Source organism: Sylvia atricapilla, chromosome 10 (genome assembly GCF_009819655.1).
Source record: "Sylvia atricapilla isolate bSylAtr1 chromosome 10, bSylAtr1.pri, whole genome shotgun sequence".
NCBI lineage: Eukaryota > Metazoa > Chordata > Aves > Passeriformes > Sylviidae > Sylvia > Sylvia atricapilla.
Window position 1 is genome coordinate 11771397 of NC_089149.1, and position 288358 is coordinate 12059754.

Consider the following 288358-nt stretch of genomic DNA (forward strand, 5'->3'; position numbering starts at 1 on the left):
CCAAGACTTTTTCTGTGACTTCTCTCATTCCCAGATCTGCAAACATGTTGCAGCCTTGCATGTTGCAGCCTTACCTGTAGTGCTTAAACCCAGGATAACTCTGGCAGCACACACCAGAGTCAGGAAGCGTTCAGCGTGTTCCTCATAAGGTGATGAAATAACAACTCTGTTGAAAAGCACACAACAACACTCAGCAAGGTCTTTTCTTTAAGACCATATGAGAAGAGAGCAAAAGCAGTTAGCAATAACCAAAAAAGGAACAGAAATGCCCGTCAGAAATGGAAAACTCCCAAAGCAGATATTGTGTAGCTCTTACTGCTGACCTGGGGGATGGAAGAGGAGCTTGGTATTGCCCCTAGAAGCACAAAGCACCAGACAGTGCCCCACCATACTCCATTGCAAGCATTCCTCGGACGCTTAAGCATGTTAACAGTGAGACCAGGTCTGTGCAGCAAACCATTGCACAACTAAGTCCCAGTTTTCCCTAGGTTACTGTATTGATGTCAGTGAGGTGGAAGTGAGAGTGTAGAGCAAGGTTCAGAGAGTCCTTTTCTGTCAGTGCAACAAGTACTATGAGAGGAAGAAACAGGCTATGTATAACACACTCTGCTCAGGAGGGAGCTGTGATTGCAGCTAAAAGACTCAGCTGCCGCTCAGCTGAAGCAAGCAAACAAGGAATTGATCAATTATTGCTATATTACACATGCAATCATGGATTCTTGCATGCAAGCTTCCAGGGTGTGATCAAATTCCTCTATCAACTTATTGCGTTAGTTTATGGAGCTGTAATCCAAAGTAAAGCTCTTTGCAGCTCCCTGAAGCTGCAGAGTTCAGGTGAGAACAAGGGTCTGCCAGCAGTAACTCCATGCAGGATTAAAACCTTAGCTTTTTTCTGCCTTCTTTGGCTATGTGATGCATTTTCACAGCATTACAAGGATGGTCTTCTGCGATTTCATGCTGTCCTTTTAACCAGAAACCACATGACTGGTGTCTGCTGTTTATTTTGCTTTTTGTACTCTAATGAGTGTGCATTTTAAACAAAGGTGAACAGCATAATGGAACCCCCTGGAAATATTTGTAAATAAAAGGATTTTATAAATCTTTTATAAAGAAGCCCTATAGACATTAATAGATAGTGAATACTTTTCTAGAGGCATTGTTATTCCACTAGTCTATACAATTCAATAGCGAATTATATTCCTGCTATCAAATCCCAAAGGATGATTCAGAAAACCATTACAAAGGATCTAATTCTCTGTAATTTTCTGCAGTAATTAAGATAAAAGCCTTTCAGGATCTCCTCTATTACAGTGCATGGGATTTTTCCACAAGAAAACAAATGATCAGTTTAAATTCCCCCCCGTTACTTAAGCAAAGTAAAGCCAGTAAATACTGAAGGTTTATTAAGATAGAACTTCCTTTCATTTCTGCAGGAAATTCACTTAATTTTGAGAGACAATGAGGGTCAAGGATTTGGTTCCCTGTATGTGATTTTATAACGGACATCAAACTCCACCTTTTGCTAGAGTCAAATAGTTTCAGTGATTTTGTCACATCTTCCCTTTGGGCTGGCAGGGAAGGTGTGCTCTGTGGAGGCATTGCACACAACAGCAGGTGCCATTCTACTAACATTGGGAGGCTCAGTGTAGCAGTGAACTGGGGGGTCTGAGAACCCTGGCACATCTGGAGAGCTGCAGAGTGCTAATTGAAACATCACTCGTGTTTTCCCCATCACGTGTTTGGAAAGCTAGCTGAGGACAGTGATAGCGTTTCTAGAATGTAGTACTGAGTTCCTCTGAAACTCAGGTGGTTCTTTAGCCCTCCAATGTCTCCACATTTGCTGCCCCAGGAGAGGCACTAATGACCTCTGCAGGGAGCTTAATGCAGAGCCTTAGGAAGAGGTCACACATAGGAGAGAAGAATGAGACATAAAAGCCATGGTGACATATCGAAGAGCTTAAAAGCAAAAATCACTCCACTGCCATGCTTTGTGAGCTCCTTTTGTGAGGCTGTGACCTATACTTTGGACTACATAAAGCTGAGGTCAGATCTTTATGAAATCCTGACCTTGATGACAACAATAAGAGCCTTTTCACTGACTTTTCTGGGTTTCTGGTGTGGGAGATTTCTCCATAGCTCTATCATAAGTCTGCTCTACGAAGTGCCCATCCTAATGGCTTTTCTTCCAGTCTCCTCCACTCCACTCTTCTCCTCCACCACTCTTTGAGGCTGACAGTGAACTGCCCACAGTAAAAAGACAACAGTAATAGCTTCTACCGTGTGGCAATTTCTCGTTCCCAGATCCTTTCAGAGCCATGTACTTCAATAGCCCTGGCCTTTTACATGCAGCTTATAGCTAGTTCTTCCTTGGAGAAACCAGAGCCAAAGCTAAGTACAGAACATAGCACTTTGGATTTAGTTGTTTTCACTAAGTCTTGTACCAGTATCTTTCCCTATCTCATTACCTGCCTCCCAGACACAGTGTGAAAGGAAGTTATTCCTGTTTCCAGGAGTGATGGCAGGCCCCAAAAAGGGTTTAGTAGGTCTGTGAGAAATCATCCCTTACCTTAGCAAAGAATAAAAGCCTGCAGAAAATGGTTTATCAAAGATGTTCATCAACTCTGCTTCCCAGTGGGCACTTGGAAGTATTGGATACACTCATCAGTTACAAGACTTCCCGCTGGAATTGCTGCATCAATTAGCCACATGAAAATTGTCATCCTGCTCTCTCCACTTCAAACAGATCTTTCCTTTCAGGATGTGGTGCTCTCTTACAAGAACCAAGGGAAATATAGGTTTAGCAAAACATTTTTATGGAAAGAATGATAAAGTACTGGAATTGTCTGCCTGGGGAGGTGGTGGAGTCACCATCCCTGGATATGTTTAAAAAAAGACAGGATGTGGCACTCGGTGCCATGGTTTAGTTGAGGTGTTAGGGTATGGGCTGGACTCAGTGATCCTGAAGGTCTCTCCCAACCTGGTGATTCTGTGATTCTGTGATCAGTGCCAGTAATGCACAAGCAAGTAAACCATAAATCTTCAGAGCACCACTACAGAATATTAATGTACTACTCCAGAGACCAAAGGAAATAGACCATTCTCTGAATTAGCTGATTCTGCTTTTGATAAATTTAATGGCTTTTACTTGGTATTTTGTAAAATAGCTGTAATTCATGAATGGCCCTTCTTCTTCATTTGATACTGTGAGAGTGGGGAAAAGGATGTAACTGAAGAAGTTTTCATTTCCTCCAGACAAAGTTGTTCTCTGACCTTAAGCAAGCCCCTACACTGTGGGGGCCTGATCCCCTATTTGCCGAACAGGAACATTTGTGATGAAACTGAGTTAAGATTCATTCATAAGGGATTTCATTCATAAAGTCTCTTAATAGTCTGCCTATCTTTTAGGTTCTTGTGGAAGTCCTCTGGGGAATCTTGGTGTGGCTTTTGACCATGGTGGACTTAAGGGTGCTCCCTGCTAAACTGGAGGATTCAGACCATCAGAAAATTCAATGTGGCCAAAACCGACCACTAGTAATTTCCTCTCTACATTAATTTTGATTAGGAGTTTGTACAAGACTACAAAGTCCTTATTTCACAATGAATATTTTTCCATGTTTGGGGTGACAGAAGCCAACTACACCAGTGTGTTTTCCAGAGTTTTCAGGGGACTTGTTTTATCTAGCTGTACAGATATTCATTCAGCAGTAGCCAAACCATCATAAATAATTTCCTGCTATTTTTACAGACAGGTATTTTGTTCCTGTGTGACAGTGAGTCCCCACATTTTCAAAAGCCTTCTGCCCATGAGTGATGTTTGCCTTAGTGTACAGTGGAAGCATTCAAGAGCTCCCTCAGTATTTTTTGGTGAGATTTTTGCTGCACAAGTCTTTTAGCAGCCCCTCTGTATGAATGAATTTTATACAAACAAAATAGTTTCAAGATTCTGAGCTGAAAAGCACTGTGTAAGTGCCTAGGGTTATTTTCAATTAACAATATCTAATTCCAAGCACACCATGAATCACATTTTTCTTCTCTCTTTAGAGCCAGAATGTTAATCCTTTGAAACAAAAATGGCTGCATTTTAACGAGAGTTTAAAGGGGTAAAGTTCTGCTTTAGTACACCGAGTATAATAGAATATTTTCGTGATGTATATCTTCCATCCACTCACTTTAATTTTCAGAATAATATCTGGAGAGCAGCCTGTTTTATCTCTGGGCTCTCTTCATTTACTCCACTTAGCTTTCACTGTGTGTATCACAGTTAATTTGAAGTTGATATTTGCTTTTCCTTATGGGCACTAGGTTACAATAACACCAAAAAGATTGCAGTGTTGTCCTCTCCATTTGGGTTTGCACAACATATCTCAGAGAAGTGTTAATTATATTTGTGGTTTTACACTCCATTTCCTGGTATTAGAACATAAGAACTCCTCATTGGATTAAGTCTTGAGCTGAAGACACGGGATATTAGCACACAAAAGCATTCCAGTGTCTGGCACAGACTCCATGTGGGTCTGTAGTAGGTTGGCTCATGTCGGTCCTTAAGTGGGTCTCAAGTCATGTGATGTAGTTTGGAGAGGAAAGGACAAGCTTGTCCACCTGTAACGCAGCAAGCAAGACAACCAGTAAGGGTAGGAGAGAAGCTGCAAGCTAAGAAGGAAATTTTCTACCCCATTCATGCGAGGCCAATACCTTGTCCACAACTCCTCTCTAGTGTGATTTTGTGGCTTTCATAACCTGGTTCTCTGTTGCTTTGGCCAGAGGAGTTTTTCTTCAAGCTTTATTCAAGCCAGGAGTGTGGGGGGAAACGAGGTGTCTAAAAACACCTCTGTGTGCCCTTTTTCCCCTTTGCGCTCAGCTCTAGAGCTGAGAAGTCCAAGGAGGAATTTATGTTGCAGATGGTGAGGGGGGGGAAATGTTCATGCAGAAGGTTTTTCCAAAGACTTATTTCTTATCCCCAGAGCTCTGAACTGAAGTAGGTGAAGCAGGTGGATTACACCAGATACTGGCTGTGAGCCCAGTGTGATCAATTCAGTGCAGGGGTTTGTGTTTCCCACTGATGTATGGACAGCTACGATCTGACTTCAGACAGCATTTTGAGCTGGGTAAAACTGGCTTCTTGATTTTATGGGGAAAAGATTTGAGGAAGCCTGTATAACATTACTGCAAGGCTTCAAGACAAAGCCTAACTTTAGGCAGAAGGTCAAACTACAAGAATCAGGCATCTTGCAAATTTCTTTGATTACTCTGATCAGGGCATGTAAACAACATGCTGCTAGTGGAGAAGAAAATAAAGAGTTTAAGTAGGAAGAAGAAAGACTCTAACAGCTGTTGAGGAATGAGTAAAATAGACACAAAAACGCAGCAAAATATTGTGGGTAAAACTGCAACAAATCATCCTTTCAGCCAACCCAGTCCAGGTACTGAATTGCCACCCACTACATTGTCTGTAAGAGACAAACAGAAGTGGGCAGTTCCTTAATGCAGAGGTGTTGTGGAACTGGATAAACAGCTGGCTGACCATGTTTTGGGTGCAATGCACAGTGGCTGGTGTTTCCACCTATCCATGCTCTCTGCAGGTAATTTAGCTCCTGACTCTTCAAGCTATCCTTTCTCAGTTACTGTCAATGAACTGCGACTTTTTAGTTTGCCTTTTTTAAAGTATATTTACTCAACTTCCAGCAGGAAAGGTATAATAGAAGCTGTGTCTGCAGCATGCCAGGAACCTCACACAGTAGATTGTGTATTAAAGTCAAAAGGTTGGTCAGCCAGTCAGTCAGCTTCTGTCCATCTCTGTAACACCAGCACGTTTTACTGTAAAATTTGGAGAGGTTATCACCAGTTGTCCTTACATAAATCCCTGCAATGAAAATGTCATGGGTAAGTTAAATTTCATTTTCTTGCTGGCAGATTTCCCTAACTACATCAGTTTCCCTTTTCTAACCAGCCTACAATATGTAGGGGCATTCCATGTAGTGTGGCTTCCTCAAGCAGATCTGTGTGAGCCTGCAAGAGTAAAGAAGTTTTGAAGTTGTTTATCTGTCTACTTGAGGGTCCTCCATCCCAGAAGGAAACAGCCAGTAACTATGCATTGCATTCTCCAGTGAAAGTAGAGTGTGAAAAGAGGCCTCCAAATTTAAAACACAATTTTGTGTGTGCAAACCCTTGCAGAAGCAAGAATTTTTACCGGCTTAGTTACCAAAATTAGGGATAGGATGAACTGCAGCTATGATGATGAAGTAGACCATGACCACACAAGAGAACCTGCCAGTCTTACTCATACCCAGGAGCCATCAGATATTCTGTAGTTAATGTGAGCAAGGGATGTGAGCATGGGATAAGTGGACATATCCTCCATTAACAGTCTGCTGAAATTTTTAGTCTGTTTTGGATTATTGATGAATTTACAGCCTCTTGCATTAGAAATGAAACTATAAAAACACATCCCTTCCTCAAGATTTACAGATGGGCACAGTTCTCTCCTGGATTGGTTCATGGCAGTATCTCCCTGTTTCACTGCTGGGTCAGTACCTCTGTAATTTCCTTCCTCTGCCACATCCACTTACACTGGCTGCAATCTCTCCAGATGTGACTGATGTCACTTCTGTCCAACTCAGGACAAGAGAGAAGCAGTAGACAGAAAAAGACAATGCTACCAGTGTTAGTATGCTGATTTGTAATGGTGGCTGGATTCTCATGGCTCATTTAGACAAAAGCAAAAGAAAATTTATTTGCTAATAGAAATTAACTCCATAGGCATAACAGAGAGCTTGCAAGACCTGATCCTGTTATCACTCAAGGATTTCAGACGCAATTTACACTGAGTTCAATAAAATTTCCCTGGTTTTAGCAAGAAAGATCAGGCCTTACTTTCAGCATGCTGTTTAAAATATACATCAGAATTCTCCTCTCCATTGTGGCAGAACAAAAGCCATTCTCACAACTCTAGTTGGAGAGGCTTTGGGCCAAAATGTATTGTTAGCATGTTACCTCAGCTGACTGATTTCTTTGCTGCACAGATGAGCAAATGGAGTCATCAGCTTCAGCACATCACAGGAATCAGAGCACCTGTCCCCTTGCACTCTGTGCTCTGCGTGAGATGAAAGAAAAAGCAAGTAGATCCATGCTTGTGAAGCAGAGCAGCTAAGTGAGCACTGAAACAGCCCTGCAACACCCCTGTCCTGGTCTAGCCTGGTTTGGCCTGACCACTCCCTCTGGACCCAGACTCACACCTCTGCCAGTTCAGGTAATGAGCATCAGTTCAGAGCTTCTACTCTCTCCTAACTGACATCTTCCCTAACAGCAGAGACAGTTTGCTCTTAATAAGCAGGCAGGAGATTTTATTACTTCGATGGGTGAAAGAGAAACTGTAAGGAAGACAAGAGTCCAAAGCATCACTTCTAGACCATGTTTCAGTGTATTAAATGTTTAACAGCCATGCTGGTTCCCATACTCCACCAGTACTACTGCTCATAATGTTTAGCGCTAGTTCACAACAGCTGGTCATGAATTCAAACTTTATCATGTCAGATGCTGTGCCAAAAAGAAAAAAAACCAGATAGGACCTCTTCCTCGGAGAGCTCTCACACAGGCATGAGGCTATGAAGAAACACAGAAACAAGATAGTACTGTCCAGCATGACAGATGGAGAGTTCTGCACCCACATTCACCCAGCATCACATTCCTGGTACTGCAGCAAAGGAGACTTTCAAAAAAATGAAAATTACAGGTTTATTTTATTTTTCTCCTTTAATGTGGAAGGTCTATAGAAATATGAAGTTTGTATCACCTGTCCAGGCTCACTGGCATGGTTTCAGTGATGTTCAACATTTCCAAACAATTTGTTGTGAAACTCAAGGCATCAGGGACATGCTAGATATTGTCATGCAGCCTCAGCATATTGGAGTCTGATTACCCTTGACCAAGCTGGGTAACTTTGCAGACATTTTTCTCATGTCTTCTCAGTGACAAGTACTGAAAAGTATGGAAACAGAGCCAGGCTTTGTCCACAGATAGTGAAAACACACACATATACACAGAGTGAAAGCCTTAGAAAGTTTTCCAGAGTCACAAAAGGCCAATGCTTACCTTGCCATATTTCTGTCATTAAATCCTTCACTTAAATTGTAGAGCAGAAATAACTGTTGAGATTATGGACATTAATGATGTATTTATTCACAGGTCTATAACCCATAAATAAATACATTTCCTTATATTACAGACAACATACCTCATAGCCAAACTTCTGCTCCTGGTGCAAACAAATTCGAACTCACAGTTTCCTGCTCCAAACAAAATGTGTACTTTCAAACTTGGAGTTATGGCTGCAGTGCCACTAACACCAATCAGCTGAAGGTCTCAGAAAGCTCTGGTGCTTCAGTCACATGCCAAAAGGGAGGTTTAGAAGACTAGCTCTAAAACAGAGACACTTGGAAAAGTTGCATGTCAAAGTTAAGACACGTGTTATTTAGGAAGAGCCACCAGTACGTTTTGGAGCTGATTCAACACTGATGATCTCAAGGTAAATTCATTTATTGACTGCACTCTGCCATGGATGGACTCTCATGATAAAGAGACCACGATGAAGTAACAAAAGGGGATACATGGGACTCCTGGAAATCACTGCAGGCAGAATAACCTTGAGCAGTGGAGCAGCCATTTCTTTCAGCTTTGTGGCAAACAGTTTCACAGGACTTTTTACCTGCTCAGGCTCTTTGCCCTTATTATGGCAGAGATGTGGTGTGAAACCTCAGGGCTTGCTGGTCAGTGAAATTTTGAAAGGCAGCCTGCAACACAGTAAGTTGCAGAATGAAAATGGAAAAGCTGTTCTTTATTCACTCAATGAGGAAGTGCTAGTAATCCAAAAGCACAATGTTTCCTTCTGAGCAACCCTGAACCTTATTATGAAACCAAATCAAAAGATGTTCATACTTGGATATCTACTTAAATCACCTGAATTTTCAGAGGTGGAGTTTCCATGGACAGTCAAAGATTAATGGATTTGGGAAGGTAAATTTCAGTACATTTTGGATGAGCAGAATTGCCTAGAATCAGACACTATACTCAAGCTATGGAGAAGTGTGAATTCAGCATTGAATCAGTATTTCAGTCCCTTAGCCATCAAGACAGCTCCTCTTTCTCTTTCTCACTGATTAGGCAATGAGGTGAAATGCTGGTATCAAGGGTAGCTGTTATTCACAGCTATATCTTGTGTGTCTTTGCATTCAGAAGCAATTTTTTTCATCTGTCAAGAGAAACAGGTCAAGATAAATTTCCAAGTTGTGTGGGAGGATGCAATCATGAAGCTCACAGCAACAAGGCCCCAGCACGGTAGCCTTGTGTTGGCATAAGCAGATGGCAAATGGGGAGCTGTGAACTGGGGACTGGCTGGATGGGAGCTCCACTTCCTTCCCTGCACTGAGATCTGTAAGAGTCATGCTGCAACACTGGCAGCAGAAGGTTAATTTTGAGAATTTCCCCTACAAGTCTGACCTAATGAGAGGTAGAAGTGTCTGTATGAGGCTTCTGCAGCTGCCTTGTCATTAGAGGTGCTCATTTCCTAGGTGAGCATGTGATTTGCCATTTCCCTGGGTTAGGAAAATAACATAATTATACTCTGAATTCAAATCCGGTCTGGTTTAGAGAGAAGCAGGGTCTGATATGCATAATTTTTGTATGAAAGTCACATTGCCACTGCACAGGAAACTATCAATTTCTCTTCTGTGTGAATTTTTATTTCAACACGTCAAGAGTCCCTTTCATTTATACTTCAAGTTGAGAATTAAGCAGTGCTAGCACAAACTTTGAAAAAAAAATGAAGGCATCTCCAGTAGAAATTAATAGTGAGGTGACCATTTATCTTCCTAACTTCTGTTCAAGGGTCAGACTAGTTGCACTAGTGACCACAGGAGCACAACTGTAAACTATCAACAGGTTTTTGCTTTCGTGCAGGTTTTTTTTTCATTTAATTTTAATTTTCTTTTCATTTCTTCGTTTGCTCACTTTGTACTTGACTGTAGTTTTGCACTGTGGATATCTAATATTTAAAACATAAGTCTGTTATTTTATTGTAAAACCATGCAGAACTCTCTTCTTTCTACGGCTCCCCCATTAAAATTTCACAGATGGGAAATTCAAGCACTAGACTCATGCAGACCTGAGCCATAAGCAAACCCTCTGGATTGTAAAGGCCCTAATTTTCACAGACACTTTACTCAGAAGGGCTTTGGGCTGAAAATGCCCATAGCTGAGAAATTGAAATTAGGTTGCAAGTTGTTGGTTGGAGATATGCCAGCTTTGTTCTGCTTTGCTTCCAATTTGCTCAGCTAGAGGATCATTGACCCAGTGTGGCCTTGACTTTGGACTGAGAGCTCTCTTCAGCACTTCACTGTGTCCTGCTGTTCATGTGAAAGGGAACCATGTTTTAGGGATGTGTAGTACTCCATAGCCCAGGCAAAGGTTGAGGATAACCCACTTTTTAGGGACCAGATCCCATCTGAGATGGCAGAGGGAGCTTCACAACTCACACTCCTCTCCACATTCTGCTTATATCCCAGCTAAGCTGTTTTGCTCCCTACTCCCCCAGTGCAGCGCTCGCTACTTCTTCTATCTCCAGAAAGCAGGGAGTGTCCTCTTTGCAGCAGCACTCCACACTCTTGCCCCATATGCGTGTGCAAGGATGTTCTGACTGCCTCCTTCATTAGATAGAAGTTAAAATCTCCTCTCTGTACCCTTGAAGCAGTGAGTCCCTGCTGGCCTTACAGGCTGCCAAGATACTGAGGGTCATCAGTCCTGCTGGTTCTGTGGGTGACAGAGCTCTGCAGACATTCCCTCAGGCTGTCCTCTCCATGCTAATATGTTATCTGGACTGCTCTAGCTCTAAGTGGATCATTTCCTCTCTCATTTGTCTCATCTCATAGAACCCTGGAGGTTTGCTCACATTTATTTTTGGCTCTGGTTTGCCTGTTTCTGTTTGATTTACCTTCATTCACAGACATTTATATCTTCTCCTTCTTAGAGAGGCCAGTATTAAACCAACATATTCTTACCGGTAGTACTTTTGTTATCAGCATTTTGCTCCTTACTCACAGGGAAGATGAATACCTTGTCTCCATCAGTAACCTACAAGTGGCTGGAGAGGTACCCAAACCGTGCAGACACCTCTGTTGTGAGGACAGTTCCCTGTGCAGCTCAGGTCTGTAAGCTCCTACAAAGCTAAAGCTGGAGGATGGGTTTCAAGCATCAACAAAGCCAACAGTTCAGCCTTCAAGTAGGGAGCAGATACTGTGGCCTTTGTGGCCAAGGGCTGTTTGCCTTGGCACAGAAGGAGTGCATGGAGAGCCACTGAGGGTTGTTTCCCTGGGAGTAAAGGGTGATACTGAGGCACACTCCACATAGTACAATTTGAACTCTCCTGCAACTTGATCAGACACAGACATTATCCCTCCCCCCCTGAGATTCTGGAGGAATCATGGGCTGGGCTGACAAGGATGCTACAAGTTCCTTTACCAGGTAAGTGGCAACACTGCTCCCACAACTGGAAGGTACAGCTTAGCCCCTCCAGTCAGAAATACTGAGCTGAATATTATTCCCCACATCCAGCTGTAACTTAAAGAGCAAGGGAGACCTGCTCCTTCCCCCACCCTATGCTTCAGTACAGGGATTATGGTGTCTAAGGAACCATGAAGGAGAAACTCTCCCAACAGTATTTCTAGTCTTCTCTGCAGCCTATTCTTGCCACTGTCCTGACAAGTGTAAATCATTTCTCAGTGTAAATATACCAAGTACATCTGTCACATCCAGGTGGCAATGTTGGCTATGCTGTTTGTAAATCCACTGAGAATAATGTCTTTGTGCTGTGGGATGACATCCCATAATGAGATTGTGATATTACATAGCCCAAGATTTTCTATTTATGACAAAGATGGATTTCATGAACAGAAAGGCCATCAGGAGATCCCCTACACTTAGTGGACATTCATAAGCTGGGGATCCTTCTAACCTACTCAGCCATAACTCAGATACAAGAGAGATACTTTCTCTTGCTTTTGAAACCAACAAATAAATGGTGATTAGCTGCATATCTGGCCATATATTTGCATTCAAAACATTACAAAGCACAAAATAACTAAATGTAAAAAGGCACAGCCAAGAACTGCATATATTTACAAGCCAGCCTATCATACTGATCCAATTACACTTAAGGTAGTAAGTATAATAGTAAAAAAAAATCATTTTCATGTCTAGAACAATTCCTTTTCTTTTCCCTTAGAGATTAAGAAAATTAATCCCTTTAATAATGAAATTCTTTTCTTTTAATAATGAAATTTTTTTCTTTGCTTCCAGTTTATTTATTGAAAGCTTAAACAAAATTCTTCATCCTTTTTTATGAAAATACACATATGCCACATCCTTCCCTCCTGTGTAGTGAGCAGAAGTTGTATATATACGTATTTATGCATATGAAGGAATCTCCAAATAAATTCATGCCTCTCTAAGCCTCTTAGCAGCAAAACAACTTATACCTCAGTTGTTTCCTCTATCTCATTGGGAATTAATTATGCTAGACTTAGTAAAGTAGGTGAATTAATACACTTATTAATAGATTTTATAAAAGCAGCCTTGGAAATGCTGGATTGTTCAAGGCCAGAGAGTAAGAGAAAAATTGTTAAAAACACAGCCTCTTTATAGATGTCAGCAGAATTAGGAACTCAGCCTAAGCCTCTTGACTCACAATCTTGTTTCTCTGTCTCTGAGACCAGCTGTCCTGTCTTTATTTAAATTATTAGTCCCTTGAAATTACTCTTTTATGCTACTAGATTTCTTGTTCTTTACTTACATCATCACATGTACAAACATGGAATAAAATTCCATGTGAGTTAATAAAATAAAAGAGAAGCCAGGGTATAATGCAAACTCCAAACCTCCTATCCATGCAGAGCCCAAGGCAGGGAAGTGCATGGAGCAATGGAATTCCTGGATGCTGAAGTGGTTACTCAAGGTGGTGTGAAGCTAATCCTGCCAGCTCTATGGGGAGCTTACCCAGGGCATGCTCTTAGCCCTAATTTCCCACAACTGGAGCACAGACACCCCATTTTACATGTGGGCAAAAATATGAAAAAGCAAAGCAAAGCAATCTATCTGTGGCCATACAACACGTCTGTGACCATGCAGAGCAGGTCTCAGTGTCCCACAAGCCTGTCCTATCAGTCTCTGCAGCTGGAGCTGCGTGGACTCCTCCCATGCTGGGCACTGTATACTCAGACGTATAAGAAAATGTATTTCTGTTGGCTATTTGTCTTGATTCCCACCTCCCCATGCCCCTTAGTATAACAGCTGATCAGGGCTGCAGACAGGTAAGAGACATGCTTTCCCATGAAGTAGCACATATTTGAAAGCTGCCACTTCCCAGGGCTGATCTGGACATCTGGGGCCAACACCAGCACTGGGGGGAGTGGACAGGATTTCCCTTACATCATCAGTGTTGTGTCTCCTGAGTCACAGTGCGTGCTTGGCTCCCTCTCCATGGCCTCAATCAGGCAAAGGGCTTGTAAAGTGGCGTAAAAGAAGCATTGATGGGATTTAACATAAAAGGTAGAATCAGGCCACTGAAACTGACCATTTAAATCCAGCAGGTCACTGATTCTTTTGTGTTGAACTGAACCAGAATAATCAAACCTGGCTGGGTTCCCCTTGCAGTCTCCCCCTTACACATCTGAATTTCCCTGCGTTCAGAGAACACTCTCACCCCCTCTGCCCTGCTCTCTGAAGGAACAGTTAGTTTGAATTATAGGTTCCCTTTCTAACAACATTCTCTCAGAAATCCCAAATGACAAAGACTGCACATCAGCCTGTAAAATCTCAGCCATTCATATGTACGCATCAATGATTTTTCCCATCTCTCATATATCAATGCTGTTTACAAAGTAATACTTATATATATATTTCTTCCCTTTAAAAAACTGTAGTAGTGTGACTGCAGTGAGAGCCCCACATAACTGCAGAGGTCCTATCCTAGAGATACTGCTGCCAAGTGGTGAGCTTACCTGTAAACAAGAGGCTCATACAGCCCTTGGGTCTAGTTTCTAGCTTGTATTTGCATGAGAAGTCCCACAGGTTTTGTAAAGCAGGTAATGTAAGGGATTTTTTTCTTCTGTTTTTTTTTTTCCAATTTCAGATTTATAATTACCAGAGGACAGAAATCCCTCCTTGTATTACTAATCTTCAGGAAAATGTCATGGCCATCACCACTAAAGATACTAACATCAAATTTATCCCTGGAATCTGGAAAAATGCCATTCCAGTGGCATCCCCATTTCTACCATGCCTGTCATTTTTACCATTTGCCTGGAGCTGGTTCCTGCTGCCCCAGGAGATGCAGTGCAGTTGTGCTGGTGTATATTAGACAACAGAGATCCTGCACCGAGGCTGGTTCTGCAGAATTTACCTCAGCCAGTGTCTTGCAAAAGAGAAGAAAACCAGGGGAAAATCTTAGAAAATAATCTTGAAAAACATGAGATGCTGCTGAAGAGCTCATAGAGTACGTTAAGCACCTATTTTGCCCAGTCTCTCTGATTCCTACATCTTATCGGTGTACCAGCCTCAAAACTTAGTAGCAGATGTCTTTGAAAGCTGGAGGTTTCTCCTCTATAATGTATCACCACAAAGGATGTTTGGAAAAGTCCTTTGGTAGGACAAGAGAAAATGGCCTCACATAGCACCAGGAGAGGTTCAGGTTCAGGCTGGCCATCCAGAAGGATTTCTTCACTGAAGAATATTTATTTATTTATTTATTTTAAATCAATTTTTACTGGACTTTACCCCATATATTCAGCTCCATTTGCTCTGATCTCCATGCTGGTAGCTCAGCATGGGACTGCAGAAGCTGTTCCAGCTGGAGACAGTGGGAACAGTGGGAGGGTAAAGACAGTGAGGGCTAGCCAGGCTGCCATAGGATTTGGGATAAGATAAGTAAATAAGCTGGATGGTTCTGTAAAGTGATCCGTGACAAAATAGACTGCTGTGGTAGTAACCGTAGTAACTTGATTGTGATTAATGCATGTGGATGACTCAAAACTGGTTTCACACACTGTTTGTCATATCAGGAAGTCTTTTTTTTATCAACATAATGATAAAAATATCACTATGTGATAAAAATATTTTTTATCAACATAGTGACATATTTCTGAAGTTTTCCCCACAGCTATGAGCACTTGTGATACCTGTAATTAACAGTATCTCTCCCTGCAGAAGAATGTTATGTGGCAAGAAGGATTTTGCTGGTCCTAGAGCAGGGCAGCACTGAATAGGCAGGCCTGAGTCTCTCAAAAGACTGCTGCCAACTGCAGTGGGACTGGTGCCTGCTTGCATCAGCACTTGATTCACCCAGAAAAAAAGCCTAATGATGGGCTGGATTTGTTCTTAGTACAACTCTCTTGACTTCAGTGACGTTTCCCTTGCAGTGAACTTGTTCTGACACACTCACATTGTGCAGTCTAGCAAAGTAGCAGAGCTCTGGCTGGCAGGCCATACACAAATTCCACTTCGAGTAACCCAGGCAGCCTGCTGCCAGGGGTTTGGAGCAAGGAGAGAGGAAGTGCACCAAAACCATCTCCTACAGAACCGTGTTCTTGCCTATTATTGTGTTCTACTGATGCTTACAAATGTATTTAAACATAACAGTAGAAAGGCTCGGGTTGGAAGTGACCTTTAAGATCATCTAGTTCCAGTCCCCCTGCCATAGGCAAGGAAGTCAGCCCTAGACCAGACTGTTCAGGGCCCCATCAAACCTGGCCCTGAGCACTGACAGGGATGGGGCAGCCACAGCTTCTCTGGGCAGCCTGTGCCAGCACCTCACTGCCCTATGAGTAAAAACTGAAAGAACTTAGTTCTAACATCTAATCTAAATTTCTCCTCTTTTATTTTAAAATCATTTGTCCTCTCTAACACTATCTGCCTGTGTAAAAAGACATTCTTCCTCTTTTTAAAAGCCCTCTTTTGGTATTAGAAGGCTGCAGTAAGGTCTCCCTGGAACCTTTCCTTCTCCAAGCAGCTCTTTTATCTTGTTTTCATAGGAGAGGTGCTCAAGCCCTACATTTTTTACTCTTTGTGGCTACCTCACCAGTGTTCAAAGCTCAGGGTGGCTTCTTATAAACACCATTCATGGAGCTCAGCATCCAGTCTCCTGCAGCGTTTGCTGTGGTCACGAGCAGCACCAGGACTTGGTGAGGAGGAGTTTGTGCTGGCTCCTCTCCAGGTGCAGTTTGCACCTCTGGCTTTGGGAGGCACTCTCGCTCTCCTCTACAGACACACTCTTGTTCTCTCCTCGCTGCTTCCGCTATTGAATGTGGCGGTGTCTGCCTTAGTAATAGGAGGACAAGAGGAGTCTGTTCCAGGTTGCCAAGGAGATGCTGCGTAAGATATGCAAAGTCAATTACTTCACCAGAAAATAGCAGCATGAGGAAAAAACATAAGCTCTTCTGGGATGAGCATGCTTATTTCTCAGACTGTGGGACTAGAATGCTAGAATGACTAGAATCATTAGCCATTTGTACCTCAAATTCCAGTAGGATATTGTTGAGAAGAAATAAATGCACACTGTATTATGCCCTGTGACAGGAAATTTAATGTAGAAAGTATTTGGAACAGATAGGCACAAGTCTACTGCAGGCCTAGTATGAACTACCCTATTTCTTTTAAAATGCTGGAGGAAATCACCTCACTGTGATTTGTAGGAGCTGAGGAATAAGAGCATTTCCCTTCACACACTTCTACACAGAAATTCTCTTCAGAATTTTCCATGAATAAGATTCTTCCTTTCCTCTGACAAATTGTGATCAGCTCTCTCCTTACACTTAAAAAAGGGAAGTTGGCCATTGCCAAAGTACTAAATGATGGACTTCCCTTCTGGATTTCAATGAAAATAAAATGAATATTTTTCATGAGAAGATAAACACTTACATACACCAAAATATTTGTGGGAGGTTTTACCTTCCTCTGGCCAAGGAAGAAGCCCTCCCCTGTTGCTTCTCCTTTCTTTATCCCATTTAGTTCCAATCACAAAACTTAATAACAAACTACTGTGGCATTCTCTTAACAGCCTGAATGGTGCCCAAGTCAGAGGAGACTTAGTTCAGTGAGATTCCTCTTTGATGAAAAAGTGATTCCTTTTTTTCCTTTGTTTCCTAGCATAGGTGGACACAGACACTGGTATCTCAATGGTTGCTTAGTTCCTGTGATTGCAGAGGACTGGATTTGGTCACTTTGGGGCTCCCTCCAAACCAGTGTTTCTTTTTCTGTTGCTGAGAAAAAAATGAGAATAGGAAAACTGAACCTAAACTTCCATAATTGTAGCAGTGGGTGTCCAAAACCTACTCCTGCATTCTTGGCAACATTCTGCAAATACTGTATCTTGTGTGAATCACAAGTCTTGACTGAGACACCATTCAATCTGCTCTGCTAAGTCTGATTTGCATTCAGATTTTTTTGTGCTCTGCTTGTTTCTTATGAATGCATCAGAGTAGTCAGTGTGCATCCCAGGGTGGTGTACTGGAAGCTGTCTTGGAGCCTGTGACTTAGAAAAAGCCAGCAAAATACTTTTTTTCACTGGGCTGAGCTCAGAATCCATTCTGCTCTATAAAAAGGTCCATATTTTTTTGAGCATTTTCATTTTTTATTATTATTTAAAATTAAATTTAGCTGTGGCTGAATAGACTGACTTTACAGCTGGAGAAAATGCCACTCTCCAGTATTGCAGTGCAAAGGTGAAGCTATAGAGTAGCTTAGTAATAGTGTTATCTTCCAGCTCAGTGCAATTGTGATTTACAAGCTTGTAAAACTGAAAGTTCATATAAAAAAGGGTTGTTTGTGGGTCTGTTGTTGTGGGAGTGGACTTTCAGAGGATATGAACTGCAGGGCTGCTATTTCTCAAGACAGCCCCTGGTTGCCAGCCCCAGTCCAGTCAGGGATTACACACCGTCACCTCCCAGCGCAGCTGAGCAGAGGCCATGGTTTGATTGCTCTTGGAAGTCTGGGGGAAAGACTTCAGTCCATCTTAAATTAAAATCATAGGTAGTGGAGGCAAACAAGTATGCACCAGAACATTAAAATCATCTTGGCTAAATCCCCTTCAGTGGAAAGGTCTTTTATATGTCTAAAATTAAAATCAGAAGAAGATATGGTAACAGGTTTTGTAGGATAATGAATGTGTTTCGTGCATCCTGAGATAAATGAAAGTTAAACATCTGTCGCAATCCTTATCACAGAATGGTTGAGGTTGGAAGGGATCACAGGAGGTCATCTAGTCCAACCTCCCTGCTCAAGTAGGGTCTCCTGGAACATGTTACTCAGGGCTATATCCAGACAGTTTTTTAATATCTCCAGAGAGTGAGACTCCCCAGCCTCAGTGTGAAATCTATGAACAATCTATCTGGTGAAGGACCTCCCATAACTGGTCTCTGAGCATTATTGCAGGAAAATGTGCTGGCCTGCTACAGTCTGGAAACAGTTTAGACTTCTTTTTTTCACAATGCCTCCATCAGCATTTTCAGGAGAAATTCCCACTGGGCCAGTTCAGGATATTGGGAGACCAGAGCCTAGCTGGAAGTAGGCTGAATCCCTCTCACATTATTATTATTATTATTATTAATATTATTATTATTATTATTATTATGAGACTTCATCTAACTTTCTTCTTCTCCTACTCTGAGACAATTCATCTCTACTGATGAAGAGGAGATTGCTGGTTCAGTGTATCCCCAGTTCTCTGTGAGGGAATGAATCTCACTGGCCTATCCTCTACAGAGTGATAGAGCCAGTGTTATGAAACACCATGTAAGTTCACTGCAGCATCAGCAGGCACAGCTAACGCTGGGATAGTCATATGCCTTGTTAATATAGTGGTGTACTTTTGTTGCCCTGCCATTACATAACAGTTATTAACTGGAAGGTCGTAGAACAGAGGTTGTTTAAGAGAGCTGACGTTTCCCATCAGGAACCAAAGAGAGAAAAGATTTCCTGACTACACAAATGTCCATAAAATGCCTACCTCTGTCGAAGGCTTATACAGCCAGCATCTTCTTATGGTTACAAATTCCTCTTAAAGAAAAATATATTCTAAGAAACAGGTCTTAATCCTTGAACTACTGCTACAAAGAAGCCTTAGAATAAGAGTTCCTGCAATATAACACTTTGGAAATGTATGTGCCAGCAGTCATAAAAGAACTCTTATACTTGGAAAACAAATCTGTTTCAGTTGTGTGCACTCAGACGTTACTTCTGATTTGTTTAACATGCATCTTCTATCTAGTCCCTCTGAAAATAGACCAACTTAATGAAGCCTAAAGATGTAAGGCTTTTAAATCTTTTCATTATATTGTGGATGAAGGAAGGACTGTGAGGTGGTGAGTATCAGACAACAGAAATAACATTGATATGTGTCCTGATTTATTGTAAAGCAGCCGTATGGCGAAGTTTTTTGTTTCTGAACAGACAGCAGAATTCTTTCAGAAGTTGCCACACAGGAAATCCCTGAGGAATCCTTACAGCAAAGAGACAGGTGGCCACGAGCTGTCCCACCACACATGTTGCTGTCAAAATGGAACTACAACCATAACAGAGCTACAGCTCTCTGCCCTACAGTAACAATCAAATCCTGCCTGCCTCATCTGGCATCCTTTCTTTAGGAAGGAACTGCTCTTTCTGCTGTGCATTCCAGCTCTCTGGTTTGGCATGGCTCCAGGGCAAAGAGGAATTTGTGGAAGCTGGCAGCACCTTCAGTTGCAATCACTGAGTACCTTCTTCATCTTTAGCCAGTGAATTCTGTCATCTCCTTCTCTCTTGTTGGCATCATTTCTTGATAGTGAAAATTTCAGTCATCTTGTGGGTAGAACATTTTCCTGTCCATGAAACAAGCTAAACCAAATTTAAATATTAACATTCATTTGGCTGCAAAAATAAGCTCCCCACACTGAATGACCTGTGCTCTATCCCACTACAGACAGAGGTCTCACCCGAAATATAATTAATGTTCATTGTCCTGTCAGTGTAGACAGCCTTGTTCAATCGAGGGAGAATTTGACAGTCAGAGGCAGGTCTCTCAGTAAAATTCTTTCGTCTCCCAAATGGGCGGGTCTAGGGGAGACTCCGCTTGATCTCTGTTCTGATGACACATTGGCAAATAGATGCTCTGTAAGGCAGAATGGGTCTGGACATAAATGTTTCTGAGATCAAAGTCAGTGGGTAAACTGCTGGTGTATTTCACTGAGTCATGACAGAATACAGGAAAACTACATTAATTAGACAAGGTTTTACTGCTGCCCATATATTGCATGTCCCTGCTAAGATCAGTCTTCACATCAGGAATGGGGTAGTACAAAAGCGTGTGGATAGATGGGCAGGGCCTGAAAGACCTTGGGTCCTGACAGATGAAAATGAAAGAACTGACTCTGTCAGTTTGAATCCATTCCCCCTTGTCCTGTTACTACATGCTCCTGTAAAAGTCTCTCTTCACCTTTGTTGTAGACTCCTTTCAGGTACTGGAATGGCACAATTAGGTTACCTCTAAGCCTTATCTTTTCCTCATGGAGCAGACTTACAAGATCTGTACTCTGTGAGCACAGTTAGATTGTTTCCAGACTAGATTGGTGATTGCACAGCCACTCTGGCTCTCCAGCCCCCAAGTTTTGCTAATATCTTGGTATCAGATTTAGTACGGCAAAATCAACATCTGGATGTACACTGGAACATCCACCCTTCTCTATGTGAACAAGCTTCAAGGATTTAGCCATGGGTCTTCTGTCCAGTACCTAAGTGTAATACCTAACTGAAAAGAAACTTTCAAGTTGGCCTTCAGTAAAGGGCATGTATTTCAAAGCTGAAGAGTTGGCAGAGGGCAGCTAGTTGCACACATTTCACCATCCACTTGTTGCAGTCTGAGGAAGATTCAGGGTTCCTGCTAGCAAGAGCTGGGCAATAAAACTGTGGTATTTCTTCAGTAACCACTGCAGTAAGAATAGATAAATAGATTTCATTGCTTAGCATCCTTCACCAACCCATAAGTCACTCAAAGAATCCAGATGCAGAGATATGATGAAACAGCCTTGAAGAAAAAGTTAATTTTCTGTGAAGTTTAAAATACTTTCAGAAATTTGAGGAAATTTTCTAATTGGCATTTTATAGATTCCTGTTATACTCCTACAGAGTATTTTAGGTACTATATTTCCTCCATATGTACCTCAGAGTATGTCTCTTCTGTATCAGGACTGGTTTTTACTCACAGGTTTCAAGAAGGGTTTGTGATTTGTGGTGCTCCTTTCTAAGGTCCCTACCTTGTTGTACCTGGAAATGTTAAAAACATTAAGCTTTTTTTTAACATCCATCACTTACAGATGGGAATGACTACAGGCCCCTGTTCAGCTTCTACTTTGCACCATTTACCCAGGAACCTGCCAACTCCTAAGATTTCATTTACAGGACACTCTCAGTCCTGCAATGTCAATGGGCACCTCTTGAAGTATTCCACTCATCTTTGTACTTTTTACAGCTACAGTCTGAGACAATTAAAGAACATGACTCAAGATATGTCTACACAATGTAGTGCAATGCAGAGATTTTCAGCTACCACTGATTCATCCCATAGTGGAAGTTCCTCTGACTCACAGAAGTCATTAAAAACAATGAGACTATGTACAGCTTCCAGAGATTAAACTTCTGTTACAAGAGTTCAGATCTTTCAGCATCTTCAAAGTCCCAGAGATTATGTTAGTTAGCTGTGAAGAGTTAAAATATTTTTATGTGTGGACAAACATTTAAAAGACACACATTTGTAGTTCCAGTAAAAGGTGACCTAAAAAACCAGCAGATAACTGGCAGAAATTGACAATCTTCCGTTTTACCATGTTGAATCTTCAGGATACTTCACTTCTCCTGCCTATCTTAATAATACCCTAAAGAAGCTTGGTTTTCAGAGACCATCAGAAACTCAGCAGCTGAAAGTTCTGAAATGGAGGCAGTCAGAACAAACACATACTTTTAAGAGCTTGAGCAATTACAAGTAGAACTCTTCTGCTGTCTTTATTTATGAATGCAATGCCAAGCTGAAGAGTTTGGGAGAATCTAAGCCTCAGGTCTGGATTTTCTGGGGTACTCCAAGCAGAACACCTGTCATCTAAAAGCACCTCCACCAAAATTACTCAAAAATTCTATTTGGCTTATGCTTTAAAATTCTAGTGACTTTTTCTTTGTTAGAGGCCAGTATGTCCTCTCCTTAAAAAGTAACACTAATTTACTTGTAGAGAAGCATATTTAACACAACTGTGCATTTTAACACCACATCTGTACAACTTCACTACAGTTTTGTCAGATTCCTGCAATTGAATTTCCTCTTCTGGCTGCATTAAGTGCATTTAGCAAGCTCCAGACCAGCTAGCTGTATGGGAGCAAAGTCTCATTTACCCAGCACCAAAGTTCTGCTAAGGATTAAACTATTAGGTAAATTATTAGGAACCAGATCTGGTATCCTGCTTCATCTTCACTATCAAGCTGCTGTCTCAGTACCTCTGGACTCAGACACGTAGGAGAATGCCAACAGTCTGGTCAAAGTGACAGGAACAGCAGGGCAGCTCAGGGACATGGAAGGTGGAACAAAGTGCTGTGCTCTGCTCCTAGAAAGCAGTGGCCAAAGCAGTGGCAGAACAAATAGATCATCTGCAAATACTAAAACAGTGAAAAACTACTAAAAGCCACTGTTAATGCCATGAAGCAGCAGAGCCAATGAATCTCATGTTACTGGTAACTTTAAGGCATCATTACAAAGCTGAGGAAATACTTCTCTTTTCAGGATAACTTAACAAGAGAGGAAATTATGTCACACAAGAAAATTATTTCATCACATGCAAACCAGTATTTTAAAAAATCAAAAACAAACCAAGGAAACACCATGCCTTTGTACAACCTATGGAATCTAAGATTAAGTAATTTCATAATGACAGAATTTAAAACTACTTCACTACAGCAGCAGTGAAGGCTGCTTCCTTCACTGTACTCTCATTCTCTGTAGGCACTATACCATTTAAGAACATTTTTGAATATTATTTATCCTTTTTTTATTATTATTTGTAGCTTCTTCTACCTGCTCCCTTCCAAATTATTTCAATATTTTCAGCAGGTTTCTTGAACCTTTGACTCCAGATTTAATAGCATGCTTCAGATGAGCAAAAACATTTAGTTAATTACAGCTGCCACAGCTGACTCAGTAATCCCAACCATTAATCAGATCAGCCCTTCTGTTTATGATATTGAATTCTGCTGATTTTACACTGTGAATATCCAGTCTATTGGAAAATTTCTTTAGCCTTGTTAACTTCATTGAATTATAGCCTGTATTTTGGTAACAGAGCTGTGTATTTCCCATAAGTGAACACCCATGTATATTACAAGCACTACAGACCTCTCTATCACCATTCTATAGGTTGCCTTATCTAATATATGCATAAATGTCTCATCTGAACATCCCATCAGTCATGATTTTATGGTTTCCTCCACATCATTGCTCAGACTATAAAACAGCATACACCCAAGAAACAAGCCCAAGTTCCACACCCAGACTGCAATAATCTCTTGTTTATAGTTACCCACTGGGGTTTAGCAAATAATTCAGCCAGGAAAGGAACTCCTCAAGAATTAAAACATTCTCACAAAAACATTTAGCACAGTACATTGAATGTGGCTTTTCTAGAGAACTTCATTGACTTCCAACTGTACTGGCTGCCAGATAGAGACCATGTAAAAATATTTTTACTTACCAGGTTTACTCAGGTATTCATAGGATGGGAATGGCCACACACAGGTATCTTAGATGTCAATTCCACAGATATTTTCTCTTTGAAAACATCCTCAGGCATCTCTACAGCCTAAGGCATCAGCAAGTCATTAATTAAAGGACCACAGCACAGTTTGACCACAGCCATGATGTGGAGCACTGAGATTATTCAAGCATTAGTTCAAACTGGCCTAATGGTTGCCCCCTCCTCACACTCTTACCCTTGCTTCATTTTAGGCAGCCTTCTCAGTGTCTAGTGGTCTCTGGAGATAGCAGAGATAACAAAAATGAGCAGGAATACCAACAAACTAGATTGGAGAAATTACTGTCTTTCTTCTGTTATTGCCCACAATTTTGGTGCCAGGCTGTTTAACTCCATGAGTTTTGCTTCAATCTAATGCAGAGAGAGAATTATTTGTGAAATTCAGCCCCAAAGTTTAGAGGAATAGGAAGAAAGGAATGTGCCTAAAGATACATGCAAATGAAGAAAAAAATTTGTTTGCCAAACAATGAGGAAGTTTTACCTCAGTTTCATTGAATTCCAAGTCTGGAGTCGGCAAAATGTCCAAGAAAGCTCAAAAGCATCTGAGGCATTTGCTAGGCTTACTGAGATCAATAGGGCAAAACATGGGCCTGCCAGAAGATGTTCTTAAAACTCATATTGAACTGGTCTGAAAGATGAATATGATGTTATCCAATCTCAGGAAATGAATCAAAAGCCAAAGGCCATGGTAGCTGGATATTCAACTTAACAAAAAAGCCCAAGATTTTCAGGCCTGTGCAAATCTAATACCAGCATTAAAATCTAGAGGGATAACTGAAACAATTATTTTCTCATTTTCCTCATTTTGTCTGCAGATATTAAATCAGTTGACAGCTTTGTACAGCCATAAAGACAAAGTGGCTTGCAATGAAGAAGTAATTCCATGGGTCCACAAACAGGAACTGTTGGTGGACCCCAGCCAGTTATGTGCCAGGCCGTGCTGTCACGGTGCACATCAAAGCTCATTCTTTTAACACCTGGTATTGTGAAAAAGAAGTTTGGACTCAAGGAAGAAATCAATGCCATCAGCTTACTCCATAACTGAATTTCACACTTATCAAAATTAGACCAGACACAAGAAACCAAGCTAAAGAGCAATTCTGGCACAAACAGAAAATCGCTATGGCATTACTTCAGGCTGCCCTGGACGTGTAAGCCCCACAAGGGACTGTGTAAAAGCTAAAACCATCTCAGCCTGGAAAATCTCTTCCTGTGAGAAGACAGGTGGTGTGATATGATGGGAACCTGCCCACCATGGCTTTCATCCATGTACCAGCCTCTTCTTTTTCCCTGTCAGTGGGGGCCTCACACCACACTCCTCAGCTGGCTGTCGCAGAGGCCCCTCATGCACCAGGTGTGACCCCCGGGCCCGGGGAGGGGAGCCGGGTTTAGGAATGGGAGCCGGGCCCGGGGAGGGGAGCCGGGCTCGGGAAGGGGAGCCGGGCTTAGCAATGGGAGCCGGGCTCGGGGAGGGGAGCCGGGCTTAGGAATGGGAGCCGGGCTCGGGGAGGGGAGCCGGGCTCAGGGAGGAGAGCCGGGCACGGGGAGAGGAGCTGGGCCTGGACGCAGCAGAGGCTCTGTGGCAGCCAGGACCCAGCCTTACATCCCAGCAGGGCTGGGGTGCTGCAAGGCCAGAGAGTGGCCTCAGGCTGGGCTGCTTTTTAGTTCAGGTTTTGAGTAGCAGAATCAACTCTTGCTTCTGTTACTGCATCTCTGGCACGTCTTAGCCCACTGGCAGGCAGAGGGAATATCCTGAACAAGGCCAGCTGTCCTAGGGGCTTATAGTGGTGGCTCTAAGTGATTGACCATTCTGTCTCCCAAAGCACATAGTCTCCTACCAGAACCATGGAAGCCTGGCAGTGCCTCAGCCACTTGCCTTTAGGAGAGAAGCCTCACTCTTCACTGCACTTTTTAATACAGAGACTTTCATTTCCTTGACAGGTATCACAGTGCAATTTGGTCGCCTTGACGCCTTAAGGACTGTAGTCTGCTCGTGTTCCCATAGGCTCCATCACTGCTGCTGTTTCACTTTGGTAAAACCTAGATGTTTTACAAATCTGTAAGTGCTCCAATCCCTGGTAATTTCCCTCACATTTCTCCTCTACAGACTTGCTCATTTCCTGTGAAGGATTAAATGCCCCAGTCCAGAAATCTCGGCTGACTCACATAGGATGCAGGAGACCAAGGTACAAGAACTCACCCTGCAGACCAGGTATTTGAGATAAAGGAAAGGCCCGGTTTCCTTTCCAGTCTGTGACGTCTGGCAAGCCCTATCATCTCATACTGTTCCACCCTGAAAAACAGGAACAAATCAGCAGCTCTGACACCTAAGCTTGAGGAAAAATAATCAGAAATAAAGAGAAACCCCATGTGGTTTCATTGAGTGAAACCAACTGCAGTAATTTATTACACCTAGTCCCTTGAGCACAGTGGTTTAGATACCTGTTTTTGTATGTCAGCATACAAAGATAGCCCAGAGCAACATTTTACAGCCCATGGTTTCTTAAAAGATTTTTCTAAGTATATTACCGCATTATTTTCTTAATTTTATTTCTCTTCTGGATTTACATGTTAACATAAAGCAACAGAAAAACTGTGGGATAAAATGAAAGCTATTTTCCATAGTAAAATCTCAACTGATTTGTATGCTTAATTTTTATTTAGGGTTTTTTTGTTTTTTTTTTTTTTTCATGAAGCTTTTCTCACAGATTATCCTCTGCTATACCTCTATAGCAGGCCCGAAATAAAGAGAACCTGCCAGAACTTGGGGGTTTCACACACTCAATCTCTAAAAGGATTATTAAAAACTACAAGGAAAATTTATGGGGTTGCTTTTCTCCAAAGCTATGTACTACAAACATTATCAGAGAGAAGGAAATCCTCTTCTATGCTTCTGTTTTTCAGCTTTACTTGAGTGTTTCTCCAACGTTGCTTATTCTCCCATTTTGATCCTATTCTTAAGAAATGGTTTTCACAAAGTGAAAATTGTGGAATGAAGTGAGTGTTTTTGATTTACAGGCACCATTTTGCTTAAAAACAAACAAAATAAAAAACCAAACAAACAAAAAGGGAGAGATTTGAAAATCTCATAATGTAACTCAATGGTGACTTGGAAGCTCAGAGCTTAGGGCACTAAAGAAAAAGCAGAGTTGTGAGCTTTGTGATTATTAAGCCATCACACAATTACTTCTGAAGCCCAACACAAAATTTGGACACTTACAGTTATAGCACTATGTACTATCCAGGTAAATCTCATGTCTTCTCTTGTCTGATTCAGCTACCAGAGAAAGGTCTCTCTGCTTTGTAATTTGTCATTCCTGACTAGAGCACATTTATAGACACTTCTGCATACATTGCTGAATGCAGGTGTGGAGAGAAGCTCATTTCAAGATGGGTATCTACTCCTAATTATATTTTTAAATCTTTGTAATGGGAATGGTCAAACACAGGAATCAGAGAAGGACCCAGATATGTTGTGGTATTTCCTTCTTGATTGGACAAGGGCCAGACCAACATAATATAATTTTGGCATTACTTAGACTTTAAGCAGGGTGTGAACCAGGTAACTTTCAGAGCTTCCTTCTTTTTTTGATAATTCTGCAGTTTATATGCATTGCCATGGGCCTGCCCAACTGGGGAATCTTGACTGATATAATTCCAGATGAATCAAGACACTGCAGTAATATTACTCATACAATTACACACATGGGCATACCACTCTGAAATAAGGGGTTCATATTCTGATACTATTGATCTGCTTTGCAAACTGTAGTATTATTATTCCATTTTCTTATGCACAAGAAAAGAAAGACAGAATATTGTGTGTGGCAGATATATCTGTTCTCAATGAGGCATCACTGCAGGTGTCTAGTGAAAGAATCTTCCAGCTCTACATTTTAAAGCATGTGGAATTTGCTTATTTCCATAGAAGCTTCTAGATTTCTGAGATCATATATGATTTTCTTGTAAGGACAAACTATTTAATCTTTCTGAATGATGTTAATAGCTACTTATGTCCTTGTTCTTATGAGTATAACACAGTGATGCTTATTAAGAACTAGGTGTGTAATAAATCACTGGCTTGATTGCCATGGCTTTGGCATCCTTGTTTTCAAGAACTATTTGTTTCCTTGGTTTGATGTTCATTTCCCAACCCACATACTCCATCCAGGCTCTTTCTTTCAGCAGTGAGATGCTACTTTGCCAACCCCTTCTTTTCTGGCTTTTCTCTTGGGTCTACATCCACTGCTTGAGGCACTCTTTGTCTACAGATTATATGATACTTAAAGGTTGAAAAATAATTTCTTAAAGGTGGAAAGATAATTTCTTAAACTTTTAAGACAGCTCTTAAAAGCAATTTATATGCATTTTTTATATTTAAAATTTCCATTTACATCATCATGGTAGTTTTTCATCTTTTATCTACGTGTGTTTGATTTTAGGATTCAGTGGTAAACAGAGAAGCTTAGAAGAAATGTGTAAAGTTTGAATTTTGACCAGCAGAACCCAAACTGAAACATTTTATGTTGATCCAAATACAGCTATGTTATCTAGAACATCACACTTTGAGTGGACTCAGTATGTTTGAAAATGCTATCCAACTGTCTTTGGTCTCTGAAAATGGAAATCACAGCCATTCACTTTTAAAAAAAATCCTTTCCTGAGGTCAGCTATATGTCCTAAACTTTGTTCACTTAAGTGTTTATTTGCATGCAAACACACCCAGCTGTCACCTGGAGTACAAAATGCCTTGCTGGTAAGGAACCTTGTGTACTTCAAGAGACATGAGCCTTGTTTTCCCACTTAGCTCAAATCTCAGGTATTCTTGTGTACACACAGTTGACTCCAAAGCAAACAACAGAATCACTCTGCTCTGAACCCATCAACAACACAACTGAGTTCCATGTCAATTTTATTCATTTCAGGTGTAGAACTTGCAGAACAAAGTACAAGCAGCAATGCATTTCACAGCCTTCATACTTTACTGGGGTCCAGAGTGTGTTTAGTTTGTGATATGTGGACAGGCTGAGCAACAGATTAACTTTCCTGTTTCTGTGAGTGTAAAAGTGGCAGGAGCTACTGGACTGACTTTTCTTAGCTGAACTCGGTCACCTCTCAGTGTGTTTCTCTGGAGAGTGGGCGGGGAGTTATCTGTGATCTAGGTAATGGATAGTACTGAATAGCTCCAGTAGTCATGGGAAGTATAGGATTTAGATCAGAAAAGGCCATATGAATACATGTTGACAAGTTTCTTAATTTTTAAGTAATTTGTAGTTTTACATCTCTATAAATTTACATAAAACTGAAATTGCATTAGAATTTTTTGTGAAGCAACCGTAGTAACAAGTTATAATAGCTTAATTGCAGGAAGCATTTGATATTCAGAGGGCTGTCTTACAGAAGGGACTGTAAGAAGTGACCATACCTTAGGACTGTAACTTGAGAGGAAGCAGATTTATCCAGAAGGAAAGAGATGGGAGAACTCATCCTTTGTGAAATGACCAAGAAGAGTTAAAAGGCTTGCAAGATTACTCAGTTCATGATGAGCTGGGTTGGAAGTAAAAGATCCAGATTCATTTGGGATCTGTTGCAAAAATAATCAAATAGACACAGATACCTGTTTTGAATTGTGTTCAAGTAAGTGAAAGGTTTGCTGAAGCCAGTGCTGAAAACAGGAGAGATAAATGCAGGCTTCATCAGCAGCAAAACAGTATGCAGATGTGAGCTGAAAATTCAGACCCCAGCATTCATTAAGCCAAACCTGAGACTGATAATTTTATACACAGCTTCTGCTGAAATACAAGTTATATTTAAAGAATGAGCCAAAAACCCCATTTGTTTAGATCACGATGAACTAGGACCAGCACCACTAACATTAATAGTAGAATAGTGAAGTTGAAAGAGTGCAATAGGGTAATCAGACCTCTGTCTCTGTAGGTAACTTGGATTTACAAACCTATGGACAGAAATAAAGAGCAGCCCTCTGCCTCTGAAAGCAAATGTTATTAGGGTACAGTCTCTGCTTACCACAGGTTTGTTGTGTACTGTAGATGCAGTAATAAATGTAAAATGTATAAAGGTGTAGATATGAAATTACTAAACTCCAGTGAACCAGACAGTTGCTGAGATTATCACTGAACCAAAAAAAACCCCAACCCTATATAAAGAAGGCAGTTAAAGAGATAAATATCAACTATTTCCTCCTGTCAGAGATCTACTCCCAAAACACACATTCAAAATTGTCTTTTATATCTTACCTATTGTTAAGAGACAGACTTGCAAAATTTCTGGGCTTTTATGAACTGATTTAGTAATCTTAGTAAGTGTAGCCCCCCAAAACTTAGAAGAATTTTACCTATTACAGTCTCTTCTTTCTTCAAATATCCAGTGGACTACCAGGAAACCCTCTGTATTGCATTTTTGGAAGGAATGTTATTACAGTCTTTGCCTCAGTATGCTGGAAAAAAATATGTTAAGATGTATTTCAGCTGACAGATAAGAAAGACCATAATAGTTACAGATTTAATTATACATTATCCATATTACACACATTTTTAAGCACTGAATAAACTCATGAATGTTACTTTGAAAATACATTTCTTTTAGATCACAGTATGAGAGTACTATTTGCCCTGGGGAATTTTGGCCCTAGGCAGCTGACAATAGAAAATACTGGCCAAAAAGCTGCTATTTTTTTATTTCCATTATCTCTTCATTGTTCAAACCATAAGAAAGAGAATGAAATTTGAATCTGGCATCAGTATACTCTAGTAAGAATGCTATATTTCTTTTCCAAAATTATTACAGATTTCAGACCAGGAAAGAGACAGCTTGAATTTCAAATTAAAGCTTCACTTTGCAGAGCCAGCAGTTAAAAAAACAACCTCAGCTTGTGCTCAACAGAACATAACCACTTTACTCATCAAGCAAACACCCAGTTATAGCACGTATTTTTGTGTCCTATCAGCCTATCACCGTATATTACTCAATAGTACAAAAGTGAGTTTCGTTACACTTCTATATATCCTGAATTTATCTGTTTATAGATTTATGGGTGCTGATTGTTTGCTTTATAACTCCTTGGTGTTTTTTTTATCAGAGCAGTGACTTGAGTATAGCTCCAACAGGAGTCCAGCAGAGAGAGATCTCTAAAGGAATGGGACATCTATCAGTGCCTTCTCACTCATAACATCAGTAAAGGCAGAATGGAGCCAGAGGTCAGTGAGAATTCCAGAAACAGTGATAGTGATAATACAGGCTCCAAAAACTGACTCAGTCATTTGTGAGGACAGAGGAAGAAATTATTAGCTGAATAGAAACAACAGGAAGATCCTTTTACTTACATAAATTGCATCAATTAAACTGAAATTGATATAAAAAACCAGTGCAGTTAAATCTGTGCAAATCCCAATGAGATACAATTACACTGAAAATCAGATAAAGACCTTTAGTTTTTATGTGCAAATTTACAGAACTTATTGTATTCTAAATCTACACAGAATTCTGCCATTTAAGAGCAGCCATTTAGTTAATTAATTTTTTAGATGTAGCCTCAGATAGAATAAGCCTTGAGATACACATGCTGCCAGTTCATCCCAAGCAGTCACCTCTCTGCTTCATGCTAGGTAGGAGTGTAACAGCCTCCTGTAGTGTCACTGTGAGGCTCAAACTGATGCCTTAGAAGAAAGAGGTTTTTTGTGATTTCCCTCATTCTTTAAGGTTTTCCAGCTTCCCAGCTTTCAACTGATTAAAACACCACAAACTGAGCATTATCTATACAGTGAATTGCAATTGCTATTCATCAGAGAACACTTGGATTCAAGAAAATGGGAAGAACCAGATTTAGGTATTTGAGGACAATTACATGTATTGGAGTAGCTGTACAGCAAAAGTTACACTAGATAGCACTCACTAGAATGGATGAAATGCTGAGTTTACTTTTATTATTTGATTTATCTTGCTTGGGCTTTTTTTTTTGGGGGGGGGGGCTGTTTTGGGCTTTGGTGGCTTTTTGTATGTTGGTTTTGGTTTTGGTTTGGTTTGGTTGGGTGTTTTTGTAATTATCTTCATTGTCTCCCTGCATCCATATCAAGCTAATTCTGTCTTGTGGGAAACATAAATTCATGCTGCAAAAATTAGGAGACTCTCTTGAAGAGCCCCTTTCTGACCACCAGCCAGAAATAAAGTTGTATGCAGTATTATCTGTCCTTTTGAGGGCATTGTATGTCACACTGATCATTGAGAAGCCCTATTATTGGCATCTCCTGCTGCAGATTTTATGTGGAAAACGTCTTGTATCACCTAAAGACAAATAGACACCATGAACAGTCCCAGGCAGCAGGCTGCAGATGGAGTGAAATCTGCTGTCAGAATGAAACACAGCAGTACAAAGCACTAGCAAGCCACATAGGCATTAGCAACCAGGTGTGCAGCACGTGTATGTTGGATTTAAGGCAGAAGTAAAACATAAACTGTTGGTGAGATTGCCTGCAAATGCCCTTCCTTAGAAAGACGTTTAGCTTCACTGTATTAGCAATTAAGAACTGATGTTGCTTTTCTTCCTCAGATTACTGGGCAGTCCAGCCCAGTATTTTTACACAAATGACAGTGTCTCCCAGGTACCTTTCAGAATACAAAGCATGCAGGGAGAGTAGAGAAATAGTAGGCCTGTGAAGTGATCAGTTTGACTCTCAGGAATGTGGGATACTTTCACATCCCGCTGGAATAAAATGGCAAGTCATTTCCTTGTCATTCTTTCCACATGGAAAAGAGATTATTAATATTTGTCCCTCACTGAAAATCCTTATCTGTACTTTAGTTAACCTTTCACAGAATGAGATAGCAGTAATTTGGAGTGACAGAAAAGTCACAGGAAAAGTCACATAGCAAAGCTGGGAGGATGTTCATGGTGCTGCAGGGCCTCACGCTTGCTGTGGGTGAGGAGGGGTCAAAGAATGTGTGAATGAATGGATGAGTTTATCACAGGGCTGCTTTCTTTCCAAGATGGACTCACATCTTGTCAGAATTGTACAGAACAGCACCAGATTCAGGGCAAATCCCTGGTCTGCAGAAGGAAAGCATGTGAGTGCATGAAGGGGACCCTGCTCCCCACTGCCGTGCTAAGCATATCTATTGCTCACCTGGACCAACATCTCAGGTGGTAAAGGGATTCATTCAGCCCTGCTGAAAATGCAGTGTGCACAGTGCATCTCTATATGTATCTTGTGTTCTCACTGAGCTCTCCTCAGCTGAACTGAGAAGTGTGATCTAGGGTTTTGTGCAGGAAAAGAGTTTCTTTTGTCTCTAAATCACAGAATTTCTCTTCCCTCTTTACTGGCTGGCAAAAGTACATGCATTTTCCTAGGAAAATACTTACACTTGAGAGGGATTATTATCAGTCAAGTGAGTATCCAACCTCTTGCTTGAGAGGGGCTTGTGCGAGGCATGACATTGTGGAAGGGTGCCGGTCCAGGTCCATTGTCAACACATCCCTTAATATCTAACTGCAAATACTTCTATGTTTCTCCTTAGCCTCCCTTGATCTGCCCCTATTTCTCTTGTTTCTGTAAGTTGCCTCTTTAGTTACTTGTTAAAGAGTAAGGCAGAAAGGAGTTGAAGAAATTCCAGGCTTAATTTTATGAAAACTTAACTATCTTAATTAACAGAATATAATAGAAAAGAGAAAGTGGTTGCAACTAAGAGGCCACTTTTACAGAAAGGCCCACTCCCAGACACGTCCTCCTTTTAGGTAAAAAAAAGAACCATGGTCTGGGATTTCCTGGCAGTGCAAAGAAACACTGTACACTTTATGGTACTCCTTTGACTCTCATCACTCATGAAATCCAAGTGGAGTAGGAATTTGTCTGCCTTTGAGCTATTTGTTGCAGACTCCAGCGTAAGAAATGCTGCAAAAGAACAGAACAGTAAAGGCCAAAGCATCAGTGGGAATTATCCACCTGCTTTTTCTGGATTGCCAGTAACTGACAGAGACTTCATGGAAGCCCAGAAAACGAGCCTTTATTTTTAACAAGACCAATATGGAATATCAGAAATATTTCAGCAAGTTCCTGAATTATGTCCTTGACACCTTAATTGTTGTGAGTAAATTGAAATCTTGTTATCTGCTCTGCTCACTGCTAGTTTCAGAAAGCAAGAAAATTCAGTCAGAATGAGAAATCTCACTTAGACTAGCAGTAAAAGCTAGGCAGGGCTTTTTAAATGGAAAAAAAAATCTCTTTAAATTTCCAGACTCCCTTAATATACAAGAGCAGCAACAAAAATTTCCAAAATCACATCAATTTCTCTAGCAAACAGCTGAGGGTGTCAAAGAAAGTGACACAGAGTATGAGTATTCAGTTCATAGGTGCTTTTCTCAAGGAAGACAGCCCAGGGAACATGATGCATGGTTGGACGGATTTTTTTTTATAATCGCCTCCACCCTCTTGTCAATATATTCACCTCCTTCACCGTAGGTCAGTCTGAATTTCTCCTACCGTAGGTCCTTCTGAATTTCTCCTACCGTAGGTCCTACTGAATTTCAGTACAGCTGGTGGATTACTATGCAAACGGCACTACACAGAAGAGTTAACCCTCTCTTCTAGCATGGGAACCCCCTGGCACTTGCAATACACTTTAATTCTACTCTGTATTTCAGTGCTGAATACCACAGGGTAAGTAGAGTGCTACTGAATGTAGTTTAATTCAGGAAGCTTAGCTGTTAATGATACATATCTGTTCTTCACTTTTAAAATGTGAAGAATATATTCCTTTTTAAATGTGGAATGCTGTACAATTGAACCATGTCATTTTTTAACAGAAATAATTTACATTTGTGGTTACCTAATTCTGCTCTGGCTTCTGTCTGAGAGAGAAACCTGTAACAAGTGGATTTCTAATGCCTCATCTGAAGAGATCTGGACAAATAACCACAATACATATATAAAACTCTCTTGACTCTGAATATACCTACAGTAACCTTTGTTTAGGATTTGCCTGATATGTAAATGTTTAAAGATAACTTAATAGAGACTGAATGGCAATTTGTCATGGCTTTCCCTTTCTCATGGAAGAAGAAATCCAAGAATAATGAAGAAAACTTTCTTAATTTACCTGCCTTTACATATTCTTTTTCCTCCTTAGCCTGAGCTCAGTGTGTTTTCCAGTTCCTTGCTGAAATGTTTCCAGTTTCATTGCATCACTTCACAATAAATTAATTGTGATATTTGCTCCTAATCTCCCTAGTTTTCTGAATGTCACTGCTTGGATTTTGAGCAGTGCAGACATTTCTTCTGCTGCATTCCTTTAACAACAGATTCTCTATACTGTGTCAAGTAGAATAAGGATAACTAAGGAGGGAACATCACAGAGTTTGGAACAGAACTCTGTCTCCAGAAACTGGGGACCATCCTTTCCCTATGCAAAACATCCAAAGAGCAGAGCCATTTACATTGTGGTCTGTGGTGGGATTTTGGTCTTGTTTCAACTCATCTCTGCAGGACTTCATAGCACACAAGGACTGTGCATTTGTAACTGCTTTTGTTTTGCAGAATTTTCAGGGTAAATTAGAATACCTGAATGAAATAGAACCTTTGTGTCATGAGAGATTTGCAGGGGTTAAAGGAAATATGTAGCCTTCCAACAAGTAACCAAGTTACACAGAGCACTGGGTTACTGGACATTGACGTGTTTTGCTTAGCAACAGTGGGGATAATAATGCCATGAGCAAGTTCCTGGAAAGTCTTTGATATTATCCTGGTGCTGTCTGAGCTGAGATGATGTATCCATCCATCCCTCTGCAGCTCTCTGTGTCCAACAGAACTCCCATCATTCCAGTTCAGTGGGATACAGAGCAGGGGATCCTTCTCACCTTTGACTCACTCTCAGAGCTTTGCCATGAACGAGTAACTTCCATATGGGAAGAGAAATTCAGACATAGGTGAAGCCCTGGATCTATTCAGTTGTTCAGTGAAACACCCAGAGGTGTAAACTGAGGTCCCAACATTCTTTCTTAAACAGTATTTTAGTCACTTATTCCACAAGGGCTTCACTCAGATTTTTTCTTGACAGGATCAAGCAAAGACCAAGAGGAGGCTTGAGGACATGGGATCCCGAAACAGGTAACTGCATGGCATTAGTGCTGATAACCATCCAAGATAGACTTTGGACATGCTGGCTCCTCTTCCTCACTTTAATGTGTTGTATTTCAGCTTACCTCACCAGATGTGATTTTAACAATAACTCAAGGCCCTTTTGTGACTGGACCCAGCCTTGCAATGTCAATCAGGGAATGTGGATACGAACCAAGCATGACACTCCAACTGATGGAACAGGTCCTGAGGGAGACTATCCTGATGGAAGTAAGCTCTCATTTATGGCATTGTTGATTTTCGTTTCCTGAAGGCAGCTGAACTACCTTTATTCTTCTTTCTTTGAAAGAGAAAAGAGATTCATGAAGCCCTTTGAAATGTGCTGATTTGTTATATGCTGACACCTGTCTTGGACTTTTCATCATATTAGACAGGAGTGAATTAAACTGGCTTGCCCATCATAGATTGGATATCTTTATCAGTGCATAGAAGTAAAAGAAAGCTAATTGTATCATGCTTAAGGCCTTATAGAGAATATAGTGACATGGAACATATTGTCTTTCAAGAGATGGCTTAGGGCCAAATTCTACTGATAACAGTTTATGGCAACAAATATAATGATTACTGCACTGGCACAAGATAAAGTTCACACCAGTGAGTTACAAAATCAAGTCTGAAACTGAAGAATATTTTTCAAAAACTCTGATACCTGTGATTTAAAAACGGGAGCCTAACATGGTCACAGTATCAAAGAATCCATCTCTGTGTGTCTGAATCTCTATCCTTGCCCCAGCAGATCCATTTAGAGGGATTAATCTGCAGTCAAACATCTTCCTGTAATTATCCCAAGACAAAGGCCAGCTACTGTCAGAGTCAGTAAGAGGATTAGAACAGTGTTAGTTGGGATTGTTGCTAAATAACTTTCTGCATTTTTACTATTTTGATAACAATTAAAATTGCCTATTGGAAGAAGAAATGAAACATTTTTTATTTGGATAAACATAAAGAATAATGTTTTGCTTTTTGAATTGACACAGACGGTACCACTTTAAGTGGGGCTTAGATTTTCTTGCCAATTTAAATCTATGACTGAATATTAGATGCTATGTGTGGAGCCATACTTTACCATACAGAAATGGTCATTCATTTATTTTTGATTCTTTTCCATAGTCAGATGGGAAAGACTTGACTTTAGCTGCAGTGGGGAAAGGTAACTTTGATCTTAGCCCATGTGAACCAAAAAACTTCTGCCCTAGTAAAGCAAAGTCTGATTTCATATTGAACCAATCAGACTAAAGAATTTCAAATCCTAAAGAAGCACTGCAAGCCTCTGAATTTTGAAAAAATTCCTACGTTTTCACAATGTCAAATATAAATATTTTCAAGGAAATATCAGCATTGCTTTCTATTTCTTCTATTGTGAGACAAAACTAAATGCTGACAGTTTAGAATTTTCCTTGTGGCAGGGACTCACTCATCTTGAAACCAAAATATTTATGAAAAAAATACATCCCACAAAAGACAGTGTGTAGAAGACTGCCTTATTTTCCTTTGAGGAAAGAGGAAACTGAACATGATCAGTGAGGCAGTCTGAGGATCAGTCTAGAGGTGCTGTCTCTTGAAAGAGTCCTACGTCTTTAATTGTGGTCCCAGAATAACTGTTCTTGTGATATGAAACACATTTGCTTTGCTCTCAGGCTCACATTCTACTTTGTATAACTAGACAGGTTAACCATTGCAATATGAAGTCCAAACACCCTTTGCTTTGCTTCTTTACACTGATAATGATGCCTTAATTTCTTCCAAATTTGGATTGTACTTCAGTTTTAAATAACACCTTAAAAGTTATCAGAAGCTTTAACCATATCTTAATGTTTTTCCACTCTGCAGAAGGTTATTTCATCTACCAAGAAGCGAGTAATCTGATCCCCTTCGACACTAACAGGCTGGAGAGCCCAGATACTGTAGTTTCTGGAAAAATATGCATAGACTTCTGGTACTACATGTTTGGATCAGAAGAGATGAATGAGCTGAGAGTGCTTGTCCAAGATGGCACAGGCGAGTCTGTGGTGTGGAAACGTAAGGGAAACCAGAGCTCCTTGTGGGAATACGGTGCCATCACTCATAGTTTTCCAACACAGAGAAAGATAAAGGTAATATATTGCAGAATGTATTTCTTTGTACAGTATCTGCATTTGTTCTCCCCTGGCAGGCTGCAAAATGCTGTGCACATAAGCTAGAAAATGTAACCAAGATTTGCTTGGTTTATATTTTGTGAATAGAATGGTCTTATGATTTCTGTCAATGAACTAACAGAAGAAATCGCCAACCTCCTAGTTTCACTAGTGCTCTTAGTTAAGGGTTAAAATTCAATTCTGTTTTCTCTCTTTTTTCTTCCTTTCTTCCTTAATTTTATCATGAAGTCAAGGATTTTAGATGTCGTAATGAAATGCAGGTTTGTCTGCCATGAGTTTCAAGCTTTAAACTTTGGGATGCCACCTGTGTTGGACTCCTCTGAAGAATCCAGACCACTAATTCTCATAAATCTTTTATAAATCAGTGAAATAGAGGACAACGTTTCCTGCAGTCTTCACCTTATTACAGGATATATATCCCTTTAGCTGAAGGAAGCTAAGAGAACCTGTTATAACCTGAGCTTGCCAATTGCTATTTTTAGCAAAAAAGCAGAGAGATTAGTTTGAAAACATGCTAAGAGAAATGATCTTGTGTTTGCCTAAACATCTCTGATGCAGGGATCACTTTGTGTCCTGTCTAGGTAATTTTTGAGGCTATCCGAGGACTGACGGAGTATGGGGATACAGCACTGGACAACGTGAGAGTAAGGGACGGACCTTGTGGTAAGTGTGCTTGCAACCAAGTCTCTTCTACTTCCTTCTCTCTGTTAAGGTGCCCAGAAATTTTCATTACTCTACTCCATATATAATGTAGCAACCCTTCAGAACTTTGAACTGTAAAAGAGAAATGGCAAAACCTTTACACCTCACTTTATTTCAGTGTTACGTGTTTCGCCCGAATATCTTGCTAAATCTTTCCTCATCACCTCCAGCATCCAAGACAACCTATCTCTTTCTCTGCAATGTGACCTTTTTCATCAGGTCCAGCAAAATTTACCTTAATTTCTAAGTCAGAAGTGCACGTCTAAACTTAGACAACGTATGCACATTGATCTTGCTTAACAGATTAAATGTTCTAATAGACATTTACAGCAAGTATCAGTTCATGAAGGCTCATTAAAAACACAGAACAATCATATGTCACAAAAAGAAATAACGAGTCAATAACACTGAGTTGCACTACCAGTTTGACTACAAATCAGCAGTTTGAGCTTGATCTCTGACCCTGTAACAGATCAGCCAAGAGCAGCACAAGCTGTGCATGGCTGGGATCCATTTTTACTGACAAGCATGAAATACATACAGAATATGAATTGACCATGAAATTTGCTGAAAAACTTATAGAAAGTTTCATTAGGTCTTAATAGGTGTTGTTCTCTGTGAAATCCTACTAAGGTAATGACATAACATGTTTCAAATTTACCCTACCTGTGACAAAGATTTCCTTTCAGATCCACATCCTCTAGTCATATGATTTTATTTAAAATTTTGTGCAAAAAGCCTTGGGGCCTTTTTTTCTTTGTTTGAGGGTTAGGGACAGCCAGTTCTTCATTTTTCCAGTTGTATTAGCACATGATTCAGCCACTGGATGGTGCACAGAGGTAACTCCGAAGGATAAGAGTTTCCCTGTTCATCTCACTCTCATATCTGCCAATGCGCACTGACAGTAAAACCTTCACGTGTCTTAACACACACACACCAGAGGGAGTCACACACCCAATGGTAACTACACTTCCAGCTCCCGAGAGGAGCCCAAGCTCAGTCACTGTGATCTAACAATCTGATGAGCTTTCGTAAGAGCTAAAAAGACCCACACATCCCTGATTTTAAACACAGACGGTTCTACTTGCTTCACTGAAGAACTTGTAACTTTATGCTGGTGAAGAGTAAATGAAAATTCCTGTATGTTGGTGTGTAAATAGTGTTTACCCTTTAATGTTAAAGCTCATTGTATTGCTTTGTCTTTTCCACTAACAGAAGCTGTCCCTACACCTGTGCCACCAACACCTACACCAACAGAACCTACACCACTTCCTGTGACAGGTAATTTTAGCCAATCACATATACTACTCGATGGCTTGTAGGAAACTTGCATTTTTTACTGACAGTACTGCTTTTTTTTGCTTCAGTTAATTTCTATGGATATTTAACTGAATGTAGGAGTATTTAACTACAAGTTGCTTTCTGCCACACCAGTCAGCCTTTTCGGTTTCAGTTCTTCCGGGTGTAATCTACAAAATGAGGGTGCTTGTGGAGGGGGCGGACAAAATAAGATGGGCTTTTGGGATGTGTTTGTATGTTAATGAGAACATATTCCTTTTTCCTATTTCCAGAAGCTATTGCAGTATACATGGGGATCCTCACTACAACACCTTTGACAAGCAGCGCCATGACTTCATGGGCACCTGCACCTACACCCTGTCCAAGCTGTGTGACAGCAACAGCTCCCTGCCCTACTTCAACGTGGAAGCGGCCAATGAGCACAGGAGAGGCAACACCCGTGTGTCCTATGTTCAGTATGTGGATATTGATGTCTATGGCTACAGGATCAACCTTGGTCAAAAAAGAACTGTTAAGGTATGGTTGGAAGCCATTGTCTATCATTCATAACTCATAGCATGAATGAAGATATTGTTGTATAGTGACTACCAGTTTCCAGCATTCGTGCAATACTTTTTAGAGGGCAGTCGGATATTTAGGGGCAGGAGTAACGGTGGAGTTCTTAAACGTGGGGATTTCAAAACTGAAAGCATAGGCTGAAATTCTGTGCTGTGTTGTTGAAATGTGGGCTTAGAGCTGACACTCTGGATGGGGTTGGTGAGCTAGACTACCCTTCTGACTTTCTCCCCGTGCTCTAGTTTAGCATGCAACAGGGAGCACAGAGGCTCTGAATTAACTGAGTTCGTGCTGGTAGTCATTTACCTATCCTGTGTGCTAGCCTGTAACACTGAACACTTCTTCCTGATTTCTGCTTATTCCCCTTCACTGTTAATTGCACTTAACTTTATGGCCTTTGCCATAAAGCGGGGTCAGGTGGCAATCCTGGAGTGACAATCTGATGATGCTCCTTACGCTGATCGTACACTTGGGCAGCTATTGCATTCTAGTACTTCTTTGTGGATCCTTTCTATAAAGGGCCAAAACAGTAGAAATGGTTGAGCCAAACCCCCAGGACATGAACAGTTCACCTGGTTCTATTATCACCCTTACAGGAAAATACAAAAGTGATTTAAAAGAGCCAGAGGTTTGAAGGTACACTGAAGCTTTCCCTTCTGACCTTAGAGACACAGAGAACTGCTATGCCCTCATTTGTCCAACAGCCTCTCTCTTATACCTTTCCCCTCTCTTCACTGGGTTTATTACCAAAAAAAGAGTAGGTCTGTGGGCAGCTGCTGCAGCCTTGAATTTTCCAGCTGTGTCTGGCTCACCAAGACCACACTTGTGAGCTATGTTGTAGCCACACTGTAGTTATGGCCTCAAGCCCTAGATTATGCAAACTGTTGGAGCACTTCTGTAACAAGAACTGGGACTGCATCAGCCATATACACATATACTTACTCAGGCTAGCAGAGAGTGAGTTCTTACTGCTCACTGTGTCAATATAGGAATCTAAGAGGGTCACCATTAACAACACTTCTTGTCAAGTGCTTAAAACACTTGTCCTTCTCTGTGCCTGCAGGTCAATGGAGTCAGCCAGGTGCTCCCTGTGACCTTGTTCCCAGGTGTCAGTATTTTCCTCAGTGGGCAGTACGTTGTGGTTACTACTGACTTCGGGCTGCAAGTCAGGTTTGATGGAAATCACAGAGCAGAAATCACTCTTCCCAGTACCTATATGTCTAAAGTCTGTGGAATATGTGGAAATTACAACGGGCAAAGAGAAGATGACTTTCTCAACCCAGATGGAGAGATGGAAGCAAACTCAACCAGCCTTGGCAACAGTTGGCAGGTTTACAACGACTCCAGGTAGGACTCCTGCCAGGATGTCAGGTCTTCCCTGTTGGCTATGCAATGACCAGTTTTATGCAACTCTTCTTTGGAGGCTAGGAAATATCACACGTGGGATAAAATCTATCCTTGTCAGTGGTCCTACTTTATGCATTTGGGTAAAGTTTCACAGAAAATTTAACAAGAGAAAATTTTTTAAACTTTAAATTGCTTAAATAGAGAAAATTCCTTAGACTCTTAGAACCGTTTAGGCTGGGAAAGACCTTTAATGTCATTGGGTCCAATAGATAACCCAGCACTATATCTGCCAACAAACCATGTCCCCATATGGCACACTTAGTCACCTTCTCAATTCTTCCAGGGATTGTGACTCCACCACTTCCCTGGGCAGCCTGTTCCAATGCTCAACAACCCTTTTAGAGAAGAATTTTTTCCTAATATCTAATCTAAACCTCCCCTGGTGCAACTTGGGGCCATTTCCTCTCACCCTGTCACCTGGAGAAGAGACTGTTCCCCCTCTCACTACAACCTCCTTTCAGGGAGCTGCAAAGTGTGAGGAGGTGTCTCCTGAGCCTTTCCCCTCCCAAGGCCTAGCAGCCTCAATTCTCTCAGCCACTCCTCATAAGACTTGTGCTCCAGACCCTTCACCAGCTCCATTGCCCTCCTCTAGATACAGCCCAGCACCTCAAAGTCTTTCTGGTGATGAGAGGCCCAAAACTGAACACTGGAATCAAGGTGTGGCCTCAACAGTGCCAACAATAGGGGAGCGATCCCTTCCTTCTTTCCCCTTCAAATCTTACTCCACATATGCTTTGTGTCCAAAGAGAGTCCAGCTGGGGTGGGAATGGGGCAAGCGTTCCCTCACATCACGATGATTCCTCAGAAAAAGCTGAGGCTTCTGCTGGGCTCAGGGAGCCAGTACCATCCCTGTAACCTCATCATGGGGAAGGGCTTTGTCCCTGTTGTTCAGGACTGGGTCCTGACACGTGCTGGGCACTGCACTCATATCTTCACATTACGTACCCCTGGAGGGACCCCTGGGCCTGAGTTTTAAGGGTTACTTACATATTGGGGTTTTCAGGAACAACGGCTGCTTAAATCAGAAAAACATATGTATTTTGTAGTGTCTCCATAAATGATGTCTTCAGACATCCTGATGAAACTTAGGCACCTAGCTGCAAGCAAACCACAAAATGGCACTCCCATAAAAGAGGCACTGCCTTTCTCATTTGCTTTGCCTTCCTGATAGGAGAGAAAGGTCACAGGAGCTTCTTTTGTCCCCTAGTGCTGCTTGAGCAAACACAAAGAAAGAGTGTGTTAAATACCGATACAGGCCAGATAGGGGGAATGATCTGTGAGTTTTAGCACTGACTTGGCTGGATTCCTTTTGTACATTTAAATGTACATTTTAGCGTTTGAATAAAACGCTGAAGGTGCCCACTAGGATTTCAGTTATTGTTTTGGTTTATGAATGCTAATACTCAAAGGTATTATTTCAACTCTTCTGAGATACTTGCTACTAATTATTTCAGTGTGTTATTTAAGGAGAGTAGTTGGACTTCAAATGCTTTCACTTTCTAATTCCCCTTCCATGTAAACAGCCTGACTTACCAGAAAGACAAAAATAAACATCCTTGGGTTTTGCCCAAGCCTCTGAAATATTATCAGGTTGAGATCATATTGAAATCTGAATTTCTCTCCCAAGAGTTTGAAATAGAGGGATTGGAAATACGTCATGTTTAGTCTGGGATGAGACCTGTCGTTTTGGTGAATGTGATTTCAAAAGCGTCTCAGGTACTAGTGAATCCAAAGTTGATCCATTAATTTTTCCACATCTTTTTTCTTTTTACCCACATTAGGTGCTCACCAGATGATGGACATACTCCAAACTGCACTGACGATGAAAAACACATGATCCAAAGCAACGCATACTGTGGTCTGATCACAGATCCAAATGGTCCATTCCAGAAGTGCCACTCAGTAGTTGATCCACAGAGCTATTTTGAAGATTGCCAGTACGATCTCTGTGAACTTCACTTGAACAACGAAGCCCTCTGTGAAAGCCTACAGGCTTATGCAGACGTGTGCCAAAGTGCAGGAGTCCAGCTGGCCCCATGGAGAAATGCAACGTTTTGCCGTATGTATCAAAGATTGCTAAAAATTACCACTTGTCAGGAGAACATAATGAGGATTTCTGGAAGAAAGAGCCTTACAACCCTGTTTGAATTCATGTAATGTAACACTAAGAATCTTGACTGATCAAGCTAAAGATTACAGGGTTATATGTAGTTCCTCAATTCGAATCCTGTGTGAGAACACTAGTTCAGCTTGAAAATAGTTCAGCGGCTTTGAATGAAAGGAAAAGATTCCATCTAATCTACCTTAAAATGGAATTTGAGGCCTATCCTTTGAATTCCTCTCTGCAAAGAGAGCAGGATGGAGGAGGAACTCTTCTGACAAACTGAGCAGGAGATCTGAGATAAAGCGAAGAGAGTGTTTTGGACACTGTCATTGGTACAGACTCCAATATGTATAAGTGTAGGGAGTGCTGACCATTCTTTACCTATAGGATGTGGAGGAAAGCATCAGTGAGTGTCCCATAGAGGCATAGTCAGTCATGGTTTCAGATGGGAGACAAGCCAACAGAGGATACTCAGCCTGGAATTAAAGACCAGGACTGACGTCAAAAGTAATTGGAGATTGAACAATGGATATTGTGACGATGCTTCTCAGGGTGGAGAAGTCAGGGAGAGTAGGGAAGAGATGGAAGAGACAGAAACACACAGAGGCATAAGACAAAAGGTGTCAAGTATTGAAGTAATAGATGTCTGTGCTAGGGTGTAAGTAGGAATAGTGATTCTTATTTTTTTTTTTAATTGGTGGTGGTTTTTTGAGTATTGGTAAAGAGTAAATGAAGAACATTTCTCAAGCATTCAGGCATGTATTATAGGGAAAAACAATCCCTATTATTTTTAGAACAGAATTTAAATACAAATTTAATGTCTGAAATGCCTGAACAGATCTGTTCCCACTAGAAACAATAAAAGGAACAGGAAATAGTAATTCAGGGACCCATGTGCCTTCTGCAGTGAAGGAGATGGGGAAACTAAAAAGCGTGTCTCAGAACACTGGAATTATTGAAGGCTAATTTCTTGTCTGAATTTGTTACCCATTTGACTTCAGTATACATCTGGAGCATTTTCTAGGCTGGGATGTTACTGAGGCTTTCTTTCCTAGAGCTTCTATGGAGTTAAATACCAGAATGACCGACTAAATATAGCACATCTAGGATAAATAGCTAATCTGACATTGAAATACTCTGTCCAGTGCAAGGATTCAAGAAATCATCTCCATGTCCTAGGAAACGCTCTCTCTGAGTGAAAGTTCAGAGAGGCAAACCTCAAAAGAAATTCAAGTGTGGTAAGAAAACAAAAGCATGAATGAAAATGCTTCTAAATCCAAGATGTTCACAAACATTTCAAAAGAAATCAGAATACGATGTCAAACAAACAACAATACTTGAGTAATTAAAGTATGTCAAAAACGTATCATTATCTTTTCTTACACAGCATTGGATTGTCCGGCCAACAGTCACTACGAGCCCTGCGCTGCAGCCTGCCCTGCCACCTGTGTTGACCCGACGGCTCCCGAGAGCTGCAGCCTGCCGTGCGTGGAGGGCTGTGTGTGCGACAGCGGGTACCTGCTCTACAACGACCGCTGCGTGCCCAGCCAGCAGTGCGGCTGCTGGCACAACGGGCAGCACTACCCCGTGGGCTCCGAGTTCTGGACGGACAACACCTGCTCCTCCAAGTGCACGTGTCCCGCACAGGGAAATGAAGTCCAGTGCTTCAACGCCTCCTGCCCTGCGGGCCAGTACTGCGGGGTGCAGAGCGGTAAACCCGTGTGCCTCGAGCACTCCTACGGCATCTGCCACGTCCACGGTGACCCCCACTACCTAAGCTTTGACAAGGTGAGGCACAACTTCATGGGCAACTGCACCTACACCCTGGCCAAAGTGTGCTCCAACACCACCTCCCTGCCCTACTTCAACGTGGAGGCCAAGAACGAGCACCGCGGCAACACCCGAGTCTCCTACGTGCGCGAAGTCACGGTTGAGGTGTACGGACAGCGCATTGTCATGGTCAAGAAGGAGAAGAGCCATGTCCTGGTAGGCAGTGGGGCCGGAATGAGCATGGGGGGCGGCTGCAAGGCAGGGCTGGCTGTGGTGGAAGGACCTGGCATGTAACAGGAGGCGGATGGTTCTTCTAAAGGCATTGGTTACGTTGTTTTCCCTTGGAGAGGGGCTGGAGGAGGAAGTGGCAAATGGGGAACGTGGCCATGTTGAGCACAGTGCAGAACACAGCACACAGCTGTGTGAGCCCCAGGGGTCCTGGTGTGTGAGGACATCCCAGGCAGCTGTTTGCCGTGCCTGGGCTGGCAGCTGCTTTCCCCGGGCAGGAGCGGCCAGGGAGGCCGGGGACAGGCCCGGGGCCCACTGTGGTGTGTGTGCCGTAGGTGAACAACGTGCGGCAGACGTTGCCGGTGAGTGCAGCTGGAGGGGCCATCACGGTGAGCAAGAGTGGTCGCTACATCGTCCTGGAAACGGACTTCAACCTCAGAGTGTCCTACGACGCTGACCACTCGGTGGAGGTGAAGGTGCCCACCACCTACTTCAACCTGACCTGTGGCATGTGCGGCAACTTCAACAACCGCAAAGACGACGAGTACATGATGCCCAACGGGCAGCAAGCCGCAGACTCCAATGCGCTGGGGGAGAGCTGGCAGGTCCCAGACAGTGACCCCTCCTGCGGTGTCCCTGACCCCTCCCCACCCTGCAGTGCAGAAGAGGAGAAGCTCTACCAGTCCAACCAGTTCTGTGGCATACTGACCACCAGGCCTAGCCCTTTTGAGAGGTGCCACGGCGTGATCAACCCCAGGACTACTTTGACACCTGCTTGTATGACCTGTGTGCCCTGAACGGTGGCCAGGAGTTCCTGTGTGCTGCTCTGGAGGCCTACGCTGATGCGTGCCAGGCAGCTGGTGTGACTCTCCTTCCCTGGAGGAATGCTACCTTCTGCCGTGAGTACCTGCAGGGCCATTGCCAGAAAGGGAAAGGGGCCACACCCTCTGCTCTGCTCTGAACCTGTGGCCAAAGCGAGTCTTTGGTCTTTCCCTTCCCCAAGGCTGGTGTTTCCCGACCCCCATGGTTGAAGTCTTGCACAATTAGGGTCCTAATTTTCCCCTTCTCATTGCAGCCCTGCAGTGTCCCGCCAACAGCTACTATGACCCCTGCACGACTGGCTGTCCTGCCACCTGTGTTGATCCACAAGCCCCACAGAACTGCTCCAAGCCTTGTGTGGAGGGCTGTGCCTGTAGCCCTGGCTTCCTCCTGAGTGGAGACACCTGTGTGCCCGAGGCCAACTGCGGCTGCCTCTTTGAGGGCAACTACTACACCGTGAGTGAAAACCCTGCCCTGGTTTGCATCCCTGCCAGGCCACTCCTGTGCCTGTACTTTCCTGCCTCATGCACTGAGGTTTGGTGTTTCCCTGCCTGCAGGAAGGCGAATCCTCCGTGAATGAGAACTGCACTCGCCGGTGCCGGTGTGAAGCCAACGGCCACATGGTTTGCTCTGCCCTGTCCTGTGGCGAGGACGAGGTCTGCAAGATCCAGGACGGCCAGAGGGGCTGTTACCCAGCCAGCACTGACATCTGCCACATCTACGGTGACCCGCATTACAGCACCTTTGATGGCAAGCTCCACCACTTCCAGGGCTCTTGCAACTACACCGTGGTGACGGGCTGTGACAACTCCTCCGTTGGGTTCAGTGTCACCACCCGCAACGAACATCGCGGCAGCCAGAGCTGGACAGCTCTGAACTCTGTGGCACTGTCCCTCAACGGCCTCCACATTGCACTGCGCCAGCACAACGCAGTCTACGTAAGCCTCTCCTTTTTATACCTGGGAGCAACAGGCACCCTGGACACCCTTAAAACACCCCTCTGTCCCCACGGAGAGCTTGCTATTCCCTGAGCCTGCGGCAAGCTCGGGGAAGAGCATGGCAGGGCTGCGGCTGCAGGCCCTGAGTGGGGCCATACACGACGGCTCATGCAGACACAGATTCTTGGTTACTTCCCTGAGCTTTTAATGTGCCATTGGTACAGTTGCTACTGGCCTCGTAAGCCTGGGGAGGGATTGTCACGCCCACAGTGCTTCTGCCTCACTGACACTAACTACCCTGGTGACAAACAGTGGGCTGTCAGTGGAGAGCACCTCTTTATGCTTCTGTCTCTGTGTGTTCCCCTTCTCCAGATCAACGGTGCCCTGGTCTCCCTGCCGGCTTCTCCTGCCCCTGGTGTGAACATTTCCCGGAGCGGCTCCTACGTGCGGGTTTCTACAGAGCTGGGCCTGCAGCTGCAGTTCGATGGGGACCGTGACCTGCTAGTGAAGGTGTCTGAGAAGTACAAGGGCAAACTCTGTGGGCTGTGTGGGGCCTACACTGGCAGCCAGCAGGACGACTTCATGCGACCCGATGGGGTGGTTGTACCCAACTTCAACGACTTTGGAGCCAGCTGGATGGTGCCAGATGACGAGTGGCCGTGAGTCCTTGTTCCACCATGCGGATGAAGGACGGGAGGGAGTGTGGGAGGGGGGAGATCCTGAGGGACATCCTGGGCAGGATGCTTTTCCTAACCTCTTTGGATCGCAACTGCCTCGATCGCTTGTTTCTGTCCACCCTCAACCAGGGAGGCCAATGGTGCCTGTGGGCCACATGTTCCACCCTTTTAACTGACAGCCATGGGTGCCTGCCTTAGTGGGGAACCTGGAGTGCAGAAGCTGAGGTTATGGCCAGGCAGGAGCTCAGGAAATGCAGTGGCTGCTGGCAACAGGCTGCAGGGAACTCATTGCTGTGTGTCTGCTTTGTAGGTGTGACCCAGCCATCAAGCCCCCTGCATCCTGCTCCCCTGCTGAAGAGGAGGCAGCTAACAAGCAGTGTTCAATCCTCACACACCTCGGTGGCCCCTTCCGGCCATGCCATGCAGTCCTGCCACCCAAGACATACTTTGAGAGCTGTGTCTATGACCAGTGTGCCACGGGTGGCAGCACGGAGCACCTCTGCAATGACCTGGAGGCCTATGCAGCAGCCTGTGCTGAGGCGGGCATTGCTCTGGGAGACTGGAGTGCTGGCACTGTCTGTGGTAAGTCTGCTCTTGACCTCCTTTCGTTTTCTAGTCTCTCAGAGACACGGGATGGGGCAGTTGTGGGGACAGCACTGGGGGCAGAGTTTTCCCCACCTACCACATAACAAGCCGCTCTGTTGGGACAGCCCTTCAGTGAGGAGACTTTCCCAGACCGGTGCAATCCCCATCCTGCACCTTGCTTGCAATGGTGTGGGGATGTTTGGGAAGTGTACAACATTCTCATTTGAGAACATATTATCCGTTATCACACGTGCCTTCTCCACTTCTGTTTCACTCTGTTTCATCTGTCACAAAAAGAAATAACGAGTCAATAACACTGAGTTGCACTACCAGTTTGACTACAAATCAGCAGTTTGAGCTTGATCTCTGACCCTGTAACAGATCAGCCAAGAGCAGCACAAGCTGTGCATGGCTGGGATCCATTTTTACTGACAAGCATGAAATACATACAGAATATGAATTGACCATGAAATTTGCTGAAAAACTTATAGAAAGTTTCATTAGGTCTTAATAGGTGTTGTTCTCTGTGAAATCCTACTAAGGTAATGACATAACATGTTTCAAATTTACCCTACCTGTGACAAAGATTTCCTTTCAGATCCACATCCTCTAGTCATATGATTTTATTTAAAATTTTGTGCAAAAAGCCTTGGGGCCTTTTTTTCTTTGTTTGAGGGTTAGGGACAGCCAGTTCTTCATTTTTCCAGTTGTATTAGCACATGATTCAGCCACTGGATGGTGCACAGAGGTAACTCCGAAGGATAAGAGTTTCCCTGTTCATCTCACTCTCATATCTGCCAATGCGCACTGACAGTAAAACCTTCACGTGTCTTAACACACACACACCAGAGGGAGTCACACACCCAATGGTAACTACACTTCCAGCTCCCGAGAGGAGCCCAAGCTCAGTCACTGTGATCTAACAATCTGATGAGCTTTCGTAAGAGCTAAAAAGACCCACACATCCCTGATTTTAAACACAGACGGTTCTACTTGCTTCACTGAAGAACTTGTAACTTTATGCTGGTGAAGAGTAAATGAAAATTCCTGTATGTTGGTGTGTAAATAGTGTTTACCCTTTAATGTTAAAGCTCATTGTATTGCTTTGTCTTTTCCACTAACAGAAGCTGTCCCTACACCTGTGCCACCAACACCTACACCAACAGAACCTACACCACTTCCTGTGACAGGTAATTTTAGCCAATCACATATACTACTCGATGGCTTGTAGGAAACTTGCATTTTTTACTGACAGTACTGCTTTTTTTGCTTCAGTTAATTTCTATGGATATTTAACTGAATGTAGGAGTATTTAACTACAAGTTGCTTTCTGCCACACCAGTCAGCCTTTTCGGTTTCAGTTCTTCCGGGTGTAATCTACAAAATGAGGGTGCTTGTGGAGGGGGCGGACAAAATAAGATGGGCTTTTGGGATGTGTTTGTATGTTAATGAGAACATATTCCTTTTTCCTATTTCCAGAAGCTATTTGCAGTATACATGGGGATCCTCACTACAACACCTTTGACAAGCAGCGCCATGACTTCATGGGCACCTGCACCTACACCCTGTCCAAGCTGTGTGACAGCAACAGCTCCCTGCCCTACTTCAACGTGGAAGCGGCCAATGAGCACAGGAGAGGCAACACCCGTGTGTCCTATGTTCAGTATGTGGATATTGATGTCTATGGCTACAGGATCAACCTTGGTCAAAAAAGAACTGTTAAGGTATGGTTGGAAGCCATTGTCTATCATTCATAACTCATAGCATGAATGAAGATATTGTTGTATAGTGACTACCAGTTTCCAGCATTTGTGCAATACTTTTTAGAGGGCAGTCGGATATTTAGGGGCAGGAGTAACGGTGGAGTTCTTAAACATGGGGATTTCAAAACTGAAAGCATAGGCTGAAATTCTGTGCTGTGTTGTTGAAATGTGGGCTTAGAGCTGACACTCTGGATGGGGTTGGTGAGCTAGACTACCCTTCTGACTTTCTCCCCGTGCTCTAGTTTAGCATGCAACAGGGAGCACAGAGGCTCTGAATTAACTGAGTTCGTGCTGGTAGTCATTTACCTATCCTGTGTGCTAGCCTGTAACACTGAACACTTCTTCCTGATTTCTGCTTATTCCCCTTCACTGTTAATTGCACTTAACTTTATGGCCTTTGCCATAAAGCGGGGTCAGGTGGCAATCCTGGAGTGACAATCTGATGATGCTCCTTACGCTGATCGTACACTTGGGCAGCTATTGCATTCTAGTACTTCTTTGTGGATCCTTTCTATAAAGGGCCAAAACAGTAGAAATGGTTGAGCCAAACCCCCAGGACATGAACAGTTCACCTGGTTCTATTATCACCCTTACAGGAAAATACAAAAGTGATTTAAAAGAGCCAGAGGTTTGAAGGTACACTGAAGCTTTCCCTTCTGACCTTAGAGACACAGAGAACTGCTATGCCCTCATTTGTCCAACAGCCTCTCTCTTATACCTTTCCCCTCTCTTCACTGGGTTTATTACCAAAAAAAGAGTAGGTCTGTGGGCAGCTGCTGCAGCCTTGAATTTTCCAGCTGTGTCTGGCTCACCAAGACCACACTTGTGAGCTATGTTGTAGCCACACTGTAGTTATGGCCTCAAGCCCTAGATTATGCAAACTGTTGGAGCACTTCTGTAACAAGAACTGGGACTGCATCAGCCATATACACATATACTTACTCAGGCTAGCAGAGAGTGAGTTCTTACTGCTCACTGTGTCAATATAGGAATCTAAGAGGGTCACCATTAACAACACTTCTTGTCAAGTGCTTAAAACACTTGTCCTTCTCTGTGCCTGCAGGTCAATGGAGTCAGCCAGGTGCTCCCTGTGACCTTGTTCCCAGGTGTCAGTATTTTCCTCAGTGGGCAGTACGTTGTGGTTACTACTGACTTCGGGCTGCAAGTCAGGTTTGATGGAAATCACAGAGCAGAAATCACTCTTCCCAGTACCTATATGTCTAAAGTCTGTGGAATATGTGGAAATTACAACGGGCAAAGAGAAGATGACTTTCTCAACCCAGATGGAGAGATGGAAGCAAACTCAACCAGCCTTGGCAACAGTTGGCAGGTTTACAACGACTCCAGGTAGGACTCCTGCCAGGATGTCAGGTCTTCCCTGTTGGCTATGCAATGACCAGTTTTATGCAACTCTTCTTGGAGGCTAGGAAATATCACACGTGGGATAAAATCTATCCTTGTCAGTGGTCCTACTTTATGCATTTGGGTAAAGTTTCACAGAAAATTTAACAAGAGAAAATTTTTTAAACTTTAAATTGCTTAAATAGAGAAAATTCCTTAGACTCTTAGAACCGTTTAGGCTGGGAAAGACCTTTAATGTCATTGGGTCCAATAGATAACCCAGCACTATATCTGCCAACAAACCATGTCCCCATATGGCACACTTAGTCACCTTCTCAATTCTTCCAGGGATTGTGACTCCACCACTTCCCTGGGCAGCCTGTTCCAATGCTCAACAACCCTTTTAGAGAAGAATTTTTTCCTAATATCTAATCTAAACCTCCCCTGGTGCAACTTGGGGCCATTTCCTCTCACCCTGTCACCTGGAGAAGAGACTGTTCCCCCTCTCACTACAACCTCCTTTCAGGGAGCTGCAAAGTGTGAGGAGGTGTCTCCTGAGCCTTTCCCCTCCCAAGGCCTAGCAGCCTCAATTCTCTCAGCCACTCCTCATAAGACTTGTGCTCCAGACCCTTCACCAGCTCCATTGCCCTCCTCTAGATACAGCCCAGCACCTCAAAGTCTTTCTGGTGATGAGAGGCCCAAAACTGAACACTGGAATCAAGGTGTGGCCTCAACAGTGCCAACAATAGGGGAGCGATCCCTTCCTTCTTTCCCCTTCAAATCTTACTCCACATATGCTTTGTGTCCAAAGAGAGTCCAGCTGGGGTGGGAATGGGGCAAGCGTTCCCTCACATCACGATGATTCCTCAGAAAAAGCTGAGGCTTCTGCTGGGCTCAGGGAGCCAGTACCATCCCTGTAACCTCATCATGGGGAAGGGCTTTGTCCCTGTTGTTCAGGACTGGGTCCTGACACGTGCTGGGCACTGCACTCATATCTTCACATTACGTACCCCTGGAGGGACCCCTGGGCCTGAGTTTTAAGGGTTACTTACATATTGGGGTTTTCAGGAACAACGGCTGCTTAAATCAGAAAAACATATGTATTTTGTAGTGTCTCCATAAATGATGTCTTCAGACATCCTGATGAAACTTAGGCACCTAGCTGCAAGCAAACCACAAAATGGCACTCCCATAAAAGAGGCACTGCCTTTCTCATTTGCTTTGCCTTCCTGATAGGAGAGAAAGGTCACAGGAGCTTCTTTTGTCCCCTAGTGCTGCTTGAGCAAACACAAAGAAAGAGTGTGTTAAATACCGATACAGGCCAGATAGGGGGAATGATCTGTGAGTTTTAGCACTGACTTGGCTGGATTCCTTTTGTACATTTAAATGTACATTTTAGCGTTTGAATAAAACGCTGAAGGTGCCCACTAGGATTTCAGTTATTGTTTTGGTTTATGAATGCTAATACTCAAAGGTATTATTTCAACTCTTCTGAGATACTTGCTACTAATTATTTCAGTGTGTTATTTAAGGAGAGTAGTTGGACTTCAAATGCTTTCACTTTCTAATTCCCCTTCCATGTAAACAGCCTGACTTACCAGAAAGACAAAAATAAACATCCTTGGGTTTTGCCCAAGCCTCTGAAATATTATCAGGTTGAGATCATATTGAAATCTGAATTTCTCTCCCAAGAGTTTGAAATAGAGGGATTGGAAATACGTCATGTTTAGTCTGGGATGAGACCTGTCGTTTTGGTGAATGTGATTTCAAAAGCGTCTCAGGTACTAGTGAATCCAAAGTTGATCCATTAATTTTTCCACATCTTTTTTCTTTTTACCCACATTAGGTGCTCACCAGATGATGGACATACTCCAAACTGCACTGACGATGAAAAACACATGATCCAAAGCAACGCATACTGTGGTCTGATCACAGATCCAAATGGTCCATTCCAGAAGTGCCACTCAGTAGTTGATCCACAGAGCTATTTTGAAGATTGCCAGTACGATCTCTGTGAACTTCACTTGAACAACGAAGCCCTCTGTGAAAGCCTACAGGCTTATGCAGACGTGTGCCAAAGTGCAGGAGTCCAGCTGGCCCCATGGAGAAATGCAACGTTTTGCCGTATGTATCAAAGATTGCTAAAAATTACCACTTGTCAGGAGAACATAATGAGGATTTCTGGAAGAAAGAGCCTTACAACCCTGTTTTGAATTCATGTAATGTAACACTAAGAATCTTGACTGATCAAGCTAAAGATTACAGGGTTATATGTAGTTCCTCAATTCGAATCCTGTGTGAGAACACTAGTTCAGCTTGAAAATAGTTCAGCGGCTTTGAATGAAAGGAAAAGATTCCATCTAATCTACCTTAAAATGGAATTTGAGGCCTATCCTTTGAATTCCTCTCTGCAAAGAGAGCAGGATGGAGGAGGAACTCTTCTGACAAACTGAGCAGGAGATCTGAGATAAAGCGAAGAGAGTGTTTTGGACACTGTCATTGGTACAGACTCCAATATGTATAAGTGTAGGGAGTGCTGACCATTCTTTACCTATAGGATGTGGAGGAAAGCATCAGTGAGTGTCCCATAGAGGCATAGTCAGTCATGGTTTCAGATGGGAGACAAGCCAACAGAGGATACTCAGCCTGGAATTAAAGACCAGGACTGACGTCAAAAGTAATTGGAGATTGAAACAATGGATATTGTGACGATGCTTCTCAGGGTGGAGAAGTCAGGGAGAGTAGGGAAGAGATGGAAGAGACAGAAACACACAGAGGCATAAGACAAAAGGTGTCAAGTATTGAAGTAATAGATGTCTGTGCTAGGGTGTAAGTAGGAATAGTGATTCTTATTTTTTTTTTTAATTGGTGGTGGTTTTTTTGAGTATTGGTAAAGAGTAAATGAAGAACATTTCTCAAGCATTCAGGCATGTATTATAGGGAAAAACAATCCCTATTATTTTAGAACAGAATTTAAATACAAATTTAATGTCTGAAATGCCTGAACAGATCTGTTCCCACTAGAAACAATAAAAGGAACAGGAAATAGTAATTCAGGGACCCATGTGCCTTCTGCAGTGAAGGAGATGGGGAAACTAAAAAGCGTGTCTCAGAACACTGGAATTATTGAAGGCTAATTTCTTGTCTGAATTTGTTACCCATTTGACTTCAGTATACATCTGGAGCATTTTCTAGGCTGGGAATGTTACTGAGGCTTTCTTTCCTAGAGCTTCTATGGAGTTAAATACCAGAATGACCGACTAAATATAGCACATCTAGGATAAATAGCTAATCTGACATTGAAATACTCTGTCCAGTGCAAGGATTCAAGAAATCATCTCCATGTCCTAGGAAACGCTCTCTCTGAGTGAAAGTTCAGAGAGGCAAACCTCAAAAGAAATTCAAGTGTGGTAAGAAAACAAAAGCATGAATGAAAATGCTTCTAAATCCAAGATGTTCACAAACATTTCAAAAGAAATCAGAATACGATGTCAAACAAACAACAATACTTGAGTAATTAAAGTATGTCAAAACGTATCATTATCTTTTCTTACACAGCATTGGATTGTCCGGCCAACAGTCACTACGAGCCCTGCGCTGCAGCCTGCCCTGCCACCTGTGTTGACCCGACGGCTCCCGAGAGCTGCAGCCTGCCGTGCGTGGAGGGCTGTGTGTGCGACAGCGGGTACCTGCTCTACAACGACCGCTGCGTGCCCAGCCAGCAGTGCGGCTGCTGGCACAACGGGCAGCACTACCCCGTGGGCTCCGAGTTCTGGACGGACAACACCTGCTCCTCCAAGTGCACGTGTCCCGCACAGGGAAATGAAGTCCAGTGCTTCAACGCCTCCTGCCCTGCGGGCCAGTACTGCGGGGTGCAGAGCGGTAAACCCGTGTGCCTTGAGCACTCCTACGGCATCTGCCACGTCCACGGTGACCCCCACTACCTAAGCTTTGACAAGGTGAGGCACAACTTCATGGGCAACTGCACCTACACCCTGGCCAAAGTGTGCTCCAACACCACCTCCCTGCCCTACTTCAACGTGGAGGCCAAGAACGAGCACCGCGGCAACACCCGAGTCTCCTACGTGCGCGAAGTCACGGTTGAGGTGTACGGACAGCGCATTGTCATGGTCAAGAAGGAGAAGAGCCATGTCCTGGTAGGCAGTGGGGCCGGAATGAGCATGGGGGGCGGCTGCAAGGCAGGGCTGGCTGTGGTGGAAGGACCTGGCATGTAACAGGAGGCGGATGGTTCTTCTAAAGGCATTGGTTACGTTGTTTTCCCTTTGGAGAGGGGCTGGAGGAGGAAGTGGCAAATGGGGAACGTGGCCATGTTGAGCACAGTGCAGAACACAGCACACAGCTGTGTGAGCCCCAGGGGTCCTGGTGTGTGAGGACATCCCAGGCAGCTGTTTGCCGTGCCTGGGCTGGCAGCTGCTTTCCCCGGGCAGGAGCGGCCAGGGAGGCCGGGGACAGGCCCGGGGCCCACTGTGGTGTGTGTGCCGTAGGTGAACAACGTGCGGCAGACGTTGCCGGTGAGTGCAGCTGGAGGGGCCATCACGGTGAGCAAGAGTGGTCGCTACATCGTCCTGGAAACGGACTTCAACCTCAGAGTGTCCTACGACGCTGACCACTCGGTGGAGGTGAAGGTGCCCACCACCTACTTCAACCTGACCTGTGGCATGTGCGGCAACTTCAACAACCGCAAAGACGACGAGTACATGATGCCCAACGGGCAGCAAGCCGCAGACTCCAATGCGCTGGGGGAGAGCTGGCAGGTCCCAGACAGTGACCCCTCCTGCGGTGTCCCTGACCCCTCCCCACCCTGCAGTGCAGAAGAGGAGAAGCTCTACCAGTCCAACCAGTTCTGTGGCATACTGACCACCAGGCCTAGCCCTTTTGAGAGGTGCCACGGCGTGATCAACCCCCAGGACTACTTTGACACCTGCTTGTATGACCTGTGTGCCCTGAACGGTGGCCAGGAGTTCCTGTGTGCTGCTCTGGAGGCCTACGCTGATGCGTGCCAGGCAGCTGGTGTGACTCTCCTTCCCTGGAGGAATGCTACCTTCTGCCGTGAGTACCTGCAGGGCCATTGCCAGAAAGGGAAAGGGGCCACACCCTCTGCTCTGCTCTGAACCTGTGGCCAAAGCGAGTCTTTGGTCTTTCCCTTCCCCCAAGGCTGGTGTTTCCCGACCCCCATGGTTGAAGTCTTGCACAATTAGGGTCCTAATTTTCCCCTTCTCATTGCAGCCCTGCAGTGTCCCGCCAACAGCTACTATGACCCCTGCACGACTGGCTGTCCTGCCACCTGTGTTGATCCACAAGCCCCACAGAACTGCTCCAAGCCTTGTGTGGAGGGCTGTGCCTGTAGCCCTGGCTTCCTCCTGAGTGGAGACACCTGTGTGCCCGAGGCCAACTGCGGCTGCCTCTTTGAGGGCAACTACTACACCGTGAGTGAAAACCCTGCCCTGGTTTGCATCCCTGCCAGGCCACTCCTGTGCCTGTACTTTCCTGCCTCATGCACTGAGGTTTGGTGTTTCCCTGCCTGCAGGAAGGCGAATCCTCCGTGAATGAGAACTGCACTCGCCGGTGCCGGTGTGAAGCCAACGGCCACATGGTTTGCTCTGCCCTGTCCTGTGGCGAGGACGAGGTCTGCAAGATCCAGGACGGCCAGAGGGGCTGTTACCCAGCCAGCACTGACATCTGCCACATCTACGGTGACCCGCATTACAGCACCTTTGATGGCAAGCTCCACCACTTCCAGGGCTCTTGCAACTACACCGTGGTGACGGGCTGTGACAACTCCTCCGTTGGGTTCAGTGTCACCACCCGCAACGAACATCGCGGCAGCCAGAGCTGGACAGCTCTGAACTCTGTGGCACTGTCCCTCAACGGCCTCCACATTGCACTGCGCCAGCACAACGCAGTCTACGTAAGCCTCTCCTTTTTATACCTGGGAGCAACAGGCACCCTGGACACCCTTAAAACACCCCTCTGTCCCCACGGAGAGCTTGCTATTCCCTGAGCCTGCGGCAAGCTCGGGGAAGAGCATGGCAGGGCTGCGGCCTGCAGGCCCTGAGTGGGGCCATACACGACGGCTCATGCAGACACAGATTCTTGGTTACTTCCCTGAGCTTTTAATGTGCCATTGGTACAGTTGCTACTGGCCTCGTAAGCCTGGGGAGGGATTGTCACGCCCACAGTGCTTCTGCCTCACTGACACTAACTACCCTGGTGACAAACAGTGGGCTGTCAGTGGAGAGCACCTCTTTATGCTTCTGTCTCTGTGTGTTCCCCTTCTCCAGATCAACGGTGCCCTGGTCTCCCTGCCGGCTTCTCCTGCCCCTGGTGTGAACATTTCCCGGAGCGGCTCCTACGTGCGGGTTTCTACAGAGCTGGGCCTGCAGCTGCAGTTCGATGGGGACCGTGACCTGCTAGTGAAGGTGTCTGAGAAGTACAAGGGCAAACTCTGTGGGCTGTGTGGGGCCTACACTGGCAGCCAGCAGGACGACTTCATGCGACCCGATGGGGTGGTTGTACCCAACTTCAACGACTTTGGAGCCAGCTGGATGGTGCCAGATGACGAGTGGCCGTGAGTCCTTGTTCCACCATGCGGATGAAGGACGGGAGGGAGTGTGGGAGGGGGGAGATCCTGAGGGACATCCTGGGCAGGATGCTTTTCCTAACCTCTTTGGATCGCAACTGCCTCGATCGCTTGTTTCTGTCCACCCTCAACCAGGGAGGCCAATGGTGCCTGTGGGCCACATGTTCCACCCTTTTAACTGACAGCCATGGGTGCCTGCCTTAGTGGGGAACCTGGAGTGCAGAAGCTGAGGTTATGGCCAGGCAGGAGCTCAGGAAATGCAGTGGCTGCTGGCAACAGGCTGCAGGGAACTCATTGCTGTGTGTCTGCTTTGTAGGTGTGACCCAGCCATCAAGCCCCCTGCATCCTGCTCCCCTGCTGAAGAGGAGGCAGCTAACAAGCAGTGTTCAATCCTCACACACCTCGGTGGCCCCTTCCGGCCATGCCATGCAGTCCTGCCACCCAAGACATACTTTGAGAGCTGTGTCTATGACCAGTGTGCCACGGGTGGCAGCACGGAGCACCTCTGCAATGACCTGGAGGCCTATGCAGCAGCCTGTGCTGAGGCGGGCATTGCTCTGGGAGACTGGAGTGCTGGCACTGTCTGTGGTAAGTCTGCTCTTGACCTCCTTTCGTTTTCTAGTCTCTCAGAGACACGGGATGGGGCAGTTGTGGGGACAGCACTGGGGGCAGAGTTTTCCCCACCTACCACATAACAAGCCGCTCTGTTGGGACAGCCCTTCAGTGAGGAGACTTTCCCAGACCGGTGCAATCCCCATCCTGCACCTTGCTTGCAATGGTGTGGGGATGTTTGGGAAGTGTACAACATTCTCATTTGAGAACATATTATCCGTTATCACACGTGCCTTCTCCACTTCTGTTTCACTCTGTTTCATCTGTCACAAAAAGAAATAACGAGTCAATAACACTGAGTTGCACTACCAGTTTGACTACAAATCAGCAGTTTGAGCTTGATCTCTGACCCTGTAACAGATCAGCCAAGAGCAGCACAAGCTGTGCATGGCTGGGATCCATTTTTACTGACAAGCATGAAATACATACAGAATATGAATTGACCATGAAATTTGCTGAAAAACTTATAGAAAGTTTCATTAGGTCTTAATAGGTGTTGTTCTCTGTGAAATCCTACTAAGGTAATGACATAACATGTTTCAAATTTACCCTACCTGTGACAAAGATTTCCTTTCAGATCCACATCCTCTAGTCATATGATTTTATTTAAAATTTTGTGCAAAAAGCCTTGGGGCCTTTTTTTTCTTTGTTTGAGGGTTAGGGACAGCCAGTTCTTCATTTTTCCAGTTGTATTAGCACATGATTCAGCCACTGGATGGTGCACAGAGGTAACTCCGAAGGATAAGAGTTTCCCTGTTCATCTCACTCTCATATCTGCCAATGCGCACTGACAGTAAAACCTTCACGTGTCTTAACACACACACACCAGAGGGAGTCACACACCCAATGGTAACTACACTTCCAGCTCCCGAGAGGAGCCCAAGCTCAGTCACTGTGATCTAACAATCTGATGAGCTTTCGTAAGAGCTAAAAAGACCCACACATCCCTGATTTTAAACACAGACGGTTCTACTTGCTTCACTGAAGAACTTGTAACTTTATGCTGGTGAAGAGTAAATGAAAATTCCTGTATGTTGGTGTGTAAATAGTGTTTACCCTTTAATGTTAAAGCTCATTGTATTGCTTTGTCTTTTCCACTAACAGAAGCTGTCCCTACACCTGTGCCACCAACACCTACACCAACAGAACCTACACCACTTCCTGTGACAGGTAATTTTAGCCAATCACATATACTACTCGATGGCTTGTAGGAAACTTGCATTTTTTACTGACAGTACTGCTTTTTTTTTGCTTCAGTTAATTTCTATGGATATTTAACTGAATGTAGGAGTATTTAACTACAAGTTGCTTTCTGCCACACCAGTCAGCCTTTTCGGTTTCAGTTCTTCCGGGTGTAATCTACAAAATGAGGGTGCTTGTGGAGGGGGCGGACAAAATAAGATGGGCTTTTGGGATGTGTTTGTATGTTAATGAGAACATATTCCTTTTTCCTATTTCCAGAAGCTATTTGCAGTATACATGGGGATCCTCACTACAACACCTTTGACAAGCAGCGCCATGACTTCATGGGCACCTGCACCTACACCCTGTCCAAGCTGTGTGACAGCAACAGCTCCCTGCCCTACTTCAACGTGGAAGCGGCCAATGAGCACAGGAGAGGCAACACCCGTGTGTCCTATGTTCAGTATGTGGATATTGATGTCTATGGCTACAGGATCAACCTTGGTCAAAAAAGAACTGTTAAGGTATGGTTGGAAGCCATTGTCTATCATTCATAACTCATAGCATGAATGAAGATATTGTTGTATAGTGACTACCAGTTTCCAGCATTTGTGCAATACTTTTTAGAGGGCAGTCGGATATTTAGGGGCAGGAGTAACGGTGGAGTTCTTAAACATGGGGATTTCAAAACTGAAAGCATAGGCTGAAATTCTGTGCTGTGTTGTTGAAATGTGGGCTTAGAGCTGACACTCTGGATGGGGTTGGTGAGCTAGACTACCCTTCTGACTTTCTCCCCGTGCTCTAGTTTAGCATGCAACAGGGAGCACAGAGGCTCTGAATTAACTGAGTTCGTGCTGGTAGTCATTTACCTATCCTGTGTGCTAGCCTGTAACACTGAACACTTCTTCCTGATTTCTGCTTATTCCCCTTCACTGTTAATTGCACTTAACTTTATGGCCTTTGCCATAAAGCGGGGTCAGGTGGCAATCCTGGAGTGACAATCTGATGATGCTCCTTACGCTGATCGTACACTTGGGCAGCTATTGCATTCTAGTACTTCTTTGTGGATCCTTTCTATAAAGGGCCAAAACAGTAGAAATGGTTGAGCCAAACCCCCAGGACATGAACAGTTCACCTGGTTCTATTATCACCCTTACAGGAAAATACAAAAGTGATTTAAAAGAGCCAGAGGTTTGAAGGTACACTGAAGCTTTCCCTTCTGACCTTAGAGACACAGAGAACTGCTATGCCCTCATTTGTCCAACAGCCTCTCTCTTATACCTTTCCCCTCTCTTCACTGGGTTTATTACCAAAAAAGAGTAGGTCTGTGGGCAGCTGCTGCAGCCTTGAATTTTCCAGCTGTGTCTGGCTCACCAAGACCACACTTGTGAGCTATGTTGTAGCCACACTGTAGTTATGGCCTCAAGCCCTAGATTATGCAAACTGTTGGAGCACTTCTGTAACAAGAACTGGGACTGCATCAGCCATATACACATATACTTACTCAGGCTAGCAGAGAGTGAGTTCTTACTGCTCACTGTGTCAATATAGGAATCTAAGAGGGTCACCATTAACAACACTTCTTGTCAAGTGCTTAAAACACTTGTCCTTCTCTGTGCCTGCAGGTCAATGGAGTCAGCCAGGTGCTCCCTGTGACCTTGTTCCCAGGTGTCAGTATTTTCCTCAGTGGGCAGTACGTTGTGGTTACTACTGACTTCGGGCTGCAAGTCAGGTTTGATGGAAATCACAGAGCAGAAATCACTCTTCCCAGTACCTATATGTCTAAAGTCTGTGGAATATGTGGAAATTACAACGGGCAAAGAGAAGATGACTTTCTCAACCCAGATGGAGAGATGGAAGCAAACTCAACCAGCCTTGGCAACAGTTGGCAGGTTTACAACGACTCCAGGTAGGACTCCTGCCAGGATGTCAGGTCTTCCCTGTTGGCTATGCAATGACCAGTTTTATGCAACTCTTCTTTGGAGGCTAGGAAATATCACACGTGGGATAAAATCTATCCTTGTCAGTGGTCCTACTTTATGCATTTGGGTAAAGTTTCACAGAAAATTTAACAAGAGAAAATTTTTTAAACTTTAAATTGCTTAAATAGAGAAAATTCCTTAGACTCTTAGAACCGTTTAGGCTGGGAAAGACCTTTAATGTCATTGGGTCCAATAGATAACCCAGCACTATATCTGCCAACAAACCATGTCCCCATATGGCACACTTAGTCACCTTCTCAATTCTTCCAGGGATTGTGACTCCACCACTTCCCTGGGCAGCCTGTTCCAATGCTCAACAACCCTTTTAGAGAAGAATTTTTTCCTAATATCTAATCTAAACCTCCCCTGGTGCAACTTGGGGCCATTTCCTCTCACCCTGTCACCTGGAGAAGAGACTGTTCCCCCTCTCACTACAACCTCCTTTCAGGGAGCTGCAAAGTGTGAGGAGGTGTCTCCTGAGCCTTTCCCCTCCCAAGGCCTAGCAGCCTCAATTCTCTCAGCCACTCCTCATAAGACTTGTGCTCCAGACCCTTCACCAGCTCCATTGCCCTCCTCTAGATACAGCCCAGCACCTCAAAGTCTTTCTGGTGATGAGAGGCCCAAAACTGAACACTGGAATCAAGGTGTGGCCTCAACAGTGCCAACAATAGGGGAGCGATCCCTTCCTTCTTTCCCCTTCAAATCTTACTCCACATATGCTTTGTGTCCAAAGAGAGTCCAGCTGGGGTGGGAATGGGGCAAGCGTTCCCTCACATCACGATGATTCCTCAGAAAAAGCTGAGGCTTCTGCTGGGCTCAGGGAGCCAGTACCATCCCTGTAACCTCATCATGGGGAAGGGCTTTGTCCCTGTTGTTCAGGACTGGGTCCTGACACGTGCTGGGCACTGCACTCATATCTTCACATTACGTACCCCTGGAGGGACCCCTGGGCCTGAGTTTTAAGGGTTACTTACATATTGGGGTTTTCAGGAACAACGGCTGCTTAAATCAGAAAAACATATGTATTTTGTAGTGTCTCCATAAATGATGTCTTCAGACATCCTGATGAAACTTAGGCACCTAGCTGCAAGCAAACCACAAAATGGCACTCCCATAAAAGAGGCACTGCCTTTCTCATTTGCTTTGCCTTCCTGATAGGAGAGAAAGGTCACAGGAGCTTCTTTTGTCCCCTAGTGCTGCTTGAGCAAACACAAAGAAAGAGTGTGTTAAATACCGATACAGGCCAGATAGGGGGAATGATCTGTGAGTTTTAGCACTGACTTGGCTGGATTCCTTTTGTACATTTAAATGTACATTTTAGCGTTTGAATAAAACGCTGAAGGTGCCCACTAGGATTTCAGTTATTGTTTTGGTTTATGAATGCTAATACTCAAAGGTATTATTTCAACTCTTCTGAGATACTTGCTACTAATTATTTCAGTGTGTTATTTAAGGAGAGTAGTTGGACTTCAAATGCTTTCACTTTCTAATTCCCCTTCCATGTAAACAGCCTGACTTACCAGAAAGACAAAAATAAACATCCTTGGGTTTTGCCCAAGCCTCTGAAATATTATCAGGTTGAGATCATATTGAAATCTGAATTTCTCTCCCAAGAGTTTGAAATAGAGGGATTGGAAATACGTCATGTTTAGTCTGGGATGAGACCTGTCGTTTTGGTGAATGTGATTTCAAAAGCGTCTCAGGTACTAGTGAATCCAAAGTTGATCCATTAATTTTTCCACATCTTTTTTCTTTTTACCCACATTAGGTGCTCACCAGATGATGGACATACTCCAAACTGCACTGACGATGAAAAACACATGATCCAAAGCAACGCATACTGTGGTCTGATCACAGATCCAAATGGTCCATTCCAGAAGTGCCACTCAGTAGTTGATCCACAGAGCTATTTTGAAGATTGCCAGTACGATCTCTGTGAACTTCACTTGAACAACGAAGCCCTCTGTGAAAGCCTACAGGCTTATGCAGACGTGTGCCAAAGTGCAGGAGTCCAGCTGGCCCCATGGAGAAATGCAACGTTTTGCCGTATGTATCAAAGATTGCTAAAAATTACCACTTGTCAGGAGAACATAATGAGGATTTCTGGAAGAAAGAGCCTTACAACCCTGTTTTGAATTCATGTAATGTAACACTAAGAATCTTGACTGATCAAGCTAAAGATTACAGGGTTATATGTAGTTCCTCAATTCGAATCCTGTGTGAGAACACTAGTTCAGCTTGAAAATAGTTCAGCGGCTTTGAATGAAAGGAAAAGATTCCATCTAATCTACCTTAAAATGGAATTTGAGGCCTATCCTTTGAATTCCTCTCTGCAAAGAGAGCAGGATGGAGGAGGAACTCTTCTGACAAACTGAGCAGGAGATCTGAGATAAAGCGAAGAGAGTGTTTTGGACACTGTCATTGGTACAGACTCCAATATGTATAAGTGTAGGGAGTGCTGACCATTCTTTACCTATAGGATGTGGAGGAAAGCATCAGTGAGTGTCCCATAGAGGCATAGTCAGTCATGGTTTCAGATGGGAGACAAGCCAACAGAGGATACTCAGCCTGGAATTAAAGACCAGGACTGACGTCAAAAGTAATTGGAGATTGAAACAATGGATATTGTGACGATGCTTCTCAGGGTGGAGAAGTCAGGGAGAGTAGGGAAGAGATGGAAGAGACAGAAACACACAGAGGCATAAGACAAAAGGTGTCAAGTATTGAAGTAATAGATGTCTGTGCTAGGGTGTAAGTAGGAATAGTGATTCTTATTTTTTTTTTTAATTGGTGGTGGTTTTTTGAGTATTGGTAAAGAGTAAATGAAGAACATTTCTCAAGCATTCAGGCATGTATTATAGGGAAAAACAATCCCTATTATTTTTAGAACAGAATTTAAATACAAATTTAATGTCTGAAATGCCTGAACAGATCTGTTCCCACTAGAAACAATAAAAGGAACAGGAAATAGTAATTCAGGGACCCATGTGCCTTCTGCAGTGAAGGAGATGGGGAAACTAAAAAGCGTGTCTCAGAACACTGGAATTATTGAAGGCTAATTTCTTGTCTGAATTTGTTACCCATTTGACTTCAGTATACATCTGGAGCATTTTCTAGGCTGGGAATGTTACTGAGGCTTTCTTTCCTAGAGCTTCTATGGAGTTAAATACCAGAATGACCGACTAAATATAGCACATCTAGGATAAATAGCTAATCTGACATTGAAATACTCTGTCCAGTGCAAGGATTCAAGAAATCATCTCCATGTCCTAGGAAACGCTCTCTCTGAGTGAAAGTTCAGAGAGGCAAACCTCAAAAGAAATTCAAGTGTGGTAAGAAAACAAAAGCATGAATGAAAATGCTTCTAAATCCAAGATGTTCACAAACATTTCAAAAGAAATCAGAATACGATGTCAAACAAACAACAATACTTGAGTAATTAAAGTATGTCAAAAACGTATCATTATCTTTTCTTACACAGCATTGGATTGTCCGGCCAACAGTCACTACGAGCCCTGCGCTGCAGCCTGCCCTGCCACCTGTGTTGACCCGACGGCTCCCGAGAGCTGCAGCCTGCCGTGCGTGGAGGGCTGTGTGTGCGACAGCGGGTACCTGCTCTACAACGACCGCTGCGTGCCCAGCCAGCAGTGCGGCTGCTGGCACAACGGGCAGCACTACCCCGTGGGCTCCGAGTTCTGGACGGACAACACCTGCTCCTCCAAGTGCACGTGTCCCGCACAGGGAAATGAAGTCCAGTGCTTCAACGCCTCCTGCCCTGCGGGCCAGTACTGCGGGGTGCAGAGCGGTAAACCCGTGTGCCTTGAGCACTCCTACGGCATCTGCCACGTCCACGGTGACCCCCACTACCTAAGCTTTGACAAGGTGAGGCACAACTTCATGGGCAACTGCACCTACACCCTGGCCAAAGTGTGCTCCAACACCACCTCCCTGCCCTACTTCAACGTGGAGGCCAAGAACGAGCACCGCGGCAACACCCGAGTCTCCTACGTGCGCGAAGTCACGGTTGAGGTGTACGGACAGCGCATTGTCATGGTCAAGAAGGAGAAGAGCCATGTCCTGGTAGGCAGTGGGGCCGGAATGAGCATGGGGGGCGGCTGCAAGGCAGGGCTGGCTGTGGTGGAAGGACCTGGCATGTAACAGGAGGCGGATGGTTCTTCTAAAGGCATTGGTTACGTTGTTTTCCCTTTGGAGAGGGGCTGGAGGAGGAAGTGGCAAATGGGGAACGTGGCCATGTTGAGCACAGTGCAGAACACAGCACACAGCTGTGTGAGCCCCAGGGGTCCTGGTGTGTGAGGACATCCCAGGCAGCTGTTTGCCGTGCCTGGGCTGGCAGCTGCTTTCCCCGGGCAGGAGCGGCCAGGGAGGCCGGGGACAGGCCCGGGGCCCACTGTGGTGTGTGTGCCGTAGGTGAACAACGTGCGGCAGACGTTGCCGGTGAGTGCAGCTGGAGGGGCCATCACGGTGAGCAAGAGTGGTCGCTACATCGTCCTGGAAACGGACTTCAACCTCAGAGTGTCCTACGACGCTGACCACTCGGTGGAGGTGAAGGTGCCCACCACCTACTTCAACCTGACCTGTGGCATGTGCGGCAACTTCAACAACCGCAAAGACGACGAGTACATGATGCCCAACGGGCAGCAAGCCGCAGACTCCAATGCGCTGGGGGAGAGCTGGCAGGTCCCAGACAGTGACCCCTCCTGCGGTGTCCCTGACCCCTCCCCACCCTGCAGTGCAGAAGAGGAGAAGCTCTACCAGTCCAACCAGTTCTGTGGCATACTGACCACCAGGCCTAGCCCTTTTGAGAGGTGCCACGGCGTGATCAACCCCCAGGACTACTTTGACACCTGCTTGTATGACCTGTGTGCCCTGAACGGTGGCCAGGAGTTCCTGTGTGCTGCTCTGGAGGCCTACGCTGATGCGTGCCAGGCAGCTGGTGTGACTCTCCTTCCCTGGAGGAATGCTACCTTCTGCCGTGAGTACCTGCAGGGCCATTGCCAGAAAGGGAAAGGGGCCACACCCTCTGCTCTGCTCTGAACCTGTGGCCAAAGCGAGTCTTTGGTCTTTCCCTTCCCCCAAGGCTGGTGTTTCCCGACCCCCATGGTTGAAGTCTTGCACAATTAGGGTCCTAATTTTCCCCTTCTCATTGCAGCCCTGCAGTGTCCCGCCAACAGCTACTATGACCCCTGCACGACTGGCTGTCCTGCCACCTGTGTTGATCCACAAGCCCCACAGAACTGCTCCAAGCCTTGTGTGGAGGGCTGTGCCTGTAGCCCTGGCTTCCTCCTGAGTGGAGACACCTGTGTGCCCGAGGCCAACTGCGGCTGCCTCTTTGAGGGCAACTACTACACCGTGAGTGAAAACCCTGCCCTGGTTTGCATCCCTGCCAGGCCACTCCTGTGCCTGTACTTTCCTGCCTCATGCACTGAGGTTTGGTGTTTCCCTGCCTGCAGGAAGGCGAATCCTCCGTGAATGAGAACTGCACTCGCCGGTGCCGGTGTGAAGCCAACGGCCACATGGTTTGCTCTGCCCTGTCCTGTGGCGAGGACGAGGTCTGCAAGATCCAGGACGGCCAGAGGGGCTGTTACCCAGCCAGCACTGACATCTGCCACATCTACGGTGACCCGCATTACAGCACCTTTGATGGCAAGCTCCACCACTTCCAGGGCTCTTGCAACTACACCGTGGTGACGGGCTGTGACAACTCCTCCGTTGGGTTCAGTGTCACCACCCGCAACGAACATCGCGGCAGCCAGAGCTGGACAGCTCTGAACTCTGTGGCACTGTCCCTCAACGGCCTCCACATTGCACTGCGCCAGCACAACGCAGTCTACGTAAGCCTCTCCTTTTTATACCTGGGAGCAACAGGCACCCTGGACACCCTTAAAACACCCCTCTGTCCCCACGGAGAGCTTGCTATTCCCTGAGCCTGCGGCAAGCTCGGGGAAGAGCATGGCAGGGCTGCGGCTGCAGGCCCTGAGTGGGGCCATACACGACGGCTCATGCAGACACAGATTCTTGGTTACTTCCCTGAGCTTTTAATGTGCCATTGGTACAGTTGCTACTGGCCTCGTAAGCCTGGGGAGGGATTGTCACGCCCACAGTGCTTCTGCCTCACTGACACTAACTACCCTGGTGACAAACAGTGGGCTGTCAGTGGAGAGCACCTCTTTATGCTTCTGTCTCTGTGTGTTCCCCTTCTCCAGATCAACGGTGCCCTGGTCTCCCTGCCGGCTTCTCCTGCCCCTGGTGTGAACATTTCCCGGAGCGGCTCCTACGTGCGGGTTTCTACAGAGCTGGGCCTGCAGCTGCAGTTCGATGGGGACCGTGACCTGCTAGTGAAGGTGTCTGAGAAGTACAAGGGCAAACTCTGTGGGCTGTGTGGGGCCTACACTGGCAGCCAGCAGGACGACTTCATGCGACCCGATGGGGTGGTTGTACCCAACTTCAACGACTTTGGAGCCAGCTGGATGGTGCCAGATGACGAGTGGCCGTGAGTCCTTGTTCCACCATGCGGATGAAGGACGGGAGGGAGTGTGGGAGGGGGGAGATCCTGAGGGACATCCTGGGCAGGATGCTTTTCCTAACCTCTTTGGATCGCAACTGCCTCGATCGCTTGTTTCTGTCCACCCTCAACCAGGGAGGCCAATGGTGCCTGTGGGCCACATGTTCCACCCTTTTAACTGACAGCCATGGGTGCCTGCCTTAGTGGGGAACCTGGAGTGCAGAAGCTGAGGTTATGGCCAGGCAGGAGCTCAGGAAATGCAGTGGCTGCTGGCAACAGGCTGCAGGGAACTCATTGCTGTGTGTCTGCTTTGTAGGTGTGACCCAGCCATCAAGCCCCCTGCATCCTGCTCCCCTGCTGAAGAGGAGGCAGCTAACAAGCAGTGTTCAATCCTCACACACCTCGGTGGCCCCTTCCGGCCATGCCATGCAGTCCTGCCACCCAAGACATACTTTGAGAGCTGTGTCTATGACCAGTGTGCCACGGGTGGCAGCACGGAGCACCTCTGCAATGACCTGGAGGCCTATGCAGCAGCCTGTGCTGAGGCGGGCATTGCTCTGGGAGACTGGAGTGCTGGCACTGTCTGTGGTAAGTCTGCTCTTGACCTCCTTTCGTTTTCTAGTCTCTCAGAGACACGGGATGGGGCAGTTGTGGGGACAGCACTGGGGGCAGAGTTTTCCCCACCTACCACATAACAAGCCGCTCCGTTGGGACAGCCCTTCAGTGAGGAGACTTTCCCAGACCGGTGCAATCCCCATCCTGCACCTTGCTTGCAATGGTGTGGGGATGTTTGGGAAGTGTACAACATTCTCATTTGAGAACATATTATCCGTTATCACACGTGCCTTCTCCACTTCTGTTTCACTCTGTTTCATCTGTCACAAAAAGAAATAACGAGTCAATAACACTGAGTTGCACTACCAGTTTGACTACAAATCAGCAGTTTGAGCTTGATCTCTGACCCTGTAACAGATCAGCCAAGAGCAGCACAAGCTGTGCATGGCTAGGATTCATTTTTACTGACAAGCATGAAATACATACAGAATTTGAATTGACCATGAAATTTGCTGAAAAACTTATAGAAAGTTTCATTAGGTCTTAATAGGTGTTGTTCTCTGTGAAATCCTACTAAGGTAATGACATAACATGTTTCAAATTTACCCTACCTGTGACAAAGATTTCCTTTCAGATCCACATCCTCTAGTCATATGATTTTATTTAAAATTTTGTGCAAAAAGCCTTGGGGCCTTTTTTTCTTTGTTTGAGGGTTAGGGACAGCCAGTTCTTCATTTTTCCAGTTGTATTAGCACATGATTCAGCAGTTGTGGGGACAGCACTCTGTGCAGGGTTTTCCCCACCTACCACATAACAAGCCACTCGGTTGGGACAGCCCTTCAGTGAGGAGACTTTCCCAGACCGGTGCAATCCCCATCCTGCACCTTGCTTGCAATGGTGTAGGGATCTTTGGGAAGTGTGTAACATCTCCATATGGGAACATATTATCCATTATCACATGTGCCTTCTCCACTTCTGTTTCACTCTGTTTCATTCTCCAGGTCCTACAACCTCACCCCCCTTGCCAGGCACTACAACACAGCCTCCCCATACTACAACATCACCATCACCTGGGACAAGCACAGGTACTGTTGTCTCCCATCTCTGTTTTTTAGTGGCTGTGCTTAGCACTTCCGTTTGGCTGGCTACCCTCACATGTCCACGGGCGTCCCATGGACGTACATGGATGTTCCTGAGCCCTGCTGGACACAGGGAAACGATGGCCCCAGCCCCAGTCTACAACCTCTGCTTTTCTTTCTGCACCGTTTTCAGCTCCACCAACAGACTGCAATTTTGCCTGCACATTCGACAAGGACTTCTGTGGCTGGGTCCAGGAAGATTACAGCAGCATTGACTGGATAAGGAACAAAGGCCCAACACCAACACCAAATACCGGCCCGTCCTCTGACCACACAACAGGAGGTAGGAACGACAACATAGGCAGAGGGGTGTTCCCACAAAGATGGCAACAAACTTCTATCAGCAAACACAGACCACATGCTTCCTGGCCTTCCTCTAGAGCAGTTTGTCCAGTGCGGGCCAGAGCATTCCCTGGGGAGGATTTCCAATCCTGGCAATCAGTCTGTGCTACCCCCAGATCAGGCGAGGACCTGCCACGCAGGGGAGAATGTAATGCCCATCTTGATGACCTGTCAGTCTCTGGGGAAGACAAATGGGTCCATGACACTGTTACAAGACCTGGCTTTTCCAGAGGCCAAAGATGAGGGTTCTCCAAATCTGCAGAGCCATGTGTGGACTGTGGCAGTGCTTTGGAGGTGTTGCCATGTGCCCATCCAAAGCATACATCTGCTATGGCCCTGAGAGCACATTCACAGGGGCACTCGTGTCTGGGGAGGGTTGTGGCTTGTGAAGGAACTGTGTTTGCTCTACCCTCCTTTTGCCTGCCTGAAACTGCAGCCCAGGTGCTCCTGGGCTTGTCTCTGGCTGCTTTGGGTAGCTCGGATGCACCTGTGACTGTGTGGCTCATGCTTTGTTTCAGATGGCTACTACATCTTCCTGCAAGGGGATGAGAATACTTACCCTGGCTCTGTGGCTCATCTGGCCAGTCCAGAGTGCAGCTGGGAAGGAACACTCTGCTTCCGCTTCTGGTACCACATGTACGGAACTGCTGAATCAATGGCCCTGCGGGTGTACGTGTGGAAGGATGATGAGATGCTGCTGCTCTGGGAAAAACTGGGGAACCACGAGGACAGATGGCACTTGGGAGAGGTGACAGTGAACACCACAGGAAACATGCAGGTAAGGCCACAGGCTCTCCCTGTCACCTCAGAGGAAACGTGCTTTCTAATGGCTCTTCACACATGCAGCTGGAGCTAATGCTGGGAACCATTTCTTCCCTTAGATTTTGCTGGAGGGAGAATGGGGTAACGATGTGCGGAGCAACGTAGCATTGGATGACATCTCCGTTGTAAAGGGATCCTGTGCAGGTACAAGGCGTGGCTTAGGGAAGCTTGACACACATCATTAACTAAGGTGGCAGGCTGTGCTAGAGGCAGGAGCACAGCTTGTATTTGGGCACGGATGCAGCCTGTGCCCAAGCAAACTCTCCTCTGGGAGGCTGAAGCATTGGCAATGCCTGCAGTCACTGTTGCAGTTCACGTATTCCAAGGCCCACAGGCAAGACATTGACCACAGCTACCGAAGTGCCTTATCTGCTGTTGTCACCCAGCTAAGCTGGTAGCAGGGCCCTTGAGTGGGACAGCTCTGCCTGAGATGACAGAGCTTTTCAATCCCTGTCCTGAGTATGCCTGGTCATGGTGTTGGGTACTTCAGAAGGGTGAGGGAACCAGCTATCTGCAACAAAACTCCCCTGCTCTAACTCTCTCTTGTGCTAGGTCCATTGACACCAACACCCACGGTCCCCTTGCCAGGTACCACAATGCAGCCTGTGCTCACCACCTCACCAAACAGACCCACACCCAGCTCATGTACTGCCACCTGCCATCCTCTTCTGATTCTGCTTGTTGGAACATTTTGCTTCCTCCAAGGCCCATGACATGCAATGGAGTGTCCATAGTGAAGGGGGCATGTCTCCTCCTGTCTCCAGCTCTGCTGCTGGTACTGTTTTTGCGGAGACATAACAGTGCCATCCCTGCCCTGGGTCTCTTGGGTCAGCATGTTGGGTTCTTCAGGAAGGCTGGATTAGCTGCTTACAACAAAGCATTCTCATGTGGACACTTACCACTTCTGTATCTTCATAGGTCCACTTCCTCCTACACCCCCTACTCCACTGCCTAACATTACAACTCAGACAACACCAAGACCACCAACAATGACACCAAGACCACCAACCATGACACCAAGACCACCAACAACACCAAGACCACCAACAACAACACCAACAACAACTACACCAAGACCACCAACAACGACACCAAGACCAACAACAACGACACCAACAACAACTACACCAAGACCACCAACAACACCAACAACAACGACACCAAGACCACCAACAACAACTACACCAAAACCACCAACAACGACACCAAGCCCACCAACAACGACACCAACAACAACGACACCAAAACCACCAACAACAACACCAACAACAACGACACCAAGACCACCAACAACTACACCAAGACCACCAACAACGACACCAAGACCACCAACAACGACACCAAGACCAACAACAACACCACCAACAACGACACCAAGACCACCAACAACAACACCAAGACCAGCAACAACAACACCAAGACCAACAACAACAACACCAAGGCCACCAACAATGACACCAAGACCACCAACAACATCAAGACCATCACCAACAACACCTGCCATGAACTCAGGTACTGCTATTATTCGTAGTTTTTTGAGTCCACTTCAAAGCTCATATTGGGAACATGTTGCATTCATTTGGGAACAAATCTCCATTATCACACATATCTTCTGGTGTAAGAGTGGTGTATGAGTTTTTGATGAGAAGTCACTGTACAGTCCCTGTCCTGGGCATCCTGAACCTTCCTGGTCAAGCTTTTGGGCTATTTGTGATGAGTGGATGACATACCTGCTACAAAACTCCCCTGTTGGTGCACATCTCCCCTAACTCTCTCTTGTGCTAGGTCCATCAACACCGACATCTACACGCCCTGTGCCAGGTGCCACAACACAGCCTGTACTCACTAGCTCACCAAGACCCATACCCAGCTCAGATGCTGTTGTCTCCAATCTCCTTCTCTTGCTTCCTTTTAGCACTTCCCTGTCTTCTGAATCCAGGTCCCATAGCTATCTGACAGTGATTTTATACTGGAAGGTCAGAGCGTTTCCTTACTAATCACACTTTTGGAACATTTCTGCTCTTCTGGGAGTCTTTCTGGCTTCCAACTCTATACATCTTCCAATAGGTCTCTTTGCCACAGTGCTCATGTTTCTGTAAGAGTAGACCAGACATCTGATAATTATCTCACATACTCTTTATTGTCATGTCCATGTATATTTAAATTACTCTTTTGTATGGCAAATTTTTACCTGTTATACAGATGTTATCATCTGTATATTTTAAAATCTAATTTAATTTCCAAATTTTGGTTTTGTTTCAGATATAATCTAATTATATTTTCTTGGAAAAGACTTTATTATATAGGATATGAACTAAAATATCAGTTTAGATAAATTTTAATTGCTGGTTTCTTCCAATTTTAATCACTAATGTCTGTATGTATCTCCTTGTTTAAGTACAAGAGAGTCCTGGCTGACCTACTCAGTTTAGATTTCTTCTGTTTTTCTTGGTAATTGTTAAGTATGTCTGTCTTTGTAAGGAGTTAAGGTTGACATGTAAACACAATCCTAAATGTAGCTATATTTTAACATGGCATTGAAAAGCAAAGATGTTCTCTCAAGCTCTCAAGAATCTCTCCTCCTGTTGTTGGTAAATACTAGGAAGCACCTTAAGGCTCAACTCTGATAAGAGGTGATGGGAAGTTTGTTCCTTTAGAATCAGAACTTTTTATCAGCATTCAAAATCTTATGCAGGTCTCACATATAAATGCATACACAGTATACCTCCATTTGTACATATTATCACTGGCTATTTAATTTTTTTTTTTTTTTTTTTTTTTTTTTTTTTTTTTTTTTTTTTTTTTTTTTTTTTTTTTTTTGTGTGTGTGTGTAAAGGACATCTTGTGAAAGCAATACTCAATTTAAGTTCCATAGATGACGAGTACCAAACCCCAGACAGCTGATAGTGCAGTGGTCTATTCTGGCTAACTAGCCCTGTAAAATTTTTGAGTAAATTCTTCCTATTTAGTCAGAAAGAGCTTTTCAAATCTGGACACTAAAAACTCACTGCTCCATTTTATATAATGATGTCTTAATAATGCCTTTTACCCAACTTTCTTCATCATCCTCTAGCATAGATTTCTGATACACAAGAGTAGATTCTTTGTGGGTCCAAAGACAGAAGGCTGGCTTGACCTTTGGAGTGCTATTGACTGATGTCATCACTGTTACATCCGAGCAACAAATACAACATAAAACAAACAAACTGGGAACCAAGCAGCTGCAAATTCTGGTGAAGACTCAGAGGGACTTCTTCTTTCTTCACAGGTCGTGCTTCCTGCAGTGCTTCTGGGGACCCACATTACAACACTTTTGATCACAAAGTCCATAATTTCATGGGAAATTGCACTTACACCCTCTCCAAAGTGTGCAATGCCTCTGAGAGTCTTCCATATTTTGATGTGTCCACCACAAACGAGCACAGAGGAGCCAACACCAAAGTCTCTTATGTGAAGTCAGTGCACGTGGAAGTCTATGACAATCAGATTTCTCTGTTGAAAAACAAGAAAGTGAATGTAAGAAAATACCTATTTAAAAGACATATATAATTTTTAACTGATGTGCATATAATTATCTCTGTAGAGTTTATAACAAAACTTTATCTTTTTATTAATTATATCTACCTCTTTTAATGAGATCTCCAACAAACTTGCTCAGATGTTCTTTAATCAGTTCCAGTTCCCCTGTGCATAAGATCCTATCTTTCACCAATCTGTACTAGCTGCTGGTAGTTGTAGGAGTCCCAACAGCCTTATTCTTACTTTCACAACTTGCTGTACAGGTGAATGGTCACAGAATGAACTTGCCTGTATTTATTGAAAAGAAGATCAGTATTCAAAGCAGTGGTGGATATGTTCTCTTGGAAACTGACTTTGGACTGTGGGTGAGATATGATGGAAATCATTATGCAGAAGTCTCTGTGCCTTCTAATTATAGTGGTCTGCTCTGCGGCCTCTGTGGTAAGTAGTAGCTGGTGATTACTTAAATTTCTTTTCTTAGGATGTAAAAATTACAAGAGTAGTTTGACTTGTGAGTTTCTGATTATTCTTTGGTTTGGATCATCTGGAGTTCTCTAGTTCAATTATCTCTTCATGGGTTTTTCACACTTTCAGTGCAGGAAATCTACCTAAGAATATAATGGTACGAACAGCACTGTTTAATATTTCGTCCAACATCCTACATGTAGGATGCAAGAAAAAGAGCAGAGTTATTTAGATAAGTTTTTTCTTGGATTCCATGTAATCTAGTTACATAGGAACTTACAGACTTCCTGCTTCAAATGTCTGAGCAGCAGCCGTTGTCAGTAATCAAAATATAATTCTGCTCTTACTTTGCCCACTACAGATTGATGTTACATATATATTCTCCCTATCTCATTTTAATTTATTTTGCAGCCTAAAACCTGGGTTTTTTCTAGAGGTTTCATGTGCCCCATAAATCTCTTTTTACCATCACAGGTAACTATAATGGTGATCCAAATGATGACAATATCAAGCCCAATGGTGACATTGCAAGTAGTTCCACTGATCTTGGAGAAAGCTGGCTGGTACCTGAGGATAACACCATGTATGTAAAATCATTTCATCATGTGACATTTGCTGGGCAAACTCTCATAAACAAATATAGATCTGCTTGCTGGCTTTTTCATCCAGTACCATTCTACATCTTCTAGCTGTCCATTAGAAGTAGGGAGCTTAACTTTCACATAAACTAGTGAATGTTAAGAGGGCTTGTGTCCTTTAAGTCTCCTTTTCCAAAGCAGGATTTGTATGTTTAGTGTGAGGGGGAATGGTATGTCAGTCCAGTTCCCTTATTGGAAACCGTAGTTGTTTGGATCCCATAGCTGCTTTTTTGTTGTTTTTTGTTTTTGTTTTTTTTTTTTTTTTTCCTCCCAGCTAAGAATTAGCCTTTGAATCACCCAGAAGGGATGAAAAAAGGAGTCCATTGAGTGAGAGGGTTGACATCAGCTTTTCAAAGAAGCTGGATAAAGCCTTGTGACAGAATAAAATGCATTGTTTTGTGCAGAGTTGCCGTGTATTAATTTTCCACTGAAAATCTGATAGTAAGAGAAGTGAAACGTGTTTGATTTGCTTGCTTTCCCCAGATGCTCCAGTGGTGGGAGAGAAGAGCAATGTGATCCTGTGTTGGAGAGTGAAGCAAAGAAAAACACAGCATGTGGCATGATCACAGACCCAACAGGTAGTGTGTTGGTAGATTCTGTGAGCTAGGTGATGGAGCATGGTCTAACTGGTTTTGTCCTTTCTCTATGGCCTCTTTTTCTGAGCTTATATTGGAAACATATAAAGCCTCCAGTGTGAATGTAAAACAAATTAGTTCCTGTCTAGAGTATCTTATCTGTTCAGACAATGCCAATATGTCCATGAATTCTATCTGAGAACATGTGCAGGAAACCATAGCTGCTCTTTGTGTTATAGTGACTTGTACTTTGCTTGCTAAAAGAAATAGTGCAGACAGACTGTTGGTTTGTGTATTTCAGATACTTTATCTGAAATTCTGTACATGTTTCCTGTAGTTGTCTAGAATTAGTAGTTTTCTTAGGCAGCAATGCTTAATCTATGTAAGTTACGTTGTATTGATCATGCAAAAAGAAGAAAACTTGATCCAGGGAGCCCATTCTCATATTGTGCACTGTGTATCCATTTCAAGTACTGGATTACTTTGCTTAACATAACCTGCAACACCCACAGTGTGTTTGCTGTGACAGAAAATACATGGTGGTCATCTTAACATTACAGCAGGTTTTTCTATCTTTATATATATCTTCCTTGATTTACACAGGCATCTTCAAGGACTGTCACACCAAGGTGCCTCCACAGAATTTCTTTGAAAACTGTGTTTATGACATGTGTTTCACTGGGGGACAGGCAACATCCTTATGCTATGGACTGCAGGCCTATGCTGAGTCATGTGTCAATGCTGGGATATGCATAGAGTGGAGGAATGCTACTCTTTGCCGTGAGTGTTTTGATATAAATATCTATTCTAAATTTTAACTTCATTGTCCTCTACCTTTTCCATGCATGTTATTTCATTCTACATAATGTTCTGAGTATAGTCTGTCTTTTATAATGTCTTGAGCCAGCTTCAGATTCAGAATCATTCCAGAATTTGTATAAACCACTAATTTTGAGAACATTAGAATACATGCAGGTTAAATCCTCAAAGTTTTATAATATTATAATTTGCTATTAGTTTCTTGAAAAAGTCTGATTACATTCAACTGTGTCTTATGTGAGCTTCTGCACTGGAGAAATAAGTTCCTTTGCCTCAGTGAAAATCTGCCATCCTCAATGTAAGTGGAGCTGGTAGTCCTCCATAAAACATTCTTATCAATGGCCTTTGGTTAAAGAAATCAGAAGCCTTGAAAAGCAGCCGTTTCTAGGAATTGCTCTATTTCTCTCTATAGCTAAGAAATTGAGTACTGTCACGTCTCAATTAATTATCTTCAGATTGACCTTATGGCAAATTTAATATAATGAACTCATATTTTTTTAGAATAAAGCTTTCTAGGGGTTCCACTGGTACTGATTTTAAGCAACACTGGACAGCTTTCTGCCTGTCAGACATAAAGTCATATAATCACAGAATGTTTTGGTTGGAAACGACTTTAAATATCATCTAGTTCCAACCCTCCTGCTATGTGCAGGGATGTCCTCCATTAAAACAGCTTTCTCAAAGCCCCCTCCAACCTAGTCTTAAATAATTCCAAGAAAGAGGCATCCACAACTTCACTGGGCAGCATTTTCTAAAAGCCATATAAGTCCACAAACTACACACCTGGAGAGAAAAAAAGTCCTCTCAAGGTCATCCATACTTAAATAAACCATAATTTTTTTCTATCCCTTTTTGTCTTACAGTAATTTTTATTATACCAGTTACCACTAGGTTACCTTTTGCAGATGTGCACCTTTTTATTTTCCTTTTTTTCTTTTCTTTTTTTGGTGTGATCAACAATTAGCTCTGCATTTAAACAAAACCATAAAAAAAAAGGATAGGTTCTAGGAGTTAGTCAGTTTGGGAAAAGAATTGGGTGATAAAGCACTCAGTAAGTCAACCCTGAGAGGAGAGAGCATAGAGAATTCCTATATAAAAATAAGATAGAACAAGAAATGGGTGTTTAACTCTCCAAATCAGATTAAAGCTGTGGACATACAGACACCATAGTCTGAGGCTATAGGCCAGAACTTAAATATCTATGGCTTCATTATAGTAATACAGAAAAGTCAGTAACATTAGAAAGATTGACTCTCAAGTGCTCTCTTCATCAGTGATTCAAATAAAAACACAATTAAGGTCCTGACCAAGGGAAGGAAGTCTGGCTAGATAACTGGGGATGTGGGCTGTAATTGTCTGACAGGACTAAGATCCTGTTGTAGGGACAGAAATAAATGAGAATCATATGTAATGATTTGTTACATAATCCAGCCAAACCTATGTTTTTCTATGTTTTTTTAGATGACAGAAATGGAAAAATGCTTCGGGATTTCTGTAAAATGTAATGTTATCCCTGGGGACCATGTTTGAGTGATAGAAGTCCAGTTCTGCCATAAGCGGGAGGGGTGTGAAAATATCTTGTTCTCAAGCAGTCTCAGTGAAAGACAAGAGTGGGATTTTTAGTTCTATTTTGGAATATATAGCAGATGCTCAAATAGTAACTACAGTAATGGGGACATATCAGCTGGTATGGCAAAAGATTCTTCTATTCCCATAACTGAATCACTTTATGCCATTAAATCAGCAGAAAAAGGTTTGTACTGTGCATTCTCCTGCCAGACTTTCTAACAGACATTGTGTATATTTTCAGGAGCAAACAGTGAAAACATCAGGAAAATCTTTATTATGATTTTGCCTTTTGAGTGATTTTATTTTTTTTTCCCCTTTATTTAGCAATGTCCTGTCCTGGAGGCAGCATCTACAAGAGTTGTGGTACTAGGTGTCCCTCTACCTGTTTGAACATCTCAGAAGTTGATTCCTGCAGTTCTTTGCCAGTGGAAGGTTGCTTCTGTAAGGAAGGCTATGTTTTGAGTGGAGACAAATGTGTACCAGAGAGCAACTGTGGTTGTCTTGATGAAAAAAACCAGTATCACCAGGCAAGTGACATCACATATTTAAAGAATAAAAGGAAAACACCAAAAAACAGGGGATCTTTATCACTGTGAGGGGAAAACCATGTTTAAAAAACTACACAATTCATATTTACACCATTAATAATTTCAAAATAGACTTACATTGCCAGCTTTCTTGGTCCATAAACTGCATGGCTACAATTGCCCAAATGATTATATATAATGCACATTCAAATACTAATAATTTTGATTTTCCCTTATGGTTTTACCTTCCTATTTATCTTACAATATATACTTCTACACTCTTTTTTTCCATGTAGCTGAATGAAAGCTGGTTCACTGATTATGCCTGCACTGAGCGCTGCACCTGCAAGGCAAATAACACCATTGAGTGCAATGCCTGGGAGTGTGGAGTCCAAGAGGTGTGCAGTATTAAGGATGGTGTGCTGGGCTGTCATTCCAATGGTGAGTCCTGCCTGAAAACAGCCCCAATGCCAATTCCATAATTAGATCCTTTCCTTCTCCTAGCTTTATTATAAATATCTTTTCATATGAGATAGTAAAGAAGCCCCAACTGACTGCTGCCAGTGCTAAGAGATGAAAATGCATCATGTTCTGTCTTGCAAGCACAGCTGCCCTCCTGTTGTAGCAGATATCAGCAAAAACTGATGCTGCCCAAAAGATTGTAAGGTTGCTTGGATTCTATTTGTCCTGATAATGAAAACTCAAGTCCCACATCACCAGTGCAGCAAGCTTTGAAATTGGTTGCATTTCTGTGAGAATTGTATTTCTGTGGGCCTGTGTAATGAAAAGTGCATTATGTCTTGATGTATATAGATGCAATTTTATTTGCTTTGATATTTACATGTATATTTATACAGTTAATTATGTATTTTATATAGATATGTAGAAAAGTTTTGTATTACTCTCAACTATGCTATAAATCATAGTTACAATAGCATATAGAAATGTATGTGAAAGTTTATTTTGTACATAATTTGCAAACGAAATTTAGGAGATGCTTTCTAGAAACTTCTTATTTACATATAAATGTCATTGGCATGAATCTGAGATGCCTCTCTGAAAGTTTGCCCACATAATAATGATCAGGATGAGGTTGCTACACTATGCAAACTGCTTTGGCTAGCTGAGTCCATGGTGGAATCTAGCACAAAATTCTTAGATCATTTTTTCGCCTTCAGGTAAAGCAATATGTCAAGTGGTAGGAGATCCCCATTATTTCACTTTTGATGGAATGAAGTACACTTTTGTGGGAACCTGCACCTACACTTTGGTTGAGGTTGTCAACACTGCCACCAATGTTGTTCCTATAACGATACTTGGTAAGAATGAAGACAGAGGACTAAGAGGGGCCACATACCTGAAAGAAGTCTACATAGATGTATATGGTGTACGAATCACCCTGCAGAAAAAACAAGGAATCCTGGTAAGTGGTGGTGCTCTTTTTTCTGGCAAGAAGTATCTGAAAATTAGCTCACTTAGAATAGCTGTTGGAAAAAGGATCTTCATGTTTCCTAAGGAACATATATGCACAAGCTTATCACTTGTGAGCACCCCCATTAAGTGAATGCCATGAGGAAATACAATTTCTCACTAGTTCCCAAGGCTTCTGGTTTGGGTTTACTGTTCTATTATCCATATCTTAGAGATTAAACCCAGGGCCTCCATAATGGGGAATTGTTGCCGGAATTAAAATATGGGACTCCCCACTTCAACAGCTTTTATCAACCCAATCACTTATAACAAGCAAGGCACAATGTATTAGCCAAGAATAACATGGGGAGCCACAGCAGTACTGAAGGCAGGGAATCTGCCCCATGAGTGAGAAAAAGCTTGCTCACTACCAGGGATCTTTCCAGCTCCCTGTTAAAAGCACAGGATACAAATCCTGCCCACCCCTCCTCAGCTAAAAGGCTGATTCCCTGCAACCCTTGGCTGGAATATGCAATAGAGGAAGTGTAAAGGCCTAAAACTGCCACAGAGAAATCTTCAGCACTGCTAGGAGTATAAATTGTGAGTTTTCATGGAGGAATCTCCATACTGACAAATGACATGTCTCTCCAGCTGAACAATGAGAGAGTCTACACTCCAGTGCAGAACCGACTGCAAAGCGTGTCCATTGGAAATGTTGGCAAATTTATAGTAGTGGAAACTGACTTCGGTGTGACAGTGAAATATGATGGCAATCACCATCTGGAAATCACCCTCCCACGCTCTTACTTCTCACAGGTAAGATTTAGTATACAAACATCTGTTGTTGTTTCAAAATGCTACTTTGTGCATTTACTTCTAGTTCCTTTTATTCCTGTGTTTTGCTGTTGCATCTTTCTTTTTTAGCTGTATTGTACCACATGTAATTTTTTCCTTTCTATTTCTTTTTCTTCACAACCACTTCTTTGTGTTTCAAGGGGATAGTTAAAGAAAATTACCTGTCTAGGGGAATACTTCTAAACTTAGAGAAATAAACAGTTTTGAAGCCTTAGGAAATCACAGATTTACTGTAACTTCTGTTTTGTTTCTCCATGGATGCAGTCAGAATGTCTGAAATTTCTGGTACAGTATTGTCTGTTGGTGGTGATTTAGCCACATTATTTCACAGGCAATGAATAAGAAGTTATTTGGGAAGTTGATGAACAGAGGTCATGCTCAGGTCATGATTCTTTTTCATCTGCAGGTACATGGCATGTGTGGCAATTTCAATGGTAATCGTGAAGATGATCTGTCCTTGACCAATGGCACAGTTGTCCCTGCCCCACAGTTTGGAAATAGCTGGGAAGTGGAGCAAGACAGTGATAAAGGGTAAATTTTAAATAATTTTCATACCTTCCATCTTGCTTCAGGTACACAGTGAATTGTTTTTAATCGTTTTGACTGCCTGTTACTTTGTAACATATAAGCACTGTATGTTACCAGACTTTTCTCTTGAATTTGTAGATCAAAAAACAGCCATCCCCACAGGAAACCACTGCACAGGCCAGAGGAAAACTACAGCTGTTCTATTAATCTATGTGTACACTTGGAAAATGGGTCTTTGGGCAGTCCACAGTATGGACTCTGTTTATTTTACACTGATAAAACTCAGAGCAAGCTGATGGTGCTGAGGAATGGTGAGGGCCAGCTGCACCCTGGCAGATGTGGAGCCATATGTGACAACACAGCTGAGAAAATGTGGCCTCACCAGCCAGGGTCCATCCCACTCTACCTGAGCAAGGCAACCATAGAAGCCCCACAGATGGAAGCCAGTGTCAGCCTGGCTCTGTTCAGGTCACCACACAGAAATCTGCAGTGATGAGACAGATCCAAGGTCAAGCTGTGAAGACAATCCTCTAGTCAGGGTCATGTTCAATGAGAGTATCAGGTGTCAGACACAGCATGGTGGTTGTCAGGCAGGCCCACTTCTGCCCAGTCTTTCATCCATTGACAGAAGGAAGTCATATTCCCCAACCTTTTCTACTTTTCAGTGGAAAGAAACTTTTCATTTTGTGTCTGTCTTATAGCACCCCATGTCTGTGCTTTCTTGCAGTTGTTTGCCAGACTTAAGAGAAGATGAGAATCCTCCTTGCACTGCTGAGAACAAACAAGACATTGAAAGACAGTGCAATGTTCTAAAATCAGACAAATTCGAAGTATGCCATAGTCTAGTCAACCCTGATGACTTCATAGAGATCTGTGTCTATGATATGTGCCAGTATGATGGTATGAAGTCTGCTCTCTGTGACATAGTTCAAGTCTATGTGGACACCTGCAAAAATCATGGAGTCACCATTAAATGGAGGAATAGCACATTCTGTCGTAAGTACACAAGTGAAAGAACCTGAATGACTGACAGCATGGAAAAATTAGCAGAATTAGGAGAACAAGTTATGTAAAAGAAAATTAAATCTAAATTCTTACAAAATGCAATTCTACTATCATGTTCTCATTGCTGCACTGAACTGCGTTCACATTAAGGAAAACCCAGAGATAACTCAGAACTAGACAGATTAGGGATTTTAATGTGGAGTTAGAATGGCATTGGTAGCCAAATGATATATTGTCATGTTATACTGTTTTCTTGAACTGTCCCATTGTGCTTGTCTAGTCATTGGCATAAATAGGGTTTAGAGCTAGATGAACCTGCAGTCTGACAATGGATATCTGCTGCCCTTGCCTATTTTTAGTTAAACTAAATTTACACCATTAAATTTAACTAAATTTAGTTAAACTAAATTTACTGGTTTTCATCAATGGGGGGTTGAATATTTTAAGGAATTTGCCTTGAGAGTCTCATTTCTAGCAGGGCCCAAAGAAGCCTTTGCAGTTGAACTGAATACTGAATCAGGACATTCTAGTGCCAGGTGGTTCAGTCATATCTGTAATAAAACTGAATAAGCAGTTCCAGAGAGCATTCTTTGTCTTGTTTTTTGTTGTTTTGATTTTTTTAAGTAAAATACAAAAATAAAAACCAGGTGATGATCAAAATCAGCTATTAAAAGGCAGTTCTGTACTACCATTCCATAGGCCAAGGTGTAGCTTTCCGTATTTGCAGTGCACTTTGTAAATGCATTTAATAAAGCTGGCTCTGTTCTCCCACACAGCATTGCCCTGCCCATCCCGGAGCCACTACAAAGACTGTGTCTCTGCCTGCCCATCAACGTGCAGTGATATTTTTGCCTCTTCCCTTTGTGAGAAGACAGAAGAGTGCACAGAGGGCTGTGAATGTGATGATAATTATGTGCTCAGCAATGGCAACTGTGTGCCTCTCAGCAGCTGTGGCTGCAGAGATGATGACAACAATTACTACAGTGTAAGTAGTTTGTGGGGCAAATCTCTGACTTCAAAACTTGTAGAAAATTGGTCTCCTGTCCATCTTAATATGAAAGAGAGAGAGAGATCAAAGATTTCAGGATCTACCTCTTACATACTTTTCATCTGATTAGTAAAAGCTGCTGCATTGGGTATTAGAAGATACAGAAGCTTGCTTGGTACTTTGCACCTGAGGCCAAAACTGAGACGTATTTTAAAACAGTCAGAATTATTCAGACAGTCTATGCTAGTGCAGTTTTGTGTTCAGATTCTCATGATGAAGACAGTAAGATAAATGGACTGAGATCCCCTCTCACAGGCTCTTGGTGAGACTACACTTAATCAAGCAGTTGTGGAATTGCCAACTGGACCTAGCTAGTGCCCACACCCATGGCTATTGAATTTCCATTGCACTGCAAAGCTGAGCACCTTGCTAATGTATTATTAACATAACTTGTGTCCAGGCTGGGGAGACATGGATAACTCCACACTGCTCCCAAAGATGCCAGTGCGAGAAGAATGGTGTCATCAGCTGCAAGAGCTATAGCTGTGATTCCAGAGAAACCTGCCTGATCAAAGATGGAAAACACAAGTGCAATCCAACAAGTATGTACAAGCAGGTCTTCACTTGGGGTTCACTTGTGGGCTGTAGAAGGAGGGAGGCTGTGGGTGTACATACTTTCTTCCATGGCAATTCAATTCTTTCATGGGGAAGGAAGGCAACTCTGTTTTGTTGACAACATGTTATTGAATACAAAAAAGCCTCAGTTCTCATAACAGAAGGTTCTTATTCCATGCAGAGAATTTGTAGAGGAAAATGGATATCTGGGTATAATTTACTTATATGTAGAAATTTGTCTGACTAGTTTGAATAAAATTTCTTTTAAAAAAATCCCAGTGCATCTACTGAACCCAAAACTCAGTTTGTGAATCCTAGCACAATGACTCTGTTTTTCCCACTGTATGTTGATTTGAGAACAGGGGAAAAGAAATCAACTAACCAATAAGCAAAACCAGGACAGAGCAGATCAGGACAGATATATGACAGATCAGTCAGAGTACTTTGGTGCTTTTCAATCAACATTTGTGTTGGCTAGGCAAGTTTATTCCCATATTTTGTGTGTAGGTTGGGTTGTAGGTTGTGTAGGAGAGAGCTTGTTACATACTGAGGATCAATACAAAAGCATAAGGCAAATCCAGCGTCCCCCTACTACGTTTTAGGAAAAAATCTGAGCAGAGGCACCCCTGCAATTTTAAGGACAGCCTTTTTATGCCTTGCTCCAGGCATAATGATTTACTCTGTGCTCAGTGATTGAGGAGAATACAAAGATGATAGCCACTGTATCTGATTGTTAGGTCTGAACAGTTTAGTAACCTCAGCAGAAATCAGTGACAGAGCTGAGTCGGCCAAAATTGAACATTGCTTTTCAATTTTGTAATGACACATGGCAGAGATTATGAAAACAACATCCCTTAGGAGGCCACTTTCATGCCCTGCTTGTGTCAGAGTCATTCCTCTGCAGAGGGCCAATGTGCACAATTTAGTCTCAATAAATTTTATGAACCCTAATGTTCTGTTTCAGCTCAGTTGGCTCATAGTGGTTCTCAGAAGAGGAATGAGTTTCTCTGTCCATCTCTCCATTTGAGTGTCCATTCACTGGAGTGAAGCTTGAGCACTCATCTTTACTTTCAGACCTGCATGCTAGCAGCAATCATTTTTTTTCAACAGTTTGGACCAATCCAGGCATGGCATCTGGCACATGGACATTTAGACTGGAGAGTAATGAAGTTCTTCCCTTGCAGGTTTTGGGAAATGCCAGGTCATAGGCGACCCACACTACATCACCTTTGACGGGCTGGTGCACCACTTTCAAGGGAAGTACACATATATTCTGGCTCAGACCATCCCTGACCTGCCTGACACTCTGACACAGTTCAGCATTGAAGCCACGAACTATCCTCTACGTACAAGTCGACGCATTACTTACCTGAAAGAGATGCTCATCAATGTTTACAACCACACAGTGAGATTCAGACAGAACAAGCAGGTTCTGGTAAGTCCCTCCCTGACTGCAGAGCACAGAGGAAGGCACTTCCTTGGAGGAAAACATTTTTGAGTAATGGACGTTCGTTTTGAAGAATTAAAGTGAACTATATTATTACAGTAGCACTGTGAGGCAACCGCAAATGAGATTTTTCAGTTGTGTGGTCTTTTTTCTCCATAGCTATGGAAGATACAATTCTACATCAAACAAATAAATCAATAGATATAGTTTTAGCAATGAAATCCCAAATATCCCAAGGCTTACAATAAAGCCACACGAATTTTTTATCAATGCTAAGGAAAGGTTTCTTTTATGCTAGGATAATTTAATTTCCTTCCTTCTTTATTGGTATAAAAGCACACATAGCTGATATTACATTTTCAGCTCAATAATAGAAATTTCTTTTAATGACATGACAGTATTGTGTTCAGACCACTTTCCACAATAAATGATTTTGTTAACTTTAAAAAATAAATGCTGTTAAATTATCTGATATATTCATCATAAAACCAGGGAAGTACTGGATTGTAGCATTGACCTGAACTGAAATCAGACTTTATTTTGGCTTATATATAATGAATTTTAATTTTTTCATTCCTTGTTAGTTGGATGGTGTGAGGGTGTGGCTCCCTGTTCGACCTCATGAAGGTATTCGTATATATCAGAGAACAACAAGAATTTACCTGGAGACAGATTTTGGCTTATACCTGAGCTTTGATGGCAATCAAAATGCAGGTAAGTGATAGTAAAAAACTCTGCAGAAATATTTATGCACTGCCCCCAAAAATATTCTCATTCCAGAGAAGGTCTAAACCAAAGGCAAAATTTGAAATATTCACCTTTTGCACTTATGATCCTTTTTGATATAAAATACCAGAAAATAACAGAAAGAAGTGTTTTCCAGGAACCAGAAAAATCCCATAAAACTGGCATTTCTCTATTTGGATCCCACTGAACTTAGGAGAAATGAGATGTAGAGTCGAATTGTCAGACTTTTTTAATGTTAAGTAAGGTCTGAATGATAAAATCAAAAGTAAATAATTTTAAAATGTTAATTGGGACGATGGGGCAAAATCAGGATCTGCCCCTTTGCCAGCTGAGCCCAGTCACTGGAGTTGTAGGACTGAGATCCTCAAGATCTGTGAGTGTATCATTTTGCCTCCTCCCAAGCCTACTCCAGATAACCCCATTCTTTACTGTTTGCCAGGACTTTCACATGGCATATACACAAGTCACTCATGTAAGCTGGACAAATGATATCTCCTCTGTTCAAAGGCAGAGTTACTCTTGATTTACAACATCATATAGCTAGACTATTTCTGAGTCCACAGTGAAAGTGCCAGGCTATTTATTTACATGGCCATCATTCCAAACCCTGAAATTCCAACAGAAATTCCATTGCAGAAAGAGAATGTCTATAGAAATTCTATTTTTTAGTGATCAAGTGGACTGTAAGTGAAGGGCAAAAAGTGGCTGATGCATTCCGTTTGTTGCAAAGCAGTAAACAGCATGCACTAAGAGCACCTAGGCAGTGATACCATGTTATATAAAATCTTGTGAAAAATTACTTTTTAATGATGCATGAATCCATGTATGAACAGGTATGTTCAGGGTTGTGCTCTTATGCTGTGTATTAAGCCCATGTCACATTACCACCTGCAATCTGAATCATGTCATGTGGCACTTGGCACTGATTTCAACCTCTTCCATATACTCAGTTGCAACAATTTCTGTGTAACAGCTTTTTTTCCTTCTGCCTTTGCCTAGACATAAAGCTGGCTACCACCTACAGAGGCAGAGTGGAAGGTTTGTGTGGTAACTTTGATGGGAGACGCACAAATGATTTCACAAATCCAAATGGTGTTTGGGTGAGGAACGTGAATACATTTGGTGAAAGCTGGAAAGTTCCTCTGAAAAGAAGTTCTCGTCTCAGGTACTTGATTTTCTATTTAATATCCACAGCAATCACTGCCACTAGAAGTGAGTGAATTAAGTCATAGTTAACCTCTAGGAATAACTACACTGTCTCATTTCCATCTTATCTTTCTTCTTCCCTTTGTTTGTGTGTAAGGGACTTTTCCTACTCATCACACAGGGTGAACTATCAGTGCCCTTCTATCTGGCCAGAAGAGGCCTGAACTGTCAGGGCATGACCCCAGTTCTGTACCTCTTTGGAGTCACAGCCATTACAACTGTTAGGGCACAGGGATGAATAACATCTTTGTCAAGCTCATGGTTCCTGGCAAAGATATGAAAATGTGCCGGATGGGCCTGAGTGCAAATCCTGATTCAATGTCACTCTTTCCTCTGCAACACGAAGGTAGCTTTGAAATCCGTCAACATGATTCACAGTTAATCCCAGAAAAGGTTCTTGAAGACTCTGATTTTCTTGCTTTCAGGGCTATTTTTTTTTTTCTGCCAGTACACAGAAAGTAAGGACATTCTTTTGACTGTACATGAGCATGATATTTGTGGTCAGGAAAATTATGTGCTAATTAGTCCATACACAAAATTGAAAAAGCTTTTTCTTGTTTCCTTGAGGTTTCCTGCCTTCCTGGTCTTGCCTTTCTTCCTGTTGCTCTGAAAGCCTGTGGAAATTGCTTAGCCATTAACACATTGCTTTTTCAGAAAGTAAATGGAACTACATTAGCTGTCTGGATACATTTTGGCTGCAAAAACTTGCCTGCCAGAAGACAGTATATGGGGCAGTGGTGAGCATGAAGGGGCTCTAGAGGCTGTGCCCATAGGAAAATTCTGGCATTTCAGGCATGCAGCCAGTTGTTCAGTGAAAGTGAACATATATTCAAGAAACAGGGTTTTATTCCAGCTGCATCCTTCTGACTAACTTTCAACTTTTGTTGAATAGATTGGATGGAGGAGACAATGAATAACATATGTATAATGCAGAATTTCCAAAGAGATAACTACAGATATCCTGTTAACTTTAAATATCCATAAATCTCTGACATAATAGGAAGTGTTTCAGTACATATTTGATTTTCTATATCTCCTTCAGATTCAGGAAACATGAAAAAGAAATAAGCTTACATTTACACCACAAGGTGGAAGTATTCTTGTAGTGTTACTCAGAGAGGAGTAACATGAATGCTGGATATACACACAACACTGATGATTTCATAATGACTTCATTTGCAGACGAGATGTCAGCTCAGAAAATGAGTCTGAGGAGGAACCAGATCCAGGGCTTTTCCAAGGTTGCAGTGAAAATCAGCTGGAGCAGCAAAACACAACTTCAAGGTGTCAAATCCTGACTTACTTGAATGGTCCTTTTGCCACGTGTCATTCTGCAGTCCAACCAGATTTCTATTTCACGTAAGTGTCTGCTGCAGACAATTGTTCTCCCCATCTCCACCATTTTGGCAATAGTTTCTGACAAGAACTATCTTCAGTCATCTGGAGTCTCCAGGGTATTAATAGGAGCTGAGGACAGTAAGTGTTTTGTAGAACTGAACCCAGTGATTCCATTATTGATACATTTACATCTCCTTATTTATTTTTAAACAGCTATGATTATCTTTCTTTCATCTATTCATGATTTCACTTCTCTGCTAGCTCTATAAAGCATCTTTCCTCTTTTCTCACACAGATAAAGCAGCAGTGTTAAGCATTATCCCTGTAATCTGGAACTTCCAATGTGCTTAGAGTTCTCATCCACATTCAGTGAGAATTTAGCACCTGAGTCTATTGGGTAGCAGTTCTAGCTTCATAAAATTTGTATTGTGCCATAACCAAAGGCTGAAGCTGTCCATGACACTTCTTCAATTTTTGATGGAGAACTACAGAAACGAGATTAGTGAAGAGTAACTAACCTGGTATCTTCAATAAAGTTCCCTCTGCTGTGTTTCAAGGTCTCTCTGCTTCCTACATATACAATTCCAACATACCTGATTCTGAGCTGCATTCATCCCCAGGTTCATCTTTCCTCCTTCAAACATCATCAGTCACAAATTTGCCAAGTAGCTGCCAGTTTTCTTTAGTTACATAGTAACACCTAATGATAAAAGACAGATAATGCCCACCCCAAGAGAAGTAGTATCCTAAGCCAAATGAAGTGGGCTGCTAGCTTCAATACGTATATCTGTATTTATATCTATTTATATCTATATCTATATCTTAGATGTAGATATATAGATACCGACATAGACGTAGACGTAGACGTAGACATAGACATATATAGATATAGATATAGATATAGATATAGATATAGATATAGATATAGATATAGATACACCTCCTGATTCTTAACATAGGCCTACTTTTCTCCTCACTCTAGAATTTGGTTGGGCAGCCTGTTCTACCTGCTTAGTGGTTGCCCTGATTTTTCTGAGGTGCTGCATATTTGCAGATTCCATTCATCTTGGATCTCAATGCCCCTCAAAATCATGAGGCCATGAATACTCAAATGATGAGCAAAACTGAGAAGGTAGCACTGGAAAACAAACACTAGATAAAACAGAATTCCGTGTCAACATTCAAGGTACATGGACATGAGGAGGGTATCCATTTATTGAAAGAAGTGTGTAGTTCAGCTGTAACACTTAGCAGCATGAAAAAGTGCTTTATAAATAAGATGCTTCCCGAAACAGAAGCAGAGAGCAAAGAACTTACTGTGTTAAGTCAGGTAACTCTTTATTGCTTGGTCCAAGGGAGGTTTAGATAGCTTATGAGGCAAAGTTTCTATTTAGGACCATAGTTTGGGGGTGAACATGGCAGAGTTACGTTAAAGGTTGTGCTTGATGATCTTAGAGGCCTTTTCCAGCTTTAATGATCCTATATGGACACCTCACACAGCAGCAGCAGTTGCATAACAAATGACCTGATCTTCTCAATCACGTGCTTGGAGTGTCTTTTATTCCTCTGTTTCCTGTCAGCCAGATACTGGAAAACAGATCTAACTCGGAGTCAGACAGAAAAACAGATTAAAACAACCAATAACAAATGTACTGGGAATTAATACTTCCTCATGTTGCACACAGGAGCTGCCTGTTCGATATGTGTGTGGAAGAAGATGAAGTTGCTACCTTGTGTCGCAGTCTGGAGGAATATGTGCTGGCTTGTCAGCAGCAAGGAGTCAGCATGGATGGCTGGAGGCAGCAGACAGACTGTGGTAAGCATAGGAAGAAACAGAAAGTAGGGGTTCTACCTACAGAAGTCTTAAAATCTGAAGTTTCAGCTTTTTTCTAAATCCAGTCTTCTCAGGGAGTAAAAACATGTTGATGCACACTTCACTCTTCACAGTCAGGCACACTTGTTTTCCTGGCCTCTCTTCTGAGAGTGTCCTTTGCATTTAAACCCTAGCTTAGGGAATCAGAGCTGTCAGCTCCCTGTCATCAGAAGTTTTGTGAGTGAAAAGATATCCCCATTCCCAATGAGACAAAAAGTTTAAATTTTTGTTTAAATTTTGCTTGGAGACCATCACAAGCTACAAATCTGAAGGCAAAATATTAAATTTCGAAGTCTTTTTAAATCTACAAAATATACTAATTATCTTTTTTGTCTGTGAAATTTCAAGACTAAAAAAGAAAGATTCAACTGAAAACTCAAAACCTTTCAGACTAAAAAAAATGCTTAAATAAGACTTAAAATCATCTCAAACATATTTTTCCTCATTTTTTTTAAGTTTGGGAATTCATCAAGCCATATTTTCCCTGTGTCTCCCATGATTAGGAAACTGTATTTCTGCTGAAACACAGTTCCTAAAGCTGTGGAACAGCTCTGATGCTTCAGGGATGGCAATCCTGAACATGTGAGAAGTTGTTTTGAGATCAGTGTATAGCAGGAATGAGAGCACAGCATACAACTAGCTTTGATGATGCATTTCTTGACTTTGGAGTGCTTTAATTACAACTTCATACTATTATACATATATGCACATCTGTGTGTGTGTATTTATCATATTGCCTCCTACGAAATGGATCAGAAAGAGAATTCTGTAAGTAACTAACACACAGCAGCCTGGTATAACTGGACTCCTTATTTTTACAGGCATAACATGTCCTGCCAACAGCAAGTACAGCTCATGCATGTCTGCATGCCCAGCATCCTGCAACGACTTGACCAGCCCCTCTGAGTGTGAATCACCCTGTGTTGAAGGCTGTGAATGTCTCCCTGGTTATGTTCTTAGTGGCTTTGAGTGTGTGCCTTACAAACAGTGTGGCTGCACATACCTTAACAAATACTATGAGGTATGGTCTCTCTGTGGGTCAGACAGCTCCCACAACGCTAAATAGTATTTTCTTTTGTTAGTTATTTTGACCACCTCCTCATAATCCTCAGCATGTAATTTTGCAGTAGAAACATTAGAAACTAAGAGCAATTGTTTAATAAAATTCTGGTTTCTGGAGAAAGGGAAGAGAGGTCAAGATCTCTTGGTCTCCCTCTGAAAGTCTGCCTGCCAAGTCCAAGGCAGACACTTGGAGAAATTATGTGATGAAATTCATGTTAATTCTTGACCTTTATTACACTGAAGTTTACAACATGCCAGTTACAGAAAAATTCTGTGTGTCACTGTGGCCTCGCTCCTCTCAGTGAAGAGTGGTATAGGCAGGGTTGGAAGTCTGGAGAGTTGGACAGGACATAAAGAGAGCCCTGAGCAAAGCTGAATTCTCAGGAGGATCCTCCATTGTCACTGCAATACAAAATAGCTCCATTGTCTCACAGGTTTCTCGTTAACCAGAGATTTGGTACAAAGAAAGGCCTAAGCCAGTAAAGATTTACTATTAACAGGTGATATTTTTAAGAAAAATGGCAGATAGTACTTTCACATTGCCTTGGAGGTATGATGTAATTCATCTCCCACTCATCTCCAGCAACAGTTGCCAATTTTTGGTTACACATGTACCCTGCCTCGGGCTAGGATCTCATGTCCCAAACTCTCCTTTTGCTTTCTTTCTTGGGCCATCCTCGAGTTTCAAAGAGCTGCATTAGTTAGCTGCTTGCTTTCTTTTTGTTTTACAAATTACTTTAAAAAAACCCAATCTGCCCTGCCATTCATCAGGAAAGCATTGGAGAGAGTATAATGAGGGTTTTAGTGCTACATTCATGCTCTTTCTGGCTGATTTTATTTGATTTTTTTAACATCTAACTCCTGGTCTTCCAGATTGGAGAAATATTCACCACTGATGACTGCTCTCAGAAATGCCAGTGCACAGAAAGCTCCACTGTTTTCTGCTTTGACGAAGTGTGTGGGTCTGATGAAATCTGTGGCATTTCAAACTACAGTCGTGGATGCTACAGGAGTGAGTGAACCAATATCACATTGTCTTTGGTGCTATGAAGTCTTGATTAACTTTAAAGGGCATCACTGGGTTAAGGATAGTTGCAAGAGAGAGCGTAGAGAAGAAAACCACGCAAGGGATCTTGCTCTTACGTTTCTCTGGAGAAACAGTGTTTCTTTCCCATATTTGTATTGTTAGATAGAAGAAACACGCTAAAATACAGGGGATGTGCAACATTAGCAGTCAGCCTATTCTAAACAAGAACTGTTCTCTTCAGGGTTGAATTATCTGAGAGTCAAGTGTTTCTCCTTTTTTCCCAGGTGGTCCATGTATGCCAAATCCTTGTAACAATGATGGCATTTGCTCTGAAACTTCCAACAACATCTCGCTCTACTCCTGTGAATGTTCAGAACTCTACACAGGACCAAACTGTGAGACTGAAAGAATAGGTAATAAAACTGTTCTGGACTTCCCTGTCTGCATTAAGCATATCATTTTCAAAAATGGATGTTACTATGGAGAAGACTGGGCTTGCTCTTAATTTTAATGATTTAGATTAGTAACCCAGTGGGTGAGACCCTGTGGTGATCCAAGCAGAGAGAAGGGTCAGAAGTCCAGTGGAGAGGTACCAGAAAACAGGACAGCAGGGCTTGGTGCAGCACACAGGACTTGGGTCTGACACCACCCCAGGAAGCCACAGAGAACACAGTAAAATCAAACAGACAAGCAAGGGTGGAGAAAAAATATTTCTGTTCACAGCACGGTTAGCTTTCAGTGACAGAGCTCTTGTTTGTTTTTCAGCTGACAACTCTGACACAGAGGATTCAGGCAACACAATTGCCATCGTTGTCGGAGTTGTGGCAGGTGTAGCTGTTATTGTCATTCTCATCTCCTCCACAGTGTACCTGTTCAGGTAAGGCTTCTCCCAGCCTTGCTATATTCAGCAAAATAAAGACACCTCTTTTAGCACCCATAAACATCAAAACTCCCATCAGTCACATACCTGCAATACAACAAAGGAGCCACAGCATTGGGGATCTCTTCTGATGAATGTGAGGGGAAAATTACCTTTTTTTAAATCAGGAATGAACATAGGCCATTTCATTTACACATATGTATCACTTATCAAAAAACCTTGGCTTCTCCAAAACCCAGTTCAATTCATGCTCACAGCATTGTTTGATCTCTCACTATAAATAAAAATGGAAATTAAAATAGGCTGTTCTTTTTTATTATTATTATTGTACAGCAGGAAGAGAAAGACGGATACAGTTACAATATCAAGAGAACCTTCTTTGAAATGGTCCAGGGATCATTTGGGTGCCAGAGTACGTGAGCAGGATTATGGCTGGATCGTGAACCGTGCATTTGACCAAAATGAATCCCCAAATACACATCTATAGTTAACAATATTATTCCTATTAATTTGTCATACTTTTTACTCTTGTATTTTAATCATAGTTCAAATATTTTGAGAAAAAATAAAAATAAATATATCATTGCATTTATTGAAAACCTTTGAATTTGTTCATTTAAAAGATCTCTCAGATCTCACATTGCAGGCACAAATTAAAATATGTTCTAACTGAGAGAAGAGACTGTTGTCTTCAAAGGATGTTTGAAAAACGCAAATTCCAGATGGCACAAGGGTGCTGCACAACATCACATACACACCTCTAAGAGAAGTACAAACCATAAACTGATGTGGTCAGAATTCAAACTGAAAGAGAGTAGGTTAAGATTTGAGATCAGAAAGTAAGTTTCGGTTGGATTTTAGAAATAAATTCCTTACTATTGAAGGTATTGAGGCACTGAAATGGGTTATCCAGAGAAGTTGTGGATGCCCTGTCCTTGAAAGTGTTCAGGGCCAGGTTGGACGGAGCTTTGAGCAATCTGGTGTAATGAAAGGTGTCCCTGCCCATGGTAGGGGATTGGAACTGAATGATCTTTAAGATGAAATAAAAAAGGATGACCCCCATTATCCCCTTACAGTGGAGGGGACAAGAAGCAGGCTTGTCATCAGTCCCCAGCCTGGGGGACCAAGCAATAGCATAACTTAACAAAAACTTTCTAAAGAATGAGATCGTGTCATAAACTCTCCTTGGGGGTCTTTGCAAACTCAGAAGCTGCCACACTGATGAATGTGAGAGGAGCTCTGCATCAACTCAGCCCCAGACCATACTAAGGACTCCCCTACATCAGGAGGCCAAAGGTACTTGCAGCAAAGCCTAGTTACATCCTGACTATGAGACCCACCCCATGACAGACCACTTGCAAAGATCAGGGACTGAAGCATTGCCTGAGCCTTGTCTAAGCCCAGAATGGATTAGCAGGGTTATGAGAGAAGCTTTGAGACACAAAGCACAATGACAATTTTTTTTTATGCTTTTCCAGCTTGTTGCAGGTTACTTTCTGATTGTGGAGGAAGATGTATCATGCAGGTAGCTCAGTGTGCAGCTGCAGTATGAGATGCAGATTGAGCTCTGGGTGGCAAAGCCTGAACTGGTGCCAACCCTTTACACAACAAAGGGCAGGGGACCTGTGAGACAGGCACATGAACAGACAATCAGAGATACAGTAGGAGCTGGAGACTGCAGACTGGGAGCATACAAAATCCACACGGTTTCTTTTGTTTGGGGTTCCATCTAGGAGTCATCCAGCTCAAGCTGTTGTTTTGTTGTTGCATCATGATTAATTTATTTTAAGGATCCAGATGTTTGAAACTCTGCTATGGGAAACTTGGGGGCCAAGAAAGTAGGAGGACTTTGTCTGATGTGTGAGTGTGAGGTGTACAGGGAGTAAAGGGGGGCACCTCAAAGGGCCTCTGATGGGGCCTCAGTCCCAGCTTAAGTGCAGCAAAATGTGACTGCTTGAGGGGATCCTGGATGGCTGGACAGGAGGGTTTCCTTAACAGGACTTGCTGTTGTTTCTGCTGTAATGCTGGTTATTATTCACTTACCCTTTCCCCTTTCCTTTATATCCATAAACTCTTGTGTACTGCTAGCCAGAGAAGTATTTGCAGTCTCCGTGGTGAGTTAGGTTATTCTGGTCCATTCAAGAACACACCAGATGTCCATACACAGAGGCCACATCTATTTTGGAAAGGGTATGAATAGAAAGGGCCTTTCAACCTCATTACACAATGAAAATGAATCAGCAAGAGAGACCTACTCGTGCACAAATGAACTGTCAACTTTATGCTGGAATTTCACTGTGTGTACAATACCATCTTTGCTGCCTGTCCAGTGGCAGTTTCTACTGCACTCTCACGCCTGCTACAGTGTGATTCAGTGGCTGTAGAGCAGTGCTGACCACACTCACCTCCCTTTGCACTGGGTGGGAGCACAGGCCAGTCCCTGCCCTGCAGAATCCCAGAATCCCTGCCTGCTCAGGCTCCCCCAGGCAACAGGACACTACTATGCCCAGGTAAAGCAGATATTTGGGTTTCCATACATATGCCTTTTTTTTTTTTTTTTCTCCATACCACAAGAATTGCCTTGGTGATTAAATTTCCACTGCAAAGCTTTGCAAATAGTTCAGACTTAGAGAAGAGGATGATATAGAAATCAGAACTGCTGTTCAATGCTCCTCTGAATTAACAATTTCATGCCACTGGAAGGCAAAAAGATGACAAATCTTACATTGCTCTCATCTTTTAAATCAACCAGGTCGCTCACCTGACTTCCGAAATGCAAGGCATTAAATACACTGCTTAGTTCAACTCACCCAGAGGATAGTTTTCTTGTTAGTTTTGGCACAATGTACCAGCACCAGTAAAAGAGATGGTTGTACAGGCTCAGCTGTGCTCATTTCTTGGACTAGGACACTTGCTGGACACAATCATGAGATTCCTTTTATGTCCCAAAGGAAATTCCCAGTCCACATCATGAAAACACATCCTAAAACTCCCTTTGCCCTAAAACTATTTCACTCAGAGCTCCACCTCCTTCGTTCCTCATCACGGTGAAGTAGAAAAGCAGCACTCCACTTTTCTCTGTCTCATCCACAGTGAGGGATGTTCTCACACCGCCCGGTCAACTGGGATCGGGGCCCCTCCACGGCTGGAGGGGCTCGAGGAGCTGCGGCAGTCTCCGGGAAAGTGGCAATGGCACGTCCTCCTCGGGGACAGAATCGGATTTTCCACGAAACGAAGGGGTTTGGCAACAATCTCAGGAAGGGAGCGTCCGCATGGGACCTGCGGTGGGAGGGAGAAGGCGGGGGCGGTGGGACGGGACAGGACGCAAGAGTAGGGGACGGACGGCACATCATCATCCCCCGGTCAGCGTCGCCAGTGAGGCAGGCACGATCGACGCGAGCGCCATTTTCTTGTTATTTATAGCCGGGAGCAGCGGACCGGGAGCGCGGCCACGACAACAGCGGGACAGGCATCGGGGTGAGCGGAGCTCGGGGGATGCGACCGGGCGTTTGGCAGCAGGATGCGGCCCCTCCAGGGTGCTGGCGGCGGCGGGCGCGGCTGTGCCGGGCGGCCCGAGGTGCCCCAGAGGCTGGGCACGGGCCGGGCCCCCAGGGCACCCCCGGCAGCAGCGGAGCCCCGAACGGGGCGCGGCCGGGAGGGCAGGGAGGGCGCGGCGGGCGGGCGGGGACAGCCGGGGACGGCGGCAGCAGCCGGACACCCGCCCGGCCCGGCCTCGGCCTCAGGAGGATGCGCTGGCGGGGAGCGGGGCCGTTCGGTGCCTGGCCCGGCACCGACACCCTCCGTGCCTGCGCTCCCGACAGCTGCCCGTGCACAGCCCTCGCCTCCCCGCTGCGCTCTGCCCTGCGCTGAGCCAGCCCGGCTACACCTGCTGCACGTCCTTGTTATAAATGGGCCAGGAGACCTGCTCCTTTGAAAAGCCTTTATTACTCAGCTCTTTCAAGGGGGAACTTGAGGGGTCGCCTGCGCCGTCGCCGCTCATGTCGTTCTCGCTTCTGTCGCCGTTTTCGTTCCGGCCACCGCTGAGGATCAGGTGTCAGACGAATCTGCTGCTCTCACACAGTCGGGAGTTCTTGCCTCGCGGGAATCCCCAGGAACTCAACTGGGCTCGTGTGGTCTAGGGGCGTCACTTCTTCCCAGTCTCTTTGGGGTCATGGCGAGGCGGCAGAAGCAGAATTCAGTCCTTAGGTAGCTGAGGGTCTTCTCGGTGTTGTAGTGTCTCCCTTTTATCTGGATTTTGGGCTGGGTCGCGGCTTTTGGGTCCGTTTGCCGGCAACTGCACTTCGGTTTTGGAGCGGTGCACCATGGAAGTCCTTGGATTTTTTTATTAGGCTGGGCCAGCGGTTCGAGGAGCGGGCGCGAATGGCGACAGCCTAGCCCGATGGAAGGGGAGGGAACCCGGGGTTTTAGAGCGGGTATACAACTTGGAATAAGATTTTTGAGGGTATAAACTTTGGTACAAACAGCATAATTTTCTTAACAGACAGGTTACAACTGGCATAACATTTGAAACAGTACAGCTTTTTTAACAAATGACAGACTGTGTAAGAAATAGGGAATCTCTTACATTTTATTCATTTCAGTCCTCGTTGCACGCTCCTGGGATGGCAGATGGCAGGCGCCACCCCCAGCCTGGAGACCTCATCGAGATCGACCGGAAAGTTTACCAGCACTGGGCCCTCTATGTTGGGGATGGATATGTCATCAACGTGACACCTGTAGGTAAGGCTGATGCAGCCTGGCAGGGTGCCGAGAGGGTGTTAGAATGCCCCAAGAGCCCTGTCCCCCTCCATGGGCTTGTGCTGGACCCTGTGTGTGTCGGTGACCTGTCCAGGGGCAGTCAGAAACCCATCGGAGATGCCGGAGGGGGCAGAGAGGATTTGCCAGCCTGCCTTATCTCTTCCCTGACTTCCCCAGATGAAGGAGCCCCATCTCTGTCGGTCAGCACCACATCAATATTCACCAGAAAGGCCAAGGTGAAGAAGCAGCTCCTGAAGGAGGTGGTGGGAAATAATAACTGGCGTGTCAACAACAAGTATGATCGCTCCCACACTCCTCTCCCCGTTAAGGAGATCATCCGCAGTGCTGAGTGCTGGGTTGATGAGGAGGTGCCTTATGATGTGCTTGGCAGCAACTGTGAGCACTTTGTGACAATGCTTCGCTATGGAGAGGGCGTCTCTGACCAGGTGAGTGACATGGGGTGAGCCCCTGGGTGCCTCCCAGAGCAGCTCCTGGCTGTTCTGAGCTGGGGACTGGGACACAGCCTGCAGCCTGCCTGGGGAAAGCCAAGCCCCAGGCGTGGGTCCAAACCAGTGCTGCCTCTGGCCTCCCCAGAGCCCCTGGACCTGCAGGGTCACAGTCGTCTGTCTGCACCCAGACAGTGTCTTCTTAGTGAGGGCCACCTCCTGGGGGACAAAGCTGGGTGTAGCAAATGTATGGGGGACATGTCTCTCCATGATTTAATTACCCTGATTATCCCTGCTGTTGCTACATTATCATGCTGAGGGGCAGTAAATACAAGTGCTTATCATATTTCCAGCCTGTGTTTTGCTTTCCCTTTCTAGGTCACAAAAGCAGTTGTTGGTACTACAGCAGCTGTAGGAGGTATCCTTCTGGTTGGTCTTGCCACTGCTGTTGTGAAGAGCTTGTGTGGGGACTCATCCAGGAGAGAGAGAAACTACTACTGATGGGCTGTGTGGAAGAGCTCAGAGCTAGGCAGTGGGAGTCCCAGGCCCAGCTTTAACCGGTCAGCTTTTGCTACACCTGACAGCAGGCTTCCTAGAATCATGCCACCCTTGCCATAAGCATTAAACAATCCTCAATAAAATGTCTGCAATCCAAACTCATATTGCCCTAAAATCCTCTTTTATCTGAGTATGGCTTTAAGTGTGTTCTGGGTTGACCTGCCTCCTATCCCATATATCCATCCCATATCTTGGATACATTGTTATATCTTGCAGCTGCCCCCTCCCTCTTGGGCGGGTGCCTGCAGTTTTGGGTTTTTTTTCTTTCTTTCTTTCCTGTTTTGGCTCCTTCTTTTGCTAGCTGGGCTGCCTTTGCCTTGGCTTTGCTTGGCTTTGGTTTGCTTTGCTCTCCGGCTGCCCCTGCCGCCGGTTTTTTTCCCCTGTTGCTGCTTCTGTTTGGTTCTTTTTTTTTTTCCCTCCTTCCTTCTTTCCCCCCTCTCCTCCCAAGGTTTGAACCGGCTCTGGACCTGACCTGACCTGAGAAGTTGAAGAAGTCCCGGGGCTTGCAACAGACGCATTGCACCCTCCTCATCATCACAGTAACCCGTCATTTCCCACTATTCGGTGTTGGGGAGTGTTTTTTTGTCAATAAACTGGTTTTTCCACTTTTCCTCCAAGGTATTTTCCTTCCCGAACCCAGGGCTGGGGGGGGGGGAAGGGTGGAGGAGGTTTGGTTTAGGGGACTCCTTTTGGAGGTTCTTCCCTAATTTATTCCAAACCAGGACAAAGTGCAAGTCCAACAGTCCAGCCTTGCTTCTCCCTGCCATTCCATTAAGAAAAAAAGTCAGCATTTTACTGGCGTGCTATAATTTTGACAAGATGGTGTTTTGCTAACTTTTTATCTGCCTAGAAAGGGTACCTTTCATCTCTTCTGATTGTCTTTGGAAGCAGTAAACCTCCCAATGTGGGGATGTCTGATAGGAAAACCCAGTGGGCTCTTTGTCTCGTGGCTGTTTGTTCCACTGTGCCATCAAAGTTTTCCCCCTTCACCCCTATAAGTGCAGTGATTACTGGCATTGGACCACAGCAAGACTGACAGACGATTCTTATGGTCTCTTCCAACTCTCAACCCATTCTATGATTCCACTCTTTGAGCTGCCAAAACACAGAGGGGCTAAAAGAATTCCAGGGGCAGCCAGGAGCCTTTGCCTCGCAGAGCTGTGGCCATTCTCACTTCAGTGACCAGATATTGATTCTAAAGCATTCATGGTCCCAGCACCAGCTCAATCTCCCCCAGCCAGCAGGAAGGCAAAGTCAGGGTCTCTGCAGAGCTGGGGGTGAGGGATGTGAAGAATGAGCTGTGAGACACCAATGTTTCATCTCCCAGTGTATTGAGCCATGCTATCTATTTCTTGGCACAAAGCTGATGTGTGGATCGTCTTGGAAGAAAACTGTTTGGGGGAAGTGTGACTTATTGTCCTTTATCTCGGGTATCTGCCTTATGTGTTTGGAGCCTGCATCCCACCTGTGAGACACACAATCCTGAGTTGCTTTTCTTACAGGCAACTGGCTGGACTGCAGGGACAGGTGAGGGCAGAAGAGCTGTCTGTGAGAGGCTGGATGGTTTTGTGTGCTCTGAAGAGGTTGTCCAGATTCAACCCCAGCCAGCAAGAAAGCACCAAGCACTCACTCCCTCCCCTGCCAGCGTCAGTTGAAGAGAAAAACCTGTGGCTTGAGAACAAGATGGTTTAGTAGGTAAACCAAAAGTTGTGCAAGGAAGAAAGAAACCTCAATGAATTTATTCACTGCTTTTTGCAACATTAGGTTTTGAATGTTTGAAATAATCAAGGCAGAATTTCTGTTGTTTTTCTGCTGCCCTGTGTTATTACATCCAAAAAATACTTTTAGCTTTTTCCAGGAAAACATATAATCAAACTGAAACTGAAACTCCTTCTTGGATTCCTGGAAATGCAATCAAAACTTTTTTCACAGCTGAACTGATTAGGTGGTATTTCACTTGGCTATGAGTGCAGTCAAGGCACGTTTTTTCCCAAAAGCTGAGGAAAAAATCCTTGTACATGCCCTGAGATACAGCCAGGACAAGCACAGCCCATTCCTACATGGAGGGAGTTTTGCAGGGATTTCAGCTATTTGGATCTGGTTCATATCAGATGATCAAAACTTGGGCTGAAGCCCCAACATCCTACAGCCCTGAGCCCAACTGCAGGGTCTCATATCACTGTCTTTCCTTTGTTTGCAGCTGGGTTAACATCAATCTAATCCATGCTTTTTGCTGCAAAGTCTTTTGCATTTACACGAGGCCATTTCAAATCCCTCTGCAGAATCCTCTGCCATTTGTGGTATGGACCGTTTGACTGGTACCCAAGGATGGCTTTAATCAGCAACCCGAGGTTTTGTTCTGCAAGATAATGTCCTGTGGAATGACAGGTTTAGTGCTCTTGCCATCACTGGGATGGAAGGCCAGCTGGGGACAGAGGCTCCCTGCAGGGAGGCGGCAGCTCGACCTCCTCGAGTACAAGATGAGATTTTTCCAGTCAACAGGTAGTCTCGGCATTCCGACTGGAAGCACAGCCTTTTTTGGAGCGGGGGTCGAGTGTGATGGGACGGGCCGTCTCCGGAGAGGCGGTGGCAGTGAGCCCGGCAATAGTTGCGCAATTTCCTCTGCCATGAGCCCTGTAGCGGGAGCAGCGGGCCGGGAGAGACCGCGGCAGAAGCGGGACAGGCGCTGAGGTGAGCGGAGCTCGGGGGATGCGAGCGGGCGATTGGCAGCAGGATGCGGCCCCTCCAGGGTGCTGGCGGCGGCGGGCGCGGCTGTGCCGGGCGGCCCGAGGTGCCCCAGAGGCTGGGCACGGGCCGGGCCCCCAGGGCACCCCCGGCAGCAGCGGAGCCCCGAACGGGGCGCGGCCGGGAGGGCAGGGAGGGCACGGCGGGCGCGGCGGGCGGGCGGGGACAGCCGGGGACGGCGGCAGCAGCCGGACACCCGCCCGGCCCGGCCTCGGCCTCGGGAGGATGCGCTGGCGGGGAGCGGGGCCGTTCGGTGCCTGGCCCGGCACCGACACCCTCAGTGCCTGCGCTCCCGACAGCTGCCCGGGCACAGCCCTCGCCTCCCCGCTGCGCTCTGCCCTGCGCTGAGCCAGCCCGGCTACACCTGCTGCACGTCCTCACTGAACACTCCTGGGATGGGACAGCGCAATTGCCACCCCCAGCCCGGAGACCTCATCGCGATCAACCGGCCGGGTTACCAGCACTGGGCCCTCTACGTCGGGGATGGATATGTCATCCATGTGACAGGTACGGCCTGTGCCGCCGGGCAGGGTGCAAAGAGGGTGTTGGGATGCCCCAAGAGCCCTGTCTCACTCTCTTGTAAACGACTCACACTCCGTGCGGCAATGAGTAAATGGGATTTAATTGGAACTCATTAAAATTACAAAGCAAATGAGAGAACAGCACAGAAATCTCCATAGCACTCCTGGCCACTAGAGACTCAAGTCTTCGCCTTTTATACACTGAGATTGCATCAGCCTCGTCACCATTCATGTTCAGTCTCGTTGTGGCACCTCCCACAGCCCATAGCTTTGCCCATATATGTATACTTGGCTCCTCCCAGGGCCTGTCAATCATTTCTTCAGTGTCTTTTATTGGTGGAGTCCTTCTTGTATCCTGATTGGTGGTGCAATATCCTTCTCGTATCCTATTGGTGGTGCGATATCCTTCTCGTATCCTATTGGTGGTGTGATACCCTTCTGGTATCCTGATTGGTGGTGCAATATCCCTGTTGTATCCTGATTGGTGGTGTGATGTTACCCGGCCAGGCCTCCCAGTATCGAGTGTCTCCCATTCTCTGCCAGCTCTTTCAAGGGACAAGTGTCCGCCCTCCCGCACGTGTTTTCACAGCCCTGTCAGCCACAGCTGCCAGGCACTGACCACAAAAGGGGAGGATTGAGGAGGATTGAAGGGAGAACAGAAAAGGGTTCAAAACTATACTGGAACAACAAAAGTACATGTCAAAAGAACTGTAAAGCCCAACAAAACTTTTCCCCACCATACTCAACAACTCTTCCTCATTTGCCAATTCCCACACCTTATTCATAACACCTCCATGGGCTGCTGGTGGACTCTGCGTGTGGGTGGTTTTTCCAGGAGCAGTCAGAAACTCTCCTGAGATCCTGGAGGGGCCAGAGAGGGTCTGCCAGCCTGCCTTATCTCCTCCTTGACTTACCCAGGTGTCAATAGCGGATCCGTTGAGGGTAGAAGCTCATCAAAATTCGTAAGGGCCCAGGTGAAGAAGCAGCTTTTGAAGGACGTGGCTGGAAAAAATAAATGGCGTGTCAACAACAAGTATGACTGCTTGTGCCCTCCTTTCTCTGTGAGGAAGATCATCCAGTGTGCTGAGTGCTGGGTTGACATGGAGGTGCCATATAATGTTCTTAGCCGCAACTGTGAGCACTTTGTGACACTGCTCCGCTATGGAGTAGCACTCAGTGACCAGGTGAGTGACATGGGGTGAGCCCCTGGGTGCCTCCCAGAGCAGCTCCTGGCTGTTCTGAGCCGGGGACTGGGACACAGCCTGCAGCCTGCCTGGGGAAAGCCAAGCCCCAGGTGTGGGTCCAAACCAGTGCTGCCTCTGGCCTCCCCAGAGCCCCTGGACCTGCAGGGTCACAGTCGTCTGTCTGCACCCAGACAGTGCCCTCTTAGTGAGGGCCACCTCCTGGGGAAGAAACCTGGGTGTTACCCCTTCTGCTAATGTGGCACATGACTCTCCCTGATTTATTTACTATCCTGATTTTCCATGCCTTTCCTACATTATTATGCTTGTGGGGGGAGTAAATACAGGTGCTCCTCATGTTTCCAACCTGTGTTTTGCTTATTCTTTTGTAGGCTACAGTTGCAGGTGATATTACAGGAAACGCAAAAATTACTCTTGCTTTTCTTGCTGTTGCTGGTATTGGAGCAGCAGTAGGAAGTTTTCTTCCTGGTGTTACTGTTGCTGCTGCTGCTGCAATAGCAGTAAGTAGAATTTTTTCTGATGCTGTTCCGAGGAGGTAACATTCAGGATAAACTACTATTGATGGGCTGTCTAGAAGAGCCCAGAGCAAGGCAAGGGGATCTCCTGGCCACAGCGGTCACTGGTCAGCTTTTGCTACACCTGCCAGCAAGGCTGACTAGGAGCTGTCCCATCCTTGCTCTAAACATTAAATCAGCCTTAATAAAATGTCTAAAATTTAAACTCATCTTGCCCTAAAATCTTTTTTTTATTATTATTTTTGTATAGCTTTGTGTCTTGGGTAATAGAACCAAAAAATGTTTATTCTATTTGCCATCTGTTGAAAGCAGTTGGGGAGCTGTTTTCTTTATCTGCAAGAGGGAGGGGGAGTTGTCTTCAGATAATGGGCCAGCTGTTAAAACCAGGTGGGACTGTGTTATTTATCTCTTCCATGACCTGTCCACCCTCTGGGGGATATCTTCTGGTAATGGGCTATTAAGACTCACCAATGACATGACACATTACATCATCCCATTGTGAGATGCTCCACCCAGTGTGGGGAGCCCAACCGTTCCTACTTTGATAAAAGCTGACACCCAGGAACAGCAGGTATCTTGTGTTCCACTGGATTCCTGAAGGAAGACTCAACGCATCTTGCCATTACTGGACCCTCTTCTACAGAACCATATCTGCCACTCCAGGAGTGCTTACTCTGGACTGCTTCCAACACCCTGACTGACAGGGTGTCAGGTTGTTTTTCTGACTCTGTCAGGATTTCTAGGATTTTTGTTTGTTTGCTTATTTTTTTGTACTACTACATTTGCATTCTTAATACTCTTAGTAAGGAACTGTTATTCCTATTCCCAAATCTTTGCCTGAAAGCCTTTAATTGCAAAGTTATAATTTGGAAGAGGAGGGGGTTTACATTCTCCATTCCAAGAGAAACTCCATCTTTCCCTGGCAGATATCTGTCTTCCCAAACCAAGACACTTTGTTTGCAAGTTTAACAATTCAGCCTTGCTTCTTCCTGCCACCCCATTAAGAAATGGTAAATCAAGGACATCACGGTTCAAGATGATCCCCAGCAGCTCTAGCCTGGTTTGCACGTGTGTTTTTATTTCATTGTCTGTGATGACTTTTGTGGTAGTCTAGGAGCAATTGCAAGCAAGTTATCCATTCCTTCCCCATCCCACACACTTCCTTTCTAGTGCTTTGCTGAGGGCTGGTGCAGACTTTTCTTCCTGTTTTGATCAGCTAGCTCCTGGCAGGTCTTTCTTTGTACTTGGCATGAGCTGGAGAACCCAGCTAGTTCAGACCCTGGCTGCAAGCCAAGGTGGCTGTTTCCCAAATCTGCCAGCAGTCTGGGTAATGGTACAGAACAAAGCTGTTCTTCTATGGTAGCAGGTCTTGTAGTGTCTAGGTTCAAAGCAAGGATTTAGAGAAGGCTCCTTCTCGTGTGAATTCTCAGACACTTCACGTCCCCAAGAGGGCTGATGAAAAAAGAGCTCGAAACACCCCCCATGCCCACTTTTAAACTGGGGGAAGAGGGGCAAAGATACAATACTTTAACCTATCAGGAATACAGCAGAGAGGGTAGTGAGGAGCGACCCACAATCTAACACCCTATATGAAAGGCAAGTGGAGTGGAAAGGGTCAGGTGGACCAACGGGACGTCCAAGAACAGGAGATTTCCCAGTCGCAGTTTTATGACTGACAGAGAATTCCCTAGAACAAGGGGTAGGAATCAGGGGGGATTGACATCATGCAAATGAGGTAACAGGTGTCTAGGAAGTGAATGACAGCAGGATTAGGGCGGGAGAACCTGGGGTAAAACCACACATTTTGGGAGGTAACAGGAACAAACCATCGGGAGAATAACTTAACAATAACTCACCACCACCGTATCACTGAAATAAAAGTACCTCTAAGGGTTTACTGTGTTTTGCAACTGAGGTGTGTGGGGGTATTTCGGTTTAAAAGAGAGAAGTCTGCCAAGGCATGCAGGAACCTTCCTGTAAGAGAAGGACGACCCCTCCTCCCACATAATCATGACTTCGAAACGACGAGGCTTTGAGGCAAAGATGCTGAAAGAGGAATAAGAGCAGCCAAGAGCGCCGCCGCTCCCAGGCCGCGGAACGCCGCTGTCCCTCGCGGCCGGCAGGGCCTGCAGTGCCCGCCCGCGGCCGGCAGGGGCGCTGCGAGCGCGGGCTGGGCACGGGGCTCAGGCCGGGCGGCGGCGGGGCGCGCCCGGTAACGGCGGCACGGGCGGGCAGGGCGGCCTCGGGGACACCGTGCTGCCGGCCCACAGCGCGGCCTCGGGGATACCGTGCTGCCAGCCCACAGAGCGGCCACGGGGACACCGTGCTGCCAGCCCACAGTGCGGCCACAGACACACCGTGCTTCTAGCCCACAGTGCGGCCTCGGGGACACCGTGCTGCCAGCCCACAGTGCGGCCACGGGGACACCGTGCTGCCAGCCCACAGCGTGGCCAAGTCCCGGCACAGAGTGCACCACTGCCCGCCGCACCCCGCGATGGCTCCGCAATCCCCCGAGCACCAGAGAGCACCAGCAGCTACAAAACTGCCAAGCCCCGCATTCCCCTCTCCAAACGATTCCATTGGCGGGCACGGGGATATCAGCCATTTCCCTTGTAGGACTCATTCACCCACCACTCGTCTCCAGGCAGTCACCTCGTCCTGCTCCTTGTGTCTTCACGACGACAGTGGAGGAAAAATCACTGAGATTCACTAATTCACTAGGTGGGAGAGCCCTGGCTGCCAGGTCTCCAAAAGGATAGGCAGGGTATGTGCCATGTCCTGAAATCTCAGACAGCTTGTGCTGCCTAAACTGAGCAGCTCCTGGGAAGTCGAGAAGCAGGAGGGAAGGGCAAGTCGAGCAGGCTGTATCCTTCACTGTTTCACAAGGTCACTGAATTTGGTGCGATGCTGTTTGGCTCAGTTTTCCCCTGCCTACAAATTATTCCTCTCCCTGGATCTCCTGGCTCTCTCTGGCAGAAGCAGACCTCCAGTGTGGAGAGGTCTGACAGGAAAAACCCAAGCTGTCTTTTTGTCTGTCAGCTCTTTATTTCACTCTGCCATCAAAATTCCTCACTTTACTCCTGTATGTGCAGTGGCTGTTGGCCTTGAACCTGAACAAGCCTGACTGACGACTTTTATGATCCCTTCCAACTCTCAACCCATTCTATGATTCCACTCTTTGAGCTGCCGAAACACAGAGGGGCTAAAAGAATTCCAGGGGCAGCCAGGAGCCTTTGCCTCGCAGAGCTGTGGCCATTCTCACTTCAGCGACCAGATACCAGATGTTGATTCTAAAGCGTTCATAGTCCCAGCACCAGCTCAATCTCCCCCAGCCAGCAGGAAGGCAAAGTCAGGGTCTCTGCAGAGCTGGGGGTGAGGGATGTGAAGAATGAGCTGTGAGACACCAATGTTTCATCTCCCAGTGTATTGAGCCATACTATCTATTTCTTGGCACAAAGCTGATGTGTGGATCGTCTTGGAAGAAAACTGTTTGGGGGAAGTGTGACTTATTGTCCTTTATCTTGAGTATCTGCCTTATGTGTTTGGAGCCTGCATCCCACCTGTGAGACACACAATCCTGAGTTGCTTTTCTTACAGGCAACTGGCTGGACTGCAGGGACAGGTGAGGGCAGAAGAGCTGTCTGTGAGAGGCTGGATGGTTTTGTGTGCTCTGAAGAGGTTGTCCAGATTCAACCCCAGCCAGCAAGAAAGCACCAAGCAGCCACTCACTCCCTCCCCTGCCAGCGTCAGTTGAAGAGAAAAACCTGTGGCTTGAGAACAAGTTGGTTTAGCAGGTAAACCAAAAGTTGTGCAAGGAAGAAAGAAACCCCAATGAATATGTTCACTGCTTTTCAGCTATGTGGATCTGGTTCATATCAGATGATCAAAACTTGGGCTGAAGCCCCAACATCCTACAGCCCTGAGCCCAACTGCAGGGTCTCATATCACTGTCTTTCCTTTGTTTGCAGCTGGGTTAACATCAATCTAATCCATGCTTTTTGCTGCAAAGTCTTTTGCATTTACACGAGGCCATTTCAAATCCCTCTGCAGAATCCTCTGCCATTTGTGGTATGGACCGTTTGACTGGTACCCAAGGATGGCTTTAATCAGCAACCCGAGGTTTTGTTCTGCAAGATAATGTCCTGTGGAATGACAGGTTTAGTGCTCTTGCCATCACTGGGATGGAAGGCCAGCTGGGGACAGAGGCTCCCTGCAGGGAGGCGGCAGCTCGACCTCCTCGAGTACAAGATGAGATTTTTCCAGTCAACAGGTAGTCTCGGCATTCCGACTGGAAGCACAGCCTTTTTGGAGCGGGGGTCGAGTGTGATGGGACGGGCCGTCTCCGGAGAGGCGGTGGCAGTGAGCCCGGCAATAGTTGCGCAATTTCCTCTGCCATGAGCCCTGTAGCGGGAGCAGCGGGCCGGGAGAGACCGCGGCAGAAGCGGGACAGGCGCTGAGGTGAGCGGAGCTCGGGGGATGCGAGCGGGCGATTGGCAGCAGGATGCGGCCCCTCCAGGGTGCTGGCGGCGGCGGGCGCGGCTGTGCCGGGCGGCCCGAGGTGCCCCAGAGGCTGGGCACGGGCCGGGCCCCCAGGGCACCCCCGGCAGCAGCGGAGCCCCGAACGGGGCGCGGCCGGGAGGGCAGGGAGGGCACGGCGGGCGCGGCGGGCGGGCGGGGACAGCCGGGGACGGCGGCAGCAGCCGGACACCCGCCCGGCCCGGCCTCGGCCTCGGGAGGATGCGCTGGCGGGGAGCGGGGCCGTTCGGTGCCTGGCCCGGCACCGACACCCTCAGTGCCTGCGCTCCCGACAGCTGCCCGGGCACAGCCCTCGCCTCCCCGCTGCGCTCTGCCCTGCGCTGAGCCAGCCCGGCTACACCTGCTGCACGTCCTCACTGAACACTCCTGGGATGGGACAGCGCAATTGCCACCCCCAGCCCGGAGACCTCATCGCGATCAACCGGCCGGGTTACCAGCACTGGGCCCTCTACGTCGGGGATGGATATGTCATCCATGTGACAGGTACGGCCTGTGCCGCCGGGCAGGGTGCAAAGAGGGTGTTGGGATGCCCCAAGAGCCCTGTCTCACTCTCTTGTAAACGACTCACACTCCGTGCGGCAATGAGTAAATGGGATTTAATTGGAACTCATTAAAATTACAAAGCAAATGAGAGAACAGCACAGAAATCTCCATAGCACTCCTGGCCACTAGAGACTCAAGTCTTCGCCTTTTATACACTGAGATTGCATCAGCCTCGTCACCATTCATGTTCAGTCTCGTTGTGGCACCTCCCACAGCCCATAGCTTTGCCCATATATGTATACTTGGCTCCTCCCAGGGCCTGTCAATCATTTCTTCAGTGTCTTTTATTGGTGGAGTCCTTCTTGTATCCTGATTGGTGGTGCAATATCCTTCTCGTATCCTATTGGTGGTGCGATATCCTTCTCGTATCCTATTGGTGGTGTGATACCCTTCTGGTATCCTGATTGGTGGTGCAATATCCCTGTTGTATCCTGATTGGTGGTGTGATGTTACCCGGCCAGGCCTCCCAGTATCGAGTGTCTCCCATTCTCTGCCAGCTCTTTCAAGGGACAAGTGTCCGCCCTCCCGCACGTGTTTTCACAGCCCTGTCAGCCACAGCTGCCAGGCACTGACCACAAAAGGGGAGGATTGAGGAGGATTGAAGGGAGAACAGAAAAGGGTTCAAAACTATACTGGAACAACAAAAGTACATGTCAAAAGAACTGTAAAGCCCAACAAAACTTTTCCCCACCATACTCAACAACTCTTCCTCATTTGCCAATTCCCACACCTTATTCATAACACCTCCATGGGCTGCTGGTGGACTCTGCGTGTGGGTGGTTTTTCCAGGAGCAGTCAGAAACTCTCCTGAGACCCTGGAGGGGCCAGAGAGGGTCTGCCAGCCTGCCTTATCTCCTCCTTGACTTACCCAGGTGTCAATAGCGGATCCGTTGAGGGTAGAAGCTCATCAAAATTCGTAAGGGCCCAGGTGAAGAAGCAGCTTTTGAAGGACGTGGCTGGAAAAAATAAATGGCGTGTCAACAACAAGTATGATCGCTCCTACACTCCTTTCCCTGTTAAGTACATCATCCATCGTGCTGAGAGCTGCATTGACAGGAATGTGACATATAATGTTCTCAGCAGCAACTGTGAGCACTTTGTGACACTGCTCCGCTATGGAGTAGCACTCAGTGACCAGGTGAGTGACATGGGGTGAGCCCCTGGGTGCCTCCCAGAGCAGCTCCTGGCTGTTCTGAGCCGGGGACTGGGACACAGCCTGCAGCCTGCCTGGGGAAAGCCAAGCCCCAGGTGTGGGTCCAAACCAGTGCTGCCTCTGGCCTCCCCAGAGCCCCTGGACCTGCAGGGTCACAGTCGTCTGTCTGCACCCAGACAGTGCCCTCTTAGTGAGGGCCACCTCCTGGGGAAGAAACCTGGGTGTTACCCCTTCTGCTAATGTGGCACATGACTCTTCCTGATTTATTTATTCTGATTATCCCTCTCTTTCGTATATTATCATGCTGGGGGGTGTAAATACAGGTGCTCCTCATGTTTCCACTCTGTATTTTTCTTTCCCTTTTATAGGTCGAAAAAGCAGAAGATGGATTTATTTCAGCACTGGAAGCTCTCTTTTCGGCTGCAGCCGTTGTTGTTGGCGTAGCAGTGTCCGAGGCCTTATCCAAGTATTAGTGATGGGCTGTGTGGAAGAGCTCAGAGCAATGCAGTGGGAGTCCCTGGCCACAGCTGTCACTAGTCAGCTTTTGCTACACCTGACACAACGGCTGAGTATCCACTGTGTACACTTGGAGTAAATGTTAAATAAGCCATAATAAAATGTCAGAAATCCAAACTCATATTTCCTAAAATCCTCTTTTATCTATTTGAGGTTAGCTTCATGTGCAAGTTTAGCCTTGCTTCTCCCTGCCATCCCATTAGAAATAATAAGTCAATTCAAGGCGACCCCTGACAGCACTAGCCTGGTTGCCACATCTCCTTTTGTTTCACTGTCTGGGATGATTTTTGTGGTAGTCCACAAGCACTTACAAGCAAATTTTCCATTCCTTCCCCTCTCGGTCCTCCCCATACACTTCCCTTCAGTGGTTTTCTGAAGATCAATGCAGGCTTTCTACCACTATCCTGGTTTTATCAGCTACATCCTACAGGCTCTTTTTGTGAGTCATTGATTTTAGCCTTAGCTTTATGGAAAGATAACACAAAAGTATTGCTGTGGGCCTGAGTAGGTGGAAAAGCCCTGGTTGTCAGGACTGCAAAAGGACAAGTAAGGCATGTGCAGTGTCTTGGAGTCCCTGTCTGTGATACCTAAACTGAGCCGCTCCTGTGAGGTTGTGAGGTGGAAAGAAGGGAGCAGAGCATCCTAAACCTTGCTGGCAGGATGAGTCAACAGCCGCCAGGGGCTTCCTGGCAAATTCCTGACGCTGAGGAGAAAAGGAGGCAGAGCTAAATGGGTGCTAAAACCAAGGGAATTGCTCTTTGCTTTCTCCTAGGGGTGTTTGCAAAACAAGGATAAAACACAGAGAAGCATGTGCAGATTTCCCAGCTGATAATTCCTCTGTCCCATCTCAGCCTGGCTGCTTGCAGCTTCTTTGTGATCTTACTTGTCTTCTGTAGGGGATCAATGCTCTGTGAAATGGGTTTGGGATCTGCCTTTTAACAAAACTACTAAAAAAGTCAACTGTGCTGAGATTAAGCAAAACCCTGCCCTCTCATCCAGGAGCAAAAAGCTGCAATTGCAAGAGAGGTCTCAGTCAACGGAGGGGTAGGCAGGCTAAATCATCTCTTCAGGACTCAAACAGAAAAGGGAGGGAGGTTTTTTAAAGTGATATCATCACATTTTCTCCTTCTTCTCTAGGAATGGAAGTCAGGCAAGGTAAGGCTGCCAATCTCAGAGGAATTCTTTTTTGGTGTGTGTATTTCAAAATAAATACATCTGACCCTCATATGCTCTGTGCTCACAATACCACATACTTCTGAACTAAATCCACCACACCATCTTATGGAGGCACACATTTTTGAAACCAAGCTGCAGTCTCCCTTTTCAGATCTGCTTTCTTCTTTCTCAAGGAGGAGGTACACAAGCAGAGCATTTTGAAGTGGAGAGGGAGGAGCTTGTGAAGACCAACAATTGTTTTACATGCCAGTAACTGCTGTGGGTACAGAAAAATCCACAGCATCCCCTTCCTAGCAGCCTCCCTAGCCAGGGTTATTTTGAGTGAGGAACAGGATTCTGCAGAGTACGTCACTCCAGCTCACAGGTGGTGTAGATGGGCTTCCAGAAGAGCATTCACTTGGAAAAAACACAGGTCACAATGATGCAGATGAGAGAAGGTAGTAGTCACAGTTGCCAGTGTCTTTACTACGGTACCATTTCCCACTGGGCTGCTGGGGGACACACTGGTTTCCTGGAGAGCACTGTCTGAAAGGTAATTTCAGACAGCATTTTGTTCCTGCTCTCTCCAGGAAAAGGGAACTGCAAAACCAGCAATACCCTCTTCTTTCCAGCCCAGCCTTCTTTAATAACTAGGTATTAATTACAGGGTGAAAGACATACATTAAAGGAAAGAAAAAGAAAAAGAAAAAAAAAAAACAAATCCACAAAAAACAGATAATACAAAATGAAAAAAATATTTGCTTAGTTTTCTGGTCAAAATCTTGGCTCTCAGGTGGACAATGGCCTCAGTGCTTGAAAGACACAACTTTGAAGATATGAAGATGTATGCTGCAGCTGCCTGCACTGGCACACTTGCCCTGTGATGCATCTGTACAGAGGCAGGAAAACAGTCCTGCCTGAGTCCTGACATCCTCATTGAAATGCCTCCCCGGACCTCCTGCCCTGCTGTTTCATTTCTGTGTGATGATATGCTACTCATTTTTGTGTATATATATATATATACACATATGTGTATGTAAATATATATATATGTGAATAATACACAATACAGTGTATTATTGAATATGGAGAGAGTCTTTTTGCTTTTGACTAAAATGGGAACAAGCCAGCTTCTGATATCAGAGATGTTTTTCAAGCAAAGTTGAATTCCAGAAAAACCAGGCCAGAGGCTGTTTTATTCCCTGGTGGAGCTGTGTGGCCAGACCTTGGAGAGGACAGCGGGGTGGGGCAGAGGGGGCTGGGGATGGGCACAGGCACAGCCACGTGTCCTGCATTTTCAGATAGGCAGCACTCTGCCTGCTTCAGAGGAGGTATTTGGAAAACTCGTGTATGTTGACCCTCAGGCTTTGGCAATAAAAACTGTGCACCCAATGGTACTTCAGAACATCTTGCCACCACCAGCAGCCTCACAGCCATGGTGCAACCCCGTGAGGAATAGGAAGCTCAGGTCACCAGCTGGATCCCACTGAAGCCCTTACTAATTCACAGAACTTATGGGTTAATGTGGCATTTGAAAGTTTTTCCACCCTTCTCCCTGCAGATTCCAATGTCCCTTGAAACACTGAGGTCAGATGATTCGCTTCCAGCACACAGTACTAGCAGTGACAGGCAGACTTTCCCTTCATGCCAGGTTGAGATGTCTTTGGGTAGTGGGGATATGGACAAAGTTGGTGCCCCAGACTGTTGGCTGGGGAAGCTGTCCCCACATAATGACCCACCAGTGGACCCTGTTGGCCACCAGCCCTGGGATGAACCTTGCAGATTCACAGCATCTCACTTTGCTCTCTGCCCTTCACCCTCTATGGGTCTGTGCCCCCAAGACAGGCAGGGACTGGGGCAAGGGGGAGAGCTCAGAGTAAAGCCATACACAAATTTCCTTCACTCTTTCTTTTAATGTATCAGGTTTCTAGGGGACCATCACATACTGGTGATACACAATGGTAATTTCTCCTCAACTACCCCCTTTCACCTGCCTGAGACACTGACTTCTTTCTCAAGGGTTTTTTTGGGTTTTTTTCCCAGCTGTCCCAAAGCCCTGTTTTACAGCAAGTCCTCTTCTTGGGCCTCCACCAGCCAGCTAGGCAGCACTCAGACCCTTCTAGCTCCCTTTCTTCTTTTGGAAGAACTGGTTGTATCGTGGGGCTTTTTCCCCCAACTCTCAGGGTCCCTACAGTCAATCCACACCCTGACTGTAATTATACAGTTTTCCAGATCTTTGTTAAACTTGAAGCCCTGTATGTCCTTTCTCTCCTGCTGAGTGATACCAATAAAGATTAAAAAACCTATGGTGAGAACCATAAACTCATAAACAATGGGGATGCAGCACTGACCCAAAGCACCAGAATGGTACCAACAAACTGAATCAGGCCCTAAATGGTCAGGTGTTCACAGCAAAGGCAGCAGCTCAACCTTCGCTGCTCAAAACACAAAACACAAATCCTACTTACAGCTCTAGTACTGTGGATTTAGTGCTGCAGATGGTTTCTGTGTTCAAGATCTGTGTTTAGGCTTCCTCAGAAGAGTAGAAAACAGTTCAAATTCCATAGATAAATATTTTTGCCTTAAGGTATTGCAGAGCTACTTAACTACCTGTCATCTGCAGCAGTTTGTTTCTTTTGTTTTATTCTGCAGCTACAATTTTAATACCCAGATAACGCTGGTTTTGCTTTTACATTACTAATTTGCTCAACAGTTCTGGGAATCAAGCACATTTCTACACAAACAGGTAATTATCTTCACATACATTTGGTTAGAAGGCATTGCTACACCATTACTGTTGGCAGCATCTGGAATTGAAAATTTGTTAAGCAATGGCAGGCAAATCTATTCTGTGCTCACCATTATATTTTGCCTTTTCACGTGATTCCTCTTCTGTACCTGATCCAGAAATATTAGCTACCAAGGACAAAGCAGTCCTAACACCCCAAAAAATCCCCCCAGTACTGAAATTTGAGGGTCAAACCCAATTCAAACCCGCATTCTTCTACTTTTTTTACAGTTCCCGAGGAATAAAGTTTGGTTTATCAGCACCTGTGGGAGCTGTGCACTCCCACTCACAACCCAATACACCAAGCTCAGAGCAGGCAGCAGTGCCCTGTGAACAAACTCACCTGATCAGCTCCAGCAGACCCTGGAGGTTGAGGACTTGGGAGGTGAAAGATGAGGTCACAGACACCTCCTGTTCTAACAGTGATATCACTGCATGGATCACTTTCAAAGCCTGAAATCCATGGCAGTCACAAGATGGAAAAATATCCTTCCACCTCATAATTAATAAATCATGAACTGTTGCTTTTTCAGAAAGGTGTCATGTCATGTCATTATGGATATGCTTAAAATGCAATATCCATAATTAGTGAGAATCATGTTTGGGGGACAAAGCTTTCCTTTGGGGGACCTGGAGGAGCATCTTTGAGGTCAAAGCCCCAAACTATGCCAGGTTTTCAGCTCTGCTGGGCCGACAGACAACATCAGCCACTGTGCAGGAGTTGCTGGAGTTGGGGCTATTTGTAAATGTGGTATATACCCTGGCGTTTTCCTCTCAACCTCATTTGGTGCTGCCTTCTGTGCTGTGCTGGAGAGAGGCTCTGTCTGCATGAAGGGTGCTGGTACTCCAGATGCAAAGGGACACCTGTAAGGGAACTAGCAGAAAAGCAGCTGCAAAGGATGCAAAGCAGGATTGCTTGTGAAGAAAGGGAGGGTGGGGAAAGATCAACCTGGAGCAGCACTAGATGGGACAATCACACTTCAAGAAAATACATTATTGATTTGGTTCCAGAAGAAAACAAAAGGGAACTTTGCTTGAGTTCCAAAACCCTTCAACAAGGCTCAATTTCTAGCCAGAAGACATCCTGTCAAGGCACATTCACCATTATCTACAAGAAAAAACAGTGGGCTGCCTTGGCAGTATCTGTGTTTCCATTGCTCTGCTGAGGCAGGATTAGACCTCCCTGGTGGGTCTCTGACACTTGTAAAATGCTCTAATCTCAATTCAAAAACCTTGACATGGTTTTGTTCCCCTTTGGGTTTAGGTGTCCTCTGACTTCATATTTTCCCTGCTGTTCTCTACCTTGCCTGTTCTGTCAGAGGTGCTGAGAAGCCAGTGATCACCACATGGTCTGCAGCAGCCTTTAGAGCAGCCAGGCACTGTAAGGGCTCCCCAAGTGCAGAACAGAGGGTTGATGACAGCAGCAATAACACTGCTCAGCCTGAGGTTTCTTCTACATGAAATTCTGGCTAGAGAGTAGAAAATCTGAGAATCTGTCCCAGCACCAGCTGTTTTATAGACTGAGTGACAGGAGTTGAAGATCTCTGTGGCTAGAGGTGGTTATTTCACATTCCTGATGGTTCTGCTGAGCAAGGCCATTGCTGGCTGTGGAAGTGGCACATGGGGTTGGTGCTTTTCATTAAACTGGAATTGAGAAGGTGACCATGAAATAACTCCCCTGTGCGGCTGCTCACAGCATCACAGCCACCCCTGTCATCTGAGGTGTTACAAGATGCTGAAAGCAAGCTGTTCAGGTTAAACCTGAGGCTAGGTGGAAGCTTGCCTGGAGTTGTCAAAATGTGAAGTAAAGTTACAGCTGTTGACAGAAAAAACACTTTCTCCCAACACAACACCACTGACATGAAGTAAAATACAGGGACAAGCAATTGCATTGTTTTCTCTGAACCTACTTTTGGCAGCAAGATGTAGAAGTGCTTGACAATTATTTAAGAGGACTTTCCATTCATTGCAAAATGGTTTCAGACTTCTTTCCAAGGTGATCTCTACCTCAGTATTAGCATAAACCTACTAGAAATAAGACAACCTTTAGTTTCAGACTGAGGTTATAACATGCCATTTTACCTCCACTTTCTTAGCCTCCCTCCAGGAAACCAGGGACACAGCCTTCTGCAACATCCTTTTGTAAAATTTCACATGGAAATACTTGATTCTTTACACATTTTCACACATACCAGCCTGCTGATAGTCACAGGCTGCTAGCTCAGACACTGAAACTTGGCCCAGCAAATTGTCACACAGACAAGTGTGTTTAACTGCATTAATTCTGCACATTTCAAGCATGACTGAGGTGGCCACTGCATCTGCAAAGCCTTGCCAGGTATTTGTGTAGTAATGTCACAAATCCTGAGGAAAGAACCATGCTACTAATGATTTTTCCCTAAGGAATAGTTCCTACCACACTTCCATATACCCCACGTTAGATACAAACTTGTCCCCAGGTTTCCTCTGTTCCTCAGAGCTACTTCTGAATCCCCAGCAAGGAAAGAGTTATTAGGCATTATAAGCATTCAATTCCCCCTGGCACTCAAAAGCAGCCATCCCTGGCTGTGCTTACACAGGGAGCAGCTGTGTTTGCCGTGCGTTTTCCTGCCGATCACCAGGCAATGGAAGCTGGAATGAAAGCCTCCAGTTTGTTTGCTTCAATGAGCCTGACTTTGCTGCCTGTTAGTAGTAAATCACATGAACGAAGAAATTGCTTTTATGCTTATGTGTTAGTGTAAGAATTCTTTTAAATACTAAATTTTCGATTTTCTGATCATTCCTGTGCTTCTAAAAGCAAGGAGTTCCTTTTACCTGCAACATTTTTCTGCACATACTTTCTACTACACACTGCAATCACAGCTTTACAGTGCAGTACCATATGATTCATTAACTGCAATCAATAGAGGAGCAATCTAGATAGGAGAAGAGGAGCTATTGAGAAACCTAGGAAAGTAGAACATAATTCTGAAGACATATTTCTTGCCGCTGTTTGCTTGTTTGGATGTTTGTGTCATTAGGTGTCATGTGGTTCTAAACGAAATCTTTCTATTGTCTATTAAAACTGTTTTCACAGAATTAATAGGGTTGGAAGGGAGTCTAGAGATCATGCAGTCCAACCTCCCTGCCAGGCAGGGTTACCTGGAGCAGGTGAAACAGGAACCATCCATGTGGGTTGTGAACATCTCCAGAGAAGGAGAACTCCATGACCTCCCTGGGCAGCTCTTCCAGTGCTCTGCTGCCCTCAATAGAAAGTTCTCCCTCATATTGAGGTGGAACTGTCTGTGTTTTAGTTTGTGGCCACTACTGTCACTGGGCACCACTGAAAAGAGTGTGGCGCCTTTCTCTTGATATCCACCTTTGAGATATTTAAAATATTAATAATGAGATTTCTTTTCACTTTTCCCCAGACTAAACAAGCCCAGCTCCCACAGTTTCTCCTCATAAGAGAGATACTTCAGACCCTAGATCATCTTTGTGGCCCTTTCTGGACCACAAGGAGCTCAGGTAGCTCCTTGTCCTTCTGGCACTGAGGAGGCTTTCACTTCTTTGCAAGTCAGTGACACCTAAAATAACAAACCAAGGAGTCACAAGTCATTGGTTCTGTGTTTGCTTGGAATTATTTTGAGGTATTAAGTGAATCATAGGAGTGACCTGAGTTTCAAATTTGCAGAGAAATTTGAGTACAAGCATTTAATATTCTTGATAGATAAAAAACAAAACCCTGTGCTTATTTGCAGCAAGAGGACAGAAACTTTGGCTGAAGAATTCATATAAATTATCCTTAATAACAGTAATTTGCATGTCCACAGTGAGTTTTGCTCTGCTCAGATTTAAAGCCTTTACAAGCTGGGTCAGTAACTCAATGTTGAATTTACACAGCAATAAATTAGGAGGAAATTTAGGAACTTGTACAGCACAACACACTTGATGTGACACATGCAATTACCGTGATCCTACATCTGCTCTGGATATTTTGACATATCAATATTATTTATGCACTAAATCTTCAGCAGATGCAAGTCAGCTAAGAGATAAAGAGCAGCTGAACTTCAGGCTGTGCATCTCTCTAGCTGTTGGGCTCTGTGCATCTTGAACTTACAAGCAATGAAAACTTGTTTGTAGAATTAACTAATGACACTTAATGAGCCCAAGGCTTGTTTGCAGGAGGAGTCATATACATGCAGTTGCAGTGGGACCAGTGGAAATCCTTTTAGTGTTTCAGCCCTGACATAAGCTCTGATTAAAGTTTTTAAAAAACACCATAAAGTTTTTCTTTTTGTGAGTATAGAAACTCCACATGAGTGTCTTGTCTGCAAAAGCTGGACAATATTTCTGGGTGGTACATGTTGTACTGTTCCTCCAAGATCTTCTGTGAAACAATGACTGTTCTCCACAGCCCAGAAGAAAAATGGGAATTGAGGTAGGATTGCTATTCCTCCCACAGGAGCCCAGAAGAGGTCAGGAAAGTGAGATTATCTGGGTTATCCGAACCAATTCTATCCTGAACTTTGTGTCTTTCTTGATAAAGTGATTTATTAATAACAGGTGACTGTTTTGTTTTTGACAATTTCACATTCTGTCTTCTGGCTGTATAATCAGGCCAACCACTGGTTTCAAGTTTATGAACCATCATCTCAGCATACTTCCCAGGAATTCCCAGGAATCAGGAATTTCTTTATATTTCACTTGTTTTCCAGTCTTTGTCCCAGCCTTTCTCTTAATAAGCATATAATAATGCAATATTTCTGAATCTACAGTTCTGGAAACGGCAAATTAAGATTTGATGAATTACAGTGACATTGTCATGGGAACAGAGCAAACTTGGAAACAAGACTGATTTCATCGTTGCCATAGCATTGTCTTCCTGGTATTGTTACAAGAAATCCTGCTCCTTCTTGGAAGAAGCTGGTTGGGTCTATGTTTTCAGCTGTCAGAACACAGAGCTTCCCAGAGGCCTTTGAAGAATAAGTCCATGGTGTGGTCTGATCATCTACTTTCAGCAGGCAGCTCTCCCTCCCCTGCCTTGCACTCCAGTGTTTCTAAAATTAGGAGAGGAAATGCAAGAGCCCTGAGTCACTCAAAACCTTTTCAGATCCAGGGGATTCCCCTGAATCTCCTTATCCAGAACAACCAGTGGATGACAGGTCTCCATGCCTTCACATACAGTTCTCCAGGCAGAGGATGGAAACCCAGGGATTTTCTGAAACTTGAATTTTCTGAAACTATATTGTTAGTGGGACTGCTTTTAAGAGGGCCAAAAAGTACTCAATGATTAATTCTCATGAGTTCACCTTGACGTGAAGTAACTGAGATGGGAAAACACTCTAATGGGCTGGGACAGGTGTCTTATTTAACAATTGTTGTTTGAGCAGAAACAGCCCTACTGGAGAGGAAACAACTCACAGCAGAGATCTCAAAAAATCCTGGCAATGTGCCCTTGGAGAAGGGTTGTGATGCTGCCTTATGGAAAGGGAGTGCATCTGCTCGGGCTGGTGCTGCTCACTCACAGGGCTGGATCAGCACTGTTAGCTGCTCCCAGTCACCCTGGGAGCAATTTGAAAGCCTTGAAGAGCCCCAGCTTCACTTCCAGCAATAGATTTTATATCTGCATAGCCACAGGCACCTTGTCTCTCTCACCTTGGTGTTAAAAATGGGTAAATTGATTAGCCCCTATTGACACCTTGCCTCAGCATAACTCAAAAATTCATGCCCCAGTTTCTTTTTATGAAAGAAGCTTCTTTCTGTTTCTTTCTTTTCTTTTTCAGCCCAGCCTTGAGGTTTATTCCCTCCTGGGCATGCAGTTCAGATTGAAGACATGCAAGGCTGGGCTGGGTGAAGACCCTGTAATTTCATCATGGAAGTTATTTATCAGAGTCCTCTTCATACACACACATTCGCCATAATAAACTGCTGGCTGACAAAGTGTGTCTGCCGGACCACAATATGGCCCATCACCATTTAGCCTGGCCTGTTAAGGAGAATTTTAAATAGTTTTATTTATCTTTGATCACCACTAGCATCCCCTGTTACTAGCACAGGCACAGTGAAATTAATCTGGAAGCAAGCAGCTCTATTAAAACGCACAATGAATCCAGACCTGTTATGCCTCTGGGCTATCAAAGCCTCTTCTGTCTCCAGCACATTATACCTTGTTCTCAGCCTGATCATAATTGGCTTATTAATTAATTAATACTTCAGAGACACCGTGAAGCTGCTAAACATCACATAAAACCAACAAATATTTATATCTCATAAAATAGGATAATTTTTAAGTAGAATTTAATTCCTTTACTGCCTCACAGTTTTGAGCTTAGCTGACAGCTAGTTTTACAATACATTTAAAAATGTGAACATTTAGGAAAGAGTAATTATGCAAATAGATTAATGAGAGCCATGCACACAGCAGTAGCTCCTCCTTGTGTTCTTGGCAAGAGGTGACCAGCACATTCCACGCTGGATGCACATTGGAAACTTCTGCAAAAAGAGCTTTACCTTGTGGTACCTTACAGAGGATGTTTTTAATTACATTGATTTATTCTGACACATGCATCCAGTTTTGTTCTGCTGCTTATGTGAGACACTGCCTGCAAAGGTATCTTGGTGAAAATCACTCTGGCACTGCTGGAACTGCCTTTTGGTGGGCATTGAGCATGTTCAACATGCACCTCCTCAGTGGGGCTTCCCCAGAGCACTGGAGGAGGGCCAAGAAGATATTGTACTACGTGCCTGCAGTCTGGTCCCACTGGAGAAATATTTTATTAGTTGACACTTATTAATTTCATCTCATTAATTTGCATCAGATAGTAATTTCCTCTCTGCTTTCTTAAGAAGTATTGGGAATGTGATTATTCTCCTATTGCAATGAATTTCTTCTTTCATTCATTATGGCATAATTATCTCTGTGGTGTTGAAGTATCTGGTGTACTAACAACTACTAATTATCCTGGGAATAGATATGGGATGTATGATTTGTCCAGGCCACTGGAAAAGATGAACATTTTGAGTTCAGCATCACACGCGCTGAAGTACTGAAGTCTATTATTGTATTTTGTAGTATGAATTAAATAGTACAATTTTGAATATAGTCAATTCTTGTGGTTATATGGTTATTCCTTTAGGATTTCAATGGTCTTTAGGCTTGGAATTGAGATGTAGCCTGCCAGGGTTTAGGGAGGTCCCTAAAGACACTTTGCAGCTCTGATCTGTGGTCTCATGGATTTTGCAGAAGGTAGGTGATATTTGACAAGCACAAAAATCAGCAAGACTTAATTTCAACAGAAGGACCATTATCCTAACATTTACAAGATGAAAGGTTTATTGACTAGATGAAGAATATTTATTAACTGTGCTGAGAATGACATAATTGAACAGCCCTGTGCATATTCTCCTAACGCCCTCAGGGTAATTAAAAGCACTCAGGCTGCTGCTGAGTTCTGTTTGCCTTGAATTAGCAGCCTCCTTTGTGGCTACATCTGCCACAGCAGTGCCCAGGTGTCTTCTTCAGAGGGACAGAGCCGAGCAGGAAGCAGGGACACCCATTGCACTCTGCCTCCCCAAACACACCCAGGTATCTCTCTTGAGATAAGGGTTGACAAGGAAGGAAAAAAAATGACAAGGTAGTTAACTGTAGAGGTCCAGAACCATTCCAGGCCAGGACATGGCAGAGAGAAGAGCAGGTCATTTCCTTCTCTTGCCTACTCCCACCCATGGTATGATAGGTTTTTCTGAACATTGTATGTGAGGAGGTTGGGTCGCATTTTGTCCCTGAACCAAGTTTATGCCTTGTAGTGTCTTGTTGTTTAGGGCTAACACTGGCCTCTCTGTTCTGTGTGCTTGAGCTGAACTGCTGCAACATCAGAATCCAAAACCTAAAAAAATACATACTCAGTGTATTTGAGTGTTTTCACTTGCTATTCCTAACAGTATATTAATGCTACTTGTTTTAAATGTCGATAAGAAAGGCATCTTACACAATGGCAGTGTCCAAAAGCTTAAGACAACTGTGAATTATTCAAGTCACAGTTTTTCTCTCTCCTGCTGCAAACTACACTAAGAAATAGTAAATAATTTGCTGACAGAACAGGTAGAGACACCTCCCTTTCAGAGAACCTCAGCATTTTTATTTCCAGTGCTGCACCTGAGAACATCCCTTCATTCGCAATGCAGCTTACATCAATCAGGACAGCATCACAGGGCAGACAGAACCTTTTTTCCACCTAAAAGAAATGTGTCTCCAGGGACTAAGTAACAAGATTCCTTTAGAACAACACAAAAATGAACTTTACTTGTGCACAAGTTTGGGGCAGTTAAATAAAGTCTCAAGACGCCAGTAATCTTCTTCACTCTATTATTTTAAACCAGTGCTTTTTAGAAATAATACTGGCTGAAAAACAACAGCTCAAAGATTGGCTCTTTAAGCCTCTCTTTCCAAGTGAGCATCTTTAGCTTCATTTGCTAGTGTCCATAAAACACCCTGACCAGGAAAACCTACCCAGGGCCTTTACATCTCCCACCACCCTAACTATTGTTCATCTCAATGCCTTTGGGAGGTAAAAAGAGCTGTAACCCCTATTTTAGGGGTGAGGAACTGAGGCTGGGAAAGAAAGCACATACCTCAATGGGAGCTAATGTGTCTAGACACCTTAAAAACCAGTTGCAAACTGCTTGACAAGATTGTGTAATCAGCCTATAGCAGAGCCAGGCAGCAGGTCTTGGAAGGCCAGAATTGTTATCTAATTGCTTGTTTGTGAAATTAAATTTCCAAGCTGTTCTTGACTCTTAACACAAATTACTGGCTTCACCTGTGTAATGACAGATGCTGCAGATACAGATGCATCATTACTGCATCATACAGGCTGTGTCCACACTTCTTGCTGCCCTGCCCACCTCACCTCCCTCTGCCCCATTCCTTCTTTGCTGTGCAATTCCAGATACACTTCAACATATTAGTTCATTATACAGGCTGATGACAATAAGATACAGGTGACTCACCCCTCTCTTGTGCAGATGGTAACCTCAACTATGTTTTGCACCCCAGTGAGGTGATGCAGCTTGGGAGGCTCCTTTGGATGGGAAAGTGGCTGCAACATTGAGACACCAGTAGTCAACATGAAACAGAGGGTTACAATTTGGTGGCCATGCTAACAGCACTGGAACTCGGGAGGCTTCACATCACTCACTAAAAGTCAGGATGTGAGTTTATTGAGTTAACATAGAACAAGCTGTGGTGAGAACATGGATGCAACTTTCTGTTTGATTCCAATTCATGCCCCTATATCTCCCTTGGCCTTCAAGGAGCAATTCCTGCTTCATGCCAGAGTCAGCCCCCCCTTAACTGTAGCATTGTTATCGGCAGTCCCTTAGTAGAAGGTTTATTTGTGCTCAACAGTTGCAGGATATCAACAGAACCACTAAGTTGTAAAGACTATTGTTACAAAACTGCCACTGAAAGAAGAAACACAGAAATTCTAATTTAGTTGGGTGTCTGAGCTTTGCCTGTTATTGCAATCTAATTCATACAACTGGATCTCCTAAGATAATGATGAAATTAATTGTCATTGCAAGGCCATTAGAGAGAATGCCTTATCTTGATTTAAAAGTTGCAATTGCAAAATTATGGACACCAGTACTTTAAGTACAAAGGTACATTGGCATCTCTGAGCACTTGTTCAGAGTGCTACTTCTCCTACAGATATTGGAGATACAAAAACATCATATGCACCCAACACACTTCTGATGGCAAAAGCTCCAGCTCTTCACACGGCCTTTGCCAAGATCAGTGAGAGGCAGCAATAGAAGCGGTCCTGGGCAGCACTCCACAGACAGCACTTCATCTTCTCCAGGAACCTCTCAAAAGGCTGAATCTTTCTCCCCAGTAATTCAGCCCAGGAACAATGATTTTAGCAGTGAATTTGGAGGGACCATAAGCTGTGCCTGGCTCTAAGCAGCACGTAATCATTACAAACAGGTCAGTGCACCCCAGAGCTGCCATCCCTTCAAGCCTTCTACCACCTCTAATCACATCATGCTGTCTTCAGGAGCTGCTATTCTCAGTGTTGGTCTCTAACCCTTATGTCTTCCTGAAGATTAGTTGTTGGGGAAGATGAATCAGGGAAACCTTATAAATATGATTGCTTAGCAAAAGATTCTGAAAATATGAAACCTATAATCGGGATAGAAATGAAAGCTTACTTTGAGTTGTAGGATACTAAGTCTTAGTTACTATATAACCTGAAAACAATGGTCTAGCTAGCTGAAGGAGAATCCCTTTTGATTGAACAATACCTTTCTGCTGGCTAAGGGATCCAAAGGTCAATGTAGCAAACCAGAAGTTTAAAGAGTAGTTTTTAGAGTTTAGAATATAACACAGTATGGTAATATAGTAGTTCTTATAGGCTGTATGTAGATTCTATAGGATTTTGTGTCTTGTGTTGGTTGGTCACTGAGAATTAGAATATTCATCACAAAAGGAGACATAATGTATTGTAACAGTGACCTCGCTCTCTTACCGTTCCTCTTCCCCCTACTCTTGCTCTCTCCTGCTGTCTTCCCCCCTGCCACTTTGCTCTCTTGCTCCCTTCTCACTTAGCCCACGCCCTCCTGTTCTTTCTCCCTCTATCATTGGGACTTCCCTTCAGCCAAGGCTGGTGACTGAAGGCAAGGCCTTTTTACCCACGACCCTTGCAATAAACCCACATATTTTAGAATATACAGATTGGCAGAATTCCTTGTCCCAGCCGTCCATGAATTCGCCTACAATTAGTAAAACATTCATCAGGAGTCAGGAATCCCCTTGCCTGGCTGGCAATGCTGTGCCTGAGGCACCCCAGCACACAGTTGCTCCAGTTGAATAGATTCCTAAGTTGAACAACATATCAGCTTACTGTCTGTAAATAGGTCTGTAACTATGTAAGCTGTAGAAAATGCTGACAGACAATTCCTCTTTGGCAGCAACTACGCTGGAAACTGAAAGTCAAATTTTCATGACTGTAAGTCAAGTAATTTCCCAGCACAGCCATCTAACAGAGGTGACATTTCTGATTTTATGTAACTGCTACTCAGGAGACAGTACTCAAACAGAAGTGAGGGAGAAGACTGAATTAGCAAAAAAGTCTTTGATGTTTTATAATTTAAGAAAGTCCCTGTGAATATGATATTTATTTGGAAAAAAGAAAACTTAATGGTCTGTGAGGTCAGCAGTAATCAGCCTCAGGCTACTACTAAAATGATGGTTTGATTTCCATACTTTTAGTTACTCTACATTCCGTCAGCCTTATAACAATAGCCATCACTCACTTTTATGTTTTATAATAAAACAGACCACAAGCTCCACAGATATCTGAGAGCATAATTTTGGTTATTGTGATACCTAAATAACAGCAAAAGGTTTAGATGAAGTTTTTGAGAGATCTACTCACCACTCAGATTCTCTGAAGTAGTAACAGACTATTCTGTAGAGCTAGTGGAACTAAAATAGCCAGTGAAAGTGTTTTCTGCATCGGGTTTGGAACTAAAATGAATAATTCATCTTACAAATTTGGTCCCTCATTGAAAATTTAATGCATTCTTCAACATTCACTAGAACAACGAGACAGAACTAAATCAGGGTTCCAGTCCTTCTACACTGAAGCTGTACCTGGACTGAACTACCACAAGCTTATGAGGACCAGTCTGCCTCCAGGCACTACCATTAGTATTTCAAACATGAAGTTTCAGCCTTGGATGGAAGTGTGAAGTCAAATTAAATAAACTTTTCAGGTTACCACACTGGAGTTCTCTTCAAAACATCTTTCCAGAGGGCACTGAAAGGTTGGTAACATCAAATCTAACCAATTTAAAGAGCCCTGGAACTTTTCATGAATTTTGTAGGGTTTCAAACATATTTCACTAAAAATTCAGGCACGTACTAGTAGAGTCCCAGCATTCATAGGTGTCTCCCATTTTAAAGACACTCATGTAGCATCCATAGCCCAGAAAAGTGAACACAGATGGCACAACAATATCCTGTATGCAGAAACACATGCCTGGCATTTCTATATGCAAACTCAGCAAGTAACTATCCATAACTGTTTCCCCTCTTATCCACAAGATGTGTTTGTTCTGCCTTCTGTAGGGGAAGATCAGTCTTGCAGTGTGTCCTTATTTATGAAGGGAAAAAATCCATCCTGTGTCTATGTTGTAAGAGAAAAGGAAGTTATGAGGTTAAAAAAAGCAATTAAAAATAGCAATTTTGCAAATATTTCACTCTGTTCTAAAACACAGCTGTGCTTTACTCTGCTGTTGAGGCCACAAGCAAGCCCAGCAGCAGCAGCAGTTCTCTGGTGATCTGTAGTGTCCAGACTACACTCCAGGTGTAGCACTCCAGGTCTGTGTTGCTGCTCAGTCAGGAGGCAAGATGTCCCTATCCACAGGAATAGTTCTGTCAGGAATAAGGGCCAACATCAGAGGAGGAGGAGATCATTCTTTGACAGTACTGCTCTCCAAGAAGAGACACAGTCATCATAAAGGAAATATTTAGCTGTTACAAGTATGCAGCACCTCCTTAGCTTCCTATTATTCACTGCAACTTTCTGCCAGGAATGTGTGCTAATAGCCAAAAAAGATGTTCACCAGCTTTCCACCCAAATCAGCTGGGTGAAATCTTCCTAATTGTCCCCCAAGTGCTGGTGTGACTCACTGACCTTTTTGAAAAGGATCAGAGGTCAAAGTGGCAGAGGTGATTACAGCGCTTACTGGCAGAGGTATTGTAATTTAAACATTACTTAGCATTTGAATTCTCTTCTCTTGCAGGTAAGGCTGTATTTCAGCAGCAGTCAAGCAGGTCTTTATCTCCTCCAACCCAACAATTACCACAGGTTTATCAAGACTTGATACTTTTATAGCGTCAGTGGTATCTAAATATAAATCACATGGCCGGTCTGCAATGCTACTGCTGCTAATACTGTATCACATATAGCAACGTATTAGTTTCATGGGGGGGTTCATAACAGGACAGTAAATTCTGTCTTCAGAGAAATGTTACTGTATCTAAAAGACAGGCTGTCAGGAGTAACTCCACTAACCTGCTCTTTAGTGCCTGAAGCTGCAAGGAACGCAGAGAGAATCTAGCCTTCCCCTTCCAGTGGCCTTTGCTGTGAACTGGGAACCCACGAAAGCTTTGGAGACACTTCTAGGACTTAATATGAAATATTTCTAGTTTGTGTCAAGTCCTGTGGCTTTGTGACAGGCATTTACCATTAGGCATACTGCTGAAGGTAGGAAGGTATTTATTCCATTTGCTATGTCAAACTTGTCAAAAACAGAGGATAAAATTGCTTTGAGTCAAATAAATGTTTTGTTCAAGTTGAAATACTATTTGGTTGAGTTTGTTGGGGGGCATTGTTTGGTATTTTTTTTGTGGGTTGTTTTGTTTTGTTTTTTCTTAGCTATTGTTTCTTTATTTTCTTAGTTATTTTTCAATTCAGGCTAGAATATTTTTAGACTCTACTTTAGTGCAGATATATTGACTCAAAACAGTTAATGATTTCTTCTGGTTTGCTCTTTGTTTCCCAAGCTGCTTTTTCAAGGCTAAAACTCAAAGAAGTGTTTCCCATGATTCCCAGCTTGCCCAGTTCTTGGCTTTCTGCGGCAGCACAGGAATGCTTTAGCACACACAACTGGGAAAATACAGTTTCCAGGAATAAAGTGCTTCTCAGCCCCACCCAGCAAAAATATGGGTCAGCTCCAACTGTGGAAAACAAACTGAAGTCAATTCAGAAGGCACAGCTCCCCTGCACAGCTTATCCAAAGAAGGAAGTGTCCCTCTTGGTCCAAAGCCCTTTTGATTGACTATCTTGTTGTTTTATCCAGCTGGGGACCAAAATTGCAAAATGCAGTGAGGAGAAAGGCAGATTAACATCAGTGGGCTAAGAGAGTATGTGCAGGTAGAAGCTGCATTTTTTTAGTAGGTAACATTTGCAGGACTTTGCACTGTTGTTGCATTTATGTAAGGCAAACATAGCACATCAAAGTGAGTAAAATTCTCCATCAAAGATTAGCAGATGAGGCATATGAGCTGATGAATGAATGGCATCTACAATTATGGAAAAACCAGAGACTAAACCTCAGATGGTTCAACTTAAGAGCATGCCACAGAATTAAAAAAAAAAAGTATTTTGAGACCTAGTTGACTCCACATCTTTTATTTCAGGCCTTAGGTCCTTGAGGTTAATAACCCCTTTAATGTTTCCTTCTTTTGATACTGGTAAAGCTGATGCCAGGAGGCAGCCCAGCTATGCAGCCCTTGCCCTAGTAAAGCAAGATCACACCACAAGAGGCAGCGTGTCCTTGAAGGCCCACAGGATGAGATCATAATGTGCAATTAATATGTTCCATTCTACATTTTTTAGCGGTATCCTGAACAAATACCTCCTGCCAAAAAAAAAAAAAAAAAAAAAAAAAAAAAAAAAAAAAAAAAAAAAAAAAAAAGGTTAAACAATGAAATCATTCTGCTTTTCTGCTTCGCAGGTCAGAAATTTTTTACCCATAAAATGCAAGTATCACTTGCTAAAAACTAAGAGAGCAAACAGGTTTTCTGGTAGCAGTGAGCTAGCAAGAGAGCTTTTTTTTGTTCCCATCATGGAAAGAGCACAGTGGTGCTGGGAGTGGACACTTCCAGAAAGCTTGGCTGCTTGCAGCTCCTTTCAGCTCTGGAAGTCAAGTATTTCCAGAAAGATTAAAAGATTAAAACCTCCAAAAAGAAAAGCAAGACACTAAATAGTAGTATCTGAAACTCCATGAGGAATCCCAGGAATGCCTATGCTCAGCAGCTTCTGTCAGGAGTAAGTTCTACTTGTTTTCTCAAAGGGGATCTGCCCAGAGGAGTGCTGCTATTGCCATTAGCTACTAGATGCTCATCTGGAGTATCTCCCACCATTAGGGACTGCATAATGCAGTTCAACAGAGGGACACAGCAAGGGGTGTTTCAACCACAAATACTTTACCAATATTCAACAAGGTGTTTGATTTACAGCTAGCAGCCATTTGTGTATGGGCAAAGGGACAGAGGAAACTGTTATGTTACTGCAGCAGATTTTGTTCTTCCATTTAATTTAGATGTAGGCAAAAGCAGGTAACTCTTAGAATGGGAGAGCAGTGAGGAGTCAGTCCTTCCTCTTTTTAAGTCACTGAGTCCTTTTAAGGTCAAATGCAACTGTCCTGGACATGTGTCCACTGCAGTTTCCTTCAGAGTGAATCCTCACTGCTGTCAAATGTTGGATTGCTATGTCCTCCCATATTTCCTTCTACAGTTACTGCCACAGAATCTGAGAAGAAGGTTTCATTCAGAGGTGGCCAGGCTGAGTCCTGCTCCAACACGTGCTGCAGCCTCTTATAGTGGCTCTTTGAGTGGTACCGGAATGTCTTTTTCAGAAGCAGCCACAGGGGTCTGTTCTCAATGACAGCTTCCTGTAAAGGTAAAAGCAAAAAGAAGGTTTAAGAAGACCTGGATAGCAGTTTACTCTTCTTCCAGAGTACATATGTGGGGCAAAAAATGGAGACCCAGATCTCCCACTGCCCTGCTCATCGTTCCTTAAACATCATCCCTTTTATTCACCACATTTCATACCAACTCCACCAGAATTCTGCACAAGAGAACTGTGACCAGCTCCTCCTGAGAGTCCTCAGGATCTGAGCAGAAAACACCATGGACTGCCCATATTTTTCTAGCCTGGGGCAGGCCCTGATAGATCCCACTCCCCAGAAGAAAGGAAAGGTGGCCAGGCTTTGCATTCCCTTATCATCCAGATGGAGGGCTTTAAGAAAAGGGAACAAGGGTGAGGTAGCAGCTATTACTCCTGTTTTACTAGATATTCCCAAACTGGGATGAGGAGGAGGGAGAAAGAGCACAACTTGACCATTTTGCCTCTCCAGTTAGTGGACCAGCGCATCCAATGATGCACACTCACCTCAACAAGGAAGGACACAGCAAGTGTGACTGCAAGCATTCCCACCATGGAGATTCGCCACGAGGCAGGGGTGCAAACAAGCTGGGGAAAAAAGCAGGAGAAGCTGTTCAGCAATGAGTCCACAGTAAACACTGGTGGGTACTAGTGCAATAGAATCATTTAGGCTGGGAAAAACCCTAAAGGTCATTGAGGCCAACCATAAACCTGGCACTGCCAAGTCCACCATGACCCTATGGGCCACCACTACACTTCGTTTAAATACTTCCAGGGATGATGGCTCAACCACTTCCCTGAGCAGTCTATTCCAGTCTGTAACCCTTTCAGTTAAATTTTTTCTTACTTTCCAGTCTAAACTTTCCTTGGCACAATCTAAGGCCATTTCCTCTCTATCACTTGTTACATAGGAGAAAAAATGTTACTCCCACCTTGCTACAACCTCCTGTCAGGTAACTGTAGGCAGAATTAAGGTCTTCCCTGTGCCTCCTTTTCCCCAGACTAAGCAAGCACAGCTCCCTTAGCCACTCCTTACATGAACCAGATCTTCAGCAGCTTCATGTAATAAAAAGCCAAACTGGCTTACCCTGCTGATGAGGTAATACTGCTATTTGTTTCGAAGAATTACTGATAAAGATGCTTTTAAATCTACGATGCAGTAGAGAAAACAGAGAAAACCATTCTTTAGAACTGAATGAGGAAATCTAATTGCCTTTTTACTTTCTAAAATTAAGAAATTGTTAAAACTGAGTATTTCAGCCCTAAACCCAGTTCCAGATTCCCAGAGATGGGACTGACTTTCTGGCTGTAGATCAACTGCTTTTGAAGATGCAGCTCAGATCCACAATTTGGATCAGCAGTTTCTCCAGGGCTAGGCTATTGCAGAGGGTTTTATTGCTACTCCCCCTTTTCTCTTCTCAGCGATTCCAGTGAATTCCCGCCAGACTGCTTGGGCTGGGAATTTTGCAGTTCCCCCGAAAGCATTTTATCCCCTTGCAGCTGCAGCGCTGAAAAATGTCCTGTGCCACCACAGTCCACAACAGGACGATGACTTGCTTTAAAGTGCCATCTCGTGGCAGATTCTCTAACTGTGTCTGCCCTCTGACCTGGCCTCTGCAAATAGTTGTTACACAGAGAGGCAACTTCAGGTCGGCAGTTAACAGAGAGACCCGGACCCTTTGTTTCTTTTTCCATGTTTCATTATTTCCATTTCTAAACCGACTTGCTAACTGACATGCAAACATACAGGGCTGGAAGCTATATTGTGATCAGACTCAAAGCCACTGCTCTGATTGCAAATCTACAGAAAAAATAGCTGTGTGGTGCTTTTCTTGTTTGGTTCCTGTGACTCCTACAGCAAGACTGTGAGATTGTCACAGTGGAGGAAGTCAACATCCCCCAGCCTCAACATACGAATTGTCAGGCTCACTGACAACCCCATCCTTCAGCTGATGTAGATCATATCCTTCCCTCACATTTCCCCTGGGATGGATTTGCACAGGACAACTCCCAGCTTGCATTCTGCTAGACTACATAAGCCAAGCCTTATTGGTATTTATTAATCAAGGATCAAGATAGACCTGCTCGTGCCATGGCAGTCCCACTAGTCTTCCTCTACAACAGTTCTAAACCCAAATCTTGCTTTGGGAAACTGTAGGCTCTCTAAAATTTAAACGGGGAGCCTGAAATGATTGGGGAATAGAACTGAGTGCTAAGTGGCAGGTTTTGGCAAGAGGACCTTTGTTCATAGTAGCACAGCTTGAGAAACACAAGAACATGGTACTTTATTTTAGACTCGCAGAGCCCCACCCTGTTCTGCTCTCAGCTTCACAAGCCACCAACATACCACACATAAGCTTAGTGATGTTATCTTCTGTTGCTTGGACAATGTGCTGAAACAATCAAAATTACATGTGTAGCTGTCCTGCTGAATGCACAGATACTATTTTGGAGTCACTGTATTTCCAGAAGTTTCTACAATCTACATCTAAAATCCACCTCTTTAAATATGATTAGTCTTTAGAGGTGCCATGTCTCCCTGCAAAAGTCTGTGCCTTTTGTTAAAACAATCTCAGTGTGCTTATAATGGACTGGCAGTAGTAAGAAAATCCCCACTGGAACAATACTCACATCCATCTTGGAGTAGAGATCATCAATGTCAGCAAACATCAAGAAGAGGCAAATCCCCAGCTGTCCTATGAGCACCAATATGAACACATCTAAAGGGATAAGAGCAAAGAAAGAAACCCATAGGTTTATGCACAATCCCAGCTGCTTGCCTTTACTGCAGAACATTGTAATTAATTCCTGTGTTATACAGTCATCAAAAGAATCCATGGGATAGAAAGGAATTTTCAGCAAAAGGAAAATGAACAGAGGAAAGTCCTAGGCTTACTCGGCCAAGTAGCTATACATGAATGGGAGACAAGGATTGTAGCCACAGATTTAAAACACCAAATGGGTATTTTGATCATTTGATTTGACCTTTTACATCTGAGAAGCTTTACAGCCTTCCAGTGAGTCTCTCTCTGATCACAGTATATCCTGTGATTCAGAAAAATGTCCAGGATGTAGTCTTGATCTTGTTAACATGGTTAGGAATGCTGCCTTCAACTTCAGTGATGTCAAGACTTTGCTCTTGATCGGGACCTAAAAAGTCTAAGCAATGGAGAACTTATTACCTTCTCCATCTGTAGGCAAATGTTCCAATGATGAGTAAATTCATTTTCTCTCCAACTAGCATGCACTGAACTTCATCATCCACCCACTCATTTGTGTATTGCCTTGTTCTGGGAGACTGATGACCCACTTTGCTGCTCTCTACAAGGAATGTCCCCTCCTCAGTATTATGATACTGAAACATTAACACCAACCATGAAACCTGCAGCATTATTCTGAGTCTTTAGTAAAAAAAAAAAAAAAAAAAAAAAAAAAGTATGCTGCAGGATTTGTCCCAAGGAGAAAAAGAAGAGTTCTTCCATGACTCATTGCATCTTCTGGAAATGTCACAAACATATGTACTCATCTTCTCTTCACATCTTGATTCTTTGGCTGACACTGTTTTGGTCAAGTTTAACTTTTCCCTATGAAACTGACCTGCTGAGTTGACTTATATGTCATTTCTTCTCTCCCCATACTTACAGTTGGTGTAGATGGGTTGCCTGAAAGGCTTTCCCTTGGAAAACACTAGTGCTACAATGAGGCAATTGATGGTACTTAGCAGCCACACTGTGGTGTTTTCATAGCTCTTGAAGCCATTGTCTGTTTGCTTATGGGCTCCATCTCCCACCCCATGGAGCCCCAGGCTGGAGGATGAATTCCTCTCATAGTTGTTCATTGACAGGCAGGCACTGAAAAAGAGTGTCACACTGCTCAGAGAATGATCATTGTCCTGGTTATTTCCCCCAGCTTCCACTATTAACTTTCAGGAGTCCTCCCTCACAGCCATGATATAGGTTATTGGCAATGCCCTCAATCTCACTACTGGTTGAACTTGCTGAACTTGTTAGAGCTTGAGCTCAAACCTGGTCCCTCCTGCAATCAAATCCTCCTCTCTGTGCCCAGCAGAAGCATTCTCACCACATGAAGTGTGTGTGGCTGGTTGCTGGACAGCTTAGGGACCTCAGACAACACAGGTTAAAGTGTTTGCACCCTTGGACAGCACAGAGTGTGCTGCAGCTGCTCATCAGGCCTGCAGTTAAGCTGATCAATAGTTTCAAGCAGACCTACCCCACTAAGTCAACTCTGTGGTATCCAGAGTCCCAGAAAGGGGCCCTACCTGTGTATATTTGTCTTGGAATACCAAGGCTGCTCCTGGACCACCACAAACCCGAAGATCTGCATGCTGAGGCTGAAGAGGATGTTAAGCACAACAGAGAGCAGCAATGGGGGTGAGATGAGCTGGCTTGGAGGCCTGTAGGGGACCAGCTTTGGATAGGCACCTGTGAAACTCACTGAAACAGCACAGATGTGTTTACTGGTGTGTCCAAAATACAAGCAGTGATGCTCTGAAATACTGACTGCATCAATGACACTTTTGAAGTCTGTAATATTCTAAATAAAACATACAAAGATTGTATCAAGTACAAAACACAGAGTTGTTTTTTTATATAGTATTGACATGGAAGACGTTAAATAATATTATCTGATTATCATAAGGCATTTTTGAAGAATAAAATGTTGGCTTTTTATAATATTTGGCTACTGTCAGGCCCAAGAATATGAACATATACTTATGCTCTTCTGTTCTTTCTGTCACTTGTCAGCTGTGGCTTGGGATTTTTTGCTGCCCATGTTCTGTTCATCCTCGCGCATTAAACACCTAGTGGCTGGTTATTTGAAATGGAGAAGGATAGCATTACCTGACACAACAGGTCTTCCTCTGTTCTTTGTTTAACAAAGTTAGCCAGACTTTCAATAAAAGAGCTATGCACAAAGCTTTGATGCAATTCCAGATAAACTACTTGCAGCAATTTAGCTTTTGGCACCCAGTGGTGTTGTGGCCAACCTTTTCAGGCTTGATTTCATCAAAGTCTTTTCCTGTTGTCTGTGTTCCAGCAAGGATGGAACATACCAGGATGTCGTTTTGCTATATGCTTTTCATGGCCCTGTCCTTGCCATTCCTGCATCTAAAACTCTTCCTGCACTTATTGTGTCTGAATAACATTGACTTTCTCTTTCTGCCTCAGCACTGGTTTCCCCTCTTATTCTTGGCTTACAACTCCCTGCTCTGTGGTGTCTGACATCTGTAATTTCTTTCTTCTCCATTTTCATCTCCTTCTTCTTTCAGGGCTCTGGCCTACACAGCTCCAAATGTGAGCTGGACTCAAAAAAGTTAATCCCTACTTTTTCATTTCGGCATGGAGTCAGGTATCTTCTTAATCTGCCTTCCTAAATCAACAGGAAAATGCCCGAATAGACTTTCCACTGCACTAGGTGTGGGCTTGCTCCTTGGTCCTAAAGATAGCAGCCCTGTTAGCAACAACCTACACACTCATCAAATGCACCACTAAGTACTTCCCATCTTCAGGGCTTTTCTCAAACAAGACCCCTCTTCTACTAATCTAAACACCCTGTATCCTATATAGAAGATGTTTAGCCTGCAGGAAGCCTGGCCTTCATTTTCTTCCTTTCTCTATTTAGAATTATGCATTTCCAAGGAGGAGAAAAATATTTGAGATCATTCTCTCATTAATACATAGGATAACTAAGGGGCTTACTTGTCACACCAATTACAGTGGTAATAGCCAGATCTTGGAACAAAAATTGGTAATTTCCAAAGGAGTTTAGTTGCTGAAAAGAGGAAAAATAAAGAAACAAAAATCACAAATCAGACATTTGCCCTGGGCACGTTTATATTCTCTCCAGAAAGCCGTATTATATCCATGGAGTTACTGCTCTGCTGTTTGCTCTGAAATGCTACTCTGCAGATAAGGAGACCACACATTTCACCACCCTGCCAATAGGTTCCTCACCATTGGGCCTGCGGTGAATATTCTCATTTTTCACATTGTTCAGACTAACTACACTTTCAGTTCACTCCAGGCAATGAAAGAGAAGAATATTTGAAGAGACTGCTTTCTCACTACTGGGTTACTTCTGAACACAAAGCCCTCCTCTCCATCTGGGAAAAAGCCATGCAAAAGTGGTTTAAGGCACTCCAGGGGATTTGCTTACTGTCAAGTTAATTCATGCTTTAAATGCTGAATAAATTGTAACAGCATATGCTTACACCAGATTCTTCCTTTTCACAGACATATGCCCTCATCCAAAACACCATTCAGTATCTCAGCTTTCTTTTGGCCCAGCTTGGATCTTGAGCCCTCTGGCTGAAGTTAATGGGAAGAATCTTGCCAGTTTTCTGCTGAGGGTACAGGAGGGCCATATGATCACAGCACAGAAGATTGCAGCTCAGGTAAAGCTCCATCTCCTAGTTTCATGTGGCTTTTATGCCCCATTTCTCCTACAAGGAAATAATAGCTTCTCCAGTTCCAGCCAATGTGTTCCCAATACATACCCAGTAAAGCAGGAGAACACCAAGGTACTGAATTGTGCTGTACAGTGCCATGTACTTGAACATGCAGAAGGAAGTGACAAGAGCAGCACGGCCCTCCCTGTGTGAAGGCATAAATTACAGCAATTAGGTGATGAGTTTGCCCCTGGTGCCAGTTCTCTCAAAAGGCTGTTGAAAAACAAGGCATGTGTCACAAGCAGAGAGGCTTCTTACCAGTATCTTACTGGGAGGTAAAATAAATAAAATCTGACATAAATGAAAGTTAAATCTTCACTTGCAGATATCTTGTTCAATGAAATGGGCTTGGTTCCAATTACCTGTGTTCTGTAGACTACAATTTTCCCCAGCAACTTTTTCTGCTGACATTAATAGTGTAGGTAAAAACTCTGTATGAGGAAAAACTTACAAAGCCAGGCAGCTGCTCAGTGAGCTCAGAACTAACAAGTCCTCTCCTCCTACAGTGAATATATAATATCCAATGAGGATAATGCTCTCTCCCTGGCCACTCAAGTGCCCCAGTAAGCAAAATCAGGATTCTAGCATAACAGATGCCATATTTTACTAGCATAGTTATCAGCGGTAGGACCTAAAATTAGTGTACAGGTTGGCTGGTGGACATTTGATTCAGCTTTATGCAGCATTGTTCATTTTGTTATTTCTTTTGCATTTGAAATACTTTTGATGACATAAGCTCAACTGCAAATGTCCTCCTCCTGTGGTAATTAATGTATCTTAAAGGAATATCAGATAGGGACTAGGCAAATAGCAATTTCAAGGTCAAAGACATTTCTTTTTCTCTATATTGTGACTTGATGGGAACACCCAAGCCTAATGTTTGAGAAGAGTGAGAACTTTCTTCTTTATGAAATAGGAAACAGAACTCCATGCTTACCTGATTAGCTCTGGAACACAGGCTATGCTGGGCGTTTGGGATGTGAAAGGTGAAGCCACAGATGCCTCCTGCTCCGACAGTGATATCCCTGCATGTGCCACTTTCAAAGCCTGAAAGTCACATTCCTCCTTAGTGCTCACTAGGAAGACTCAGCAACTTACATGCCAGCCAAGCAGTGACCCCTTATTGCAGGATGTGACAGCAGTCCCTCTTCACTCCCTGGGTGTGCTCCACCCTGAGGGTTCCTCCAGTGAGATGCCAAGTCCAGGGAAAGAATGGAGAGGAGAGCATGGGAAAGTTCATTTTCTACAGACCCCACAGCCAACAACTACCAGCTGCAGAAGACAAGTTTGGCTCTGCCTCTTTTTTTAGCACTAGTTTGCTTCCACACTTATTGCAGCAAGTTTAAGCTCTCTGCTTGCTTCCCTCAGGAGAATCTTCTGGTGGTTTTTGCAAGGAAAATTAACCAGTCTTTGAGATCACAAACTGCAAAAGTCTCTTCCTAGGACAGCTCTTGCATGGTAAGGACCACACAGTAGGATCAGATCTAAATCACTACTTGTGATAGTACAGCTGGTCTGTGAATAAGTGGCACACTCTCATTTTCAGCACGTGCTCAGTTTGGAATATTCTACTGGCATTGCATTTCTCATTTTTAAAATAGACTGTAAAAAGATTTCACTTACCCCACAGTCATTTGCTCCATCTCCACACATGCCCACAAAGTAACTAAAAAATAAAGTGATAAGGCAAGTGAAGAATCAGAGCGTGCTCCATGCAAGTCATTTATGCAAGTCATGCAAGATTTTTGTTAAAAGCCTTTCCGGAAAGCTAAAGCCTGTCTGGTCAGAAAGCAGTTGAGATGCTCATGACTGCACACACCAGGCTGATAATCTGAAATGGCCCAAAGCCCACTTTCCTCTAGCACAAGGCCTGGGGTGAAGTAAGGGTGAGGGTCTTCAAAAGACTTGGGAAACAGCTGAACAACAGGCAACAAGATGCCTGGGATTCAGCGATATCTAGATATAGATAGATATAGATATATAGACATAGATATATAGATAGGTATAGAGAGATAGAGATAGAGATAGAGATAGAGATAGAGATAGAGATAGAGATAGAGATAGAGATAGAGATAGAGATAGAGATAGAGATAGAGATATCTCACTGTTACTGTGAACAATCCAGACTGCCCTGCCATGTTTTCCAATGCATCACACTGAGGCAGCAGTAGGACAGTAAAGAGACAACAAGCTCCAAGAAACTGCAGTGCTGGGAGAGATTCTTAAAAATCTTGGGGAGACAAGTGCTAATCCTTTAGGCCCAGAGAGAAGTAAAAATGAAGGATGGTATGAACAAACAAAAGCCAGGAGCATGGAAGCATTTGATTTTTGACAGGTTGCCAAACCAGCATGGAGTTCAGGGCCTCTTTTTTAACAATCTTTTGGAATTAAATTGCCAACTTGCAGATGTGTGGAGGTTTCAGTTTTGTGCAGTTCCATGAAACTCTATGCTAGACAAAAGCTAGCTCTTACTAGACTCTTTTCCAGCCTGAAAATTCAACAAACATTTTCAAATTCATTAGGAACTTACTCCAGCTTCTGAAACTCTTCTACAAGGCTGGATTTCTGACTAGGAGACATTCTAGCAAAAACCGTTCCATTCAACAAGAGCTATAAGGAGAAAAATAGGAAATTATTTTTACAACACTTGAAGTAAGTGATTTCAGTAATAATAGGAATTAAAATTGCCAAATATTACATTTATAAACAACTGGTTATAGACTTTGAAGCAAGAAAGGCTGATGATCAAAGACAAGGGAATCTCAATCACTATTTTGAAAAAGTAACAATGACAATAAGGGCAAGAAGCCTGGTATGCCTTTTGAGTTACCTGATGAACACAGATTGCCAGTCAGGGAGTTATAAGAAGAGAATTCATGAGACTATTCTGTCCATGAAACAGACAAGCTATACTGAATTGCACCATGTGTAATATCACATTTTCTCCTGTTCTCCAAAACAGGTCAGAGTCAGTGCTGGGCAAGGGGTAGGAGCATGGACACAGATGTTTTAAACTGTGTCCTCACACATTAAGGCATGCCTGTTCCTCTCATGTGCAAAGAAAAATGCAGGAAATTTCAGATCCTTCAGCATATAATAATATCAGAGATTCCTCCAGTCTATAAGTATTTCAGGGTTATATTTCCTCATAGAAGATGTCCTGATACAGGTCTCTTTAGCTAATTGTACCAGGACAATTTATATCCCCTGAATGGCAAGGCTACTCCAGTTAAATAATCCAGATCTTACCTTTGGAAGTAAGTGCCTGAAATGCTGTGATACTATTTGGTAAGATTTTCCAGTCATGGCAAAATGGTACTGGCCTGATCCCAATGCCAGCCTGATTCCTGGCTCAGTCTGACTGTTGTCCACCTATAAAAGAAGACAGAATGACTGGTGTGCCCAGGCCCTCAAAAGTTACTCTCCATTTACATAGACACTACTACAGATAAAGTAAAGGACATACCATGGGGAGGGTACTTTTGAAGGCTCTGGGAGACTTGGATTCAAGCCCTGTCGCCTTTGCTTGGACTTGTAAAGAGATTGAAGCATATAACACCAATAATTTCAGTGTTAACTGGGTGTTCATTGCATGAGTTCTATCAAATGGATTGTTGCATTTGGTAGAGTCCATGCAACAGTGTCAACCTGGTGGGCTGCACTGGAAATGACAGGGACTAGAGACAGCAGATGGGCACCACATCTCAGCAAGTCTTGGTGCAGTGAAACACAGGACAGAAGTTGTTCAGGCTGAGGAGCCACTCAACAGCCCCTGCAGATATTCCCTACCGTCTGCCTGACTCTGTACTTCCCAGAGAAGGGCCAGCACCTTCAGACTAACTCTTCAGGGAGGAAAAAACTGGTCTTCATGTCAGCTTCTCTGTGGAGATGCTTCATGAAATAAATTTCTTAGCCTGGCTTGCCTATGATTCATTGTGTATATGGAATTTCTCAAGAGTGGATTGTGTTTCAATTTAAGGTATGGGAAAGTGCTGACACCCTGCCTGCTTGAACAAGGCTGGTTCATTCAATGCAGCTCCACAGATTTTAAGTCCACATCCATGCCATCAAGTTTATCTTGCAGGGAAAGGAAGGATTTAAACTGGCATCAGGTAAGTATGAGGGCTAGAGACAAATCTTTCTGGGATTTCTGCAAAGCTGGTCTCAAGCCCAGTTAGGCAGTTAGCAAAAATGCATTCACAAGATAACATGCTAGGAAGTAAGCTCTATGGGAGCACATTTTTATAAAGATTCCCTCTTTATAAACATTCTTCTAGCACATATTCTGATGGTGAATGGCAGTTCTCTGTTATACCAGCATAATCCTTATTTAAATGTCAGTTTGTTTTCCTGCTGTACAAAACCTAGTCCTGATATGCTCACCACACTTCTGTAATCTTCAAATTTGTTTTCTTCCAGGGATTTCCAGGTTATAGATGCTGAAAAAGATCCAGGCATTTTGTTTGCTTCCACAAGAATCACTCTGTGTGTTGGAGCAATCATGCCAGCATTTTTGGCAACTGTTATAGCTGTTTGAATGTTGTCCCCTACAAAAATCAAAGGAAGTGTTATCTAAGAATTTCTGCAGTGAGGGACTTTTTATTCATTTGCCTGGATTCTGAGTTTTCAAATATATTCAGAAGAATCAGTAAGATTTCAGTGTCTGTGCATAAATTTTAAACTTTCGATAAAAATTAAAACATTGCAGATAGGTTTGTCTCAACCAATAAACATATTTTAATTTGGAAAAGAAACATTTTTATATGGACATCAAGTATTTTCATATTCAGCTTGAAGAAATCCATATGGGGAATGTGGGCCTAGATTATTTGTTTTAGACAAAAATAAAAAAACCCCAACAAACCAGGGTTCGGTGCTAAGTTGCTCCTGGTATCCCTGATTCTCATTGATTTGCTTTGGTGTATGTGGGCTGAAATGGATGAGGCCCAAGTCTTTGGACAATGGAAAAACTTGGGGGTATTTTATCCAAACCCTGGTTTGGATTTGGATAGAATAGCCCCTCAAGGAAAAAAAAAAAAAAAAAAAAAAAAAAAAAGGCACTAAGGCACTGGTAGGCATGAGTTACAGATGTCAAAAGGTTTGGAGATTTGCCCTGAGCATTCATGCTCCATTTCTGCTCATTTCAGGAGGCCCTATAAAAGAGGAATCTTGCATGATATGCCTTTATTAGAATCAGACACAGCCTGGTGAAGTTGCCAGAGAGAACATGGTTCACCCTATGTCATTATTAAAACACAGATGCTTCTTGGGTTAAATATCCATGCCTTCCTACCAATGGTGTTGACAAGCAGACTTTTCACTTAAACATCAGTGGACTCCCTGTCTGGGCCAGTGACCACGAAAACAATCCACCTTTTTTAGATACCTGTCACCATAACAGTCCTGATGCGGGCAGCACTGAGCTCTTCCAGAACAGGCTGTGTCTCCCTCTTTAATCGATTCTCCATTATCAGCAGACCCAGGAATGTCAGATCAGATTCTACCTCCTCCCTAACAGTCAAAAAGAAACAGACAGATTTAAGTATTTGTTTTACCTTTATCACATTGGATTTGGTGATAGCCAGTTAAAACTATCAACAATCCCACCTAACTCAAAAGAATTAAAATAATTTGTCTGTTCTCTGCAGTGCCAGGATGTCTGTCTTTTGTGGCACTATTTCAATTTTTACACAACAGCAAAAGATAGTTTGATGACCTTGGGTTGGAGAGCAGTAATGGACGTCATCTGCTGGTTTTGTTCAATTGAAAAGTGTGGATAATAAAAAAAGTTTTGAAAAGATTTCTCTTCAACTGAAAGCATGGGTAAATCTGCAAGGAGACTAGTGCACATGATGGAATGAAGGGCAGACATGTGCTAGTCTTGAGAGCGTAATAGGATTCGCTTCCTATGTTAATCCAGAGTTGAGAAAGAAATGTACAAGGATTCTGTGCATGTGCTATAGGAGTGCCCTCTATCTATTTCCAGACATATACCCAGATTTAAATCAGATTCCATCTGACCTGAATCTAATAAAACTCTGTACTATGACCCTGCACTTGGCAGGGTGATGTGGTGATGGTGCTTTGGGAAGCACCCCTGACCCATGGCTGAACGTGACCAGAAGCAGTGTTTTTCGTGGCTTACCTTGTTAGAGCAGCAGGCAGCTTCCCTCCCTGCAGGGATTTACAGGCCAGTCCAATGACCCGAAAGCCCTGAGCTGTGTAGAGCAGGAGCTTGCTTTCAAAGTTCGATGGGACTGTGCAAAAGAGGAAAAGACAGTTTATCTCAGCATTTAACTGCTTTCTAATAAAAGGAAGCCTTTGGAGCAGGGAAGGTTTATGTCCCAGAGGGTCTATAGACCTAGAGTCTACTGACAGGCCAAGCACATCAAAGAAAGGAACTGAACTTAATTTTCTTCAGTAAGAAAAACTTTGTGTCTCCTTTATCATTTTGAACTCAGGTCCTAAACTGCAAAGAATTGCCTTCTTCCAGGGTGTCATGAAGGATCTGTGCTTCTCTAGCTGCCCTCCCAAGGTCTGGAGGAAAAAACCCAACTCTTTTGAGGAGGGGCAGACCTGTAGACAACTTTTCCAAATATTTATTCTGCCAGAGACTGTACACCTTGTACAGGAGTTGGTAGTTACTTTCATCCTTATCTCTCTCAAAGTCCTTCCTTGTTGAGAAGAGCTGTGTGAGAGCTTAGCCTTAGACTTGGAATACAAGAGACACACTTTTCTGCCTTTAGTATAAAGTCTTAGGCAGAAATCTCATTTGGGCCTTCCATTTCATTGCACCATCCAAAGTCACTTATACATATCTGTTTCTAGCATGCATTTATGAATGTTTGTTACCTGTTTCTGCTCTACACAGCATGGCTATGATTTCAGGAGCCCCTTTTATGAAGGCCTGTGGATCCCCACCAATTTCCTGGGCAATGACAGACATTCTTTGCAAGGCTGAAGAAAATGGGAACTGATGCAAAATGGCAATTCCTTCTACTGGGGCCTAGGAGAAAAGCAAGTGCATTACACACTCTAGCAAGGATTTTAAACTCAGACCAAAGAATTTTAGGTCTCTCCTTTGGGCCATAATAAGAAGCTAACTATGTATAATGGGCTAATTAGACTTAGACAGAAAGGACTGGTACATAAAGATGAGATTAAATTTGTGCAGAAATATTTAGCTTAAGTAGTAGGAAAAGTTCACTGACAATTTTAGCAGACTACTAAATGTAATTTACTGAAAGGAATTTACTAGTCCTGTTTCTTTAGTAAGGCTCTGTTAGGTCTTACACTGGTCTTGCAAAGGGAAAATGGTTGTCAGAGAGTGTCCCACCAGTGTATGTCACCAGTAAGGGTCTGACATCAGCCACCAGACTCCACTGCATTCCCCACTCAGCTGAGTTCAGACTGAGTCTCAAGCATGAGGATAGGCAAGTCTCTGAACTGGACAATCTCTAATCCAGCATCCCCCTGTTTCTGGTGTGAGCAGCAAACTTCCCCAGGCATCTGTAATCAGACAGAACAAGGCAATCTCTCTGCAGGCAGTACAGGAGAGACAAAGTGGGGAAGAGCTCTCTTGGACAAGGACACCCAAGCTTTCCTGTACTGAAAGGTAACCCTTACACTGACAGTCTAACTTGATCATGAATGTGAATCTTTCAAGTAACTTACAGTGGTGGCTTTAAGTCCAGGTCTAACTGTGGCATGTGTGGATCCTTGACCTTCAATCTGGTGTCTGCTGGAATCATCTATTACCTGTGTAATGAAAGACAAAAATATTTCAGACTGCAACACCCCTATAGCTGAAAAGAACCTCAAGGTTCCATTTAGAGCTTTTCCTTACCTCTAAACAAGATATCTCATTCATTTCTGGGAGCGCTCTGTCTGATGTCAAACTAAAAACTTCCCATAATGGAAAACTCACTGTGCCTCTTGGCAATCAAATAGAAAGCCTCACCAGGTTCACTAAGACAATGCTGTGCCTTGCACAGCAAATAGACTATGTCCTCTCACTGACAATAAGTCCTTTATTCATTACAACATAATTAAATAAAGAAAAATCTTTAGATATAACATAGACTCAATGAGAAAATAATACACAAGAATTTGTATTACTGTAGAAAGCTCTGCTCTTGAAGTATTCCACAAATCATCTGGGGTTTTTTATATCACAAGTTTTCTTTGGTGTCAAAGGAAACTCAATTAGTCCTGTTTCACAGGAGTTATTTAACAGAATTCCTGAGTTTTTCATAATTTTGATAGGTGCCTGGCTAAACCTGAGATGGCAAAATGAGCTCCCCACTGTTTGCATAACAACAAATCACAGCTTTACCCAGTTAGTGGCCTCGAACATTTTCACATCCAGTGGGTCTCCTTGGATCTTGCCCTCCCAAACAATTAATGAATGACAAACTGCCAGTGCTTTGAATGCTGGGCCCCAAGGTAGGCCATGGTCTGCAGGGAAACTGTGAAGATCCTGAAAGCTAAAGCAAAAGAGAACATAAAAGTTACTCTCAGAGAATACCAAACAACATAAGACTAACAGAAAAAAAGTCCTAAATTGGGAGCAGTTAAGTCCCATCCTGAGACCAGACCACATGCATATTCTGGCGATTTGTCTTCCCCCATGAACTGCTTTTCATGCAGCTATTTAGGCCTATTTAGGTTGGGATATACATGCTCAAACCACGTGTGTTATGCCTAATTAGGGAGTCCAATGGGATTGAGAGAGGAATATATTATTATAAAATACCTTACTTGAGGCTTGTGCACAGATTCTTTGAGTTTTGAAACTCAATAAGTTTTAGCAACTCTGTGTGTGCACATTTCTGGAAATGTAAGTGGGCAAAATCAAGGCCATTGAAAGAGCAGAGTGTCAATCTTGTGGGTAACAGTGACTCCCTGTCATAAAGGGTTGGGGTTACACTGCAGCTTTGAGATCTAACCCAGCCTGTCCCAGCCTGTTTACTGAACACTGTCTGCCCAGACATGCAGTCCCAAATGCCAGCAACAATCTTTTCATATGGAGCAAGACCCCTGGGATAAGGCAAACAATTCATTTTCCAGAGGACCTAGAAATAAAATTTAAAATCTAAACTCGGGGAGCTTCAAACTGCTTAACTGTTTAACAATAACCGTCCTTCAGATTTGGTCCTTTGTCTAGTAGAACCCAGTCACTACCCCAACAAATTCAGATGCCATGGGTGTGTCAAGGAGACTTACCAGTTTCTTTCAGAGGGCAGGAAGCCCCAAAGATCCAGGCCATCTTCTGTTAAGGTGCCAGTCTAGGTTAAAATGTACATTTAAATTAACTTCCTTCATGAGAGCTCCAATAAAAATAAAAACAAGGCTTATTTTAAGAAGTTACTGCCAAGAAAATACCAGCATAGTGCAGAGCAAAAGGGCTACCAGGCAATTCCTAGATTCCTAGAAAAAAGAGAATTTGCCCCAGCTTCTGTTCAGACACCAAGAAGTTAAGTACACAGCACTGGTCATTGTGTTTCTAAAATACAATGGAAATATTCAATCAAACGCCAGCCTCCCACCCCAGCATGGCTCCCATTACCAATAAGAGCATAACCACCACACAGCCATTACTTTGTCAAAGCAGACAAGGTTCAGCTGTCCACACACATTGATCCTCTGTGGACTGATGCAAAAGATGCCCTTTTTCTTCAGCCTCTGTTGGGTATAAATGATTCCTGTTGTCAAGGCAGCTGGCAGAGCTGGTGGGACAGCAATAGTGATGACATCCAAAGCCTTCTTCACCACTTCTCCTGTCTCCTCCTGGCATAATAACAAGGACAGTTATCAGGAAGAGAGTGGTAAGGAATGCTGCTTGCACTGGGTGTAGCCCTCTTCATCCCTCCTCCCCTCCCCTGCAGGTGCTCCAGGCTGTACAGTTTTCTGCCCATGGTCTATCCCATATTCATCTCCATTAGAAATTATTAAGCTTAATTTAATCAAAGGCTTTAAAGCCTCAACACTGCTAAAGAGCAGCCTCCAGGCTTTCATCCATTCTCCATGCAAACAAACCTGTCAGGTAGATTTCACAGCCTCCTCCAAAACACGTGTTCAAACATGCCAACTAGATCATTGCACCCTCAGTCAAACCCATTTTCCCATGACACAGCACACAGGAATCTGCTATTTATATGGGCATTCATCCAAATGCCTACAGGTACAGCTCTGGACTCCATGTTAAGGTAAGAGGTGAGACATATGGGATGGTGCTGAAAATGAGGGCAGAATGTACAAGCTAATGATTTCTTCTGACCTTATGTTCTAGGAGTTGTAAAAGAAAATTGTTTTTACCTGCAAGAAGAGATGTGGAAGTAAGAGTTACATTTGTAAAAGCAATCTGTCATTTGGGAGCTTAGAGGTCAGTGTAAAACTGACTGCCAGGATGATGAGTGTGGGCACCGTTATTCTGGGCAGTTGATATGAATCTTAAAGAATTGAATGCTTCTCAAATTGGGGTCCCAAGACTGAGACACTGCAAACTAAAGCAAATTTGCAGTTCAGAAACACATGCAAACCATCATAGAGATCTACTGTGACTAATTCTGAACTTGGGACTTGGACCACAAATCATGCTGCATTTGATGTACTGAATTTCCATCATGTTCTGGTTCTCCCTTCATGATATTGTCTCAGACCACAGAATACACCAGTTTGATAATATTTTGTATCTATTTTATGTTACAATGTAGTGCTTACCACCCACCTTTAGATAAACCCTCACAGAAGAGAAAGCATTGAGTACATCCTGTGATTCAGCCTTAAAAGATTGACAAGACAATTTCAGCAATTGAGATAGCATCAGCATGTATTTTACAAATTACAATGAGGAAGTTAAATGAAAAAAAAAAAAAGATTAAAAGCTGCAAAGCAAACACAAGAATAAGTTCTTAAACACACTTTCTTTGATATCCTAAGGGGAAATAATCTTCTGAGCCAACTGATTGTAGATTATTCCACAGGAGAAAAATTATTTAAAAGCTGAATTACAGAATCAACCCTGCAACCCATGACATGGACTTTACATTGGCAGATAATTATCATGGCATGAAATGATTTCTTGAAAGCTTCTGAAGTTCTAAATCAAATAGGCTTTAAAATTTGCAGAACTACCATTTACAGCCTATAACTCTTCTCACATTGACCTTGATGCATGAGATGAGTGAACTGTTTTAAAAGGGTTTCAGGAGAACCATTTCTCCTGAATTTAGTAACTCACCCCATTAAGTGCAAATACACACACTGTGTAGATCATTCCAATGGCTGCAAATGCTATGAGGCACATCAGGAACCGCAGGGCATCTCTGTACAGCTTGAAGTTCATTGGTTTAGGGTAGAGAATGGACCTCACCAGATCCCCCTTGGCTGTGTTGAAACCTGGACAGACAAATTAAAATCACTCCAATGGGAAAATATTTCAAAAAATTCTCTGCAAAGAATGGGGGGCTTCAAAATTATTAATAATTTCTAAAATTTATGAAAGATGGCCCAGGTGTTTAATCACTTTAGAGTATGTGAACTTACTTGCAGAATATAGAAAAGAGGTTTTTTTGTCTTAGGGGAAGGATTTTTTTCAATGTCTTAGAAGCAAAGTAATATTCTTTTTCATAATTATATGCTGGCAGTTTTTGTGGAAGTTATGCCAAGCAAAAAGAAACAATGCATAATAACTTAGCCCAGACCAGGATAATGATTCTCCATCTGTCTGTAGTAAATATGGATTAGTTAACTTAATGTGATTTGATACATTCTCAGACTGTTCCATCCAGTGTGAAAAATCATGGAAAAAAAAGTAGAACTCAAGTGTTGACTGACCAATCCGCAGCACCACAGCTTTCACTACTCCTCTGTCATCTGCCTTGGTCTGGATGACCTCTGTTCCACAGAAGAGGACATGTTTTTTGTAATCCTCTGCACAGTACACTCTCCAGGGCTTGAAATTATCAGCTTGAGGTAGGTGGGTCTTTGTAACTGGAATGCTTTCTCCTAGGGAAGATTAGCTCAGATGAGGAAAACTGCAGTACACTTAACAACAGCCTGCTGACTTTCAAATAAGTACCTAGACATCTAGGCAGTAAGTTAAAGGTATTTACTAGAGAAATCAGTTTACAGAAATTTTACTTTTATATTTTGACATCTTCAGAGTAAATAGAACTTAAAGCCTAGCAAACAAACAGATGGCCAGAAAAGAATTTTCCTTTGCATCAGTACAGCAGCTTCATGTAAGAATGAGAACTGAAAGCAGTTCAAGGACTCCAAACCCTGGCTGTAGATGTAGAGGCTTGAATAGAGGCTTGAACTGCTGTTGCATGACTGCCTTTGAATGGCCACAAGTTGTTTACCTAATTTGAACCTCATGTGCAGGTCACTACACATTCCCTCAAGCAGATGGGAACATGATATTCCCTATTTTCCCTCTCTAGTAAAAAGAAGGGCCTCCACCTCCATGCCTGACAGGTGACAAATACTCTATTTATATCACAGCAGACACTAAGGTGAAGAAGAAATATTTCGTGATGGCTGAAGTTTTCTAAATAAAAGGTGTTCCTGGAATTTCTCATTTATATGAAATTTCAGAACTGTCAGTTTCAGTTTGATTCAGACCAAGACCAAATTTAAAGACAAGAAATAGAACTGTGACCTCCTCCTGCACCAAAAATCCTGCTTTCCAGTGACTTCTCCCACCTGGCATGTCTTCCACTGCTACCACAGGAATGTGAGGCTAAGTGTCTGGAGGGCTAGACAGACACTCTACAGGCTGGAGATGTTGCAGCAATGAGACATCCAGTGAGTGACAGAAACCATAGCAGCTAGAGTAAACTTTGGGCCCTCTGTAGGAACAACTTTGCTTCATATCCATTTTCTTTTTCTGTCTTTCTCACTCCTCTCCACTGTCCACTCTTTCCCTTATAATCAGATCATCTCTTTCTAAATGCTGCACCCCAGGAAGTTAGAAAAGGATAACTTGCCCTTCCCAAAGTCCATATTGTCTGTTTAGACAATTAACAACAATTCAGTCTCTATTCTATAGAACCAAAAGAATCCCCTTCTCGGCCAGCTATTGACTGTCTCACAGAAAGGAATGTACATGGTAACACTGTCTGTCCTGTGTCACTGGCTGAAGCCATGGGTGTTCAGGTGGCAAACCTGGGAGGGGTGAGCTGTACCTGTCAGCATGCTTTCATTTACAGTGCACTGCCCACTGACCAGGATGGCATCACAAGGCAAAAGGGTTTTTCCCTCTTTCAAAATCAGCGTATCTCCAGGAACAAGATGGTGTGATTCCAGCTCCTGGAAACCTGAAAGTAACAAGTAATGCAAACTTTGTGTTCTTCATATATTTCTCTGTAGCAAGGGGGGGAAAATACAAGGAAACGGACTCACAGCCACTTAATTGGTATGTTTTGGCTATGTCAACACTGCTTTAAGAAAAACAATTTAGTTTTCCTGACAATTTTCTGCTAAGACTGCACTCAAACATTAATATGTTTGATGTGCCACAACATATTTCTAAGTTAATTAACTCTATGTGCAGAAGTGAGTTAACTGAGCTGAGAAACAGAAGAGGAAAACCACTTTAGAATAAACCCATTACTACACATGCTTGGGTGTGATATAAATTGCTATAGAAACAAAACACATTAGAAAAAAGAAGCACAGAGGAGTCACCTTCCTTATTTCTGCAGACAGTGACCATGATGTTGTTATGAGACTCAACCAGTCTGTGCAGTTTGATGGATTGCTATAAATTAAAGAAGAACACACAAAAGTGTTACATCTTACTTACATGATGCAATTTATCCACTAACAATTATTTCCTTTTGTTATTTGTAGGTATGGGAGCCTTCAGAAACTGGCTTCCGGCTCTACCAGGTACTCTGTGTACAACCACACAGAGAAAGACATTCTCCACCCTAATTACTGAGAGCATAACAAATGTTACAAAGTGAAGCACTGGAATGGGGAAGGGAGGATGTGGATAAGGTACCACACAGAAATTATTATGACTGGGAGGCCAGGCCATTGCACCTGCTACTACACAATGTCACAAAACTAAACCTTTCAGTAAGACTGTGTGCATGTAGTAACATGCTAGCCTTTCCCAGACATTAGAAGTAAACCTGTCTTGTGGAAAATGTGAGGTGTCTCACCTTTCTAAGATCATATACAGTCAAAAATATTGAGAGGAGAGACATGATTATGATGGCAGTGGCATACTCCATGTAATCTTCAGCAAACCATAGACATACACTGAACAGCTGGAACACGTAAAATGGATTTAGGACCTGTTTGGAGAGACAGCAATAGTAAAGAGCTGGCCACATTTAAATGGCTCCCTAGACAGTCTAAGCTGTTGGGAAAGGTCTGATATGAGAGACTTTAAGTATTGTGACTTCTGACTCCTTTGTAATTTTCTTAGCAGTCACTTTAATCAGATCGGGCCATCTTCATCTGACAGAAAGAGCAAATAATATGAACCAATATGATATTATTTGGGATGTGAATGACTCAGCCCAATCCTTGTTTTGTTTGCTTCTTACAAGAAAAGTAACAAAAGTGAGAGAAGAGCAGATTGTGCTGTGAGCATGGAGCCCACATACCATAAGCCCATCACCACAAATACCCTGTTTAGGCCACATATAGGCTGCTCCTGTCTGAAAGAGATATTGATGCTTTGTGTGGTGCTATGCCCAAAATCATGAGCCCATTGGATCTCTCTGCAGCTGTAGGCATGTACCAAGTACTGCTGTTCACTTAACCTCTTTTGATTAAGAGACATTCCTTGTCTGGAAGGGTTTCCAGTGCAGCTTGGAAACCTTCAGTGGCCCTCAGAAGGCAAACGGAATGAGCTCCCAGGACATAGATACATAGAAATACCAAGCAGATACACAGGCATGGGCATGGCAGATAGGAAACAAGGGAGAATGAATGAATTTATGATGACTTCACAGAACACCTTTCCTACAGGATTTGAAAAACAAATGTGCTTGAAGAGTGAGTAGTAGGAAGTTAAATCAGATATAGAATCAATTATGTGCACACATGGCCTCCCAAGCAGCTTAGAATAAACGCAACAGAAATGTTTAACCTCTTTGATGAGTAGTTTCCAAATAGGGATCACTGGAACATCAATAGTGTTTGGCCCACATATAACTCTCCTGTACAGGATAAAGACAGATCAGTCACAGATAAATAGTGACAATGTCACATGCCCAAGAAAATGCAGATTTCAGTAGTCCTGAGAGCTTCTTTTGATTCCAGTTTAAAGGCTGGGAGGATGTTTCTTCAAGAAAAAAAATTTAAATGCCCCTACAGTATTTATGTCAGAAAAGATGGCTCTACCAGCAACATTTACTTATGCAGACAAGAGGTGTAACACAACCTATTAGGCAAATGTTTCCATCACACAAAAATTACTTTGAGACACCATAAACAAAGGGATTCTGCATCTAAAACTAAATGATCCAAACCCAAATAATTTTGCAAGAAGTAAAGAAAGTAAAGAGTGATTAGAATGTAAGATCTGACATGAGCTAAGCTCAGGAGCTGGATTTTCAGTATTCAATCAACTGAAGATTATTTGTCTATTTAGCAGTTTCATAAATACATGTTCTGTAACTTGCTTAATGACACAGTAGTTTATGAGAATAAATTCAGTGACCAGAACTAGTCTCTTTGGAGCCCCAGTGTAGAAGCAAACATACAACATATCTGCACTCTTTCACAGAAACTTCCTCTTGCTCCAAATAAGAACTGCCTAAAGTTAGTTACTGGACATAGTTATTTCCTTATTGACAACAATAACAGTGATAAATACTGAGACACTTCAGTGTCAGACATTTCTCGTCAAAAACTTTGACAAGGAATAAACAACATTCTCTAGCCCTTTTCAATCAATATTTCCATGCATGACTGTTTCATCTAAAATTATGTGCATATTAATAAATACACAAAAAAACCTCCTGGGAAGCTCACCAACAGAAAGAATTTAAATATCTTCGAAATCCATATGTTGAGTGTTCATATTTTAAAAGGTGTACCTGACATTCTGTTCATTGCAGGTGAGACCAGAACCAAATTTATCATGTATATCTGAGCAGGTGTAGTGGTCTTCTAGGACTCTAAAATAGAAAGGGAGTGTTTTCCTCAGGACATTATTCACAAAGACACTTGACTTCCTCAATGACTTGTGCAATCAGTGCAGTGAACTCACCCAGCTTTCTGGAACTGCTTTGCATAGATATTCCAGACATAGCAGATTTTTTGCACTTGGATGGTTTTCACCTAGAAAACAAAACAAGGAGCAAACAAAAATACTCTGAGACTTGCTCACAGGGGTCATCTAGGCATCCTCACAGGATCAAGTATAGATAAAGGAAATTTTATAGGGGCAAGGAGGGAGAGAAGACAAGACTGCATACATTGACCCCCTAGTTGAATTATAGATGGGGATCCCCAGCTCAGTGCAGGTTCCAGTAAGCTGTACAGATCTTTAGGTCTAGAAGTACAAAACAGTGTTCTTTGTGAAGAAAGGAATAATCTTTCCTCTGATCTCACAGAATGAATGTAAGAGATCACTGATGCCATGGTGGGTACAAAGACAGTTCAAAAAGCCTGGCTTCAGCTGACAACTCCCTTGTCTTCTGTCTGGTTTTGGGGAAAGCAGGGGGCTTTGGGCCATTTCCAAGCATAATGTTGAGTTCTTCAGCTAAACAGATGTGCCAACAGACAAGAAAGGCCATCCCAGGATAATGAGTCACTGCTAATGCTAAGCCCTTGCAGACAGTTATCCATTAGGAACACGCTGTCGTTTATAACTTGCAAGAGGAGTCTGTCCTGTCCTGCACAAAAATAACAAAGTCTATTAGAGATAATGGCACTTCCTATCAGCTGGTGGAAGGCAGAGCTATACACCTGTACACATCAGTGATAAAGAAATCAGCTTCAGGGAACTGTCCCTACCCAGTGTAATAAGCATTATTATGGGCCAATGAAATCTAGACTCAACTCATCCACTGACTCAAAATGGAGCTATAACCACAGTCATTAACTTAACAAGAGGTCTGGAGTTAGTATTTTTTTCAATAGGACCTGCAATATCTGCAATGCTAAAAACTGGAATGGGAAGCAAGGGACTCAGCTCCCTGTTGGAAGAGGTCCTTGGACAGCTCTTGGGCACTACACAGAACTCTGTGGACTTAGGTAGCTTAAATGGCAAAAACACTGTATAATTGACTTGTAAGTAGGGGCTTTTGAATTGCTTGGGAAGGATTAAACTGTTCTCTTTGCTGCTTTTGAAATCTGGTCTTTTCTATCTAGATGTTTTGATTGATATGGAGTTCAAAGGGCCTATTATTTGAAGCTGTATTTGGCTTTTTTTCTTCATATTGTGCCAGTTGATTAAACTAGTTGGCACTAAACTCTCCCAGGTACATTAATTATGTCCATAGCATAAATACCAACAGCTTTGCTCACCTGAAGTTGGGTTTATATCAAAAATATTTACTAAAAATTGTTGTAGATATAAAAAGAAATTCTATTAAGTTAGATATTTATTTCCTGAAAGGGAAAATGGATCTTTTCTGAATTCCTTGGTGCAATGCTGTAGTATCTATAATCAAGAGCTTTTCATTTTTCAATCCTATTGCTCACACAAACTCAACATGTAATGCCAAGCAAGGCACATAACTGAACTGTCTGGTACATGCTTTAGGCATGGGATAATTACATTTACTCAGCTCATGAGGGACATGGAGATCTGCTTGGATTGATCCATTGTCTACCTTCTCCCCAGTGTCTCACTGGGATTTCAAATCTATGGAACTGGCAGAGACTAGGACACATTTTTGCAAGAACTATTAACAGTGACTCCCGTTAACCTGACTCCAGCAAATGTATTTTAAAGAACAAATTGGTGCATACAAAGGCAAGGAAGCAAAATATGTTGATGAAACATATCTGGAAATACTGATATGCTCAGGCCCTTTTCTGTTTTATTCCCCATCAGCTGCTTTCATCCCTGTTTTCATGTTACTGGGGCAGCTGCGTTCAGTTCTGCACAGTCTCCTTTCAGACATACAGTCACCCCTAAACTTCCTGACTCCTATGGGAGGAATGGTTTTCTTATTTGGAACTCTGATTCTCCACTGCCACCCCCAGTCTCCTGAAGCTCTCCTACTTATAACATAGGCTTTCTGTCAAAAATAGTGAGAATTCTCATTTCATACCCCCCCTCAGAAAAAGAGAAGAATTTTACAGAGGCAACTACCATTGAGTCCAATTCTCTTCTTTTTCCACAGCTCACTGTGCTCCTCAAGCTGCAAGATTCTTAGCTGGATGTGTTTCACAGGTCACTTTGACTCTATGAAGCATGGCTGAGATTTGCCATCATCTCCCAGATGCTGCAGGGAATACTTTACTTACTTGCAAACTTGGCGTCATTATGGCTTTGCTGAAGATTGAGTCTTCCTCAGTGGCTGGATAATCTGATCTACTTTTGATAAATGTAGACACAGAGATCCATGTCACAGTCTTACGAGAGTAAATCCGAAAATCATCCTAAGTGAATGTAGAAGAGAAGTGTCACAATTTGCCCCAAACACAGAGCAAACTCACTTTCACCTCAGAGTCAATGATTACAGCAGCCTTTCTAGAGCCCTGCTCTGGCTCTTTTTAAGGATTAACCAACAGAAGCCTCCCTACCCTTGTGACTTAGAGAAAAATCATTAGAATAGGAACAGAACCACTGTCCTGTCAAAATGTGAGTACTGCAAATACTTCAGTGACCACAGGTGTGATATTGGGCTGATAAGAATGGAATGTGAACACCCGGGTCAAGACCTAGGACAGGCAAACAGCACAGGACAATCTGAGATGCAGTGACCATGCTGTAAACAGAAGATCAAAAAGAATACAGCACTGTGCTGCAAAATGGATGTTTAATGCCAGTACCTTTACAGTCAATCCTGCAAGCTTCTGCCACAAAATGAGTTCATGACCTTTCCATTTTTTATAAAGTAAGATGAACATTAGAACTGCCTGGCAACAACTGTTGGTAGTACAGTCTGAGAGATTAGAGTAACTACCATAGTGAGTAGCCTCATGCTAAGTTTCTGTCCTAAACACTGAACTACATGCATTAATGCCAATTATAAGACTGACTTATCTTTTGTGTGAGCAATTTTGCAGTTATGAAACTTTTCATTGGAAAAGGGAAGAGTAAAAAAGATTTTTGTGCAAAATATGAGTGCTTTGGAATAATTTAAGTGTTAAAAAAAACTTCAATAATGTTTACATATTTTATTTGCCTGCTTTTCATCTTAAATTAGTCTTTTGAGTAGAATAACATTTATTTTCTAGTATCTTTAATTTAGATTTCAGAATGAGTAGACATCGTGATGCAGATTGAGATGGGAACAGTGAGTAACAGAGGTGCTCATCATTTGAACCAAAGTGGATCAAAATTCAACAACAAAAGTGAGTTAATAGGCTCTTATATTGCAAATGTAGAGATAATGATGACTTAAGAATTAAGGGTTTATGTGAAGCAAAAGATAATTCCAAGGATCAAGTTGATGAAAGTACTTGTATCATCATTAGCAGTAGCCATCACATTTGAGAACTGATATAACCACAATGTAGCAAAACAAAACAAAACTGTCATTTTAACACAAAGAATCATGAAGGGAATCTTAAATTTTCAAACACTCAGAGCATATTTAAGAAAGCTTCTTGATAACAAGGACATACAATATGATTCCTGTTTAATTACACAAAGGATCATTTAAAAACTCATTTGTTTGAAAAGTGCTTGGCATGGCACATCTTTTTAAAATTACACACAAGAATAGGTAATTAAAAATGCAAGCTGAATTGATGATTAAAAAGGGCTACCAAGCCTAATATGATGTTTTTAATAAAAGAAAAAACATAGCCCAGACTATTAGGATGCAGATTTTCTCATTATAAAGTATTCAACAGGCAGATCTGTGGTTTTCAAACCCTGGGATTTTAACTGCAAGCTGCTCTGCTCATTTAAGAAGGCAGCTCAAACACAGAGGCAGTAAGTGATCCATTTTCCAATTGTAAACATTGAACATGCCATTGTTCAGGAATCTTTGAAGCAGAACAAATCAAATTTCTGGAAGTAAACCAACCCTGCCAGCTTCTGGAGTATTCAAGCTCAGCTGGGATTCAGACCCAAGTCTCAGTTTGCTTCTTTAGCGTTGTGGTAGCTTCCATGGAATAAAACCAGGATTTGCATATGTTGGAGTGCTACAGTACAGTCCTCAACAGACAGAGACCTGTATCAGGCAACTGTAGCAAAATGTACCAGCTCTGAAAGCATTAACTGCAGGACTACAAGCTTCTTGGACATGGGGAAAGGCTGATGGAAAAAGAAACACAGAGCCAAAAAAAAACAAGCAGTGTAGGCTTGGCCTCTTCTGTGTACTGATCCCTCATGACACACTTGGACAATGCTGGGGACACTGCTAGACAAATCTTTAATTTGGCCCAGTAGATAAATTTTGGCAGAGAGAGACATCTTCACCAGAGAAGCCAAGTGAGGGAAACAGGATCTGCTGGATATTGCCAAACAAACAGATGCTTTAGGACCTGGAGCACAAGGCTACAATGTAGAAAGCATAGGGATGGTAGAAGGGAGGACAGAACAGATGACTGTCTTGAAACCACAGATATTATGGGTTTTATCACTCCAATGTCTCTCACCTTGTCTGATGAGCTGTTACCCTCCATTCCCATCATCATCATACACATAATTTGTGGAGTACTTCGAAGTTCTTTGGATCAACAGTGGTACACACAAGATATTATTACAGGAAACCAGCAATGTAAGAAATTTCAGCTAACTGGATACCTTACAGTTAACTCACCTTCCAAATAGCTACCTACTAGGGACTAATTAAAATATTAAAGGAGGCACTTACTGTTGTTCTAAGCAGAAAAATATCTGCTTCTTCCAAGCTGCATCGGATGCAGTTTACCCACACATCCCACTCTGGCTTCCAGTAAAACAGCAGCCTCAGAGCCCCACAGGACAAGATATACCCAGCAATGCACAAGGCCTTTCGGCAGCCTTGAGTTTTGTAGCCAAATATGTCCTGTACAGCAAAGAGAAGAGGAAAATCATTACTATTTCTCCTAAAGAAATGCCTGGAATACTATACGTTGCTGTTATTCACTGTTCTCCCATAGGTAGTGTTAGGGAAGGTATTATGAAAAACAGGACATAGAATTTTTATTTGGCTGCTTTACAAGTCTTAAACATTATTACCAAAAATTTGCATCTTCAACAGAACTTTTCATCCACCTTCACAAAATCCAGATCTGACTACTATTTCTTACGTAGTTGTGAAACTCTGCATGAGACACTGTTTTGTGTGTGCATGAGCAGGAATGATAACAAAGTATAACTTTATTCCAAGTCAGGAATTCAGATTTGACAGTCAGCATTTTTAAGGGTCAGACAGCTGCAGAGCTTAAGTACATCTGCAGCAGGGAATGAGTGATCAGTGGTGAGTGATCAGTGCAGGGCTGCTGCACTAGAAGGGCTGCTCCTCTGCTTTAGCAGTGCTCTGCACTAATGCACCTACACTTTAGAGACTTAGCCAGTCTCTCTGCTTGGTGCTGAATGACACTGTGTGTCTGCATCAGCTGGAGCTGCTGTGCACAACTTGGCGCAGACACAGCTTTTGTAGCTGTTACCCTCTTTCATGACAACTCCAGCATGGTGATTCTGGAGTTTGTCAATGTGCCACTGGCCTAACATAGAAATAATAATAATAATAATAATAATAATAATAATAATAATAATAATAATAATAACTGTTAGTAAGAACATCTAATGAACACTTGCAGAATGCTTTACACGTTCAGAGGGCCAAAGGAAGTTACTCATTTTAGTTGTATGAGTAGGTATTATTATTCCATTTTTAAAGCTGAGGAAATTGTTACACTAAGGCAAGGTGACTTGCCCAAAACATCAAAGAGATGTCTGTCAGCATTACATTTCAAGAGCTTCAGGTCTTGGAACCATGGCCAAATTTCCTCTCAGTACTGCTAGCAGGGACTTAGTAAACATGAAATGAAATGTATACAGTGAATTTATAGAGAAGACGCAACCAAAGATAAGATGGGAGATTCCACAGCTGCAATTACATCAGGTGACCATGAGAATTTGCTAACATAAGGGTTAAGGTTCCTCAGTTCCCTTCTTCTGAGCATATCTGCAGCAACTGTGCAATCTGCTTCTGAGGATCAGATATCTGCAGCCGCAGATATTGCAAGATCCATTTATAAGGTGAGAAGAAAAGGTAATGTAATTGTAAGGATGACTAATGCATAATTCCTGGTTCTGTGCTGGTGTCTTTGCTTGTTATGTGAAATGCAGGCCCTGCCCAGTGGTTCCATGCGCTGCCCCGGCACACCTGCTCTGTGGCATTCTCCAAAAGACAGACTGTCATCCTAGGCAATCCCCAAGAGGTTTCCAAGAGGAAGAAGTTGGCAACTGTGAGGAAAAAGTATGGTAAACAACACAGGAAAGTGGCCTGCACTGCACAGGACCTGGTTATACCACCTGTGAGATGCACACACAGCATTTTCAAAGGATTCTATAATCTCTGAGCAGATCCAGAGAACAAGGCAAGTCTGCAGCAGACAGAACAAAGCCCATGGAGGACAGCAGACAGGCAAGCTTGCTAGGAGGTAGTTGGTGTGGCAGTCATGTGCAATTAATATTCACATGCTTCTGTAAACAGATAAAGAATCTCCATTCAACTCTCTCTAGCTGTAAACTTAACAAAGAGGTTAAAGAAATAGCATCAGCACCAGCATACAGAATAATGCATAGGATAATATGAACTTTTCACAGCAATTGCTTACTAGCTTGTCAGCAAGGCAAAGGATGTCCCAAGGAGACAGAGATACCTAAGGGAAGGACTGTTAAAAGAACACACCTTCGGACTTCCTTCAGTATATGGCTGGACCTGGAATAACTGGAATAGTGTTTTTCAATTGGGATGGGCATGAATATCAGGGTGGGGAAGAACAGGATTGCTGCCATGTGCATCTTGCTTCTACCCATGAATCACTCCTTTAATTTTCAGGTTTTGTGTCTTACACGCGATGTCTGAGAAGTCAGCAAGGCTGTACTAATAGAATTAAGAAGAGAGAGAGTGGGTGCTCTGTGTATGATTGGCAGATATTTGGGGTCATCTTCAGTTGGTAGTGTTCTTCTCCACTGAAATGTTCAATGGTTACTCAACTGTGATACAACAACATAACCACAAAACCAGAGCAAACTCTGTATTTCTCTGTATTTCTGCCTAGGAAACCATGCACCAATAATGAAAATATATATATCTGAGTCCCACTATGCCAGCATATGTTTTAAAGCCCTTTTTCCAGAGTAGTTTCAACTCAAAAAGTGATTTGAATCCATACATTCCAAGACACTCCTCAGAAACAAGCACGCTTCAGTATTCCTCATCTTGAAATACAGAAGAGAGGCAAACAAGAAAAATAGCTCATCTTGGAAGAAAAAACCATGCTCTTTAAGAAATCAATTACATTGTGTGCTGGATCTTGCTGCTTCTCACAAGGGGCTTTCCTGAGACAGACAGAGAGACAGACAGAGGGATACCATCGAGCTGTTCTGATCCTTCAAGGTATGATTTGCCATAAGAATAGAGATGTTGGTTCAGGTTTGTTGGTTCATGTCTTGACAAGTACGACATTTCTGAACATAGCTGTTCAGGAGTTCTACAAAGGAGTAAGATGGGGAAAAATAAACATAAGATGTTAACTGATGCATCTAGATGTCCATGAAGGAAACTACTGCCAAAGCAAATAATTTCCCACATTTGGAAATGTCTGGAGCAGTTCACCTGGGCCACGTCACTGAGAAGCAAAGCTAGGCAGGGAAACATACTGAGCTCCAAATCTGACTAATGCCAAAGTTCCCTGAGCCAGAACCTTTCAAGCTTAACTTCAGTACAGAATGTTCTGTTAGGTTGAGGAGATTTTTCTGGCCCTGTGCTTTCAGCTGGAAGGATTATAGAAATGAATGCTGCATTCATAAAGAAAAAAAAAATACATTAATAACTCCTTGTTGAAGCAGAAACTTCTCACTTGTCAGATAAGTCAAAATGAATATCTTCAGAAGAATTCTCAAAACTATTATCTTCCACAAAAAAGGTGAATATTAGACCCATAAGAGAGGTATCCACAACGTGCATGAAGAAGGGAGGAACAGGCACACACATGGTGCAGGTTTGTTTAGCCACATGAATGACTTACAGTAACTAGAGTTTAGAAATTCTTGAAGCTTGTATAGGATTCACTTGGCCTCTGCAACAAAGATCTCCAAGCAAATGCACGTCCACTATGGCAAACAATACTTTCAAGGCTGGCAGAAGTTTTGGTGAGAGGACTGCAGTGAGAGCATGTCTGTCAGGTTAGTTTTATGCAACTAAGGAAATAACCTCTGCTGTGTTTCATTTCATTGTGCCGGTGCAGACATGCTTCTTTTAAAGAGAGTCTGATAAATATAGATTTGCACCTCGACCAATTTTCTAATGCAGGAACAAGTCTTTAGAGTTCAATGGCTGCATTTTACATGTAAAACAGTTCACAGTCAAATAATCTGGATTCTTCAGTGCACCAGACTAGGAAATGGTGGAAAATAAAGCGAAGATTAGCTGTCTGTAAGATTCCAAAGGGCTTTTCATTATCTAATAGGAGGTAACACCATCTACAAAATAAACTGGTATACAGTGTTCATCTCATGTCTATAGAATAATTTTTAATAAATTGTAGTGTATAGTAAAATTTTGTTTCCTCATCTGCTAACACCCCTTTTCTCTTGAGACTCACAATAGTCAAAGGAGTGACTGTAAAAAAATGGCTTGACTGTGAGTGAAGGGTCTAAGAAGGGGCCAGGATTATTGGATAGAAAAAGCTGCTAGACCTGCTCAGTTGGCAAGTAAGGTTCTTAGCTCCTTTTACAATCACACAAAGCCAGCATTCAAGGCCATATCACTCCAGTGTCCAGCATGTGTTTGTTACTTATGTTTAAAAGAAAAATTGCCTCTAACTGCCAGGTCATCTGCATAGCAGAATTTAAATGCAAAAGTCAAACAAATTCAGGCACGTTTTTCTTTGATGAAAACAAAGCCTGTAGCTACCATCAAGGATCCTAAACAGTGGTTACGAATGGTCATATTTCTGGCAACTCCAACACCAGGTACCCTATTATGAACAACCTGTTGCTATAACAACAGATAATAGGATTAGACTTGAAAGACTGGCTAAGTTTCACAAGCAATTTAATAACTGAATCTCATTCTTAGCAACCAGAACCTGTTTCATCAGAGGTTTGTTCCTGTTCTCTCTGAAACCAGTAGTGACATTCACTATTGTTCCATTAGCAACAAGACTATCCCTTTCAGATTTTATTTCAATTTTAAAACTTATATTTTTCAAATTCAAAGTATATAAAATTCCTGTATCAGATTCCCTGCATCTCAAAGGAGGCAGACAGCTGCCAAGATGCAGCAATAAACTGGGGTTCACCAGCTGACTGACTGCAGCTCTTCCATTTCTTCAGCCACAAGCAATGGGGGAACATATGCTGAAGACAAGCTGCTGGCAAATCCTTCCCAAAGCAGTAGCCAGTCAAAGTCTATCACAATCTTTTGCACTGCAAGACTTTAGCTTCACACTTTAGGTTTTGTGCAAAGAGAATGATTATTCCCAAGTGTGCAGAGAGGAACATCAAATTGGCAAAGAACATGAAGCTGTGGTTTTCTGCCCTCTTCATATTCTACAGGAAATGTATTTTTTCTCAAGATCTTCAAGCAAACTTTTCTGAAGAGAAGCATACTATTTGCCCACTCTGAGGCAAGCTGCTGTGTCCAGATATACTACTAAGTATATACTACTAATTCTACTAAGATATTTCTGGTACTACAAATGGTTATGAAGAGTTTGTCTGATGCTCTGAATATACTTTGCCAAATTTTAGCTGCAAAGCAGAAGAGTGAACTTTCATTCAAGCAAATGTTCTGCAGCAATTCTAAAATAATCCCAAAGACATATACAAGGATATACAAGGATCTAAAAGGTTTGATTTCCTAAATCAGATTGATTACTCTTAAATCCAGGACCATCTAGCACCTCAGCTGTACCAAGAAGAAAGAAGCTGTATCAGAAGAAAACTTCAAAGCATTTCTTCTTATTCCTCAGCAAGTTGGACAGCTGGCTCAACACAGGGAAGCATTGCACATCCAGAGTTCAAATTAATTACTCGCATGCTTTCAGATTACTTGAACTATTCCACTCTGGAAGAACAGGCACTTGTACCGTGTCAGCTGTTATGTTATTAGACCAAGAGATCTGATCTTGTTTCAGAAGTCAAGAACTGCTTGTTAATAATTTGGTTCAAGTAGATTAAACTGACTGTTGAAAACAACATCAAAAATATTTTTCATGTCTTTGAATTTAAAAAAATAATTCTCTTTACTTCATGTATTCTTCACTCTACTTAAAGAGAACCTTCTTTTTCTCTTTCTTCACAACTACTCTCATTTACATAGTACTTTCTTTTTTCCTTTCATACAAATACACGCATTAGCTGTTCTCTCTCTCTATACACACATTGCTTTTTTTCTCATCCTCTTACAGGACCTCATACATCCTCAGGGGTATCTTCCTCTATCTCATACATTTTTACTCTCTTACATCTATGTAACAGATACACATGCATTCCTGCCTAATTTAGCATAATTTGGCTACAGTTTTAATTGCATTTTCTACTCAAGTGCTTTACAAGTCTTTTTCATTCAATTTCCATTTGGGAACCCAGGTGAATGAGCACTGATCATACTCACTGCAGGCAAGGAGAGCATGGAAACTGCTCTCCATGTCATCCAAACATTCTGGATTCACAGTGAAGACGGACTCAACACTGGGCACACATAGCAGCTTTGCATGGAAAACATCAGATTCACAGTGCAGATTCCTAAGCACCAGATTCAGGACACACGGGTTTGGTATGATACTAGTGAGAAGCAAGAATATCCTTGGTATAACTGGCTCCATACAAGCTCAGCTTGGGTGTCCCAGCAGTGCACAGCTGGAAGTGAACATTCAGGGTACAACCGTGTGACTGTACACAGCACCAGACAATCCACTTAAACCTAATTAGCTCCAGCTCAATTCTGGCATTGCTAAGAGACAGCACTAATAGTGGTGAGAGCACGACAGGGCGTTTATAGTCCTAGAAGGACAGGGCAGGGTGGAGCAGAGGCACAAACCCAGCAGCTGTTTGGAGCTGGGGAGCAGTGGCACATCAGCACCAGGGCTAGAGCCAGGAGTGGGGTGCTGCCAGCAGGTTTAGTAACTGGGTGGCAGAGCCAGTTGGGTTCTGCATTGCACGGAGCTAATTATTCCCCACCCTCGGAGCCAGTGCCTTGTGCTTCCTGCACTGCTCAGCTGATGCTGCTGGGTGACTCTCTACTGCATTCCCCAGGTTTGCATTATGCAAAATGTGGCACCTTCCCTTCCCTGGATGACTGAGGGAGCTGTCTGAAAATCTACATTTTTCTTTGCAAGATAACAGGTATCCATGCTTGCACATGACACAGTCTCTTTCACTACAACAGGAACCTCAGTGAGGAGATTTTGAAGATTCCTGCAGGATTTCTGAAAGTAAACAGTTGTGTCAACTTGTAAGTGACTGTGTTTCAATAGCTTTGCTATTGAAATCCTGCAGGCACTCACAGCAGTGCTCCAGTGGCTCTGCAGCACAGGAATTTTGAGAAGCATTGCATTTACCAGATATGCCTAAGAACTGTTGTTGTACAGCTGCATCATGGATCTGATATCTCCAGCAGAATACAGGAAAGGTACAGAATCCATGTGAATAGCTGACTCATAACACACAGTAATGTCAAAGCAGTTCAGAAGCCCTAAATTCACTTCAATTGCATGCTGACATTACTATTTAAGAGCATTGCCATGCAGGAGACCAGAGATTTTGTGTAAACATAGGACTTATTTCCAGATGTTACAAAATGCAGGCAAACACATTTCTCCCTGTGAAACTCTGGCAAGAAACACAGTAGTTCTATATTTAGGAATCCCAGCTTCTAAGAGAGTGTTGGCAATTCAACAGACTGCATTTGCCAGTAATTTATGCAAACATAACAGGTGTTTCTATGTTTTGGAGAAAGCCAAGGTTTCTAGTTCTCTAACTGGAGCTGATCCTGGAGATACAGCTGTCAAATGGTTGGGGATGCCAGTCTGGCCCACCCCTCAAGCTCATATTAAACCACCTCCACCTAGATTTGTAATACCACATGAAAAATCTGTTGAGCCATCATCCCCTGTTGGAGGGGATAACTGGTGAAACTGAATGGACACAACCAACCTTATTTTTATTCTGCTAAAAAAATAAATCCCTTTCTAATGTATGTTTCTGCCAAGGAAACATCCCATCTAGCAATAACTCAGTTACAGTCTGTAGCATTTTATTGCAGAACAGGTGCCACCTTCTGCTTCAAGCTGAGAAAGACCTAGACAGAGATACAACTCACCATCTCATTCTCTTCTCCCTGGTTAAGCTGTGCATAATGGTTCTTGGCAGGATTTTCCCCCATGAAATGACCCTCTGGAGACTTTCTACAGCACCCTCAGGACAGGTCTTCAGCATAGTGTGCTTGAACTTCTACATTGAGGAAGTGCTCTAAGTACACACCTTCCTTATAATTCTGATGATGTTTGAAGTAGGGAGCTCCTCCCTCTCTGGGGTTAGCAGGTAACACTATATCCCTCCTCCCTCCATTCTGTTGCTGGAGTTTTGCAATTGTGAGGGTTCATGCAGAATTCACTCAAAAAACAATGCAAGAAAGAAAAAGTTCAATCTTACAAGTGTTTGCCACAATATAACTCCAGAGCATAACTCTGGTAGGTGCAAGCAAGTGTTGCTGGCACAAAACTTTTAGGGGAGGGCAAGAGGGGAGTATTTTTCTTCCAGAGATTATGGAATCACTGGAGACCAGGAGTGTGTCCAAATAAGAAACAAAATAGGCATTGCTGTTGTTAACACTCTTAGCAACCAGTCTGAACTAAGCATCCAGCAGTGATCCCCACATATGCCATGGAAAATAAATCAAGCTCTGGCACTGTAAAAAGGGGACCCAGTTTGTGCAGATGGATTTATGCATATGGACTGTGTGTCAGAATTCAGCTAGGTAGGACCTGTAATCAGGACCTTTATTCATTATTGAGAATATCCTCATAGAATGTCTTCTGTTCTTGCAATATAGCTTTGGGAGACATCACTCACTGATGTTATTTACTCACTCTTGGGGAAAACTGGAGTTTCCCACTGATGTCAGTAAGCTAGATAAGATGTCTCTGACCTTTAAATCAGAGCCAAAAGGAAGCTGGCAGGAAAACAACACTGAGAGTTTTACCACCTCCTTTTTTGGGGGGGCTGCATTTCTTGATTAGTCTTGTGATTCATTCCCATTTCACTACTATTTCCTTGTACTTTGCTACTTTTTAAGAAGTTACACAAGAAATACTTTAGGAGTGAGGTCAGGAAAGGCAAACCTGTTCTTCCAGCAAGTATATTAAGAAAACTGAAACATTACTTCTAGGGTGACTGAAACAGATCAAGAGGTATCAAGTTAGATCCTATTCCTCAGCATTTTGCTGCCATGAGGCATGGACTTGTACAAGCAACAAGAAAGAATACTGCATATCCTCCAGCAGGCAGGCTCAGAGAAACTGAAATGCAGGAAACAGAGAAGAGGAAATGAAAGAAAGAAAATCAGGTCAGTTGATACAGATGTGGACCTATGCACAGCACGGGAACAGATGTGTTTGAAAATGTTGGTGATAAGCACTGGAGCCAAGTTGTTCCGCCTTGACACCTACCACACTTCCAAAAGGAGTCCAGAACAGAGGCTGGACTGACAAGGATATATCTGTACTAAGCTGTGTAAGGGTGATTTATTGCACAAGACCAAAGTTCTCTCCAGACTCAACTTCAGTGCTACCCTCTCCTTCCTCCCACTGCAACTTGCTCTGAGCCTCTCAACTTACCATATTATTCTTCTGAGACCAAGCAAAGGGAACTCTAGTTATTATACAAGAGTCACAGTATAAACTAAAACTTTGAAAGAAAGAACATGATAAATTCCATTTCTGATAAATCTGATTAGATGGGGGAAATGAGCATTGCTATCTAGAAGCTGTAACAGACAGGAAACAACTACAAAGGTACCTTTTCTAAGGCAGGCTGACAATTTTGGGAAACGACTCATTATTTTGGGAGGCACCAGGGTTGAAAACCAGGACTGCCACATGCACTTTTTCTGCCTGGTCAGCTTTTGCTGCTTTGCCAAACATCACCCTTGCTCTTTCTAATGTCTGTAGCAGACTAGGGTGCAGCAGGGGTCCTTGGTTGCTCTGGCACAGAGATAAGAGATGCAGACATCCCACTAAAGCAGGAACTCCAGGGAAGAATAAAGGCTCATACAATCTTCTCACTATTTGTAGTTTTATTCCAGCTCCAAGGAGTTCTGCATTCCTAGAGAACACCCTTGTAAGAGTATTTATACCTTCAAAACTGAAAACGAAGACAAAAAAATGTTAAAGGTGCAAAATGTTCATCATTTGCGTAATCTGACAATCTGTCATGATAATTCTTCACAGTATTAACCTAGAACCAAAAAAGATGGTGACATTTGTTCAATTTCTTAAGCATGTTCATAATCGCCTGAAGAAAAAGCAGCCTGAACTGGAACCTTTAGTTATATGATGCTCTCTACTGTTTGGAGTAAGAATTACATGGTCTTTATTAATTAAAAGTTATTTTTAGCATGTCCTAAGGAGTATCACCATTCATATTTTTAAATTGAAACTTGCCTTAAAAAAAATATACGTAAATTACAAAAACAACTGGTCAAGCTAAAATATAAAAGTAAAGTAGGACTTAAAATATAGTCCCTTAAACTTATAAATAAATAGTCACAAAGCTAAGGCAAGCAAGAGAACACGTGTCTCACCTCACCCCAACAACTTTTATCTCAGTCCTAAAAATACATGTATATATTATGTCATCCTTATGCAAGTAATTTTGCTTTGAAAAATCTCACAGTATAAACAGAAGTCTGACCTCTAAAGCACCCCAAATCTCATTTTCTGTTTCTCAGCATGTAACACGCAATTTTGGCCACATTACAGAAAGGAAGCTGTGAATCAGCTGTTGACAGTCCACAGAGCACCGAGAAGAATGACAAAGGAATCATAAAATATGGAAGAGGTACTTAGTATTGTTCTATCTAAAGAAAAGGAGACTGAGAAGAGTCATGGCAACAGTCTTCGAACACATAAGTGGAGAATGTAATATTATCCATGTCCACTGTGGACTTGTTACAAGAAAGATTCAGATCAGGCACAAGGGAATATTGCCTATTAAAGTCAGCAAGCACTGGCATTGCCAGGTGAACACTCCAGTGTCTGTGGTGTTTAGTGGCACGCACTGCTCCGAAATGACCTAACCAGAGGTGATCCTGTGTGAGGGGAGACGGATGGGGCTGATGAGCTCTTCTGGTGCCTCCACTGCTTCCTGCTTCAACGCGGCCAGAAAGAAACCTCAGTAGCTCAACTGTTTTCCAGCTTTCAAGGCACCGCTGCCACCCATGTCACGCACTCCCCAGGCATAACAACAGCTGTTATCAGAACCTTATCTGTAACAGCGTGGCAGACCCCGGTCCCACCATCCGGGCTGCGCTTCACCTCACGGCCCTCTCCTGCCCGCCCGGCGGGCCGGGCCGCGCTGGGGTGCCCCAGGGGAGCCAGGGGCACAGGGACAAGGCGCTGACAGGGCTGTGAGAGGGGCACAGAGCCCGGCGTGGGGGATCCAGGACCTCGGTGTGAGGGATCCATGCCCCCGCTGTGGGGATCCCTGATCCAGGTGAGACGGATCCATGATCCCGGGGAGCGGATCCGTGACCCAAGCGTTACACACCCAGCACTCCCCGATCCTCCGCTCCTGGCCGACCAGCCCCCGCGGTGCTCCCTCTAAACCCTCCCTCCTCCCCCGCCGCCGAGCCCGGAACCTTCTCGCGGTGAGGCAGAGTTTCCGGCGGGGCGGGCCGCGCGGACCGCGGTGCCCGGAAGCGGCTGCCGCTGCCCTTGCCCTCAGCCCGGCCGCGCTCCTGCGGCTCCCGGGCCGCTCCCGCTCCCTCCCGGCCCTTACCATGTGGCGGACGCGAGCGGCGGCGGCTTGGTAAGCGAGGCGGGCCCCGGCGGGCTGCAGGCGGGCCTGGCACCGCGGGGGAGGTTTAGCAGCATAGCGGGTTGGGATACGAGGTGCGGGTGTGAGTGGCGCAGTGCTGGGCCTGAGGCTGCTGCAGGCGGCAGCCTGGTACCCCCGGGCCGGGCAGTTTCCCATCCTCCAGCTCCCCTAGGACCTGGGGGATGCGGTGCATGTAGAAGCGAGCTGCTTCTCCCGCATTCTGGTCCTGAGGTGCTCGGGCCGCTTTCGTGTCCAGGCGTTGTCCCTCTCAGCAGCTGCCTTGTGTCCCGCTTGTTTTTCACCGTTATACTACACCATTCCAGGCTGGAGCAGTGAATGGTGGATAATAGCACGATGTTCTTAGCAAATTTCATGAAGTCATGGAATGGTTTGGGTTGGAAGGGGAACGTGAAGATCATCTAGTTCCAACACCTGTTTGGGAGCAGCAGTAGGAAAATAAGCGTTGACTAGTGCTGAATGAGAAAGAAAATGCCACTGTGTTTTTTGTTGGGTTACGTTTGCTTTGTAGTCACAGGCATAGCAGGCCCCTTTCTTGTGTTTCACAAGACATTTATAATCTCAGAGCAGCGTTGCAGGTTGCAGGCCTGTAATCAGGCAGAGCTACTCGTGTCTGGAAGGATAGTTTTTGTTATTGTTAAAACTAACGTTGCAGAGGCTTGACATTTGGAACTCATTAAAGACTTCATTTAATAACATTGTTTTGCCATCCTTTCCAGTCTGGCTGTACTTTTCATAGAAGATCTCGAGGTGATTTTTGGTCAGTATTCATCAGGAGACTTAGCAGCAGGAGGAGAGAGGAAATAAAAAATGGAAGTTTTGGTGTAATGGAGGAGTAATGGGGTTTTAGTGACTTTTAAGATTTCAGATGTGCAAGTAAAGCAGTTGAGTTTGAAATATGCAATAACACTCAAAAGGGAGTTGTGGATCGAGGTTTTGCCAGAAGACTGTAATGGAATTGATTTTTTCTTTCAGTTTAAACACACAGGCTGAATGCTTTAAAACACAATCTTCTAAAAGAAAAATCACAGAGAAGAAAGTTAAATAATGTTTTACAAAATGCCTTTAGTTCGAGTGAAGACAAGTAATGAGGAATGACTGTCATAGTGTGTGCTACCACATAGTCTGCTGAAAATAATAAGTATTTGTGAAATGGTAATGGCTGCAAAACAAAATAATGAACAGCCCAGTCATTAACATGCTTAATACAAGCTTATCACACCCTGATTTAAAAACTTGGCTTCAAAACTGGGAAATAAAACATTTCAAATGTGGAGGCACTTCTGTATTGATTCTATTTGTAGTTCCATGTCCAAGGAGAGAAATGGTTTACTGGTTCTGGGATTGTTCTGTTCCTGCTTTTTAATCTCTTTCTAGGTTCTAAGTTACTCAGTGCCAAAGCCCAGCCTTGCAGTGATAGTTTAGCACAGAAGTAAAGGGTGTCCTTCACAGCCATAGTGACTTAGTGAATGAGGCCTTGCAGAGCAGTCCCTAGTCCCTTTACTGACCTTTCCATTGCACTAAAGGAAATTTCTAAACTTAGATCATCAGCAAAATTGGTCTTTGAGAGACAGAAATATATCTGATTTCTGATTTTTAACTTATCTTCCAAAAGATCCATTTCTGGATTAAAAGTCCTTTTTATGACAAAGTCTTTCACTTCTTTGGACATGAAGAACTGCCTGTCATCTCTAGTATATCTTGAGACAAAGAACTGTGTAGATGATAGAGCATGTTATTAGGAGGTGCTGGAATATTTTCCGTTAAGTATGGTTTACTTGGTCTTGTTAAAATCTGTTAATTTAAATGTTTTAGGATTGTGGGATTAATAATTTGCCATTTCAGTGATATGTAGCACTTCCTTTTTTTTTTAGTTTGGTTTGGTGTATTTGTTTGTTCCATTTGGAAGTAAATGCACTTGATAGTATTGAAAATCCTGAAAAAAGCATCAAAGGACAAGCTTTCATTTCAACTTTTAAAATTTCAAGCCTGTAACTTCGCACATATTTTGCATTCACTAAATTATTTGATATTAACCATTCTGATGTGATGATACATCAAAAAATTACAGAAGAAATTACTTTTTTCAGAGCAGTTGTCTTTTCCCTAAACTAACAAAATTGCCTCAAACTGTTGCGGTGTGCAGATAATGTAATCAAAAGTACACAAGTTTTATTCCAGGCCATGTGTTTGCCTAACATAGGCAGGATTGATAAGGCTCCTGTGTTTTAACATGTGCTTTTCATGTCTGAGCTCTGCTCTCAGTGTCAAATCTTCCAGATTTTCCCCTCTTAAGTCTGAATTCCTTCATGAAAGTGTCAATGCATCTGGTGCAGTCATCTCCAGAACTAATCTTGTCTGTGCATGACCCAAGACAAAACTATAGTCTTGTAATTCTAGAACTACAGCAAGTGAAAGGAACTGAAAGATGTCATTTAGCACATCCTTCAGTTCCAAAGGAGAATCTGCTTGGCCAAAATAGGACAGATGTATTCTACAAAGAATTTTCTTCTATGTATTGCAGTTTTTAAAAGTTCAAAAATCCTGTACTAACCTAATGTTCTCTAAAAGTTCATTTAGAGAATAAGACAGGCCAAACTGTGAAGTTTTCTTATATGTTGCAAGTCTTCTGAGGACTCTGAGCCCAAACAATGCTATACCACACACATGTTACTTGCCTTATTGCAGTGTGAAAGTTAAATGTAATTCATAGCAGACTTCAGAATTTGTAGTTAAGGTTTTGTGTCTATAATCACTAAAAATAGTGATTTATAGTTATTATAAATAGACATTTGTTTTCCTGATAAGCATAGCAGTAGTAGCTGGAAATTGTGCATTCAGGGTGATGTAATAAGATTATCTGTAACCAGCTAAAATATGATGTTGATTACTTCCAAAGAGGTGTTTGAATTTATGGTATGTTGAAGAAATCAGTTAAAGTTTTTATTTCTTTCTTTCAGTGTCATCTGCCGGAGTCTAGCTAATAGCAGCTGTGGAATAAAGAGAAAATCACCCCTTCAAAACCTGCATCTTGTTTTCCGAAGTATCCATCATCCCTGCTACCCAAGTTCAAAGTTCCAGAGACCTCCATTAAGGATATCCATTCAGCAGTTCTCGTCTCTGAATCGTCTTCCCCTTCACAAAACAAAACTTTTAAATGTAAAACATGGATACCAGTCCCACAGGAACTTTTGGCTGGCCAGATTGGCCTCCAGGCTTCTCAAAGTTCGCTATCTCATCTTAGGATCTGCAGTAGGAGGTGGCTACACAGCTAAGAAGGTATTTATCTCTGGAATCTACTTTGTGCATTGTGTCTTTTTTATTGTAGACTTCAAAACACAAGCTCTTGATATAGCCACAAAAATACAAGATGCTATTGCTTGGTTAACTGATGATAATAAAGATGAGTGAATATGGAAAAGATTGTTTAGAAAACTACTGTAGATCTTAAAGATCAAAGTCTACTACTCATATCTAAAGATGGTGGGTTATTATGTTTTATGTGTAGGTAGTAGTTGCTCATACACTTCTCTATGTACATTTCTTTTTCTACCGTGAATTTTTTCCTTTCTCTGTTAGACATATGAGCAGTGGAAGGACATGATGCCAGATCTCGAGGACTATAAGTGGATTGTTCCTGACTTCGTTTGGGAGCTTGATGAACTTGTTGACTTCGGTATCACAAAGCCATGATGTTCCTCTGTCTAAAGACTGACATGTGTAAAACTTTAAAAAAAGGAGTGTAGGTCCTCAGGGCCTCACTCCAGGAGTAGTTTTTCAGATGTAATTTGAGTGGACTTTTATTTTTGGAGTTTGATGTGTGTTTCACCAAGGCATTTTTATCAATGTGTTTGGAAGAAGAAATTAAGCTCTGTTTAGCATGAACACTCCCTAATGCATCCTTTTATTTGAGAATGTTCTTGGTCATTTCATAAAGCCATATAATCCCGTTACTGCAAGGAGAGTTGCAGCATGATCAAGGGAACAGGTTTTGGTAGTATTTTGCAGGAAGTTCTTTCTTTCTATATGAATGACTTATAAGTGAAGATATGAATAATCAGTAAAAAATATGTGTGGGTAAAAGACCAGTTGAAAATGCAGAATAGTGAACCTGCCTGTCTACAAAATTATCTCAAAGATACAGAAGAAAAGAAAATGAAAAATAGAGACTTGCTTTCCTGAGCCTTCAGGTTGCAGTAGAGGATTTTGTGTGTTTTTAGATGAAAGACAGAAATCTGAAAATCAAGCACTGGCATTTTATATGCAGAGTAGAAACATGGTGTCCTTTTTTTTTTTTTTTAAATCGTCTTTATGATGATTTTACTGCGTAGAATCATAGAATGATTTGGATTGGGAGGGAACTTACAGATATTTAGTTCCAGCCTCCATGCCATGTATGAGTATTGCATAGATTGAGAATAGATACAAGTTTTTCTTGCAAGTGGACACAGCATTTTTATAGCACTTTTACGGATCACAAAATTGGCTTGTTTATGAAATTGAAAACTATGCTTTTCTTATTCAAGACATTGAATAAGAGTCAAGATTCAAGACATAAGCATAGTTACAGTTTCCCATAATTTTAAAACATTCTCTGCAAAGTATGTGAAAGAATAATGTATGAAATGTGGTAAAATGAAGCAATAAGTTTTCAGCAATTACAAAGTACCTGAGGCAGCCAACCTATCAGGAAGTTCAAAGTCTAAAAAAGCAAGTGGATTTTCAGATGTGATAGTCTTTCCCAACAGTAGTAGGGGGAGGTGCATGTGGAAAGAAACTTCTTCATATTTTTAAAAGCCATATGGTTAAACAGTTGCTATGTTTTATAGCCTAAGCTATTTTTGTTCACAAAAATAGTAGAGGAAGGCCCAATTCACTAACTGTTGTACTGTTTTCCTAGAAAAACTTCTCAAAGCCCTCCCTGATGCAGATGACCTTGCCAAACTTCTGCCTGACTTTGACAAGATTGGAGAGAGCCTTGCTTCACTGAAAGGATTTCTTTCTCCTGGTGAGAACAAATTTTCAGCTAAGTTTTAATTTCAAAAGCTGAACCTATTCCATGATGAGGGTATAGGTATGTCCTTAGATGCTAAAACAAAGTGGATCCTGAAAATGTTGGTGTTTGCATTGCAAACTCTTCTGAAAGTGTTGTGGACACAGGTAAGTGTAATGTATTTTTACAAGAGAGAATTCTAGCAGCAAGTGCAGAGAAGTAAAATTTGAAATTTAATATAAAACTAGAATTCTTGTACAGCTCTAAACAGCTTGAAAGCTCAGTTCTTCAGAGAGTCAGAGAATTTGGGATGTGTCCAACTAGAACTTGGTGAGAGTAGCAATATCACAGCTGTTACAGGAGAAGAGTTTGATTATTACGAGCAAAGGTTCTTAATGTTGCAAGCATGTAAAATAGGAGATTTGTAACTAAGGTATTCTTCTAGGTTGAATGATGGTCATGGACCCAGGAGAACTAGTTTTGAGATTTAGGTGAGGTGGGGCAGTGTTTCAAAGGAGCAGGTAATGTTTTCAGTCCTTCAGAAGAGGCACAGGGATGATTTGTCTATTCAGTGTATCCAGGCAGTAGCAGGCTCAATGGTTTTCAGGTTTTGGGAGACTTAAATGAGACGTTACTATCACTGAGCTTTTAAAAACTGAGAACAATTAGATTTGATCATCATATCTGACTTGTTAATGAACACAGCTGAAAACTTCATTCATTCTTATAATAAACTGCAAGATTATTTATATTATATACCTTAGTAATTACCAAACCACATAAATTTGTATTCGTGAATGATTCTATCTGTGAGAGATTATATCATTGCTCTAAGTATGTTTGAAAATATTTTCATATCAGTGTGCGTAAGCAGTGTTTTCTTTTTTGTTTGTTTCTTTAAAATACTGTCAGTGGCAGAACTAATTTATTAATCTTAGAAACACAGCAAAAATCTAAGTAGGCACCAAGTTCAGCAGAGTGACAAGTAGATTACAATCTCCTATGTATTTTGGCTGTTTAAAAGTTTAACAGTTTAAAATTGTGTTATTGACTGATAGTGAGGTGTCTCCTATTACTTGTTATACTCACACTGGCATAGTGGCCATTTATGACTATGTGGTCCTCCAAATGAAACAAAGATCCCTCATCTTTATTCTGCATTTTGTTTTGTGTTTATAATTTTTATTTCCCCTCTTCTGCTGATTTTTCACAGGTTACAATTTGGTTAGTGAAGTCATAGGAGCTTCTGATCTACTTCTGTTGTTAGGTGTGTAAAAGCCCTTTTTCCTGCCCTTAACCTGCCTTTTTACAGCAAACTGTTAAAGCACTACTATACTAAGCAGTGAATATAAATATAAATACAACTGTTTACAGCACCTCAAAAGGGATTTACAAATACTTTCCAACTATTTTAAAAATACTTCATAGAATCACAGACTCTCAAAATAGTCTGAGTTTGAAGGGACCCATCAGGATCATCAAGTCCAACTCCTGGCCATTTTCAGTGATATCCTAAAAATCCCACCATGTGCCTGAGAGAGATGTCCAAAAGCTTTTTGAGCTGTGCCAGGCTTGGTGCTGTGACCACTTTCCTGGGGAGCCTGTTCTAGTGCCCAGCCACCCTCTGGGTGAAGAACCTTTCTTGACCTAGGTCCTCCCCCTGTGAGAATGAATAGATTAATGGTTGATAAATCTCTGCCACAGTCCTTAGCAGATGCTTTTTATTTCAGGCTTGTTCCAGAAGCTTCTTTTGAAAACGTGTCATTACAATATGAAAGATTTGGTTTTTTTCTCATTACAGTAACATCAGTGAATCTTGTATTATCCTTCTGTCTTTCTCAAAAATTAATTCTACAATATTTTGAGAACTTTTAATAGTCTAACTGAAGCTGCCTCCTCCTTGTAATATAACTAATCTGAGTCATAAACTAGATAGAAGAATTTCAAATGAGTTTTAAACTGGTTTTCTTCTTCAGTTTCATAAGATGAATTTTTTTTATAGGAACTTCAAAGACTATTGAATTACTAACTCGTAGGGGTTGAAGCTTTAATTTTCTATCAAGTATAGTTTGAGAGTTTTTAAGTGCCTTTTGCATCTTAGTATTAGTTTCTGTAATTGTGTCCTAGGTTCTCCAGGAGAAACAGCATTTCGGGCTACTGACCAGGGATATGACAATGACAAACAGTTTAAGAAGGTAATTACTGACTTGCAAACCTGAAAATGTCTTTATAAACTCTTATTTATTGTTTGAAAGTGCATCAGTAGCCCAATGCAGAAGTTCATTTGAAACAGCTTGAAAAGAATTTATTGTTGAAAATTAGTTCAGCATGCATTACTCTTTTTGTATATAAAGTAGTGCAGTGATAATAAATATTTTGGTGTAAGGAAATACAAGGCAGACATGAAAATGTTTACTTATTGCATTATTAAGCAGATTGGTCTGTAATAAGAATGTGATTTTAGGTACTGTATGTGTATTTCCAGTTTTTCAGGGCATGGTCTCCATGGCACTTGAGTTTATAATTTATAACTAAAGTTGGTTTAGGCATTTATATTACGTTTAAACATTTCTTCTTGCAACCTCATTTCTGTTGACATTTTCAGAGTTGCAGTTCTTACTCAAGAATTTCTGCCTTAAAGAATTTCCATTTTTTTAAAGTAATCTGTTTTTTATGTTCTTTATCTAGATAAAGCATACATCATATTTTTGTTACTATTCTCTGGAAGATAATGTTACTGTATTTTGATAACCTAAAGTTTTAGCACTTTTTTCTTCAAGAAGGTGAAGTTTATTTTTTTGTTTTCATTTCTGTTAAATTCCTAAATTGTCATGTTGCTCATTCTTTAAAGGATTTTATTTTCCTGTGTTTATTTTTTAAAATTGCTTTACAAAAATGTAACCAAAACAATATATATCAGGGAATTTGTAAATTTTCATATAGTTATTTTTGAACTAAAACTTTTTGAACTATAACTGAGACTTTTCCATAAACAACTTTTCTATATATGCAGGCATGTATACATTTATTCTACATTAATTCTGCATGATAATATATAGTGAAACATGCACAAAGCTCGCATCTTACAACCATCTCCCCCCCTGTAGAAGAGTGATGGATTTTTACATGAGAATTAACCTAACTTTTTATTTCCCCTTTGTCTGTAAACTGTCTGTATTTTTCTCCAGAGTGATTGCTTAGCACAGGTTTCACTGTGTAAAACAAAGAATGCCTTACTGTTGATTTGTGAAATACTGCCCATCTTAGTTTATTGCCTCAGTTAATTGAAATAACTGACACTTTAACTGAATAGCAGTAGTATCATTAAAAGTTGTTACAATCCTGGGCTTGTTTTGGATGCAGTGACATCTGCAGTGTAACTTTGACTGTGGTATGGAAAATATCACAAGATTATATCAATATGATTATGAAAATTTTGTCTGGTCTAATAATTATATCTGATAAGAAATTGTTAATTTGCTAATTAATGTGATCAGTTTTTTTTATTTGAATACTTTATTAAACTGTGTGACTGTAGTTGAAAAGGGTTCTTTTCAAACTTTATTGTGGAATAAGGGTGACGTGTACCAGTTGTCTTTAAAAGGAATTGCTCATTAAATAATTAGATTTGGTGACTTCAAATTTCTGTTACATTTCATGTTTAAATGCTGAAAGGCCTTCATGGCAGATTTTGTTCAGCGTTTTTTCTTGTATTTTTGGACCCGTAGCATAATGTTTAAAGGGAGTGTGTTGGGTCATACCAAGTGTTTCCTTGTCTGCAAAATGGCAAAATATTATTATTGTTCTTCTAATAGTAAATGTAGCCATGAGGCTTCCTCTCCTTGCTGCTGTGTAGTAATGAAATACTTTGCCTGAGTTCCTGGCACAGTTCTAGTGTATTTGCTGGTCTGACGTTAGAGGCATTTATTAAATCTGAAAGTGGTTTAGTAAATTGCAAATGAGAAGGTTTTTTTATGCTTCAAGTTATACAAATCACTGTTTAACAAATGTTTATAATTGGTCATTTGATTGTGTCTCTTGTTTTATCCATTTTCTTGTGATGTTGATCCTTCTGTGTACATGCCTGTGTGGGTATTTCATGCAACAAATGTATACCTTGATGATGGATGTCTTGAATTCTTACACCAAAGTTCTGTTTCAGAGCTTGTTTTGATTTGTGAAGTACATTTTTGAAACATTTCATTTCACTGAATGTTTTCTTAGAAGACGTATTATGTTTTTAAAGAGCTTTATTTAAATAGTTCATTAATATTCTTCTCTGCAGTCTCTGAAATAAACAGTTCATAAATTTCTGGTAGATGCTTTCTCAACCAATTCTGAAATTATAGGATTGTTTGGTGTGGAGGGAGAAGAGTAGAAAACTAAGCGTTGTGGAGGTACTAAATGAGTCAAAGAATAAGCATTAAGTTTTAGAGATTTCTGGAATGATCAGGAAGGGTTATGACAGCATGAATTTAAACTGCAATGTGTTACAGAAGTGAAGAGGGAGCTTTATCTTTTTTTTACGTTTGAGGAACTATTTTTCTTCTATTAGTTTGAGAAAGTTAAGTAGCAGGCAAAAATCATCTTTTTATAAACGGTCTGTATTTTGCGAGGAATAAAAACAAAAGCAAAAAAACCCTAAAGAACTTCTACTGAAAAAGCTGAACTGAAGTTTGATAATATTTTAAAGCTGGGATAGTTATAGATAGAATTTTTAAAATATTTAGATGCTTAGTTAAAGTTGAATATGACTGTAAAATGTAGCTAAATGTTGGTTGCTTTGTTCTACCTGGATTTGCAAAATGCATGGTTTTGCTGGCTCTATCCACTCCAGCTAGCAAGAGGTCTTGCTAATAAAACTTCACTTTTGTTTGAACTGACTCGTTCACACCTGATTTTCATCTGTCTTTGTCATGCCTTTTGGTTTAACTTTGTTTTCCTTACACTCCAAATTTTTCCTCTCCTTTTTATTATGAACTCCCGGCAGGGCCTGCTCGGGGAGCTCATTCTGTTACAGCAGCAAATCCAGCAGCACGAAGAGGAAGCGCGCAGAGCCGCTGGCTTCTCTTCCCAGCAGAAGCGCAAGGTGATGATGGCTTAGGGGACCATTTGTTCTGCATTCACTCTAATCAAATACTTCAGCCCTCTGCATTTGAGCTAGACAAATCTAACTAATTAAATCGTGGACGCAAATAATTGGCCAACTTCGCTACAGATGTGTAGTCCTGTTTCAGTTTAACCAAGTTGTGTTTAAAGCATGATGTTAAAAGCAAAACAGGTACTTTGTGTCACTTTGAAATTGTATTATTTCTGCCTCTATAAAAACTGTTATTTAAAGTTCATACAGTAAAAATGCATTTAAAGAAAGTACATGAATTAATGTCAGATCTGTTTACTGTTGCTTGTTTATGGTAGCTCTGTCTTGTAAGAGTGTAGCTCTTTTACAGGGAATATATGTCCGGGAACGTTTCTCCCCTGTTTTATGCTGTTGCCAATCTGAAAATGACAGCAACTCTTTAGTAATAATTTTGCACAGACAATTGAACTGCTGGTAATAACAGTATCTGTATATTCATCAGTGGTAGTCCCTTGTCTGTTTTTCATCTTAAAGGAGAATTTTTACTGATTTGTTGTGCTTGTAGAACATCTGCACTTCTCTTTACTTGTTTAATTTAAGCTCTGATCATTTTATTAATTGTTACATGGCTGATTGGAAATTCCTCTTAAATTGGGATATTTTAGTTGTCTGATCTGTTGCAATCTGTAATTCTTGACCACATTGCTTTGTTGGCTGCTTTTGTGCTTTCTTAAAAGCTTGCTGGTTAGTAGTACTTTTCAACAGCTTTGGAATTGAGCACTGAATATTGAATATTGAAAAATTGTGCACTGAGAACTTGATCTTCTATACATCTGAAGATAAATCCCACAGAAAGAGGAATGCACTAAATATGAATTAAGCTCTTAGACATATTTGCATAGCTGTAATTGTCGTGCTTTTTAGTTCGTCAACAGGGTAAAATCAGTGTTCTCTGAAAGTGTAGTAGTACTTTAAATGTTTTACTTTCTTGCCGTATTATTTTATATGGTTTAGAGTTACAAGCTCCCTTGTTAGATTGTGTACAGTTTATTGAGAGAGCTGGAGTATGGAATAGTATGTGGAAGTAATAATAAAATGTGTGAACTTGTAAAAATTTCTGGAAAAGCAACACAATATTTTATATATAAAAATTTATCAGCCTAATAAACACGATCAGGAAGAAAAATTAGCTTGATACTACATTTTTTTTCTGTTTGAGATTCTACTTTGTTAGTACTTTGTTGCAACTAATTCCACAATTCCCAAGCTGTGAAGAAACTGCAAGGGCTGCCTTTGTAAATGTTATCCTGCCCTGCGTGGCAGGTACTCTGTATTTTCAGAGGATTGAAGGGCTACCTTCCTTTGCATACAGAGAGTTTTCACTTGGCATTTAATGTGCTTTTTGGCATACAGGCCTCATGGCAAGGAATGAGTCTTGTTTGTCACACTAACCTTTATGTTTGAATCAACTTGAAAGAGATGGTAAATTATTTTCTTTAATACCTTGATATGAGGATATGGGTCAAAGAATCCAATCAGTGGTCCACATTCTCCTTTGGAAGAACAAATTGTGACTGCCATTGAAATAAGTCATTGCAGGCCTTTCTGACAGGGCATAAACTAACCTTTTTTATTTTTTAACTGAGCTGGCTTGCTTGCATGTCTGTAAGAAAACATGGTAATTTTATTTCTGTTCTTGAAAGTTTTGTTGCCAAATTTACTTGCATATTTTTCCATTTTAATTTATTTACTCAGTATTAGATCTACTGCAGTTTTAAATTGAGTAACAGTAAAAACCATCTTACAATCAGGAGAAGATACTAAAAATAAAAATTTAATCCTCTCCTATTGATTTTTTTTGGGGAGGGAGCAGCAGTTGATAAATATTTTGCAGTAAAATTGTTTAGTCTGGTACAGCTGCACTGTGCATGGCTGTTTGAATGCCTTTTGTCAGGGCCTTAATATTTTCATTTAAGTTATTGGAAGTAATTGTAGTTCTGCACATAATCAATTTAAAATTATTTGTAGTCTGGTTAGAGAATACACAATACCAAAAGCTGTGGTTTCAAAGCTACTGGGTTTTCAGATGCACATAATTATTTTATGCAATGTGTGACAAAGGCTGTGCAACAAAAAGCAACTGCTGTGCAAAAAGTGTAACTCTATAAGGAACTTTTGGGCATCTTAGTGAACAGATAGCTGTGTGCGAGGGCCCTTGATTGAAAATAAGTCTCCAGTATTCTTTTCTCATAGTTCTTTATGGTGGCAATGGGGAAAGAGGGAGGAATCTTGAGTTACAAACCATATTGAACTGGATTCAACAAATACTCGTGTACCTATATAAACACACCCTAATAGTTGATTTTTTGGGGAGGTGGGACAGAAATCAGATATCAGTCTTACGTGACTCTTAATGCTTCAAATTCATATATTAGCTTTAGCTTTTATTGGCAACTTATAATTTTCTAGCAGTATTATGGACCACATATTCAAAATACTGTATGAACTAACATTGAAATCACACCTGTATTAAGCACTGAGGCAAAGACATTGTTCTGGAGCTGTCTGTTGGCCTTGACGTAACTTACCTAACATCCTTGTTAGAATTAATCATCTAGTGCTAGATGATTCTTTGCTTCAGATCTTGCAACTTGAGACTGTGCAATATTTTGGCTGTCTGTGTTGAACAGAAGCATCAGCCCACAGACAGAGCCTGTGGTTGGAGGTGTCTGTAGGGAAGCACTTCAGAGGAGCATCATGGCACCACAAATCCTTTGAGAACAGCAGAGAGCAGGAAAATGTTATCTCCTTTGCAAGTCTACAGCACATGGAAACACTTAGATTTCCTTTTCTTTCCTAAATTTTCTTGCTTCTTTTGGCTCTGCACATCATTCTCTTTGCCTTCCTGTTTTTATTTTCCCCTTATATCTCTGAGGTGTTGGAGGTGTGTGTATATGTAAATGTTAATTTGCATATAGCACCTTGTGGCTGCATGCATCAAGTCCTCTGTTCAGCTAACCCTGTTCCTGATGTACTTTTGCTACCATTGAACTAATTAACAGCAATGAAAAGTTAATTTATAACATTTTGTCTTTGCTCTTTATGAAAGAAAATAACTGGAATGAGATGGAAGTGTCAGCTTGGATTTCTTTCTATAAAGTGCAGACACAATTCTTCAGGCTTAACAGCTACATGATATTGATCACTATGAATAATTGTGGATTTTTCTTGTTTTGTGTTTAACAACTGTTGTAAAGTTTTAGTAATTCAATTAATTTATGTCTTAGTAACAGCTGTCCTCTGCATATTAAATAATATTCTCTTTCTCATCTGAAGTCAGCTTGAGTTGTAAATGTCACATGGGCTTTATCATGTGAACTTTAATTAAATATTGACACACTCAGTAATTGTTTAGGTTATCATTTTTTCTAAGTTGAGTATTTCATCAGTCAACCATTAGATTTTATTGTTTGTAAGTAATTACATCATAAGAATTTGCATAACTCAATTTATGCTTTTTGTCTTTGTGTTACTGAAAGGGGAATGTTTAAAACAACTGTTTACTGTACCTTGATGAACACATTTTAGAAACATTTGGCTTAGAATGTTCTTAGGGCTTGAGCTTATGACATTAATGCCTTGAACCTCAAGATCTCTTGTACTATAATATCCTAATTTTTCTGGGTTTAATGTAATTTAAATAATTTTGAAATAACCCTTCAAGACTGTCCTGGGTATCTAAAATGTATGAAGTTGGGCAGCACATTTAGAATTCTGACAAACAATTATGAAATAAGAATGCTTATGAATATTCATAAATAGTGAATACTCACCTGAAAGTATTTTTTGTAGCAAGCAGGTGTTCAGTGATTTTATCACATTAAAATTATGCTAATTCAGAAAATGAATATACAAGATCCTGAGAATTTGACCACTAAAACTACATTTAGTTCAGTGGCCAGAAGTCTCAGCACTATATGAAGCTGCTTTTCCTTAAGCCCACTTTCCCAATATTAAGTCTTGAAGGGTTAATTTTTTACATTTGCATGTATTGAAATTCAGACAATTCTCTGATGTGAACCTCCTGTTGCAGATTGGGCTTTCCATCAGCTTTAAATTTCAAATGCTAAGTGAAGAATTCTTTACTTGCTGTAAAATGCATGTGAAGTCGTTTTTCTTACGTGGAATGAAGCTTTCAGTTCTTAATTTGGTTACTTACAGTGCTTAAACGAAACAAGTGATGGTAGCCGTGATTATTTTTCTTTGTAGGTTTCTGACAAAGAGAAGATTGATCAACTTCAAGAAGAACTTCTACGCACTCAGGTGACTTTTTTGAGTTATTAATGCCTTAAGTAGTGATTTGTGTTCAGCAGACTCAGATTTACTAGACAAAAGCACTGAGGTATATTTAGTAAAAGTCACAAAGGCTTCTGAATTTATGAAAGACCTGCCTGAAGGATTATAGTTTTTCATAGGTAAAACTTTGCTTATGTGAATCTACCATGTCCATTGTTACACAAATGTGTTTGTACTACTTCTTATAGCTCAAATACCAAAGAATGCTTGAGCGATTAGAGAAGGAGAACAAAGAATTAAGAAAATTGGTGCTGCAAAGAGATGACAAGGGAATTCATCAGAGGAAGTTAAAAGTATGTATTACAGAACCACATTGAAATATAATTATGCCATATTTTCCGTTATGCTATTACAAATTGCGTTTGTTAATTCATGTATAAACTTCTAACATTAGTTTTAAGATGCCTCTGTTAATTTTTTTGAGTCATAAGACTTTTATGCGTTCTTTATTATTTAATTATATAACTTTTGGAAGTGGCTTCAGTTGAAAAAACAAAGGTATTACCATGTCTAACTAAATAACTTACCTAGGTGATTGGGAAATGTGGCTTGTTTTTTTCATGTAGCTTCACTGTATTTTCGGATAATCTTGCTTCCAACTCTCTTTGCACACACAGTCTGATACCTTTGTGCTTTGTCATGGGTCTCATTGAGCTTGGTAGGAGTAAGTTATGGGGTCAGGGAACATCATTTAATGACTGTATAAATCCAATGAGACTGGTTTTGGTTTTGTCTGCCAACATCCTGAGCATTCTAAAAATGGATGTTGCATATTTCCTGTTTCTCTGTGTCATTTATTAACCAGTATGGATCCTGCTCTTTCCTCTGGGAACTGAAAGATGAATCTTACTTGTGCAGAATCAGATTGATAACTCTAGATCCTTGTCAATATTTATTGTTCGTCAAACTAATTCGTCTAGATGTTTAATGGGAGAAATTCAATTTAGCTTAACTTTAAAGCTGCAAAGTTTGCACTCAGTTGTTCTCTTATGCTGTACATAGGAACTCTCATTTTCCTCCTTCATCCACAGGAGTCAAGGGGTGACTTTACTTGGTATTGTATTTTATAGAACAAAGATCTGTGCTGCAGTATAGACAGCTGTGGTTTCAAACCATCAGGAGAAAGTGAAAACATTTTTACACAAGTTTACAGAAGAAGTTGTCTTTGTTCTCTTATTTGGCTGTATTTTCTTTCTTTACGTTTGTTTGGGTTTTTTGTTTTGTAGAAGTCCTTGATTGATATGTATTCTGAAGTACTTGACATCCTGTCTGATTATGATGCCAGTTATAACACTCAAGATCACCTACCTCGAGTAAGTCAATAACAAATTCAGTGATTTTTCTGAAACACCAGCTGTACAATTAAATAGAACATTTCGTTATATTCCAAAATAATCCGGAGTTACTGCTAGGCTATTTTCTTATAACTCCACCTTTTTGCTAAAGACATGTCTTTCATTTTACAAACAAAAAGATAATTTGGAAAATAACCTGTTTAACCAGGCTAAGCCTGTTTTGGCTTTAGATAAACCCTGTCTAGATTCAGTTACTGCTGCTGTGCTCAGTTTTTCATTTTAAATGGTTTCAGTCTTTGCACCCCATCCTTGTCAGCTTTGTCAAGTGGTTGTTTCCCAGTGCATGTGACTGGAGCTGAGTAAGGTGCCCTGTCCATCTCCCCACGGCAGTGCTGCTGCTGTGGGGGGATTTGGGAAGAGATTAGCCTGACTGCTGGTGTAGGAGAGGGCCAGGAATGCTTCCTGCTTTCACAACCACCTGTAGCACGTAGGAAGCTGCTGAGATGGAGTCAGCTCTTTCCCAGCAGAAGCATTATCTACCAGATGAGTAGTGTTTGCCTGCTAAAAGGATTTTGTACAAGAGAAGAGCTGCCTGCCACTAGAGCAACAAGTCCTCCTTCTCTTCATTAGATGCCCTGGCAGGGTGCTTTGTGGACTGTGCTGTCTTAAGCACAAGTCAATTTTTTTGCTTGACTACAAGTTGGTATTTCTTCAAAGATTCCATCTTTAAACAAATGCATTTATTATCAAGCAGAATACAGCTGATGTTGATACAGATGTATGCCTTCCTAGTCAGCTTTTGTCTAAACTTCCAAAATGTCCTTCCAAAAGCCAATGGCTGTTTAAACTTTCCCTTGAGGTGGTGGTGGTTGGAGACCAGAGTGCAGGAAAAACCAGCGTGCTAGAAATGATCGCCCAGGCCCGCATATTCCCTCGAGGCTCTGGGGAGATGATGACACGTTCCCCTGTCAAGGTAAGAAACATCATCATCACCTCTGAGTCAGCATTTGCTGTATTGTTCTCCCTCTGATCATGACATTGATTGAAGCATACATGTACATAGGTTTATAAAATGGCCTCTAAGCAAGGGAGTTGTTTCAGCCAATGACAAAAGCTCTGCAGGTCTATATATGATCCTTGTGTATTGTCTGAGTTGTAGCAGCACCATTTAATAATTTTGTGCTAAATAAGCATTACATATAATTATGTTTCTACAGAGGGAAGTGTATATGTGCCATGTACTTCTCATATTTCTTTGTGTTGGATTTGCTGTGCTTTCTCATTAAAGTTTTTAACATTTAGGTAACCCTTAGTGAAGGTCCCCACCATGTGGCTTTATTCAAAGACAGCTCTCGGGAGTTTGATCTGACCAAAGAGGAGGATGTAAGTATAATAAAGTGACTGGAAGTTAGTGAGGCTTCTATTGATTCTCTGAATTAATTTTGTGTGTCTCAGTGATCTCTAAGCCCCTCTTTAATTAGAGTGAAAGATGTTTAGTGGGGCAAGGCATTGTATTAGTTATTAAATTATCTCTTTGGCTGGCACTGAAGTGGATAAAATGTAGAGTGTTCCTTGTGCCAAGACACTTTTGAAGCATGAAGAGATCTGCAGGTAATCTGTCATTTAGTGCCCTCCTCATTTACCAAATTTAGTAAACATTCATTTGAAATAATACTTATAAACTGAGATCTTCATCCCTAACTACAAATGTTTTTCTGTGTAATTTTTCTTTTCTTCTAGGTAATTCTTTCTTTTCTTCTAGGTAATTTTTCTTCTATCACAGTTATAAAGAGTTTTGTGTTTGATATTTTGTTTTTCGTGTAACAGCTTGCAGCTTTGAGAAATGAAATAGAAATCAGAATGAGAAATAGCGTGAAAGAAGGATGCACTGTTAGCACTGAGGTAGGACTTGTCAGATCTTTAATGGCAAATATCTGTCCATGTATATGTTTTGTAAACATTCTTCAACTGGGAGACTGGGGTGAATTCAGTTTGCATATACTTCATATTTTACAGTATACAAAGTGTATTTGGACTGTTAAAATCAGTTTTATGCAACAATTACATTTAAAGTTGTACTTCCTATTTAAAATGACAGGTCGTTGTTGATTTAAGCATATGTATGTAAATATGTGTTCATTTAGTTTTATATATGTGTATTTGTCTATGTAACTACATTCGAAATAGGTTGTGTATAGACCTCTAATTTTAATTTTATTTTACAGACTATCTCCTTAAGTGTGAAAGGTCCTGGTTTGCAGAGAATGGTATTGGTTGATTTACCTGGAGTCATTAGTGTAAGTATGGAGTAATTTAAAAGATGAAGACATGTAAATGAGGTTGTGTTACTGGTGAGAATATTAGCAGTTAGGGATTTTTTTAACATGTTTTTTTTCTTTGTTTCCTTAAATACTTATTTCCATGTGAATATTAAAGACTGTGACTTCGGGTATGGCTCCAGATACAAAGGAAACTATCTTTAGCATCAGCAAGGCCTACATGCAGAATCCTAATGCCATCATCCTCTGTATTCAAGGTACTAAGAGTCCAAACAATTATCAATTTATGTTTGTAATCATGGTTCTTTTCTTACTCTGAAGTATGTTCTGATGGTATTTTTCCTTTTATGAGAGTTTGTGTAGTGTACAAAACAGCATGTTCTGGAATCTCTCTTATAAATTAAGGCAATCTGTGCAAAATCTGCAGTGAAAAGCAAGAGTTTTGCTAAGTTTTTTTAGCATTAAAGAGGAATGGTGCTGATAGTAAAATTCAAGTTTTCCACAAAAGTGTTTTGGGAGGTAGCATGCAATAATATTGAATATAATATAGTATTGAATATTTTGAGCAAGCTGGTACTTGTTCAAAACTTACAGAACTACAACAAGCTGGTTTGCTTTGATTCTGGGAACAAAGCAATTTTTCTATGTGTATCCAAAATGGAACATAAGTCAAATTTTACTGGGTTGAATTTGTAACATGAAACTTGCTTGATGCTTACTGTGTGTTCACAATCCCTAAAATAAACTTTGTATTTATTTTAGATGGGTCAGTGGATGCAGAACGCAGTATTGTCACAGACTTAGTCAGCCAAATGGATCCCCAAGGAAAAAGGACAATATTTGTGTTGACTAAGGTGGATCTTGCAGAGAAGAATGTGGCTAGTCCAAACAGGGTGAGTTGAAACTCTTTCTCATATTGTGCTGGCTGAAGTCACACTTGGTAAAATACTTGAGATGCTGTCAGAGATATTGGACCTCACCTGCCAGTTCTAGGTGGTTTTCACTTCTTATTCAGTATGATGATTTTTGGTGGTTGTTTTAATCTCTCTCAGGCCTGCTTTTAGTGGTCAGCTATGTGACTTTAGTCTCAGCTTGCTGTAATACTCATTTCTTTCATACACATGACCAAAAAGGCTTAAGGATAGTCTGGGATAGGCATTTTTGTTGTGTTATGTTCTTCTGTGTTATGCCTTTTTAGATTTTTATGCCTTTATTTTTTTGTTTGCTTTCCATAGAACAAACAAAATCTCTTCCATGGAAACAAACAAATCTCCATAGAACTCATGGTCCCATGACAAACTGCTTCCTCCTGTAGTCTATGCATAGATGTGACTAGATCTGGCCCTAAAACTTCGCTGAAGGAATGTCTCTGTGCAAAGTTAATGACTATTTTTATTCCTTTATCTTCATAGATCCAGCAAATTATTGAAGGCAAACTCTTCCCAATGAAAGCTTTGGGTTATTTCGCAGTTGTTACTGGAAAAGGTAAAGAGAGCTCTAGCTCTGCTTATTTTGTCCTTGGTAGCCCAGAAAGCTGTCTAAATGGAACTGTTGCAGCACTCTTTTCTTTCTGCAGGAAACAGCAGTGAAAGCATTGAATCTATTAAAGAATATGAAGAGGAATTTTTTCAAAATTCAAAGCTGTTAAAGTATGTTGCTGTTTTATTCTTTCTGTTAAAATGAGGCTGTGTAGGTAAATGCTAGCATCAGTTTTTCTCGTTGAGTTTAAAAGGATTGCAATGTGGAAATGCTAATTGAGAGTGAATATGTTGAGGTCACCAATTTATCCTGGTTTCCCTAATGCTTGCTGTAAGTCAGTGGAGGCAGACAGGCATTTTCAGGCAGCAGTTGATTCCACTGCAGTTATGGGCCACGGTTCCAAGGTTTGTGTGTCTCTCTATTGGCTCTACAAGAACTAAGTTTCAGCCTATGTCTAAGCACTTAGAGCTGAGAGGAGTGAATCCAGTCCAAAAGTGACTTTTAGTGCCTCTAAATGTCAGTTGTCTTTGTGTGACCATGTTGTATTCAAAGGCTTAGTTTGTGTGTTCTGAGGGAAGCTCACTGTCTGGAGTTCTGATTTCACAGGCTGGTATTCCTCAGGGAGGTACAGTAGTACCTTTGGGACTGTAGTACCTGCACTGCAACTTTTAGAATAAAAACTTACTTAGGTTGAGGGGTTTTGTTCCTGTTTTGTAGCTTTTTCCCCTTGCTTTATTTGTGATCTACGCTGAGTAGTTAAGAGGAAGGGATTGGAACTTGTGTTAGGTACACAGTTTGTTACTTTCTGCTCTTAGAAGCAAAGCTTTATTCTAGAGAGGAGAAAATGGGGGCCTAAAAGAATGGGTATGCAGAGAACTTCCTCTAGCTGTCTTTTTTTACAGGACAAGTATGCTGAAAGCACATCAAGTAACAACCAAGAACTTAAGTCTTGCTGTATCAGACTGCTTTTGGAAAATGGTGAGAGAGTCTGTGGAGCAGCAAGCAGATGCTTTTAAAGGTAAACACGTTTTAGAAAAGCAAGGGAAATAGCAAATTGCTGTTGAACAGTTATTTCTTCTGTGTGCATATAATACTGTCCTACCAGCATGATTGGGCAATTGCTTCATACATTTTATATGATCAGCATTTCCCATTAATTGATAATTGCCCCAGGTAATTTTTCGAGAAAAACTAAAAAAGTAATTTATTTTGTGAAGTGCCACTTGCTCTAAAACCAAAGGAATAAATAAGTATGAAGAACAAAAGGGCAAAACAACAGTTCTTCCTCTGGATTAAGACATTTAAAATGGCTTCTAGTATAAAGCTACCATCGGGTCAGCCAGGGCAGGGCTGACATGTGCAGAGCTGGAAATTGAATGACTCCACTGCACTTTTTTAATGCGTGAATTCTGCAATTTGTAGACAGAGTATCTTGACATAAACAGAAAAAGATTCTGCTCATTTCCAGACACACTTAAAGTTCTTGGAGAGTTTTTCATAATCAAGATTTTTGGCAATTTTGAGACCTGCTGAACTTTCAAGGTAGTCATGAAGTGCATATGGACAACTGAAAAAACCAAGGCTGTGTTTCTGTTTTTGCAGCCACACGTTTCAATCTTGAGACGGAATGGAAGAACAATTACCCCCGGTTGCGAGAGCTTGACAGGGTAAATTACACTACTGCTTTCATTTGTGTGCTACAAAGGGTTGAAGATTATGAATTAAAATTTATGCCTTTTAATTTCATTTGTAAAGGTTTCTTAAAGTTAACATGAGGTACTGACATTTCAAAATGTTAGGACAGTGTAAATTATTGTAAGGGAAGGAAATACTGTTCTTCAAAATTGTGATGCTTCAGCACTTAAGTCCTTCACTCTTCTAGTATACAGTTACCTCACCTAACTTGCTCTCAGGGATAGGTTCTTTCTGATCATGATAGAACTGGCAAAGAGAAGTTACATTTCAGACAGACAGAGTAACAAAACAATTTGGATCTCATTTTCTAATTCTTTTATAGAGATCCTGAATATTGAAATGCCATGCCTGGCAAAAGGCATGCAGGAGATGGGGGGGAAGATGTATGGTAAACCAGGGTAGGTGATGATATGTACACACGGCTCAGAACATGACCAGGAGGTATCATTAGAGGCTTAAAGACCTTAAGAAAAAGGTTTTAGAATTTTTACCTTGTCTATGGAAACATGATCAAACTAGACTTAATCTTATTTCCGTTTGCACAGAATGAACTGTTTGAGAAAGCAAAGAACGAGATTCTTGATGAAGTCATAAGTTTGACTCAGGTCACACCAAAGCACTGGTATGGTAATTTTTTCTTTTTTTTAAAATTTGCTAGAAGTTTGCCTTTAAAATAGAGTTCTAGAAACTTTTTCTACAATGTATTGTATTCCTGTGATCTGTAGTCTTGTTTTCTGTGTTCCTAACAAATCGAATGCGTACCTATTAGTCACGTGTGTACTGGAAACCATCACATATGTTACAACTCTCATTTTAGGGAGGAGATACTTGAGAAAACTTTATGGGAAAGGGTATCTACTCATGTGATTGAGAATATATACCTGCCAGCAGCACAGACTGCAAACTCAGGGACATTTAACACCACTGTGGACATCAAACTGAAGCAATGGACTGACAAGCAACTGCCTAATAAAGCAGTGGAGGTGAGAATTTAGTTATTAAAATTTTAAAAATATTAGAACCTAATTATAATTTAAAATGAAAGCATAACTCCAGAGAAGGAAGGTGATGTTTGGATGGCTGACTGCAGCTCTTTTAACTAACTTATATGTCAGAGAAGGCTGGCTAGATCTTGATGTCCCAGAACCATATGGAGCAGAAACATTGTATTTTGCTCTTCTGGTGAATTTTGCCTGTTAAAGAAGAAAACCCAAAACTATTTTTGCAATGTTAACAAACCTCTCAAGTAGGTATATTCACATTTAATGGATTTATGCAAATTTAGCAGAATTCTGCTTGCTGCAATACAGTGAAGCAAAGATTAGTGTTGCTTTTATTAGTAGTGGATAAGTCAGCAAAGGAAGAGTCAGTGATTTATGCTTGCATGGTTTGTTTGTTTGTTTTTTAAATCTCCAGATTTTCATACTTAAACGAATTGTAATAAATGTGCCTTTATCAGCTGATCCATTTCAGGAGGAATTGTTTGCTAACTTTCCAGGTGGCTTGGGAGACTTTGCAAGAAGAATTTTCCCGTTTCATGACAGAAAAAAAAGGAAAAGAGCACGATGATATCTTTGATAAATTGAAGCAAGCTGTCAAAGAAGAAACTATTAAGCGACATAAATGGAATGAAAGAGCAGAGGATAGCCTGGTATAATGTAGAGGGTTTTTTGCCTTGAAGTGTTTTTTCAAGAGTGGAATAATCAGTGTTTTTGCATTCTTTCACTGTAATCATAAAATGGCTGTTGTGTTCATCTCACCTTTTCTATATAATGTTTTAATTTAGTGTTTCTCAATTAATTTTATAATTACCTTTTATTAGTTATTGCCCTAAATAGTGTCTAATAAAACTGTTTTGGTTGGTTCATTAATGTCCTCCATAATGCACTGGCTGCACAGGGGCAGCCTGGTGAGAATTGCTTGGATCAGCTTATTTGTTCTGTTCAGTGTAGCCACATAAAATAGCATCATTTCATTTCCATCTTTATAGATTCTGTAATGCAGAGGGATTCCATACCTTTTTTTTTTCTTTCATTTTTTTTTCCCATTATTTATACAGGCTGTAGAAAAGAGTTAGAGGCACATGGAAATAAATTTGGCAGTACTTTGAAAGGTGCCTCTTGAGTATCTTGTGTGTGCCCAGTATAATCTGTTTTAGCAGACATTAAAAAATTAAAAGAATACTAGGAATGGGTTATTAACTAACTCCTGAATAAATGATTTACTGCATGCTAAAGTGACATTCTGTGTTGCAGCGGGTGATCCAGCACAATGCTTTGGAAGATCGGTCAATATCTGATAAACAGCAGTGGGATGCAGCCATTCATTTCATGGAAGAGACGCTCCAAAGTCGGCTCAAAGACAGTGAGTGCTGTCATATATTCCACTCTTCTTTGCTTTTTAATCTGAGCCAGTCTTGATCTTGTTCACTTCACTGAAGTACAGCATTTTTATCAACCCAACTGTCATGGTGACTGCTTACAATCATACTGATACTGATAGAAATATGTAGCAAAATACAACCTCAAAAGCTCTCATGCTCTTAAAATGAGGCAACTGAATGAGAAGCAGTAGAGATCTATAGATTCAGAAAAATTATCTAAAGCACATGTAGGAGAACAGGATAAATTCAGGGAAAATAATTGGTCTGTTTATTGGTTTCTAGCATAATCAGTTTTGTTGCAAGTTGCAGCCAAGGTAAGATTTGAGGTTTTTTAAGGGCATGATAAGGTGGTCTCAGTAAAGGGATGTTGTGTTTTTTATGTACTACTTGAATTATCTACTGATTGGAAGCAATTTTTAAATTTTAGTAAAATACATCAAATATTGCTTGAAGTAAAAGACATCTGACTTAAGTCAGTGGTGGTGTATTTGATGTTCTTCAATAAAATGTTCGTTCTTGTTCACATACTAAGTATTGAAAGTATAAATTTGGCTGGTTGCATATATTTTGTTTGATATTTAATATCATACCTCCTTTTTCAGCTGAATCTGTTATTGAAGATATGGTGGGTCCAGACTGGAAAAAAAGATGGATGCACTGGGTAGGCCGCACCAAAGAACAGGTAAAAGGAGAAAAAAAAATTATAAAGAATTTATAGTCTGCTACCTTTAGAAAACTTGATTATTACTCAATGAATTTTCAAAACTACCAATTCACTCTGTTTAGACGACTACAGAATAACATCACTTGTCATTGTTTTAAATAGTATGGAGAATTCAGTGCACTTTTTCCATACTCCATCTACAGAGTGACTTGTAAACTATTTTCCATTTTTCAGCTGGATGACATTTTTGCTATTGTGCCGTTGACCTGTGTATTGAACTTTTTGCAGTAGAAAGAAATCAGTGAAAGCAGGTGGAAACTGGACTATTCTCTTCTATACTTTTCATGCCTGCCTTCTAAACAGAAGTCATGTGCAGTTTTCTGTTTCTGAAATTGATTCATACTTTAAAGAAGTAAGCAGAATTTAGAAGGATAGAGTAGGAAGTAATTTTTTCAGAGAAAGGAATTTTACAGTCAGCTATATGCAGCCAGCTATTGGAGCAAGGTAGTGACTTCAGCTTATATTAATTGACTTTTATGAACAGCAGCTTAAAGGTATGAATGCATGGAGAGTTCCTGCTAGCTAATAGGCAAAAATTACAATTCTCATCAGAGTCACAAGTGGTATATGAACGTGAGCCCTGCTAGCAGATGTTCATGTAAGGGAAAGGGGGCTAATGCCTACGAATTTTTTTCCACCCTTCCTGTTCTGCTTTTCTGTGTATAATGAAAAGGAAAAAAAATTAAATTGACAGTGAATAATCCATTCAGAATGTTATTTTTATGTGTCTTTGTATAAATTCTTTTTGAAGAAGCTTGATAGTTAATAGTGTCAGAGGTTTTTTCTACCCTTGCTTGTTAAGCAAATAAGAGTGTTTATTGAGGAGGTGCTAGTGATCTCTGAGTCTCTAATAATAAATTCCAACTAATCATTCCTATCCTAGAATATTCGTAATGAAACAAAAAATGAACTTGAGAAATTAATCAAGTGCAATGAAGATCATCCAGCTTATCTGGCAAATGATGAAGTGACGACTGTCAGAAAGAATCTGGAAGCAAGAGGAGTAGCAGTGGATCCATGTCTGGTGAGATGCAGAATTGTAACAAGACAGATGGAAGCCCCCTGTGAACACTTGAGTGTTTTCTAGATGGCACAGAAAAGACTCCATGTGAATCCTGAGTTTGTAATGCAGATGTTTCCAATCTGCTAAGCAGATTTTCTTGCCTACGTTGTAACAAAGGTTGTTAGAAATTACTGTTCCGATGTAATCAAGGCCATTGTGAGTGAGTTACAGTAAAAACATATTGTGTATCCTAAAGCTTTCAGTGGGGTTATATGTGAAATTTGCAGTTCATTTTTACAATGAAGAGACAGATTTAAAAAAAAAAAAATACTTAGAAAAAGGCAGGATTTTTTCAGAGTATCCCAAGGGATTGTATTGTACATTTGAAATGTTCTGGAAAATGACATATCTCATTGCAATGAAAGGCCCTTAAAGGTAATTAGACCTCTTAAGTAATTAAATGAGAATTCAGACATTAATAAGTAATAGATGTAGATCTCCTATACCAGTGATTTATGTTCTGCAGTAACTTTGGATAGCTTTGCACCATTAATACATGCGCTTCTTCTAGGAAGAAGAGTTTTTGTAATACTTGCTACTCCTTTCCTGTACAGCACTTACCATTTTTTATAAAGGTCATAGTAGTGGTCCACATCCTGTGCTTGAGGAGGCTGAGTGCAAATTGAGGTTTTTTCTAGCTAAGCAACTGGTTTTCTTAATTATGCTTTATGGGTGTTCCAGAGAGGCATCTTGATACACATATTTAATTTTGAAGAATTGAAACATAGTAAGCCTAATCAAGAAAAGTTATAAATGTTTGTTTACGTAAGAGCCATTTAATATTTCTCTAAGCTTTAATCTGATTTAATTGGTAAATTAATGTGTACAACTCAAAAATGTGTTCTCAGTGTTAATGTAAAGAATGTTTTGTAGTATTTAATTTAAACGTGTTTTGGCTGCAGACAGTATTTTTAAGCTTTCAGTTATGTGCACAGAAGAGTAGGTTTTTAAATTGACAAGTCATCTGTAATGTTTGCCAAGTGTAACTAACACATTAATCATATCCCAGTTATAGACAAATTGCTAAGAAATATTTAGACGAATGTTACATGATAGCAACAGTGGAATTTGGAGTTACATTTTAAAATTAAATGCAGTCATTAATCTAAGCACGATAGTGAGTGCATGTATTTATTTATTTAGTCAAATTTAAATACTCTTTTCCTAGATTAAAGACACATGGCACCAAATTTATAGAAGATACTTCCTGAAGTCTGCTTTGAACCACTGCAATCTATGTCGAAGAGGCTTCTATTATTATCAGAGGCATTTTGTGGACTCAGAGGTAAATTGAAGAACAGATGTTCTTCATCTACACTGGTGTTTTGCCTTAATACTTCTTCTATTTCAGTTTAAAAAAAAATCTAAAATACTTCGAAGTAGCCTGTCCAGATAGTTGGTGATCTCAGACACCTTTTACATGAGGTTTGTAATGGATAAAATGCCATGCTGGTGGCAATTATGTAAAATGACCACTAGGTATCAGCCATGACCTAAACATCTGTTTCTAATCAATGTGTGTTGAAAATGCACGTTAAAACCAGTAGTGTAAAGCTGTTGATACGTTGTTGATAGCCATTTCTCCTGCTTTCCCACTGATAGTTCACTTATACAAAAAAATTCAGAAAACATCCCTATGGATTTATAGGGAAACTATGGTCAGTAAATGTTTAGTTAATGCTTAGAACCATGTGTGATCAATGGGAAAAAAAATGAACAGCTATGGAGTTGCCAAACAGATCTTTATAAATAACTTTCCAGTTTTGTGAACCCAAGCTTGTGCAATAATTGACAGTATGCATCAAGTCACACAAAGCATACATTATTTTCTTACCATTATATTTTAAAGAGAAATTGCTGGAAAGGTAGAGCTCCTCGCTTTGTTTTTCTCTTAATGAGTCATGAAGCCAGAAATCTTTGTTGCTTTAGAAATACCTTTGCCTGTAAGAGCTAAGAGAGAATGATATCACCATATGGAGTGCTGCCTCTTCATGAAACTTAAACTCCTAGTCATGCTACTGACTTTTTTAAGGTGTCCTAATGTGAACTTAGTGCTCCCTTCTGCCATCCTTGCAGGTGTAGAAACTGTCTCTTCTGTTGTTAACAAGTACAGCCCTTGGCCCAGCCTTGTCTTCAGAAACATTTGTTACGCAGGGAGGCACAGCCTGGAGCTCAGCTGTTGTCTCTCAGAGTATTTGCTATGAACAGTGCTGTTCCAGTGAGCATTGGGTTACACTCCCCAGCCTGCATAAAGTGTGTGCAAATTGTTTTTCCACAGTTTCCCATGATGTAGCTATTTCTGTTGAAAATAGCAGACGGGAAGGTGATGCATTAAATAAGGCTGATATGGTTCTTGTGAAGTGTTTTTGATGTGTTTCCTTGTTACCTACACCAGTTATTCTGTGAGATTTTTGTGAAGATCTGGATATATATACATGAGTTTACAGTTGCTGCTAAAAGTGTCAAGAGATTCTTGTGTGTGTAGGATGGTCGCTGGACAGCAGAGGTCTGACACCACAGGTTCTGTCATTCCAGCTCGAATGTAACGACATCGTCCTCTTCTGGCGGATACAGCGAATGCTGGCGATTACAGCAAATACACTGAGGCAGCAGCTCACCAACACTGAAGGTAAGGCTCAGTCACTGGAAGGGTTCCAAACAAAAAATCATCTCCTTCTAGAAAAGTCATCCAATAGTAATTTTGCTGAGAGAGAAAATACCCTTTGAAATTTAAAAAAAACTTTCTCAAAGAATTTTCATTCTTAAAAGGCCCAAAGAAGTGGCTTCTGTGTTCAGAAGTTTGCCTTTTCACCTATCAGATTAATAAGTATGGTAACATATACTGTGTCTCAAACAGACCTTTCTGAAATTTTGCCATTGGAGTTGTAAAAGTGTTGCCACTCTTCTTTTTTTTTGTTCTTGTTCTTCAGTAAGGCGCTTGGAGAAGAATGTAAAGGAAGTGCTTGAAGATTTTGCTGAAGACAATGAAAAAAAGGTGATGCTCCTAACTGGCAAGAGAGTTCAGCTTGCAGAGGATCTCAGTAAGTACTCACTCTACAGTGTTTTGGAATGAGCTTGAAATGAAGCAAATTCTGACCACTGTCTTTGAGAATATTCAGTGTGATGTGGTTGTTCATGTGCTGGCATTTATTTAATATCATACAGATTTTTTCTTAAATATGGTAGATCTTACTGATTCTAAGGTGGACATGGGTAGTATAGTGTGATAATATAATTTACACCATGTGTAGCTTCAGTTAAATGAATCTATTTAAAAAACGTAGTTAAAACAGAGTACTCTTCCAAGGAAGAGTCTCCTTCCAGAGGGATTACAGTAGTTGAATGCTTTGGGTAACTCAAAAAGTGCTCAAAAACCATTAGTGTTTTATGATTCATATAATAAGATTTTAAACAGTGTAAGTTTTTAAGGTGACAGTCTAGGCTGAGGTTGTCTCCTTTTGTCTGCCTGCACATCCAGGAGGGTTTACACTGGCTTTTAGCTGATAGACGTTGTCTTGCACACGTACCGTTGTCTTTTTGGTAGCATTCTGCTGTTTTCTAAGACTTCCACTTAAACCCCAGCTGTGCACCTGCTCTGGGAGGGGATAAAACAGTGCTGTGCAAAAGAAAAAAAAAAAAGAAAAAAAGAAAAAAAAAAAAAGTAGTGATAAATGAAGTTCCTGTAGTTACATAACTACCTGTGTGTTCACATCACAGGTAACCATTTTTCTTAGACCTCTATTTTGTGTTTGATGTAGAAACTAATTTTTGTCTTAAAATATGGCTTGGAATATATTTAATTCAGAATAAAAGGATTTTGTGATCAGTGTTTCTTCTTTTAATTAGCAAAGATATTAGGAAAGTTCTTATATCCAGGGTTCAGTGGGACAGAGAAGCCTGCAGTAGCTGTTAGTTACCTAAGTATGAATAATATTTTTCATTTTTTACATCCAAAATGTAATATCAAGTAAGTGTTTTGCTTACAATAAACACAAAATCTAAGGATTTATTTTTAATAATGCTGGTTTGGCTACACTGAAAATACTGTCTCATTGGAAGTGTTGTTATTTAAATCCCAGTGAATTGTATTTGTTGTCCCTTAGAAAATGTGACAGTATTTTGGAATCATGAGTAGGAGTTTTGGTGATCTAGGGCAAATTGCCGAGGTTTTCTTGACTCATCTCTGAAACAGTGCTATGACTGTATAATTTCCATGGTAGGTACATAATTTCCTCCAAACGTCCTGTATTGCGTTTGAAATCTGGTATCAACCTTTATGTAACCAGTCTTTTAGAATAGGTAGGACATGTTTTGCAGCATAAGAGGTTCTCCTCCTTTATATAAATGTTGAGGTAAAATGAGTGGTAGCACAGTAGGATGCACAGTTTTGTTGAGGTAGTTCTTTTCAAGCTACTTGCAAGTGCTACTTGCTTTATTGCTTTGATGCTGGATGCTGATTCTGGGGGTATTTTTCCTGTGCAAACAATGATATAGAGTGAGCCTTGGCGATTTTGATTTATCCTCGAGTATTCCATGTTTTAAAACAAAATTTAAAACCCCTAACATGGCCATGATGTTTAAATTAACATGTCTTTATTTTCCACTGACATTGACTTAGAATTTTTGCATTGTCAACTTTGCTTTTCCCCGGCCTCAGTAATAGGCTCCCATTTCAAAGCAGTGGCAACTGAGGTCATTATTTTGTAAACTAAGACTAGACCTGTAGGAGCAGCCTGTGTGTATTCATAACCTGAGGTGTCAGTGCACTGGTATAAATGCTTCAAGTGTGTAGTTTGCATTTCATAAATTACCGTGTAGCAAAAACATGTCACTGCACTGTATTTCTTTAAATTCAGGAGGTCACAGATCCCACACACATTATTCTAAAGAAATAATTGTTACTCAGTACTAAACAATGTATGATGACATGTTCTGCTTTATTGTACCTGTGGGAAGATTTTAAAACTACCACTGCTTAGCTCTGTACTCAGATCAGCTGTGTTCTTTCTGCATGCTTTTATTGCTAAGTGATTTTTATGGGCATATGACAGGAAAAGGGGGTTTCTTTGCCTTTCCCTTGGTGAATAGAATGCTTTTCTAAGGTGCAGAAGTTTTTTTTATACCCCTGAGACAGATTTTGATAATATAGAGCATTGAACTCTCAGATGGCTATAATTTCCTTCTTGTAGCACTTCATAAAGTTCAGGACTCTCCTAAAGGAAAAAATCCTGACTCCTGTGACATACATTCATAAAATACTGGTATTTTAATTAGGAAGAGAAGTGATCTCCTGAATCACAAAGTCCAGTCTCTCTATTCCATGCAGCTGTGTTTATATAACCCAGCTGATTCGAATATCTTGAGTTCTGTCTTCAAATCAGTTACTTGTTGGGACTCACTATTGACACAGAAAACATATTCCAGGCTGTCATTCTTCTGGTGAGTACAAATAGACTTCTAATTTCCAGTCTAAGTTTGTAAATATGGGGCTGGGATTCACTTCCTGATTAGAAACTCTACTTGCAAATATAAATTATTTATGTACCTGAGGCTGGGATGCCTCCTCTTGATGCTGATTATATGGGAACACTGTCTCACTGCTGTTGTATCAGTCTTTTAATGCTGAAGCACTGAAGTGTTTTATTGTTTATTGAAGATACTGTTTGATGGCTGTTACTAACATGGGTGACCAAGTCTCATGATGAGTGATCACACAGGACTCACAACTTACTTCAGCAGGTTTTGTCTGTGTTCTACAGCCTTGAATGGTACTTTAATCCTGTATAAGAATATTCCTTATATGACATTTATGCCCTGAATCTTGCTGCTTCTCATTGTTCATATCTCAAGTTAAAATCTAGGTATTTTAAAGAGTGTAAACAGATCTTTGAAACAAATTATTAATTTTTTAATGTACTGAAGGTTGCTTTGCCTTCAAAAATACGCATTAAATGTAGTGTAAATGTACTCCTTAACATAAATGTTGTCATGATACTTTTACCAGTGAGTGGTTACTAAGTATATGGAAATAAAGAAGCTCTAGGATTAGAGTCCTTTTGGAAGAAAGGATCATAAGGTGAAAAAAAGGAGCAGAGGAGAATATGAATAGATGAATTGGGAAAGTTGACTTCAAAAACGTCCTAAAATGCAATCATTGTATAAGAATGTTTGTAACACCTGTGGTTGATGTATCCCAGTGTCCTGACCCTGGCAGTGAGCAGGCGTGGGAATGTCATAAGCACACAGTAGTACTTGCCTGTTATGCTCTCACAGCAGCCCACAATCTGTGGTTCCAAGATTTCCTAATCCTGAGGTAGTATCTTTGTGATTAATAGGCATTCATGGATTTTTTTTTCTCCTGTGAATTTCTCTAATTGCTTTTTGAACTCATGTAAACTTCGGCATCTGCAACATCCTGTGGCAATTAGTTCCAGGGTTCAACTACACATTGTGAGAAAAAGTACTTCCTTTTGTTTGTTTCTGAGCCACCTGCCAGTTTCATTTGGTTCTCCTTAGTTCTTGCACTGTGAAAAACATTCAGTAATCTTTTTCTATTCACTTTTTTGCTATTCATGACTTCACAGATGTGTATGCTACCTGCACTTGATGTTCTTATTTCTGACTTGAAAAGTTTTCATGGTGTAGTTGCTCTTTGCATGGACATTGTTTCCTGGTTTCAATCAGCCTTGGCACTCTTCCTCTTTCTTAGTTCCACTAAACCTTTTTTGAGGTGAAAGAGCAGACCTTGCACAAAATATTTGAAATGTATCTACACTATGGATTTATACACTTCTGTTATGATGCTTCCTGGATTTAATTCTGGTCTTTTTACAGTAATTCCTTGTAGTCTTTTCTCTTTTTTTACCTGTCACTGAACAGTGAGCTGATGCTGCAGTGGGTCTATCTACTACAACTCCCAAGTTCTTGTATGAAAAGTAACAGCCATGATATTTTCCTTTTCTTGTCATTTTTTAAAGCTGTAGGTATAGTTGAGCTATGTTTATTGGTTTTTATTATGTGAGTAAGAGTAATTTGCTATCTGTCTCTTACATGTCTAACTGGGTACTGTAGGCTTATTCAGCAGTTGATAGGAACCTGTTTTAATGCAGTTGTTCACAACCTCCCTCACAACTCCAGGTCATTGTTTTTGTGGAAGTTCTTCACTGAAGTTCCCTGCCATTTGAGGAACACAGCCCTGACTTGGGTAGCTTCACCAGTAATAAGAGAGATTACATTTACTTTCCAGTTGGCACCTGCATCTTGATTGTGCTCATTGCTGAAGGACTAAATACTTTGAAGTTTATATTCCACACAACTAAGTATTTGCTTACCTACTTCACTATCTTAAATATGCTGTCTTCCATAAGAAGTGAAATGGGATAGAAATGTACAATGATAAACATCAATATTTTAAAAGGAGAATTTCACCAAAAAGCCTCTTGGTTAGACTGCCCTGTTTGTATTACAGACTTCCAATCACTAAGTCAGGCTGGAGGGAAAAATCTAATGGTGGCAAATCAGTCCCTTCAAATTCCTGCAGCTGTTACACACAAGTGTATGCAGCTCTACACAAATCTTTTCCAGTTGCCTTTTTTTCTTTTTTAGATATTAAATACTCTTTATTTCTACAGTACCTTTGAAAATGGATGAGTCAATATATATCCTTTAATTTTATCAGTGATCTTTTGCAGTATTTACAAGTTCATATAGTTTTCTCATATATTTGTGTTTAACTTTCCAAAGTGAATGATACTGAGCATTCGTGCAGGCTGCCTCTGAAGTTACTGAAGGTTTTACATGTTACATGTATTTAAAAATGGCAGCTGGGTTGGTTATTTATAAAAGACAATTATTTGAAGTCACACCTTCCCTAGAACTGTATCTTTTTAATTATGTTCTTCAGTCTTGAGCAATACCTTTTTTTTTTTTTTTTTAGACAATAATACATAGTTGAAAAGACTTCAATTTCAACATGAATAATGTCTTTTCTGCTGTTTTATTTTGAACACAAATGCCAGACTAGTAATTTCAGCCAGAAATACCTGATAGTGTGTGGCTAAATCTTACCTTTCTGTAGACTATTTATAACATGGTAATTGTTGAAAATGTTGAGTTCCCAGTAAAACGCTTCCGTGAACTCCCTCGGTGATGGCAGGATGGCTGTGCCGTGCTCTGTCTCTCCCGGGGCAGAGCCCTGCGGAGCTGCGGCCGGTGCCGGTGCCGGCCCCGCGGTGGCGCTGAGCAGCCGCGGACGGGCCGCGGGGCTGAGCGGCGGCACCGCTCCTGCCGGGGCTCCCTTCCCGCCTCCGGGAGGAGGATGCGCTTGCCTGCCCTTGTCCCTCTTGTTTTCCACTCCTCCTCGGGGTTTTCTGGTTTGTTTTGTATGATGTGTAATTTATGAAGATTGTGAAAGACGGTCTTTTTATTCCTCTCAGCTGCACATTTCTGGTTAGCGACTGCATGGAAAGTACTCGTTTAGTAAGTTTTATTAAGAAAAAGCTGATGAGAACTGAATCCTTTAATCAGAAAGGAAGTGGATCTTTCAGTGTCTTATCCTAAAGCTAAGTGCCATCTCTCCCTGTTGCAGTAGCACCTAGAGCTTGCTAGGTGGTGCACATTGATGTTGAATGCTTCAGGTGAATCCAAGCTTCAGGCAGGCAGCAGGAGCTTTGCCATTCACTTCACTAGAGTTGAAATCTCACAGACCCAAAAGAAACTCATAGGTCCTATCTTCATTTGTGTCTTCTCCTTTTAGTCCTTTTGGACAGCAAAACTATGAATGTTGCGAAGCCACAGGATAAATAAAACATAGTACAAACAAGGCATCTTTCCTAGGTCAGCGTACTATTCATCCAATATACTGTGTCCTCACAAGCTGAAAAAGAAAACCCAGTTCTTCACCAAATTATAAGTAAAACCATGTGGCATGGGAGAGTCATTGCCAGGAATTGGGAATGCCTGTGGAAACTTGATCCTGGAATTGCTAGGTATGAATGTGAATGGATCAGTCTCCAAGTTCATTTGTCAGTAATGCTGACACCTGTACAGGTGTCATGGGCTAGCTGAGACTTCGTTCTTCACAAAAGCTTTTTGAAACATTTGAGGAGTAGGCCCTCACATGAAGAAAATAGAGCTTAGGGCCATTTGTTTCAATTCTGTCATATGTTTGTAAGCTATGAAATGTAATAGTTTGCCGAACTTAATTATTTTCTTGTAAAGACTAAAACATATAAAAACTAAACAAACCAGAGTTACAGTAAAATACTTTCAAGTTTTATATCTAAAGTCATTGCTTTGAAGTCACAGCATTAAATTTTTTATTTACTTTTTCTCTTGTTGAATGTAAGCCATTTGCCAACTAGGGGCATGAATGATTTAATATAATATAGGCATATAATAAACTTGCCATTTTAATGGAGTTAAAAAGCTAAGGTTGGCACTTCCATATGCAAGTTGCTGACTCAGGACCTGAAGTTCCTGTGATCTGGCTAAGCTGAGTGAGCTCTGTTGTGTCTGTTCTGTGTAACAAACTGGTTTTAATCCAAGTGGGTCCCCTTTTTTGTTATGCATTTTTGCAAAGTTAGGGATAAAGTCTGTGAAGAGTACTTTGCATATAATTACTTGCTCCCTGGTTACATTTTTTCTTTCATTGCTCTTAGCTTTAGAACAAAAATGTTGTGTGAAAGTAATCCTATACTGTGGTCATTACTGTAGCCTAATTAAATTTCAGTTCCTTCAGATGACTGCCAATTGGGTTTTGATTTGACCTCTATCTTTCATGACATTGTTGATTACATGTGCGCCTTAAAATCAGGCTTTGACTTGGCTTTCTAAAGCCTTTGCTTCCATTTGCTCTTCTATTATGAGCTTTAACTTTTTTTTTAAAAGGTCACAGCGTTTCATAGGGGCAAAGCTCAGCTGTAGGGGGAAAGATCTCTCAAATAAGCAGATCATAGGTAATTTTCCCATAGAATCTAGAGGCAGACAAAATAGCTCAAAAGCCAGTGGTTAGTAGTCCTTAAATCAGAACCAGTGTGCTTTTCAGTGTTTACAAGATAGAGAAAAAGATATCATTTTCAGGATATTTGATGGTAGTGCCCAAATGTCATCCCTCCTGCCCAAAGACAGGTATAGGAAAGAGGAAAGCATATTAGGAAATGCAAATGGAGGAGTAATTTTATTAGAATCTGAAGAATTAGGGTTATTTTGTGCTCTTGTTTCTTCACAGTGCCTAAATACTGGAGTTTTAGAAGCTACTTAAGTAAAAATATGATAACTTTGTAGTTGCAAGACAATTCCAGAGGTGTCTGCAGTCTTGCTTTCCTCTCATTCTCTTTTCACCTGGTCATAGCAGTGAGGAGCACTCACTCATCTCATCCTGGGCTGGCAGAATATTACACCAGGAAGATGGTGTGGCCTTCTACCCAGACAGATGCAGAGCAGCTATTTCCCTCTGGGAATCACCAAACAGATCTCCAATTTCTGCTAAGCTTGTGCAGGGTAGCTGCTATCTTCACAGTCCCCTGGCAGCAGCTTCCCTGAGGACATTAGTATGGCCTGTATCTTATCAGAGGCTGCATGTCCTTTAGAGCACATTCATTTCTGCTCAAATCTCCATCAGTCACAGAGTGTGGGCTGTCTGTTTCTTAATGAGTTCAGGCTTGTGCTGGTGTCACCAATGTGCTGGTGGCAGCAAGACTCCTGTGCTCCCTTTGAGCTCTGTACAGGTCCTGGTGCTCCACGATGCAGGAACTTGGGGGCAGTGTGCGTGGAATCGGTCTGTATGGTTGTGTCATTGATTTCCCGTAATTTTAAACCAAAGCAATATCTCACAATAGACTTGCAAACTTCCTGTTAGAATGCAAAATAATTGTTTTAGCATGACTACCGTGTTTTTAGTTCCATGTAGATAATTTAAGAAATAGACCCAAGGAAGTATGCTTTGATGTGAAAGACACTATTTAAATGTTCAAGTTCTTTTTTTTTTTTTTTCTTTTTTTTTTTTCTTGAGTTTTGGGGGAGCAGCGTGAAACTAATGAATTAAAACCAGAAGAATGTGTAGGATGGTCTGTGTGTCAAAGTGCAGATAAGGTAGTTCCTGCTTTGTGTCATGGCAGAAAGTGCTTTAGAAAGCTGCATCTTCTCACAGAGGGAAGTAATCCTCAAGGGAGAACATACATCACTCGTAGACATCCTGTGATGGAGTGATGGTTTACTTAACTTAAGAATCCCAGATGACCAAAGCCTGTCTGCTGTGATTTCTCAGTTATTGATGAAGAGTTAGGCACTGATGTCCAGGTCCTAAAATGGATCCTTACAAAGTTCACCACATTTGTCACGGACTAAAAGAAGCCTATCACTTAAAGTTGACATTGAAAAAATAGTGATAAACTGCTACATGAATAATGACATGTTTAATGCCTATTAATCTTACTCTAGACACATGTCTCCTGTACTTGAGGGTCATTTTGGTGTCTGCTGAATTTATTTTTTTCCTAAAATTTTCTGAATGATGCAAGGATGAATACATCTAATTGGATGCTATTTTCTCTTTAGTACTGGTTTTTTGTGAGGGTACTTACTAATCAAAATTTAAGTACTTCTCATGGAGAGATTTACCTATCATGGAGAGATTTAGTATTGGTATAAATTACAGGCTTGTGAATGGACCAATATATGATTTTGTTCTAAAGTAGTATGGAGCTGTGGAATGTAACTTTTCCATTTCCAAAAGCTGGAGAGGTCAGTGTCAGGTATGTTGCACTTTGTCAATTGTAGTAGTCTTCACTTTGCCCATAGGAATGATAGCGAAGAAAAAATAATAGAACCATTTGGATATGGTGACTTAAGTTTTTGACTCTTAAACATTATTGTTATGATCTAAAACTTTGTCTAATCACCATTTCATTTTCTGCCATATTCTAGAGAGCCTTTAACTTAAATAGCCCTGCTGGCATATTACTTCATTAACTGACTAGTTCCTATGTATGCTTCCTTTTGGGTGGAGAAACAACATATATCAGTTATTTTTTATGTCCAAGTGTTTTTACAGTTTTATAGCCTTAAGGTTACAGTAGCCTTTACATAAGTAGTTTATCTTCATCACTGTGTCTATCCTTCCTGCATAAGGAAAAGTTAATATTTTGTTACATCACTGGATGGATCATTGGGTAGTATTTCTGGTTTGCCTCTGTGCTTTTCACTATTTGCATACAAAATAATGAGCATCACCACATTCTGATTCATTCTAGTTTATCAGTTTTGATTTGGAAGTTCAGTCTTCCTGTATCCCTAAGTCTGATTCAAAGTATGATATTGTTATATAAGGTTGCCTTGTCATTCTGCTACTGAGCTCCTTCCAGCTGTCCAGTAAGCAACACAGCTAAGTTCTGTTGAAAGACTGAGTAATAAGAGCAGTTTTAATTAAAAAATCTGAGACGGAGACAGAGGACTTAAAGATGCCCAAGTCCTACCTTGATATTGCAGACCTTGTGACTCTCATAAACTTGCAACTTTACACAGGGTAATGATCACTGGTATGTTAAGCTAACCTCAGTGACAGTGTAGAAATAGTTTGTGACTGACCTCACATCACAGTTTGGTAATATTTAGTTTCCTTTCTGTAGACAAGCAGGACTGATGAATAGCTCATGGAAATGTCTGTTGTATAAAGTCAGTAGTCTATATAATTGTCAGTTTTACTTCAGCTCCATGGCTCAGTTCTGAAATGGTCTGTCAGAGACAGAAGGATTTCATGCTTACCAGCCTGAGGAGCCCCAGGGATTGCTCCAAGAAGCACAGCCAGCTTCTGTTCTGTTCCACCAAACAGAAGGCAAACGTGTGGCCAAAGCTGTTCTGTGCAACTGAGAGCTCTCACTAGTGAATCTGGAGCAGCTATAGATTAAGACATTGATTAGTAATCTACTTCAACAGCACAATACATAGTTCCCATTTCTGGGGCTAAAGATCATTGTTAGTAATATTAAAATATTGTTGTAGTGCTCAGTAGCCTGTGAAAATAACTGAAGTGTTTTCAGACAAGCTGTCTGCTGCTGCTGTGTGGTTATCTTTAGTGTGAAATAAAGGTAATAATGTTTCATACAGGCAGCTGACAGCTTTGCTCAGGTGTGCTATGAAGGGATTAAGAGTTAATATGATAGTAATACTTGCAACAAATTAACTTCAGTGATTGCAGCTGTGACTTGGGGTTTTTTCCTAAGATTTTTTTCTTAATTTTATTATGGTTCTACATCAGGCTAAATATACAATTTGGTGGTGATCTGTCCCTGCTTAAGAGGTGAATTTGCCTGTAACAAGGAAAACAAAACTGTATCTTTGTAGGAAACAGGCTCCTTGATGTTTTCTCCTGTTATGTTCTCCATGCAAAAGGAGATCAAACTGGATGCAATTTCAAATGTGATTGCAACACATATAAAAAACATAACATTAAAGGACAGCTACTACAATGTAGCATCAGTTGGCATCTCCAGTCTAACTACTGCTAGCTAATGACCATGCCAGCTACGTTCTGCAAGCTTGCATTTTAAAAGCTGTATATTCCTAATGATTCATGGATTTACTGTATATGAACTACTATAAATTCCATTTAAATTTTTCAAGATTCTGCAGTGCTTTTATTACACTAATGAGCTAATTGTTTAAGAATCATTCACATGATTCATCCTCCTGCTCAGCCTTTTTTAAAAAAAAAACTTTTAGCTGCTGAAACTCTCTTGACAAACAATATTTATAGCAGTTTGACAGCAGGATGAAGAACAGCATTTGTCTTTGTAACGGCTTAAAGAAAAGGCCTTTCCAGCACCCAGCCATGCAGTTACAATCTTGACCTCTTTCTTTTGCTGGGAACGTACATACAGCATACAAGCAGCACCTCCCATGTGTTTTCTTGACCCTTTGACTGTCCATTCACTTCCCATCTGTTTTGCAGCCTTAAAGGAACAGAGGGGGCCCTCTACTTATAAATCTGTCTTTGCAGCTGACAAATGATGTTCTGTCTCTTTAAGGGCAGCCTGGGTGGTTTTGGCTTTTTTTTTCCTTCCCCCTCCTTTTAAAATTTTAGCTTTCCTCTCAGCCTTATCCAGAGGAAAATATGGTATATGAACAAGAGGAAACTGGCAAAAAATGTGATAGGTAGTTTCAGAGGATTTTCTAAAATTCAGCAGCACATGACCTTTCAGTGATCAGGGAATTATGGCAATGTTTGCACAAAGCATAAGTAAGCGTGTTGCTGCAGGTAACTGTGGCTGGGAAGTCTGCTTCCTGAGGCGTTATTTGGAGTGCCTGGGAGTGTGCTGTCTCATACCATTTTAACAAGAAGTGAAGCTTTTGCATGTCCCTTAGAAAATCGAGGAATGTGGGCCAAAAGGCTGAACTCCAAAGAGATTTTCCCCCCGCCCCCTTCTCCACCTGACTGTTCATAGGGATTGTGTACAACTGCGGAGTTTGTCTTAGATAGCCCTAAGGTAAAAATCAGCTTTCAATAGAAAACTTTGGATTGACATCTCTAGCTTTAATGGTGTGTTTCTAGGCATTGTGATGAATTCTGACTGACAGGGCTTTCCTTTTTACTAGAGGAAAGATGATGCATTCACAGCAGTAAATTCCGAATTTCTGCCTCTGTGGTTAACTAACCATAACATAGAAGTAGCACAGCAAGCAGTGAGAATGTTTATAGGCGAGGAAGGGATTAAGAAAGGAAGGAAGATGGGTGAAAAAAAAAAGGGAAGGGGAGAACTCAAGTCTAAACACAATCAGAACAAAGGAGCAACAACCATGAGTTTTCAAATACCAAACATAAGTTGGAGATAGAAGTCACTTTAGTGTACAACAGGAGAATTTATAAGATGTTAACATATTTTTTTATGGTCATTTTATACTGTAGTCAAAGTCAAAATAATTGTCCAGAAAGATTTTAGAATTTATTTTGTTCCTGAAATTGAAATTTGATATCGTATGTGCACGCTTGTAATTGGGAAGGGAAAGCATTTTGATTTGCCCAAAGTACTCATGTACTCTGACACAGACAGACATGAAAATCTTTAAAATTCTGTGCTAACATCATTGGTTCTTTAAAAGTAAATATGTATTTAAATGTCTCAAAATAAATGTAGAACCACAAGCAAGACAGGTTTTGTGGACAGAGGCCACACAATTAACACAGCTGGAAAATACGAGAAAACCTTTTCTTGCCTCTAGGAGTGTGTTTTAAATAAATCAGTAATACATTTTGCTTTTGTAATTTGTGTTTGATACTATTTGGCTTTACCTCAGGAGATTTACTTGATAGCTTGCTTCTGCTGTTCCATTTTAGCACTGTTTATTGCTAGCTGAGCTTGGGTATCTCAGGCAGAAATCAGAAAGCAAACCTTCCTTTTAAGACTGAATATTTCAGGGAGGTTCCCTTTTAACCAGCTTGCGATACTAGGAAAAGCAAACTTTATCTGTGCCTGTGTCTTTCTGCATTCATAGTGTATTCCAAATCCTCATTACAGTTCAATTAGTCTGGTTTTGAGCCTTTTAGATTTGGGATCACAGGATTAATGAAAAGAAAATGAGCAAGTAGCAATATCATTTCATATGGAGATAAGGAGAGACTGAGCATGAATGAGGATCTCAAGACATCTGAATAAAGAATTTCCTCATTCTGTCAGTGAAGTTTTATGGGATATGGAGGGAGGATTATGGGAATATTCATGACCAGATCAAGAGACATAATGAGTTGATGTATGAACCAGCTTATCTTTTAGGTAAACATGGGGTAAATGGGAAATAGAAAAACCATTCATGGCTGCTAGGCCTGTGAATTTTACTGTTCTAAGATGGAAACAAGGGTTTAGTTACAGTTATTCTTCATTGATTTAATTTGATTTTTGATCAGTGTATAACAGGTGCTGGAAGAACTGCTTATTTGTAACTTCAGGTCTGCATTAGAGCTAGCAAAGAGCACATCATCTTTCTAGAATCCAGTGTAAGCAATACATGCATTAAATCTTACACAGTACCTTGTAATAAGAGTGTAGCACTTTGTTAAAGTCCCTTTTGTGACATGGGAGCATTGTATAAAAGAGCTTGGGTAGTTCAGCCAGTTACAGAAGTAATTTGCTAGCAAGCTGAATGATTTTAATTTGTAGTTTATTTACCCTTGGAAAAACACAGTATCACAAAACACAGAGCAACAGGTCACTTTCTGTCTACCCCTAAATTTACTTCTGCAATAAGTATTCTTACCTGAAACTCAGATGATTTTCTGTGTTTGGTATGTTGAAAAACTTTCCTCAAAACAGAATGTACTGTAATTTACAAGTGTAAACTACTGATAGTTTGATCTAAGTGTCAGCCAAAACCCTACAAATGTGGGTACAGAGCTTGTGCATTTTACAAGGACTTCCCTAAAGCTGGGTAACATCTGATTCTTGAATTGTGAGAATGAACAGTTGTTTCACATATGAAGTCATATAAGTGCTGACGAAACTGTAGCCATTTACGCCAGAACTGCAGGGCCTGTGCGGTTGCACTCCTCTGTCAGAATTCTATCCAAGCACTTATATTTACTAGTTTATTAAGATGAGTGTTGTGTAAATGCATAACTCTGCCCTCAGCCTATTTCAAAAATTAATTTCAATTTTGAAAAAGCAGACTGCTTCTCTGTGCTACAGAATGGACTTGCAGGAGTGTGTTACAGGATGCCTGGGATCTGCTGCTGCAAAAGGCTTTACTAGGGCTAAAAATACAGGGCATAGCATGAATAATTGCAGCTATTTGGCACTCATTCTAGCTGTTCTTTTTTGAGAATAGCCAGCATATTATTTCAAAGTATTAAATTACCTCAAGACATCATAATTATTATAGTTAAGTAATCATTTCAGTTCAGTCCAAGTATAAAAACTAATAAAGTGCTCATAGTATGCAGTCAATTTTAGTATACATGTTCTCTGAGCAAACACAGCTGATTCAGTATATTCTGGTGGAATACATATTTGCTATCCTGTTATTTTAATATGCCTTAATCAGAAGATTAGGATGGATTTGTTGGCACAAACCTTTTTTTAAGGGTGAAATAATAATTACAGGTTTTTGCTGATGCTATTAATTTTCAGAGCTGGAATATTTCATTAGCAAGAGGTTGGGAAAGGGAAATACTTGCATTTAATACTGCTAAATCTGCCTGCTTTCACTAGGTCTAATGGCTTGATCAATACAAAGAGCACACTTGGGAAAACATGTTGCAGTTGGGGAAAAAAGTGGCACAGAAAACCACTGAAAGCACAACATAAAGAGATCATCTGGGTCATGAGATCTCATCCCCAGTTATCACAGGCAACTGCTGTTCATTTTGGAGAGCAGGGTCCAGGATTAATAATTTCTAAACCCAGAATCATTATAGAATATTTTGGGTTGGAAGGGACAGTAAAGATCATCTCCTTCCATCTTCCCTGCTGTGTTCAGGGGCAGCTTCTACTTGTCCAGGTTGGTCAAAGCACCTTCCAGCATGATGTGGTCAAAAAATATGTTAATTCTGTCCCGAATAGTAGAACGGTATTTCAAAGGCTGATTTTGTAAACATTCATAGAGCAACAGTATTGGAGGCTGATCTAAGTAGTTGCCTAAATAAATGCCATAGAAATAACATTTTCTATACACTAGAGGTTTATATACTGGCATGCACTGCATATTCTTTTTTTCATTTAAAAAGGTAGTAGTGAAAACCTTTGAATGTGCTCAGTAAGGACAAGTGATCATGGGACTGCCTTATTTTTTCATTGACAGCTTTCAAAGATTCTGCTGAACTGATTTTTTTTTCAACCTGGTAAAAATCAGCTACTTCTGTTTCTTAATTTCTAAGGTACAGGTTTTGCCCTCACACCCACTGTAATCTTCATTTAATATCAAAGTACCTTAAAAGAAAAAAAAAAAAAAAAGCCAGCTGAAATCCAAAAGGCTTCTTTGGTGTTTTCTTTAGGACTTAGAGTGTGATTCAGCTTCACTATACTTCTGTTTGTAGATAAGCACCACTAAGGAAGGGCACACTGCAGTGTTGAAAGTGTCAGTGGCTTACCCTTCATCACCTCAGAATTGCAAGATAAAGATAGAAGTTGAGGTTTCTTGGTGCTCATGCAGGCTATTTTCCATACTTTATTTTAAATGCTAACTAAAATTCTTTACTTCTGTAAGAACAGGACTGAGGAGTTTGTTGAGTTGTTATTACTATTACTCAAAAATGGATTTTATATTTGTTTGTAGGGTTGTCGTTTTGTTAGATTAAACTTTCAGTTTCCTGTAGCTACATTAATGTTCTCTTTGTAGGTCACTTTTTCTCCTTATGCTTACATATCCCATTTAAAGCTATTTGTTTTATTTTTCTTTTTGTTCTGCTGTTACTTCAGCTCAGCAAAGTTGCTAACATATGGTATTGATAAAGAGAAGAAAATGTAGAAGTTTTTTTAAAAAAGCTCAAACCCTGTATCTCAGACAAGGGAACATATGGCTTTAATCCAATAGTATTTTTAGCTTGGAAAAAATATTTGTCTATGTTTATGTTTATGCTCATCTAACTTATTTTTGTCTGTCCTATTGCTCTACCCTCATTCCTTCATATTTCTGAAGTGTGTTTTTCATGCCTATAATCACACACAGAAGGAGCTTCAAATGAGGATGTGGTGAGAGAGAAGCAGGAAATCTCACAGGCTTTGGATTCCAACTGTGTTCTGAATCTTGCTCCATAAGCAGTTTAATAAATCAAATAGGTTGTATGATGACAAATGTCGTATGGAATTGAGAAAAGAGTGGGAAAATGCCTAAACCCCTGGATTTTTTACAATCAATTTTGCCTTTTCAGTCCTAATAACTATTTGTATTTCTGGTCGTGTTTTGGTAGGGAAGTAAACTCCCAGATTCAGATTTTGTATAAAATTAGATTCTGTGCACATCCATCTGGGTACTACTGAAGTGCAAGAAAATAAAATTCAAGTTTTAAACATTCTTAACATCTTAAAGTGTGTGCCCTTTGGAGGAAGTGTCTTGAATACTGACGTGTGGTTCCCTGAATTTCTCCTGGGTGAAAGGGTATGAGCTTTCAACTTTATTTAGAATGGTTAGTGGTGTTTGTTACACTTGCTGTGGAGAATGAGGACATTTGGTTAAAGAAGAAAGGGGCGAGTGGACATTATTTTTATATTATATTGGACATATTATATTATAGTGGACATAAACCTGCATGATCTGTGTGTAACAAGTGTACAGTAGTTCTGCTCTGCATGATCTGATGGAAATTTCAGTTTTTTGAAACACATTTCTAGTATTGGATTTCTTCAGTGAATTTTTGAATTATTAAATTAGCAGGATAATCATAAAATACATCTGTAGGAGTTCTTCAAACAGGATAGCCTTCCTTTTTTCTGATCTAGAAAAATGTTGTAAACCTCGGTAATTGAGAAACAAAATTATTAGGGTAATATTGATGACAGCATTATTTTTTGTTTGTGTTTGCATGGTTTTGTTCCTTATTTTTGTAGGGAGGTTGTTATGGTACCTGTCCTCAGGTACTTGTTAGTAGTAGGTATTTGAACAGGGATCTTTTTATTTCCACCAGAAAAAGTTCGGGAAATCCAGGAGAAACTTGAAGCCTTCATAGAAGCCTTGCATCAAGAAAAGTAGATTGTTCAAGCAGGTAATCATGCTTTGATCATAAAGAGATTGCTGCAGTTATCTTACTGCTCTATATGAAATTATTTTTCTCATTTAGATGCATGTTTTCATACAGACTTTTGAAGATTCCTGTCCGTTTTATTCCATTGTCTGGCTGCTGCTGCTTCTTGCTTCTAATCTGCAGTACAATACTTCCTGCTTTTACACTACAAGGAGATATGAAACTTAGTAAAAATACAGTTACTGACTAGTTACTTAAGTATTGTGAATCACTGTAGGCTATTTGATTACTCTCAGTTCAATATTTTTATCTGTATTAAGTGAAGAAAGCATAACTAGCTGGAGTCAAAATTAATGAAACACTTTTCTGTGAAAGCATTTCGATTCTTTTGTTTTTCTTCAAGACACTGTTTATTGTTAGCAATAATATTTGTATGCAGGTAATTTCCAAGTCTCATTTCTGTTAATTCTCAGATCTATAATCCCAAGTGCTGGCATGCATTTGTACATATTTTAAAATAATTGTCATTCTGTTTCAACAGCAACTTTACACAAGAATGCAGCCTTCTCCAGGATACCTTACACAAAGACTGAATTGAAATGGCTTTTGTGTCCCATTCTCTTTCCTGTCTTTTGGGGAGCATCCTGAAATGTTGAAGGAGAAAGAAAACATCTCAAGGGATTGAGAAGTTCAGTTAAAATCCACCTGCTGGTTTAATTTTTGAAGCTACATGCACAGAAGAATCTGATTTGTTTATTAATGAATAGCTTGGGAGCTTGCTGAAGTTGTACATTTAAGGTTTTTTTTTCCCTGAAAGGGAAAAAAGCTTTTTATTTTTAGTATGTGTCTTGTATGGTAGAGCTGGATCAGATTCATAAAATGATTTTATCTCTTGTCATTTTCTTGCCTGCAGATGATGCTGGGATTTGACATAACATTTTAGTATTTGTATGTACATTAAAATGCCCTTCTAAGTAATGCCATTTTTTATTTGTTATGCTCTATGTTGAAGCATTTGCTGATCACTTGGTACAGATTTAAAAATGTTGTATTGAGGTCCTGAGAGGAAGTGGTGGATTTTGTTAAACTCCTAAACTATTGAGAGATGACAGCCAAACAATTCCCATCGTTCTTTCACCTGAAAGCACAAACTGCTATTCACTGACACTCTAAAAGGTTTAGGCTCAGGAAATAATGTCAGCAGCTGCCCCTTTTACCTGTTCTTTCTGATACATGTTGTTACTCTTGAATGTCAGCCGATTACATTTCATTTCTGGGATTGCACAGACTCGGATTTCCTTGTTAACTCCACCCTTTATCATAGGTGGAGAGTAACCTGGTGGAACACCTGTGAAACGTAAAAAGATAGAATGTAGTTGCAACTTCCTAACTAAAAAAAAGAGGAAAAATGTCATTACTTTCATTTTTACTGATACCTATTGTAAGACCAAAATCACTTCTGTATGAATGTTATGCACAAGGTCCTTCCACACCCACCTGATGCCTATCATACAATAAAATCAGTAAGGCACTGAAAACTGATTTTTGCCATAGAAATGTCACTTCTGAGAAATTTAAGCATGATACAAGCGCCCTATCTTAGGTGCCTGGTGGTCAAATCACCACCATGTTTCTCTGCCCACACATTTTACCACAAATGATCTGGATACACATCTGAATACTTATGTGGAAGAAGATGTTAGGCCTGAAACAGTTTGTGTTGCAGTTGTCTGATTATGTACCTTGAAAAACTGACCTAGATTTAATTTTCCTTTTGAAAAGGCAATTGATTTTGATATGTAGAAGTGAAAAGAGAGGAATCTGAATGTTTTCCAAATGATACTGTTTTGGTTTGCCCTCAGAGGAAACAATATAAAGTTTGGAAAGATGTTCCCCAAATGTTTGGACATAAAATATTCAGCCATGTGGACAAAAGCTAACATAGAGCTAAAATTATGTTGAAAAGTTAAATATTTCAGGGTGATCTAACTGAATGTTTGGGGATTTTCTGTTTAAAATTAATTCCTGAAAATGAGTGTTTGAGAACCGAAAAATTTAAAAATGGCTTGTGTCATGGCCATCCTCTGAAGATAACTTCAGAAATGTAAGTTTGCACAATTTTGAAGGCAGACACCTTTGTGTATAGCAAGTGAAATAAGTCTGTTCTTTGTAAAAAAAACAAACAAAGAAACAAACAAAAACTTTTGCATTTACCTAAAGATCACTGTTTGAAACTTCTGTGTAATGTAAATGTTGCAGAATATCGCATCCAGTGGCCCAATGTTCATTTCTTTTAGTGTGATGTTCCTATGGGTTTAGTTCCAACTTCTCTGTGCTGCTCATCTAAGACTTAGCATGATGTATTCCATGGAAACTAGGTATTTATTGACTAAAAATGTAACTGAAGGAATAATAAAATGTGGATTTTGAACACAGTGCTATTGCACCTAACTAAGAAGTCACTTTTGACCTTCTTTTTCTCATTTGTTAAATTGTGAACAAGTGTACATTAATGATATCAGTATATGTTAATGATATCAAAATGTCTGATTCAGAAGAGCTGTGCCAGCACCAGGTTAGTGGTGACTGTACCAACTGTTATCTTTACTATATAAATTAATGTAGCTTTTATGTAATACATTTAGACAAAGATGTAATGTCAAGCAGCATGAGAAGGCTGTGCTGAATATTACAACAGTTTTGAGACAGAAAACACAATTATTTGAACTGCCTAAAATTCATGTGGTACTGAAGAGTATGTTATTTCAAACTGGTTTGCACAATTTCATTATATTTTTCTGTAAGCTACTTTCAGATTCTGGATACAGCAATTTCTTGTAAGGAGCAATGACTAATCTGTAATTTCTGTAACTTTTTGAGGTTAGAGAGTGGAATCACCAAATGTAAACACTGTTGTTCCATAAATGGATATTTCATTTCCAAAACACGTTCATTACTATCATGTAGATATGCTAAGTTATTTCTGTTTTTTACAAAATGAACTGTTTAGGAGCCAAGGTTTAAATACTAATGGCCAAGAGGTATTCTGACACTTTTTCATGAAAAAGATACAAATGTCAAGGTGTCTTCTCAAATGTCAAGAATTACTCCTTCTCAGTGGTTACTAGTACCATCATCCCAAGTTATCAGACTATGAGAGAAAATCTTGGAAGTGCTTAAACTGTAAATACCAAACATACTGGTGTGCTCTTTTACCGTCAAAGCCACATGAGTATATTTTTGAACATAAGCTGAGTTATGACATAGTTCAAATGCTAAAGTTTTAGCGAATTTTCATGTAGCTTAGTTATTCTTAACAATTGTATTTAAAAAGATGCAAGAGATTTCATCACTTGAAATGTCAAAATATTGGGATCTCTAAAACGTGATCCAGGACCCCTTGAGTCAGCTAGAACTTTTTGTTCTCAGTGGGATTTGGTACTGGAGAGATTGGTGGGATGTTCTTACATCAGGGAAGGTTTTGACATATGAGCTGTCTGTGTAATTACCTCTGTGTTCTTGCAGAGTTGCAGCATGAGATTTTTTTTGTCTGTTTGGAATGTGTTTCTGGGTCCTGAGGTGCTTTAGGGAAATCTTCAGCAATGCTTCCTTGCACAGGTGGGATGTACAGTGGTGAAGTTTACTCAGATTCTGGGAATACCCTCACAAGAACCTAACATTAATGGCTATCTGAAAAAACTTACCATCTTGGAGACTTACCATATCCAAGGAACCTTTTAGCTTTATAAATGTCAATTTAAAATTCTTGGATCCTGTTCTATTTTTAAATTAGTTCAGTAATCCATCTTCCCTTGCAGTAATCTTTATAGACCATGATCAATCACTTGCTAGTTTTTATTCAGTAAGATAAATGAAATGCATTGTAAAACCCTTGCAAGGTAGGTCGTACAGAGTCAGATAACTCCTAAAACTGTAGTTTCCCGAGTGCTGTGAGTTCTAGGTGGCTGTTATCACAGAGCTTTCACAGCAATATAGCTGTGGCCAGGTATTTCTTAGTATAAAGTACTATATAGAAAGGACATAAACTACCTTGGACTGAATCTTCACATTCATATTTCATAAAGGATCATCTCTTCCAGACTGCTGAAAAACAGTAAATTGTACAACAAAAGCCTTTTTAGATCTAGATATTATTTCACTATAGAAATCATAACTCAAGACCATTTTCACTTCTGTTTCAAGCAACTGCCCTCTCTTTGCCAGCCTCATGAAATAAGTATTAAGGTAACAGTATGCCCCCTATATTTAGGAACATTGGAAGCAGTGTTTGCCTCATGTCCACAAGCCAATTGCCTGTAGCTTTTGATGTTTAGAGAGAGAACATTTATTGCAACCTTCCTTACAATGAGTCTGTTCTGGTTCATGTGAAAATCAACATCCTTTTTTGTGTTGCTGCCTGACAGGATGCTACAATACTATTAGCATTTGCAAAGGGTTTGCTCCATCTAATAGTGCAACCCTCAGATCACAGGCTGCTCAGTTTGTGTTTCTCTATTATGTTAAAGACACAAAGAAGCTGAAGGCTGGCAAAGGCCTGTCAAATCTTGTAATGTAGCGAGCGACCCCAGAGCTTCATTCTGCTTTATATCATTCCTTGTTCCCCATCCCACCCCTGTCCTTGAATGGGCTCTGAGGTAGGTAAATGAATTCAGTGGTATGGTAGGCGGATGATTCCTTTCTGACCTTGTTCCTGTACCATTTGTTTCCTGGCTTGTTAGAGGGAGAAGGACATATCTGAACCTTTTGTTTCAAATAATTTTCTCGCAGGTTGGGGAGTTAATGCAGACCTTGTCTGAACTCACCCGAGCGGAAAGTGCTCTGGGTACAAGTCGTGACACGCTTGGTCCCTTGGAATTGCCAGATTAAAGGAGAAGGCAGTGAATTGGAATTCTTTCACATTTGGCATTGCTTAAACACCTGGACACCTTTTTTTTTTCCCCAGTATGCACGTGTTTCTATCCTCTGTCGTGCCTTGGAACATCTGTCTTAAGAGCAGTCAAGAAGCAAACAAAGAATGACCTTTGAACAGCCCAGTGTTACGTTTTAGTTGGGAAGGAGGTGAGGCTGAGGCAAAAGCTGACCACAGCACACACCAAACACCAGTGGCTTTCAAAGGAGTATTTTGGACTGATGTCTGAATTGGCACAGCACTTCTCTTGAACAAAATCAGGTTTGTTTTAGGGATTGATCTTGGATGATAAAGAAGGCAAAGCTTTCCTGCATGCCAGGACTGAGCTTGGGAGCAGTGAGACTTTCCATCCCAGTTGCCTGAGCTCTGTATCCTTGAACATACTTTTGTAGAGAGAGGACCGGAGGAATGTGACCAGTAACAAAACATGAGGTGGGAATACCACTACAGCTGCCCTGCAGAGTCATAAATTTGTCCTCTGCACTGTCAATGCCATGATGTTTGGAGGACTGTTCATACCTCCTGAGTAATGGATTCCAAAGCTGTCAAACAGAACACAAATTATAGAATCGTAGTCTATCCTGAGTTGGAAGGGACCCACAAGGATCGTTGGAGCACAGCTTCTGGCCCTGCAAAATTACTGTTCTCTTCGAGTCTTAACTATACACAGTAAGTTTGCTGTGTCTGAAGTGTCCAGTCTGAGTCTCCATCTGCTTAGCCCAGCACAGACCTGGTCAGAGGCCTGTTTATCACCTGAGCCCAGCACTTTGTGTTGCTGGTATCCTTTACTAAAGGCTTCCACAAGCCAAAACAGACACTGGGGCAAATCTGTAAGAACATCAGGCCTCTGAGGTGATACAAACGACACAGGCGTAAAGGGGATGAATGAGGATGGTGATACCCCACATTGCCTTAAAAAATGTAGATACTAATGATTTTCTGTTGGTAGGCTGTAGCTTGGAAGTGCAAGCATAAGGGATGTTACCTATCACAGATACCTGTGCATATTCACATTTTTTCTATACATTGATAGACTAAGAGTTACAGTTATATACATACAATTATAGACTAATAATAAGGACATGTAATGGAGTAAGTAGAATTAAGTTTGAAAAGCAAAATTTCACATCCTGCACAGATTCGTGGCATCCCCAAAACAAACTCTGCTCATGCTTCATTTGTGATTTCTCTGTGCTATGTTTGTATATCTCAGGGGGACGATGAGTTCATCTAACAGTTGTAATCTCAAGCCCACCTAAACTGAATGTTATTTGCATGTGCAAAGATATTTTGTAATTTGGGACTAATTATGGGCTAAATTTCTAATCCAAATGGAATATCGTTGCGGCCCCATTTCCTAGATTTCTTGCTAAAACACTTCATGCTTTCACAAGATTCCAGTATTGCAGATGTATAGCTTTGTGCAGGCCTTCCTTACTATCTCACAAGCAAGACCAGCAGGAATATTATCTGTATAAGGCCCTTCAAAAATACACACAAATAACTATATTTTTAAAAATCCTCCAACAATAACCAGGAAGACAATGTTATCCCTTTTGTGCTTATTGTACCTCTCACCAATGGCCAGAAGATTGTTTTAATCTGGAAGTTCTGATCAGTTAGGTCTTTTTGCAAGAAAGCATTTTTTAAGCTATTAAATGTTTCTTTTATGATCCAAGACTCATTAGCACTGGAAACTCTTGTTATAAGGAGAGTAAGGGCTTCCCTTTAAAACAGTCTTTTTTTCCCTTTTGTCAGTTTATGCAAAGTCCATCCCTTCAGCTGAAGGAAATAGCACATCCCTTATCAGAAAAAGAAAATAATTTTCCACTGCCTAGTGCCTGAAAATTGGAATTCCATAAATCTTATGGAAGTACAGCTAGCCATGGGTTATCTGGTGAGGTTCATTTCTGGAGTCTGCTTTGTTGGGTGTTTTTGCACACCCTGTTTGCTTTCTCTGCCAGCATAACCTCCTTCCCTGTCCTCTGCCCTGTGGGCATGCAAATTACGCCCTCACCAGGTGACATTCTCTGGCCTGTGAGGTGCTAAAAGTCAGATCAGATGCCTACCATAATCTCTCTTGAAAGTATATGGTAGAATTTCTCTGTCTACTACTGCTCATATCCCTTTTCACTTTTGGTTTTAGCTACAGGCATGTATCACATTTTATAAATATACCTGTATCTCAGCATTTTTATTACATATGCATAATTATGCAAGAAAAAACATGATGACTGCCTCAGAAATCGTGACTTGCAGATTGATCTCTGCCTAGCCCAAAACCGAATTTATGTAATTTAGTCTGAAAGACAAACGCTGTTAGTAGATGAGTAACAGAGAAGAAACGTTGGAGAGTGGTTCATGGCAAGAGGCTGTTTTCATGTGGAAACAAGGGAATATTATGCCACTTGCTGAAGCTTAGAGCAGCTCCCAGATCCTTACTGAAATCAAGCTCTGTGATGAAAAGGCGTGTTGCCTGTTGGGCCAAGAGATGGGGATTATGAGAATATTCATGACTCCTGAGAATCAGCAGGTGAGACCTAATGCACACTGTTGCCCCTCACCCCTTTCCCCAGCTCATCCTTTTGGTAAACAGTACATAAAGGCTGGGTTCCCAGAGTGACTGAACTCAGTTCCTGATCCTTTTTTTTTCTCCTCTTTTTTTTTGCCTCCATTCTTTATAAAAAAGATTGCAGTGGTTTTGCCACTTGTCCCAAGCAGAAGCATGGAATCTCCTTTTCATTTCTAAAAAGCAACTGTGTGGCCAAACCAGAAGTCTTGTGACATTACTTAAGAAAGCAGAATGGTATCTTAGCATCCAAGGCCTCTTTTAAAACTTAATGAAAGGCCTTTCTGAGAGCTTGGATAAGCTGGAGAGGAATCTCTGTGACATATGTGCATTGTCTTAGAAAAGCATGGGTTGGAGCCAACTGTGGGCCTCTGCCTTTAGTATACTGGGTATTTGTCATGCCTGTTTTGGTGTGCTTGCTAGTCAGTAAACACTCTGTGTGTAGAGTCCATGCAGTTGGAAGAAGTTGCAGTATGTGATTGATGTAAGGATTGTTCCAGGCCAGTGAGTGGCAGGGGATGCTCTGGGAAAGGGAGATTCCTTGGGCAAGGTGGGTAAAAGTATTTTGCCAGCTTTTCTCCACTGCAGCACAAAGGCATATTCTATAGCAGATTACATCAATCAAGTTTTTCTAAAATTATCTCACTGTGACGTAGGTGAAGAGGGATTCTCACAAATGCTGATCCTGTCCTGATTCTGACAGCTTTTACCTGCAGGCATGAAGTTGCATGTTCAGCCTGGTGGGGTACTGATGATTGTCGGCTCTTCAGCTGAAGTCTAAGTGTTGTCATCCCTTTGAAGCCTGAAGCAGTGCCTGTGGTAAACAGGGGAGACCATGCTAGATCTTTGCTTTAACTAAGCCTTGTTGCTTGCTTTTTCTCTGCAGGAATGTGTCAGCCCACTCTGCTGGTTTGTGACCCTCTTGTGCATGGACTGCAGCTATAGATCAGTGATTTAGGAGTGGGAGGTGTTGCAGTGAGAATGCAAGCACAGGACATTCAGACTGCTGTCAGCCTCAGGCCCGTGCCACTTTTCCAGGACTCAGTGAAACAGGAGTGCTAATCCTCCCTATATGTGCCCTGATATATGACAAGGGCAAGCACTTTTCCAGGCCCATCAGCCTTCCCAGCAGGGATAGTCAGCTTGAGCCTTTCTGGCTTGCTGAGGCAGGTGCTTGCAGAATTATGGTTTGGTAAAAAAGTTCCCTCATGCCAACATTTACAGTAGCCTAATGCTTGCAGGACATCTCTCCATGAAACCATAGTGATTATTCTGCATTAAAGCAAAGGTAACATATTTTTTTAAGTGTTCAGTCATTCCAGGAAAGATGGTTACATAATTTTAAATCCCTCTTGGAAGTTCAGTTTGCAGGAGTTGTAGTGCCTGGCTCTGACAAAACTGCTATTACAAACTTGCTTCCAAAATGTCTCAGAATAAGTGTGTTTGTTTGTTGTATCCCTGTGACAGCATCCAAACAATACTTCAATGGTTTTTCCTGTTAATCTGAATGTAACTAATAGCACTTAGTTCTGTGGCTGGAATCTGGTCCCCAACAATCGAAACTGAACTGCTGTCTGCTCAATATAGTTTTTCTAGTAACTGATGCATCTAGGTCAACAAACTGACAGGCATTGCTCATTTTACTGCTTGGCAAATATTGAACTAAAGTCTTCAGCACTGTAACACTGTTGACAATTGTAGGATAAAAGCATTGTCCTCTTTTGTTACCATGAAGTGCATCTTCACATCTGATTCTGGCATAACACACTTGGTAAACAACAAGGGATGTTGTGCTCTGGAGTCCCAAGTGTTTGCTCTGACAATATAAACTTACTGCCTGCTCTCTAAAACCAAACATCTGTCTCTGCCATGGTTACTTCAAACTGATATTGAAACAATCCACTCTCTTCCTGAAAACACTGGAGGGTGACAGCATGACTGCTGTTGAAGGAGCACTTTTCTCTTTTTGAAAGCTATCTGTACCACCCTCCTTTATTATGTTACAGGTCTACGTTGAGGAGCCCAGACTAGGCTTCAAGAGTATGAAAAATAATATTTGTCAGAAAAAAAAAATCACTTTGGGTTAGTACAGTTAACACTAACCCCACTGGAAAGGAAGTGCTATGTTGCAAGTCCACTGTCAATTCTTTCTTTTCCAGGAGAGCATGTTAGAAGAAACAAAAGAGTAATGAGCCAAAATGCAACTGAAAAAAAATCCATATACACATCCTGTTACCTGAGGAGAGCACTGCTCCTTCCCTCTTCCGGCTCCTTTCCAAACTTTAACCTCTTCATGACTACTGTGAAGGTCTGGGGTCATTTGTGTCCCATCACCCATAGCATAAATTCATGGTCTCTCCCTTCTGCTTTGGGAGCATCTCTGGGTTCACTGTTTGCTGCTGTGAGTGACCCCTGTGGGTCAGGCTGGAGCGATTCAGCTGTGTGTGACTCAGTGGGGACGTGCCCCATAAGAATGGTGTCATCACAATGATTTTGTTCCCTTCTACCTTTGGTCTTTTTTCACTACAGCTTTGTTATTTGTTTCATATTTAGGTCAGGGGTGAAGATTAAAACAGATCTGCTCTTCCTTTGCTTCACATCTTCATTTTCACCTATTTTGTTTTGCATGTGAAGTGCATGGAATCTTTATTTAGACCAGCTTGCAAGCTATAATGGTAACCTATATCACACTGAATCTGTTTGAAAAGTGTGTAGCTGCACATCTGTAATTATGATATTACATATGAAACATTAGCTCCAACAGTCAATGGAGGTGAATCTCAAGAAAGAGCTTTTACAGCCAGTTGGATCCTGCTGCTCTAGACTGGTGCCAAACCAGCTTGGAGGATTGGTCCCCTCCACAGAAGTATTAAAAAATTAATCCACAGCTTTTTATGTCCTTGATGGAGACACAGATAGCGACAGCATATGCTGTTTGTTTGTTGGGTTGAACTACCGGTGCTTTGTTTTCCTTTCTGCCTCAGAAAAAAAGCCAACAGCTTTGCCTTTGAGGTTAATGTAGTCACATGATAAAAAGAAATTTAAGGCCCTAGAAGAAAGAAAGAGGCCAGCATTGATTTCACTACCAGGTGCTGAGATGGGATGAATCCTATGATCATTTTGCATTTCAGACTCGTCTTGAGTCACTCAAAGCTGAAGGGAATGAGAGATGGGATAGTGATTGTGTTCCCAGCAAAAAGGGAGAGACAAAGCTGCACCCTCCAGGAAAATGCCATCGTAATTCTTCCTACATTACTTCAGAGGTTCCTTGAGCATGAGGCTGGAAGCTTTTGTGGCTGATGTCAAGTGACTGCTTTTGGGTATGATTCACCTATTGTCTATAAGGCTCCTTTTACCAAAAAGCAGCTGGTGAAGCCTCTATTTCCCTTAAACAAAACTGTCTTGAACTTTCAGGGGAGAACAAGGCCTTCACTGTGCTGCCTTGACTGAAATCCCAGCCAGGAGGGAGAAGTCAGACCTGTTTCTTGCTTTTGCAAAAGCAAATACTTTTTTTTCCCCCAGCAATGGATGTGAAGTACACAAAGAAAGCAGCCATCAGCCCTGTGAGAGAGGTGAGCCTGACCATCCCATAAAGCTGCAGTATTTTTCTGTCCACCTACAAATGTGGAGGGCAGAAGTGGCTGCTGTTCTAGCTGCACCAGCCAAAGCTTGACACAGCAGAAACTGATTTCCCAGCTGCTACCCAGCTCTGGTGTCTGAGTTTTTCACAAGCTTAAAGCTCATTTTTATACAATAAGCTCAGCTCATGTGATTTTTGCTTTTAGATTACATACATCTATATGCATTCTATGCTAGTAATGAGGCAACTAACTTGCAGATCTTGGCTTCCCTTCTGAAGGAAACAGTTCCCAGAAAGGCTCAGCCAGAGGTTGTGGGTGAAGGAAGCAGAGGGGGAAAGTACCACAGTCTGGTACGTCAGTAAGGACAGTGGAGAGTTCACATGGGAAGGGGAATGGCAGCCTTCTGATGAATAAGTCGGATTCTGTGTGAGGCAGCATCCTCCAGCTTCCCTCGCAGCAGGAGCTCATCAGGCCAAATACAGCTGGCAGCAGCTCTCCACTGCTGGGGCTTTGGAATTGGACTTATGACATGGTAACAAACTACCATTCCTGTACAGATGGACAGCTGGTTCTGTATCAAACAAAGGCATTGTTTGACATTTTATATTGCCATTTGAAATACTTGTCTTGTTTCTTTCACAGATGTGGTTGTGCCTGCCTTGAACACTGCACATATGTGTATGACAACCTGGGAGTACCCCTATGCACTGCTGTCAGTTCATTAACTCTGCTCCTTCAGAAACTGTTGTCTTCAAATGTGTTCTTCAAAATTATCCAAAACCATGTCTTAACCACCAAAAGGCAAATTTTTAGTTAAGATATTTGAGAAGTAGACTTCTAATAAATCTGAAGTCCAGTTCCTAAGTAAAGAGGCTTCAGAGATTCTCAACCTTTTTACTCTATATTCAACAGCAACAAAGAAATCAACTGCAACCAACCAACCAGCAGAAGCAATTTTATTGTGAACAGTTACATGTTGGTAATTGTTCTTTCAGCCACTGATAATCAGAATTTATAATGGAAAAGTGCCAAGAAGTCTTTAAGTAGCTCCATCAACTCCACCTCAGAAAAAGTGGAAATATGCATTAAGCCATATTCAGAGTCTATTGTAAGCATTGAGCTTGGAACTTTTGGCTGCACTGGTTTTTACCTGCACAGTTGATTTTAGGATGAAAATAATCCCTGAATAAGACCTTGTATCTCTCAAAATATTTATTCATGTATGGTAGGAGTGTTTTCCCAGAATTTGTCAGGTTCATTTGGCTTGATAATTTTAGAATAAATGCTAATGTGAAAATTGCATTCTGATTTAAGAAAATACTAACCTGAACAAAGGATTCACTGCGACCTGAACTGAGTATTTCCTGAAGTTTACTAACACCTGATCCTAAACATTATCAGAAACACTACTCACACTCTGCAAACTACAACTTTGTTCCAATATTTAGGGGGAAAGAGGTTTGCATGGAGCAGAGGAGCTGCCTTGGGCAGACAGACCTGCAGAGAGAAGAGAATGGGCATGGTATGCCACACTGCACACTCACACAGGGCTGTTCCAGGCTCAATAAAGCCCTGGAAGAAACTATTGTATTTTAATTGTGCAAACCCATGTGGCTGATGAGAAGTACACGGGTGGCTTTTTGCTCGTTAGAATTCTAAAATTTGTCCTTTGCTACAGACTTTTTCTCTGGAAATGCCTCATGGTTAAAATATGCTGTGCCTGAAATCCCTGTTTCCAAGTCCTTCTGGAAATACCTTTCCTATATGTAGGGCTTAATTTGTAGTCAAGAGACAAAAGGATCGCCTTGAAATCACATCAGGTTAGATGAAGAGGACTGATAGGGTATGCAAAGTCTAAGTCAAAACCTTTTGGGAGACCTATGGCAAAAATTCCCAAGAGTTTGTGTATATCCTTTTGTTTTCAGTAATTTTGCCAGTATTCCAGTCGTCAGGTCCCCCAGAATGTCATTCCTGTTATGTTTTGCTCGGTCATCACTGGGACAATGCTGTGAACTTTGCTTGCAATTACTCTAATGAGAAACAAGGGCAGAATTTCCTCAGAAAAGACTGTCCTGGTCAAACACCTCCATGTAAAATTGAGGGCTTTAGGTGATAATGGACACAATGGTGTTAAGGATTGAGAGGTATAGTGTTTCAGGTAAACATTTTCAAGATGACACCTTTTCATTTGTAATAAGCTGAAAACAGACCTGTTAGGCCCAGGATACAGAAGTAAGGTGAGTTGTTTGCTTGGTCAAAAGGAGATTTCGAGGTATAATGCACAGCAATGATCATCTGGTCTCTTTCTGTCAGCATTAATCTTGGATTTTCCAGGTTGTTTGATATTGCTTGGGTGGGGGTCCACAGACTTAAATGAAGATTTTCCTGCTATTTGTTTCCACTTACACTGGAAATCAAAGGAGTTCAACAATCCTTGACATGAAATATTTGAGCCAGACCCAGTGTTTTGGCACTGGGTCTGGCTCAAAAGGCAATTTTCCAGTGCAAGGTAAATATTTCATAAAGGAAAGTATTTCTACATCTCATTTTTTTTCCTTATTTTCCTGTAACAGATTGTCTTGGGGAATTTAGAGATGTCAGGAGGTGAAAAAAAAATCCATTACCTGCTTGTAAGCAGTTTGTTACATGTGTTTGTATTCATTCTCCTTGGTATTTCTAGGTGGTATGACCAGAATGGGTCACTGTGATCATCTGCACCGAACTTCTGCTGGCTAAAGGAGACTTGCAATAAAAAAGCATCAAGGGCTAGTATGGCAGTCCTCTGTGATGGATCTTGTCACCACATAAGTTTGCTAAGCTTATTACAGTCATTGGTAAAGAACAACACCTTATTTTGTCTAAGTTTATGCTGTAGTTTCAAGAATGAGATGTCATTCTGTCTTTTATCTGATGCATTAAGAGTTGTCTTGAATTGGATGTGTTTTTACAGAGTGTTAATTAGGACTGGATGCTGAACTTGGAGATTACTATACTCTGTTCCCTACTAGCCTAAACAAAGGTTAGTTTAAGCTAAACTTAATTGAAGCTGGGTTTCCAAACAGACTCTCCCAACTTCAGCCAGAGTTCTTTTCAATACTCAGAGTGTTCTGTGCCTGCAGAGATTGGTATCCTGCTTTGCTGATGGAAAGTAAGAATGGCTGAATGAGCCAAACAGGCGAAGCCAGTCAACAATCCTGGCTGCTGCTCCTCCACTACCTGATCCCAAGTCCAAGGTCCCGGTCTGCAACTGGATCATGGTTTTACATCTGTGTGGCCATATCTGGCTGGTTGCCATCCCTTGTGGGAAAGGCCTTGCAGTGAGCATTCCCAAAGGTTGATGAGGTCCTCATTGCAGTCAAAAAATCCTTTCTTAGAGCTAATGATTCCCCAAAGTCCCACCCTGGTCATCTGGGAGTGACTGGCAGTTCAGCCCCTTTCATCTTCGACTTTTTTAACCCAACTTGCAAGGTCTGGCAGAACTTTAGATCACTTTGGTTTTCATTTGGCATTAGCCCACTTGAAGTAGGAAAGTTTATGCCTGGAAACAGTTGATCGAGATCTGAAAGTAGAAAATATTAATTCCAGGCATGGAGAACTTTTAAAAGTGCAGGAATTTCATGGAAATAAAACAGTCTAGTCTATTAAGTTACTCTCATGGACTTTTATGACGACAATCATTAATATTGTTGAAAATTATACTCATGAAACGTGTTAATGGGAGCTGTGCTGGCTGCTGCCAGAAAAACTGCAACCTTTACAGCTCATTTGGAGACAGAAATATTCGGCAAAGTAGCCCACAGGGTGCAAAGGTTCGCGTGGTGCTGGCTTAGACTAACTTAACATATGCCCTCTGTAGCCCTGGTATTGTCCAAAACCTAATGCCCATAATAAAAGAGAGGAAAATTGGACCCCAAGTGGCAAGGATTGTAAGCCCTTGGAATTCTCCTAATCAGAGATATTCAGCTATTTTTAGTTCATAATGTTTAGCCAAATAGCAACAATGATTTTTCTTCTTTTTTTCAACTCAGCTGCACGGTGTGTTGGAGGGGGTCTCGATGGCCTGTGACCTTGCCTTTATCTGTCAGTCTGTCACCACTGGTCTTCAAAGTGCAGCTTAAAGGATCTGAGGCTTCTGTGTGGCCTTGATGTGATCTGCTCTCCTGGTAAAGTTTTTCATTAGCGGGTGCTTTTTTAAGCTGGTTGGAACTTGCTTTGCTTGCTCTGTGGGATGTTACTGGCTTGGGGGCTCTCCTGACCCCCACAACCAGGTTTAATAACCCTGCATGGCCTGTATTTGCAAGCATTGTGTGTATGGTGGATGCTGCTTCTGCACAGTGGATGCTGCTTCCTGCCTCATTGATCAGGCTCTTTCTTTTCTCGTCCTGCCTCTGAAATCCCCATCAAAGGCTCTCAAAAGAAGAAATATTTTTTGAATTACAGTTGGTTAGATACAGTGACTGAGCAACAAGCCCATCCATCTGCACAGTGCTTACCCACCTGCTAAGGGTACTGCCCTTCCATCCAGCCCAGATCCTTACTGCTGCTGTGTCAGCCATACATTTCTTTTCCTCTGAATCTCAGGGAGAGAAAGTACCCAACAAAAGAGCAGTCCTGCTGCATCAGACCACTGGTCTGGGTAGCCCAGTATCCTGTCTCCAACTTTAGCCAGCAGCACATGCCTAGGGTAGAGTGAAAAACAGGATAAGTGTGCGTGATACTTGTGGTTAACGAGGTTTTTGAGCCAGAGCTGTTTTCTATGTGTTTAATATAACTTAACAAAGGACAAAAAATATTCTGGGGACATGTGTTTCACTTGCGTGACCCCTGCATTTGAGTGGTTTTTTGTGGACACCTGGATCCAATTATTGATGATGCTAAAAGACCTTTCTTGGTCACCAAAGGAAAATTATTTATACATCCATGGCTGGAGCAAAGGTGTTGGGTGCCCCTGTGCAAAATGAGTGGAAGGCCTGAGGGTGAAAACACTTTGTCGTAGGTGTGGCTGGCTCTGAGTGACACTGACCTTTGACTGCCATGGCAGGGGAGCCTGACTGGTTCCTCTTGGAGGAGCAGTGTGTTCTTGCAAAGATGCTTTCTCACTGCAGCACAGCCAGTCCTGTGTGTTTTGCCCATCAATAGACAGGTGGGACAGCAGCATTGATCAGCTGGTGTCCTTGCTCAGCAGGTTCTGCAGACACTTGATTTCAGCTTCTTTGCTTGGACTGTACTTGGTCTCAGCCAACTGGGGGCCCGTGGAGCTCTTCTGGAGAAGTCCAGACTGGTTAGTGTGCACTGGTGTGGGGAGATGCAGCCCCTGTAAAGGCTGGGGCACCCTTTATTGCAGAGCTGGCCTTCGACATGCAGCAGCTCTTTTCCCCCAGTTCCAGCAGAAGGCTCTGACAAACACTAAATCCAAGTGATGGGAAGAAGGATTCCTCCAAAACGTTTGGTTTGCTTTAGTGCAGTCTGTAAGGGGCAGGCCAGAGCAATTACCAGCATGCACAAGATGCCTGCTATGTTGCTTGGAGTGTTTTTCTTTACTACGTGTCAATACAAACCTAGAGCCATTTTTCAGAGTTTGCCAATGGCTATAATTGAAAAGGCATGAATTGCCCTCAAGAGATTCCCCACTGCTCTGCATTATTATCTGCTGGATGGCAGCTCTATAGGCCATGTATCATTTTTTTCAAATAACCAGTTAATTACTAAATAAAACAACCCAGCTTTCAAGCTGATTAGCCTAGATTAATGACCAGCAGCATGTTTCACTCTCTTCAACAATTTATCATGGAAAAGAACTATGTCTTTAATGATTTAGGTACCTGGTCTATTGAGGCTTGCTCCAATCTGTACAGCCTCCAATTTGATTTAATTGCTCTTCTTAGTTTGTGACCTGGAAAAAACCAAGTGACAGCTCCCATTAGTGAAGCCCAGCTTGCAACTTGCTTACAGTGTTACAAAGGCTCACTGGGTGTCTTTCTCTGCTGACTTCATTAAGAAGATATATAGAGGTCAAGTGTCACTTTGGCACAGAACAAGTACTACGCCGTTTATCAGCTGAAACAGGTTGAATCAACCTGTGTATTTTATTTAAGTTTATATTCATTCTTTTTCCCTCTCACTGTTTTTAAAAGATGTTTTTAGAAGCTCCTTGTTTTGTTTAAACTGAGATTGAATTTACAGACTGGCCTTAAAGGCATTAATTGCAGTTCATTTATTGTTACTTTGGCATGGAAACTTTGGCATTGGACTCCTCTACAGTTATTCAATAAAAGATCTTTTGTTATAAGGGCTTATTCAGGGCCCTTGAGTTTGCTTCCTAATTAATATTAGACTTCCTCACAGTTGTGCTCTGGAGTACAAATGCTCACTTCCCAAGGATGTTGCTGCAAAGGCACATTGAATGTGTCTTTAAGTGCATCCTGAATTACTGACTTATTATTGGGCAAATCCCTGAAGTCTTCACTTAGCCAAAATTCCCACTTAAGACAATGGGCCCATGGGAGTTGTCTCGTCATTAACTGAACTCCAGCAGTTGTCTGGCACTCAGTGAACTGAGTCATGGTCACTGCCCCTGAGAGTTTACCATCTACTCTAGAGACAAAGACTCAACAAGGCTGAGAAGATAATGAGGCAGCATGAGCTGGAGCTCGCTCCCAGACCTGGCATTGCACTTTGGACTCAAGATGTTTCTGAAGGGCAGAGGAAGCACTGCTAACACCACTGGTCACTGTTGTGCTGTGAAAAGCAGATTTCAATGTGAACTGTTGCTAACCTGCTCTTTCGTTGTGTTTTTCAGCAGCGAGGTAAAACCAGATGAAGTCCCTTCTATGTCCTCTCTTTCTAAGGAGATTTGTGGTCCTCATGGACTGGGAGTTGCTGTCTGCTGAAAGTGGTTGCTTTGCACTGTCCCGTTCCAGGATTTTCCAGTCTGAGGGCAAATTACTGTCTGGCTGACCTTCGCTAGGATTTTAAATCCCTGAGGTTCAATTGCCTGGTGGCAAGGTCAGTACCAGCCAGTCTCTAACTGCAGCTTCCTAATCCTGGCTGTTCATGTCACCAGGCAGTGATCTGGGGAAAGCTCTCCTGCAAGGAACAGACATGGCCACCGTGTCACTAACACTGGGTCAAGTGGCAGGAGCACATCCTGCCCTTATCAGGCTCACTCTGTGCTGCTGGTTACACACGACGGCCAAGGAGAGAAACCTAGAGAAGGAGGATGCACTGGTGAGCTGTTGAGGTGGAGAAGGGTTTGGAGAGTGCAGGAGTTGTGGATTGTGCCTAAGGAAGGTAGGGAAGTGTTGTCTTTCTCCCTACATCAAGGTAGGGAAATGTTCAGTCTTTTCACACATGAAATGTTACCTTACTAGGAGAGGTAAGCAGGCTCACAGGGCAGCCACAGAACCCAACTCTCTCTTTTCTTTTTCTATCAGGAGCAAGGCAGGTCTAAGAGGGGATGGCTGTGACTTCCTGATATATTCACAGGGATGGGATCTCAGAAAAACCAAAAGTTTTGGCTCCTTCCTTTCCACAGACCACTGTTACTGCTAATCCTTATTCAAGAAAGCAGTGTCTCAGGGAAAGGTTGATGGGGTTGATTGGTACCAGCATGAGTATTATTATCAATGTCCCAAACCTATGTTGAATGTACTGTAAAGATTCCTGCCAAGCCTGCTAGAAAGCTCTAGAAGTACAGAGACCCTTTGATCTACCCTCAGTATAAGCCTTATCACTGCCCATGTGCCCTCAAGTGCTGTCCTGCATGAACACTGAGCTCTCATATTACCATTGCTGGAGAGAAGACTCCTACCTCCACAAAAAAATCTCTTGCAAAGAAACACAAAATTCATTTCATTTTATATAGTCCTTGCCTCTACTCTTGCCAGTACTAGGTAGTAAGAACAAAAAGGGAAAACCAGGGTCTGTGTAGCAGAATAACTCCCTGCTGACAGCTTTGGAGCTGCCATGGATAAGTGTACATGTCCCTATCCTGTGTCTGCATTACTGTAAGTATGGAAGTCAATATAGTTGAGCAATTCAGTGTTACTGGTTTATTTGCCAAGGTTGTACAGGAAACATCAAACAAAAGTTTCCAAGTTTTTCACCGATTTTCATTCCTGCAGACAGACACCTTTATGTTGCCATGGTGTGACCCAGTATAGATCTGTTGCTGCAGATAGTCCTTGTGGGTGCAGGAACCCTTAAAGCACTTCTCATTCCACAGGGTTGTGCAGCAGGGCTGGGGACCTGCACAAGAGCTGCTGGTGGCATTCACAGAGCACAGAAGCTCGTGGCTGTGTCAGATCTGGGTCTGTCTTAATCACTTTGCAATGTCAGGAAGCTCCATCCCCCTGACCCCTTCCTTCACCAAATCCCCCCTGCTGCTTGAGCCATTTGATCAGAGCATGAACCCAGCTGTGAGTGAATGTGGGCAGGTGTAAAGCCCCTTCCTAATCCCCTGGCCATGCACCTGGGTTCCTGTGGTACACTTTGAACATGTGCCTCAGATCTTCATTTCAGGACATAAGAACTGCTTCTCCTCTGAGCAAGCCGCTGTCTTAAGGCATGCTTTTTGGGTTTTCCTAAAGCAGCCTACAAGTCTCCTAATCCTCCCTTTCTGCTGCATATTTCCTGCTGGTTGCAATTTTGAGCCCTTGTCCACATTTTTCTCACAAGAGAAGGTGGGTGTTTGCTTTTGCTGCTGCCAGAAGAGATGCGTGACAGAGGCAGTGCTGGTCCCAGCTGCTGGTGTCTGCACCATTTGGGTGTGAGGACCAACACAAGGGATGCATGAGGGCAACAAGTCACCCCTGTCGACTGCAAGCATCTATCAGTGCTGAGCAGTACAAACCTCTCAAGGGAGAAAGAGAAGGGGAGATCTCTCCCATTTCAAGCCCTCTTCTGTTACTAATGGGGACAGGTCACAGCCATGGGAATAAGGCACGAGGCATTGATTCATTGAGCTTTTTCTTGTAATGCTGTAGATCTTCATTAATGGTCCCGGTTGTGCTTTCTGCTGTTCTCAGTGGGGCCACTTAATGACATAAAGAGCTTAACAAGGAGAAGCTGTAGTCACAGCTGAGGAGAAGGGTCTGGTTTACTGCTGCCAAGGGTTGTGCTGTTTATCACATGCAGCATCAGCCTCTAAATATTTCTTACCATTGGGACTGAGAGAATCACTTTGCAGAGAAGGTTATCCAGTAAATCTGGCCGGGCAGAAACAAGAGACCAAGGAGGGAGCCTCTCTTGTAACAGTACTGGTCTCTAAAAGCTTTTGGCAGCTGTCTGGAGATGGTTGTTTCCTGTCATAAACTGTGATTGTGTATTAGCCATGGATATGAGGTCAAATAAACCATGCAGTGGGGTTTTCTATTGATGTGTTTTCTTACCTGTTCCACTATCTCTTCCTGGGGAATCCCAGAGCTCCAAGCTTCACAGAATCACAGAATCTGCTGAGTTGGAATGGATCACAAGAATCATCAAGCCCAGCTCCTGGCCCTGCACAGCACCATTCCCAAGAATCACACCATCTGCCTGAGAGCTTTATCCAAACACTTCTTGAGCCCTGCCAGGCTTGGAGCTGTGACCACTGCCCTGGGGAGCCTGTTCCAGTGCCCAACCCCCCTCTGGGGGCAGAACCTTTTCCTAAGATCCAACCTAAACCTCCCCTGACACAACCTCAGGCCACTCCCTGAGGTCTGTCACTGGTCAGCCCAGAGCAGAGATCGGTGCCTGCCCCTCCTCTTCCCCTCAGGAGGAAGCTGTACCTGCCCTGAGCTCTCCCCTCAGTCTCCTCCAGGCTGAGCAGACTAAGTGCCCTCAGCCACTCCTCACACGGTTTCCCCTCCAGGTCCTTCACCACTCACAGCCCTCCTTTGGATGCTCTCCAATAGTTTGGTGTCTTTCTTACATTGTGGTGCCCAAAACTGCCCCCAGCACTCGAGGTGAGGCCACCCCAGTGCAGAGCAGAGGGGACAGTCCCCTCCCTTGCCTGGCTGCCATGCTGTGGCTGAGGCCCCCCAGGACAGAGTTGGCCCTCCTGGCTGCCAGGGCACTGCTGACTGATGTTCAACTTTCCATCCCCCAGGTCCCTTTCTGTGGCACTGCTCTCCAGCCTCTCAGTCCCCAATCTGTCCGTAGACCTGTGCCATGCAGAACCTGTGCCATGCAGATCACTTTCCCCTGTTGATCTCCACACGGATGGTGATTGCTGAGCCCCTGGTTTGTTGAAGTCTCTCTGCAGGGCTCCCTGCCTTTCAGGGAGTCGATAGCTCCTCCCAGTTTTCTCCTGTCTGTGAGCTTGCTCAGTATCCCTTCCAGTCCTGTGTCCAAGTCATTTATAAAGATGTTGAAGGGCACATCAGCTTGCTGATGTTGGGCCCGATGCTGTGGATCTGAGAAAGCCCAGAGCTCTGGGAAAGAAGAGCAAGCAGAGGGAGGAATCTGACGTATCTGTGAGAGAAAGGAGCCACAGAGAAGGAAAGGCACCTCTTCATGTTTCTAGTGAAACCATCAGGTGCAAATATACTGCAATTTATCTCTTCTACTTGTTGAAGTCATACCACAGTACACATTATTGGCAAATATACTTGAAATGTAACTGTACAAATGTGTCTTAGAAGTAGACTTCTCCTTATTTATCTCAACTGTCTTAGCTCCTGCCTTCCCAGCACTTAATACATTTGCTAAACATTAATCTTTCCAGTAGTGTTTCAGCTGGACAGGTTTACTTTGCAGCTGGAGTTTGGACACGCAGATTAGACTCAAGTAAGTTATGATAGTTCCAGATCTAGGAGTCTTTACTTCACTGGGAGAAGGGTGTGTGAAGCCACAGCTCAGCTGTGTACTTCAGGGTCGTTCCTCCAGCTGTCCACCCAAAGCCCCCACTAGCAGAGCTTGTTGAGCCTTTGCCATTATTTGGGATAGCTTCACTAAGATATTGATGTGCAGGAAGACAAATCTGCAGCCAGGGTAGCCATGGGGTGCTGAGCACTTGTCAAACCCAACTACAAGCCCAGTTTTCATCTTGATGTGAATTGATGCTCAACATTTATTGCAGAGCAGGTGTTAATGGAAGGTCACCTAAGGCTTCTCTGCAGCATAATTGTGGGGCTATTTCAAGCTTTCTCATTTGGCTTTAATGCAGATCAATGCCATAAAGTGTCAAGAATCATGAAGTAAGAGTGTCTGCAATGCTGCTGGATCACCTGCCTTCCAAAACTGCTTCTTGCATATCAAATTTAGAAATTCATCACCTGAGACCCAAGCTTCCAAGCATTTGGAATGGTTTCCAATGCGGATAGCATTACCAGAGGCTAGAGACTGGGTCATACCACAAGCATAAAAAGCATGCAGATGGACCTGCTGCTGGCTCTGCATTGGATAACCCTGCAAGGGCTGATTTCCCCCAAATGACACTGTTTCTCATGCTCATTCCCATTAGTCACCCAGTCTCTGCTCTCAGGTTCAAAACTCTGTATGCACAAACTGGGGCATTGTGCTCATCCTGTTTGGGGCATAACTGAATTCTCATTCATTTCTACCCCACATAGAACAGACCTTGAGTTAAAGGATCTTTGCCTAGATTAGCTTTAATATCCTCAGCAGGATCAAGCTCTAATTTCAATGAGTCCCACTTTCCTCCTCCAGTTAATGCTCTGTAAAAGCTTTCTTTGCTTTCTCACCTTTCTTTTGCCCACGATTTAAAAGCACTTCATTTAATTTCGAGAACATTTTTAATGAGAAGTTGGTGATTATTAATTTGATGAAAACTGGAACATTGACCTATGCTTTTGATCCTAGTTTTCAGGTGTGACATCAGATAACTTTTGTGCCCTGGGATTTGCTGTGAGTTTGATAGCACCAGAAAAGCTCTCCCTGCAGCAGCAGGCTGGTGATTTATTGTTGACAGGCGTGTGTGTTGCAGCACTTCACACCACCCCTCTGCTGCATCCCTTCTGTGCTGGGCATCCTCTGGCTGCTCTCCTTCCACTCAGGTTGCTGTGCTCTTGTTGCTTAATAAGTTTTGTTGCAAGCAACAAAAGTAAGTTGAAGGGGAATGATTTTTAAAATCAAGACTAACTCCTAGACTTGGTGGTGTGCCTAAAACAGGGATTCCCTTTGCTGGGGAAACCATAACTTTTCCGGGTTGGTGTTGCTATAGAGATGGTGTCCGATCTCTCTCTGTTAATATTGCCCCCTTGGAAGGGCCCTGAATAGGCGCTGAGGTAGGTAAATTTATGCAGTGACACCGAGCGGGTGATTTTATTCTGACAAATTCCTGCAACGTTTGTTTCCAGGCTTGTCTGAGGGCTGGGACGCAGTGTTGGGCTTTTTGTCCCACGTGCTGCCCTCACGGGGACGGAGTTAATGGAAGCCTTGTTCAGAGCCGCTGGGGCAGAAATTTTTTTGCTGAGAGAGACAAAAGCTGAACGGGCCACCTCAGAGGTTGCTTTGGGAAGGCCGTCTCTTGTGGGCTCTCAAAGGAAACAGGAGATAACACTTGGCCCAGGAGTCTCATGGAGTATTTTCAAGCACCCTCCTCTCTGCCTCGCTGCCTTGTGCTTGCACATCTGCCTCCTGCAGCATCTTGTCTAGGGTGGCACAGAGGGGGCTTCTCCAGAAAACACTAATTAGAGTTGTTTTTTCACAGCCTGGCAAGAGAATAATTACCAGCATTGTGAGACATGGCCCAGAGATGCTGTTGGAGTGGCTGTGATGGGGCCAGCAGCAGAAAGCAGCAACAGGAATGGGCACAACATGGCTATACCTGACTGTGGACCTGTGCAGGCTGGTCCCAGCACAACAGGGCTGTTTGGGTCCCCATGTCTGCTGAGTTGTGATTATACCAGCCAATACAACAGGGAGCTGAGCTGGGACTGAAAAAGCACCATCTAGGCTGCCAGCACCAAAGCTGCGTGTCTCTGGTATGGTTTGAGCAACACTCTGGTTTGGTTTGAGGAGCTGGCTGTTTGACTATTTTCTGGGTACTCATGTGTCCTCATGTGGATTCCAGCTCCTGGAGCCACTTGGTTATGGCAGACCATCAGCTGCACTTTGTGGAAATCATTTCATGGGTCCAAGAAACATTGCACACCAAGAAGGCTCTGAGATGTGCACTCAAGGTAGCCTTGGGATCACGTTGTACAGAGACAGGATCTCCACCCAGCTCCTCCTGACCAGACCAAGCTCAAGACACAGATTTAGCATCACATCACCCTGGGGCTGGGAGCACTGTAATAACAAGGGTCATCAGGGCATCTGAATAATCCCCGAGGATAGTGGCAAGTTGTTTTGGTGCAGAAAACTTCCAAGGCAGGACTGGGTAAAGCACTTAAGTCTGAAGTCAGACTGGTAGTGCTCCATGGCTCCTACTGTGCTCTCTGGGGAGAGCAACATTTCAGAAAAAGGGAAATGCATTCAGCATAAATTTATCAAAGGACACAGGATCTTTAAAATGAAGCAATTCTTTATCATAAAAATATTGCCTTTCAGTTCTACCAATTTATAAGGGAGGAAATAATTTCTAATGAATAAATTATTGAATTAGTCTATTTCTGCTATTTAAGTGTCCCAGTTTTCCAAACGTACTTTATAATTTTTTGGCATTATTTGATGGCCTGTCTGGAAAGGACAGTATTTTGTGGTGAGTGGAATGAGAAATAACTTTTTTCTAAGTTCTCCTCTTTAGCCATACAGATGATCATATCACTATTCCTCTTACTGGAGCTGAATGTTTCTTGTAGTACAAATAACAAGATCAATCCAATTGGGTGTTGTCATTTTTAATGCAACGTATTTGAGTATTACATCAGTTGCAGTATTGATGCAGAGATTATTAATCAAAGGCAGGCCATGGGCTCTGATCAATAGAAGGCTCCAGGCTGCTTGGTGTTTTGCAGTTTTTTAGTTGCTGGGGGATTTTTGGGGGGTGGGGGTGGGGGGAGTGGGGAAGGATGTTTTAGTTTTTCTGTTTGGTTTGGCTTTATTTTCCGAGAATAATTTTTTTTGCTCCATTTTTTTTTTCCCATGCAAAGCCACCATTTCAGAGCTGCTTTTCTACAGAGAGAGGCACTAGTTCTTCAGAAATATGAGCACAAAACTAGTTGCATTCACACAGAAAATCAGGGTTAACTCCATAGGACAGTGAGGATGCTTAGATGTTGGCTGGATTGTACAAGATGCTTTTAGGCCTGTCAGGAAGAACAATACTATGGAGGCATTAAAGCAGGGCTCTCATTAGGATGTCTGTTGTGTGGAGCAAGCAAGACCCTTGGTATTGTTGATACAAATTTCATACTGGAAAACAGTAAAGGGGAATGTCTGCCCATATATTTGCAGTGGGTGCTGATGCAGAGCAGGGAACAAAGCCATCTCAAGTGTCAGCTAATCTGTCCCTTGGGCTGCACATCCCATGGGCCGGCTAGTGCTTTGGCAAACACTTGTGTCTGAGCTGGGCTGTGTATTCCTGTGAGCTGGGCTGTGTATTCCTGTGAGCTGGGCTGTGTACTCACACTTGTGTCTGAGCTGGGCTGTGTATTCCTGTGAGCTGGGCTGTGTATTCACACTTGTGTCTGAGCTGGGCTGTGTATCCACACTTGTGTCTGAGCTGTGCATTCACGTGAGCCGTGCCACTGAGCTCACGGGCATGTCTCACGTGCAGAGGCTTCTGCAGAACAGAGATCCTAATCCCAGGAGTTTTATGGGGGTTACCGAGGACTTTTCTCATCTTATGTGCCTGTTTTTGTGGCCAAGCAGGGTTTCTGCTACCTTGAGCTTGGCCGAGAGTTGAGAGGACCGTTGTTTACTGGCTCCTTTTGTTTTAATGAAGAGGTTCATTCCCTCCAAACGCACATGAACACCTGCCATTTGCCCTCCTGGGACTTGTGTCCCACAGGGGACTGCAGCGCCCTGTTTGTGCTTGCTTAATGCAGGATGCCTTTGTAATGCAAACTGAGAAGGGTTACAGCTCCCACCCTGGATCATTCACAACCATATAGCTAAGCAAGGAACCACTCTCAATAGCACACAGCAGCATTTTCAGCTCCTGTAAATAATCCTCAAAGCCATACAGCACTCTCGTGAAGAAAGTGTGGCTGGATGGTTTGGGGATACTGTGCTTTAGGGATGATACACACCGTTCCTCAGCTTCAAAGGTTTAAAAAAAAATTAGAAAGGCTTCTAATATAACACTGCCATTTAAGAGAAATCAGAACTGAAAAGCAGCTGTCAAACTTTAATTTCCGGGCTAATGAATGACCACGAATCCATTCTTTAATGATTCTTGACCCTAGAAACAAAATGTATTAGCACTTTCAGATTTTGCACAGTAGTGCTAAATGGGGCATGTAATGTACTAATTTAGTGCCTCTTTAGCATAATCACAACCTACATGCACAGCTACATTTCCTTGGCAGGCAGCTTTCACAAGACCTGCAAAGAACTTACGTAGGATGTTTCACCCTATTATTCATTTCACTGATGGCTGAGAATCAATATACATGGGGTTTTTTCCCTGTCCTGTCTCTCTCCACAAAAAAGCATAAAATCATCCATTGATCTTCATGGAGTGATTAAAATGCCAAGAAATCTGTGCTTTTCTCTACCTGCAATGAGGCAAGATACCTGGTTTTACTGTGTTTATCTTGTGAATCTAAAAGCCCAGAAAAATGGTGCATTTGGATATAAATCCTACTTTCCTGGAAAAATACAGGGTCAAACTGAATAATGACCAAAGGCAATATTTTAAAAATAAAACAATAATAAAACCCGATTTTTAAAAACAAAATTAAAAAGTAAAATTTTCAAGTTTATAATCCTAAAAATGTATTTCTAGCAATAGCCTATTCAGAAAAAAAGCATTCTGAGAAGTGAAAACTTGATGTGACTACCAGCTTCCTTTTTTGTTTTTGGCTTCCCTCTGGTTACTGTTTGGTTTATGGCCACTCTCACAGTAAATACATATTTTCTTCTGTTTAGGTAGAACCTGTGTTTCAGTTTGTGCCATTGTCTGTTGTCCTTTCCCTGGGAATTTCTGAGAAGATCTTAGCTCTGGTGTCTTTACACCCTCCCTGCAGATATTTATATAAATTGATAAATCTGTTTTTCAGGCTGAACAGTTCCAAACTCCTCTGACTGCATAAGTTCAAATGAATCAGTCAGCACTTTTGGCCATGAAAGAGCAACTTGGGTGCTTCTTTGCACTTTTCTAGCCTGAGGTTTGCTCTCTTCTGTCACCTCTTCACTGTAAAGTATTGCAATGGATGAGCCCTTTGGAGGGAACATTTCCAATGCACTTTTAGGGGATGTGGATCCACATGGAATACAAACATCCTGAAGATATTATTGTAACACCACAACAAGATCCTTTGCATGGTCCTACCTGGTTTATACAGATGCACTGGGCTGTCCATAAAGGCTTTGTTACAAGATCAGACCCATCTTCAAAATGCAGTTAAGCCACTTGTTATTTATTATAACATTTACTTGGTATAAATAATATTGAGGCCACTGCAAGGAGTTCTGTATATCTGTGTGGTCTACAGCAGGCAGAGCACTGTTTGCTGTGCTCCTACATGGGTTTTGTCATGAAATCAATCTTTCCTAAAGCTCGTTATCCCTCTGTGTGCAGGAGTCCTGCCAGGTCTGGCCTGGCAGTGCCTGCCCACAGCAGATCAATACGGAGTGATAGTGGCAGCTGAGGGAGACAATGCACAAACAGACATTCCTGGCACTGCAAACAGACCTGTGGTTACAGGAGAACGTGTGAAGCTCCACACCTCTTTTTGCTCCTTGAGCATCTCAGGGCTGCTGGAGGTGTTCAGTCAATTAGCGTGCCCAATGCCTTTCTAAATGTTTTTATTTCCATATGTAGGCTGCACTTTAGAGAGGAAAACCTGGATCTGTGCCACACTCTTTCCAGAAATTCAGGAAAAGGAAATGGGATTGTTAAATAAAATAGCATTGATCTGGGAGTTCCTCAGGGCAGGCTGTACAGTCTGGCAGCACTTGCCTCTGTTGTGAGCAGAGCTGCCTGTGCAGGGAGGCTCTTTCTGCGGGGAGCACCAGGCAGGGCCAGGGGCTGCTCTGGCAGCTGGCATGGCAATGTAAGGTCTGCTCTGCTTGTGAGAGCCCAGAAAAGAGGCCAGATCACTCTGTGGCCTTGCATTTCTGCTCTGTGACTGACTGCTCAAGCAACGATGCAGAGTTTGAGACTACCTGTGTGAAAAACTTTCCTTTGGTGAAAAACAGAGTCCTGCTGCCCTGTCAGAGAAGGCTCTGACTTCTAGGGAGGGTCGTCACTGCATCTTAGCACTGCCCAGTATTTGATTGATATTCATTCTCAGGGCTGTGTGAGTTGCCCCAGCTGTGGCTGTCTCTCCTTAACCTGTAATTCCCACAGATATTCACAATGAGGTCTTTGGAGGCAGGTGTGTTTGTGGCGTTTGAAGGAAGCAGTGCAATATTTTCAGAGAGATTTCCTGTACGTCATTACCACCATTCTCAAACAGCAGAAATACAGCATGTAATTGCTACATCTGAAACTCCAGAGCTGCTACATTAGCAAGGAGTTAACAGAAACCATAGGCTGCAATTGTTGCAGCTGTTTTTAGTAACACTTATGGAGAAATTGCATCTTTCCAGAGATAATACACAAAGAGTAAAATTTCTTCTGAGTTGACCAGATACCAATTTTTCTTTCATCTCCAGTAACAATTAATGCTAAGACTTGGTTACACAAAAATGTATAGACCATAAGGAGGGGAGTTTTGTTTGTGATAGATACTAAAAAAGTTAACATTAAAATAATAATTAACTAGTGCTGCCTTAATGTGCACAAATATTACAGCTGACCATTGCTGCGGACATGGAACCCAGCCACTTCTTGCTGATGTCTGTTCCACTCTGAATAGAGTCAAATCTGTCTGCTCCAGTTAAGAGCCTGTTTCAAATATTGATTTTTAGGGTGATGGCTGTATCATCATATCATCTGCCTTAAAACGACTCTGAGCCTGAGGACTCTGCCTGAGGACACACGGATGCCTGTTGACCAGGGTTGGGCTTCTATTAGTGGGTGAGTAGGGAATGTAAGCATCCTGCTATATCTGGGAATGAGGTGGGAAACTGCAGCCTGGCTTCACAGAACCCAAAACCTTGTGCTTGATTGATGCCCAGAGGACTCTGCTGTTGCTTGGAAGCTGGTGGGAGGCATGCTGCCCCTCGAGAAGATGGGGGAAAGTCGTGCTACAGGCTGGATTGTCAGATGTGTCTTTTGGGGCCACAACCTGCAAAGCCATATCGTGGGTCTCTGGGCCAAGGCTGTAGAAAAATCACAACTCACTGCGTCGCTCCTAGCAGCACTTTGCAGCCCTGCAAGTACTTTGTGTGATCCTGTGCCCAGATCAGGGAAATGATCGGAGCAGTCAGTGTTGGAATAGGCTGGTAAGTCGTGTTGAGAAGAGCAATGTGTGAATCAGCATCTTTTCCCTGAGCTGGGCAGGGGGGGCTGCACCCTGCTCTCAGCAGAGATTTCTTGGTGCCACTGCACGTACTGAACCATCAGCCCTCATCCACTGCAAAGCTGCACTCCTTTTTCAAAAACAAAAACTAGATTCCGTTGCACATGCACAGTTTAGCTGGGAAACCTGGATGGGATTTTCATGGACCGTTTCAGACTCAGCCCTAACTGTTTAGGGAGGTCCACCGGGATGCACTGAGATCCCCCGGCTGGTGCAGTCGGAAGGTGAGGGAGCTGAGTGACTGCAGCAGATCTCGCCCTGTGTGGGTGCCAGCCCAGGAGCCCTGCCTGCAGCGGGCCCGGGCTGTTCCGGCGGGGCTCGGCCCTGTCCCGACACCCGCCGCCCAAGGCAGCGGCGGCCGTGCGCCCGTCGCGGGTGGCGCGTCCCACTCGTGCTCCCGGCAGCTCCGATGCGTTCTTGGGACAACAGAGGGCACCAGCGGCCCTTGCTAGTGCCGGCTCTGCCCTGCCCGGGCCCGCGGGGCTGCTCCCGGCGCCTGCGGACCCGTGGGAGAAGCAGCCTGCGAACCAAAGGCAGCTCCCGTTCGGGGCACGGCGGCCCGCCCGAGGGCCCGAGGATGCTGCTGGGAGCCCTCAGCAAACACGGCCGTGCTGGGGATGGGGGTGCAGGGAGGGCCCACAGCCAGGAGGGCACCGTCAGCATCTCGGAATCACCGCTCTGCGCCTCCTGCCTGGCGGGGCCCGACCCTGTCATCTGCACCCCGACAGAAGTCACTGAAATGTGGAATTTGAGGTTAATCTGCAGTGAAATGGTGGGGGTCAGAGGCTGGGCCCGAGTCTCCCCTGAGCTGCAGCGGAGTTCAGGCTCGCTGACACCAGCATAACGTGTGAGCTCTGCCTCCAGCGAAGCCCGCAGGGACAGCCCTGAGCTAGCTCCAAGCTGCTCCGCTCCAGCGCTGCTGCCAGCACGGGAAGGAGCCTGGAGCAGCCCGGCTCATGGAGCATGAGCTCCCCAGCAGGCCTGAGCTGCTGCGGCCCCAGAGCGGCCCGTCCTAGGGACGGAGAGCCCCGTGCAGTGGGAACGGGGCTGTCCCCGGTGTGCTCAGCCCCACACCTGCAGATCCTCCCTCCTGCCGCTCACCGCCGTGTTTATCCCTGCCGCAGGTGCGTTCAGCTCCAGCGTGCTCGCGGAGGGATGCCGAGAAGTTGAAACGTTTGTTACTTTCCTGAAGCACAGCTATTACCTAAGCAGGTAAGCAGCAGTCGCTTTTAGTGATAACCCACTGCTTTAGATTATTGTATCACATGACAAAATAATCAGGGAGTAGAGCAACAAAATACAAGCACGAGTCCTTCTGTTGAACAGCCCCTTTAGCAGAACATCCTGATTTACTGTTGCTGTGAAAACAGAAAGAGGCAGTGATTTTATTCCTGATTTCTTCCATGCAGCACTGGGACAGAGTTCATCTCTGCTCTGGTTTGTGGGACACTTTCTTTGTTTCATCTTAATTTACATGAGGAAGATGAAGGGAGAAAAAATGATGGACGTGAAAGGGCTTCAAGCAAAGAAACAATGTATCACATAGCATGAAAATTCCACCCAAATTCCACCTGTGACATTAACTGCTTGCAAGAAGAAGAGCTCTTGTACATGTAAACCATAACCTAGAGTTTGTACCAGGGCCTCATCCTCTTCGGTCCTGCAAATTTGATATATCTTGCCTGTTGCAGCAGGACTATTTCCATAACAGAAGATTTACTCACACAAGCACAGGACATTGGATGCTCTGTTTATCCACGGCCTAGAAACAAGAAGGTCCAAAGTTTCTTCCACTGCCAGAGGCATGTGAAAGCTTTGAGCACATGCTACAGAGATAAGTAGAGACATATGCTTTATGCCAGGCTAAGACGTTTTTATAAAGAGTTTCTGGCCTTGTCTGGTAAAATGTTTTATAACTTTTCTGCCAGCAGCCAAAAGGCAGTCAAATATTTAAAAGCAGTAATAAAAGTTCCTGTGTGAGTCAGAGTCCTACAGAAATCCTACTAGTGAATTTCCCCATGGTAGCCTGCAGGACTAGTGAGAAAAAAACCCTCTCAGAACATTGCTGGTATGAAATATTTTTTAACAAGTCTTTGGAAGTGGCATGGAATGTCCCTGCAAAGGCCCTGAAACCCGATCCCAGCCCATGTGAAGCCTAAAAAGCAATTCTGGTATTTTTTTCTTAAATTATTACAGCCTCAAATCTGATTTTACTCCTAGGGAATCACAAAGAGGCCAGTTTCAGTGTGACCTTTAAGTGGCACTTCACTTGCATGTAGAAGAATATGCACAAGTGTGTATTCCTTTAATCTGGAATCCTTTAATCATGGACATACTCGGATGTCCATGCCACAGATGGAGCAAAACACTGCCCTGCCATGTACGTGGCCTGGGCTCAACTCTCTGCTCTCCCTTCCTGCTGAGCTCTGCTCTTGTAGCACTAATGAAGTACCTCTTCTTTCCCTTTTAAAGTCCTCAGGTGATCTAGTTCTGCTTGGAAACTGCAATGAGACCCTGGGCTTTTTTGGAAAAGAATCTCATTAAGATCCAAGGCCACAAAAGCCTCTCTGCTAATTCTTCCTGCTGCTAAAGCCCTGTTAGTAATCAGCATGCTCAGGTTTGGCTCTGCTGTGGGCAGCAGTGCTGGGGGCAGGGGGCTGGGCAGGCACAGGGATGGCACAGGTATGGCACAGCAGCTGACATTCACCCCAAGTTCGTGGGCTGGCAGATGCAGGCAGATTCATGTTCTTGATTCATGTTCATGTTCTTGTGCTAACTGAGAGGGGAGAGGGGAGTGATGCTGCTGGCACCTGCCTGGCAGGATGTATGCATGGGCTAGTTGGTCACTGACTTTGTTTTACAAACTGCTTCCACATTGCAGTTCAGGTCTGATGTGGATGTGTGGATGCTCTTCCCTGGAGCATCTGGGAGCTGACCTGGGAGCCCTGCTTGGCCTGAATCCCTTTTTTTTTTCTTTTTCTTTTTTTGCCTCTTCCAGCCAAAAATCTCCTGAGAGGTAACTACGTTTCTTTGGTTATTCCTGTGCTTTTGACACCAAAATGGGAAGAAAGTCATTCCCCCAAAGCAGAACACCAAGAAATGTCTTACTTCAGCTTGATGGTCAAAAGTGAAGCAATTGGTGGGACAGATAAGCCTTTCTTGGAGCTGTTTTGCAGATCCCCCACAGACATGTCATGCCAAGTGTGGTAGCATCAGCACAGCAAGGGAGACCTCAGCAGAAAGGCTTTGAGCTAAGCAGGATTGGGCTCACACAGGTGTGGGTTGTCACCATGCCTGCCAGGCTGCTCAGTCTGTCAGCACAGATCCCACCCTGGATGTCCTAATTCCCTGTCCTGTGCTCTGACCATGACCCCCTCCTCCTCTGTACAAGAAAAGCCTTGTCCAACCTGCCTGGCCCCCCTTCCACAGTTCCACAGCTGTTTGGTGTGAACATGTGATCTTCAAAACAACCTACATGCAGGATGAAGGCAGTTGCTCTCTAATTGTGGGTGAAGGCAGCACTTCTCCCTGGGAATGGAACATGGGTTTTCTGAGCCTACAGAGGGCCTGTGAACCACAGCATGGGTGGTACAGCCAAGCTGCTCTCCAAAGGAGCTGAGGAAAAGCTGGGGGTTTATCACCCAGAGCAGGAGACAGCCTCTCCTTTCTCCTAGCCTTGTTTTGGGCAGAGGGCCCAGCTCCCACAGCCTGCCTGGTGAGCAGCCTTCTTCCCAAGGTGTCTGACCTCCAAAAATGTGCCCATGGCAGGCTGCTGCTTTGAGCACATGGCAGAGAGAAGAGACAGTGAAGAAGTGTCTGGTTACCCACCTCAGCCACCTCCTTCCCCTCCTCTCTGGGGAGGCAGGTCTGCCCTCCTGGGTGTCAGGAGAGATTATTTCAGGGAGAGTTTGGCAGTGCAGACTTATGACAAGCCTCTTACAATTCATTGCAGATCTGGGTAACACTTGGGGAAGATGCTGTCACCAACTGCATGCTTCTCTTCTTGAAAACCCCAGTGTTTTTCTGTGCTCAGTTTGCTGCCACAGTTCAGTACTGCCAGTGACTGGGTGAGCAGCTGGGGGCCCAGAGCCAGCCCATCCTGGCAGTGTGGGGATGCCTGCACACAGCCTGGCTCAGGGTGACTCCCTCAAGGATGGCTGGCATGCCCCAAGGAGCCACAGCCCTTTAGGGTCAGCATGAGTTTGCTGGTCATGGGTGTCACAGTCAGCAGAGCAGAATACGAAAGCACAGTCCTTCCACCCTCAGATCATCACAGGATCTGTTGAGCAATTCAAGGTGTTTATCTCATAATGATAGTGTAGCCCTGGGCTGTCTCTGAGGTCCTGGCTGGTGCAATGGCTGGCTGTTGCATCAGAACCAACAGTCAGAGCAAAGCGGTCACGCTTCCTGGAGGAGGCAAGTGCTGATCCAAGCTGTAAAGATTGCATTTGTCTGTTTGCATTTTCAGCTGCAGGATGAATGCTAGGGTCCTGGGGTGAGCAGAGGGGATTTAAGTTAAGAGGGACTTGAGGATGAGCTCCAAGTTTGTAATCTTCTGCTTAAAATCTGCAATATCATGGCACTGGTTCCCCCTGCATTTGCTTCTGGATTCACATGTATTTCTCCTGGTGAATTGTTAAAGCATACCCTAGTAGGGGCAGCACAAGGCAAAGCTGGGAGTTTAGGCAAAGAAAATAAGTGTTTGTTTGTCAGATGCCTTGGGGGAAGCTGAAGTGATCATAAACAGTGGAGCAACTTGGAAGTGTGCAGCACTGAGAAGACAGCAGGCATCCCACATGCCAGATCCTCAACATCCAACCTGAGACCACCAGCAGCAGCAGCTGGTGGCATGGATGGCTGCACAGTTGCATGGGTCACCTCTTGCTGATGGGATGGATGTACAGATGCTGATGTTTCTTGTGTAGTGGGCAATTCATGTTCCACAGCAGCCTGCAGGGTTGTGGTGATTCATGGGGAACAGGAAAACCTAGCTTTATCTTCAGGGAGAAAAACTGCAGATCTTCAGGTTTCAGAGTCTTTGCTTTGGTGGAATTACAGGTTCAAATCCTGAGAGGTTCAAACAAGGTCCTTCTTCCTCTGAGACAAATGGAGTGTCATGCAGTAAATCACCAATAATTCTCTTTGTTAGATGCTGTGTTACTTTGAAAACAGCATCGTGACATATTTCAGCTTTCTGCAAAATAAATAACTGCATCATTTATCAAAAAGGTTTGCTTTCAGAAAGGTTGCCACTTTTTTAAGGCATCAGAGACTCCTGGGAATGAAGGAGATAAGAGGAACACAAGATGCCTCTTTTCTTTTCTTACTCTATTTTATTTGACATTTCACTTTTTTTTTGCTTATTTGAAAAAGCCCTGATGAGGAGTGATCCTTGGCCATGGCATGTCCCAGCAGACTTGGTGGAGTGTGACAGTGAGGGCCATGTACTGCCTGACTGGCCCCTGAGGTGAAGGGGAGCAATAGGCACCCTTTTTTGTCTGCAGGCCCCTTGATTCCTGCAAATACCCTCACGCAGGAGGAGGTCTGAGATTGCTCTTCTCCCCACGGCAGCAAACAGCACCCATCAAATCCACCCCCAGGTCTCTTGCAGTGGGAGATACAGCTCCTGGAACCCCAGCAAAATCTTGGCACCAGGACTGATGGGCAGTGAACACCCAGCATATTCTGCCTCCTCAGCTGGGATGGCACATCCAGACCATGGACACTTGCTGGAGGAAGAGGTTCCATGCTCCTTTCTCACAGACCATCACTGCAGAGCAGCATGCTCAGCTCGGCTGTCTGCAGTGGTTGCGCAACACAGGTGTGCTGCCCCAACAAGGCACCTGTCAAATGCAAACGCTGTCACAGGCAAATTCCTCCTCAAAACTTCTACAGGGAGAGCTATGTGCAAAAAAACCCCCAAACAAACCAACAACAACAACAAATATCCAGCAAGGCAGAGAAACACTTTTGAAACTTTGTATTTCCCTTCTTTTAAAGCAATCTCCAGTTTTCAACTATTTCCACACAGTCATTCTTTGTTTAGAGCAGGATATAGCACACTGGATGAAACGTCTAAAAGCAGCCCCTCTATTCAGCATGCTCAACAGTAATTTGTTTTATAGCGTGAGCAACAGTATCTTGTTTTGTGCTTGACATAGCAAACATTACTAGTGTCCAGCCAGCACCTCACTAACCTTTTAAAAACAGAAGTATTGCAAGCAGCTTTCTATGCCATCTATGGGATGCCCTCAGTGCTTTCCAAGTGCCTGGGAGTCCTAAGTACCAGGCAGGAATTGGCATCCTCTGTTTACACGTGGGAAAACAGAACTAAAAGAGTTTATGTCTCCTGTTTCCAAACACAGTCACTAGCTTTGGGTCTCTGTCTTTTTGGTGCCAAACTGTGAGAGCCTTTAATTTCTGGCATGTGTGCAGAACAAAGAGCGACTGTTCGCTGGTTTAACTGGTTTGACTTGTACACAACTCCGTTGAAAAGGTACCTTAATGTGAAGTCTGTGCAGTGCAGTGAAGAAGCAGATGTTCCCTCCATCCCCATTGCATCCATCAGGTCTGGATTTCACAAGTGGCCCATTTGAGGCCAACAGTGTTTGCAGTGTCCAGTGCTGCTGAGAGCTAGGCCAGGTGTTAGATCAAATGTCTGGAGCTGAGTGTGTAACATTTTTTCAGATGTGCTTCTCAGTGACTTTTTTCCAGACAGATGCAGGAAGTCTGTGGTAGAGCTGGGAACAGAGCCTGTTCCTGTGCTGTGAGAGGCTGTGCCCCTGACAAGACACAGGCATGGCCCTACAAAGTAAATGTTGTGATTTCATGGCTGGAGTTGAATGGCACCTGACAGTTGCAGCAGGGGAAATTTTTCCCCCAGTCTCCAGATTTACAGGCATTCACTGTGTGGCTAAAGCCTCAGAAAATTCTGAAATTCAGCAGAAGTAGTTCAGTGCTTCATTTTGGGTCAGTTGTACCAGTGCATCTTTGTACTCATGTCCCTGTGTGCAGCTCAGTTACAGGATAACCTTAATGGACAATAACCAGGCAGGAAAGCCCAGGGAGCTGGTGAGAGAGAGGGGAAAAGGGCATCATGGGGCTGAGTTTAATACCAGCTTGCACAGAAAGTATTTTACCCCAGGAGATGTCTGTTGACTCTAATAGCACATAGCTAAAGCTGCTTCCTGTGCTGGATGATGGAGTGAGCACTGGGCTCATGGATGGATGACAGAAGCTGTGGCTCTGCTTGCTTGGCTGAGCTGTCTGGAAGAATCACGCATTTCTTTCCTTTTCAATCATCAGTTGAGCTTATCTGTGGTAGGAGAGCCTGTCCTATTCTGTGTCTGAGCATGGTGTCCTCTGTTGGTGCCAGCTGCATGGCACTGCTGGCCCTGCCAAGCCTGGCAATGTCTCAGTGGCCCCTCCACAGCTGGCCCACACTTGTCAGGGTTGGCCACTCCATGGGGTGTTGGCTGCATGTGCAGTGCCCTGCTGCTCTGTCTCTTCCTTCAGGGTTTGGAAGAGCACAACTCCACAGATTTTTCTGCCCACCTGTTTCCATGAGTTCGCCTTGAAAGTCTGCTTTCTCAAGACACCCTCTTATTTATTTAAGATGTGCTGTTTCCACAGGCTGCACCTGCTCTTAAGGAGAGTACCCATGGATAAAGGCAGAGAAGGCACAAAGCCAGCATTTGACAGCAGAATGGTCCCTGGTCTTCAAGCAGTGAGATGGCTTGGGCAGGTGAGCTTTCTAAAAAGGCCAGTGGAAACCACATCCCACCTGGCAGTACAGGTCAGGAATAATAGCGTTTCTTGAGTAAAATTTCAGTCAGGCTCATTTTTCTTTCTGTTTCTGTTTGAGCAAAGGCAAAATATTAAACACGTGATTAGGCAAAAAAGTAGTAAGAGGAATTTCAGACTGAAAAGTAGGATTTTTCCATTTAACTTAGACAGGAAACTAGGAAAACTTTTCAGCAAAGCTGCTTCCATGAAAAAAGGTCATTGAAGATCATTCTGGCTTAAAGCATTTCAGTCATCTGCCATAAGAAGGTAAAAACGCGTCACACCCTTCCCACTGTGAAAGTTCAGGATTGTCTGTAGTAAAAGGTTGAATCTTTCAACTGTGGTTGAAGTCTCACTTTTAGTTTTTGTTTTGTTTTGTTTTAATATATATCATCATTACTAAAACACGTAAAAGAAAGGAGTTTAGGGAAAACTCTAGCTGATACAGGGCAGGGAACAATTGTGGGCTGGCAAGAACCTGGAATCAATGACCTAATCAGCCATTTCCCTCTCTAATTGCTATGATTCTACAGCTTAAAGAATTACAAAACGTGTATTTTAGTTGGAACAAGATACTATTATTGAGTAAAGTGCATAATAATTGTGTTTCAGAAGGTGAAATAAATGTCTATCACCAGGCACTTCAATCCATCATTGTACTTCGCTAAATTACCAAAATTGCACTACATTCAGTACTAAAATTACTTGTAATAAAGTGATTGCTGAACTGACACTCACAAAAAAGATGTCTAGTACCCACATTTGTTTTCCTAATTGACAATTTTAGGGTTCGATCTGGGGAGGGAGGAGCACCCACAGCCCTCGTTGTAGTTTATAGGAATGGAGGGCAGGTAGCTCCTCCCAGAGGCAGGGTCTGTCAGAGTGGAAGGGTCCTGCCTGCGTGCAGTACCTCTGATTTCTTATAGCTTTTAAGTCTTTGGTTAGGTCACTGTATCTCACCTACGTTTACAAAAAATATTAGGCTTTGATACAAACCTTTCTCATAATGATATATCAGTTGTTTATATTGCTTTACAATTTCTTCCCTGGCTATTCATTAATTAATGCCACGCTTTGCAGACTGGGATAAGTGACTTGACCAAGAATACATGGCATAGAGACACATCCCCTGTCCTGGATCTCCAATTGTACTTTAGGAGATGCCCACTACTTCTGTTGTTTCTTTTTCTTGCAGTCTCTCCACCCTGAAGGATTCCAGTTAGCAAAATGCAAAACCTTTTGTTTCAGAAGCTGAAACTCTTTGTTTCAGCTGCTGGATCTTACATTTAGATCAGACCCACCTAGAAGAACATTACTTTTCTTGTTTTGGATAGTAGTCCAAAGATGTTAATAAACTGTGTAATTAACTGATGCTGAGCTAAATTCATTTGGTCTTTTAGACTTCAGCTTATGTATGTGGGTCACATGGGACAACACATAGAATTCTTCTACTCAGGCTAAGCAACATCCTTTTGGAAAGGTGTATAACTACTTTTTCATGACACTGAACAGTGAACAGCTGAGGAAATCTTGATTTCTGAAGCCCAGAACCCTCCTTTTGTTTCTCAGAGGTTTTCCCAGCCTAGGTCAGAATGGATCTTTATGAAATTTAATTCTAACATGCTAGAATTTTTCTTTGGGAGAGAAACACATTCTTCATCTAGAAGATACTGAATTTAAGTCCCTGCTGGATGTGTCCATCGGCTCAGCCAAAGGGATGACACCCTTCTTCATATGACGACATAATCTGTAGGGTTTACTGACTCTCTAAGTGAAATATCAAATGTTCTCATAAGATATTTTCAGCTTTTTCTTCACATGAAAGGAGACATGAATGTCTCCTCCATCAGTGTCACTATATAACATATATACTGTAAGGTCTATTAAAAAGTTTCAATAAGCTAAGCAAATATGAGGAATTCTGATGGGAAGGAATTAAAGCAGTCCATTTTTTTTCTTCCAAAATAAATATGCGAGTTAATCTGAAAAAGCGAAGAGTGCCAAATATTCATCCGATGTGCTAAAGTGACTCATGGCAAAGGTAGACAGTTTTATAGTGCAATTTCTTTACTCATGTTGGAAATGGATAGCTTCCAAGTGGCACTTATGAAACAATTAGCTGTTCAAGGATAATCAGATTTGTATGAAAATGCAAAGATAAGTGATTTAGCTGTGATCTCAGCTGGAAAGTGACTGAGGATGGTGGGCCACACTCCACAGTAAAAATCCCCTTTCTTTTACTAAATGGCATCTTTGCTGAAATGTGCTGGATTCAAGCAAATAAGGGCTCCCTTGACTTTCATTGCTAGGATGACACACGGCTGACTTGCATCATTAGAGATCTTTGCTGATGGCTGAACTGCTTTGCATATAAATGAGATCTAACCTAAACAGCTGTTTAGCTGATGGGTGTGAAGGATTTACAGTTCCAGATCAGGTTCCTGCTCACTACCACTCTCTGAGGGAACTCCAGACTGATGGAAAACACATAATATTTCATGCTTGCATCCCTGGAGATTGGGCAAGTGCAGAGGCTGGCAGTTCAAATGGCCAAAAAGTGTCTTGAAGCCTTCTAATATTTTCAGGTGAAAATGCCCATTTTTCAGTCTTGCCCTGTCCCTTGAGATTATCATGCATGGTGGAAGAGCAAGGTGGAGATGGAATAGTCCTGACAGCATGACAAGGGCTCATCCTGCATCTTCAAGTGTTGCCTGTGGCCTCTCCATAGAGATCTTCTGCTACTTCCACAACCTGGTCGTCTCCAAATTGCCTAAGGTCAGGGCAGGCAGTGGAGAACTGTCTGTAAGAGCCCTTGGGTTTTCTTCCATTGAGGTGTTTGTCCTAGTGATCCTGTTCACTGGATCTCTGCTGTTGGCTGTGTGTTTCTCCTTAAAATGTGCTCTCTCGGCTCTCCCTTTGCAAATGCACTTTGTGGAGAAATGGCAGAAAATGGGATTATGGCTTCCTGACCTCTGCCTCACCTGAGCTGTATGGGAAGGCCTCTTAGGAAACCTGTTTCTGTGTTTTTTTCAGTCTAGTTTCCAAATCCCCCAGAAGCCTGGCTAAAACAAGTAGGCAGCCAAACCTTGAGTAACTATTCATCTGTCTGAACCCTCCCTAAAGGCTCTGCTGTCAATGGAACAAACCCCATTGTCAAGGACATCATTCATGATGCATCAGAGATAAGAGTAGCTCTCACCCCAGGAGATCCAGAGAACTTGGAGACAGTTTGGATCTTTGGCCAAAGCAGCTGGGAGGGGTATATCTCTAGAGCAGAGGTGGTGGTGACCTCAAATTGAAGGACTAGTGAATATGTACACCCTGTTTAATGTCAGAATTAAACTGTGGTAGGATTCATAAAAATTATATTTAGAGAGTTTCCAATAAAGCATTTGTAGATTCGGGCATACAAACCTGAAAGTGTTTGGTCCTCTGGTGATGTTCACACATAGACACAGAATATCTTGGTCTTGAAAGGATGCTTTAACACTGCTTATTCCTCCTGAAGCTGGCAGAACAGGGAATGAGCACTGTGACTTCACTGGCTATGCAATAAATCCTTGATGATACGAAGGCACCTGGCAACTCTGCCAGGAGTGTTTAGTGTAGAACTAGGGCAAAATGGCAAAATCCTTCAGATGCTGCTTATTGTGGAGACAGAACTCAACCTGTTATAAACACATCCTCCTTCCCTGAGTGTGGTTGGTTTTATCTCCATGTTAAGCCAGTGTTGAGATCCCATATGGAAGAGGAAGCTGTTCTGCTTTAAGAGCTTTGTTTACTTATATAAGGCCTAACAAACATGGTTGTTAAGGCTCCTTAGGAGGTCTTTCTTATGAGGCTGGGAGCTATTGGATTAGGCAAATGAGAGCCAGAGATTTGCCTAATAGCTTGACAGGCCACGAGGGATTAGACTCTTGTGGGCTGGTGTAAACTTGTGGGACAGAGATGCTGTGGTGTGGGTCTCTTCTTAGCTATGGATAAATGCCTTGTCAATGTGGGTTAATCTTGTTTGCCTTGTCTTCCATAATGCTGCATTGCAGGACACAACCTCTGTCAATTTAATCACTGTTGGAATGGAATTGTAGGCTTTTGTTTCATGTACTCAACTCCTCCCTGATGTAGCACTTTCAGCATCACAGGGGTCAGTGATTAAGGACAATTTTCAACTCACTTTGGTTCAAACTCCTGAAATAGTTGCTCCTTTGGGACCAAAGGTTCTGTTGTCACTGGCCGAATGCAGGTCCTTCTGGGGAGATTCCACTGCTGCCCATTAACTGTAGATCCATCTCTCCTCACTACTTTTTCAAACACTGATCTCCCATGACTCTCCCTACCAAGATCCCCTTCCCCTGAGCTGGGATTCTCCCTTGTCATTATGCTGTCCTCAAGGCAGTAGGCCAGCTCTGGAATGGCACTTTGTGGAGCTTGGAAGAGACCCCCAGAGAGCACCCAGCCCCCACTGGCACTCTCTGACACCTTTCATCTGATTGAAAGTGAGAGCCAGTGGTGACTGTCTTCATAGGTGAGTGGATAGTTCACAGTGGGACTCAAGTGCCAAGTGTTAAGGGAGACTAAAGAAAGTGGATCTGGGACCCCCCCTCTGCTCCCAGGTCCCAGGTTACCTTGGTAGGGCAGAGGGCTGTGAGTGTGCATGATTTATGGAACATCATGGCTTTTACAGCTCCTCTCACTTCTGAGCCTGACCAGCCTAGACAAGAGCAGCCACATCTGCCAGGCTATATTTGCTCCCAGGGTACAGGCCATGTTTGTCTCATCCAATGCAACTCACACTTTTTAGATGTCTTCACCTTTCCTCACTCCCTACCCTCCCTTGTCCTCTCAATAAGTACACAAGGCCAGCAGTGCTGGATCCAGCACAGGAGCTGGGGTCCAAACACCTGCAGCCACTGTGGACACATAGCTTTGAGTTTTGCTTGATGAATGCTTGTCAGAGCTAAGGAAGCCAGGAAGATTCACTGCGGGCATCCCCGAGCCTGGAGGCAGCCTCCCCTACAGCCCATTAGCATCTGCAAGACTGTGGAAGGGACAGTGCAGGTGGGAGGAAGAGCTCAGGCCAGCCCCTTTTGCTCCACAATGGGCGGCATCTTGCTCAGTTGTGGAAATTGCTCGTGCAATCTGGGGGCTATAAACCCAAACCGCTCCTTTGAAAGCCCAGCCCAGCCCCTCGTGTCCCTCCCCAGCCCTGTGCCCAGGCAGTGGCAAAGCTGCAGGCAAGTGGGGGCAGATGGAGCCAGGTGTCAGTGATGCTGGAGTACCAGGTGACAGCTTCCCATGGTGACAGGGGAGAAGGCTTCCTTGTGTACATGCAGTAATGGCAGTCACTGGGCTCAACAGCTGCAGAGAGATTGCTGTGAAAAAATGCCCCAGGTCTTGTCCCTGGTACCTTCACTAGCCCAGCAGAGAACAGATGCAGATGCCTAAAGAGTTGTGAATACAGACCTTGCAGGCTGATCTTTACTGACACATCTCCAAGACAGCATCTTTTCCTGAGAGGATTGAAGGGACTGCAGGGCAGTGAGATGGTGAGGGGGTAGCAGCAAGACCCTCATCAGTTGTACACAGCCTGGTTGGTTGTGCCACGACAGGGCACTGAGCCCAGCTGTCCCAACACATGAAATGCTGTTCACCTCCCATCCACTACTCTGTGTCTTCCTTACCTCACAGGGAGTGAGTGGGATGTTTCAGATTGCCATGTGAGCTCTTAGGAGGGGGTGCATAATGAGGGATTTCTCCTCTGTTCCAGAGAGCTCTTTTGCCACCCTGGCTCTGCTCTTTCCACACTGCAACACCCAGCCCTGGGCAAGATTGAAGCCATGGACCAAAAGCTGGCCAGCACAGAGCCCAAAACACACCAGGGCATCCACAATACCATCTCAGAAGAGTCTGTGCCAATTTATAAATTGTCTGTAGAGTGAGACCTGGCAGAAGGAAGCACAGCCTGCCTTCATGAAGACAACACGTGTTTGGGACTGAAGCAGTGAGGGGTAAAGTTCACTCTGCACATGCCTCCACTGCCTGCACTGCTTTGTGCTCCAACTTACTCATGGCTGGCCCAGGCTGGGAGAACAGGACTGTACTGGATGATATTAGCTCTGTTTGAGGCTGAGAGGCTGCATCTGGTTCGGATCTCCCTGACTGCTGCTCTGCTTTGGCTGCAAATTGAGATATGAGCTGGGAGAGCCCAGAGCTGCACCCTGCCACAGCCTGGCTCAGCACAGCTCTGGAGGGACAGGGTGGTCTAATGCACTTTATTACTGCTCTGTAATGAATTTCGCTAATGTGCAAAACCCTGCATGACAAAGCAGCCCTTGATCTTCTTCCATACCCTTGCTTCCAACCCCTGTGAGGTTTCCTGCTGTAGCTGAGGAGTTCCACGCTGGACAGGCAGTACAGCTCAGCAGGTGCTAAAAGGTGTATAATCCTGAAGAGATCTAAATGAGCCTGGGTGCTTCGTCTCCCACAGTCTCGCTGCTGGTTCTTGCACATGGAGGAAACCTGGGTTTTCACCAGGCCAGGGGGTATCTTGCATTTTGGCCTGGAGCTCATTTAAATCACGTTCTCTGGCCCAGGAGATTCCTGGATTGGGACAAAGAGGGCAATTGCTATTTAATGAATGGGGCTGGGCATATCACCCATGGTCCTGCAGCCATCATTCCTCAAGCACATAGATTCTGCCATCCTTCCTTCCCTAGGCACGAGATCCTCATGGAGCAAGGCTGTGAGCTTTTGTAATAAACTGACCCTCCAGGGAAGAGTAGGAAGGAGAGGGCTCCTGCTGCCCTCGGCATGGCACAGGCAGCCCAGGGCAATGATCACTATGAGACATCATTGTTTTTTCATTCTGAGTGCTAAGCTATATAAACAGAATAAAATATCATGCAGAGGACTGCTTACATAGTGCCTGTAACTTTTGTATATCTTAATTTAAGAGTTTACAAATTACAGTCCTTCTGCCTAGCCAGCAGCTATTGAGGTCCCAGAAGGAAGTCCTTTGGCCACTTCTGTCTGTATTATCCAAATGCAGAAGAAATACCCTGAGAAGAGAACCTGTCACATTGTCCATTGCTACATACAGTGGGCTCTTACCTCTTGCTGTGCCTTTGGAGACCACTTTGTTCTCATATTCCTTTCCTTTAACTGGCTCTGTCTTTACTCATTGGAGGCCTTGTACTTAGACAACATCCAAATTTTGCATAATAAAAGGGCTCCCTAATAGCTGCCAGTGCATCCTGCTGTTCCCTGTCTTCTGTTGTTGAAGATTAAACAGATGTAAAATTAGGAGCTGAACCTTTCTGCATTTGGGGGTCCTTGTCCATAGCTTGAGATGAGAGATTAAGATGTGACCTTTACCCAGGAAAAGCAATTTAAGAGTTCAAGAAATTATAAATCTTAACAAACCTTTCTCCAAAGAATTTTGTTTTAAATGCTTTAAATCCCATTGGACTTGTGCATTTTTGCTCACATCTTTCTTTGCTTCTCTTGACTGCACACTCCAGAGAAATCCCAGATCCTTTACCAGAAATGCTTTTGAATACTCCTTGCCCACCTACTCTTTTGGACCCCTAAGGGAGACAAATAAACAGAAGGGAAGGTTTACTGCAAGCAGAAAAGAAGTCAACAATTTTCTTTCACCACAGGAGGCTTCACACAACTCAGCATCTGCAGGCCTTAGTGCTGTATTTCTCTGAGTGACTCATGATCCTGGGCAGGGTTTCCAGGCAGAACCAAGTCCCATTCCATACCAGGGCACACTAATATCTTCTTGGCATGCCCTACTCCATCTCTTTAGAACAGGCTCACAATTGCCTGGCTTCATCTTAGGGTGGCAATCACATAAAAAAGCTAGAAAAAGTAATCACATAAAAAAAGTAGAAAGCGAGTTTAATTTGTCTCCTGGCCTAGCAACAGACCCTTTTTGGTGAATGGTCAGAACTTGTGTTTAAAAGCTCATTGCAAAAAACAGTATCCATGGCTGATTGAGGTCTCAGTGTTGGGAAACCTTGAGATCTGTAAGTGGAGAAGGAGCCCCATTAATTCCTGTCTAGACTGGCTTCTGAGCCCAGGTTCCAGAGATGAAAGGACACTTTATTAAGACAGGACATAAATCCACCCTGCCAACAAGTCCGCACTCCTCTGGATTATTTACACCTCTCTCCCTCCCTCTGGTCATTGCCTGTCCCTACATAATCTACATTAAAGTCCTGACAGGATTAAACCAACATATCTTACACTTTAAATATCAGGCTCTGTGTGCTTTCGTTTCCACCATGTCACAAAAAAAGACATCAGGTTTTTACAGATAGACTGAAAATAAAAAAGTTGGTGTCTAATGAAAGGAGCTTGATGTTATGACTGAGAGATAAAGTGTGCACTTGGGAGATTTTATTGTGAATGTGGCCTTTGCTGCACCTACAGTTCCTCTCCTTGGTATGTCTGGCCCTGTGTCACTATGGGCCAGCCAGGGGCTGTATGAACAGAGCAATCTGGGCTCTGAGCATCACCTTTTGGATGAGGTGACTGCCTGGGCTCAGGATGCATCCCCTGTCTTATGCAGGACTGTCCTCCCTGGCAGTGCTGTGCTCAGCTGCCAGGGCTGGGGATTGAGGGGTTGCAGAGGGCATGGGCAGTCTAGGGTGAAAGCTCTGAGGAGGACAGGATTTTTCATTCAGAGATTTTATACATTTTCATTGCTCTTAAGGCCTTACTCCTTAATTTTCTGACACTGGAAAGTTCCTACAGTTGTCTGTGGATTTTTTGGTGTTTATGGAAGAGCTCACTGTATGAGAGTAGCAGATCCTGTAATACCATGTTTGCATGAGCTTCTCCACCTTCCCTTGCAGCCAGGCAATGGGGAGCAAACAGTGCTTATGGAAAACAGCCTCAAAAGGACTTTGGTACAAATGTATTTTTAGGTTGAAGGTGTGAAATGTTCATTCACTGCATGAGTAACTCTGCAATCCCAGGCTCATTTCTGTTGTAGGTCCTGTTCACCCACAGGATTGAGGGGTGCAATAAGTGCATTAGTGAGGTGGGTGCCTTACACAGACATGAACGCCAGGCAAAGTGCTTATAGCTACAGGCAGCAAAATTTCTGGATGATGTGGAAGTGCTGCAGCCTGCAAGGAAACATCCAGGCACTACTGCAGGACTGGAGCTGGTGCTTCCCAGGCAAAGGTGTGCTCCCAGCAGCAGGGCTGATCAATCCTTCGGCAGAGTGACTGTTACTTTGGATTGAATTGTTTGAGAGAACAGACGAGTTCATGAGCACAGTCTGATGCAGGACAACCTTCCTGTGGGAGGCCTTGTGCGTTTGCAGAGTCACTTGGTACATGCACAGTGATAACAGCCTATGATGATAGAGCTGTGCAGTGCCCAGGGCCGTGTGACTCCCAGACGTGATGCAGATTTCAGCACTTGCAGCCATGGCAGGCTAAGGAAATGACAAGTGCTGTTGAAAGGACACTCTGAACTTTTTGTGCGGCCAGACTGAGCTCCCCTTAGTGTCACAGCCTGCTTGGATCTGTGTTTGAACTGACTGCAGTACTTGCAATCCTTTTGTATGCATTTTCTCTTGCCTTTTTATCAAATGAGCTTACTGGCATGGTCAATTTGAAGTCATTAGCAAATGTTTATCTAATGTGAGTTTGAAACCTATAAAAAAGGCCATTTGAAGTGTTTCCAAGATTTACATTAATTTGGCCAAAGAAATCATGACACCTGGTTTACGTGTCCAATCCAACATACCCAGACTACTACAATTTTGAATATCAAATGTCTGCATTGAGCTCAAAAGTCTGCTTCCAAAACAAGGCTCAACCAGACTACAGAAATATTTCTAATAGGTAAACAAAAATAAATTAATAGCTGTTCACATACCTGAAGAAAAAAATCACTGAACATATTATTCAGGAGCTTTCTTATTTACTTTTTTAGCATTAAAAGTCAGTCTCAATCTCCCTGTTAGACACCCAGCTTTGGCTCATCATATGCTCCAGCAGCTGGCAGTGCAGGTAAATACCTTGAGTTTTGCCTTTTTGACTTTACTGTTGAGTTTATTGTTAGATATTTGGGACCTCAGTAAACAATTCTTCTTAATCAGAAAAAAAAAAAGTTTCTATTCTTTCCTTTCTAGCAGAATTCTCTGAGCTGGAAGAGCACAGTAATAATCCCCACATCCTTTCTGCTCCCACGGAAAAGTTTTCTGTGCCTTGTCACCTTTTTCATTCCCAGGTTTGTGTCAGGACGAGCAGAGGGCTCCAGGGCTCCGGGATGCAGTTGAGCACAAGGCTGACTAAGACAAGAGCCTCACTGAGCCTGTCCCAGCGAGGAGCCTGTCCCCCCCAGTGCCTGCCGGGCACCAGCCACCATCCTCTGTGCGGGGAGAGCACGTGGCAGCTGCTGGATGCAGGGAGGGGACATGCTGAGTTTGTGTTAGGGGTGGAGCTGGAGCAATGGGCTTTTGTGTAGCAAAAATAGGCGACAGAGTCCCAGAATTACTTCCCACTGGCTTTCCTTCGGTTCATCAATTTCAGTAGCTCTGTGGGTAGAATCAGCCAGAAGCCATCTGCTAGTCTGGCCTGGGAGAGGAGGCTGAAGTAGGCAGTGTGGGGAGAAGAATCTCTAGAAATAGCAGATTTTTTTTTTTTTTCCATTTTATGGAGCATTTTTTCACATTCCCACAAGTCCAAACTCACCAGGAATTCTAGCAGGAAAAGGCTCAGTTTCATGTTATCCTCTTGCTTTTCCATCTTTGTATACAGACATCCTTGCTACGAAATTGAAAGCCAGTATATATGTGAGGACTAAGTCACCACATGGCTGCATGACTAACCTGATTAACAGTCTCACAGATCCGTGCTGTAGGCAGTGCTGTGATGGCCACATGTGTGAAAACACTGAGTAACCTGAAATTGGGAACTGCTTTTAGTGGGCTTGTCACTATGGCCCAGGGCTCCCAAAATGCAAGGTAGTGACAGGCCAGATGGCCCAGGAGGACCTTCATCTGCCCCTGATGGTACCTGAGCTAGAGAGTTTTGACAGCATTGACTGTTCTGCATCTCCACATAGTCCTGCAGCCAGCTTCACTTCAGATACTCTCTCTGGAACTCTGTTCCCAAGCATGAAGAACAGAAGTTCTACTCTCTAAACACTCAAAAACTCTCTAAAACACTCAAAAACATCCTCACATGCAAGGTAGCAGATGGGTTAGTGAGGTTCACAAGCACTGAAAACTTCTCCCAAAGATCTACCCTCTGGATGTTCCACTCTTTTGGTTGGTTTGGGATTTTTTTTTTTTTTTTTTTTTTTTTTATTGCATATACCTAGAATCACCTCTCTTGCCTGCAGCACACAGCTCTTCAGCTCCTTACAAACCCAGACAAGCTCTTGAGTGTCTCTGTTCTGCCACAGATGGAAAAATGGCAGGGGCTTCCTATGAGAAGTTGTGAAATAATTTTTAGTTTTTAAAAATTAACATTTTTAATAGTAAATGGATAAAAACATAATACTTTTCCAAGAAACAAAAGAAATGTTTTATGACCAACCATCCTTCATCAGATAATACTGCTGAAGTAAGAACTCCTTCCAGCTGGCATGTGTCCCATCTTTCATTTCCTCCAGGAAGTGAGGAGAGAAGGAAATGGCTGGGAACCTCCAGGAACATGCTGACATGGAAAATCCCACAACCTCTGTGCTTCAGAGATGCTGCAATAATGTCTCCTAAAAGACTGTTAAGTAAGAACTGGGGAGAATTATCCACAAGGTACAAAATTCTTGTAAACTTTTGCTATCTAGCCACGTAGGGGGACATTTTTCTCTTCTGTTGAATTTGCCTGTTATTTCCTCCTTCTGGCATTTATTAATCAGAATGGTTAACCATTCAGTCCACCCTAAAAACAGATCTCATCACAAATCCTGTTCTCTGTGGTGGATTCAGAAAAGGCTCTGGCTGAACAAACTCTGAAGGGCAGAGCTAAATGCTGGAGATAGATGTTTACCATGAAATTCACGCTACAGGTTTCCTGTTTGGAGCAGCCAGTAGTGCTAGGGACACTAGAATTTCCATTTGTACACAAGCTCTGTTTTGACAGAGCCCTTCATGATTCATCAACAATTTGGGTGCTTCTGGCTATGCAGTATTCACTGCACCCATCCCATTCCTGATAAACAGATTCAGGAGCTCTAATCACAGGGGTAGTATACTCAAGAACCATTGCTCTTTAATTGTTCATGATCTTTATCTCTCTTTCCCTCCAAGGGTTTTTTTCCTGTGGGAGAACCAGTGTTTCTCTTTGAACTGACTTTTCCTTTCAACATTTATCATTCAGGACTGCTCAAGTGCTGTTTCAGTGCAGAAGCTGCTTGCAAACCATTTGTACAGCTGCCTTTTTGGAAGTTTGCTGTTTGCAGTGCTTGATCCCTCACTTAAACTGCCTAACACTGTCCTTGCTTTCCATCTATGCACAAGACCCCTGCACCACACAACATGCTTCTGGGGAGCTGGAGTGCATCTGGCCTCCTGCCTCTTCTTGCTTCATGTCTGAAATACAGGGAGTATCTCCAGAGTGCTGCAGGACCTCTGTGAGCAGTGTGCTGTGAGTGCCTAAGGAGAGGTGAACCACAGCCAGTTGTCATGTTTGGGTTGAGGGCTGATACTGGCTCCAGTGGGACTGTCTGCACCCCTAGGACTCCCCCTTCTGCCTGGAGTTCTGTACAGAAAGCCTCAGAGCACTTAGAACATGAACATGTGTTTGGGATAGAGGAACAAGTGAAAAATAGCATGAGGCAGAAAGGAAAGCAACAAATCGTTTCCATCAGCAGAGTTGCTGTGTCCCATGGCTTATGTGTGTTTTCTTGTAATATGGGAATAATTACTCCATGGCTGTCTCCATTTGTGTCTGATTATTAAAATCAATAATGCATACATTGGTCTGACAGTGATTTGCATGCACAGCTTTTCCTATCTGTTCATAGCCAACAGAGCTGCTTGTGTCTGGAGAACTGTGAAACCTCACATTGCTCTCTAGACTGATCCTGTCTAACACGCTCTGTGGCTCCTGGATTTAATCTCTGCTGGTCCCCACCTCAGCAATTCCTGGAGGAGAACCGTGGTGCACACCTGGGAGTCCTGGCCAGGCAGGATGCAGCCAGGCCAGCTCGGTCAATATTGACTTTGCTGCAGGCTTTGGTGCAGTGATGGTTATCTTGTTCACCAGGCAAGAGTTAGCCCGTTAGCACAAGCGACTTTGAAGCCATTAAATACACAAAATCCACAAAGTTGAAAAGGGGGGATCCTTTCAAATGAAGGCACTACGTTATCAGCCCGTGCAGGTCACACAAGACCTGCACTTTGGACTGCACACTGGGCTGCACTGGGTGACAAGTGTAAATGGGACTTGCACAGGGTGGTCTCTGTCCACCACACTTGCTTGCCTGTGTTCTCTCCCTTGCGTCCTGGGCACAGTATTTTCCAGGCTTTTCTTTCCTGGTATGGCTGTGCAGCCCTACTTCCCCAGCTCTGGCATTAGACAGGATGAAAACTTTCCATCTGTAGATGTTTGTTTTATGGGAAGGAGTTATTTTGCACAGCACGAAACTTTCCATTGTATTCACAATTGGTTTCCAGCAAACTAAGTAAAGGTGAAAAATTCCTCCGTGAGTGCATGGCAGTGGCAGCCCGGGGCACAGCCAGCCTCTCTGGAGCCAGGCCCCAGGGGCAGGAGTGCCGCCAGAAAGGGGTGGCACAGCCTGATCTTGCAAGTCTATCCACAGAGCCTCTCTGCTCTGGGGAGCAGGGTTATGTTGGCTCAGGCCATGCCAGCTGGAAATTCAGGAGAGAGCCCACCGATGGTCTCTCCTGCTCTGCACAATGTGCTAACTGCTTTCCCCCGTGGGCAGTGGAAAGCTCCCAGGTAGCAGCAGGATTTCCTCCCTTGTGCACAAGCCAGCTGCTTTCCTGGCAACAGAGTGAGCTTTTATTTAGCACCCCTGAGTTGCCGGAGGGATGGGTGTGTGTATTTCCCAAGTAAATCCTGGTTCCTTGCAAGTCCCTTTTCTCTCCCCATGCTGTGCATCTGCTAATGCTTCCCAAATTTCCTGCAGGATCCACAGTATTCATGCAGCTTCTTGCTAAAAGGGCTCTGTAGAGAGCGCATTCATCCCCTGCAGGCTGAAGTAAATGGGATCGATCTTTGAGGAGGGCAATAACCAGCTTGCCCTTAGTGCAGGGACAGTGTGAGCAGGGTGAGCTCCTGCATGGTGACTGTTCACAGACATGCAGTGCTCTGGGTTCACTTGGTGTTGGGCCAAGATGTGCAGATCTCACTGGCCTTCAGCTGTGCCTGGTGTGAACAGCTGTGTTTAAACCAAGAGGAGGGACTGCAGAATTGGAATATAAGGCCCATGGGCATGCTGCATTCAGAGTATTTTCTCTCATCTGGGAAGGGTGAGTTGCTGCAGTACTGGCTACAAAGGGTGCTGGGGCAGGGGGAGGGGAAGCAGTCTGGCTTTCTGCCCCGGACGGAGATGGGATGCTCTGAGATAGGCAGATCTCGTGGGGAGGGGAACTTCTTTCCTTGGCTACAGTCCATAAACTTCTGTGTTAGGGATGGGAAGGAAGGGAGGTGAGAGGAGAGTCTCTGAGATCATTCTCAGGGCAGCAGAAAAGTGATTGACTTTAATGAGAGGCTCCAAATAGGAAATGGAGTTAAACCTCTGTGGGTGGTGTCTGCCCTAGGACTGACTCATGAATGTCTCTGAAGATACAGAGCCTCTAGCTCACTGCCCTTTCCTACTGCTAACAATTTTATGCTCCCATGAGAAAAGGCTCTGAGGAGAAAAGTTTGAAGAAGGTGAAGTGCTTGGGTGAAAATAGATGGCAGGGAGCTGTCAAAAGCTTTTCTGAGATGAACTGTATTTTGGGGGTACATGCAGTGTCTGCTCCTCTGACCCATCCTGCAAGGTGGTGGTTGCATGGCAAGTGTGACAGTTTTCATGCTGCCCAAAGCAAAATGACTGCTGATAGCTTTGTATTGCTTCCCTGTGCTACAAACCAACCTTCACTTCATGTTAATAGCTTGAGGTAGGACTTAAACGTTCTAAATTAGAACAAAACACCAGTACCTGTCTTATTAGGAGGTCATTAGCAACCAGGACAGGTTTAACCACTGAGTGGATAAATCTGCAGCTGGATTAAAGCCTAATTGACTCTATGATGAATCACACTGTAATATTTCATACAAAGCACTAGGTTAATACCAATCCAAAGTGGGGAGGTCCCCGGTGTCTGTTGTCACATTCAGGTCACCGATGAACACTCCTATTTTAACTTGACTCTAGTGCTTTAAAGAAAAGTAGGAAAAAGAAAAAAATTACCAGCTTTGTCACAGCAACATGACGGTATTTCACTCTAGCTTTTATTTTCCAACTAGAAAAGAAGCCACTGTGCCTTGCCCTCGTAGCCTGCTGCAAGCCAGGGGCGGTTTCAGGATTGCATTTACACTGCTGGCTGCGAGTCTGACTGGCTTGGAAAGAGCAGGGCAGTGCCAGGGCAGTGGGCTCCTGTGGTGACCTTAGTGCTGCAGCTGCTCTGGCCAGAGGCAGTTCATTTCCCTAAATGCCATTCCTCAAGGTATTTTTGAGGGGCTTGTTGCTAAGGTCCCTCTGGCTGTGAAGTCGTGCCTCCAGCCACCGGATCAGGGGTTTCTCCACAGTGTCCAAGGGTAAAGCTGAGGGATATGTCCTTGTTAAAGTTGTGAGAGAGAAATGTCACCCTGGACTTACACTGTTTCCTGGGAAGGCAGATTGTTTTGCTGGGTTTTCCCATTAAATCCCTATCTCCTAATAAAATACTACAAGAAAAAATTCATTGTTCCTGCCAAATTTAACAGGAAATTGAGAATAAATATTTTTATTTCAGCAAGCTTGCTTTTTAGCAGCCCAGGCTTTTTCTGGGGGTGGGTAGACGCCTGCTTGGTCTATCCTTTAAGCCAGTCCTGGCAGAGCAGGGGGCTGAGCACTGCTTGAGACCACACTGGAGCCAGGTTTGCTGCAGGGGACTTAACTCTGACTGCTGTCACACTTTCCCATGTCACACACATTCCCACCTTCTACAGCTTTTTCTCACAGCTGAGCTTAAATACAAGGAGGAGAGAATGAGTTTTGCCTCCAAATGTGAAATCAGCTTTGTGTACTACCAGTTTGGAGAGGAAAAAAAAAAAAAAGGAGCTCTAGCCCTGGTTCTGTTACTAGAGATGAGATGACAAAGAGCACTGCTGTGTGAAGGGGCAAAAGGGGGTAAATGAGCTGGCTCAGAGCAGTAATCCCAGTGTGGCAGCAGCTGATGAGCCTCTGTTCTGGAACAACTCTGAGGAAGGTCTCTGGTTGCTCAGGATATGGCCATACTCCTCCTCCATCCTGTTGTGAGGAGAGAAAGGAACAGCCATTAAAAGTGATGAACAGGCTTAATGGCAAATAAGAAGACCATATAATAGAGCAGGAACAAAATGCAATTTTACTGCATCTACCAGAAAAACAAATCTTTCTAATTCAGAGAGAGGAGAAAGCAAGTAGTGCATAAGGAAGTAAATAAACCATTTGGTAATGGCCTTATTAAAGTAGCAAATGATGCTTTTTCTATGGGGATTTTGCACAGGTGGCAGAGACTGACATGGGAGAGGTGACTGGTACCTGGGAGGGCACAGCAGCCTGCAGCCCACCATTCTCAGTGTGCCCCACGTCCCTGGCCAGCCCAGCTGCTGAACAAACCCCATCACTCTCACCTCTTGTACAGCAGGAAATGAAGGTCCCAAGGCCACAGGGGCCCATCCAGGTCCTTTACAAAGGTTGCAGATGGTTGTGAAAATGGCCAGGGTGTGGGCCAGAGCACAGCAAAAGTTTGACAGCCACCCCCAATTCTGGGCTCCATTCTGGAGGAAATCCCAGAGTCCTCCAAGGTCATGGGACAAACCCTCAGGGATCAAGTCCCTCTCTTCATGCTGCTGCTCCATTGAATGGGTGGCTTGTCCCTAACTCTGTCAAGCCCAGAAAGTCCATATCTAGCCTGTACGTGTCCCCAGTCTTTTCTCCCAAAACTTCTGGAGGTTACTTTGGCACCAAAGGTCTGTCTTATATAGTCAACCCACTTGAGCTATGATACAGGAACCTCTCAGCAGGTTTTGCTGCGGCCCCAAACCTTAGTCCTATTAAATGTCCCGTATCCAATAAGCCATCCTCTTTTAACCTCCATAGCACAATGTTAGCTCTGTTGAAAAAGTAATGCTTGTGGTGGGAGTGCTTTCAATTTCAGTGATCTCTAGGCAGGAAGTGCTTATTTTTCTATATTTTTTAAATGACCTATAAATTCAGCCAGGGAGATGGAATTCCCTGTTAAAACTGTAGCTTTTTCCTGAAACCTCGTAGAAAAGGCTTTGTTTTCTGCTTAGCTTAGACAGTTAAAGCTGTTCCTGTATGACCTGCAGGTTTCATCCTGCTGTGTTTTAGGGGACTTTTCACAGGCTACAAACTAGACTGGATCAACAGTCTTGTATCGACACCAGGGAGGTAATTAGAGTTGCAAATGAAACTGTATTTCTACTGTGCTTGACAGCAGTAAAATGCAAAACAAAAGCTGAAAACAAAAAGGAAGAATATCAGAAAAAAATGAAAAGCAAGGAGGCTCCTCATCTGAGGGATTTGGAAATCCAGCTAACAGTTTCATCAGGAAGAAACAGAAAATAAATACTGTTGACTATGGAGAACTGGTGGCTTTTGTTCCCTAACTTCACATCAAGGATGATTTAGATACCCTCCTAGAAGAGGGAAAACCCTTTGGCAAATGTTAGTGAAACCCTGGATTTATGGCACACAGCTCCGCAAATCTTTTTCTGGCCAAGATTTTCTTGGGATTAGCCTGTATGAAGGAGAGTGGGAATACTGGGGAAAGTTGCCTGTAGAGCTTTTCATGTGGTTTCCATGGCTGGAAAAGTGTGGCTGCATTCCCTGCCTTCTTGTAAGTGTCAGAACAGCTGTTTTATTTAAAGCATGGCTTGAAGTCTCAGGTACATTATGGGAAAAGAGCACATCAGGGAGAGACCAGGCCACTTGCAACATGCAGCTCTGGGAGGTCACTTGTTCAGCCTGAAGGTCTTTGCAATGGGCTGGATAGAAAAGATAGAAATCTTGACGGTGGCAGCCCTTTGGTTGCTGCAGGTTCCCAGGATGCTCATAAAAGACTCTATGAATGCCATACAGGTGATGTGCACACATGCTCCATAGGGACCTGAGCTGCTGCTTTTGTTTCCATAGGGTTGGTTTCATCATCTGAAGGAAACAGGCACTAATTTGGTTCCAAGGGGCAGAGTCCATTCCTAGGGCTCCTTACTGTGGCACTGAAGTCCAAACCCCTGCTAATACACCTGCTCAGTGTTTTGTTGGAGGTCTAGTGCCCTCTACTTTCAGGCAGCAAATTAAATATATTGAGAGTACACTGCTAGATGTTGAGGAGAGAGGGACATGCAATAGCATGTCAAGCCAGGAAACGCCAGCAGTCCTGGAGAAATAAGGGTGGCATCCTCCAGAGAGCACAAGTGTATTCCCTGAGCAGCTGTGAGGGACAGCCCAGCACTCATCTCCCCTCTGCCCACACCCTGCTCTGCCCATGTCCCCAAGAGCAGCAGGATCAAGTGCCACCCCCAGGATGGCTCCTGGGGCACTACAGTGTAGTGCAATTTTGGGCTGCTCTGCCACAGGGCAGGACCATCCCAGTGCATTTGTGCTTCCAGCTGCTGATCTCAACCACCATGCTTTTTTTTCTGCTTGCTCTTGCTCCCCATGTTCACAGTTGGCCGTCCCTGTGGGTGAGCATGTCCCGTGCTGCAGTTCCATTGCTGATCAGTCCCTCTGGCTGGGTTGGTGCTTGACCCTCCTCCCCTGACTGTCCTCTCTTGCTCCTATCAGCTCTGTTTGAGTCTGATCTGTCCTCAGAGTACCCCCTGTAAATAAGTGGGAAGCAAAAGGAGGCAGAAAGATACTTTTTAGCCAGCTCTCAGACATGAAGTCATCAGGTTATTTGGCTACCTGAGTCCAACTTTCTTAAGCAGTGGCAGTACAGGACACAGTCTTGACAGACTGGACTTGCTGTTTCTTAAGCAGAGCACAATGCCCCTTTGTGTGAGGTTCCTGGACCGGCCAGGTTAGGTTTTGTTTGACAAAGCCTCTTTAAATTTCTTTTTTTTTTTTTCCTCCATGGAGTTGTGAGGAAAAAGATTTCTTTCTTCTTTCACTCAAACCTTATCCTTGAGTTTGCACAAAATAGGTCTGTGACCCTAGAACTAAGTTTCAGGTTTGCAAATAAGCTTGTAACCCAAGCAGTCTGGGTGTTTCATAATCAAATTTGTGGACAACAAAAATCCTATGATTTCAAACCTGGAGAAAAATTATGGGGGCCAGGAAACCAGAAAATTATCATTTACTTCATTCAGCATCTCCTGCAAGCTCTGTGTAAAAAATTACTGTGTGCAGCTTCCTTGTGTGTCAAATGGCATGAATAAGTTGTGAGATGTCTCACAGGAGTAGTGTAAACCTCTCCCATGTTTCCAGAGTGCCTGAGGTCCTCTCGTAAAGAGGATGAGAGAAGTGAGGGGGATGGAGGGAGTTTCCTCTGAAAAGGGGAATCCAGAATGAGAAACACATTCAGCCACTGCAAACAGCAAAAACACACGTGCTTTGATTCCAGGAGCCAGACCATGCGTGCCTCACATGTGCAGCTGCCCAGATTTATGGCCTGTTATCCTCTGAGGCAATTACTAGAGTTTGTTGTGGGGATCTGCATGAGCAATGCACAGGTTGCCCACATAGTCCGGCCTTCCGAGAAATGACACGGTGCTGGCTCTGCCAGCACTCGCCATGCGCTGCGGCCGGGAGCAGCTGTGCTGGAAAACCACCACAGAGGAAATCACAAGTTAGTGAGTCACTGAGACTGCTGCCAGCCTGTCAGGAGTCTCTCCATAACTCAGCTTTCATATGCCTCTGCTTCAGCTCTGAAGCAGGCTCAGATGCCACCTTGAACAGCAGAATGGCTGCTAGCATGTGAGGAAAGAGCAGAAGCAGATGGATGGATGGAACTGGTTTTCACTCCACAGTCCCAAAGGGAGGCCCACAGTGTGAAGGAGAGCAGTCACCCTGGCAGGCCTGAGCACTTCTTCCTGTGTAGGCTGTGATGTGCCCCAGACACCCCAACAAAGCTCAGCAGAGATGTCATCCCAGGTCCCTTGGACCTGCCTGGGGAAGGTGCTGCTTGGGGCAGGGCCAGGAGCATACTGCTGCCAGGATACTTTTGGCCCAGCTGCAAGCATCAACAATGAGGACTTCCCAAAGCTGCTCATGGCTCTGGTCCAAATGGTTCAGGCTTTATCTGTGCCTTGGGAGACCACTTGCAGCTGCTCTGGCCAAGAAAACACTCCTGTGCTGTGGGCTGGACTGCATTTACATCACTCGTGCCTGTGAGAATCAGGAGGAAGCTGTTGATGTAAGGGTATTAAACAGGCCTCAAGCAGCAGCTCTGTGGCATGATATGCAGGCTCTTGTGCCTTATACCAGCCAGCAGTGGAAGGGTTTTTCTTTCCAAAGTAGGGGCTGTGCTGCCCATGGCCCAGGGCAGAGGTGCCTCCTGCAATCTGAGGAGGCTTCTGAAGATGAAGCTGGAGTACAAACTGTTGGAAGAAGGGGACAATGTCATGCTCTAGGACACATTTCTGGCAGGGGCAGTGCTGCTGTCTCTAAGTTCTCTCCCTGGGGCTGTCTCCAGCCACTCCTGCACCCCAGAGGCAGCCTCAGCTCATCCCACCAGCCCACAAGTGATCCCTGACACGTGAGGAGTGGGATGCAGAGCAAACTGGTTCCAAATGCTCATGTTGGGGGTGCTGTGCTGGCTCTTGCTACCCTTACAGCCAGTGGCAAAATCCATAGGAGGCAGAGGTGCAAAGATGCTCCTGGCTGAGTATCCAGTGTTGTTTTCCTTGGAAGAGAGAGGTGGTCCTTGAGGTGCGCTTTTGTCAGTGAGCAAGACCAGGTGTTTTCAGCATCAAACTAGACAGGAAAACGAGAAGTGTTTTCTGTAGAAATATAGTTGGAAAAAGCCTACATTTGGGATTTGATGCTTTTACTGCCTTTTTTTTTTCTTTTTACAGAAACAGAGCAATGATTCTTATTTGGGACTAGAAGCTTTTCAAGCAATGAAACTATTTTCTTAAAATCTCAGTTTTAAAGCAGTTCATTCTGCACTGGGTTTTTGGATGAGTACTCACCACATTTTTCAGCCATATCTGTGCAGCACATGTTCCCCACAGCAGCAAGTGGGGGGATTGCTGTTCCTGCTGCCCAAGGGGTAAGGAGGGATCCAGAGCTTCCTCCCAGCCTTCCCCAGTTTTAGACTCACTTGTGCTCACTGGTGTGTGTTAAAGGCACCATCAGTGGAGGATCCCCTCCGTGCTCTGGCTCTCAGCTGGTGACAGCCACAGAAAGATCACAGTGCCTGGGAGAGGTGCTGAGGAGATACTTGACAGCAGGGTGAATTCTTAGCTTGGAGTAATGCTGCCTTGTGTTTCTGTGCTTTGATCAACCATGTTTTAAATTGACACTTGGACTTAACTTGCTTTAACTTCATGTGCAAACTAGCTCAAAGCAGACAGGTCTCCCTTGGACTGTTCAACGAGGCCTCCAGATGAGCTCTGGTGAGCCCTGATGAGGCAAAATCCATATTTTCTACCTACCCTGTCTCTCTGTAGGAAGCATCGACCAGCAGGACCAAGGCTGCAGCAGTATATCAGTGCTGGTTCATCCACCCTCACAGCCTAGGACATTCTCTTCAGCTGCCCAAAAGCTCGATTTGCAACCTTCAAGTTTTAAAATTTGGCTTTACCTTTGGCAGGCCAGTGAGCAAACTTCCCAGACAGTCTCAGAAATGCTGGTGAAATAACAGAAGATCCCTTTTCTCAGCAGTGGCACCAGTAACACTGGTTGACATTATGATTTGGTCACTGGTCCAGTGGAAAGGCAGCGTGGCCAAGCTCACAGTGGCTGGGGCTGTTTATGAATTAGGATCACATTCAGTGGATAATTTTGAAGGAAAAAAAGAGAATAAACATTAAAAAAAATATAACACACATACTTTGAATTGATAAAGTTCTGTGTATTGTGTTCACCTGCTGTCCCACTGTGAAATGTTGAATTTACTATTTTTGAATTAATACATAAGCTTAGAATTTAAAAAAAATTCAAAAATACCGTAACTGAAACACATGAAAAGGAAACATAATCTTTTCTCTTAGATTGAGTTAAATGTTCTGTTTGATCAGGTGTGATTGATGTTTTCTTATTTTAGTTTAGTGGTATTTGCTGCCTTGTTTTGGAAAGGGCACAGGGGAGAGCCCCACCTTTGTTAGATCCACCCCAAAGGAAAGCTTTCCAAGCTAAATAAAGACCATTTTCCACCTGTCTCTGCTCTGACCTTCTGGAAAGGCCCTTTCCATGGCTGGCACCTCGCAGAGGGTGTCTGCACTCCCCCAGCTGACGCAGGGCTGTAGGACCCTCCCAGCTGTAGCCAACTTCTCAGGGCACGTAGCTGGGACAGACAGTCCAAACACAGGGACCAGGCTGCCAGGTGACATCCCTCTGAAAGTCTCACCACACTGACCCTGGAAACACCTCCCAGCTGATACAGCCCTCTGTAGCTGCAATTATTGTCTGCTTTGCTCATCTTCTCTATTAGCTGCCTGCTGTTGGATTTGGCTCATGCCATTTTCTGTCCCAGTACATCTGGGCTTCCTCTTTGATCAGAGGCTGCTCCTGTCATTCAGCAAACACCACTGTCTGCTCCGGGGTGGCTGCATCTCCACGGAGGTGATGGCTGAAAACATACCCAGGAACAGTCAGGGCTGTTCCCCGTGTGGTTAACATGGAAACTGGGTGTCCTGGCACCCTGAGGCCACCTCCTGCCTGTCTGCAGTAAGCAGTGCAGGTGATGCTGGTTAAGCACATGGCTTCTTGGTGTGAGTTAGTCTTGATCTTCTTACTGAATGCTTACACAGATGTCCTCAGGGTCTGGTGAACATGTGTCTTCAATTAATTTTCATCAGCAGGGCTAAGGTAAAAGACTTTTCCAGTTGGAAAATGAGATGCCTGGTATACTCCAAGCAGCAGATTGTCAGGACTGGTCTGCTCTCATTCAAACTGCTCTTGGCAAATTTTCCAAGAGGCAAAGAGGCAGCCACGTCTGGTGAGAAGCTGTTTACATACAGCACCTGAAGGGCAGAAAAGTTTGGATAATATGGATCCTGGAAAATGGAAAATGACTGTCCTCTAGCATCATCCCCTGGAAACTGCCTCCACACAAATGTTTGGAAAGAATGATTTCTCTCCAGGAGCCCTACATGGATGCAGACACCTGCAGCTCTTTAGTCTACAGTTACCACCCACAGACTATTTGCTGGCAGAAAAAAGTTGCATTGGATGTTTGTGCCCTAGATATCACAGCAGCCTCTTCTGTCCCCTGGAGCTGCACTGACAAAAAGAAGGAATCTATTGTTTTCAGGCATGTAGACTTTAAGATGCTGAATCTTAAAATATGCCTGGAAGACATAGGAAGGTCAATGCCTTAGAGCTTGAGTCCATCACTGAAAGTCATGCAGGTGGGATCCGTGTGGGGTAGATTTTCCAACCTCCACATTTTGTAGGGCTTCTTTCTCCTTCTGAAACATCTGAAATGGACTTTCAGAGGTGGCTGTGTAAGCAGGAGGTAAAACCCATAGCTCAGGAAGGAGCAGGTGTGGTAAGCAAGACTGGACTATTTTCACTGGAGTCTCCTCTGATACGACTGCTTCTCAGACAAACAAAATCAGGTCCAGGAGATAGTTCCTGTCCTGTTTCTCTGTCTCACTATGGAAAGGGCTGGAATGTGTCAGTGGGGCTGTGAAGTTGGAGGAACTTGCAATCCCAAACACCATGGTAGCACTTAAACTTTTATCAGAGCTGCCAGATTCTGGATGGATTTGAGTGATACATCCTGGTCTCAGGCCATCTTCATAATTTTATAATTTTCCTTCAGGATAGAAAGCAATTCAAGCAGCCTTGAGAGACTGATTGAAATGACAAGTTCTCAAAGGCAAAGGACCAATGGAGACCTGGTGAAAATGTAAGTGGCAGAAATCTCAATCTCTGTCCAACATACCAATAGATACTGTTAGCAGTGAGCCCATGACAAGTGATCCCTTGTTGTTCCCAGCATACTTTCTACTGTTGAAAATCACCAGGAGCAGTGTGAGCAGGTTAGCTTTGCATGACTGCTAGCCCTCTTTGCTGTCATTGCTCTGATTTCTAATGGTTGTTTCCTACCCTCTGGATTCCCTGCAGCAGAGAAAAAAGCATCCAAATAAGGCACTAGTATGATTAGGCAAACCAATGCTGCAGCCTGTTAATCAGTCTCCTTCAGCTGAAGGAGGCTAGTTGTGTAGAAATCAAAACAGCATCCGTGATTTGAGGTCTAGCTTCATTCTGTAAACATCAAATATGTATTTTGCTTGCCTTCTGATAGCCAAAGGATGGAAATCTTACCCAGAGTGACTTGTTTGCCTTTGAACAGATGGTGTAAAGTGTTGCCCCATGAGCCAGTGAAGCAGGCGCACAACAGCCAGCTTTGCTCAGCAGAGCCCCCCACCCAGCAAAGCCAGTGCAGTGTGGAGATCAAAGCCAAATCTTCTCCTTCATGACTTTCCTGTTAGAATTTTTTCCTCTCTTCTACAATTTTTTTCCATAATCAGAGTCTTGACTCCTTTTTCTTCCATATTCAGGCTTGAGATCAAACAGGCAAGACATCTGCTTCGCTATTTTTAAAATCATTTTAATGATTTAGTAATCTCTAGGGGAGAGGGAGAAGAGGGAAACGAAAATAATAACAAAGCCAAAAAAACTGACACCATTTAAAAATTCAGGCACAGTCAGGAGTGCCTCTTCTTCTCTCTTCTTTTTTTTAATCATGAGAAAATCACCATGATGATTGTAGCTGGTGTATGCTGGCAAAACATTTAAGTAGATGTGTGCCTGAAAGCATGACTCACATCTATTTTCTTCTTTTAGGAAATATGTTTTACTGATTAAGGCTTTTTAAAATCTGAAAATGCAAAAAAAACCTGTTGCAAACACCTCATCCCTGTGAAGCAGGTAGAGCTTGTGTGCTGGACAGGCAGAGGTGGAGAGTTCCAGCAGCTTTCCCAGTGGGACAGTGTCAATAGGGAGGGACAATAAAACAAATCAGTCTCCTCTTCAAAGCTGGACAATATTTTTCATTAAAAAAATATTAATATCTCTCAACAGAAGCTTATCTAGGGATGAATTGCTGCTGCCACTACACAGGATACTCAGCAGTACTATGGTTTTGTGCCAGGTTCACCCTCCCACTCTTTGGGAAGATCTGACCCAGATATTTGAAGTCCTCCTGGTTTTAATGAGTCATGGGCTCAGGGTTGCAGGAGGAGGAGCATGGCCAGGAGTTGTGGGGGCCAGCCCCCACGCAGGGGAAGGAAGCAATGCTGCTGGCTTTATTCACAGACCAGCTCTGGGCCACAGAGGATTCTCAGCTCACCACAAGGTCTCATTTTTCACTCAGTTTGACACCAGTCACACTCCAAAAGCTACAGACATCTTTGGTTGTGTATCAGCACCAGGCCAAAAGATTATGTGCAAACTCACCCACACTGCCTATTTTTGGAGGGAAAGCAGTCAGCCTGCCAGCTATCTCTGGAAAGAGGTCTTTTTGCAAAGAATGATGGATGATGAGAATTTAAGATATCAATCTGGTTCTCCTTTTTAAATTTGAATACACACCAAAAGTTTTCTGATTATGAAGAGGTCATTTGAATGTACACTCTGTGTACCATCACCTTGCTTTTCTTTTTTTTTTCTGCAAAAATTTAAAAAATGGAAGCAGAAAAGTTAAGAGAAACCCAGCATCCAAATGTGGTGTATAATCTTCCTCTTATCTGCGTGCCACTGCCCAAAACAAATGCATTCATGTATTTTATGTTTCACGGTTATGAGTTGCCCTGAGGATAATCAAATCAAAATCAAATGCACCTATGGAAGATAAGGTCACTGATACTGTTTCCCACCCATTCCCACTCTGGCTGTGAGTTTCACTGCAGCTGCATTTATTACCCTCTGTGAGTTTCACTGCTGTTCCTTTAAAGATTGCTTTTCCATGTGGATGGATTAGGTATAGGTCTTTTTAAGCTGTATGCTCTGCAGAAATAAGACTTACTGACAAAACTGGCAGTTGTAGATGTGAGATCCTATGAGTGAGAAGTAGAGGGGAGCAGTGGATCACAGTCTCCCAAAGGGAGTTCCTTGAAGGGAATTCCTTGAAGCACAGTCTTTTGAAGTGTCCCCCACTTGCCCCTTAATCAAGTGATCATATTGGCCACCACGTTCCTTTCAATGGGGGAAAATTTGCAGACAAATTCCTGCCAGCAGGACTTTGGAGCTCTCGTGGGTGGTGGGATAAAGATACCTGTCACCTCCCCTGGCCTCGCTGCTGGCTCATGCTGGGAGTGTGGCTGGGGAGCCCTGTGCTGGCTGCAGGGCTGCTCACTCCCAAATCACTATCAGAAAGTGAAATAAGACCCAGCTCCCCGATGGCTCAGCAGCCCCAATGACCATGGCAAACAACTGTGTAAGTGGTCCCATATGCTGTGGGTACATTAGAGGGACATAAATTGTGCTTTGTGCTGATAGTGGTGGTGTCTTACCCCTGCTACAGAATTACTCTTGTCTTTTATTGATTGGAGGGGCAGCAACTCTTCCCAATAGTTGTGCTAGTGGCACTGCAGCTCTGAAAACTGGACTTTCCCCAGCTGGCCAGCTAGGAGAAATATTTGAAGCAAGGGAGCCACCAGTGTTTTGGGTGGTGAGCACTGTGACATGGGGTACCTGTGGGCAGCAGCCCTCTCCTCCAGTCTTTGTCCCTCTACTGCTCCCCCATCACCAAATGAAAATTGTATGGGCAAGGATAAACAAAGAGCCTGTTCATACAAGGGAAGTTTTGGGGGCAGAAAGGACTGAAAGGCTCAAGATACAGCAAGGCTTAATGCCGTAAATCTGATTAATTTACCTTGTGACAATCGTAACAAAAAAGCGAAGGCTGGGAGCTGGGGCTGAGGGCTGACCTTTCGCTCGCACTGAAAGGCAGCACAATAGGGGCTGGGGCTGGGCAGGGGAATGACCCTGCCTGTCACTGCTACCTGCTGTTTTTGACAATGCCATCGGACACAGCTCTTGGGGTGATGAAAAACACCTTCCCGCCAAAGGCCCCTTCTCCCCCTGCCCTGGGCAGGCCAGCTCGGGGGGATTTGGTGTAGGTGGAGCTGTGCAGGATGCATAAATGGGCATCACTCATCAACGTTAATATCCACCAGGAAAAAGTGCCCTGGGGACTTCAGGATCAGACCCTGCGTGGCCAACCATGCTGCTGATGGATACACAGGAGTTATGGGGGGACTCTGGGCTGAGCTACCCAGCAGACAGGGAAAGGCTTTCCAGGGCTCTGCAGCATGGTACAGAGCCAAAAGTCCAGCCCTTGGGGCAGGATGGCACTATGTGCATGAATTTGCTGCACTAGGGAGCGGTCTGGCTGTATCTGTAGGCAGCAGCTGTGGGAAAGAGTTTTTCTGTGCATCCCCTGGAGAGCATCTTCCTTGTGTGCCCTCACACTGCCTCATGAGCACAGGATTTATTCCTCTCCTGTCCCTTGCTAACCATGCCCAAAAGCACAGAAGGAGGGCATGCAGCAGCAGCAGCAGCAGTGTGTACTGCAGGGAACATCTGTCCCAGGGGCATCACAGAGCAGGAAGCAAGCTCAAGTTTGGCTCAGGAGAAATGTTATTATCTGAGGAATTAACCTTTGTTTTCAGTACTTGTTCTCCAGACTCGTCCTTGTCTCCTGCATCTGCTTTGCCCTGAGCAGCAGCAGTTCCCACCAGGTATAATTTCTTGCTTGATTCAAATGGAACAAGTGCACCCAGAGCAGGACCCAGCATCATCCCAGTCCTGCTCCCTCTCAGGAGAAGGAGACAGAGTGTTTTCATACCATCACATTTCAAGCTCTCTTCTCTCCACTGTCACAGTTTAAGTTCTTTTCCTAGAGTCACTATCACAAGGGAAGTCTGAGGGATTTCACAGTTTATTTTAGTTTTATCAGCTTTAAAAAAAAAACAAACCCAAAAACTTTAAAAGCAGGTGAAAAATAACTTAAAATCTTAGTTGGACCATGTACCTGTCAGGCAGAATCTGTGGTCTGCCTTTAAATGCATTGGCTGGTATCTCATGATATTCATCAAAAATAGTTAATAAAGGTGTTTTAACTGGAACATCTGCTAGAGTTTTTGGGTTTGGAGGCTTAATTGCAGGCTAGAGTATCAAACTTTCAGAAGGTTTGGGGACAGAGATTGATTGGGGTCACCAGGTTATTCAGAATAATATCCCAACCCTTATCTCTGAAATGCAGTGTCCAATTGATTTTCTCTGGACCATTACACACCACACAGGGCCGCAAAGCCCAGGAGGGGAGTGGCGGAACATCACGCTCCTGAAATCCTCCTGAAGCAAACACTGCAGTCCTTTGCATTCTCTTTGGGAGGCACAGCTTCTCTCTGTAAGGACTGAGGAACAGGTGAGGAAATCACCATGAAAAAGGCTCAGCCATTTTGCAAATTCAGCCTGTATCCCAAAAGGCATTGCTACCCCCAGGACTGCGTTTACACAGCACCCAGACACGTGTGGTGGGCCTGGCTGATGAAAAACACCAACTACCGTTCAGCATTTCCATAAAAATTACTGTATTCCACTTATTTCAGTCCTTCAGCCATCAAAACTGGGAACAGCTTCAGTCTATGAGCAGAGCTGGCAGAGATGGGGACGTGTATGATGCAGTTTGCTTAACAGGAAAATACTTTCAGGTCAAAGAGAGCTCTTCACACCTAAGCTGTGGCTTGTTATCTACCAAGTCCCAGGCAGCTTGGATTTGCCAATCAAATAATTTTTAATCAAACGCCAACACCATCTCGTGTTGCCCCCTCCCAAAGCCTGGGGCTTTGCTGCCTTGGGGAAAGCTGGCTTTGACATTCCAGCCAGCCCCATCCCCTTGCTGTTGAAGCTCAGACTTCCTATGGGGGTTTCCTGGCATCCTCGTTTGGTTGATGAATCATCCTCCTTTTCTCTGGTCTCCGGGAGGGAGTGGGCTGGGGTGCAGCCTCCCCAGGGACAGGTTTGTGCAGCCCTGGGTTAAGCCCAAGCCAGGAGGGGTGGTGACCACAAGGGACCCACTCACTTGGAGCCCTCCCAGCACATTTTGTTCTGCAGCCCCTAATCCTTCCTGGTGTGCTTCTCACATTTATGGTCTTCCACCTACTTCACGACTGAAGAAAGCAGCTTTCCCTGGCGTCTCCACTGATTTACCAGATCCAGGGTCTGACTGTTGCCCTGGGTAATTGGCAGCAGTGACATATTTGGGCTGAATTTTATTGTACGCATTAGGAAAAGTCAGCAAACAGAGTTGAGTGCCATGTCAAGTATTGCCTTTGACTTTCTATTGCAGCCGTTTGGGATCTGTTTTGTCCATGCCCTGAGAAAGCCTGTGTTCTGGTTGAGGCTTTGTCTGAGATGCTGAAGGTTAGTCTGAGGAGAGCTGTCTGAGAGGCCCCACTAATCCCTTTTTACTTTTTGAACAAGAAAGTCAAGTGTTTTTTATAATAATAATAATTTGAGCTAATAAGTAACATGCTGGCTGGAGCTGCAGCTGCCTGGGGTGGAGCAGATTTGTTTTCTCCATTAATTAGAAAGCCTTAGCTAATGTCACACATGTCTTCATTCGGAGATTTTCTGGAGAGGTCCTGATTCTCACTGCTAAATCACACTGGCCCAGAGTCCAGACATCAACACTGGCTTCCACCACCTTAGAACTCACCCCCCTCTCTCCATTTATACCATTCAAACCCTGCTCTGACCTCCATGCTGAGTATTTTTAGGAGGACCCCAGGCTTTGGAATGGCCCCGAGGCAGGACACCCACCCACGAACAAGGAGTGCTTTGGGAGGGTGGGTTCCTCTTTCTGTGGGTAGAAATGTTTATTTTATTATTCCTTTAATTCCTCCACGCTGTGTTCCTGCCTCATCAAAAAGCATTAGCAAAGTAAATCTTCATCAGTGAGGGAGGTCTTGCTTCCTTTCGGGGATAACAATTCTGTAAGTCTGTGGGAAGATTAGAAGTGTGGTACTAAGTAAAAAGTCATACAGCTGGGGAAGGCAAATGCCCGTAACTGTGTTCATTAACAATATTGTATATCATCTAAATGAAAGGAAGTTTAAAGGCTTAATGATTTCCTTCTCACTGATACAGGCTGTTCAGTGCCAACTCAGACAATGAAGACAGACTAACCTGTTTTACCTCTGCCCTGCTTTGATGGTTGTTTTGCAAACACTTTAGGAAACTGTTCAAATTACCATAAAATTGATTTTCAGTGGAAGCTGAAGGTAAAAAAAATATTTTCTATTGAGTGCTTTTTACAATAAGATTAACTTCATGAGACCTCAACCTTGGCCCTAGCTGGCCTTGACAACATCTCCCTTTTAAGAAGGTGACGCAGCTATGTATAATTAGCCATGGCTAGTTAATAACTCATCTGTTAATGTCGAGGCCCACAAATGGAAGGTTTCTATGTACAAGGAACTGAGGTTAGGCCAACAGGGATAAAATCATGTCTATTTTAGTTTAATGAATTCTGTTTCTATTGTTGCTGCATTTTATTTGGGCAGTCAGATGGATAGCCAGGCTTTGGAGCAGCTTTTGGGAGGGCTGTTCTTCCCTGCAGTGCAGTACCTGGGGCTCCCTCTGCCAGCCTCTGGGCTATAATATCATGGCAGAAAATGGTAAGAGCGATGTTCTGCACGCTTTTAAGCTTGACTGTTCAAAGTCTTGGTGGTGGTTAAATACCATATTATTGCTTTCTGTATACCCTGAAATAATGGGAACGAGTGGAGCAGAGGTATCTGGTTTTGAGACAAGGTATTGCACCCTGTGGCCTTGTGAGTCCACACCCTCGACTGCTGCACAGAAGAAATGCCCCTGCATCTGAGTTCCCATGGCTTTAGGAGAGGGACATGCAGGGGCAGAAGCTGGGCTGATGAACACAGCCCTTCACACATTCCTCTGAGGAGATGCTGTGTCCCTGGTAGTAACTTACTGCCTTTTGGATCAAATATAAATCCAAGGTTCCGGTGTTAATGCATCTTGGCCTTTGGGTGGTAATGATATTCAATGTTTAAATACCTCTAGAGCTTTGAGGCATTCGGTACAGGATGGCTGAGCTTTAGCTGGCTGTCAAGATTGGGCAGCTCACCTCATCCATGATGAAAACTAGCACATAAGCCAGTCAATGCTGTCAGAAACAATCCCTACCAGTGCTAGTAGTAGCTCTAGCTAGCAGTGAGAATGGGCAACCATTCTTGTCTTACTAAAGACCATGATACTTATTTGCATGACAATCACTTAATACCAGATATGGGATTTTCCCCATTTTAAGAATGTACATGTAAAATTGCCCCAAACTGACCCCTTGCCTGAAACTTTCTGCTTTGACATTCTGTTAAAAAATTCCAGCCTGGCTTTAGTCATGGGAAAGAATTTTCTCCTTAAAGTTGTTTTGGTCAGAAGGAAAAATAAATCTTTGTTTGCATGACTAGGTCTCAGTCATGAAAAATTGACCCCAAAAAATGCTGCTACAAGTTTCCTCTGGCTGTAGAGACTCAACCAAGGGCATGTCATTCGAGAAGATGTATGCTGGGGCAGAGTGGGGACTGGAGAGATTTGAAGAAGAAACTTTGGGAGCTCCTTGTTCCTCACTGTTATGTTTAGCACAGAGCACTGGAACCAGGCGAGATGCCGGTGGCCGGGACCGTGTCACGTAAACAGTGGGCGAGCCTGAGATTGTGACACTGCCCACGGGGAGCTCTGGGAGACAAACATTTTTCCAGACCACACAGACCTGGATGGGCTGGAACTGCTCCTCCCCCAGTGGCTGTGATGGGAGCCCAGGCTGTTCAGGACAGGCAGCTTTGGTTCCCCTGCAGGGACCAAGCGGTGTCTTGTACTACGTCCCCAATGTCCATTCTGTCCGTGAGTCACGCAGGCACTTATCGAGGATTTGGATGATTCATCAGTATTCTCCAGACCTTTAGGGCTTGTAAAGCCAGACAGAGAATCTCCCAGAAATGTTTTTTCCTGTCTGAATCCCAGCCAGGCCTGTTTAGAGGACTACCTGGAAATAGCTGGAAGACAGGCTTGGCAGAAAAAATTCCCACAGTTTGAGCCCTGATCAGGGACTGGATGCTGGACAAAGATTAAATCAAATTTTCTCAAGTCTTAGGAAGTCCTGGGGTATATAAGAGACCAAGGATATAAATCATTTCCCTTGCTGCTCTAGGCTGGGCTTTCTGAAGGACATGAGTGACGGATGAACTTGGCTTCCCTATCTTCCTGGGATGTGGGATCCAAACTCCATGTGGCTCCTCTGGAAATCTCTCCGCATTCCTGGACAGAAGGGGGGCTTTTAAGTGGTGATTCCTGTCTTTTTCCCTCTGAAAACAAGATTGATTTCTTCATGTAATTGTGTTTGTCCTGTCCTGGCTTCAGGCTTTCCAGCACTTAGTTCATCTTCTCCTTTGGCTGCACAGCAAATGCCAAGCAAGATCCTCTCTCTGGGAAGGATGGAAAAGTTAGTCTTTTTGTCCAATAAAACCAGAGCAGCTTTCAGACTTGGTCCCAAATGTCCTGCCTATAGTCTGACAACAAAAGTTAAACTTGTTATAATTGCAATAAGCCTATGGATGTTGGTAGTTGTTGCTGGCTTTCACACTGGAAAATTTCACTGATGGACAAAAGCCTTGGAGGTTTCAGGCATTTGGCTCTGGGAGGGTACCAAGCATGCAAAATCATTTCTTGCATTAAGTCCAACCTAAGCAAACTAAATTGCAGCTTCCATGATTAATACTTGAAGCTACAGATACAAAGACAAAAATCAGCAGTTCAGACTGAAGCAGTATCTGAATTTGAAAGGCGCTCACCATTCGGCCTTTAAGAGCACTTTTGAAGCTGCCTGTAGAGAAAATAATTAAAGAGATGAAAGATACAGTGACTGATAGTAATAAATCACATGCGGCTGTCTTTGTTCTCTCAGCAAAAATACAGGAACAAGCATTCTTCCCAGATTGCTTTGAATTTATTAGACAAGGTCATTAGAAATGTATTAGGGTAAAATCTGAATTTATTAACTGAGTTACTTAATAGCTTAATTGTTCAGTTAGAGAGGGTTGTGCACTCTGACTAGTTTTCCGGCAAGAAGGAAGACAGCCAGGAATGCAGGTTCCTAGGCAGGAGGTGCCACTGTCCCCAGAGGCAGACTGCTGGAATCACTGGGCAGTGAGGTGGCACAGGGCAGCTGAGACAGCTTCTAATCAGCATCAGGCAGGTGTGCCCCTGGGAATTGTCTTAAAGTTGGCCAGGGTATCTTTTGGGAAGGAAACCTCCTGCAGGGACTGCAGCTGGACTAGGTCAGAGCTTGGATTAGGCTTTTTTTGTGTGCACTAATTTGGGAGAGCAGTTGGATGTCAGGAAAGTTTAGCTCCATCTTGGTCCCCACTTGGGGCCACCCAGCAGCAGGCACAGCTCTGCCACATGGAACTGTCTTCTGCCAACCAGGGGGCTTGAATTCAGTCGGATTTTTGTGTGTACATTCAGGAGGTTCCCCCAGTCCTCACCTCTGAGACACTGAGGCTGAGACTGATCTTCAAGGTGCTCAGCTCACTGTGCTGCCAGACACACGTTCCCACTTGCAGGACACGACACACTCCACAGCATTCCCCTCTCAGAAGGGACCATCTGCCCGGAGAGGCACTTCTGGAAACAGCCAAATCCAAAACTTATTTTCACATATGCTTCTCTTCCTCTGGGCAGGGTGAGGGAGGAGGCACACAGTGGATCGGAGTCACAGGCACCGATGGCATGTCTGAGGTTTTGGTTTCTCAGACCACCAAAGAGCCATCACCACAGCTGGGTGAGCTCATGGGGAGCTGCTGGGACAGGGTTTGTGGCACCCTCCAGGGTCTGTTCAAAGCAGCACAGAGCTCAACTCCTGGAAAAGCAAGAAGAGACTGCTCTTATAGACCAAATATCATCTTTATCATGGCTTTCAGTTCACTCAAAAGCTGCTACCACCTAAGCATCCACAGTCTCCATATGATAAAACTCATCACCCTCATATTCTGCTCTCTCTTTTTAGCTTAGACAACAAACTTTTGCTGTGTTCAGCAGGCAAAGCCTCTGTTGAACCTGTCAGTACCTTTCTCTGGGTCAGGATACACACAAGTGAAAGCTTCCAGTGAGGACTGGTTCCTCCCATGATGTTCAGTTCCATGAAACAATATAATTTCCTCAGGTTTTCTTAATTTTGAGGTAGAATCTGGGGTCTTCTCTTCTTTCTCTCCATGCTTGTTCTACGTGCTCAAGAAGATCCAAGTACCCCCAGAGTCAATGTCAGATTACAACTCTTGCTGAAATCGATGGGTATTTTGCTTTGTGGAAGGCTCCATGACTAGATCCACAAAACTGTGGCAAGTTTTCCCTTTCTCCCCAACAATGGGTAGAACCAGAGAAAGAAAGAAGGTAAGAGAAGAAAACACAAATTTAATGTCTGCAGTAACAAACTTTATTACAGCAAGTTTATGGGGAGAAAATGTCTCACAATCTTCACTGCATAACAATGTCCCGACAGACATGATGTCATTGCGTCTTAAAAGGTGTTTGAGTTGGAAAATCTTTTTAACAGTGTTTTAAGGGCCTGCTTAAATGATTAATAAGGTTTATTCATTTGATTTATTATCTCCAAGAAAAAAAATTCAGAAAGTATGAAATATATTTGAAAAGGATGACAGTGTTTATTAAT

At 42.9% G+C, this 288358-nt stretch overlaps 7 protein-coding genes across 10 annotated transcripts; 6 read left to right on the top strand and 1 right to left on the bottom strand.

Annotated features, from left to right (window-relative positions):
* The first annotated feature begins 36147 nt into the window (after positions 1 to 36147).
* LOC136365794 (IgGFc-binding protein-like) lies at positions 36148 to 92798 on the top strand. The gene is made up of 58 exons (XM_066326495.1): positions 36148 to 36217; positions 37838 to 38100; positions 38724 to 38805; positions 40060 to 40162; positions 40416 to 40659; positions 41762 to 42045; positions 43887 to 44164; positions 45597 to 46195; positions 46543 to 46812; positions 46965 to 47106; positions 47283 to 47482; positions 47584 to 47964; positions 48337 to 48623; positions 48952 to 49223; positions 50351 to 50416; positions 50706 to 50950; positions 52053 to 52336; positions 54177 to 54454; positions 55889 to 56487; positions 56836 to 57400; positions 57578 to 57777; positions 57879 to 58259; positions 58633 to 58919; positions 59248 to 59519; positions 60648 to 60713; positions 61005 to 61249; positions 62351 to 62634; positions 64476 to 64753; positions 66189 to 66787; positions 67136 to 67700; positions 67878 to 68077; positions 68179 to 68559; positions 68932 to 69218; positions 69547 to 69818; positions 70787 to 70870; positions 71058 to 71207; positions 71785 to 71902; positions 72641 to 72768; positions 73057 to 73600; positions 73874 to 73926; positions 75357 to 75604; positions 75871 to 76048; positions 76547 to 76659; positions 78002 to 78065; positions 79998 to 80265; positions 80508 to 80641; positions 81379 to 81623; positions 82262 to 82426; positions 82872 to 82996; positions 83721 to 83989; positions 84775 to 84983; positions 85447 to 85588; positions 86786 to 87036; positions 87633 to 87762; positions 88795 to 88960; positions 90184 to 90360; positions 92025 to 92155; positions 92716 to 92798. The coding sequence occupies exons 1-58, from the start codon at positions 36148 to 36150 to the stop codon at positions 92796 to 92798; spliced, it is 14004 nt and encodes a 4667-aa protein (XP_066182592.1).
* A 247-nt stretch (positions 92799 to 93045) lies between these two features.
* On the top strand, positions 93046 to 96011 carry LOC136365483 (zonadhesin-like). Its single transcript, XM_066325984.1, has 5 exons — positions 93046 to 93233; positions 94148 to 94286; positions 94586 to 94714; positions 95067 to 95178; positions 95515 to 96011. Exons 1-5 carry the CDS (start codon positions 93072 to 93074, stop codon positions 95666 to 95668), a joined length of 696 nt encoding a protein of 231 aa, XP_066182081.1. The 5' UTR covers positions 93046 to 93071; the 3' UTR covers positions 95669 to 96011.
* Positions 96012 to 98575: 2564 nt separating this feature from the next.
* Positions 98576 to 101554, top strand: LOC136365484 (phospholipase A and acyltransferase 1-like). Its single transcript, XM_066325985.1, has 4 exons — positions 98576 to 98658; positions 99783 to 99921; positions 100117 to 100385; positions 100764 to 101554. Exons 2-4 carry the CDS (start codon positions 99804 to 99806, stop codon positions 100884 to 100886), a joined length of 510 nt encoding a protein of 169 aa, XP_066182082.1. The 5' UTR covers positions 98576 to 98658; positions 99783 to 99803; the 3' UTR covers positions 100887 to 101554.
* Positions 101555 to 103586: 2032 nt separating this feature from the next.
* LOC136365485 (phospholipase A and acyltransferase 3-like) lies at positions 103587 to 106119 on the top strand. The gene is made up of 4 exons (XM_066325986.1): positions 103587 to 103634; positions 103988 to 104195; positions 105128 to 105393; positions 105783 to 106119. The coding sequence occupies exons 2-4, from the start codon at positions 104084 to 104086 to the stop codon at positions 105948 to 105950; spliced, it is 546 nt and encodes a 181-aa protein (XP_066182083.1). The 5' UTR covers positions 103587 to 103634; positions 103988 to 104083; the 3' UTR covers positions 105951 to 106119.
* A 4217-nt stretch (positions 106120 to 110336) lies between these two features.
* On the top strand, positions 110337 to 112795 carry LOC136365486 (phospholipase A and acyltransferase 1-like). Its single transcript, XM_066325987.1, has 4 exons — positions 110337 to 110384; positions 110738 to 110945; positions 111878 to 112143; positions 112527 to 112795. Exons 2-4 carry the CDS (start codon positions 110834 to 110836, stop codon positions 112629 to 112631), a joined length of 483 nt encoding a protein of 160 aa, XP_066182084.1. The 5' UTR covers positions 110337 to 110384; positions 110738 to 110833; the 3' UTR covers positions 112632 to 112795.
* An 18883-nt stretch (positions 112796 to 131678) lies between these two features.
* On the bottom strand, positions 131679 to 167260 carry ATP13A4 (ATPase 13A4). The gene is made up of 30 exons (XM_066325988.1): positions 167167 to 167260; positions 159499 to 159672; positions 156974 to 157108; positions 154764 to 154834; positions 154591 to 154671; positions 153639 to 153708; positions 152701 to 152835; positions 152219 to 152291; positions 151717 to 151848; positions 150365 to 150535; positions 149769 to 149926; positions 148127 to 148315; positions 147752 to 147813; positions 146862 to 147012; positions 146201 to 146284; positions 145379 to 145532; positions 144672 to 144783; positions 143913 to 144037; positions 142910 to 143073; positions 141776 to 141898; positions 141057 to 141136; positions 140150 to 140192; positions 139464 to 139573; positions 138575 to 138671; positions 137778 to 137850; positions 136337 to 136511; positions 135700 to 135908; positions 134689 to 134777; positions 132565 to 132645; positions 131679 to 132064 (listed from the first exon to the last, which is right to left on the bottom strand). Exons 1-30 carry the CDS (start codon positions 167227 to 167229, stop codon positions 131843 to 131845), a joined length of 3606 nt encoding a protein of 1201 aa, XP_066182085.1. The 5' UTR covers positions 167230 to 167260; the 3' UTR covers positions 131679 to 131842.
* Positions 167261 to 170744: 3484 nt separating this feature from the next.
* On the top strand, positions 170745 to 218375 carry OPA1 (OPA1 mitochondrial dynamin like GTPase). Of its 4 annotated transcripts, XM_066325992.1 has the most exons (31): positions 170777 to 170873; positions 173861 to 174179; positions 174480 to 174576; positions 175801 to 175908; positions 177107 to 177160; positions 178021 to 178088; positions 180884 to 180982; positions 185243 to 185296; positions 185518 to 185622; positions 186556 to 186642; positions 187484 to 187597; positions 187927 to 188007; positions 188452 to 188526; positions 188850 to 188921; positions 189061 to 189160; positions 189666 to 189796; positions 190316 to 190388; positions 190480 to 190552; positions 191285 to 191400; positions 191985 to 192049; positions 192623 to 192699; positions 192895 to 193060; positions 193576 to 193728; positions 194333 to 194441; positions 195063 to 195142; positions 196068 to 196208; positions 197416 to 197532; positions 198783 to 198876; positions 199178 to 199288; positions 215857 to 215934; positions 216455 to 218375. In XM_066325992.1, exons 1-30 carry the CDS (start codon positions 170845 to 170847, stop codon positions 215919 to 215921), a joined length of 3033 nt encoding a protein of 1010 aa, XP_066182089.1. In that variant the 5' UTR covers positions 170777 to 170844; the 3' UTR covers positions 215922 to 215934; positions 216455 to 218375. The 4 variants fall into 4 exon arrangements, with proteins under 4 accessions (XP_066182087.1, XP_066182086.1, XP_066182088.1 ...); XM_066325990.1 differs by lacking the exon at positions 180884 to 180982 and having other exon boundaries at positions 170745 to 170873; XM_066325989.1 differs by lacking the exon at positions 177107 to 177160 and having other exon boundaries at positions 170745 to 170873.
* The last annotated feature ends 69983 nt before the right edge of the window (positions 218376 to 288358 follow it).

Bases quoted from the DNA above. Each gene is read 5' to 3' on its own strand.
- LOC136365485 (XM_066325986.1), top strand. From the start codon at position 104,084: ATGGGACAGCGCAATTGCCACCCCCAGCCCGGAGACCTCATCGCGATC. The intron at 104,196-105,127 runs GTACGGCCTGTG...TGACTTACCCAG, and splicing joins ATATGTCATCCATGTGACAG to GTGTCAATAGCGGATCCGTT. The intron at 105,394-105,782 runs GTGAGTGACATG...ATTCTTTTGTAG, and splicing joins GAGTAGCACTCAGTGACCAG to GCTACAGTTGCAGGTGATAT.
- LOC136365486 (XM_066325987.1), top strand. From the start codon at position 110,834: ATGGGACAGCGCAATTGCCACCCCCAGCCCGGAGACCTCATCGCGATC. The intron at 110,946-111,877 runs GTACGGCCTGTG...TGACTTACCCAG, and splicing joins ATATGTCATCCATGTGACAG to GTGTCAATAGCGGATCCGTT. The intron at 112,144-112,526 runs GTGAGTGACATG...TCCCTTTTATAG, and splicing joins GAGTAGCACTCAGTGACCAG to GTCGAAAAAGCAGAAGATGG.
- ATP13A4 (XM_066325988.1), bottom strand. From the start codon at position 167,229: ATGGGGGAAAATCCTGCCAAGAACCATTATGCACAGCTTAACCAGGGA. The intron at 144,038-144,671 runs GTAAGCCACGAA...TTTGACTGTTAG, and splicing joins CTGCCTGCTGCTCTAACAAG to GGAGGAGGTAGAATCTGATC. The intron at 138,672-139,463 runs GTAAGCATGGAG...GCCTTCACACAG, and splicing joins TGTGTTCCAGAGCTAATCAG to GGAGGGCCGTGCTGCTCTTG.
- LOC136365484 (XM_066325985.1), top strand. From the start codon at position 99,804: ATGGCAGATGGCAGGCGCCACCCCCAGCCTGGAGACCTCATCGAGATC. The intron at 99,922-100,116 runs GTAAGGCTGATG...TGACTTCCCCAG, and splicing joins CATCAACGTGACACCTGTAG to ATGAAGGAGCCCCATCTCTG. The intron at 100,386-100,763 runs GTGAGTGACATG...TTCCCTTTCTAG, and splicing joins GAGAGGGCGTCTCTGACCAG to GTCACAAAAGCAGTTGTTGG.
- LOC136365794 (XM_066326495.1), top strand. From the start codon at position 36,148: ATGTGGATACGAACCAAGCATGACACTCCAACTGATGGAACAGGTCCT. The intron at 64,754-66,188 runs GTATGTATCAAA...TTTCTTACACAG, and splicing joins GAGAAATGCAACGTTTTGCC to CATTGGATTGTCCGGCCAAC. The intron at 80,266-80,507 runs GTGAGGGGAAAA...GCTGAATGAAAG, and splicing joins AACAGGGGATCTTTATCACT to CTGGTTCACTGATTATGCCT.
- LOC136365483 (XM_066325984.1), top strand. From the start codon at position 93,072: ATGTCTGCATGCCCAGCATCCTGCAACGACTTGACCAGCCCCTCTGAG. The intron at 93,234-94,147 runs GTATGGTCTCTC...CTGGTCTTCCAG, and splicing joins ACCTTAACAAATACTATGAG to ATTGGAGAAATATTCACCAC. The intron at 95,179-95,514 runs GTAAGGCTTCTC...ATTATTGTACAG, and splicing joins TCCACAGTGTACCTGTTCAG to CAGGAAGAGAAAGACGGATA.
- OPA1 (XM_066325992.1), top strand. From the start codon at position 170,845: ATGTGGCGGACGCGAGCGGCGGCGGCTTG. The intron at 196,209-197,415 runs GTGAGATGCAGA...CTCTTTTCCTAG, and splicing joins TAGCAGTGGATCCATGTCTG to ATTAAAGACACATGGCACCA. The intron at 199,289-215,856 runs GTAAGTACTCAC...TATTTCCACCAG, and splicing joins TCAGCTTGCAGAGGATCTCA to AAAAAGTTCGGGAAATCCAG.